The sequence below is a fragment of the Lagenorhynchus albirostris genome, chromosome 15 (genome assembly GCF_949774975.1).
Source record: "Lagenorhynchus albirostris chromosome 15, mLagAlb1.1, whole genome shotgun sequence".
Taxonomy (NCBI): Eukaryota; Metazoa; Chordata; class Mammalia; order Artiodactyla; family Delphinidae; genus Lagenorhynchus; species Lagenorhynchus albirostris.
In genome coordinates, this window is record NC_083109.1 from 20,747,784 (window position 1) to 21,036,141 (window position 288,358).

Sequence of the window (288,358 nt, forward strand, 5' to 3'; positions counted from 1 at the left end):
CTCCCGCTGGTCTCCAGAAACAAAGACAGTTTAGCAAGAACTCCCCAGCTAAGCGGTTTTTTTAAGACCTTCAGCCAGCAGCTGCCTGGCTGAGCTGAACGTCTCACTTTATTAGTGAGTTTGGCCTTGGGTGTCTGGCTGTTTGATCAATCCTGCCGGGGGTCAGTGATATTTCCTCCGGGCCCCCCCCGCCCCCGCCTCCGCATCCCTGCGCACCCGATGAACAGCGGTGCCCCTGGACCGCTGATCACCTATTGATTTTCCAGCTGGAGGCTGCATCCGCCGCCAGCTGCCATCTCCAGCCCTGTCACCGGGACCCCTTGGTGACTAACGGATCCCCCGGGCCCCTCCCCAACCCCCCCTCACTTCAGACCCAGCTCCCCTCCCCGGAGGCCCACCCTGCCCAGCTCGCTTTGTCTGTGTTCAGGCTCTGCCCTGTCTCTCAGGGCTGAGTACTAGGGCCACAGACACCAAAGTCAAGGTCTTTTCCCAGTGACTCCCCCTGACCAACCCAAGCAACCTGGCTTTGAATCCCAACTGTGTGACCTTGGGAAAGTCACTTCAAGCCCTCTGTGCCTCAGTTTCCTCATCTGTAAAGCTGGGGCATATTAGGACCTACCCATCATGTGTATAAGCCAGTAGTTTCTAAAGTATGTCCTGTGGACCTCTGGGGGTCCCCTCCCAGAATGTCCCTAATAGTTAAAACTATGTTCATAATAATACTAAGATGCTACTTATTTTTTTTTGCTCTCAATTAAAGACTTTTTTTTTTACTCTCAGTGTAGTGTTCCAGCGACTACATGAAATGTGATATCACAAACCTTGAAGGCAGAAGCAGGTATGAAAACCCAGCTGTTTTCTATTAAGCCTGACATTATAGAGATTTGCAAAAATGTAAAACAATGCCATTGCTTCCTTCTCCCTAAAATGTTTGTGTTGGAAAATATAGTTATTTTTCATAAAATATTTATGTTAATATGTAATGTGTTTATTATGGTGATTTTAAATAAATAATGAACAAATATTATTACAACTTCTCAGTTTAACTCCTCGAACGGTAAACAGTGACAGATACAGCCCACATTAACAAAAGCTCTGAGATCCTCAATAATTTGTAAGAGTGTAAAGAGTTCTTGAGGTCAGAAAGTTTGAGAACTGCTGATACAAGATGCCAGCACAGCACCTGGTCACTGCAGTATTATTATGATTATGACTGAGTAATTATCATTGGGGGTAAATATCAAGGGGTGATTTCCCCCCCCTGAACTGGGTGTTCTCAGGGGTATGGGATGGGGAGAGGGGTTTGCTGGAGACCCTGATTAGGGATTTAGCCTCTGTAGCCAAATGGCAAATGTGGGTCCCCTCTTCTGGCTCTGAGAGCTCTCCATCCTCACCTGACACTCACTGTCAACTTGGGGTGCTCGGCCCTACTGCAACGGGAAGGGAACACCTGGCTGACCTGTGACCAGGCACCTGGTGCTGCCTGCACCACGTGCTGTAGCCGTGCTCAGAGGGTTGAAGTTGGTGCCAACAGGGCAGAGGAGGGTAATAATAATAGCTCCTCCTTGCTTAGCATCCAGGTGTGTCAGACACTGTCGTAAGCATTTTAGAAAATTTAAGTCATTTGATCCCTGCAACAATCTTATGCGGTTGTTTTAAAATGTGCCTGGGATTTTGTTGTAATCAGGTATGCTAGCTTGACAGACAAGGAGGCAACGTCTTAAAGAAGAGTTTACTAATCCCAGTTTCCAAGAGGAGGGGGCATGTCCCACCATGCAGGGCCACATGGAAGCAGAGGAGGGAGGGGAAAGCATGCGCCAGAGCCTTTATTGTGGTTTGCACAGGAAGGAATGGGCGAGACAAGGTAGGCAGTTCAGGGTTGGCTGGCTTGAATAACTTAGTGGGGTCCAGGCTACAGGGGCTGTCACTAGCTGTCTGATGCCTGCACCTGGCCCTGGGGTGATGGAGGGCAGGGAGAATATCAGCTTGGTGTGTAAGATAAAGGAGATGATTGGGGTGTGGGCTCTGGATTGATGTACTTGCAGGTGAAAAGCGTGCTCTGGCTAGTTGTTTACTAGGAATTACCTAGACCTGGGAGAGGCTGTCCCTCCGTGGGCTGCAAGATGCCAAAGCATCATAAGACACACACACACAAAAGCATGAATAATACAGAGATGTACTATTATTATCTTCTTTTTAAAGCAAGGGGCTAAGTGTCCTGCCCAAGACCCACAGCTGGGAGGTGGTGACAGCAGGTCTTGAACACTTGAACTGTGGCTCAAAGGCCAGCACTGCTCACTGGCTGGTCTCCAACAGACCGGGACCTGGACTGGGCTGGAGCCAGGCCCCAAGAGCCCTTGGCTGTGGCCATGGCCTCAACCTCCTGGCCCTGGCACAGATGGGCACCGTTCTGTGGTCAGGCTGTAGATCTGAGCACCATGACCTTGGGCAATGCCCCCTGGTGGGTGCTATTCCTCCTGTACTTGGGCCACTACACAGGCACTTTGACCACTTCAGGCTGCAGGAAGGATGGCCACAATGAACAAAAATGCAGACAAGGGGTGCCCTGGGATGCTTTGCACATCCCACTGGCCCCTCAGATTTACTACTGCCCACCTGCTACCCATACCACGTCCCCAGGTCTGCAAGGACCCTGACGGTGGGGCAGGGGGCTCTGAGGGTGGCCACCTCCCAGAGGCGGGCCTTACACCCTTCCTCTGCCTGCCCCAACTCGACTCTGAAGGATCCTGGCAGGCCCCGTCAATAATTAGAACTCCATAAAGGTTAGCTGGTACTATTTGATTTCTGTTGTTGTTTGTAGCATCATGAACTGTAAACTGGGGAGTCATGTCTTGACTACCGGGAGGTGGTCAAGATTCAAGGACCTGCGCAGGGCAAGTCCAGCTCTGAGCAGAGTGGGCAGAACAGGGGACTCAGTTGTGGGCGGTGCGGGGGAGGCTCCTTCCTTTCCGAGGCGCTCAGGCCGGGACCAGGGCAGCGGGAAGCGGGCCCGGTGGGCAGGTGGCCAGAGTGGGCCGGGCAAGGACAGGGGTCTGCCCCGCTCTGGGCACTCCCCCGCCTCAGGACCCAGAACAGGACTGGGGAGTCCCGGCCGCGGAAACGCGGGGCGCCAGCGCCCCCTGCCGGCGACAGCGTGCAGCACCGGCCCGAGCGTCCCGCCGCCTCCGCCTGCGCTGGGGGCGCGCGAGGTACCCTAGGCTCAGCAACTGGGGCCGGGACTCGGGGCGGGCACCAGCCTCGCCCTGAGCAGGGACCGTGGCTCTGCAGGCTGGCCCACCGCCGAGAGCACGGGCAAGCCCCGGGGGGGGTGGGGACCCAGCGCGATATGCATCCGCCTTAGCCAAGGCCCCTGGCCCTTGAGCCTCAATTCTTCCTTGCAAGGAACAAAGGAGCGGGGGATTATCTTCCCCCAAGGCAGTGTCCTTGCAACCTTGTCCTTGACGGTGTCCCTGCCTTCCCTCCTGTCCAGTCCCGACCCTGCCGATCCCCTACCCCACGTGCGTGACACTTTCTGTAATTCCAAATCTCCGTATGTCATTCCTCCACTTAAGACCCTTCAGACAGAATGGTTGTCACATAAAACCTTGCTTTCCTGTTAGAATAAACACGGGTCAAACAGACCCAATTTGGCAGAAAATAGAGCTGACCAGCTCAGGGCCACCAACCCCTTAGGAATCACGGGGGCTGGAGGCCCCCAGAGCTTCAGACTGCTTGGCCAGAAGGGGACCCATTCGCCCAAGGAAATAGCCTTACCAAGGTGGGTTCCATTTCCAGACCAGGCTTCAGAAGCCCATTTAGCCCGTCGTGGCCTGGATCTAATACGGAAGACTGTCTTGTTCTGGGGGCTGCATAAGCATCACCCCATAACTTGGTGGCACAAAACTACCACTTTATTATGCCCACAGGTTCTGTGGGTTGGGAATCCGGACAGGGCACAGTGGGGATGTCTTGTCTCTGCTATCTGGGGCCTCCTTCACAGTCCTTCACACTGCCCTGCCCCTCCATGTTTGCTCTGCCAGAGTGAGGGAAGCAAGGTACGAAAGCACATCCCTTTCCCCTCCGCCCACCGCAAGGCTGGGACCGCCAGGTCTGGGGAGTCACTGCCTCCATGTGGCCAGCAGAGGGCAGCACAGCCCCACTCTGCAGCGACAGACGCTGAGCAGATTGACAGGACCAACCGCGGGATGGAACTGAGGGCCACACTGAGGACCCTCCACATCTCTGGCTAAGGATGGGGTGCAGCCTGAATGTGCAATCATCTTCCAGCATGTGAGCTCCAGGGAGCAGGGACTTGGATGTGTGCACTGCCATATCTCCCAGGGCCCCATCTGAAGAAGACGATCAATACCTGTTAGAATGTAGGGGGTGAGTGGAGTGAGCGTGCGTGCAGGTCTGGATGGGTCTGTCCCTGATGCCACCACTCACCTGAAGGGTCCAGCAGCCCCACACAGCTCTTGCTCACACTGGCTCCCCCCTGGGAAGACCCAGGGTCCCGAGCCCCAAGGTCAGGGAGGCTCCACTCCAGGCCTCCGTGGACGCCTCACACACCCACATCCCTCCCCTCTGCTCAGACTGGCCACCTCTGCCCATCTGGGCAGCCCTCATCACTGCATCCCCTCCTTTCCTGGGGTGTCTTTGCACCTCTCTTATTTAATGAAATGAGGCCTCCTTGACGAGGGTGTGGGAACCTGCAGATCATGGCAGACTGGGGAGGCTAGGATAGGTATGCAGGGAGGGGGCAGCTGAAAGCCTTCTGGGACAGAGTCTCCCTGAGAAGAGCAGAGGCCCCAGGTCGCTGAGCAGCTCCTGGCCCGGGACCTTTCTAGAGCCCCACGATGGCGCTCACCCCAGCAGCACCACACACTTGACTGACTGATGTTCTAAGTTATTATCCTCATTGGACAGATAAGGAAACTGGGATGAAGACAGAAACTGTATCTTACCAAGGGTCACAGAGTTGTCTGATTGTGAGACTGGGAGTCTTCTCCAGACACAAATGAGTATATTTTGAATTATTCCATTTGTATGAAATTCTAGAAAAGGCAAAGCTAATTGATAGTGGCAGAAAGCAGACTAGCGATGCTTGAGGCCAGGGGGGTGGGGGTGGGGAATTACCTAGAAAAGATCAGGGGGGAAGTCTTTGGAAAGAAGTGTTTATACTTGCTTTGGGTGGTCATCTGGGGTTTGTATATTTGTCAAACTATCCAAATAAAATGAGTGCCTTTATTATATGTAAATTATACTTCAGTAAAAGTTCTTCGCTTTTTGTTTTTTGGGTTTTTAAAAATTTTTTTAACTTATTTTTTTATTGAAGTATAGTTGATTTACAATGTGTTAATTTCTGCTGTACAGCAAAGTGACTCAGTTATACAAATACATATTCTTTTTAATATGCTTTTCCATTATGGTTTATCCCAGGATATTGAATATATAGTTCCCCGTGCTATACAGTAGGACCTTGTTGTTTATCCCTTCTAAATGTAATAGTTGTTTATTCTATATGTAATAGTTTGCACCTACAAACTCCCAATCCATCCCTCCCCCACCCCTCCTCCCCCTTGGCAACCACAAGTCTGTTCTCTGTGTCTGTGAGTCTGTTTCTGTTTCATAGGTAGGTTCATTTGTGCCATATTTTAGATTCCACACATAAGTGATATCACACGGTATTTGACTTTCTCTGTCTGACTTACGTCACCTAGGATGATAATCCTTAGTTGCACCCACGTCACTGCACATGGTGTTGTTGCGTTCTTTTCTGTGGCTGAGTTGTTTTCTGTTTTTAATCCAGGTCTTCTGACTCAGCTTTCAGTCCACTTGCCCCCCACCACTCAGGAGACATCCAGTCGTGCTATCACAGATGTGTCGTCGTGGCCTGCAAGAGTTATTCATGGGTGTCAGAATGCCATCTGGGCACAAACCAGGGGAGCAGTCAGCAGAGAGTCAGGATGAAAGCAGGACCCTCTCATCCTCATTCTGGCTGGAACAGACTAATCAACTGGCAAAGATCAAATGTCAAAATTTTACACCATCTGTGTCCCCTCAGAACTGGGATAGGCATTGTCATAGTTCAGGATGGCTGACCTTGGTTTGTAAAGCTGGGAACAGGAAACCTGCCCTGTTTCCTTGGCAGATGGGTTTCCATGACCCGACCCTCCCCCCTCGCCCCCAATTCCCCACCCCGTGCCTCCACCCACCTTCCCCTCCACCCACCCCTGCCCTGTCGCCACCGGGACAGGTAACTGTTCCAGAATCTCAGTAATTGGGATGAGTAACGGTTCTTCCTTCTGAGTCTGCAGCCCAAGTCAGGAACACCCAGGCTGATTGATAACATCCTTTCTCCAAGCAATGAAAAGTTTAGAGTAAGACTTACATTTAATAAGTTCCGTGGTGGCCTCTTCGAATTTGCATGTTGCCTCGTTAACCTGGCCCAGATTTCTCCCCCTACAAGGCAATTCTTAGAAAACCAGGCATTAAACTGCTCATTAAACTGGTTCTAAATGTCCAGCAAGCCAATAAAAAGGAGAGAGGGAGCCCCACCTCGGGGCAGCAAACACAGCTGAAGCTCACAAGCTCCTCAGATGATCAAAGATCATCAAAGGGTTTTCAAAGCCTTGGCATATCCTGTTACTTTGGCCTCCAGGCTAACTCGGGCAAGAAGGCTCCAGGAGCACAGTGCCAAGAGCTGAAATGGAGGAACAGTCCCTGTGGGCTGAGGGCATCAATTCCATCTTAAGGATGCTGATCAAAAGGAAGGACTCACAAGGATATAATCAGTCCTGGAAATATGGCTAAGCTTTGCCCAGATACATCCCATGAGCTACCATCCACTCTGGCGTCTGTCTGTTCATAAATCTGGGGAGGGTTTTTCCAGTGAATTCATTTGCCTCTCCTGAGAGGGACCACAGGGGCTGCATGCGTCTCCTTCCTTGGTGGTCATCCAAGGCCCACTGCTGTGGCAGGTTTTCAGATGGCCAGTGAAAACGAACTCCACAGTGGGGGTATGTAGAGTTTTCGTTAAAAGGGTGTCACAACGAGAACAACAGCTGAGCAGGAAATCGCTGTGATGGAGAATGCAAGCATTAAGGCAGGTCATGGTGGTCCCTGGAGCATCACATCCAGGATAGAAGAGGTTCCAGCACAGATCTGAGCTGGAAGGCCAGCAGCAGGCCCACTGAGGTCAACACTGGTAAGGGTGGCCAACCCTGCATACCCGCCATCTGCCTGGGCCCTTGAATAAGAAAGGATACATGTCAGGACTTCCCTGGTGGTGCAGTGGTTAAGAATCCACCTGCCAATGCAGGGGACATGGGTTCGAGCCCTGGTCTGGGAAGATCCCACATGCCGCAGAGAAACTAAGCCCGTGTGCCACAACAACTGAGCCTGCGCTCTAGAGCCCACGAGCCACAACTACTGAGCCTGCATGCCGCTACTGAAGCCCACGCGCCTAGAGCCCATGCTCCGCAACGAGAAGCCACTGCAATGAGAAGCCCGTGCACCGCAACAAAGAGCAGCCCCCCTCACCACAACTAGAGAAAGCCCGCGTGGAGCAACGAAGACCCAACATAGCCATAAATAAATGAAAGAAAAGGAAAGAAAGAAAGGAAGAAAGAAAGGAAAGAAAAAGAAAGAAAGAGAAAGGAAGGAAGCAAGGGACGGAGGGAGGGAGGGAGGGAGGAAGGAAGGAAGGAAGGAAGGAAGGAAGGAAGGAAGGAAGGAAGGGAGGAAGGGATGGATACATGGCCTAAAACCCAGGTCTCTTGCAGATGAACACATGAGGTGACTTCTTCCATCCTATCCTGCTTCATTTTGCTTTTCATTTTCTTTTGTCCCCATTCCTCACTCCCATCCTCCCCTCACCCCCCCAAAGGCAACCCTTCTAATGTGCCTCTTTTTGTTTGTACAGGTTTTTGCAAACGCTGTATTGTTTGTGTGCATGTATTTTCAGCATCTGTACGTGGTACTACAGCATCTGTTTCTTTTCTCACTCAGCTGCTTTGAAGGTCTGTGCTATATGCTGTCTGTGGCTTGAAACCGCCCCGTATACTCCAAGACTCCATGCCGTCATCCACCGAGTTTTCCCGCACATTCTCCTGGCGATGGGCATTCCTCCACCCCACCCCACCCCTGCCATCTCCACCGCTACCACCCTCCCACCACAACTGCCCTGGGCGAGCCTGCTTACACACGTCTCCTCGTGGACCCAGGCGAGGATTCTGTTGGGAACATCTACCCGGACATGGGATTTCTGGATTGGGCGACAGGCACACACTTCACCTGATGAGTTGTGCCAGATGGTTCTCCATCGGTCCTCACATCCCTGCCAGCACCTGGCATCACCCACCTTTGCAAGTTTTGCTAAACTGATGGGTGCTAAGTGATACTGGATTGTTGCTTTAGTTTTGTGTTTCTCTGACGATTAATTTGAACAGCTTTTCATAGGCTTGGTAGGCTTTGGGGTCTGCTTCTATAAATTGTTCATTCCCTTTTGCCCATTTTTTCCTGTTGGGCTGTCTTTTTCTTACTGTATATTCCTTGTACATTCTTGACAGTGAATCTTTTGCTGGTTTCAACCATTGCAAACATCCTCTCTCCCACTCTCACACCTACTGTTAGGCCTTTTGCCAACCACAGACACAAATTAAGTAAACTAAGATAGAAAGGAAGAAAGTACTGAAGTAAAAATGAAATGGGAAGTAAATTGTTAAGGTGAGTTTAAAACTGATAAGTTAAAATGAAAAAAATGAAAATAGTTGAAGATAATATTTATAGAACAAAAACAAAAAAGTGAATGAGATTTTTTTAACCTAGAAGTACAAAATAAAACTGAGAAACAAATAAGTAGAGTGTAAAGAAGACCAAGAAGTTAAAATAAATGTGAAGGTAAAAATGCTTTTTAAAACAGTATAAACATGAAGCAAATCACATACATCTATATGCTTTTTTAAACTTCATGGCAAAAAGGGAAATAATGAGGAAGCCAGAGAAATAAAGGTTAAAGGGACAAAGCATACACACACATGAAAACAAAAAACAAAGAGCTAAGAGTAAACAGTGTCAGGGCAGGTACTAAGAAAACCCGACTGTACTTCAGAACTGAAAACAAAGCAAGTGGAAATGGAGAGAAAAAGGCTCAAAGGAACCAACTGAAGGCAGACCGGTAATTCCTTACCAGCCAAGTCTTGCCCCTGGGGGCCCAGGGGGCCAGGTGCAGTGGGCCGGAAGCAGGGTCCTGGGCTGCCTTTGGATCATGTAACGGTTCTCCCCATCAGTCTGGGGCCAGGGAAAATCCTGGCCAGGACCTCTGTATTCAAAGCCACGGCCTAGACCGTGGTCCATGGACAAGCCGTGGGCAGCAGCCCGTGCTGGGCCTTTGCCTGGCCATGGAGATTCTGGAGTATCCTCCCCAGCGAGCCCCTCACCACCACACCAACTGCTTCGTGAATCTCCCAGCCTCTCTGGCTCACTCCCTGCCTTCAGCTGAGCCCATAGGTGAGGCTGAGGCCACACATGCCATAGGGCCAGGGAAAATGATGCCCTGGAATCTCTTCGGCAGGCAAGAAGGCAGCCTGTTTGAACAAGTTCAATACCACCCAAGAACGCAGAAGGCGACATCCCTGTGATTCACCAGAGGCGCCAGGACATCCCCCTGGCTCGCCAGACAGAGCAGTGGCCGTGAGGATCCAGGACAAGCCCTTCCAGGACACCTCCACCCAGACCAGCTACTCGCGCCGAAGTGGCCGGCTTGAGCATGAAATGATTTGATTGGCTATTTCCAGTTCCAATGACAGGAAAAAACAGATTAAACAGATAGGAAATGCAGAGTTCCATCATCCTGTTTCGGCACAAGTTGGAAGGCTGAGGAAACGTCCAGGTGATTCACTGCAGAGTGGGAAGTATCTGATATTATGTAAAGGTGAAGTAGGGGATCTGCGGGCTGGTGCTGCTGCCTTGAATCCTTCCAATTATGTAAAGACAGGCAGTCCTCCTACTGCTCCAGAAGTTCACTTGCGATTCAGTTGCTTGGCAAGGCAGCCCATTTCCCCAGAGCTGTGATGCTTGGTGCTGATGTTGCCAGCTGGCCCGCACAGCCCACTTAGCCCACAATCCAGTGGTTCCTGGACTTGGGGATTTCATCAACCAGTTTTTATTTGGAATTGGTTTTTAATTGGGAGACTGATGTAAGATTGTTGATGTTTTATTTTTCCAAGGAAAACATCTTTTTAAACTATCATCTAATATCACCATCATTTTCTAAAAGAAAGAACATTTTCTAAAAGAAAGAACATTTTGGCACACACACACACAAAAACTAAAGGATGGGACGATCTTTTATGTAGAAAAACTTTAAGCTTTACGAAATGCTTATTATTACATTTGTCACTTGGAGAGGGCAGTCGGGAAAACTCATCGTGGGCCGACATTGGTGCCCACCATCACAACCTGCCTGGAGTTGAATTCCAACCCCACTGATCAGAGCTTTAGGGGAACAGGCCAGTGGTCTTGGGGTGGATCCTGGTATAGGTTCGGGTACCACCTGTATAAAAACTGTCACTCAGGTCTGATGCTCCTCCTGACTGCCCAGCTGGTGGCTCACCTCCCTCCCTGGGTTGATGTCCTCATGACATCTGTCTCCTTTATCAGTGGCCCCCAATCCACCACACGACTAGAATCATCTGGATTGGAGCTTTTCCAGCTGCATACTCCCAGGTCCCATAGTCAGAGATCTGGTTCAATAGCTCCAGGATGGCGTCTCTCGGTCATCCGAATTTAGGCACCTCAGACCTGTGCCGCACCACTCAACCCCACGAAATGAGTGACCAGAAGCCGTCAGCACTGCGTCCTGAAAAACAGAGCTGGGAACAGGGACAGAAGGCAAGGGAACCCAGACTGAATGGAAGCACGTGGGCCACCAAGGGAAAAGAGCGCTGGTCGCAGGCTGTGCTGATGCCAGCGCGTGGAGCTGGGGGATGGGGGGACTCTCCACGTTCTTGGCCAAAGTGAAAGGCTCAACGGGGAGGTGACAGACGGGGCAGCAGGACGTGAGCACGATCTGTATGTTCACAAGGAAAGGGTCTTGTGGGGATGCTTCTTTTGGATGCTGCCTGGCTTCTAACTACCGCCGTGGCCTCTGCAATCTCTCAACGCTGTCATCCTCGACCCCTGCCTCCGTGCTGGTCCCCTCACCCAGTCACTCGTCATCCCTGTGCCATGCACGCAGCCCAGGTGCTCAGCCAGCATCTGACGACTGTACTGAGCTGGGCAGGAGCACGGGCTGGACCAGGGCTTCCTGTGGCGGCTCCATCCAGCCCTCAGGGAGACCGGCTGCAAGAGAGAGCCAGCGGAGTGTGAACAAGCACAGAGAGCGCCCATCTGCGCCTCCAGGATGCCACTCCCCTCCACGCCTCACCCGAGCAGCTGGCTTCAGGAGGAGGACACTGCAGTACTGTGGAAATTTCACTAACAATATCTGAAAACCCATGTGGGGCTCGAGGGGACTCATTCTTGTCGAGTGACTTGGGGACAAAGTCTTGTGAGCTTGCTAGGCCATCGGGCCCTGCTGGCCTCTCTCAGCCAGGCGGGGTCATTGCTCTCTGATGAGGTCACGTGGTCCTGCAGATACGCGTAAAGAAGGCCCCAGGCCAAGGCCATGATTTCGTGGTTGCAAGCCTCTGACGGTGATGGTTCCTCTCCACACACAAGGCTGCGACGTGAAACAGGGTACAAAGCTCAGAGGCGTGCCCTGGTGTGGGTACAGGGGCACAGATGTGCTTGGGCTCAGGGATGCACAGGCAGAGGCGGCCACTGACGCCGTGCTGGCTCCGGGCTGCACCCTGAACTGTCGTATTTGATCTCCTGTTTTGATCTGTGGTCTCACCCACCGGAGGATGTGGATTCTGCACCTTTTCCTCCTTCCACTCCAACAGAAGCTCTTTAGGATCAGCCCTGGTCCTAAATTCAGACTTTATAAAAGTATTTGACCTTTCTCCACAAGGATCCCAATCGGAAACTGGGAGGAATTAGCACTTCCTTGGGACTTCATCTAAACAACATCCCATGTTTGCTCTAACAAGCTCTGGAAGGCATTTGGTCACATGATCTTGCTTTATGGGGCTTCCTGTGGCCATGTGACCCCCCAAAGCTGCTGTGTGCCAAGCATCTGGTTTCTTAGCTAATGTCAAGCCCTCACTGGGAAGAATTAATTGGACCATCTTAAAATACAGACCACGAGAACCATGCATGGGAGGGAATACATTTACTTTAAGTATAAAGGTTTACTATTATTAACAAGTTATCACTATTATTTACATGTTTATAAAACAGAAATAAAAATGACATACACATTTGGTGCCAAAAGTGGCTCATCCAAACTAACATCAGTACAAAAATAAACTTTCGAGCTACGTGTTTTTAAAAGAAATGTCATTGAAACAGTAAGGCGAAAACAATCTGTATCGGTCATGGGTTGAAATGCAAACATCATCACAGCAAAGCAGCCCGGGGGACAATGACACCAGTGCCTGCTGGAAGAGCCCTTGCCCCCGTCTGGCATTCTTGCAAGAACCCAAGGAAACAAAAGGCAAACGTACAAGTTATGTTCCTGAGCTACAGAAGCTTAGAGCCTCTAAACTGTTGTGAATTTCGGCTACAGAGGATCCGGGATGGGGTTTGAGCTGATGAGCCTTCACTGATGGCACAGGGCATGGCACCGTGCATGGAGGGGAAGCTTAAGCCCGCCTGTGAAGCAGAGAAGCCCTGTGTTCACAAAGCACAGCACGCACGGGTCCTCTGTCAATTGCCGAGCCTCGCAGGTCTCCTGACCGCTGACAAACAGTGACACGGGCAGAGGGAAAACCCCTGTGCCTACCAGACACGCCCCTGGGTGACTCTGACAGAAATCCACCATGTTTCCAGGGTCTCAGGCCTTCACAGATACATGCTTGTTCACACCTGGCCGCGGACCTCAGTGGTCAACAGAGCCGGGACCCCAGCAGGGAAAGCAAAGCCAGCCCAGCAAACCCTCTGCCCACCTCCACATGGTGCTTCAGCCTGCGGCAGCCTGTCTTCCTCATTCCCCACAAAGCTGGGCCAGGACTGCATGCCTGGTGGCAGTGGCACGCTGGGCCAGCGAGGGTGCTGGGTGAGCAAAAAGCGCAGGCCTTCCAGCCCCCGAGAGGCAGGATGCCCTACCAGGCACAAACTCCTCTGGGATCCCAGCGAGGAATGCAGATGCTGAGGGGTGGGAAGGGGCTGTGAACGGGCTGCAGCCCACTTAAGAGCCGATGAAGGGTCCACAGGAGCTGACACCAGCTCCCCAACCCTGGGGCGGTGTGGGGGGGGTCAGCAGAGTGGAGGAGGGGGCACCAAACAGCCCCTGCAGCGGCAGCCCAGCTCTGCTCACTGGTCCTGGACCTTGGCCCTCTTGGCTTTTAGGGACAGGTGCTACAAGAGAAGAGAAAACGTCATCGCTGGGGTCAGTCAGACAAAGAAAGCAGACTTTAACATGGTTCCCACGGAAGTGACCAAATCAAAGCTTCCATCTGGCCCACACCTTCTCAGTAAATGGCCTGCCCCTCAGGCAATAGAGGAAAAAAGCCCAAGTGACCAACAAAAGAAACGGGCCTTCAGTAAGCCACACAGCCTGAGGTCAGGCCACCCTGGCTCAACCTGGGCCCCCGGGGCTCTGCGGGCAGCTGTCAGTGAGACGCGTCTCTCCCTCCACCCCAGGCCCCCCCCCCCGGCCAGCACTGCAGCCCAATATCCGTGCTGCTCTGGGACCTGGGCTCGGGCCACAGATCACCTCGCGTTTCCTAGAATTTCCTAAGAACGGTCACGGGAAGGTCTTCCCTTAGCAACAAAGAGGTCAGCCAACTAAAGTCAGGTACCTGAGCTCGAGGCCCTACTCTCATCGAGCCCTGTGCAAGAGTGGGAAAGACAAACAGGAAAAGGACACTTCCTGGTGACACGTTTTTCTTTTAGAAATGTCACTCTCTACCAGTATAAATAACCCAGGAAGCATAACATTATAATCATGGGCATCAGATAATAGGACTGGGGGAGACAAGCATTCTTTACACTCTAAAGTAAAGCCAAAAGTGCTAGAAATCCTAAAATATGCATTTGAGGCAGGGAGTATAAACGGAAGATTTCAATAAAGGTCCTCTGTTCACCAACTGAGGTATCCCTGATAACCCCTTAATAATCATAAACCAACAACCAGGAGATATCCCAGATGTGCTGCCCTAACGTGCAGCAGGATCGTCACACGAGGAATCCCCAACCCACCGACTGCCAGCAGAGCAGGCCCGCCAACCCCAGCACACTCGCACTCCGTGCCCAAACCCCATTTCTCAGTGCACCTACAATGGCCTCAAGACAGCCAGCCCCCTCGCTGACAGAGAACTGCAGGCCCTGAAAGAATGCAGGTGCACAAGAAGATGAAGCACCCCACCAAGTACGACAGGATGGGTGGCCAAGTGAACAGGACACAGGGGTAAACGAGCTGCAAGAAGCCACACTTTCTAACCACTTATGCCCAAGAAAGGACCAGTATGGATTCTTGCAAAGGCCCTGGTGAAGAGGGATTTCCCTAGATTCCAAAGGTATCTCAGAATCAGGAGAAAAAATTTAAGGACTTGAAAGGCAAATCTCTGAAAAGGTCGCCCTGTCCTTCCCCTCTCCAGCTGTGGATCTTCCCGAATTTCTCCAAATTCCCTCCTCTGTGCACTTCACCTGACGTGACCCCTCCCACTAATGGTAGCACCCACAGCCTTAGCTTGGGAATGGGGGGTGAGGTCATCATGCCTGTGGGACCATTTCTGGTGCTCATTTCTGAGGAGAATGTTGAGTATAAACAAAGCTGACTCTGGACCATTTCAGGCCTCTTTACAGGGTGAGGGTAACACTCTGAAAAACAGTGGTAATGGAAAGTCACCGAAGATGCCAGGAACAGAGCCGGGGAGGATCTGTGGGCTGTGCATGGTTGCGAGGTGCTACACTATGCTCAACAAAGGACCATCCACCATACATGGGCGGCCACTGGCGAGCAGCAGGGCTCTGGGAGAAATCAATCCATTTTGGACAAGTTAGTAACAGAAGTGCCTTTGGACTGTTTAGTTAGGGAGGGACCAACTTTCTTGGGATGTGGGAAGGGTTAGGGCCCTCGCCTGTAAAATGAGGTTGTCGACCTAGGTGATTTCTGAGGTCCCGGCCTCTCTAAAAATACTCTGATCACAGGCAGTCATCAGAGTGGAGCGGAGGAGCTGAAAAACAGGCATTTGGAGAAAAAAGACAAGCTTGGCATTGTCATTTTCTCCAAAATTCTGAGGCAATCTGCTCTTTGTGTTCGAGTGAGAGAAACTGTGATTTTGACTCCGCTTCTAGGTTAATTCTGTTCTCCAAGAGTCTAACTGAGGCCACTTCAGAATCACCCTTCTCTAAGTGCCTGATTCCTGCTACTCTAACAAGCACCCTCACGGTCCACCCTTCCCCTTAGTCTCTCGTCTGCATTTCCAATGGCTGCTCTTGGACTTCTGAAGTCTGCTGCTTTCCACCTGAGTGGTTTGCAGGAAAAAGATTTTCTTTCACTTCAGGTTTCTTCTTATCAGCCCAGTACAGCAGAGACAACACACCGTGTTTTTCTCAGTCCCTGCAGTTGATCTCATTTCTCGCTGAAATATCTGGATGAGGATACGTGAAGAACGATGCAGGCTTTGGAAGGTTTTCTTGTCATATTGTTTAAGATTTAAATATCGTAAGATTTTAAAAGGACAATTTCCCTTAACATTGCTGGAGGGAGAGGGATGTGAAGATCCTTCCATTTACAGGATCACAACTCAAATGTTTTGAAGAGCTGAGCAAGTGAAATAAACAAGTGAGGCAGGACCTGGAGAGAGTCACTCACCCACTGCAGGCAGCCAGCCATTCCTCAGCCCCTGCTGATTGCTGCCAGGCAGTAACTCAGGCTCAGAAACTCAGCAAATTTAACATTTCCTTCAAGAGAATCTTGAAACCCATATTTAATGTGAAATCTGCCAATTTTAAAATATACCAATCAAGCCAAATTTTGGTTTGAAAACACGGTAGTCTGGTTACAGCCTTGATGAAGTAACAGGTTTTGGTTTCCTTTCTGTGGTAAACAATGGTGAAACTGGACAAAATATCTGAAGCAATCATTTTCAGGCACTGGGTAACAGCACAGGGCTGTAATCCTTGAGCGAAAGGAAACACTCGAGGCAAGCTTTATAGTCATCCCAGGTCTCTGCATGGCCCTCCAAACCTTGTCATAGGGAAGTGAACCCTAAATAGAGAACAGTGTAGCTGGGCAGAGGGAACACAGATCAGAGTTCAGAGCTGCTGAGCTAGCTGGAATCTGCAGGACAGGGCATCAGAAAGGAGGAGTTCCAGAACCCTACATAGAGCTACCACCCTTAAGTCTTTGGCTGAAAGCTAAGCTGCACATGTGAAGGCCAAGGTTCCATAAGGCTGGCAGAGACTAGTTACTGGGGAGTTGTGACCTGATATGGAGATGTGGAGGTCTGTACAGTGCTGGAGACACTGGAGCTCTGACCAGCCAGAGTGCAAAGGCCTCAATGAACATCCTAGGCATTCAGCTGAGGCATCAAAAAGCCCATGTCTTAGGAGCAGGGCTACTCTAGACCTGCCTGAAAAAGACTAAAATCAGGCCTTGGTGGAATTAAACTGATCTGCCAGTACTGTCTACTAGGAAAAAACTCAATATTCTATAAAAACAACAAAACCAACTTTTCACAACAAAGCACCTATAATGTCCAGCATACAACAACAAATTACTAGACAAGAGAAGCAGGAAAATGTGACCCATAACGAGGTAGAAAAACAATCTAAAAGCAAAATAGATCAGAGATGACAAAGATGCTGAATTAATGCGCATGTCTGCCGTGGAAGAAGAACATATACTATATACACAGCGATGCCAGCACTCAGCATCTCCCACCATGTGTTTAAACCGCCTTGGGTTTAAGCTTGCACATGTGTTTACCATCCTGGCGAGGCGATCCTCATCAGAAAATATTTGTGCTGCTTCCTGTGAACACAGTCCAGTGTGACAGAACTTCTTTGGAAATGGTTTAGAAGAGCAGAGGGAGAGAGAAAGAGCTGAAGATACATTCTCTTTTTTCATCGTGTAAATTAGAGGGATTTATGTTTAAATGCACTTCACCACGAGCAATGGTACGGTGCTTTCACCCAGAACGGTCTGGGACCATGCATGGTAATGGCCTTTCACCCTATGTACCATTGTGGGGTGGGGGGACGGGACAGCAAGTTTAGGACATTAAACTGGAAAATAAATGTGTATTTAAAAATACAAAGAGGCAGGTAACAGGTGGTTCTGGGGGACAGGCTCGGTTCATTCCTACCGTTCCTTGTTGATAAAAGTGAGGAGCCAGCTCCAATAACCAAGCAGATTCAATGGCGGTCACATCTCTCATGTAATACTTGGAGGTCTGGATAACTTCATTGTAGATAACCCTGAAACAAGAAGAAAACATGAGCTAATTTCCTGTATCTTATGATGAGAGTCAGAAGCACAACAATTAGAGATGGCGAGTTTTCTCCCCTGACCTTTAACGCGTTTCTATCTATTCTGTGCGCCAGGCACTACATTAAACAAATGCATTCATGCTGCTCACTTAAGCCTCATGACCTGAGTGGTGGGTACCAGTGTGTCCATTTTACAGAGGAGACTCCAAGTCCTACGTGATTTCCAGGACATCTCAGTTATCAGCACAGGACCCTCTGGATCCTTACGCTTTTATTTACAGAACTCTGAACAGAGCCTAATGTATTAGAAAATGCAGAAATAGAAGCAAAGGCTCACTGATTCTGAAAGGAGCTGGGAATTAACTGTAAAGAGACACAAGGGAACTTTCTAGAGAGATGAAAGTATTCTATATCTTACTAGGAGGAGTATGGGTTACGTGGGCAACACAATTGTCAATACTCTTCCAATCTATATAAATTATACTTCTATTAAAAAAGGTTTGCCTGAGGCTGAGGTAACAGACACCAAAGAGCCAAGAAGGTAATTTAAATCCCCAGATTTCAGGAGTGCATATATTAATACAGATATCAGTTCCCAGGGACTCCCCTGGCGGTCCAGTAGTTAAAGACTCCGCACTTCCATTGCAGGGGGCATGGGTTCAGTCCCTGGTCGGGGAACTAAGATCCTGCATGCCACGCCATATGGCCAAAAAAAAAAAGATATCAGTTTCCAGAGCAAGTATTATCTCCTCCCTGAAGCAGCCAGCCCTGACTCTCTGGCACATGAAGTGTCAACCTCAGCCACCTAACGAATACACCCTCTATCAAAGCCTTTCTCCCCAGGTACTGGAACCCACCTGTGTCTGTCAGGCTGTGGGCTGGGACCTGAACTGCTCTCTGCACAGCTGTGCCCAGCGCAAGGACAGAGCACCTAGTCCGTGGGTGAACATGAATGTTTGCTGAGTGGATGAGTGAGCAGAGGAATAAGACCACTGGCTTAAAGGGATCCTTGATAGAGCAGAAATTCTATAGCCGATCACGGTAGAACAAAGTCAGCAAACGTGTACTGGGCGCCTGTACTCCAGGCGCTGGGGACCCAGAGACGAACCCAGAACTAGGCCTTGCCTTCAACACGCTTACGAGGCAGAGGAGCAGGCGGGGGCTTACCAGCGGGGCGGCTTCTCTGCGTAGAGGACCGATGCAGGGTGGATGTGCAATTCATGATCATCACGGATGGTCCTTGGGAAGCAGAACAATTTTGTCTCAAGTACATTTTCAACACTTACAGCAAGACCTTCCCACAGACGCGTTTAAACGTCATCAAAAATGCATGCAGGTTGTACGTCACACAAACAAAACTATTCTCTCCATCTTCTCTTGTGCCCTTTATGATCCCTCCCCCGCTGTCACTCTAGAAATCAAGAATAAATCACATAAAAAAGGGAGAAGAAAAGCAACACATGGGCATTCAAAAAAATAACTGAGAAATACATTGCTCTGCCTATGTTTATCTTCTGTAGGTTCTCTTTCAAAAATTTCCTTGAGGACAGAAATAATATATACGATTACGTCTATAAACTTTTCTATTAAACAAGGTTAAATAGTAAAGATAAATAGTAAAGACTGTCTAATGGGGGAGACTATAATAGGAGAAAAAAAGAAAGCTCAATATTGGACTATCCACTTCTCTGAGATAATATTTCAAATTCCAACTCAGACTTGATTCAATTTAATTCAAAAAATATTTACCACTCACACAACTACTGGTAAGATGAGCTCACAAGAGAACCTTAGGATGCTGCTGCCCAAACCATACTTACAGAGCGCTTCTGTGGGTGCCAGGGACCTATGTGCCAGGCAAGTGCCTCAAGGCCATGATCCAGCTCATCTCTGGCGCTGAAATAAAGCCAGCGCCTGGGGTCCTGGCTGCCACTGAACTTTGTCTCAAAGGGACCAACCACCACGAAGCCTATTATGTAGCCTGTATTTTTGTTGAGGACACTGGTGAAAGAATTCTGTAAACGCTAGTAGAAATTGCTTATTAATACTCTTGAGGAGAGCAGGGCAATCAAATGACAACAAAATAATGGCACTCACTGGAGAAGATCACAGGCCTCTCCGGAGCTGCCTCAAACAGGGACCACTCACCACTGGGAGGGGGAGCTCATACAATGGGCAACAGAATCATGATACTGATAGGCTTAGACTACTTGGCCTGGAGTAACAAACAGAACACACTAGAGACAAATGTAAAGTGCTATACTGAGGATCAAACAGTCAGCTACTAGGATACTAGATGGAGGAGACCTGGCTGCCAAAAAAAAAAACAAAGAAGCCCAGCGCAACACTGGGCTCATTAACAAAGCCCAGTGTCCGGGACGGGACATCATGGTGACTGCAGGATCACAGGGCTGTCATATGTTCTGAGGGGAAAAAGCTAATGACAATATATGGAGGAAATCCAAAGACAAGCTGGGGAGAAAGCCTTGTGACTGTTCCCTTATTAAAGAAGAGATCGTCATGATCACTGCGCTTTAAACCGGCTACAATGAAGTTATGAGACTAAAAGGAGCTCAGAAAAGACAGACTAAACATAACAATTCAAAGAACTGGAACGATTCAGTTAGAGAAAAGAGGCCTAAACTATGTGTTAGCTTTCACCACATTTGAATATACTAGAGGTTATCGGAGGGCATCAATGCTCAGTGATTTTTCTATGCCTAGAAAATGGAACTGGAAGAGACAGGCTGAAGTCTGTAGCAGTGGGAGGGGTGGCCAGCACTGAAGAAACACTTGCCAACATTCAAATGTGGCCACTATCTATCTGGGTAGCTGCAGTTCTGCAGATCTCTAAAAACATCAGGAACTGCCCAAGGGCAAAAGTAACTTCTCTAGGAAAGATCATCTTCAACGGTTCCCTCTGGTCCTATTATTCTCTGATTAGAATGGAAATATTACCAGCTTCCAGACTTGTGACTGTCATCCTCCTACAACATGTAGATGGGCTGAGTATTTGAGAATCATTTCCATAAAGTTAAGACATTTCACTTAAAGCTATACAGCTAACCTCAATGCATCTTTAGAAAGAGGCATGATACAAATAAAGAAAAATGATTTCATTTCTCTACTTTCCCTGCATGTCACCTTGCTATGGGGTTTGGATTATTTTTAAGATTTCAGTGCCTTAAGTGACTTCACAAATGACTTTACAAAATATCATGTTACCTATAAGCTCCAGTAGAATGAAACCTCGCGGCATTTGCAAAGAATCCGGAAACAATGCACCTCAGAACCGGATCTGGATCACCTACACAAGGTAGCAAACAGAGCGATGGATGAGACTTCTTCTGCCCTATGCTGTGTGCTCAGGCCTGTGCCGTGAGGCCCATCCCAGGCTGCTTCGAGCTACCTCGCAACCATCTCCTGGATGGGTCCCAGCCCCACGCTTCCCAGTGCTGGACACCTGCCCTGGCACCATCTATGGAGGTCCCCACCCTCCCACAATGGCTGCTGAGGGAAATACGCTGGACTGTTCCCTTAACCTGGGGCCCCCAACCCCTCCCCGGGCCACAGACGACAAGACCAAGGCTGAGCACCAGAACCTACAGAGCACTCCACAGGCTGGCCAGTGACCTCGGAACTCCCTTTTAGGAGAGCATTTTGCAGGAATGATGTTCCTTCCATAAGACACAACCTGGGACACTAACACTACAATATTATTTCTGTGATTATAGCTACAGTTTGTAATTCTTCAAAATTTTCAAACATCTCATTTTAATTGGTGGCTGTGTTGCTACAGTAAACATCTTCCAAGGATAAAGCCTGCCCATTTATTAGATGATTTCCACAGGATATATCCATATTATTGTGCAAAATGATAATGTCATCTATATGGCTTATGATATATATTTCATCAATTCTAAGACCCACTCTTTTTTACACTTTAACTCACTGAAATCAGGACAGCAATTGTATTATAATTGGAAGCATTTTTTTCTTTCTTTATGATACATAAAATAATGGTGTGTCTTACAAATGATGGTTTCTTGGATCCAATAAAACATAGTACGTTGGTAAATAGGTTCCCAAAAGGTGGTATAATTTACAAAGCCATCAACAATGTATGAGAATGTCGGTTTCACTGCATTCTTACCAGCAATGTTCTAGCAAAAAGGTACCCCTTCTTTTATTGTACATTTATTTGATTACTGTCTATATTTCTTCCTTTGTGAATTTTCTATTCCATTCCTTTGCCCATTTATCAACTTGGAAACTAGTGGGGTTTTTTTTTTTCTTAATATGTTAAACAGGGAATTCCCTGGCGGTCCAGTGGTTAGGACTCTGTGCTTTCACTGCCAAGGGTGCGGGTTCAATCCCTGGTTGGGGAACTAAGATCCCACAAGCCATGCAGCACAGCCAAAAAAAAAAGCTAGAACATTATTTAAAAATATGTTAAATAAACTCATTCTGTCAAAAAGTTTTTAATTTTTTATCTCATATATGCTGAAAATATTTTTCACTGTTTGCTTTCTTTAACATCTAGAAGTTTTAAATTTGCATGTAATTTATTGAATTTCCATGATTTTCTCTATTGTTCTTCAGCACAGAACTGATAAATCTCAAATCTACATTTCTAACCACAATTTGATCCTAGATTCAGTCCCTTCTCTCCAATTGCCCAAAAGAAATTTCTATGTAGAACGTGCATTGTTATCAGGACGATACCACTTCCAAGGGGTGAAAATGGGCTCCTGAGGGCAGGGCAGTAGGGATCGTAGACATTACAATGACTGTGGCCCTCCAGAGCTCAACCTCACCTTACAAAACCTTATCCCTTAGTATTTAATTTCTCTCTTTAGGAAGAGTTCAAATTCAATGTAACTTTTCTCCTGGGTGAGGGGTTCGATAGGGACAGAGTAAAGGGACAAAGGAGGTGATTAAATAGTTAATCCTACTAGGGGATTGTAAGTAGAGAAAAAGTATGGGAGACCCCTGCAAGTTAAAGATCACTCAAGAAGGCAGGTTTGCTTAACCACAAAACCAAGCCGGCTTGCTTAGCAACAAAACCGTGCAAGAGAAGCATGAGACACGTCCCGAAACAATAAAACAATGGTGGAAGGAGACCCACATCCTGCCCAGAGAGCTCAGTACGATAGTGAGTCCTAGGACATGCTTCTTTGCGCACACTAAAAACAAAAATGTAAGCACAGGTGTCATTATACTGAAACTTGAGATGATTTACCCTATTTTAGTATATGTTACTGCCTTTTTGTTCATTTCCACTGCGCCATGGAAGTCCCAGTTCCACCATGTAGGGACAAAACTCCCTCACCCGACGTGGAGGAGGAGCTGGTGATGGAAGCCTGACGTCTACTCAAGAATGAGGAAGAAGGTGGTCTTCTCCCCCTCCTCAGTTTTCCTTTGATTATAATACTGTAGCCCACTAAGTTCTCGGCGTGGCAGCCTCTCGCCCGCCTGCCTGTAAGCCTCACAAGAGTCCTATTCTAATAAATCACTTCTTATCATGTTGCCTCTCACTGAATGCTTTCTGCGCTGGGACATAAAGAACTGGAGCTCCTCAGAGCCCGCCAAGACACATTTCTGCTGTTTCAGGTTGACAATGAAAAACAGGTTAAGAAACAAAGATGCAGATGCATGTTGTCCTCTATCTGCTGGGTGACAGGTGCTTGACCGGCTTCTCCCCAGTTAGTTGCCCCTGTGAGCTTCCTGTTTCTATTGATGACACCAACTCTACCCAACCACCTAGGTTTCAACTCTTCCCTCTCTTGTGAGCTTGGTCATCCATCAACACTCTCTGAGCATCTTATATGCTCCTCTTTCCCAGCACTTGTCTCCACAGTCCTCCCTACCTAGCAAGCCCTTTGCCACTGGTTTCTAATTCAACCAGTAAACTCAAGTGGACTTCCGCCACCACTCGTGGCCCATTGTGAGGCCTCCCAGGCCAGAGCCCCAACCTGGATTCCTTCTTCCCTGCATTCCTACTAGAGCCCCCATTGCTGTCCGCCATGATCACTCAAACGCCAACTCCTGCAGCTTCTAAGACGACTGATAATCTCATACTGCAGTAGTGGGTCTCTGTAGGAATCTCTCCCTTCACTGCACTGTTTCCTGAGAGTAAGAACCATGTCTTCCTCATCATGTAATTAGTCGCTCTTAATATAAAGGCAAAATAAATCTCTGGAATAAAACTGCCTGAGTTCTGATTCCACTGTACACTCACTGCGTGAGACCTTTGTGCAGCAAGTCACTCGTCTCCTGAGCCCACTTTTCTCATCTGTAGAATGGGGATAACAGCAGCGCGTGTTTCACTGGAGTGTTGTGAGCACTAAATGAATTCACGTATGAAAACACTCACAACACTGCCAGGCGTATTACAGGCGCTTCATAAACGTTAGTGAGCACTAGTGGTGCTGAGAGTGCGGTTGAGGGCCTGGCACCCAGGAGGTGCTCGAAAGACAACTGCTGAATGGCTGAGCAGACACATCACCCCCTCAAAAGTCTGAGCCACACAGACCTGGCTTCGCTGGTTACCAGCTGTGTTGTCCTGAACTTAAATTAACTTCTTCCTGGGGCCTAACAACTCCTCTGTAAAATCAGGATAACATCACCCACACCTCAGAGTAGGAGATTAAGTAGAGAATATTGAGTAGAACCCCTGCCATGGTGTAACCTAGTGTGTCCTCAGTAGTCACTGTCACAACTAGAGGCCAGAAACTGTGTCTTACACAACTTCCATCACCCCAGTGCCTGCCTAGGCTAAACGCACGGCACTTGCTTTAGTAACACCTGTAACTGAAAATAAAATGCAGTTTATGTGGAATGGCCATAAATGTTGTCCACTTAAAAGTCATTTTTCTTGCAAAGCCTACATGGGATAATTAACCATGTAATGTACAATGATGTGACTGTTAACGATTCTTAAGTGTTGTCAGGGCTTGTTAAATTTTTTCCCAAGAATGGTCCTCAGAAATAAAAATGGACCTCCTTGGGGGGAAATATGCTACTTTCACATGCAGCTTTTCACCAGCACGGGCAATTCAAAACATGAACCCGGTGTGGGTCCCGAGTACACTGTGCTGCCTCACACCAGCCCAGCCTAACAACTCCAAGAATGCAGCTACACAGAGCAGAGAAAGGGGCGCCACTGGTGGTGGCAGTGTATTCTTACCTTCACTGGATATCTTGGGCACTTGAAACTTGACAAGAAGCTTTTTCAATTGCTCCCTCACTGTCACGGCTCTGACGAGACCCTTGTAATTCAGGAAATGCTCCTGACACCACTGGGAGTTCTTATTGTGCTACAGGACAACCCAGATAGAAGGAGAGTGAGAAGAGCACAGGAAAGTTCTCAACTGAGGCTACGTGGTGGAGGTCATTCATCTCTCTGCCCTCGTTTGCTTACTCAATGGGACAAGATCTTCAGATCATAACGGGCCCTTGTTTGCCCCATCTCTCTAAACAGACATTGACCACCGTGCTCACCACCTGACTGCTCTCCGATCTCACTCTCTGTGCTAAAGGGCAAGTGAGAACTTAGTGACAAGCAGAATTGTTTTTAATCTTAAATACCCATGGGAGTGGCCAACTATCAGACAGAACCCCTTCCCTGCAGTTCTCTGCAAATCAACGTTCCCTCTCTGGCAGGCTTGAATTTATCACTTTGACAACAGGCAAGTAATACGACACTTGCCAATTTAGAAATAATTTGCAAATTACTATTATTTAATCCCCAAAGTATGATTTTTCTATCAACAGTACTTAGTTTTGTTCTATATTCTGAAGTATGATCATTATATCCTAAACTATTGCTGTGGGAATATACCTCTGAAATTATAAGCCAGGGAGGAAGGTGTTTTTACATAAGAATATATAATTCAAAGAGCACTTTCCCAGAAGGCAACTATAGAATAATGCACTGTAGCCCTGGACCCGCTTTCTACTGGTGGAGGAAGCTGGAAATGGTGCACTGTTTTTGCACAAACGAATTTTAAGCGACTTAATCCACAATTAATAATCTCAATAAGAGATTCGGTTTTCTGAAAACTGTTCATTAACTAAATAATCTCGCTTCGAATCTCTGGGAAAACAAACACTTAGTATTTCTCCCCTTCTACAAGAAATTATTTAAGAAGTAAAGATGAGATACTGAATATCTGAAATGTCTCATTTCCCCCTTAACATCCTCTCCTTTATATAAGAAGTTTATATATTGTTTTCTTTTCTCATTGCTTTCATCATCATTAGATCTCTCTTTTTAGCGTTTTTTAGTGAGGACTTTAAGCTGTATTATTTGCTCCTAGTTTTACAGACTATTAAGAACAACAAAAATTACCATCACCATGGCTAAATCTGGGTAGGGTATGTAAGTATATGTGGATCCCCGACTAAATGTCTTCTCACAGCTTGTCTGGCAGCTGGAGGAGTGGTGGCTGTGTGAAATCTCAAATTCACGTAGACAGCTTTGAAGATTCAAAACCACAAGTTACTCTCAGCCTCATTTATTTGCAGAAAATATATCAGAACTTCCTATTCAAATGTCGGACAGTGTTGTCCAGGAACATGGGGTGGGTGTGAGACGGAGTGAGGAAAGGGTGAGCCAAGGAAGGCCGAGCCTCTGACCCACTGCTGGGGGCCAGATCGCTATGCAGGGGAAGCAAGAAGCCATCACGGATTAGAAGTTCTGGCAATAATCTAATAGGAAAATAGAGGCCTGTTGGCCATCCTTTTATAAACTACACTTCCGGCATCCTCGCCCCCAGATCACTTCCAGTGGACGGGTGCGTGGAGGGGGCCTTCTGAGTGGCAGCGGTGCTTACCTTGATGAATGCTTCGTACACATTGAGCATGGTAAGATGATCACCCTCTTCCACAGCAAATTTTCGGTGCACTCGAATCTGGAGAGAATAAACGCAATGTTCAGAAGCTGACTCTTCTGAGCCTCTCTTCCTGGAGGCAACATTACACGATGAATAGCTCATGGCTTGTAGAGTCAGAAAGACCTAGTTTGCACCCATCCTGACTCTGCCGTTTCCTCAAAGACCTCAGATTGGTCACTTAACCTTTCTCAGCCTCCATCTCCTTATCTAGAAAATTGGAATATTAAACTTGTGTATCAAGACTGCTATGGAATTAAGATAATCCACCATAAAGTACCTGGCACAGGTGTTAGATAAATATTAGTGCTCTTGTCCCTCTCCTCCTCTATCCAGTCAATATCTTCTCTTTCAGAAGAACTCTTCCCAGCCCCTGAGAGAAAGTAAGCGAAGGGCAAGGGGCCGGCTGTCTGGAGCATGGAAGACACTCTACATTCCTAAGCCACCACGAGCTGCGCAATCCTTTCAGACCCAGTCCCTAAGTTTTTCTTTTTGTGAGATCCTGGGCAATGCCATCTGCTCCCATGGGTTCAAGGAACAGCGTATCCAATATATATACAAGTACACAAATACACTTACTGACTTCAGAATTTGCTCCTTGTATCAAATACCACATAATTCACCTTCCTTCCATTCATTCAGTAACAGATATTTCCTGAGCACCTACTATAGGCCAGGCACTGTTCTATGCATTTGGGATACAACAGTGAATACGACAGTGGTGGGAGAAAAACAACAAACAGGATAAATAAGCAAAATATATAGTATGGTAGGTGGTAAGAACAGCTAGAGGAGAGAAATAAAGCAGGGGCAGGGGATGGAGACGGGAGGGGTATATGTTGCAATTTTAGACACAGTGCTTAGAACTTCACTTTCCTCGTCTTGAAAATGAATTTGCCTGTCCTGAGGTAGGATTGTTAAAAAGGCTAATAGAAAAGCAAACAAACAACAGAACCATCCAGGCACGAAAACTTCATAACCTGCAGCTATGCAACTGTCAGGGAAGATGGTAACGGTCCATAAGGAAGTTTCTCTCCTCCCTGCTACATTCAGCCCTCTGCTTCTGCTTCTTGACTCTTCCAGCAGGAACCGGCGCTGAGCTCATCTTGGGCCTCCCTCCATCAGGACACCTCACTTCCCCGGTGCTCTTCAACAGTGTAATTTCTCCTTCACGGTCTTTCCAGCATTCACCCTTCCAGTTGTCACAGATGCCTGGGCCTTTGGGAGGACCCTGTCAGCAGCCTGACTTGCCCAGCCTGCTGTGCCCTGGCACTGACTCCTTATATCACTAACGTGCCCACCAAGGTTGCTCTCAGAGCAGCCTTTAAAGAAAAAAAAAAACTTCCCTTAGGAAGTCAGTAGGACAATGGTTAAGATTTGGGGCTTTGGACTGTGAAAGGCAACTTCCATCAATTCTGGCTGTGCAACCGTGCATAAGTTACCTGAATTTTCTGTGCCTCCGTCTCTAAAACTGATGATAGTAGTACCTCCCCCCCAGGTCCACGGTGAAGATAAAATGACATGACGCACGTAAAATGTTTGGCACAATGTCAGGCACACAGTTAACCCTCAAAACATAAGCTGCTCTGTCACCAGTAGTTCCTGGGAAGTTTTAACAAAAGAAAGCCCAAAGTGAGCAAGACTCGAATGAACAGTCGGACTTACAGCCTGAGACTTCTGGTTTGAGGGGACCACAAAGACATTCTGGATCTGCATCATGGCGGCAATGCTTAGAATTTCCTGAGAACAGCCAAAATTTCCTATAAACCAAAAAGCATGTCTGATTTCAAACATACGATATGTCAGTGAGAAGATGTTTTCTGACATTTTCTTTACACCACATTGTAAACTAAGATCATCTATTTACACGTAGCTTGATTTTTAAAGCTTGTAACATATAAACACTTCACCCTGCCAAATGGGATGTCCTATACACGATCCAGACGGAGGGAGGACTGGAAGGACCCCACTCCGCGGTGGCCACACCGAGGGACTCTGCTGTGAGGCTCAATGGGGGCCAGCTTGGCCCTATCACTAGGGCGGGTCAGCTCCACACCTGCTCCCTATTCAGTGTGGACACCTAGAATCCTGGCAGAAAGCCTGAGAGGGAGAGGGGGCCGGGAATATGGGGCCTGTGTCCCTCGTGCTGTCCCTCTGCTCCTGGACCCTTCTAAGAGGTGGCCTCCCTCTCGGTAGGGCTCATTTCAGCCGGCAAGCCCGAGGCATAACTAGACCAGGGAAGCACGCTGTGGGCTGCAGCTGCTGCCACCTGGACACGGAGTCTGCGGCAATCAGCCCCCCGGGGCATCAGACAGAGAGCGCGAACCGTGCCGCATGCTCCCCGCAGCTTCTGGCCTCGTGAGTGACCTACTTCCCCAGCCCCAAGCTTAGAATCCTGCTTCTCAGTGTAAGCCTGATTGCTCCAAAACACAATTACAGCTAACTTTCACCATGCTTAGTCTGACATGCAGCTTTGTTAGACAAAAGCAAGAAACAATGAGGATTTCCCTTCTCTAGGCTACTGAGGGGTGGGGAGCACAGGGGAGTGTGTGCCAAACCATAGTCTCTAGAGCAGCGGTCCCCAACCTTTTTGGCACCAGGGACAAGTTTCATGGAAGACAATTTTCCACGGACTGGGGAGGGGCATGGGACGGCTCAATGCAAGCGATGGGCTGCGGCAGATGAAGCTTCGCTCACTCGCCCGCGCTCACCTCCTGCTGTGTGGCGCCGTTCCTAACTGGCCTCAGACGGGTACCAGTCCGTGGCCCAGAGGTTGGGGACCCCTGCTCTAGATGATTTTGACTTCTAAGTATTAGAAGATCTCCAGGTTATACACTTTTATCCCTTAACTCATATTCTCACAAAAATCTGAAGGTGTTGGAGAAGCTGGGACCCTTGTGCCTTGGTGGTGGGAATACAAAATGGTGCAGCCACTGTGGAAGATGGTGCAGTGGTTCCTCAAAAAATTAAACATAGAATTATCAGATGATCCAGCAATTCCACTCTAAGTATACACCTCAAAGAAGTGAAAGCAGGGACTCAAACACATACTTGCACACCCATGTTCATAGCAGCATTATTCACAATAGTCAAAAGGTGGCAGCTCCCTGGGTGTCCACCAACAGATGAATGGTCTATCCATACAATGGAATATTATTCAGCCTTTAAAAAGAAATTTTGACACATGCTACAACATAAATGAACCTTGAAGACATCATTATATCAAGTGAAAAAGTCAGTCACAAAAGGACAAATACTGTATGATTCTACTTCTATGAGGTTCCTAGAATAGTCAAATTTCATAGAGACAGAAGGCAGAACGGTGGCTGCTGGGGCTGGGGGATGACAGAATGGGGAGTTAATGCTCAATGGGTACAGAGTTCCAGTTTGAAAAAAATGAAGAAGTTCCAGAGACAGATGGTGGTGGTGGCTGAACAATACCGTGAATGTACTTAATGCTACAAAACTGCACACTCAAAAATGATTAACATGGTAAATTTTATGTTCTGTATGTTATACCGCAAATTTTTTTTAAATCCCTGTTAAAAAAAAAATCAGGTGTCAGTACTAGACCCACAGGAAACAAACAAAAGTGTTTACTGAATTAATGACGACTGACCTCGAATCACGAGTTAGCCACATGCCCCAAACCTTAGCTGAAAGCTCCTTCACTGCTCAAAATGTATTGTGCTCTCTTCCCCAGGGTGCACAGAATTTGGGAAACAACTCCCAGACAAAATAAAATCATTGAGGACTGTTGGTCTCCACCTACCTGATTCAAGCAGCATTTTTGCAAACATGGGATTCAAAGGAAACTCTGCTATCCTCATGCCAAGCGGCTCAGTTAGGCGACAGTCTTTGTCCAGCCCTGCCGTAAGAACAGCAACAAAAAGCAGAAGGCATGTACCATGGTGCTGGAAGATGCACAGTTGTTGGGAGAATAAAAGATGATGTATGCTAAACAAAGGTATCCAACCTCAACCTGACCCAGAGTGCTGTTACAATAAAAGAAGAAAAGAGTTCCTCAGCGCTCTTGAATGCTCAATTTTGAAAAACTGATCCTTCTGATGGCCTCTATACAAGGACTTAATTATAAGGAAATGGCCTCACAGCCTCCTCCTGCCCCCACCCTCCCCTGGTCCCACTCCTCCCCAGAGACTGCTCTTTCCAAGGGACCGACAACCAGACAGTGCCAAACACAAAGGGCACTTTCCTTAGGGTCCCAGCAGCCTTTGACTCTGCTGACCACAGCTCCTTAGAAACACTCTTCCCCAGCTTCCATGATTCCCCACTCCCCTGCTTCTCTGCCACCTCTCCTGCTGTTCTCTCTGCATCACCTCTGGACCTTTTTCCATGGCCAGTTTCTGAGAGGCCACAGATGTCCCAGGCCTCTCAGAAATTTGTGAGCAATTACAAAGCTGATGACTGAGTCTAAACACACGCCCGGCTCTCTCTTTGGTGCCAACACCAGAGCTGTTTATCCAACTGCCTCCGGGGCTGTTTGCTGAACTGGGCTGACTCCTTCAATTCCTCACATCCCTCCTTGCCTCTTTACCAATAGCCAATTTTGAGGTAGTGGATTCCCAAGATAGAGACTCTCGTTTTACTATGGTTTAGACTATTCCCAAGATGGAGCATTAAAACACCTGCTGCAGACCTCAGGGCAAGATAGAAAAGGTCATTTCTCTTCTGTTCCCATATAATCATCTCTTTGAAGGTGATAATTCAGCTTATAAATAAATTTAAGTTGGGTGTTCCCCTCTACCTTTTCCAGCTTAGTTAGATCAGTGAAGACATTTTAAATATTTTAAATTTCATTCTGTTTGGAGGAAAATCAGTCCAAATGAAAAACTTCTAAATAGTGGATATTCTCTCATACACATTTCAGATTATCCCAGGAGACTTTGCTTTCAAGTTCCTATCACATGCTTGAGAACAGAGGATGGAAACCTTTTCTGGCGTATGCTCACTCAGGGCTGATGTGATATAGACCCTAAAGGCCTTTTAAATCATTGAAGATTTTTTTTAATCAATAGTTGGCTATTCCTTCACAGGAAGGTATCATAAATATAATGAAGATGGACCCCTACCTCACCCTATACAAAAAAATTAACTCAAAATGGATCACAGACCTACTAAACATAAGAACTGAAACTATAAAAACTCTTCAAAGAAAACCTAGGAGAGATCTTCATGCCCAAGGATTAGGAAATGATTTCTTAGGTAAGACACCAAAAGCACAAGCAATGAAAGAAAAAATACATAAACTGAACCACATAAAAACTTAAAACTTTTGTATTACCAACAATACCATCAAGAAAGTGAAAAGCCAACCCACAGAATGGGAGGAATATTTACAATCACAGATAAGAAACGTGTATCCAGTATATATAAAGAACTCCTCCAACTCGATAATAAAAAGACAACACCCCAAGTAAAAATGAACAAAGGATTTGAATAGACATTTCTCCAAAAAAGATATACAAATAGCCAATAAGCACACGAAAAAGTACTCAGCATCATCAGTCATTAGGGAAATACAAACCAAAATGGCGAGACACCACTTCATACCCACCAGGATGGCGACAGTACATAAAACAGATAATAACAAGCATCGGCAACCCGTCATTACATGGAGAAACTGGAACCCTCACACACTGCTGGCAGAAGGTCCACCAAAAACTTGTACGTGGATACTTACAGCAGCATTATTTATATTAGTCAAAAAGGGGAAACAATCTAAATGTTCATCAACTGATAAATGAATAAGAATAATAAGTGGTATACCGATACAATGGAATATTATTCGGCAATAAAAAGAAATGAAGTATCAATACTGCTACAACATAGATAAATCTTGAAAACATCATGCTGAATGAAAAAAGCCAATCACAAAAGACCACATACTATGTGATTCCATTTATATGAAATGTCCAGAATAGGCAAATATATAGAGATAGGAAGTATATTAGCGGTTGCCTAGGCTGGGATGGGGGAGAGGGAATGGGGAGGGAGGGCTATTGGGTTCAGGGTTTCTTTTTTGGGTGATGAAAATGTTCTAAATGTTCTAAACTTGTAGTGATGGTTGCACAACCCTGTAAATATACTAAAAAGCACTGAAATGTACATTTTAAATGGGTAAATTTTATAGCATATGAATTATACTTCAATAAAGATGTTGAGAATCAAAAGAAAAAAAGAGAGAAAGAAAGAATCTCAAAGAACAAAACCTCCACTGAAATTTAATACTGAACTGGATATTATATTCACCTGAGGCAACATTCACAGAAAAGACACAAACTTCCTGAAGAGGTAAATTCAGGCCACAGTTTTCTCTATCTTAAGGTAAATACCACATTTTCAAACAAGAGGATAGAAGTTCCTCCATAACATGGTGTTTCCTTGCCCAAACAATACCACAGCCTGGTATTCTACCCAATTCTCCATAGGGAACTCCAGGAGTGGAAGGAAGGGGAGTTAGGGAGAGAACACAGGGCCAGATTTCAGAATGGGGTCGAGGGACAGAGGAAAAGGCGCAGAGAGGTAACATGTGAAATACTGGTAGAGAATCTTCCAGATGTCTCTTGGAAGTGTAGCTGTGGCGATGGTTATTAATAGCTTCTGACGTACTGACACAGGCTTTATAAATTCATTGTCACGACTGGACTTCATTAATCACCATCCCACCTTCTTATTTGGATGAGCTTACGTGTCACTAAGAGGACCATACATATAGGGAGAATCAATCCCAGCCTTGAAGATACTAAGAGCCCTAGCGTGAATACAACCTAACTAATATCACATATTAATAAACAGATAAGAAAACACAGAATAAGAGACAGGCATACCTCCCAGAGCATAGAGTAACTCCAACGCCTGAACCATCGACTGTGCTGGAGGGGGCTGTAAAAAACATAAAAACCCTCCTAAGTTAACTTCATCAGGTAACAGCCATAATAATGTGACTTTCCTGCTCAATCCACTCTTCTCTCTAACATGCCTGAGACTTCCCAACCTCCATGCTTCTACTCTTGAAATGTCCTTCCTCTCCCTCTCAGCACCCTTAGTACTATTTGGTCTTTAATCTCAGCTTGGCTAAACATTTCCTTTGAAGCTTTCCCTCATGCTCCCCTCAATCAGAAGCGATGGGTTCTTACCTTGAACTACCTCTTTGCTTTCCCTAAGCTTTCATCAAACATTTCTAGTTTTTACTTCGTGTCTCAGCCTTCTAAGAAGCCCCATGATACTGCAGTAGTGGTGGATGATTCATCTTTGCATCACCCACAGCCCTGCCCCAGGCCCTGCCTATAGGGGGCAACTGACATCGGTTAAATTTGAATTCCTGAAAAGAGAATGCCAGACAATTTGAAGCTAAGCAAAGCTGATATTGTGACCTTCAGTCTGAGTCTCTGGATCCTTACTATGTTCTTTCCTTCCACGCGCCTTTACTGGCGTCTACTGAGTACCAAGCATCATTACTATCGTCCTCTAAATTATTTCATCTATAAGCCACATAATGAAATTATAGTCCTTTTGCAAACTGCGTAGTTTTTTTTTCTCAAATACATTCACAACAAATGTATTTTAAGTATCACGCTGTTTTAGTTCAATTTTACAGATGAGGAAAGTGAATAACAAAAAGTAAAAGACATTTGAACAAGATCCTAGAGGCAGTTGGTGGCAAAGTCAGAGACTGAATTCAGGCCTCATTCTTTCCACTCTACCCCACCCACTGACTGCCAAGGAACAGAGCTGTACTTCTCAAAGTTGTGCTGACTGCACGCACACACAGATGAGGGTAGGAACTGGACCTGATTCACTATACACTGGGGATTCAACAAATCACTGTTGACTAAATCATATAATTGATTCACTAGCCTTTCCTCAGTGCCCACAACATCCTACTTTACAAACAGGCAACATACACACAGCACCTAAATAGAGGAGCTTAACCCCTCCGGGATCCTTTATTACACTGATTACATGAATAATGGATAGCTCAAGCACTGAATGTGGTTCTGAATAATTACAGAACAAAACAGGCTCTCTTCGACTCCTTTCAATCTTTGGCCCTGTTTCCAGTCAATCACCAAGCCCAATGAATTCTGCTCTTTGAATTCATCATCAATCAAAACAACCCACACCTTTACCCACCCCCTTCTCCAATCACATCCAGAGTATTCTCACCTCAACACACATTTACTAGTATTTCTCTATGGCCTCATCTGATTCGGGATCATATGCAAACGCTGTTTTAATGTAGTTGGAAGGACTGTGTGTGTATAATTTTAGCTTGTTTTTCTCACTGCCTGCTTTCCTGTTCCCTCTGTTTCTTGTACCCATGGACACTTCACAGCAAATACCCTGGGACAACTGCATACTATTCTGACAAGGTCATACACTGTGAAATAAGCAACTTTCTTACTACTGGGCAGTTGAGTTCTTTTAGTTCTTTGCTACTGTAATCATCACTGCTAAATATACAAAATTATATGTATCCTGTGATTTCAACTGTGAAAAAACACAATTTCAGGAGGAAATAACCAGAAGGCAATATATGAAGATGAGTTTATATGTATTTTCCTCATTTTTCAGTTGTCTGAAAGTTTATGATTTCCATTATTATATTTTTAATTTAATATAAAATGATACTATAAACATTATCCTACATGTAAGTTGTTTCTTTTGAATTATTTTTTTCAGGAGAAAATTCCCTGAGAAGAAATACCAGGCATTTCTACAGCTCATAAAATAATGTCAGAAAGTCCTCCATGAGGACTGAAACAGAATATAAAACCACTTTCCCCAAACTGTGTCAGCTTTGGATTTTACCATTTTTCCTTATGTTTGATCATTCAATTAACGTACAGTGGTACAGCTATTTCAACTTGCATTTATCTCTCCTAGAGAAGCCAAACATGTTCTAACGTTAGTTACTATTTGTGCTGTTCCCTTTCCTTTAGCTTTTTCTTTAGTGAGTATTCGATATATTCACAAGGACGTTTGAAAACTCTATAGTTTCTGAGACACTGATCTGTCCTTTTTGCCCTTATGTTTTCCTTTAATCTTAGATGTGGAGCTTTTCATAAGCTTTTGATTTGCATATACTGTTCACTTTTCCGTATAATTTCTTGTACTATATACCAACATTCAAAGCGTATATTTTCTCCATACTTATGAGAAATAAGTATGTTTTCTTTGGGAGAGCAGATGATATTGTTACATTCTCTTCTTTCATTTGCCTAGTTTATTATGACATGCTACATTAGGGACTTTAGCACCCAGGAATCTAGCCTTGTTACACATCATATACCAACAGAGTTGGGATATAATAAGGAGTTAAAAATGCAAGCTTTCAAATCATAAAAATTCAAGAAGAAAACATGAGTAAATATTTATTAACTGACCTAGATATGGGGAAATGCTTCATAAGCACAAGAGTAACAGAAGAAATCACAGAGGTAAAGATGGAAAGATATTTCTATCTTTGCTTAGAATGGCTGCACATAAACAAACAATAAAATACAATACAATACAATCAGAAGAACTTTACAAGAAATACTATAGACAAAGGTTAATGTGTTTAATGGTTAACGTACTCTTAATCACTAATAAACACTAATTCTAACAGATAAATGGATTATCTGTTAGATAAGATTATGTAGATTTCTTCTTATATTTCAGAAGAAATATATAGTGGCCAATAATTTTTTTTTAATCTTATGAGACATCAAAAAAGATACAGATAATATTTTTCCTCCTTCCCCCCACCAAATCAAATTAGCAAAACTCTAAAAGAAAATAACATGGCATGATAGGGGTACAGTGAGTCAGGCATTCATGCACTGCTGGAGTTTATACCTGTAAAGGAATTCAGCCTTGTAACAAGGAAATGACCATGGCCCTTTGACCCAATAATCCTACTCCTGGAAACTGACCTTGGGAAATAATCAGAAATGCAATCAGCCATAGGGACTTTCCCTGCAGCTCTACCAGAGCCCTCCTGGCTCCCCCAATCATGACATTTGGGCACCTAGGCCTATACACACACTCCTGCCCTGGATAACTCCACCTCTCCCGACCTGCTGAGATCCCACATGGGTTTCAGGTCTCACCTCAGACATGACTAACTGGGCTGCGGGCCTTTCCTTTGTCTCTCAGAGTACAGGGCCCAGGCACTGTCATTACCCACTTACTTGTCTCTCTCCCCCAACAGACAAGAACAGAATTGTGTCAGCCTTGTCTGGCTGTATTCCCTTCAACCCTGCACACAACACACGAGCTAAGTGAAAAAACCCAGAAAGGCAGCACACTCTGTATCAATGTCCTGACACTCCCCTGGGAGCACTCTGGCCTCCCAGACAGACAGAAGGCAGGACTTACCGACATGAAGTGGAACCTGAGGACGTTGTCGATCCCCAGCGCTTTCAGCTGCAGGATGACAGGGGCCAGATTGCTCCGCTGCATCTCAGGAACAGTGGATTGAGGCAGCTGGTCAAAGGCTTCCTCTAAGGATAAGAAAAGAGAACTGTTTGAGATCAAATGTCACAATCAAATGCAATCATTATGCCAAAGGAACAGTTCTCCTTCTCTAACTTTAATGAGAGGCTCTAGGAGTCTAGGCTCAGATGCACATGATATTGTGATATAAAGTTGTTTCTTATTTAGGAAAGATCCTTCTATTTTTTTAAATACCTTAGATAAATACATTTGAACAATATATCTTTATAAAAGTTTCTCCTTTTACTTTAGAATGCTTTTTAAAATGTGCTTCTTGGACTTCCCTGGTGGCGCAGTGGTTAAGAATCTGCCTGCCTATGCAGGGGACACGGGTTCGAGCTCTGGTCCGGGAAGATCCCACATGCCGCGGAGCAACTAAGCCCATGCACCACAACTACTGAGCCTGCGCTCTAGAGCCCACGAGCCACAACTACTGAGCCCGCATGCCACAACTATGGAAGCTGGCGTGCCTAGAGCCCATGCTCCGCAAAAGATAAGCCACCACAATGAGAAGCCCGTGCACCACAACGAAGAGTAGCCCCCGCTCGCCACAACTAGAGAAAGTCCGGACGCAGCAACGAAGACCCCATGCAGCCAAAAATTAATTAATTAATTAATTAAAATAAAATGTGCTTCTTGTTAGCAAAACATTAAATCAAAGCAACAAGTATTTGCTGAATCACTATGGGTGGCCAATTGCCATTCCCTCTGCTTGGGATGGGGTATGTCAAGCAGGCCAGAACTACACATAAAAGCAAAGAACTATTTCAAGATAAATCACCAAATATAACTAGAACATAACCAAAGTATCTCCAAAATATAAAAAAAATGACCAAACCTTATAAACAGCAAAATTTGTCCAAATCTAACTTTCTAAACTGAGCCAGGCACACACGTCACTCCCAGAATCTGATGCTGCCCCAAACAGATTAATGAATGCTTACATGCACCATCAGGAACAAAAGGTGTCCTCAAACACCTTTTGAGGAAAAAGCACCATCAGGTTCAGAGGTGCCAAGATGGGAGGGGCAGGAGAGCGGAGAGGAAGGAAAGAGACTCTGGGAAGCCTTTTTATAAAAGCTAGATAAAAAGGGTGGGGAGGGCTTCCCTGGCGGCGCACTGCTTGAGAGTCCGCCTGCCGATGCAGGGGACGCGGGTTCGTGCCCCGGTCCGGGAAGATCCCACATGCCGCGGAGCGGCTGGGCCTGTGAGCCATGGCCGCTGAGCCTGCGCGTCCGGAGCCTGTGCTCCGCAACGGGAGAGGCCCATGTACCGCAAAAAAAAAAAAAAAAAAGCATGGGGAAAAGACAGGTAGGAAGAAATTAAATCCTTTTTGTGTATATTCAGAAAGCTTAAGGATCACATAGAGGAGGATTATATACACAGTCCTCCCACATCAGTCAACACTTTAACTGTGCACACCCTCTTTCACACAAAGGTGGCTCAACTTCCATTCAGATCATAAATCTTTAGTTAACTAGAGAAAAAAAATCAGAACAAAACAAAAGGTGTCATGAAGAAATAGCACTACCACTGAAGGACTTCAGAAAGCTTTAATTTGAGAAAACAGACAATAAATACTCTGTGAACTGACTGATACAAATTGCCAAGTGCTTGGGTCTACTTGGAAGGTTCTGGGTAACAGGCAACAGCAGGAAGTTCCAAATGGGATATTCCCTTCAAGTTGCAAGAGTGTTTGGGGGATAGCCTTTTGGTAGGATAACTGTATTTTCCAAGCACACTGCTGACCAAGGCAGAAACAAAGTTATCAGATAAGAGGACGATCCTGCTGAGAAGACGCTCACAGGAAGTAGGTGCTTCCTAAGAGTTCATTGACACTCAGTTAAACTCTACTGAGAACTCAAGTACACAAGGCATTGGGCCAAGAGCTGCAGGAGCTGTAGGCCAATGGCTCTTGAGAAGTTTCAGTGATTCAAAGGGGCCTGGGACCAAGAGGAGGAACAGGCTAGGTCCCAGTGAGGGGTCCTCCCAAAGAGAAATGGAGGCAGAGGGATGAAGGAAGGACAGCTGGTGGGAGAAGGCATTTGAGGGCACTGACATGTGAGGGAGGATTTCAAGGATAAGGAGGATCTGTTGGGCAGAGGAAACAGCCCATGGAAAGGTACCAAAGGTTTGAGAGGTGGATGTGGGAAAACAGAAGGTATGTCCAAGAAGAGTGCAGCTCAGCAGGGATGCAGTGTAGGGTAGGTGCTGGTGGACAACAGGAGAAGACAAGCTAGAAAGAGTCCCGTAAGGCCCTGGGAAACTGTTAAGGGTCTGAGCAGGTAGCACCCTGCTCAGAGCTGCGTTTTCTGGAAGCAGACTAGCGGAGAAAGCCTAGAGGTTGGATCTAACATAGCCCATTACGTGGCCTCTCCTCAACCTCACCTCCACTAAAACTGCTCATGCTAAGGACTCCAGTGACCTTTTAACCAAAGCCACTTGCCAATCTTTAGTCCACAGTCTACTGTTTGATTTCTTTGGAGCATGAGATGATGCTGGCCATTTCCTCTTTAAAAGTAACCTGAGTTCCTCAAGTTAAACAAAGAATTACCATATGACCCTGCAATTCCACTCCTAGGTATATACCCAAAGGAATTAAAAACAGGTACTCAAACAAGTACACATACATGCTTGTTCATAGCAGCACTACCCACAATAGCCAAAAGGTGGAAGCAACCATCAACTAATGAATAAACAAATTGTGGTACATCCATACAACAGAATATTATTCAGCCACAAAAAGGAATGAAGTACTAATACAATGTAAATGAACCTGGAAAACATTACACTGAATGAAAGAAACCAGACACAAAACATCATATTATATGATTTAATTTTTATGAAATATCCAAAACAGATACAGTCTTCCCTTGGTATCCACAGGAGATTGGTACCAGGACATCCCTCTCCCCCACTGCAGATACCAAAATCTGGGGATGCTCAAGCCCCTTATATAAAATGGCATGGTATTTGCATATAACCTACACACATCCTCCTGAATACTTTAAATCATCTCTAGATTACTTATAGTACCTAACACAATGTAAACCCCATGTAAACAGTTGCTGGTGTGCGGGCAAATTCAAGTTTTGCTTTCTGGAACTTTCTGGGATTTTCTTCCCAAATATTTTCAATCTGTAGTTGGTTGAATCTGCAGATACGGAGGGCCAACTGTCAATCCAGAAAGAAAGAACAAAGACTGTTGGTTGGTGGTTGTCAGCGGCTGGGGGCAGGGAGAAATGGAGGAAAAACTGCTTAATGGGTTAGGAGTTTTGCTTTGGAGTGATGAAAATGTTTTGAAACTAGATAAAGGTGGTGGTTGCACACTGTGAACCATAATAAATGCCACTGAACTGTTCAAGTTAAAATGGTTAATTTCGTGTATGTAAATTACACCTTAATAAATTTTTTGTTTGTTTGTTTTCTTAAAACTTCCTCCTCCCCTTATTTCAGTTCCTCTTTTAGCCCTGGTTCTTCTCTTTGCACTTCCCTCATTCCTTCTTAGCACCTTCAGTAGAAGACCCTCACCTCTCTGGTTTCAGGCTCTGCCTTCCCCCTCCCTCCCATGAATCCTCCTTACCCCCTTCCTCCCCTCCAAGTACTGGTACATTCCACTCCCTCTGCCTGGTGCGCTGGAATCTAATCTCCCCTGCTATCCCTTCACCTGGATTAACTACTGGGCTGCCAATAAGATTGGGCTCAATTACTGACTGTGGAGCCCTCTCCAACAGGATAACTCCCTGCTCTCTGCTTCCAAGGCTCATTCCATTAAGGTGACCCTATCACACCATAATATGCTGATCTGTTCATGAGCCTGTCTCCACCACCAAGCTGTCAGCCACGTGGCCACAGACCGTGTCTCACCTGGCCCTAGACTTCCAAGCCTTGTCTCCATGCATGGCACAGAGCAGGTGCTCTGTAAACATTCGCTAAAAGAATAAATGATGTCAAGGACTGAACAAGGATGACGGTAACCGGAAAGCAAAGAAGAGATAAGTGGTAAACCCCCCCGGATCTGGTACATGACTGCAGATGGATATTGGACAGAAGACAGTTAAAAATGATTTGAAAATTAAGTCTGGACAATTGAGAGAAACCTTGATACCATTGCCCACAAAAGAGAAGTACAAAGAAGGAAAGAGCAGCTTTGGGGACATCATTTTCTGCAGATAAGGCTGTCATCTAGCTGGAGAGAAAGCTCCTTATGAGCTGGGACAGTCTTTATTGTCATTTCATTTTGCTCCCTCAGAGCCTAGCATGGTGCATGGCACAGAGCAGGAGTTGACCAACTAATTGCTTTCTATCAATGAGCCTCAGGAGACATCCTGCCAGTTTAGCTCTGCAAAGATGCTCTGAACCAGAGGTAAAGATGGAACCCAGCGGCAGGGGGTGGTGGTGGTGGTGGTGGGATGAACTGGGAGATTGGGACTGACATGTATACAATGATGTGTATAAAATAGATGACTAATAAGAAAGTAAATAAACATTAAAAAAAAAAAAAAAAGATGGAACCCAATGCGAGGACCCACGGGATTCAAGGATCCCAGAACAAGAAAATGGCACACGAAGCTAAGGGAGAGGTAAGAAAGACAGGACCTGAGCCGCAGGGCCCAAGCTACACGTCACATTGGCACACGAAGCTAAGGGAAAGGTAAGAAAGACAGGACCTGAGCCGCAGGGCCCAAGCTACACGTCACGTGGCTACAGAGAGGCTGAGGCACAGACATTAGGTTAGAAAGATGTCAAATAACTGGTGATTCGTGGTCCAGCTCTGGCCAGCAGGGAGCAGTAGCAAAGAAGCGCCACATTTGGAGTGAGGAAGGCGGTGGAGGCCAGATCACCGAGGGCCTTGTGAGGGAAGTCTGGATCTTATGTTAAGTTTTGCCTATTATGGTAGATATCTGTAATATTCTCTGATGCCCAGGCTGAGTATTAGAAAGTCAAAACCCTTTAAAAAAAAAAAAAAAAGCCAAACTTACCTGTATAAAGGCGGTAACATTTTCCTGAGCGGCTGCGGCCACCACGTCCTGCTCGCTGGCTGGCTGATGCCTGGGACACTGGGACCACCACCAAGCACTCAATAGCTGTCCTGGGGTTGTAGGCTCGGAGTTTCACAAAGCCACAGTCAATCACATACACAATCCCGCTGATTGTGATGGAGGTCTCTGCTACATTGGTGGCCACTATCACCTAGGCTCCCCACAGGAAGGAGAGTAAGGGTAAACGTTATTTGGTTCTTTTCACTCAGAATAAACTAATCAAAATCCTAAAAGGTTTTAAGATATTTCTGACAGTGCAGAACCTGTGAGAGGCAGTTTGGTATCCTGGATAGAGCATGATGAGTTTTAGGGTCAGGGTACCCTGGGTTTGAATTCTCCCTAAGTGTGGGACCTTGAACAAATTACTTCACCTCCTGAGCATGTTTCCTTGTCTCCATAATAATATTTACCCTCTCCCAGGGTCCTTAAGGGGATTAAATGTGAAATATACATGAAGTGATTACAGCCTGGTACCTGGAGTACTTGGCCCAGAGTAACATTCAACAAATGTTAGTTTCTACCTTTTGTACAACTTAAGTAAATCACCACCTTGTACATGTCTAGTCATTTGCTCACTCACATTCTAAATGCTTCCTGAGGGTCTGCACATTGCCAGGCACTCTCCAAGCTGCCAGGAATGTATGATGGACAAGAGTCTACATTCCAGTATGAGAGTTTGGGTAGAGAAATAATGAACATAAACAAGAGAGTGACTGGGAAGAAAATGCAACAGGGTACTACTCTAATATTATGTAGCATTCAATGTATACATCATATATTATAATAATGGAGTGCTACTTCAGGTTAGATGGCCAGGGAAAACCTCTCTAAAAGAAGATTTTGGGCTAAGACCTGAGTAATAAGCAGCAGCCAGCCCTACAGGGATCCAGGCAGAGGAAGCAGAAACAGCCTATGCAGCCAGAGACCAGAGTAAATAAATACAAGACGAACTTAGGAGGGAGGCAGGGACCAGATCATGCACAGGCCCTGGGCCACGTGAGGGGTTTGCATTTTATTCTAAGGGCACTGGGCGCTGCCCCTGGAAGGTATGAGGCAGCAGGAGACATGTACAGATAGCACTTAGAACATTTTTCGGGCACTTTTACATCGATCGTTTTATAAAACATCTTCCTACCATTTTTTTTTTTTTTTTTTTTTTGCGGTACGCAGGCCTCTCACTGTTGTGGCCTCTCCCGTTGCGGAGCACAGGCTCCAGACACGCAGGCTCAGCGGCCATGGCTCACGGGCCCAGCCGCTCCGCGGCATGTGGGATCTTCCCGGACCGGGGTACGAACCCGTGTCCCCTGCATCGGCAGGCGGACTCTCAACCACTGTGCCACCAGGGAAGCCCCTTCCTACCATTTTTACATACTAGAGTCAGGATTTTATGCTATAAAACCATCTATCTAAAAGTTACTGCTATTCATGCTTTACAGCTGAGAAAACTGGGCCTCAGGGTTGAGTAACTCATCCCACGGCACACGGTAACCCAGACCTCCTGACTAGTTGGCTGCAGGTCACGTTTGACTGGACAGACTTGAGCTGCTCCGTCCCAATGGCCAGGAGGCAGGGTGCCCTCTTGCAAGTGGCCTGAAGTTGGAAGGGGATCCTCAGACCTGTCATTCCTCACTTACTGTGTTCTCTGCCACCTGCTGATAAATAGCTACTCTAAGCTGACTTCGGGCCAGTTCTGTACCTTCCTCATCTGACGGAAGGGAAAACAGAGCAAGGCCCAGGGAGGCGATGAACAGGAGGCAGACTGGCTGCCTACTGGCTCCTTTAAACCCATGCTTCTCACCACACCCTTCCCCACCCCAATTTCAAGGCCAAGGATGTTTAAGCCACACCTTGAATTAACTGACTCAAACTTGGCTCTACAGGAAAACTGACGCTTCTAACAAATGGTTTAGAAACCATTCTGCAGAAACTAATCTAGCGTTCTTGACTGATCAGGATCCACCAAGACAGTCCTTTAAACCAGACGGGGAAAGATTAGGCAGGAAGAAAAGAAGCAAAGAGAAGTCACCTACTCTGATAATTACTAAACCTTCTGTGGGGCAGGTTTAGAAATCTTTGCAACACGTTATTTACTGTGCGCTTTTAGATCTGCTGCACAGAAACATGGACTTTAAGTTCTTAAAGAGACCTTCCTATTGAGCAAATTTTACTTCAATTTAAAATAAATCTTTCCACATACCCGGACAAAACTGTAATTCAAAAAGACACATGCACCCCTATGTTCACAGCAGCACTGTTCACAACAGCCAAAACATGGAAACAACCTAAATGTCCATCGACAGATATATGAATAAAGAAGATGTGGTACATATATACAATGGAATACTACTCAGCCATTAAAAAGAGTGAAATAATGCCATCTGCAGCAACATGGATGCAACTTGAGATTATCATACTAAGTGAAGTCAGTCAGAAAGACAAATACCGTATGATATCACTTATATGTGGAATCTAAAATATGGCACAAATGAACCTACCTACAAAACAGAAACAGACTCATAGACAGAGAGAACAGACTTGTGGTTGCCAAGGGGGTGGGGGGAGGGAGAGGGATGGACTGGGAGTTTGGGGTTGGTAGATACAAACTATTACATTTAGAAGGGATAAACAACAAGGTCCTAGTGCATAGCACAGGGAACTATATCCAGTCTCCTGGGATAAACCATAATGGAAAAGAATGTAAAAAAGAATGTAAGTATGTGTGTGGCTGAGTCACTTCGCTGTTACAGCAGAGACTGGCACAACATTGCAAATCAACTCTACTTCAATAAAAAAAATTTTTTTTAATAAAATAAAATAAATCTTTCTAGTGGAGAGCAAAGGAGCACCAACGTGATTATACTCCTTGGTCCTCGGGTTAGTCTCACCTTTCTGACAGTGCGTGACACCCTTTCAAACACTTTCATTTGCTCAAAGGAAGGCAGTCCCGCATACATGGGGAGAACCCGGAGGTGTCTCTTCATCCCAGTCCGACCCAGTGCTCGAGCCTGCTCAATCAGCATAGACACAACAGTTTCTACCTCTTCCTAAAATCGTCGAACCAGGAACCAAAGAAAATGAGATCAATTTGAAGCATGTCATTTTATCATACTGCAAGAAAATGAAAGTTGGGATGAGGATTTTAAATGTGGTCAGATTCATGACTGTCAGAGCCATCAAGTTCCACACTGGGGTGGTATTTAATCAAATGCTACCGAACAATGATGCCGATGGGGGTGAAAATTTGCAACTGTCAGGTTAATCACTGAAATCTACACTATCTGCAGTCAATAGAAGAATTCCTGATATACCAAAACTATGACTTTTACTGAGTTTTTTTTTTATGCTCTGTGGCAACAGCGTGGCATACGTATGGACAAGCTGTGGCATACAGAATCATTACAAGCTTTCCCTAGAAAAGATTACTGAGCCATGGAAAACGTTTGACAGTGGAAATGATTACAACTAGAAGGTAGTTCTGAACAGAGCTACAACGTTGAGTGAGCATTTGGGCTTGTTCAGTTGTTTTTCCAGTGATGTGCCTACTTGACCCCTCCAGGATGAGCTGCAAAGGTATCATTGGGAAAAGGGGCTGCAGCAACAACAAGGATGCACAAAATGTACCGCATACAGTATTCAATTCTGGTATCAAAACGGCCCACTGAACTCTCTAATTTACTCTGGAATTAGCTAATAAATTTAAAATACATTTAACCCTCTGCAGACAGAAGAGGCAGGAAGTAATGACTCTCTGGCAATTGAGTTAATAGATGAATGACATCAAACTATACAATTATTTATGCAATCAAGTAACCACAAAATACAATAAAACATGAAATCAGTGGCTACGTAAAGTAACAGGCCTCCGTATAAATTCTGGTGTTGCCTTAACATGTCTGTTCACCACAGAGAAAAGGTCCGATGGAATTACCTGGCCAGTGAGAAATGCTAATATGTCTCCATCTCCCTCTGTCTGGTGAATTTTCATCACAGTTTCTACAGTTGATTTGATATAATCTGGAACAGGACTGAAAAGATGTGTGAGATAAATTCATCACTAGAATATGCTCATTAATTATAGATCAATTACCCTAGTAATCTGGCAGCAAAGCCTCATGAAAGTTAGTTTGGGTCTGCCCAGCAGGTAATCAATATATGAATAATTATTGATAAAATAAACATTCATTCTTTTTTTTTCTTTTTTTAAATGCGACATTCAAAAACAATCCGTAATTACATGTAAACTATGATTTTTGGCTTTATTTGCAGAGACATAAAAGCAATAAACCCATGCAAATAGATGTCCTATCTTTAGCATGCAAGGATGCCTGGCCAGGGAAACCGGATCTATGGTCCCAGTGCTGAATCCCACACTCTATTTCCCCTCCTGACCACTGGCAGCATGTCTGACAGGAGATAATGGGTGTCCTGTCCCTCTAGAATCACTCAGAAGTCAAGCCCACAACTCTCTGGATTCATCTGCCACTGGCCCAAGCTCCTGGTGTTTGTCTGTCCAGTGACTAGGGGTAGGAATTAGGATGACTCCTTCCTGTCCAAGGCTCCTCCTGAAAATGGCAACAAGGCCTTCTTGCTAAGATGTAAAGAGCTGAGAAGCAAATGATTCAAATCACTAATACTGCCCAAGCTGACAGACAGTCTTGTAAAGCCCAGTTCTGACAACTATAGAACCCTCCTCCCTGCGACACTGTTACCATTTTGCTCTTTCCAGCTGAGCCCAGGGACCACAGAGTCAGAGAAACCTGCACATCAGTATGGAGAGTTTAAACTAAATCCAGCAGTGATACTGAGCAGGGTTCCACAACACCCTATCAATGATGGGAGGTGCAAAACACGCCCGCCCCTCCTCAGCAGTCTGGCACCTCGCCCTCAGAGCCTCAAGCAGATGCAATTGCTTCTCCTCCCACAGAACAGGCCTAGTTTTCTAATCGCCCTCATTAAAAATGCAAGGATCATCAAACCTTTGTAGATAAAAGATATCCACTGGAAATGTTCGCCCTTCCACTGTAAGGATCACGCAAGTATCCCTGGTCGGGTCACTGGTGTCATTTTGATTAAAGAAATCCCAAAATTTCTAAAAGAAAAAAAAAAATCAATTCTTCACTCCTCTCAAAAAAAAACGGTTCATAGTAACTCATGGAAAGAAAGAAAACAATATAAAACTGGCAGAGCAGGGGGTGGGGAGTAGGGATTGGATATATATAATACAGACTAGGGGTTACAAAATAATTATTAAAAATCATATTTTTATTATTGCAATTTTGGAGAATCACATTTCAATGAACAGACTCTTTACCGAAGACTTGATAGAAATGATAAAAGTTAGGTTTCCAAACTGCATTCAGCAGTGCATCTGAGTCAACATGCAGCTGTGCTATTGATCTTAACCCACCCACACCCACCCCCCCAACCCCCATATTTTATTTAACAGAAAATTAGGTCAGAAGGTGTAACTCAAGTTAAATAAGGATTAAATCAGGTTGATGTGTAGCTCTGATCTGGAAAGCACAGCTCTGATCACACAAGTTATCAGTGTATAAAGGAAGCGTATACGTCTATGAACAGTAGATGTGTCCCTGGTAGCACAGTTACAGATCTGCATGTACTCTACATGTACAGGGACAGAGTCCTCTCCATCTTTATATGCCCCACAGGAAGAAGCACAACACTTTGTATGGGGCAGGTTGGCAAGCATTCACTTCTCCGATGCTCCCACAGGACCCTGTTGAGAAGAGTGGCTCTTGGCAATTCCTCCTGAATAGGTGGCCACGTCCTCTTCAATGGCACTTGACCACCAGACCTGCAGTCTATAGGGAGGCCTGACGTGAGAGCACTGGCCAAAGATGCGGGAGGGAGACTCCACCAAAGATGCCCTCTTGGGGCATGTGACCCAAGACACACAGAGAAGTTGAGACCGAGAAGAACCGAGTGACCAAGCCGGCAGGACACAGAGTGCTGGAGGGGGGCTGCTATCTAGCTGCAGGGGCACAGACATCCTGTAAGGTGGAGCACACCATTATCTGACTCTCAGTGACCTTCCCGATCCCCTGAGGCCTGGCCCAGCATCACTTTCTCTTCTCCTAGGAGGCCTGGCCATGTGATCACAAGGCCTGTCTTCTTTAGTTCCCAGGTATCTTCCCTAAATACACCCACGCCCGCTCCTGGAAACTGGGAGCCCAGGGGTGCCCTGAGGACCTGCATCGAGCGCAATGTGAAAGGGCTTGGAGGAGCACTTCTAGAAGAGTCCACTGCACTGAACTACAAAATAGCTGATGCTACATGTTAACCTCAAAGTCGTGTTTGCACAGGCATAAGAAAACAAGCCTCAGGCCAACAAAAGAACTGCGCTGTGCTATAAAGAACCACACGGCACCACTCTCCACGCTTCTTTTGGGTAAATTCTCTGCAAGCGACTTCAGCCTTCCTGTGTCCTGTGGTGTGCAGAGCATGGGCACACTACAAGTGACGCACAAACAAGGGAGAAGAGACTCTATCCCACTCCCCAAAAGAGTGAATAAGCCAGGGAGGAAGGCGTGCAAAGGACCAATCATAACATAAACCGAGGCCCAATGACTGGATGACCAGAAAAGAGCTGCGAGTTACAATTTGGGGAGAAAGAAAGACCAATAATGACTGGCTGTAGGGAGGGCTTCCTGGAGGCAGCAGTATCCCCTGGAGGCAGCAGTATCCCCGGGCTAAGCCTGAGGACAATTATTACTAGCTAGGAAGGAGAAGAGGTACCCCCTTCCTAGGATGACAGCAGAGTGTAGACTAAGATGTAAAGGGGCCCCGATGGAGCAGACAGCTCAAGGTCTAGGGCAGGCCCATCTCATGTCTGAGTTGGTTGTCTCATTGACAAAATGGATGAACTGCTCTCTACACCCTGCAAGGCTGTTGCTCCTATAAAGTGTGTCTGACTGCACTTGGCACAGGTCTGGCCTCGAACAGTACTCAGTAAGTGATCGTAGTGATCATTCTGCAGTGGTCCAAATGTCATACTGCACAGGTACTTTATTAGATGGGCAAGACAAGGGCAGCGAAGATGGGTGTGAGGTGATCAGACCTGTTCTGCATCCCTGGCTCTGGAGGCCATTCTGGAGAAGGGCAGGGGCGATCAGAGGTTAGAGCCCAGCCGACTAGTTAAGGAAGCTATTACAACAGCTCAGAGGACAAAGAATGAAAGCATGAACGGGGGCAGTGTGAAAGCAATGCATTCCAGAAGTGTGACAGATGGGACCTGGCCATTGTGAGTGTGAGGGCACACGTGCATGCCGGGGACGATGGAATTACTTCTTACTCAATGAGGGGTAAAAACTTCCTAAAGCTAAAAAAAAAAAAACAAAACACACACATACAAAAAAAAAAAACACAGAAGAAGCAACTTCCTAAAGCAATGAATGCCCTGAGCCAAAATGACTACGACAGCGAGAAAGGGACTGCCGGAGAGCTGCTGAGAGCCACGAGTTTGTAGGAGTCGTGGGTCCATGAGTTTCATGGTCTGTGGCTAGCTTGCTGCTGGCAGCCCAGGCTGGAGCGAAGGAGCCCAGTTAAGAGGCCAGAAGTGGGAGCATCCACTGAACCAGGGGCCATGAAGATGAACAGCCTGGAGAAGGAAGAGCAGCCAGCAAAGGAGCCTGGGGAAGCCATCTAGGAGGCGGAGCGAGGGGAGAAGGTGGAGCCCCAGAGGCTGCAGGCGGAGGAGGAAGATTTTAAAAAAGGCTTGGCAGACAGGCTTTCTGGGCCAAAAAGGCAAGCAGAACAGGGAAGAGGCTGAAGGCTTAACACTGGTGTGAGAGTGCAGATGGCCACACCTTCTGTTAAGGAGTCTGTGGTGCTGAGGGGTAAAGACAGGGAGCTGCTCTTTCAAGAAATCAAACTCAGCATTAAGTGAGAAGGCATGAGACTTTTATCCTTAAGATCTTTATCTTTTATCTCTATTTGGAAATATAAAATATGGATTAGAGAGCAAATAAATATAGTATCAACAGTGTACGCATCTTGAGGCAGAATGAAGGACCCGGAGGAGTGAAGTGGGTTCAACCACCTAGAAAACAAGAGTTTAAGTCAAGTTTCAAAGACATGGATCACACTGACACACACACATGGTGAGAAACATAAAATGACATAGAGGAAGAGGCTCGTCTATGAAATGGAACATAAACGGTGTGGGCATCTGGTGCACTGCCTTCCCAGCTCACCAGCTTCCTCCTGGCAGCGGCTCTGATCTGACCCACAGGACTGGACCCCAACAGCCACGCCGACATGACCTGCCCACCCCTGGCCCATGCAGAATGGTCCCAAGTGGATTCCTGACCCCAGCAGACCCCAAATTCCTTCTTCAGGAATCTGGAAAGAGAAATTATTCTCTCTTCAAGCTGGACCTGTGACAAAAAACTGTGGGAGCTGTCAGTGATCATATTTTCTGCCGTGTGAATGGAAGCCAATAAAAGAAAAACAACACCATGTGATACAATGGTCGATCAATACTCCGTAATTATACCCGGTCATATTCTGTAATTGCTGACTTAATTAGGCTTACAAACAGCTAAACCAATCAAGGCGACTATTTGATCAGCTCCCGTCAACCTCCGCTTGCCTCCTCTGCCTCCCAGCCACCATCACTGGTTCCTCACCTGCAGGCTGGGCCACCCCAGACCCTGAGCGAAACCAGAGCGGGTGGTATCTATCCCTCCAGGCAGTGGAGTTTGGAATGAGTCTGTCGCCCACAGATCCAGCAGCTGGGGGACCGGGGATGAGTTCTGGTCCCCCTGGGCCTCTAGGGCAAAATGTTACCTGAGCCACGCCCTACCCCACTCCCACGCCCACGCACTCTTCCTCTCTCATCCACTTCAGCCCATTCCTTCCTCTTCCTCGCTCTCTCACCTGGGAACACATTCCACACCCCACGTGTACTCACACCCACCTGGGTCCCCCCTCACTCACACACAGACCTCACTCCCCTTCACTGGCCGAGCCAGGAAGGGATGAAGAAAAGGACGGCCTAAGCCCACCCAAGGACCCCGTGAATGCTGCTGACAACCCAGCAGCCCCTGCATGCTAGCGCACTCAAGGCGTGACACAACTCCTACATTCCACTTTCCCACCTAAAAAAATCACTTCCAGGAAGTCCGTCTCTATCAACTATAGTAGGCAGAAAAGAAAGAAGCTATGTTTTTAAATCTCCATGCCACACCAAAGACAATGAAAGGCGAAAAACAAGTAAGCAAGAAATAAGTATTAACAATAATTCTAAGAAAGGCTTGGATGCTATAGATTTCGAGCACAATAAAAACTATTGGGGGCTTCCCTGGTGGCGCAGTGGTTGAGAGTCTGCCTGCCGATGCAGGGGACACGGGTTCGTGCCCTGGTCCGGGAAGATGCCACATGCCGTGGAGCGGCTGGGACCGTGAGCCATGGCCGCTGGGCCTGCGCATCCGGAGCCTGTGCTCCGCAACGGGAGAGGCCACAACAATGAGAGGCCCGCGTACTGCAAAAAAAAAAAAAAAAAAAAAAACCATTGGGAATAATTTTTAAAGGGGGGTGGTGACGAACATAAGGGGTAAAATAGAGAAGATGTTCTGGGCAACGTGGTCATGGAGGAGATAACAGGAGATGAGGTCAGGTGCAGCCTTCAAAATAGCATTCCAGCCAGTATCATGGGTAAAGGGCGTAAGAATTATTAAAGAGGGCAACAGAGAGCTTTAACCCAAGAGTTATGGTGGGCAGACCTAAGACAGCAGACTCCTACAGCCCGTGAGAGGGTCCGAGAAACCAGCCAGGGCACATGCAGGCATCTCTGTCAGCCATGCTGAGTTTCTTCTCCAAGTTGTTCTGCATCCCAGAAGCCACAGGGATACCAAGAGCCAGGCCCTTTTCATTTCAGCTGCATTACAGAACTGCCCTCCTGACTGGGATCTCCACATCTGTTCTTATCTCTTCTACACAGCACCCAGAGTGATCTTTCTAGAACCCAAATGCAATCAAGTCACTGCTATGCCTCACACTCTGCTGGGGCTCCTGACCAGCAGGGCGAGTCCTTCCTCCTTCACGTGGCCTGTAAGGCCTCCCATCATCTGACCCCTACCAGCCTCTCCATTTGAATCTCCCATTGCTTTCCATTCAACTAAGATTCATTCAACCCCAAGTCCCTGCTCTGTTGTGCCAGACACTGTTTTAGATGAAAGGGATAACAGAGTAAGACAGTCAGAGTCCCAGTCTTCATGGTGCTTACATTTTAGTGATGGGAGGCATACAATAAACAAACACCCAGATATGCATATGTTAGCTAGTAAGAAGTGCTAAACAGAAAAAATGAGGAGAGTAAGAGAATGGAGAGCGACAGGGACACCGTTTTAGACAGTGGTCAAGAAAGGCTGTCTGGGAGCTAATAACTGATCAAGACTGGAATGAAATGAGTGCAAAGCCATGAGAACGTCTGGGGTCAGAGTGGTCTAGAAAGAGGGCTCCCCCCCACCAAGAACAGAAGCATGCTTAGGTTTTTCTGGAACAGCAAGGGGAGGCAGGAGTATAAGGAGCACTGAAGAAGCTGGAAGGAGACAGAGAGGCGACGGGGGGCACCTCACCCCCCGCAGGGGACCACGGGCGAGGTATGGCTCCCACCTATACTTGACTCACAGCCGCTTGAACACATGCTTTCATGCCCCTGTGGTTTCTGTGCATGTTTAGGATGCACTTCCCCACTTCCCCACCCCTGCCCATCTGGTGAACTTCTGTGCATCTTTCCAAGCCAGGTGGGATGTCCCTCCTCCGCGAAAGCTTCTGGACATCCCCCAGATGACTAGAGAGTGAGCACCCCCTCCTTGGCTGTCTCAGCACCTTGAACAAACTGAACTGCAAATATCTATTTATGTGTCTGCTTCCCGGAGAAGTCAGGGAGTGTATGAATCACCTGTAGCCAGAACTGTGCGCGTGTGTGTGTGTGTGTGTGTGTGTGTGTGTGTGTGTGTGCGTGCGTGCGTGTAGCAAGTGGTCAAAATTATGTGTTGAACTGAACTGCTGTCTGGACTAAAATATTAGTCATTAAGAGAAAAATAAGGGGGGATGGTGGTTTGAGGAGGATGGAGTGGGAGGTTGGGGTTAGCAGATATACATTTTTATATATAGAATGGATAAACACCGCCTGCCAATGCAGGACACATGTGTTCGAGCCCTGGTCCAGGAAGATCCCACATGTTGCAGAGCAACTAAGCCTGTGCACCACAACTACTGAGCCTGTGCTCTAGAGCCTGCAAGCCACAACTACTGAGCCCATGTGCCACAACTACTGAAGCCCACGCGCCTAGAGCCCGTGCTCCACAACAAGAGAAGCCACCGCAATGAGAAGCCCGCGCATTGCAAGGAAGAGTAGCCCCTGCTTGCTGCAACTAGAGAAAGCCTGCACGCAGCAATGAAGACCCAATGCAGCCAAAAATGAATAAATACATTTATTAAAAAAAAAAAGAATGGATAAACAACAAGGACCTACTGCATAGCACAGAGAACTATATTCAATATCCCATGATAAACCATAATGGGAAATAATATTAAAAAGAATATATATATATTTTTATGTATAACTGAATCACTTTGCTGTACAGCAGAAATTAACACAACAGGGGCTTCCCTGGTGGTGCAGTGGTTGGGAATCTGCTGGCCAATGCTGGGGACACAGGTTCGAGCCCTGGTCCAGGAGGATCCCACGTGCCATGGAGCAACTAGGCCCGTGGACCACAATTGCTGAGCCTGTGCTCTGAAGCCCGTGAGCCACAACTATCGAGCCCGCCTGCCACAACTACTGAAACCTGCGCGCCTGGGGCCTTTGCTCTGCAACGGGAGAGGCCACCGCGGTGAGGGGCCCACGCGCCACAGCGACGAGTGGCCCCTGCTCACCATGGCTAGACATGCAGCAGCGAGGACCCAATGCAGCCAAAAACAAATACATAAATAATTTATTTTTTAAAAATCCTTAAAAAAGAGAAATTAACACAACATTGTAAATCAATTATACTTCAATTAAAATTTTTTTTAAAAAAGAAAAATAATGTAAACTTAGCCATAAAAAAGTTATAGCATGGAAATTATTATATGTACAGGGAAAACTTCAACTGTACCCCCAATATAAATGCTAAAGTCATAAATTCAAGAAATATAGGGCTTCCCTGGTGGCGCAGTGGTTGAGAGTCCACCTGCCGATGCAGGGGACACGGGTTCGTGCCCCGATCCGGGAAGATCCCACATGCCGCGGAGTGGCTAGGCCTGTGAGCCATGGCCGCTGAGCCTGCACGTCCGGAGCCTGTGCTCCGCAATGGGAGAGGCCACAACAGTGAGAGGCCCGCATACCACAAAAAAAAAAAAAAAAAAAAAAAGAAAGAAATATAGCCTCCAACTAGAGTAATAAAAAGAAATTGCCTGTGTAAGGGAAAACATAGTATGTAGAGAAACAAGACAAATAGGTAACTGTGAACTCAATTAACTACAGGCTAGTTTCCACCCACAAGCTGAAAAGGAGTTTCCTCTGATCACATGGAATCTAGGACATCGGATGGCCCCATAAGGAAGGTAGGCCATCCTGCCAAAGATAAGCTCTTGCTGCAGGTAGCTTCCCAAGGACATGTCCAACAATCCCAGTGCTAACCAGGACCAGAGGGCCAGAGGGGGAAATGCTCATACCTCTGCATCCAAGGTGGCTGAAGCCACAATCAATCGAAGATCCCCTCGCTTTTTCTGAATCTAAAAAAGAAGACATAAAAAAAGACAATGATAATAGTGTGATACTTACAGATGAGATAATCTGATATCTGAAATTTATTACAAAATAATCCAGTGTGTGTACTTTTTTGCGGGGCAGAGGGGGAAGCTTAAAGATGAAACAAGACCAACCACAAATTGATAACTGTTAAGTCACAGGTGAAAAGGTGGCTCATTAGACTATTCTTTCTAACTGCGTAAGTGACAAAATTTTCCAAGATAAAAAGCTAAAAAAAAAAATGGATAGAGAGTATAAAGGAACTTTAAAACCTAAATATGAATTTACCAGAAGTAAAACCATTTTTTCCTGACACCTGGATAGTCAGAATCTATGTATATACAGTTAAAGTATGAAAAAATACATCAAAAGCAAACAAACAATAAATGATAACACCAAGGTAGAAATATGGACAAAAGATACTAACAGTTATTCAAAGAAACAGATGATCAAGAGGCATAGGAGAAATGATCAAATAAATTATAGCAAAAACGTGTAACAACAATGAGATTATTTTTTCATCCATCACATTGGCAAAGATTTATTTTCAGTGTTAGCAAAGATTCAGTGAAATAGGCCCCCTTGTTATACCATTCCTCAGAAGGCAATAACCTGGTGGGATAATTCCTCATAAGTATCAAAAAGTCTAAATCTTTGGCCAAGGAATAAATTAATAATGAAAATAACAATAACAACAGCAACTAGCATATACTAAATTATGTGCTATTCCAGGGTCTCTGAGTACAGTTGTATAGTATATACACTGCACAAAGAGGCTAGGGGCCTCTGAAATCCAGCCCACCTTCCCCTCACCCAGCTGTGGACATCCTCCCAATGGGAAAGTTACCTCATAGTCTATTTATGGCCCTGTGTCAGGCACCATCCTAATAATTTTACATTTTCTAAGTTTAGCCTGACAACAAATTATGTCATAGGGCAGCTCTAAGAGAACACTCTTCAAAGACAGAGAGGTTCTGCCCAATGCAGTAGCCACTAGCTGCATGTGGCTACAGAGCCCTTGGAATATAGCCAGTGTGACTAAAGAATTGAATTTTTTATTTTATTCTATTTCAACTGATTAAAACCTAAGGTGGCTAGTGGCTATCAGATAGGAAAGTAAACCAGCAGAGAGAGAAACTTGTATCTGTCCCATTTTAGAGATGAGTAAACTCAGCAGAGTCAGATTTGAAGCCAGAGTGCATGCTCTATCACCTCTTTCTAGACTCCTGTGATTGGGAATTTGTCCAAAGAAAACAACCAGAAAATACAGGAAGGGAGGAGAGGATGCAGGTAAGGTTGAAACAAAATTGGCTGTGGGCTATAACTGTTGAAGCCAGATGATGGGCACATGGGGGTCATTAAATCCTTCTCTCTACCCTGGGGTATGCCTGAAATCTTTTATAATAAATAGTGAAAGAATGAAAAGAAACAGAAATGCAACATATCTAACTACAAGGGTGCTCCCTGCAACATTATTTAAAATAACTTCAAACCTGGGAGCCATATAAATGCCTAACAGTAACGGATGAGTCAAATACTTTATGATAGAGACGTGATTATGTAGCCACTAAAAATAATGTCTTCACAGAATATTTAATCACACAGGAAAATGATCTTGATGTAACGTTAAGAAAAATATGCAAGAGACAACTTAGAACATACAATCCAATCCCCACTTTGCCAAAACAGACGCATGTACACACACAAAAAGATGCACAAAGAAAAAAGAAGAGAAGGAAACATACCAACATTCTACCGGTGACTGTCTCTGAATGAACAGGATGACAGATGATTTTCATTTTTTTCCTCTGTATTTTGTTGGATTTTCTAAATTGCTACAATGACTTTCCTAATCAAACAACAAACAAAACAAAAACAAAAGCAAAGCTATACCTTTTTCAGCAGGCCAATGGCAATGTCGGTGTACAAGGTCCTCTCGTGGGCTTCATCCAGCATGATGGCACTAGAATCAGAGGGACAATCTCAGTAAGCATCAAACCAACCACTGCACAAGCCCATCCAGACCATCAAGGGGACTGCTGGGTATTCAGACCATCAAAGGGACTGCTGGGTATTTAGCCCCCATGCAATCACCTTGTAGCAAAAGTAACGCTAAGTAACTCCTCTTTGACAAGGAGGTAACTCTTAAGCTAATAAAAATGGTGACATCAACATACCTTGGTGAAGAAAATGGTGTATTTTTTGCTACTTCTAAAGAGTATTACCACCCACGCTGGATTCCAACAGGATCTAATACATGATTTTAAATTCCAATATAACATGTAACCCCACAGAGCACATAAAAATCGGGACACAGCCCACCCACCCAAAGGCTGTTAAACTGCAGAAAACAGCAGGAAGAGGCACATGGTCTCAGCTATGCCACGTGTGTACCAGTGGGTCAAATGTGATCTCCTTTCCCAGAATACCACAGAGCCTGAGTGGGACCACTTTAACCCCATGAGCAATGGACAGATACACAAGGAAAGGGAAAGTATAAATAATTATTTGGACTCTGCATATTACATTCAACAAAATGCTGCCACGTTTTGTGCTGTGCCTCTGCAGTCACCCTCCAGCAAGATAAAAACAAGTCAACAGACTGTTCAAATAACGACAGGGATTTTAATGAGCCCAGTTTTGACTGTAAATTCTGAAAAGAACAAAGGTGGTAACAGCCAAAATAAGGAGAAAAGCTTTGGGAAAGCTGAGCATGGTCGCGAATCCCATCTATTAACACAAATGCTTCTCAATCTACTTGTGTACTTTTGAAACTTTAGGAAACTTATCACAGGAAAAACACATTTACCTGTATTTTGTTAACAATGGATCAACCATCATTTCCCTGACCAGCATTCCATCGGTCAGAAACTAAAACACAGAAACACAAACGTTTAGAAATAATTCAAAAAGTTCAAGTACAAGTAAAACACATACAACCTCATCACCAGTGTGTGTACAAGACAATTCCCACCAAGGACTGTGAGAAAATGCCCCAACATTTTGGTTATCAAGCAATGGAATGGTTCACAAACACGATTTCGAAGATGGGATCCTCAGCTGGGGCTTGCAAATCTTTTAGCAGGATTTCATGCTCTGAGCCTGCACCACTGGCACTGCTGCTGATGAACAGGCAGTGAAGACAAACCTGTGTCTGCCCAGGGGGATGCTGTGAGTCTGAGATCACCGTTCCTACAACATCCCCAAAGACCACAGACTTGCAGCTCTTGAGGTTATTAACCTCAACTTCATCTGATATTATTTTAGGGAGTCTGGATGGGGTTGTGGTTAGGAACACAAGCTATCGTGTCAGGCTGCTGGGAGTTCCAATCTCGGCTCTATATCTTATTAGCTGTGTGAACCTTGGGCATGCTACTTACCCTCTCTGAGCCTGATTCCTCATTTGTAAAATGGAGAGAATAAAGAATCCACCTCACAGGGTTACTGTGAGAATTGAGTGAGATCGTACATGTACAGTGCTTAGCACAGGCCCTAGCACACAGAGAGCTCAAGAATGGCAGCTATTATCATTTAAGCTTAATGAATGTTTATAAAATGCGTCAGAAAAATGCAGTAACAACTAGATGCTGTTATTCTCACCCCAAAACAGTTCAGTACTTTAACAAAGTTAAACATTTCCCTCACACACTGTATCTTAGTATTTTTACTTTTTGTTTTGTTTTTCAAAGCAGGGCGCATTTCCACCATATTTTTCTTGGACCTGATACGAGCTGTCACATACACACATAGGAGTGAAAGAGAACTTGCCACCAATGACAGACCACCAGTCAAGAACTGGGTGCCCTGAAATTACTACCCAATGGAATACAAAACTTTTCATGAAAGACCCTCTAGAGAGAATCATTTGGTTATGCAGTCCACTGAAACTTATCTAAAAATTAGCTCGTGTAAATATATTTGATGGTATAGAAGAATAACCCCTTTACCTAGCAAAATGAATGTCAAAGGTAACAAAATACAGAAACTTAGAAAACAAGGCCCACATTTTTACAAATCACTACATTTAGATCATCTATTTTCAGCTTTCCTCTGCTGCAAGCTGAGGTAACTGAGTTTCTAACAACCAATATTCATTTCAATATTCATTTTCATTCATTGTTTACAGTACCAGGGAGACTGTGATTCGCACAGTGGTATACACAGTGGACACTGCTGAGTTGATTTACACTGATTACTACTGGTGCTAATTATTTTACTAGTAGCAACGAGGTCAAAGAACACACATATAAAATCCAATATCATGTGAAAATGGGAAAGTTCTAATCAGTGCAAATAACATGTGTGATTTCTACACTTTATCAATGTATACTATTGGGTGGGCCAAAAAGTGCCTTCGGTTTTTTAGTAAAAATAAAAGACATATTTTTCATTTTCACCAAGAACTTTATTGAACAATGTATTCACTGTTTTGTTCCACTACCTTCTGCCACTTTTCAGGCAACTTCATAATTCCATCTTCCCAGAACTTTTTATCTTTTTGAGCAAAGAACTATTCCAGGTACCTTTTACAGTCTTTCAGGGAATTGAAATGTTTTCCATTAAGAGAATTTTGTAGGGACTTCCCTGGTGGCGCAGAGTCCACCTGCCAATACAGGGGACACAGGTTCTAGCCCTGGTCAGGGGAGATCCCACATGCCGCGGAGCAACTAAGCCTACAAGCCACAACTACTGAAGCCTGCATGCCTAGAGCCCGTGCTCTGCAATGAGAAGCCCGCGCGTCGCAAAAGAGTAGTCCCCGCTCACCACTAGAGAAAGCCCGCGCCTAGTAACCAAGACCCAACGCAGCCAAAAATAAAATAAATAAATAAATAAATTTATTAAAAAAGAAAGAATTTTGTAAAGACCGAAATAAATGGAAATCCGAAGGTGCAATGCCTGGTGAATATGGCGGATGAATCAGAACTTCCCAGCCAAGCTGTAACAGTTTTTGCCTGGTCATCAAAGAAACATGCAGTCTTGCAGTATCCTGATGGAAGATTATGCATTTTCTGTTGATTAATTCCAGATGCTTTTCATCTGGTGCCGCTTTCAGTTGATCTAACTGGGAGCAGTACTTGTTGGAATTAATTGTTTCGTTTTCCAGAAGGAGCTCATAACAGAGGACTCCCTTCTAGTCCCACCATATACACAACATCACCTTCTTTGGATGAAGACCGGCCTTTGTTGTGGTTGGTGGTGGTTCATTTTGCTTGCCCCATGATCTCTTCCATTCCACACTGTTGTACAATATCCACTTTTCATTGTCTGTCACAATTTGTTTTAAAAATGCAACATTTTCATTACATTTAGGTAGAGAATCACATGCGGAAATATGGTCAAGAAGGTTTTTTTGCTTAACGTATGTGGAACCCAAACATCAAAGCTATTCACATAGCCAAGCTGGTGCAAATGATTTTCAGCGCTTGATTTGGATATTTTGGGTACGTCGGCTGTCTCCTGCATGGTATAACGTTGATTGTTCTCAATTATTGTTTCAATTTAATCGCTGTCAACTTCAACCGGTCTACCCAACTGTGGAGCATCGTCCAGCAAGAAATCTCCAGCACGAAACTTCACAAACCACTTTTGACACGTTCGATCAGTCACAGCACCTTCTCCATACACTGCACAAATCTTTTTTTTACGTTTTTACCTTTCTTGAAATAATAAAGCATAAAACGCCGAAAGTGCTGCTTTTTTTCTTCCATCTTCAATATTAAAATGGCTACACAAAAATTCACCAATTTTGATGTCTTTTTAATGCACGCTGATTATGACAGCTGTCACATACAATTTATCAAAATTTTCTCGAATGAAGTTAAAGACAACTAAGTGCTTCTAGAGCCATCTTACGGAAAAAAACGAACAAACCTTTCGGCCCACCCAATATTTGTTCCTGTTTTTAAGTCTTTTATGGGTAAGTTTCTATATTTAGTGAGCTATGTGGATTGGTGGGAAAACAATAAAACAAACATGAGAAAGGTCAGTTTTGAGTTCTGGTTCCATCACCAATGCACACGTAATGTCAGGTAGGTCATTCAACCTCCCAGGTCCTCAACCTCTTCATCTGGAGAACCAAGGGCTTAGCTCTACTTCCAAGGTCCTTTCTGGGCTAAAATGCAAGGACTCCGAAAGTGCTCTGCACCTCCCAGCAGACTAACTTCCCTGAGGGCCAGGATGCTCTCATACACTTTCTGCCACAGTATCAGTGCCTCAGTCAGCAGCGATGGCTGCATGTTTTTATCTCCCCGCAAAGAATCTTCCTTATTCACAATAGGAAAAGCAGCTCTGCACCTCACCTTAATTCTTGTAGCCAGTGGGTTGGTGCAGTCATCAAAGCGGATGCAGTAGCCCACCTCGTGGCCCAGCACCGCACCCCTTTCCTCAGCCACTCTCCCTGCAACCTTTGGGAAGAAAGATCATGCTGAAAATAGAGACACAGAAATTACTGCCCAGAGCACATACTACGGAAAATCTAAAGGTCACTTATTTTTTAAATAATATGTTGAACACAGTGGGAAATGAGAAGAGAAGGGGCAGGTTATTAGAAAACTAGTGTGATAAACTTTGCAGCTATCAACTTTATGTATCTCACCTCATTCTATAACTGACTTGAGGCAACTTATAAGAATAAAAATGGAATCATGTAAATATGTTACAGATCAGGATCAAAGAAATTACAGACAAAATTCAAAAGATCAAAGTCAATGAGAAAATTTTTAAAACACAGATATGCCTAAGTTATTTAAGTTGAGCCACAAATTCAGCTCTAGATTTCCTGGTGGGTGAAGCAAAAAGGGAAAAAGAAATTTCAAGATTCACCTTATTCCTAAAGCTTTCTTTAGCACATCAACTAGGGACAAATTTCCATGTCTTTACGCCTTGAAATAAAACAACTTCCACTGGACCATGAAGGCAAGGGAACAAGAACGATCAAATTCAATACTTGGCCATGTTCATTTCTCTTTGGAAGCGAAAGAATAATGTTTCCAGAGCAAGATAATCTAAAACAATCTGCAACAGTGTCCCAGCTACCAAAACTATTACAAGGGGAAATAGAGACAAGAATGCAGGTTGAAAACTTTTCAAAAGGCAGATGAGAAGATTAACAAAGGATCCAAGTTAATGTAATAAAGTAAAGTAGAAAACAAAATACATAATGTATTATGAAGACCATAAACTACAGATATATTTTTCACCTACCAATAGATGACAAATAAAAGGTGAGGGTAGGAAAGAGAAAAAAGAATCCAACCGCAAGATCTCCTACTACTCCAGAAGGCCATTCAAAGGCTATTAGCTTAGTAATAGAAAATATCCGAAATACTGAATAAACATAAAACTGGAAGAACAATAATGCTTATAACTTAGTTTACCTTGAAAGAAAAGAGAGTTTAATGCTCATTATGTAAACTATCTAACTAACAAAGAACCAAAGGGAAACAAAATTACGGAAGTTTCCTGGGGTCCCCACCCACCAACCAACCCCCATGCATGTCGTCTCCTCCTTTCACAGGCAAGGCAACCTCCCACGTAGTCCCTGCATCCTGAGTCTGGAACATGAGCTGACACAGGAGGTGTCCTGAGGCAGAGCTTTCAGCTACAGCCATAGGGCCACAGCAGCCCCAGGCTCAGGAGCCCAGAGGCTCCCTGCACGCAGCTCTGCGAGCCTAGCACACTGGGCATTATCTGACCATTGGTGTTTAAGAAACTGAAGAGCAGATAAGGATCAGAGGTTCTGCCAGATGACTTGAAATCACAGATCTAAGAGGCCAAGACAGAATCAGTCATCGAGCAGCTGATGTATGTACACCATGTAGTCTTTCAAAACATCTTATGAAACCAGAAATTCATCCTACACTGCTCTACCTCTGGAGGTTATAGCTCCCAATAACCAGGGTTTCACAGGGACAGTTTTGTTATTGTTTCAATTTCAACCCTACAGAACATTAAACTATAAATCTTGAAAAATGGTACAAACAGTGAATGTGTGCATAGAGATACTGGAGCTTATGGGCAAAACCAGCTCATAAGAATGAGCATAGGGTCATCCCTGGTGGCGCAGTGGTTGAGAGTCCGCCTGCCAATGCAGGGGACACAGGTTCGTGCCCCAGTCTGGGAAGATCCCACATGGCGCAGAGCGGCTGGGCCTGTGAGCCATGGGCGCTGGGCCTGCGCGTCCGGAGCCTGTGCTCTGCAACGGGAGAGGCCACAACAGTGAGAGGCCCGCGTACCGCCAAAAAAAAAAAAAAAAGAAAGAAAGAAAAAGAATGAGCATAAATGAACCAACCTCTCCATAAAAATATAATTATTTTATGAAGCCAAACATATTTATTCTTATTATTTCACTATTTGTATACATTTGCTACAAAATGGATTTTCACTTCAAATTCCTTTTCAGAAATTTTATCATGTATGATCACACCACTGGACATTTGCAAGGCCATATTCTGTTGGCTCTTTAATAGATTTTTACCTCTACTGTTTAAGTTCTAGTCCCAATAACCTCATCAATTAGACTGGATAAACATATCTTTTTAATAGAAACAGATATAGGAAAAGGAGGTCAAAAGGAAAACCAGTCACCAATCACTGAGCACCTCCTAGGTGCAGGTGCTGTGCTCCAAGCTTTCACAAATTTTATCTCATTAAACATGTACACAGTCCGTGAGGTGGGCAATAGACCCTCTTTTTTACAAAGAAAGAAACTGAAATAAGACAGGCTTAGAGCTTGTCCTGAATCATAGATCAAGGCAGGGCCTGGTCGTGAAGTCAAACCCAGACTATGTGAGTCCAATGAACATACTCATTAAGGAACTGCCTCTCGCGGAGATCAGGCAATGCCTTGTGTAATCTGTTCTTAGGCTCTGAGACTGTTTTCAGATTTTAGTCTGCACACAAAGTACTTTCTGAGATGCAGCATTTCAAACTGGCCAGCTCTATTAATACTACACAGCTAATTTATATACTCTTTGTTCTTTAAGAGAAAGCATGTGGTTTCATGGAAATTATCCATGGCTACAAATTTGGAGGAAAAATGCAAATTGATTAAGAGCTGGGATTCCAAACCACAAACAGAAAAAATTGTTCAAATGTTTTAAGTAAGTGAATCATCTTTCATGACATAAAAGGTTATGTCTAACATTGCAATCTAGTTGCCGAACCGTTATCTCCATTTTTACACACACACAGAAGACTTGGGAAATGTTTATCAATAATGTCTAACTTTGAAGACAATTAAAATGAACTTTGGGGAAAAAGAATTACACAATAATTAAAACTCAATAAGGAGTAAAAATATCTCAAGGAAATAGAATTAATTTCTTGTCCAGGTAGAGATGGCAAAATAAAGGCATCTTTGCCCCCATCTCCCTCTCAGAGCTAATCTAAAACAAAACAATAAATAAATAAAACATATTATCAACCAAAACCTGCATCTCCAATGAAAGAAGGAAACTGGCACAAGCCCAAACAATAAACTAGGAAACACAGTTGCCAAATACTGTGAGGTCTGAATCTAGAAGAGAGGCCCAGGCCTCCTCACAACCAGAGCAGGCTACTGGCTTCCTTAATGTGTCACCTCCTTAAAAGGCAGGGCTGACAAGCCTTGTATTAGGAAGACAAGAAGCAGTAATGTGTTCAGACCCAGGAGACACAGGAAATGTCTCAGTGGAGACCCACTTTGACAGCAAAGAATCACAGAGGGGGAGTTGAAGGAGAAGGCAGGCAATCCAATAGCAAGTATCAATCCCAAATCAGAGAGCCCAAAGAATCTTATCATGAGCTGCAACAGACCTCTCAAATCACTAAGGAGTGCACATTCTCATCCTCATCCCCCACCAGCAAAGGACAATAAGAGATTTGGTGAGAGGCCAGACCAGAACAACCTCACAATTCTGCAGCTAGCAAATGAGCCCACTCAAGGATAAGTACTTATCATAAAAATACCAACACAGCCCACTGCATTAAAGCCAAGTAAGAAAGAAGGAAAGAAGGGAACATGAGCAAAAAAGCAGTTTAAAAAGGAAATTGCAAAAGTATTACCCAAAGAAACAGAAGTAGAATTCAGCCAAAGAAATCCAATTTCAAAGAAATCACAAGCTTAAGCTAAAACAACTTAAAGAAGAGACAAAGTCAAAGCACAGTTGAGGAGAAACAAGGTCTCAAATGTACAGGTCAGAAACCAATCTGTGGACATCCCCCAAATCTCACAGCCTGAACATGCAAGAAGTTACAGAGAGACTTTTCCCAAATATGCGAATAGTCCCCCAAATTTACACAATGCTACAAATGCTACAAAGCCAAAGGAGGTTCTCCACAGTACCAACAATAAAAAGCAAATCTAAATCACCCATGCTAGAGAAACATTAAAATACTGCTCTACTCTCTCTGAAGGAAGATAATAGGAAATCGTTGTCAAGTGAAGAGGTGGTCAGTGGGGACAGAGCCAAAAATTGCAGGAAAAAAGATTTACAGAAATGTGTCAGCTAATTAATAAAAATACTATGTTATTTTCTGGATTTTTAAAAAATGTTTGTGGTATTATCAGCTTTTAAAATTTGTAATGTATTGTAATATCTCCACCCATTATAAATATTCACTTCTCTAGCTAGTAAAGAAACAAAAAAGCATTCAAATAAGTGATTATGAGACCCAGATAAAGATACAAAGGAATCAAATAGAATAAATTTGACTAAAAACAATCATGAACATTGCGGACAGGCTTGAAGAAATATCACAAAACAAACTGGAAAACAGATGATTCCAGAGAGGGTGCTAAATACTAAAAAGAGACAAAGGGGATCTAATATACACTTAATTGGTGCTCTTAGAAAAGAGGAAAAAAATAAATGGAACAGAAAAGTGTGCCAAGAAATAATGGATGAAAACCTGCCTGATATAATGAGATTGAGCCTGAAGATTAAAAGTTCTTCCACATTTAATAAAAAATGAGACAGAACAATCAGCATCAAGACATATCCTGGTACAAAAACAAGCATGTTACAAGCATTCAAGCAGAAAAAGCAGGCCAGGAAGCTAGGGAGTGGAAAAACTCCACTGGACCTCAGACTATTTCTATACAGTGATCCTCCAGGCCAAAAGACAGTAGAGCAGTGTCTGCACAGCTCCTAGAGAGGATGAATCAAGAATTTTATATCAACAAAGACCACAATCAAAAATTCTCAGGCATGTAAAATTCAGCCAATCAAGAAATAAAGTGAAATGAGCAATTCAAAGTTGGCAAAACCTTGGAAAATTATTAGTGATTATTAAACTAAATACCTGTGGGAGTTATGATTACAGAAAAGAATATTTATAAATCTTGAAATAAAAATTATAGCACTGCATTTATCACAAATGGAGGGAGGAACGGTAGAAAGAATCAGTGCGCTAATTTACTCTTGTGATAGGCAACTACCTATAACGTAGTTCCAAAAATAAGTAACACCCTAAAGCTTTTTGTAATCCTTTTTCTTAGTTTTCAAGCTTTAATAAATTCTCTTGTAGTGAAAAATTATTTATCCAAAGTTCAGTAATTACTCCTATTTCACTGCAGTTTCCTCTTTTGTTAAATTCAACAAAAGCAAATATATGGCTATGAACCCATTTTTATAAAATCATTTCTATCCATCCAGCCAACCATTCATTTTTATGTGAACATAAAAGAGAAACTTGAAATGATGTTCACAAATGTTCAAACTGTTTTTGCTGGGTGGTGAGATTTGGGTTTTGGTTGTTTTTTTTTAATCACTTTTTTTGTTTTGACTTCTGTACTTTATTACTACATAAAAATTCATAATGTACAGGTATCAATTTTACAAAAATAATCATAGTTCTTTTTCAAGTGAAGAATTAAATTCTTGAGGAGCTGCAAATCATATTCATTTGCAGCTTTTAGGAAACAAGGAAAAAGTCACTGAAATAGAAGACACAGAGTCTTTACAACAAAAGAGAAACTCACTGTAACAGCAGCCACTCTTCGGGGCTGGGTCACTCCCACCACTCTTCCTTCGGCTGTCCAGCCAGCTTCTGCGAGGTACTACAAATAAAATCACATTTCAGTATACACCTGACACCACTTCTCCAGAAACAATCTCCCCCAAGATGACCCTGGATTATGTTAAAATCACTGAGAAAAGAATTAACAGATGGTTCTTCTCCCAGCAGAGATTTAAAAAACTATTTTGCAAATGAGGCATCTGAGGTTTTGAAATGTTAGGTCATGTGCTTAATTAAGTTCACAACAGAAGTGATAATCAGAAGAACTAAGGCATAAATTCAACATTCTGACTCCCCAGTCTTACAAAATTTCCCCGTACTACAGCTGTCTCAAGGAATAAAAAAACCATCCATGGGTCACTCAGAACAGTGCTAAATCTGTAGAACAAAGAATTTTAAAGTACACACAGAGACAATTCAATAAATATCAACCATACAAAATATTTTAGTCAGAGTAAATAAAAATAATTAGATTTTTTAAACAAGACCAATAAAACAACATTGGTTATTGCAAAAAAAAAATCAGACTTTATATACATGTATATATCCCATTAGATTTTATTAGTATACATTAACATTGATTATATTATCTGATTTATTTCTGTATTTATTTTCCACATATACTAATTTCCTATGCATTTATTTGATTATATGCTTTTTAAAATCCAAAATGGATAACAGGGGTTACCAGAGTTACCTGTTTTCATAATGTCTAAATTGTTTTACAATCAATATATATTACTTCTATAACAGATAAAGATTTAAAATGCTGTTACATACATGTATCTCCTCATTTGTTCAAAAGAAATAAAGGAAGGACAAACTAGAAACTAAAGAGAATGGTTGACTACGGAGGATTGGTAGGAAAGGGGTGGAAAAAGGGAGGAATGAAAACATGGCAGCAGGGATGAAGAGGGAGGGGCAATGCTTTGAGTAGAGCTTTTTGTGTAGCTCTGACTCTCAGAACCACAATCATGTTGCACGTACTCTTCAAGTACCCAAATAAATATACAAAACCAACCAGGATGTGGAGGGAAACCAAAAGAAATGCAAACACTATCAAATGACCCTTTCTGTATTACAAATGAATAACTGATAACAGTGAAGGGGGTGGAGAAGAAAAGAACCAACCTAAGTAACTGAAAACAGTATCTTGACTGAAGGCCAGAGATGGAAAGAACTGTACCTAAGTGCTGTAATCTACTTAGTAAATGTTAGGGGTATGGGTTAGGAATTCCGAAGCTATTTTATGGGTCCTTTAGATGAGCCCTATGATGTGGGATTGGAATCAACGAAGTATCAGCATAAATTCATGATTTTTAATATATATACAGATTGATACAGATATATAAGTGGGATTATGTAGGGATTTAGTATTCATATATATTTCCTAAATCTGCCCACTGAGACTTATAGCAATGACACCTCAGTAACAATGAGCACCCTAGCACCCAAATCTTGATTTTTAAACACCATTCTCCAATAAAAGGAACCAGGGCTCCTTGGAGAAGCGGTTGATCCCAAGGCTAGTGCAGGAAAAACATAAGACAAGCCTGACACAGTCTGTGTTATTAGAAAGTAAGGAAGTGTTCAAAAAAAATGAATGGAGGCTTTTAGAAAGAACACAGGACCCAAACTGAAGGAGCTCCTAATGACCAAAGCTGGACCATTCTGACCAACAAAATAATGGTAGTATTGGATTTTAACCCATAGAATAAAATAAATATCCATGAATCCATACCGATACACATAAATAATTGAATAAATAAATAAGTGAGGGAGAAAGAACAGTTCTTCCTTACAGAAGATTCCATTTAATAAATGTAAAAGGAAATAGGAATAGAGAAAATCCTTCATTAGAGAAACACCTGAGTAACTGCTGCAGACAAGATCTACGGAGGGATGCTAAAATTAGTAGGTGACAGTTTGAAAAGCAGATTATTTGCAGTCTAAAAATATCTCCTCCAAGATATTTATCAACTACAAAGGGAAAGACAGTAACTTTACAGATGAAACCTGGCACCTTAACAAAGTGATCAAATTATCCTCACCAGTGGTAAGACCACCATGTCAACCCTCTTGATACAATGCACTAAGAAGGACACATCATTTCTATGGGATTCTTGCCAAAAATGCATCAGCTCATTCTAGTCATGAGAAAACGTCACACGAACCCAAACTGAGGGATATTCTATAAAATAAATGCCTGGTACTCTTCAAAAATGTCAAGGTCATAAAAGATGAAGAAAGAATGGGGAACTTTCATAGACTGGAGGAGACCAGGGAGAAAGATCCTGGATCTTCTGAGAAGGAACTTTGGTGGGGAAACTGATGAGCTTTGAATAAGATCTGTAGTCTGATTACTGGTATTGTTACTGTCCTGCTTTTGATTACTGTAGTAAGGGAAGTGGGGTAAGGGGTCTAAGGGAATTCTGTATTATTTTTGCAATTTTCCTGTTAGTCGAAAATTAGCTAAAAATAATAATTTAAAAAATGCCTGTAAGGAACAGAGTGTTTTAGATAATGTAGGTTTTTGCTATCAAATCTGTGAAATTTCTCTCTTGCACTGAATACATACACAAAATACTACCAACCACCCCACTCAACACAAATTCAGAAACAGAACTACAAGAATAATGGCTAAGATTCACCGAGTACATCACTAAGTGCCAGGAACTGTCTGGTATGCATAACCCCATTTAATCCTTACAACAAATCCAATGCGAAGGTAATAGCATCATCAGCAATTTAGAGATAAGGAAACAAAGAGGTCATATGCTTTGTCCCAGGACACAGGTAAAAATCTAAGAGCTAGGATTCAAGCTCAGCAAACCAAAGCCATATAACCAGGACACAGTTCTACCATCCAAAATAAAACACACACACTCTCGTAGTCAATCTCTTAGTACTACTGTTAGGGGAAAGAAAAACAATTTGCATAATAATAAATCTGTCCATGAAGCCAGTCTCTCAATACACCTGGGATTTAGACTTCTGCCTGCTTATGGTTGCTTACAGGTGAAAATTTAAAGATGCTGCAAAAGCAGGTATAGTGTTGACATCAAGAGTCAATGGATGTGGCTCCCCTGGTGGCACAGTGGTTAAGAATCTGCCTGCCAATGCCGGGGACACGGGTTCGATCCCTGGTCCGGGAAGATCCTACATGCCACGGAGCAACTAAGCCCGTGCACCACAACTACCAAGCCTGCGCTCTAGAGCCTGTGAGCCACAACTACTGAGCCTGTGCTCTAGAGCCTGCGAACCACAACTACTGAGCCCGCGTGCTACAACTACTGCAGCCCGCGCGCGCCAAGAGCCTGTGCTCCGCAACAAGAGAAGCCACCGCAATGAGAAGCCCGCGCACCACAACGAAGAGTAGCCCCTGCTTGCCGCAACTAGAGAAAGCCCACGTGCAGCAGTGAAGACCCAACGTAGCCAAAAATAAATAAATAAAATAAATTTTTTTTAAAAAAATCTGTATTAAAAAAGGAAAGAAAAACCTACAAGGACTCTTATCCCTGACCACTTAAATATCATTCTTCACTTAAGAGCTTCAAGTTGAAGCTCTTAAGACACAATTTGACTTCACCCTATCTTTCCACTCTTGATCTTACCTGTCCACTCTGTTGAGCCCCAAGCACTTCTCCACCCCAGTATCTCTAACCACAATATTCACTGGATGAGGACATCTTCCCAGCCAACTCCCACTGATCATTCAAGTTCTATTTCTTTGTCTTTTTTTTCTTTTTAATATTTTTTCCCCAATTTCAAATGTCATTTCTTTTATGAGGCCTTTGCTGATCCTTCTTTCCACTTCTATCCACACCAGATAAAATTTTGTCCTGTAAGAGAGGTTTCTTCCATAGCACTGCGTAATTCTGTAACAGTCAATCTTTATTCACAACTATAGCAGCATCCATCTTACACCACCTCTTCAACTGCAATTATTTGAGGACAAAAACTATGCATTACACCTCTTCAAATGAGTTCCCATTGTTCCTTTCAGAGTATGGCTATTCTATTATTATTTTAGAATTATAATAAATTGAAGATGACCGTTACTTCTTCTAATCAAAGAAATTAAAAGTTTAATAGAAGTTCAAAAGTTTAATAAAAAACATCTAGTTGGGTTGACTATTTCCTCTCTGAGAGGAGATCTTAAAAATGCAAAAAAATGGTAAAGAGAGTTCTCAAGTTACAAAATCCTTCCAATCAAATCTAAGTATAAAGACACATTTAAATGTACTCACTTGTGGAATCTGCGTGCTTTTCCCACATCCTGTTTCTCCAACAATCACCACTGTTTGATAGTTTTCTATCAAGTACAGTATATGATTCCTAAGCTGAAAAAATATAACCAAACATTGTAAATAGACATACATTTTCTCAAAAGACCTAAACAAAGATATTTAAACATTATGAAATGAGCTGTTTGCCAAAGGGAAGGAAATTTTAAAAAGAACTATCAAAATTTATTTCTAATATACATCAAAATACATTGCAGGTACTGTTGGTGTCAGTACAAGGTGATACAACTGCAACTGAGTGTAATAACTTATCAAAATATATAACGCACATACCCTTTGATTCAAGATTTCCACTTATAAGAAGTTAGACTACAGACATGCTAATACATGTGAACAAAGATGTATGTACAAGCATACTCACTGCGTATTGTTTATAAGAGCCAAAAATTCAAACAGCCTAAATGTTCATCAACAGGGGAGTGGTTACACAGCTGTGAAACACTTCAATAATGGAATAATACACAGTTGTTAAAAAGAACAAATGTCTATTTGTACTGATGTGGAATGGTCAATGAGGTCTGCTACGGTAAGAAAGCAAAGTGCAGGACAGTGTGAATGATACACTACTATTTGTGTTTTTAAAGAAACAGTAGGGACTTGCCTCGTGGTGCAATGGTTAAGAATCCGCCTGCTGGTTCAGGGGCCACAGGTTCAAGCCCTGGTCTGGGAAGATCCCATGCTGCGGGGCAACTGGGCCCGTGCGTCACAACTACTGAGCCTGCGCTCTAGAGCCTGCAAGCCACAACTACTGAGCCAGCATGCCACAGCTACTGAAGCCTGCCAGCCTGGAGCCCGTGCTCCGCAACAAGAGAAGCCACCACAATAAGGAGCACGCGCACCGCAATGAAGAGTAGCCCCTGCTCGCCGCAACTAGAAAAAGCCCACGCGTAGCAACTAAGACCCAATGCAGCCAAAAGTAAATAAATTTTTAAAAAAAAGAAGAAGAAAGGGTAAATACATATATGCTTCTTTATGTATAAGCTACTTTGAGGAAAAACAAAACAAGAAACTGGTAACTATACTGTCTCCAGTGAGCAGAAGAAAGTGGCCAGGGAGCAGGAGTATGAAGGAGACCTTTGAATTTTGTTCAACATGCATGTATTACTTAATTTAATTTTTTTTCATTTATTAACTTGTGAAAACAAAAAGAATATGCTTTCGTCTCTACCTCTAAGGCCAAGTTCACAATAAAGCAAGCATAGGTTACATCTATATTTCTATTGGGCCTTCCTTAATCCATTCAGTAGGAGCAGAAACAGATTTGGCCACTGAAAAGTCACAGATAATTCCAAGATCCCATGTACTTAGCTTCAGAATGTATTTCTGTACCCACATTTGATTACAGACACACCTGATGATCTGGAAAGTCATAAAGGTGTTACATAAATTCCTGGTTTGGAATGAAGTAAAAACCTGCCAAATTCTCCCACTCTGATCACTGCTCAGCTCATCTGACTCCACACCAACAATGTGTTTGGTGAAGACTGGGAGAGATAGATGCTGCCTTCCTGGCTAAATAAGGTATTGACTGTTTGGGGTTTTGAATTTAGCATTATTTAGGGTCTAAATATGTAGTTCTCAAATCTCAGTGTAAAAATTTTTTAGGATATTTGCTAAAAATGAAGATTCCTAGCCCTACCCTCAGGGTTTTTGATTCAGTAGGGCTAGGGTGAAGCCCAGGAATCTGCATTTCTACAAACACCCAAAGGAGATTCTGCTGCAGGTACTCTGGGACTCATCTAGATGCTTTCCTGTCGATTGCTTGGACTCTGTGCTTTCTCTTGTTTTGGGCAGAGAAAGGGGAAAGGTTTGGGTTCTTCACAGATATTTTGTAAATGATATTTTGTAAATCCATCTGCTGGATGGATGGTTGAATGGATGGATGGATGGGTGGGTGTTCAAGGAAAACTTGACAGAAAATTTGAATACAGAGAGACACACATGGTATTCCAGGAAAGGGAAATGACATAAGTAAAGGAAAGAAGATGGAAATAGGCAAACTATATGAACTCTATTCGAGGTGTGCTAGAAAAAGCCCACAGAAGGCTCCAGGTTTCACTTGGAAATGAATTACAATAGGTGTAGTTAGGGCCGCACTGTGAAAGCCTTGAACGTAGAGCTAGCATCTGGACTTTAGCCAGAAGGCAGTGCATGCTATAAGTGTTCCGAGAAAACTGGGCAGCAATATACAAGATTGATATAAGCATGAAGAAACTGAAGGCATTAACTCATACTTCATGTGCTAAATACAAGGCATTGCAAGTGGAGAGTCCAACATGTGACATTCAAGAGAGAGATGACAAAACTATTTCCAGTTTAGAGACTGGAAGAATGACGGTACCACCGACAGGCACAGGCAGGGAAATCAAGGAGAGCTGGTGCAGAGGACCAGACTGAGCTTCAGTGAGGTTGAGTTTAAGGAAGTAAGAGGACAACCTTGCACAGCAGTGTTCAGGGCCCAAAGAGAACGCCAGCCTACAGGAGGTAGCCAAGGGGAAGGCTGCCTTGAAATGGCACTGGGGTAAAGGGGGGTGAGCCTTTGATTTACTGCTGCTTTCGTTTCAACTTCTATTTTTAAAGCTATTTTCACTGGGACCTCCCTGGCGGTCCAGTGGTTAAGACTTCGCCTTCCGATGCAGGGGGTGCAGGTTCGATCCCTGGTCAGGGAGCTAAGATCCCACATGCCTCAAAACATAAAACAGAAGCAATATTGTAACAAATTCAATAAAGACTTTAAAAATGGTCCACATCAAATAAAATCTTTAAAAAAATTTTAAAAGGAATTTTCACTTTTAGTTTTAATGGGGGCAGCAGTGGTGAATGGGTAACTTTTTATCCTTTTGGTCTCCTAGCTTTATCTTTAACATTTTATGAGATTGTAACTACGCTTAAGCTCTGCTTTGATTTTTATCAATAACTTACACGCATTTTCTTACCATTTTAATTTCAATGTTATTAATACCTTCTTGCTTTCTTTTTTTTAATGTTATTTCATTTATTATAAGTACAGCTGGAGGATGAAGAAGAGTCAAGAAAATTAAATACTCAGTAAACAATAATTATCCTTGTACTTCCAACGTTTACTACATGTCAGATATCTTACTAAATGCTCTATGTGGCTTACCTCATCTGGTCCTCATAACAATCCTATGAGGAAGGTACCATTAGTCCCATATGACAGGTAAGTAAACAGAAGCTCAGGCAGTGAAGCAAGGCCACACAGCACACAAATGATGAAGCCTGGATTTGAACTCTAAAGTCTAGCTCGAGTCCAGACACTTCATCACAGCTCAAACTGTGCCCCTCAATGGTGAACCTATAATCTTATCTCCTGAGGGTCAAACTGGTTTACATTCACACATAATGGATGAGGTTAATCACCTGCAGAAGAAACCCAGCAACTATCAGTACAGGAGTAACTAAAACATTTGGGGCCACAGAAAAGTCTGATCGAGGTGACTTGGCGAAATTCAGAAGGCGGCTGTTTCATATCCATTTGGAGAAAGAACGTATTAATAGAAGAGGCATTATTAGCACAGTCCAGACAAAAAAACTCCCTAAGTGCAAGGACTTGGGCAGCTTTCACCCAACAGTGTCCGGAAGAAAGAGAGACACAGGTGCTGGTGGCCCCACTTACTCGGGTCATTCCAGAGACATCACACAAGACAGGGAGAGTTCATCACCCTTCATCAGAGGCTACAGGAAATAAATATCCTTCAACTATATCTAAACCGTCTTTGGCTCTGAGCCCACTTCCTGATTACAATTTGGCTTCCCACGTGGACTTGGCAACGGGGAGAAAAGTATCTGTACTGGAGAACCACGGCTCACTGTAAACGAATATATTCTTAATTCTAGTTTACACTTTGGTCTCTTATGAGTATATGTCCATTTCATGAGATTAATAAAATCACGTGTCTGGATGTGCACATGGTATGTAATAACCATACCAAAATCCCATCACTATCTCAGTGGGAGTTAATCTCTTCAACAGAAACAACCTCCTATTTCTAATTAATCTTGGGTAAAGAAATATGCTTTTAAAAAGAAAGCTAAAATTGGCCACATGTTGGTAATTTGTTGAAGATGGATGCATGAGTTTGCTGTGCTGTTTTCTCTACTTTTCTGTATGTTTGAACTTGTCCGTAACTGAAAGCAAAGAGGGGAAAAAAGAATGTCATTTCATTTCTTCCAGTTTTTCCAATATGTAAGATCTAACCAAAAACAACTGTAAGGACTTTCCAGACTTATAAAGTTAACTAACACACATATTTTGAACAGACGATCCCTTCAGATAAGGGTATCTCTGAGCTCGCTGTGTTCTACAGGATCATTAAGAGTAAGAGGACATTATTCACTTCAGTGCCAAGTATAAAGCTACTGCAGGGGACTTCCCTGCTGGTGCAGTGGTTGCGAATCTGCCTGCCAATGCAGGGGACATGGGTTCGATCCCTGGTCCAGGAAGATCCCACATGCCATGGAGCAACTAAGCCCGTGCGCCACAATTACTGAAGCCTGTGCGCCTAGAGCCCATGCTCCACAACAAGAGAAGCCACCACAAAGAGAAGCCCACGCGCTGCAATGAAGAGTAGCCCCCGCTTGCCACAACTAGAGAAAGCCTGCGCACAGCAATGAAGACCCAACCCAGCCAAAAAAATTAATTAATTAAAAAAAAAAAAAAGCTAATGCAGGCTGCTTCAGGCCAACAACTGAACATACTTATTTAATGTACCTTGAACACCGGCAGCTTCTGCCTCTGCTGCTCTATAGAAAGGGCAGCATAAGGATTGTAAACAACAGTCGTCGCAGAGTTTTCAGCTAGACTTTGTCTCTCTTCAGAGATGCTGACACCTGGTCCCTCTGTACCTGCAACAGAAATGTTTTTTTCAGATTCTCTGATATAAGGAACAGAAAAATTGCGTGAAAGTTACAAATTCAAAGATGAAGATATACAACAGAAGCACCGCATTTTAATCTCAAACTACCAAAAGGTATTAAACTGTAATTTCAGGAAAGCATCTAGAAAGGCACCTACAAGACTACAGAAGAGCCTCACTGTGGTGTCAAGAACAAAGGAGATGGCAGACCTACTGGGCTCCAAATTGGCCACACGCAACTGTACATTATAGAGGACAATGTATTGAGTTCTGGCCACCATGCTGCTATTATTACCAAACTCTTAACAAAAGTGGCAGAAACCTAGTGGGAATTAGCTGAGGCAAACGATGAATCCTATCACCGTAGGATGGCAACAAGGTTCAGGGCCAACGGGCACCGACCGGGGACTGGCCTTTTTCCTTCTCTCTGCCCCTCTTGACAAGCTCCTTTCAGTCCCTGGGGCTGGCTTCTCTACAGGAGCTGGAATTAGGCTGCTTCCAGGGCCAGAGCTCAGGCTCACAGTTCCTCCACCACTCACTCACTCTCTCACCAGCAAGGATGGACGTGTCAGAGATACAGCAGCGAACACTACAGATGCCGGCCTTACCCTGGTGCAGCTTACTTGCTTCTCTTATTCATCCTCTCAAAGAAACATAACTTAGTGCATAAAGTGGTAATGGAGAAAGACCCAGTGAGGGGCACCAGGAGTCCCAGGTGTGTGTTGTCTGTTTGGGAGATGAGGAAGGCTCTTTTTCTCCCAGCTTAGGGCCGCTGCCCAACCTGATCCAATCAACTACGGCCCTGGAGTGGGGTACAATAAGTGGCAGCGCCTATCTGAATCACAGAATTGCAGTGGTTGGTTGGGAAGTGCTGGGCCAAGAAGCCACTGTGCTGAGCAGATTAAACACCAGATACCCACAGTGGCTTCTTGGTAAAAACAAAGAAAAACTGGGCCTCAGGGTGGTGAAGAATAGGGAAGCCAAATCCCCCCATGAAAAGTTGTTCAACGTACAACTTTTAGCCTGAAAAGGATTTTTAGCCTGAAAAGGAAAATGCCTTAGAAGGAACATGGCTTCAATTTTTATCATCAGCCTCTGTAACTCTTCACACCAAATTGTTCGTGCAGCCCAAGACAGAACTCAGAGTAATAAGTAAATGACACAGGGTTCAGAATTCAACTCAACATGAGGAAGTTATCTCTAAAAGTTAGACTTGTTCAGTACAGGGGTATGCCACCTTTGTGAATCAATAACGACCCCCGCCAGAAGTTCACAGCCCTCTGTTAGGGGTGCTACAGGGATAATTACCCAATACTATCACCTCCCGGGTTTTCTGAACTCAGAATCTGTGATGCTATGTGAAAGTACAGAGGCTTTGTGATAAGAATATTTAGCCCAGTGATTTATTTTTACATTTTTGAGGGGTCCCAGATCCCTTCGACAACCTAATAAAGGCTGTGAACTCCATCTCCTGAAAAATACACCAGAATGTAATTTATCAGAACACAAAATGCTGGAGGTCCAGAGACACCCTAGAGCTAAATTTAGAATCACTGCTGTAGATCTCTGATTCCTTTTCCTTTAGTTTCTAGGAACATAGCTGTGTTCCAGAGGTCCAAGGTTGCCAAAAATCAGGTAAGTGGGGCACTGCTCTATTGTTTTGCCAAAATGTTGACTTTCCTTTCAACAAGATAAAAGATAGAACAGGACCTGGAATAAAGCCTGTGCTCAAAGAGGTGAGTTTCCTTTCCCTTCTACCCTTATTATTACTACCTCTGATTAACGCCTTGTAATCTTCACCGAAGAAAACTAGAGCAAAGAAATAGCTTATCCTCATCAGCTCTGCTTTTGTCCTGAATTCCCTCGTCTTCCAAACATTTTAAACCTTTACAGCATGTCTAGAATCTTTTATTTATTTTTTTATAATTTTTTTTTAGTTTATATTTATTTTTGGCTGCACTGGGTCTTGGTTGCTGCGCGCAGGCTTTCTCTAGTTGCGGCGAGCAGGGACTACTCTTCATCGCAGTGCGCGGGCTTCAGTAGTTGTGGCTCACAGGCTCTAGAGTGCAGGCTCAGTAGTTGTGGCGCGTGGGCTTAGCTGCTCCGCGGCATGTGGGATCTTCTCAGACCAGGGCTCGAACCCGTGTGCCCTGCATTGGCAGATGGATTCTTAACCACTGTGCCACCAGGGAAACCCCTACAGCATGTCTAGAATCTTTTAACATTGCTCCCGCAATGTCTCTTACTTCCTCCCACACCAAGGTTTAATCCACCCAGGTGTCTTCCTGACTACCCCATCCCTCCTGTCTCTAACCTACAGCCAAGTTCACCTCAGTACATTCAGTTATGAGGTCTTTTACGAGAACAGCTACTGTCAATCAATGAGGAGCATGTCTCCTCCACATAAAAGACTTCATTCAACCAAACCAGGCCTGCTTCCCCACTATATATACATCCCACGGCCCATTCTGGCTGCCTATGGTTTGTTTCTTCCCTTGGGAACATTCTCAGTGCTTAAGCAAGTAACAAGTTTGTAATTCTCCTAAACCATTTCCCCATCTATAAAACAAGGCTGATAAAAGCACCACCCCCCCAATCCAGCAGTCCCTCTAACCCAGTTTTTCAGTTTGAGTGGTGACCCATTAATGGGTTAGGAAACTCATGTAGTGGGTCATGGCTAGCACTTTTTAAAGATGAACTAGAAACAGAATAGAAAGTATCAGAGGGCACCCCAAGAAGCAATATTGTTTTTGTACAACTCTTTTTAGTTATGTGGTGTGCATGTGCACGCACATGCATGTGCATGCGTGCTGAATCACAACACAATACATTATGTGTACCCATGCTGGGTCACAACACATTTCTTACTGTAGATCAGGTCAAAAAATCTTCAAAGCTGTTGCTATAAAGCGTTTGCCAGGCACACTGTCAAACATTGATTTTATCATTAAATATTTGTTGAATGAAGGAAGGAAAATGGCCAGGCCCTTCTGATCCACTTGTACTAGCAAATCAAGTCAAACTTTTTTCTACAAAAACCTCAGGCAGCTCATACAAAGATCTTAAGGCAGAGATCACAAACTGGTAGAGATCACAAACTAGTTACTCAAGGACCCCAAATATGTCACTGTTAAAATGTCTGAAATCATTCATTTAAAACATGTAAAAATTTCCCATTCTAACCTGGATATTTGAGCCCATATGACACCAATTGGGTGGAACCATCTACAGCTTCCTGCTTTAGATAGCATGTGTACGCTTCAGTGTAATCAATACTGTACACGTATCAGTGTACACACGCTCTAGTTTGCCACAGTTCCCACCACTCCCTATTATTTCCACCCAGCACCTTCACTTATTTAGATTGTCCCAGAGGCCCCCTGTAGCTACCTGAGCTTGTGACTCCCAACCTATAGGACATATTCATCTAGCCTTATACCTAGTCTCACTCACTTCCCTGTCCTTCACCGTGTATTTCCCACATCCTATTTTCATATTTTCAACTTCAGTTTCCTAATCTGTATAATGAGAGTAATACCTCCATCACAAGATATTGTGACCGGGACTTCCCTGGTGGCGCAGTGGTTAAGAATCTGCCTGCCAATGCAGGGGACACGGGTTCAATCCCTGGTCCGGGAAGATCCCACATGCCGTGGAGCAACTAAGCCCATGTGCCACTACTACTGAGCATGCACTCTAGGGCTCACGAGACACAGCTACTGAAGCCCACACACCTAGAGCCCGTGCTCCACAACAAGAGAAGCCACCACAATGAGAACCCATCCACCGCAATGAAAAGTAGCCCCCGCTCACCGCAACTAGAGAAAGCCCACACACAGCAACGAAGACCCAACGCAGCCAAAAATAAACAATAAAAAACAAATTTTTTTTCAAGATATTGTTACCTCTTAATAAGATGACGTTAAGTAAAAGTGACTAGCACAAAGGGCCCAGTAAGTGTGCACTAAATCCATTCCCATCTCAGTGAATGACAACAGTTTACCTAGAACAGTGGTTCCCAAACTTTGATGCACACTTGAATTACCTGGAGATCTTTAAAAAATACTGACGCCTGATTCCTAGCCCCTCCGGACTTCTGATTTATTACCATGGGGTATGACTGAACAGCAGGAGTTTTAAAAGCTTCCCAAGTGATTCAACTATACAGCAAAATTTGAGAACCACTTACCAAGATAGTCACTGAACCCAGAAATCTGAGTCATTGCCGACTTTACCTTCCCCCACATCTGCCTCTCAAATCTCTCCCATAAGGTCCCTCCCTACTGCTCACATGCCAGAACTGAGGTTTTCAATATCCCTTCTCGATTTTAGTAGCACCTTCTCTTAAGGGTGTCCCTGACTCTAATTTCCTCCCCCAAGCATTCTGCTCACCAAGGCCAGAGTTATCTTCGAAAAATAAACCTCATTGTGTTACCTCCTGCTTAAAAACAGTGAAACCCAAATTCTTTAACTTGCATGGAGACTTCTCACAATGAGGCCCCTACTTACCTTTCTGGCTTCATCTCCTACTACGCCCTGCCACTAAACACCACGCTACTCAATTATTTTGGTGTTTTGGACACTGCTGAGGTACCATCCCACTTTGCCTTTGTCCACGCTACACCCTTTAGAGCTCCATTCTCCTACCTCTCTGCAGAACAAAGCCTCATTTGTGCTTCAACGTTCACCTCAAAAATACCACTGTCTTGATGCAGTATTTCTTATCCACACATTCAAACTTTCCCCCTCTTCTATACTTCCAAGTAATTATAATAGTTAATATGTATCTAGTGCTAAGAGCTTGATGTGTATTCTCATTTAATCCTCAAAACAATCCTTTGGGTAGGTGTCATTCCCAATTTACAGATGGGGTGATTTTCCCAAATCACCAAGTTAGTAAATGGTAGTCAATATGGTCTCTACAGTCTGACCCTAGCAGAGCTCATCTTCCTTACCACCGCCTTTTTCTGCCTCACTTTAAAATCTCTTAAAGAGGATATCCGAGCTTCCCTGGTGGCGCAGTGGTTGAGAGTCTGCCTGCTGATGCAGGGGACACGGGGTCGTGCCCCGGTCCGGGAAGATCCCACATGCCGCAGAACGCCTGGGTCCGTGAGCCATGGCCGCTGGGCCTGCGCGTCCGGAGCCTGTGCTCCACAACGGGAGAGGCCACAACAGTAAGAGGCCCATGTACCGCAAAAAAAAAAAGAAAGAGGATATCCAATTTCATATTATAATTGAGAGAGAGAGAGTATAAATCTTGAGAGCAGAGCCCTAGTCATCCGTATTTGTCTCCTAACCACAAGGCGAGGTGTTCAGTAAGTATAACTTCAGTGAATGAACTAAATAATGGAATAGAACTCTTAGAATAATCCCATGTTCTTTAACCAAAAGAGTAGCTGATCTGATTTTCAACAATTTATTTAGGCCTTTATTGTACTTAACACTTTGACATGTTATTAAAGGCTTGAATAAATAAAATAGAGGATATCTCATTATCTAATGGGATCTTAGCTTTGGCTGCAAATAAAACTCAGGATCGATAACTGGCTGATGACTTAAATGCTGAATCATAAAATTATCATTAGGGGACAAGCTACAGATTTTAAAAAAAAGAATTAACACAAATCTTGCTTAGGTTTATGTTCATCATCACTGATAGGCACGTTCAAAATTTCTGGGAACCACTCTAAATACCCTTTAAAAGCTTCCCTTATATTACCTTCTCTGTCTTACTTCATTTTTGCTGCAATATACAATACTGTGCACATCCAGACCTGCGGAGGTGCAAGTGGTGGGAAAAAAACAAGCCGGTAACCCTTTAAGAAACTTTTGTTTTTCACAGGAAACTGATTGTAAGAGGAGGAAGGGTCTGGCACGTAAACATTCAATAAAATCCTTACTAATGAGTAAATTCAAACAAGACAAGCAAATCATTTTGCGGCTGAGAATGGTGTTAGCCTGCAAGAGGGGGAGTGGGTGACAGCCAATACCAAGGGGGGTGTTCAATTTCTGGCAGACACGTGGGGCGGACAGAAACCCAAAAACAGACTAAACTACTTTCCCTTTTAATGATCACATCAAACAATGCGTCGTGCTCGTTATTCCAGCCCACAGATGTCACTATTCTCCCCATCTCACAGGTAAGAAGGCTAAGGCTAAAAAGGGTTAAAAGACTTGCCCAAAGGAACTCTGCTACTCTACAGCAGAGCCGAGAATTAGAACCCAGGCAGTCTGATTTCCTAACATGAACTCCTAAACCCCGAGCAGCAGCCCCTGTCCGGCCCCAGCGTAGCCCCAGGGCGGTAACAGGACACGCGTGGGCGCTTTAGCGTTTCCCCATCGCACGGGTTGGGCAAGACAGGCATCAGGAGTGAGGAAAACGAGGCCTGTGGAGGCTGAGAGACTGGAACGAGGTCACACGGTGATCTTCTGCCCCGGCTGGGGGCGGATCCCTGAATCCCTCGGGACCACTGTGGCGCCTAAGCCGCGGAGCCCACCAGCTCGGAGGCAATGGTGGCCAGCTCGCTGAGGTCAGGCCTGCGAGCAGGGCCGCAGGCGCCAGGACGCCGGCCGCGGGGCCAAGACCGAAGTCCAGCTGCCGCATCTGCCCAGCGTTCCGCCAAGGGCCTTACCAGGTCTCCAGAACTTCACCGGTCCCACGGGCGCAGCCATGCTGAGGTGAAAGGTCCCGAGGAAGGCTCCACCCCCTCCTTTGCGCACGAGGCCCCGAAGGGGCCGCGGGGCGTGGCCCGCGAGAAGCCCGGGCGCTGGAGGTTCCGCGGTGTTACCGCCACGCCCCCGTGACCACCGCCCCCTCCGAGCCACGTAACGTGCGTTTCAGATGTGCCGCGGGGCCCATGTGACTCGACCCGCCATATTGTACAAAAGGGCGCGTTTCTCCGCTTCTGTAGCGTGAGGGACCAGGGTTTTAAGTGGCCTCCCTAAGAGCATGGCCTTCCTTGGGTGGCGGCCGCACATCTCGGAAAGGGTGAGCTTTGGGAAGGGACCGCTGGCACGAGAGTTTGTCGCCGCCTGCGTCACTCTGTGGGCAAGGAGGCAGTGTATCCCAAATGAATGTTACGTTACAAGCTATCACGGCTGTACTATTTCTTTTTTTTTTTTCAAGAGTTGTCATATGCAATAAGTAACTAATATGCAAGAGTAACAGCACAGCCTTAAGGGGCAGAATTAGAACCAGAGGGTGGCAACATATTTCGGAGCTGTCTCCAGCAGTGAGTGTTCTAGCTCTGCAGGTGCGTGAGCGAGCATAGGCTGCAGACTACCTCTCAGGGCACTGGAGGCAGGATTCAAGCTATGTTTGCAGAGTTAGAATAAATGTTGTCATTTTCAAACTTGAGACACTTTTATACTTACTAAATTTATTTACTTTTGGCTGCGTTGGGTCTTTGTTTGCTGCGCGCGGGCTTTCTCTAGTTGTGGCGAGCGGGGGCTACTCTTCGTTGAGGTACGCGGGCTTCTCATTGTGGTGGCTTCTCGTTGCGGAGCACGGGCTCTAGGTGCGCAGGCTTCAGTAGTTGTGGCTCACGGGCTTAGTGCTCCGCGGCATGTGGGATCTTCCCGGACCAGGGCTCGAACCCATGTTACGTGCATTGGCAGGCGGATCCTTAAGCACTGCGCCACCAGCGAAGCCCTGTACTATTTCTTTTAGTCTCCAGATTTTAAGATTGAAGGATAATAATAGTAACTACCCTGAGGGTTTTCTAGTTCAGTAGATATTGGGCGCCTACTGTGCGCCCAGGTACTGCAGTTCCAGTCTCTTCTTTCATGGAGCTTCTGTCCAAGGCGGCGGGGTGTGGGGGGGACGATGTCGTGGGAGTAAATGAGTAAATGCTCGATGAACAGTAGTGTTTATTATTAACAGTAAATAAAACAGTGGAAACAGTATGCAAGTCTTTAGGGACCTTGAGAGTAACGCTGAAAAGGGGAAGGGGGAATGGATTGAAATAAGAAAACTTAGAAATGGGTAGATTTGTTAGGCTAGGACACTAGCTCAATGTTTCCTCCAGTTTGACTACCCATGATTCAAATGCTTGTGAAAAATACAGATTCTAGACCCCAATCAATCCCGAATCAGAATTTCCAGGGGCATGGCCTGGGAACCTGCATTTCAAGCCACTCCACAGATGATTCCAGCAACCAGTTTGAGAAAGATTCTGCTAATCCAAATGAGAGCTAATAAGTTCAAGTAATAGGAAAGGTGTAATGGATAGGAATCTAATTGGAAGGAAGTGAGAGGCTTCAGAATCTATGCGCTTTAGAGCTGTGAAGAAAATTCTGCATTCTTTTGAGAGAAATGGCATAGTCGTGGAAAGATCAAGGTCTTTGGAGACAAGTAGACATGATTTGGAATCCTAACTTTGCCATTTCCTAGCTCCAGGCTGTCATCCAATCTAAGTTGTAAAATGAGGTTTAAAAAGGTTGTATTAAATGAGAGAACATGTACAGCCTTACTGTGTAAGACACAACAGGCATTCAGTGTTAGCTCCTGATAACTCAAATAGAGCAAATCCACCAGGGGAAAAATTAGACTTTACATACATACACCCATTTCCAAATATCCCTTTTGATTTCGTTCCATAATAATGAAAATAGGGTTCACTATTTTCAGTGATAATCACTGTGCCTAGAATTCTCCATCAATCCTTTAATATCCTTCTGAGAGTCAGCTCTAAGAAGACTTCTCTAAATTCATGATCCAACTTAAGTATTCTCCCTCTGCAGACCTGTGTGCTCACTTTTATGATTTAACACTTATTAGCTGAACTGTAGTTAATCTGCCTGCACTATTACACTGGGAGCTTCGTGAGAACAAGCATCATGTTATATTCTTATTAGAGCCCAATAATAAAGTGACTATTGAGTAATGTATACATGAACACCATGCTTTATACTTAATTTTAATTCTTAATGACATTGATTCTTCCTTGTTTTATTTTTGTCTGATTTTCACTAAGGGCCCAAGTATACAAAACAGGGTTTATACATAAATACAAGGGAAAATGAAATAAATGCCACTTTTTACGATTCCTGTATTTTATAAATTACTCTATGACTTATATGAAGACTTCCTGTTTACAAAGAGATAGTATAGTAGACATGCCCAAATTACTGGATCATAATCTTAAAGCTGGAGGAGACTTTGTCTAAATTCTCTTTTATAGAAGAAAAAACTGAGGCCCATGGAGGTTAAAAGGACTTCATCAGAATCAATGAGCTAATTTAATATCAGAACTGAAACCAGAATTCAGGCTTTCAAATTCCCAGGCCAGTGGTTTTCAACCACGTGGACCATTTAAAACCGTTAGAGCTTAGCTCTTCTCAATGAGAATTGAGAACCTTCTCCCTCAGAAGGTTCTGAGCCCAGCGGTCTTGGATGGATTGTTTTGCTTTCAAAGACTTCTACTAGGGAAAAACACCTAAGTAATAACCTAGATGTTGGTGCTGTGGTTTTATTGCCACAAACTAGGAATGGTCTCAATGGACTATCTTACCTTTCCTAATTAAATATTTTCGGAAAGAATGGCCTAAAATAACTACTCTAAAAATTAAAACCATTATTTCTTGAGATGGCATCCAGAATTTATTTAGCTCATTGCCAACAACTTTCATTACATGAAAGTTTGATCATTGTATTACATTTTGCAACTTCCAATGATAGATTTTCCACAAAGATACCCCTCAAAATGTTCCATAGGTACATTTTAGAAATTTTTCTCCACCTATGGTGGTTAACTGGTACTTTCTGCTTTGAAGTATTTCCCACCCAACCGTCTTGGCCATGTTTAGGAGGCATAGGATTTAGGAGTTTTCATCTTTGTACCAGTTAAGGCTTTTATGTAACAAGTAGTAAAAAAACCCAATCCATTCTCTCATAGGCAAAAATAGCTCATGTAATCTGAAAAGTCCAAGTAGTTCTGATTTGAGACACAGCTGCATTGGGACACATAGGACATAATTAGGGCTTGCTTCTGATCATAACATTCTGCCTTCTGCTGACCCAGGTGTCACATAGTAACTAGGTGGCCATGTCAACTCATGTCACATCCTCTCAGCATCAAGCCTCTTTCCAGAAATTCCCGGCAAAAGTATCTGGCTGGCCACATAGCCATCCCTGAATCAATCACTAGGGCCAGGGAATATGGCGTACTGACTAGCTTAAACCTGGGTCATACACTCCTCCCCAAATCAGGTGTGCTCAGCTTCACCAGAACCACATGGATTCAGAGCTGGAAACAGAATGGTTCCTCAGAGGGATTTCTGAGAGTGAGATTATCAGAGGTCGAATGAATGAAGCAAAAATAATAGGTAGCCATCCATGTATTCATGTACAGTAAATCCCCTACATACGAACCTTCAAGTTGCAAACTTTCAAAGATGCGAACATGCGTTCACATATCCAATCTAAGTTAGTTCACGTGTCTGGCATACATTGTCAAGTGCATGCATCCTCTACAAGAGGTTGTGCTTTGGTGTACTTTACAGTACTGTTGCTGTGCAACCCGAGGAGCTTACTAATGAAGACCTGATGGAATTGGAGGCCCAGAGAAAAGGACGAAGAGAGACAAGAGGAAGAAGAAGTAACAAGAACCGAAGAGATTCACGACGCAGGAAATGGCAAGGGGATTTTCTTTATTTGAGAAGGCACTGTTAGTTTTTGAGGCACAGGACCCGAACATAGAACAGTACACAAAGGTTGCAGCAGCCGTTCAGAATGCAATACAGTGCTACCGTGTCATCAATGACAAGAAAAAAAGAGCTACTACCGAGACATCACTGGATCGTTTTTTCAAGAGGGTAAATAGAACTGAATCCAGCAAGGAACAACCTGTGCCATCAGCGTCAGGCGTGAGTGAAATGGCAGCTCGCCCTCCGTCTCCTATTGCTGACGATCCTTCAGCTCTACCATCTCCCACCTCCTCTCCCTCCTCCAGTCAGTAACTCTTCTTGGCTGTTCACTCAATGCCAGCCCAGCGCCTATATGCCAGCTGTTGTACCATACTACCGTACCTTTCAAGGTGCAGTACTGTAAGATTAAAAATGTTTTTTAATGTATTATTTCTGTGAAAAATATTATAAACCTATTACAGTATTGTACTATATAGCCGATTGTGTTAGTTGGGTACCTAGGCTAACTCTGTCGGACTTACAAATTGGACTTATGAACGCGCTCTAGGAATGGAACTCGTTCGTATGTAGGGGACTTACTCTTAACTCTAGAACTCTTGGCTTCTTAAGAAAAATCCTAACTGCCCTTGGGTCTCCTCCATGAAGCCAGATCAGAGAGCGCTAGCTATCCCCCAGCCTGAAAGGAGGTAGTTCTTTGCAGAATTGCCTTTCCTGAATTGTACGACACGGGGATTTTCCACTGCATCTAAGGTGTAGCCCTCGGCAACTTGTAACATATGTAAACCTGTCTGGTTTGTTCACTTGCTTACAAATGATCGGGTTCACACAAGTATTAGCATAAGCAAAAGTGTTTACTCAGCTCCAAGGATTAGGGTACAGAGGTGTGGAGAATCCACTAGAAGAGACCCAGCTAAATACCAGGGGAGTCTCTATGATGTTGCCTGAGGAATTTTGCGCATCTATGGAACTGGACAAGTTGTGGAGGGCAAGGTCAGCCAGGTGCTTCCTAGATAGGATGACTGTATGCTTGCTTTATTGTTCAAATTGGGATGCTTCGGAGAATGAAAGCAGGGAGTTCACGGGCATAGACTGGATCTCTGCCAGGCAAACTGGGGTATATTTCCAGGTCGTGTGGCACCAGGGAACCTAGAATAACAATGCCTCTGTGAACATACTCAACATAAGGTATGTATTCCATGCTCACAGAATACATTCAACTCCTTTATAGCTTTAGACAACCGCCCTTGTGGGGTCTGGTGTTTGGGCACACCCCAGAACATGTCATTGTGTTTATTATCTGAACACTTCACAGTATCATTTTTATGAGAATCCTTGTGAGAAATTCTTACCTGATCGTAGAATTGTTCTTCCTGTACCTGGAGTTACTTTAGTCTTATGGACACTGTGGATGGTGGATCTGACCAGTTTTCTCTTTCTGCCTTGGCTACTGAGAAGCTTAAAGTGTGTGGCCTGCCCAAAGTGAGTGTGTCGGTCATGGTGGCATGCACTGATAGCCTCCTTCCTGATTCTTTCTTTCATCCCCGCCCTCTGGTTTCCTTCACGTAACTTTTCACTTATGTGATCTTGTACCTGAGGTTTTCTTGTTAGTTGCTTGAAGTCCCATAAGTAAAAAACAGATACTCCCCAACCCAAAGGCCCAAAGGTGGGGTGGCCATCTTTTCAGTTGACTCCTTCAGTTTTTCAAGCATGTCGACCCTGCCATCTGATTGGGTTGAACTGCAAACTGTACGGCTCTCTAATTCAAACAACTCATCAGGGAGAAAATAATGAGACAGCAGAGTCTGAACACTGACTATTTATTTGACAATATTGAGAAATTTTTATCAAAGTTGTTTAGGTGTGATGGAGGTATTGTGGTTATGTTTTTTTTATCTTTCAGACGTATATACTGAAATATTTACAGCCAAGTCTGTAATGGCCAAGTCTGACATTAAACAGATATGGACATATAATTCTCTCCCAGGGAGGGGCAACAAATTTTTTTTTTTTAATGTAGGAGAAATGTGTTACTACTCAACCTCTACTGTAAGATTGGCAGCCTGAGAACTCCTTTTTTAACGTAGCATGTTATGGATGTATTCCTGCTTCCAAAGGAATGAGGAGCAGACATTTCCGCATGCAAGACAATAACATATTTTTGAACCAAACCGTCTGCCATACTCACCCTCCCCTCCCCTGGAAGTAGGGCCAATAAATCAACATTTTAAACAAGGACCCCAGCTGACTCTGATGTAGGTGGTCCTCAGATCTCACCTTGAGAAATTCCACCCTGTAATGATACTCTTTCCACACTCAAGAGCCAGAAAAGCTTTGCTTACTCTGAGAGACCAGGCCATTTTCTTAGGATTCCATATACCTCTTTTTCTTATTTCTAATCACTGGCAACACTTTCAGAAAATAATGGCTTTGCATCCTATTCCACAAAAAGAGGGCTCTGTAGTCAAGTCAGTTTGTAATAGGCCATATACCTGCCCTCCTCTTGAGAAAGCCACGATGATAATTACCTCATTTCAAAGTCTGAGTAGTCCTGCAACAAAGAATCCTGTTTAAATTTATTTGATCCATTTCCCAAACTGAACGCAGAGACCTTTTTATGAATGCCTATTAAAAGCTCCACAGAACACACTGAATGGAAATTTCAAACGTACCTATATTTGTTAATGAGCTTAAGTTTTAATGTTTTCAAGTCACCACTGCATTAACTGCCGTCTCTCAAGGTACACCCGCGAATCTCCTGGTGGTCCAGTGGTTACAACGCCATGCTTGCACCGCCGAGGGTGCAGGTTCAATCCCTAGTCGGGGAACTAAGATCCTACAAGCCACGTGGCATGGCCAAAAAAAGTTTTTTAATTAGAAAAAAAAAAAAAAAAAAGGAACGCCCTCTAATGCCTCCATATTCCCTGTAGAGAAATAGTCACATCACAGAGCACTGAACTCAGAATCTGAAAACCTGTGGGTAAATGCTTGTGTCACCATTTACCAATCATGTGACCTTGAATATGCTACTTCATCTGAGCTTCAGTTCCTTCACCTGAAAACAGAGAATAACAGCTGTCCAATCACTGCATTGATGAGAGGGTCACCGATAGCACATAGGAAATTATCTAAATCTGTAAATGGTTTCAAATAACAATGTTTGTTTGAGGCTTGGGCCAGAATTGTTTACAACCAGACAGGAACCAGTTGTCCTGCCTGCTTCCCGGTCCAAATTATGGCACTAACCCAGCAAATAACCTGGTGACTGGAAGGGAATCCTGGTGCACACGTGGAAACCCGCAGGCGTGCTCAGGATCTGGATGCGTTAGCACGCGTCTGTGTGGCAGACAACACCCTCCCCTATTACAGACCTCTTCTGCTCCAGTCAAATCAGAAGGAGGAAGCCATCACCTAACTCTCTTCGTTTCATCTGCACACACAAAGGAGACTAGACAAAAACAGGATGCCATAGGCATACCAATCCTGATTAGCAGGGTGTAGAAACCAGTCGCCTTGCCTGCCACTGGACTAGGAATCTGGGATAACTGTCAGTGCCCTCTTTCGCCCCTACTCCAGGATATTAGATTGCTAAATCATTGTCAATACACCCATCTGATGAAATTAGGCTCATGGGGCCACTACAGTTAATATCAGGGTGAATCCAGGAATGAACACTGAGACCTCCTTCTCTGGCAGAGAAGAACAGAACTAAGGTCCTTGTCTAAATAGCTCAAGCTTTTTCTTTGAAAAAGACAAGCTAGAGCACATGAAGAAACCTGCGATTTCCGGCAATTTTCCTCATTCAAACTATAGAGCTAGTGACATCAATATTCATATCGCTAAGGAAAGTATGACCCTGACGCTTGTTTTCTGTCATCTTTTTTTTTATTATTATTATTTTTAAATTTATGGCTGTGTTGGGTCTTCGTTGCTGTGCGCGGGCGTTCTTTAGTTGCGGTGAGAGGGGGCTACTCTTCGTGGCAGTGCACAGGCTTCTCATTGTCGTGGTTTCTCTTGTTGTGGACCACGGGCTCTAGGCACTCGGGCTTCAGTAGTTGTGGCACACGGGCTCAGTAGTTGTGGCTCGCGGGCTCTAGAGCGCAGGCTCAGTAGTTGTAGCGCACGGGTTTAGTTGCTCTTAGATGTGGGATCTTCCCGGACCAGGGCTCGAACCCGCGTCCTCTGCATTGGCAGGCGGATTCCTAACCACTGCGCCGCCAGGGAAGCCCCCATCTAACTTTTAAACGGATATTTTCTCTTTTATAATTTGGATCATCTACTCCTCCACCCCAAGACTATTTTTAAAAAAATAAAAACTGCACAGATAGATATTAGGTGCATATACTTGTAACACACTCCTATAGTTAAACAGAAAAGTGCCAGAGAGAAGAAAAAAACAAAAAAACGGACACGAGCAACCACCAAACAAAAGTTGTTTACATCTGTTTAATGCTAAGAACACAGACATCCTAAAGAAGAGATAAACACTTAAGAAACAGAGTTTTGAGTTTTTTCCTAAACAGGATTTTGATCATGAAAACTAGCGTTCCAAACCTCGAAAACAATAGGGCATACAAACCTAGAAAAATGCAACACATATTTTATCTCTTATCTGAATTACCTGAGAACGCTGAAACATTCTCTTGAAGAGAGATCAGTATTAAAATCGTGCAGAGAAACTGTACCCATAGTGTTGAAACCATAAAACCAAGACCTGGCTTATACATGATAAGAACAAAATAAAAATAAAGCATGTAAAATAATATGCGGTTTACAGAATTCAAAGAAAATCAGGGTGAAAGAAAGGCAATTAGGACAGGAGACATTCTATAAAGTGGGATGCTCCGACGATATCTACTGCAAGCCCGAGTGAAGTCAGGCGCCCTGAAGGTGTGGAGCGGTCACTGAGAGGAGGGATAAAGCATGATTTCTCTAACAGCCAGCAAATTAGCTGATGATCTGGGAAAACTTCCAGAATTAAAGCTGAGGTAGTTTTCAGTAAGGAACGTTCTCCTTGAAAGCATGGCCAGCGCGTGGTTGAGCCGGGACCTGATTCCGGCAAAGTGAATCTGCCGCTCTTTATTCAACTTTCTCAGTGAGTCCCTAGAGCACAGATCCCAGTGGGGGGTGCTCCAGTACTTGGGGTGTCCAGCTGTGACGACGTCATTGGCTCTGAGGGAAGTCTGGGAGCCGATGGAGCTGGCCACAGAGCCTTGGGAGGACATAGAGGCGGAAGACCTCAAACTGGAGGATTGCGACACAGACGTCTTTGATACTACTGACCCCTCTTTAGCCTGCGTTCCCAGAAAGGAGAGGACGTTCTCATCCATGTCAGTCTGGGTGCCAGCGCACGCCGCGGCCATGCTGGATTGTGTCCCCACGTCACTCACGCTCACGGCGGGCGTCTCCTCTCCTGGCTCCGTCTGAGTGGTGGCATCGGTCGCCCTCCCGCCCTCCAGCCTGTCTCTGCGGCTGCTGAAGCAGCCCTCCTCACTGATGGTGGAGGCCTCAGAGTCCTCGCGCCCGGCCTCTGCCTGGCCCTCCTCACAGCCCGGCTCGGCCTTCCTGGGGCTGCTCGAGAGCCTGGCCAGCCGTAGCCGCAGCAGGTTGCCCAGCGTGAGCTCCTTGCACAGTGGTTTCTGGTTGATAAGATGGTCAAACCTACCGCTGATCCGGAAGCTGGACAGGCGTTTGGGGCTGATGGGCTTTGACTGTGCGTACAGTATCCGGAACTCCAGGTCAAAATGTTCAACCACCTGGCCGGACAGGATGACCAGGTTGCTGCTGTTTAATTTGCCATCCGTCCATGTAAAACTTGAGGATTAAAAACAAATAAACAGAAGCTGGTGAGGATGAGCGGTCCTCATTTACTTATTGTCAACCTGAATATACAGCCCAGATATCCTGAGACATAAGTCGCAACTCTGGTGACAGCACACCTACCATGCAGTGTGAATGCAAGTTGCCTTAACACAGTACATAACCTAGGAATGCGTTAACACAAGAGTAAAACGGCCAAAATTTACACTCCTCAGCCTCAGAGTTGCTAAAAACTAGAAAGGGCTCCTAAAGCACTTAGGCCAGCGCCCTCACCATGAGAAGCGAGGAAGGTGCCTAGCGACGACACAGGGGGAAGCTAGTGGCAGAGCCTAGACTGGGCCCCGGTCCCTCCTCCATGCTGCCCTTTTCACAAAGGGAGACAGGACTGTCATTCTAACGATGACACTGTTGCTCAACGCACGTTTAGAGCTGACAAGTGGCCGTGCACCCCTGCCTGTCCAGCGTACCTCCTCCTTCCCATGGTAACAGAACCCTGCCCCCTCCCAGCGCAGATAGCTTCATGTATGCACCCTCTCCAGTCACAACAGGGGTGGGCAGGTGAGCCAGGCTGGCTGGAGTATCCTATCCCCTGGGATGCGGGGACCTATGCAGGGTGGGCATGTGAGCTAGCGAGAGCCAGGGGATTTTGCAAGACTGATACCAGTGCAGAGAGAAAGAAACTCTCCCTCTTTGAGAAACAGCTACTGAAGGCCACGTGAGGAAGCCTGGATCTTTGCCTGCAAATGGAGAGCCTGACAGAGAATAAAGATCAACTAGAGAAAAGCAGAACCAGGAGACTGTGTTCTGATGAATGCATGGCCCCTACGTCAAGGTGAGCTGAAAACAAAGGGTCCCTTTCTACACTTTCAAGTTATGTGAGCCAGTAAATTCCGTTTTGCATACAGTAGTTTGAGTTAGCTTTCTGCACTTGAAGTCACCGCACTGATACAGAAATTCGTATCAGGAGTAGGGTGTTTTACATAAGAAATCATAAAACATAGTAGCAGCTCTGTCTCTTGCAACCAAGAACCTAGGCTAATGCAAATTCACCTTGAGAGCTGCCTTCAGAGCCTGAGAAGAAAGAAACCCTCAGTGCAATCATGTAAACAGCACACCTAACACCAGGATTTTACAACGTCCTCAACAAACAGAAGCCATCCTCGTCCTCGTCCTCAATAGTAGCATATTTCATTTGTAGGGGGTAATTTTTATATTTTATTTTTTTTAGAACAGCCAAAAAACCATTTGGAGCTAAGTTTGGGTGATACAGATAAATCCTACTTCGGGTGAAAATCTAGTTTCCTCCTGTTATTTCCAAACATCTTATGAAAGAAAGTCTCCAAGAAGAGTTCAAGTTTTGTTCCAAGCAATGACAGTACTGTTTGAAAAGAAAGACACCAAGAGTTCCTTGATCTGCTGGCCTCATCTTGCACAAGCCTTTGCACACCCACCTTTACCCAGGGCTGACACATAGTTATCACTCAGGGATGAGTGCTTCTTCACAAATATGTTTTTCTGGGGCTTCCCTGGTGGCGCAGTGGTTGGGAGTCCGCCTGCCGATGCAGGGGACGCGGGTTCGTGCCCCAGTCCGGGAGGATCCCACATGCCGCGGAGCGGCTGGGCCCGTGAGCCATGGCCGCTGAGCCTGCACGTCCAGAGCCTGTGCTCCGCAACTGGAGAGGCCACAACAGTGAGAGGCCCGCGTACCGCAAAAAAAAAAAAAAAAAAAAAAGTTTTTCTATCCCTCTCTTTTGGGGGGGCAGGGGTGGGCTGTGCAGCATGCAGGATCTTAGCTCCCCAACCAGGGATCAAACCCATGATCCCTGCAGGGGAACTGCGGAGTCTTAACCACTGGACCGCCAGGGAAGTCCCCGTTTTTCTTTTTTAAACTGTAGAGACACACTTCACGTATAACATCAGAGTCTAACACAGAGGTGGCAGAACACACCACCATCAGAGAGACCTAAGTAAAAATGGTGTACCTTGGGCTTCCCTGGTGGCGCAGTGGTTGAGAGTCCACCTGCCGATGCAGGGGACACAGGTTCGTGCTCTGGTCTGGGAAGATCCCACATGCCGCGGAGCATCTGGGCCCGTGAGCCATGGCCGCTGAGCCTGCGCTCCGGAGCCTGTGCTCTTCAACGGGAGAGGCCACAACGGTGAGAGGCCCGTATACAGCAAAAAAAAAAAAAAAAAAAAAAATGGTGTATCTTAACCTCTGGAGATTGGTGTTTACCACTCTTTGTCTCCACCCTCCATTCAACTTCCCTGCTCTCTTCCCTCAGATGCTGTGCCAACGTGAGACTTCAAAGGTGGAGCCAGAAGCATGGATCAGTACTTTCTAGACTAAAGCACCAAATCACAAGGCTTGAAGCAAGGTGAAGGATTAAAGTAAGGGGGCAGCTTCAGCTGTGCCCTCTGCACTGAGGCAGATGCCTGCAACTGCCCTTCCCTTAAAGTGGGCAGGGACGTGGGGGGTCAAAGGCCCCAAGGAACAGGAGTTGAGACTGTTCCTGTCTCTGTTAACCCCCAATTCATCCACTGCAGTCCTGGCTGAGCCTTGAATCTAGGACTCCCTCACTATCGGGTCTCCAGGCAAGTTTCAGCCTCTGTACTTTAGGTTTGTGGACCACGAGGCAGGGGAGGGGATCCCGGCCCGACCACCTTCCAGAGGAGGAGGCTTTGATTAACAAGCTCACACACACACAGATGCACACATAGCAGAAGGCTTGCCCATAAAGGCTCACACTGAGAGGAAAAAGCAGCTTTTACCTTTATATAGCACACTTCCTCTGAAAAGTTTAGATTAATAAGCATGGACGCGTCAGAAACTCACCTGTAGGAGCCTGTAGCCACACGAATGCCATCAATCAGTGTGAACTTTTCATGAACCTTCCCAACAATTTTAGTTCCTGACCTTGCATAGTAAATATTTCCTGTAATCGTCCGAACTGTCATCAGCTGTTGGTGGGGAAAGTGGGAGAAGAAGAAATGAATGATCCAGTGAGCACATGATAAAAGAAGCCTTAGTTTACAATTTCCAAACAGACAAGCTTACTAGCAGGTCAGTGGTTCACGGTCACCATTCGGTAACAACACCCACAGCACGCAAGCCAGATGATTCTCAGGACTCAAGTAACGCTACTTAACATTTAGTTCATCTTCTTGCATGCTTTTTTATGCATGCATACTTATTTTTGAGACCTTCGGTTCATGTGGACACGTGCTCTAGAAGATTCACTTTTTGGAGACACTAAACAATAGAATCCAAGAAATGACTTTGAAACAAAATGTGGGGGGATAAAATCATCAAAGAAAACATGCCAGTGACAGATAACATTTTAACAAAGGTTTAAAGAAGCTAAGCTGATGTTTCTCCTCCTCTTTAGTTTAATAGCATTGCTAATAAATAATAGCCCAGGACTCCCCTGGTGGCACAGTGGTTAAGAATCCGCCTGTCAATGCAGGGTACACGGGTTCGGTCCCTGGTCTGGGAAGATCCCACATGCTGTGGAGCAACTTAGCCCGTGCGCCACAACTACTGAGCCCCCGTGCCACAACTACTGAAGCCCGCACACCTAGAGCTGGTGCTCCGCAACAAGAGAAGCCACCACGGTGAGAAGCCCACACACCGCCACAAAGAGCAGCCCTCACTTTCTGCAACTAGAGAAAGCCCATGCGCAGCAACAAAGACCCAATGTGGCCAAAAATAAATAAATAAATTATTTTTTTTAAAAAGTAATGATTAAACACTATAGCAAGACATAACAACATCCAAAGAAGTGAAAACCTACATCTACACAAAAACCTGTACACAAATATTCATAGCAACTTTATTCATAACAGTAAAAAACTGGAAACTACCCTAATGTCCTTCAACGGGTGAATGGTTAAACAAACTATGGTTCAACCATACCATATGATACAGTTCAGCAATGAAAAGGAACAATCTATTGATACACACAACAATTTGGACAGATCTCAAGGGCGTGAAAAAAAGCCAGCCTCAAAAGGTCACAGACTGTATAATTCCATTTACATAACATTCTCTAAATGACAAAATTACAGAGATGGGGAACAAATTAGTCGTTGCCAGGGGTGAAAGATGCAGGGGAGGGCACGAAGAGGGGAGTGGATGTGACTATAAAGATGTAGCATGAGGGAGATCTTTGTGGTGATTGAATAGCTCTTTATTCTGCTGGCAGTGGTGGGTACACATATGTATACATGTGATAAAATGGCACGAAATAGACACACATGGTACCCATGTCAATTTCCAGGTTCTGATATTGTGCTGTAAGTTACATAAGGTATAACTATTGGGGGAAACTGGGTGAAGGATACATGGAAACCTCTATGTACTATCTTTGCAACTTCTGTGAATCTATCGCTACTTCAAAATAAAAACAAAAGACAAAACAAAAAAATTAGGGCATAGCATAACATTGTTTCTGCAATATTCTTACCAAAATGCGTAATATGAATTTAACCATGGGGAAACATCAGATAAACCCAAATTCTACAGAAAACTGGCTAGTATTCTTCAAAAGCATCAAGACTCTAAAAGACAAAGAAAGAGAGGAACAGCTCCAGATGAGAGGAAGCTAAGGAGAAATGACAACTAAATGCAAGATATGGTCCCAGATTGGATCCTGGATAAGAAAACCAGCATTCATGGAATGATGAGTGAAATTTATCATGTCTACAGAGTAGATAATAGTACTATATCAAGTTTATTTCCTGATTTTGAAATTTGTACTGAGGTTTGTAAGATGTAAACATTTAGAAAATTTGGGCAAAGAGTATCCAGGGATGCCTTATATTATTTTTCTAACTCCTTTGTAAATCAAATTATTTCAAAATGAAAATTAAAACAAACAGACAAAAAACCTAGAACCTTCCATAGAGGTGCACATGAAGCTGGCAGGGGAGGGCTTCCCGGGCGATCCCTGAGCAGAGCTTCAAAGGGTCAACATATAATAACAAGCATAAAGAATATCACTGTGGGCAGATTTCAGTGTGGTTTTGTGCATCTTTCCCTTTGGAACTTACCTGGATGCTATGTAGGCCTCTGTGATTGTGGTCAAAGCACTTTTTTTTTTTAATTTTTATTTTACATTGGAGTATAGTTGATTTACCATCAAAGCACTTTTGAGTGCCTGCACACAAACGTGTGACCAAGCTCCTGCAGGCAAGACACCCAACATTCTGGACCAGCCGCAGCACCAGGACAGAAGAAGTCACCCCCACTTCTTCTGGTGACGGGCAGGTTCACCAGCACACACAGGCCCTGGTGAGAGAAGCCTCCATGGCAAAGTGGTGCTTCCCGAAGAAGAAGTTAAGACATGATGAACATGGGTGAGGCCAAAAAGATAGATCTCCTTTTGACCCTTCCTGGAGGATGCAGACACCCACGAAGGCAGCAAGCAACTCAGCAGGCAACTGAGTCAGCAAATACTCCTAGATTTCTGCTGAGTGGATGAATCAGAGCCAGTCACTCGATCAAAGTCGTGGCCAGGCTATTCTGTGATCTTCCTGCTGCCCACACACAGCCTCAATTACAGCAAGAGCACCTTGAAATTAAACATCGACACCTTCAATTTCTTCACCAGGCTCTGCGGCAGAGCAGGTATGGACTAAACATCTAGTTAGATGACGATGCACTTTCCAGGCCTGACTTGCATTTCCCTTGGGTCCACCTGACACATTTTTAAATTGACTGTCAGGTCACAGGGCTGACTGTTTCATTCCGTCTCCAAGCTCCAAGCCTTACCTCCATCATGGATTTGCTTTAAAGCACTAGTGACAAGTTAGTAGCTATCTAATTAAACCCAATCCTGTTTCCTCTTGAGGGAGAACAACCAACAAGAGCTCTCAAGAGAAGTTAAACAGTCAAAATTGTGTAAACCAAATTGCTTGATAATAACAAGGCGGTAAGTTCATGTCCCCTACGTGGTAGCCTATAGAACCACAGTCCAACCTCTTCATTCACTTTGCTCATCGCTTTGTTTCCAGTACCTGGAACAATGAGCAGCTCAGAGTAGGTGCTCACATAGGTGAGAAACTAAGTTGATGAATTAAGGTGATGAACCAAGTTGATGAATTAAGTTCTGAAGCTCTTAAGTTGCTTAATTTTTAAGAAGTGAATGGTGTAATAAATGACTATTTTTCTTGCCTTTCTACTAAAGAGAACAAGCTTGCTAAGTTACATAACCTTACATTTAAATACTTAAGCTCAAATTACTTTCATGCTCAGAGCAAAGGACATAAAAAGTCTAATTTTATAATAATGAGAAACGAGAGGCAGCATGTGACAGTGATTTAAGAACACTGGGGCTGCAGGCAGGCCGACAGATGGGGAAACTCCATCCCACTACTTTCTAGTTGTAGACACTGGGCTCTTGGTGTCACCACTTCCCAATATGAAACACAGGTATAACGCCACTCACCTGATGGGGCTGCTGTGAGGATTTAAGTTGCGTAACATTGTCAAGAGCCTAGGACAGTGCCAAGGACACAGCAGGACTCCGTAAATGGTGGTCCTTACAATTAAAATTGGAGCCTACCAGTGCTGCAGTCAAAAGCAGCAGCTTCCAAGGCAGCATCTTGCCATCAACAGACAAGCTCCCCATTAAGAGGCATCGTGACGTGAGGGAGAGGCCAAGGTCTGAACCTGACTCTGTCTTTCTTTCCTGTGAGGCTTCAGGCAAACGACTTTTCTCACGGCCTCAGGTCCCTCCCTTACAACGGGGAGACCACCACCAACGGGGAGGTCACGGATGCTCAGTCATTATTTGCTGATTGTGGTGAAACTAGAAAGAGTGTAACACAAACCTTTTCCTCTTCAGGATGAACTTTCATATCCATGCACATATCCAAAAACTGAGAGAGCAGGGCGTGGTCCAGAAGGATGTAGACAGCAACTCCCTGTTTCCGACAGATTTCCTGCAGGTCTCGGAAGATGTCAATGTCCGTGAAAACATCCATAACCACTGCAATCACCTAGGGCGTGGGGCAGAGAGAAGAGCCAGCAGTCAACCCACAAGGACACCACCTTACAGCTCGTTGTCCGGACTCTGGACCCCGTCTCAGAGCTGGGAAAGGATCCCTGTCCTGCAATACTCTTCCTTCCTTCTCCTTCTGCGGTATCAGTTTTCCTCTCACCATGGACTCTTGTCTGTCTCCAAAGACACTCAGGCCACTGTATGCTACAAATCTGGACCCAGCCACTCTCCTCCACACTGCAAATTTCTCAAAACTATAGATTCATCCACTACTTTGACCTCCTATGAACTTGTTCCATTCAACTCTCTTCCTTTACTAAAACCCCCGTCTCACAAGCTCAGCTCAGACCGGCAAGATATCTAGGTTCTGCAGCTAACCACCATCATTTTAGACACGTGGCTTGTTGCCCATGTCTGTAAAACAGGTATGTAAAAACTTAAGAGTCTCTCTGAGGCCCCGCTTCTGGGTATACCAGTCTCCAAGTCTGATTTTATTGTCTGGTTTTGGATCATAATATGGTTTCCTATTATAATCTAGAAAGGGCCACCTCATCCACCACCAACTCATGGCTTGAAACTGACTGAGCCAGGCAAGTCGATTCTCCCACCCCCTGCCTCTGTCGCTGCACATCACCTCTTCATGACGTCTGCTCCCTCCACCTGTCAGGATCTAACCAAATGGCTTCCAGAGCGCCAGCCCCTCCTCTGTAAAAGGTGGTCTCTGAAGTTCTCTGGTATCTGTCCACAGCGCAAGCCCGCAACAAGAGCACGGAAATATGTCCTAAGGATGCTGCCCTACAGCTTGGACCAGTCCTTTCTGCTCCCCAACGACCCGGCTCCATTTGTGCCTCCTAATCAATTTTCCCCACTCAGCACACAGTACAGTTAAGGGCCACCTCAGCCACGTGGCCTTGGGTAGATTACAGCTGCTTCGAAAGTATGTTTCCTTCGTTGCAAAATAGATTTGTCGTGAGCATTAAATGACTAGGCCACATCAAGTACCCATACAAGAGGTCCCTCTGCTATCTGTTCATTGATTCGCTTGACCAGTCCAGAGCTTAAGCCGTCCAGACAGTTCAGCGCAGGGAAACATCTCCCAGCTCCTGGCTTTCCTGCTTAAAGAGAGGCCGGTCCAGCAGCAAAGCCTCTAATCACACCCTCTGCAGGTTTGAAAGCATGGCCGTCAGCTAATTCCTGGCAGGTCTGCGGGGGAACCAAAACATGCGGGTCTCGTACAAGCCCCTGCATCGGGTCAGAGCCAGGACTGTCACCTTAGGAAACCGCTCCCCGAAGCCAAGGTTTGGAGCTCTTCTGCAGGCTGGAGCTGCAATGTACCACCCTCCTCGTAACCTCATCAGTAAAAACATGAGTCTCTTCCAATCACATTAAATCCTTTCCTGAACGTTAAGGTGACTGACTTACAGGTCTGTGAGAGCAGAGGCCCTTCAACGGGACTGATTCATCTCTGGGGGCCCAGAGGACTCAGGCCAGTACCCGAGAATCATTACCCCTTAAGTATTTGGGTATCAAAGAAGTGCAGAGGGGCTTCCCTGGTGGCACAGTGGTTAAGAATCCGCCTGCCAGTTCAGGGGACACAGGTTCGAGCCCTGGTCCGGGAAGATCCCACATGCCGTGGAGCACCTGGGCCCGTGCGCCACAACTATGGAGCCTGCGCTCCACAACTACTGAGCCCGCATGCCACAACTACTGAGGTCCGCGTACCTAGAGCCCGTGCTCCACAAGAGAAGCCACCGCAATGAGAAGCCCGCGCACTGCAACGAAGAGTAGCCTCTGCTCGCCGCAACTAGAGAAATCCCGCGTGCAGCAACGAAGACCCAACGCAGCCCCCCAAAATAAATAAATAAATTTATTTTTTAAAAAAGAAGTGCAGAGACAGACGATTTTACTGTCCATCTCTAACACCTCAGAGTCTTGTCCACCAGGAGAAGGGACCGAGAAATGCCAGCTCCCAGGAAGTCATTGCTGTGAGGGAGTCTGGGAAAGACAATTTATCTCTCTGGTTCCCTTTCTCTAATGTTGCCAAAGCCCCAGCTGTGAGCTATTCTTGGCAAAGGGTACAGCTAATTCCCACTGGAGACAATGATTTAGAAAATAAAAAGTGTTCCTTCTAAATTGGTGGCATCTCCAAAAGTTTATGTCCTCCAATGCATTTTTATACATCCTATCTGGAGATGTATCTATCCCACTAATTCAGGCCAAACAACTTACTGGTTAAAAGGCAGAAAGGCGTGGGCACAGTTCCCAGCTCTGTGGCTTACTGCTGTGTGACTCTGGGCAAGTTGCTTAATCTCTCTGAGTCTCAGTTTCCTCCTCTGGAAGATACGGATAATATCATCTAGCATCCACATCACAGGGCTGTTGTGAGGATTAAATGAGACAAAGCATGGAAAGGGCTTCGCTCAGGCATGAACTAGGTGTTCAAATGCAGCCAGCACCTCAGAGTCTACTGTGGGCTGAACCCTGTGCTGGGTAGAAAGATGGCTATAAAGGATTCGACATGCACCTGACTTACCCACAAAGAGAGGACACGGGCTGCAGGGAAGGAAAATGATACTTACTGTAACAGGCAAGGAAATCAGGGGAACGCTTTGGGGGACGGGGAGACAGTAAAGCATCTCCCTTGCAGGCGTAGACCCAACACAGGCCCTCAAATGATTACCAAAGGAGAAAAGGAGGATTCCTGGAGGAGATGGCCTTTGAGTTGAATCACAAATCAGGACGATTTGGACAGGGGAGAAGCAAAGGGGAGGGCATCCGGCAGGAAGCCACATGATGACAGAAGAAGATGTAGGAAATGATGGGGTATGTCCCAGTCTGGCTGGAACGCAGAGTATGCATGAGAGGGAGCGACAGGACGTGACTGAGAGACAGGTGAGTGTGCAGGAGCATGGAAGGCCTTGGACGCCAACCAAGGTGTCAGGATCATATAGGCCATGGAGGGGAGGAGGTTTAGGATGAGTGACAGGACAGAAGAAGCTGATGCTGGAAGTGTTGGTTGGAGATGTGGCCCCCCTCCTGCAACATAGGGCCACACACCTAAGTACCTGAAACACAGCAGGCACTTAGGTAGCTTTTTAGGTTCAGCAAATGTTTAGGAGGACTAAAGACTGAAAGAATAAAAATCAGTGATAGAGGTTTTGACAGTGGGCCAGGCAGGAAGCCATGAGGGTCACAGAGAAGGGAAAGGGGCCCGTGGGAAAGGTAAGCAATGTTCTCCCTGGGATGAGGGAGGAGAGATGGGGGTGGAGGGAGGCTGATTCAGGTCCACACAAACAGCAAACAGAAACAGAAACAATCTTGAGAGAGAGAGAGGTTTTGAAACTGATTTTGAGGTGGCAGTAAAACTTCATAAAGGGGTTCTGAATACACACATGCGAGAATGAGTCGAGCTCATAAGAGGAAGTGAGAGAAAATCAATCCGGGGTCAGTCCCCGTCCTCAGGAGAGACAGGAGGTGAGCGCGACGGGGCCGATGGACGTGCACCCAGGTGCCACCGGGACAGAGCCGAGGAAGTGGGCCCAGCTGGCTGGGCTAGAGAGGGCTGGAGGGTTGCTGGAAGCAGGGCCCCGGGAGCGGGGCCCACAGCATAAGGCGCCTGCCAAACTGAATTTTGATTTATCATTTAACAAAACAATTGTGCAAACACCACCTTTGTTAGGTAGTGAGTCAGTATCTAATTTGCTGTTAGTTTCATTGTTTGGTTTTGAAGCTGCAACCTTTCCTGTGTGTTGAAAATAATTGGGTTTGAACGCCCACGGGGTACTTAGAGGGTAGATGGGAGATGCTTCTCCCTCTGACTCCCCCTGCATCCAACATCCCCTCCTCTTTCTAGAGCAGGACCTTTAAAAGACTTCTGGAGGAAGAACAGCCCTATGGGTGGAAGCAGTCAGCAGGAAGGCCCGCCTTCCTTCCAGACCCCATCCCCGCTCCCCCTTACTCTCTGCCCTCAGCCCCACCCCACCCCCGCCCCCATGCAACCAAGCCCAGCGCAGCTGAACTAGACCTGGGGCTTCTCAAGTCTGTGAAGGGACAGACTCTTCTCTGAACTGAGCAATGACCTGGGCTCATTTGCTAGCCAGCTGAGTGTCTGCTTTGCAGAGCTGGCCACATCTCCTAGGTGTTGGCGTCCACGCTGCAGGCTGCTGGGCCCTAGGAGAGCACCGGGACTTGAAAGCGGTCATCACTCCCACTCCGAGTCATACCGCAGGATGGACAAAGGAGAGACACATGGGCAGGCGGGCATCCCATGCTCATCAAGTGCCCACATGGTCACGGTGGGTATTGCCCTGTCCCAGCCTATGCTACAAAGGGCCTACCCGCTCTCCTAGAGGTGGAAAGCTCTGCAAGTGGTGGCTTGTGAGTGTCCGATCCAGGGTCAAAAGCCCATCTGCAACTCAGCGCATGTTGGTCCTAACATGACACCTAAAGAGGAAACACCCAGCTGTCGGAGCCTGGATGGTCGGTCTGCTGCCAGTCCCCATGCTGTTCCTGCTCTTCTCCAGCCACATCTACAGCAGCCACTCCTGCATCAAGTCCCATGGCATCATCGCAGGTGACAAAACCTCAAGCCTTTCCTCCCTCAGCCACTCCTACCCGTCCCTCGATGATTTATACCATGGGACCCGGTGATCCACGTGGTTATAGGTAGCAGTCCCCGGGGTATTCTGCACAGGCCCTGTGTATGTGACTTTTCACACAGAAATGAAATCTTTTCTGTTTGCCAGAAGCTCTAAAGAGGTATCCCGAGATTTGAAAACCCCGTTAATTGTTATCTCCAATTTACTGATAAGAAAGATAAAGCGTGCAGAGGTTCCGTGACTTGTTCAAGGTGACACACTCAGGCAAACGCAGGAGCTGGAATTTCAGCCCAGCTGACCCCAGAGCTACCTGTTAAAAAGTGTTAGATTGGAACTTCCCTGGCAGTCCAGTGGCTAAGACTCCGTGCTTCCAATGCAGGGGGCACAGGTTCGATCCCTGGTCAGGGAACTAAGATCCCACATGTTGCACGGTGTGGCCAAAAAAGAAAAAAAAAGTGTTAGATTAAACATTATCGCAAACAAATCTAATGTTCCGTCTTCAAATGATTGAAAGCTTAGACTAAATCCTGGAAGGATCAGTAGAGTATTCCATGAAGTATATGAGATTGGGCCCATCACAAAGGATGATCACTAAGAACACAAACCAACTTGCCGAGCGAACATCAGGCACCTTGAAATGCCCTAGGACAGCAGGCACTTCTTTCTGCGGGCAGTTCTGCTGACTAACTCCGAACTGACTAAATCAGGAAACCTTGGGAGGCACAGATGCTACATGAACAAGGCTACAGAGCTAGACCTGGACGTGGATGCAGGCTCCTTCACTTCTCGTCACCGTGTTCCCTCTAGCAAGTTACTTCCATTCTGTTGGCTTCTGCAGCATGCAAATAATGCTACCCACCTTGTAGTGTTTGCAGTGGGTTTGGTCAAGAGAGAACACTTGACAGTTCCTGGCACCACAGAAAGCCCTTATATGGCAGCTGTCATAGTCTTAGTCCTAATTCTGCCACCGACCCTGGCCAAGTCATTCTACCTGAGCTCGGCATCCTCAAACACGGCTCCTCCGAGCTCTATCATCTGATTCACACACCCTCGATGGGCGGGGCAGGGCTCTGAGCAGGCACTTGAGCAGCCTCGAGGGGCTACTCAGGGTTGGTCGTTCCTGTTCTCATTCCAGCTCTTCCTCTGCCTGGAGCAGGAAGTCTGTGTCACTCACCCCTTCTCACTGCACCTCAGTTTCTCTCCCTTCCCACCCATGGTCATAAAGTAAGGACACATGTGAGAGATGCTTGGAATTCTACCAAAGGTCTACGCACGTGCAAAGATGCATCAGCCTGTCTGGTGGTCAACAAGAGCCTGCCTGCTGAATTCCTCAGGCTGACTGAGTGACACCCGACTCGACTTTCTTCAAGTCCCCAGGGCTCCTGCCTCTTCTGGAGACCTTCTTGCCAAAAAAAAAAAAAAAGACCTATATTTTCACCCCATGTATTACAGATTTTAACAGAACAGAAATTTTCTCCTGGAAATTTCTTTTAATATCTTTAAATAATGGGGCTTCCCTGGTAGCACAGTGGTTAAGAATCTGCCTGCTAATGCAGGGGACACAGGTTACAGCCCTGGTCGGGGGAAGATCCCACATGCCACGGAGCAACTAAGCCCGTGCACCACAACTACTGAGCCTGCTCTCTAGAGCCCGCGAGCCACAACTACTGACCCCATGTGCCACAACTACTGAAGCCCAGGTGCCTAGAGCCCGTGCTCCACAACAAGAGAAGCCACCGCAATGAGAAGCCCGCGCACTGCAGCCAAGAGTAGCCCCTGCTCACCGCAACTAGAGGAAGCCCGCGTGCAGCAACGAAGACCCAACGCAGCCAAATATAAATAAATAAATAAATTTATTAAAAAAATAAAATAAAATCTTTCAATAATGATCTTGATATCAACTTCAGGGTTTAAAGACAAAAAGAACGTCAATTTCCACAGCAAAACCTAAATTCATTCGTGCGTGTTGTTTTCTCTAAGTTTCATGGGCTCTTATAAAATTAGCAATTTAAGTATCAGATTAAATTGCCGATGGAGCCTCTATCTGCAGAGAGTGGCCTGGGGCCCCTCTGGGAAGGCAGGGGTGGGTAAACCAATTTTTCAATGGCCCCAGGGGTGCAGGGACCAGCCACATACAGCAACATTTCCTCTGCACTATTCCAGCATGAAGTACACAGGCGGGCTGGGCTTTTTCAAAGGGAGGGGAACGCATCAAGAGACGTTTTGCGGGGGGAAGGGGCTTATCATCGTGAGTTATTTTTTTTATATAATTATGTAAAACATCTGCCTGGCTCCCAAGTCCAATCGACAAAACAAGCTACATCCAGAGACACCTAGCTTCCATCCTTGTCCCTTCTCTTCTGCCCTCCCCACAAAGATAATAACTTCAACTAGTTTTGGGTTTCTCCCATTTTTTAAAAAATATAAATAAAGGTATGCATGTGTACACATACTCATTTATGTTACTAAACGAGTACCTATATGTGTGTATACATATGTATATGTATATGCTCATATCCCCCCTGTAGCTAAAAGGCAGCATATGATACGCGTTGTTCTAGACCAGTGCTGTCCCAGCAGAACCTTCTTAGATGGTGGAGGGTCTGTATCTGCACTGTCCAACATGGCCGCCACTAGCCATAAGCAGTGATTAAATACTCGAAATATGACTAGTGCAATAAAGGAACTGAGTTTTTTAATGTATTTCCTTTTTTTTTTTTTTTTTTTTTTTTTGCGGTACACGGTCCTCTCACTGTTGTGGCCTCTCCCGTTGCAAAGCAACAGGCTCCGGACGCGCAGGCTCAGCGGCCATGGCTCACGGGCCCAGCCGCTCCGCGGCATGTGGGATCTTCCCGGACCGGGGCACGAACCCGCGTCCCTTGCATCGGCAGACGGACTCTCAACCACTGCGCCACCAGGGAAGCCCTATATTTCCTTTTAAGTCACATAAATTTAAATAGCCACAGGTGGCCAACGGCTGCCGCATTGGTCACTGCGGTTCTAGCCACTTAATCGTAGGAAACAGAGCTAGTGCTCATCCCTTTTCAGAGCTGCTAGGCGCTGCACTGTGCAGAAGGATCCGTTTACTCACCAATCTGCCACTGACGGATGTTTGAGCCCTTCCAGCCTTTTGCTGTTATAATCAGTGCTGCAACAAATAGCCAACTGCATAGGCCTGTTCATATTTTTCGCCAGTGTATCTTTGGGACAGATACACAGACATGGAACCGCTAGGTCAATGGGTAAATACAACTGAAATTTTGCTGAATATTGCCAGATTCCCCTCCAGAGGTTCTATCATTTGCATCCGGACTTTAACAAAGCCAGTAGGCCTACTACTTTTCTTCCTGAGAGAACTTATCCTTTATCCATAAAGGAACCAGAGAATAATTCTGCAGCTTCTCTACTGCCCAATGGATGCCAGGTGAAAAGAATAAAGAAATGAAATGGCAGACAGAAAACAGAATAGTGGTTGCTGGGGGCTGAGAGGAGGAGGGAATGGGGAGTTATTGTTCAGTGGGAACAGAGGTTCCTCTTGGGAAGATGAACAAGTTCTGGACCTGGATGGTGGTGATGGTTGCATGTGGTGATAGTGAATGTCCTTAATCCACTGATCTGTACACTTCAAAAAAGTGCTAAATTTTGTTACATATATTTTACCACAATTAAAAAGAAGAAAGAAATGAAATGGCGAAAGACTCCGAAATCCTTAACCTGACACATAGAACCAAAAGGAAGGGATTAAAAAGTAGCCACACTTAGTCTAGTGGGCAGCATCTCACGCATCGGTGAGATTTCCTAGGACAGTGGTTCTCAACCAAGGGCAATTTTGCCCCTCAGAGGACATTTGGCAATGTCTGGGGACACTTTTTTAAATTGTAAAATATATAACATATATAATATTTCCATCTTAACAATTCCTAAGCATACAATTCAGTGGCCTTAATTACATTTGCAATGTCGTCAGCCCTCACCACTATCTGTTTCCAAAACTTTTTTATCACCCCCAACTGAAACTCTAACCACTAAAGCAGTAACTCCTTCTTCCCCTGACCCCCTCCCCAGGGGAGACATTTTTGAACGTGATGACCATTTTTTGGCGGGGGCCAGTGCTTCTGGCATCCACTGGGTGGAGGCCAGGGATACTACTCAGCATCCTACAATGCACAGGACAACCCCTCAGAACAAAGAGCATTATCCCCTCCGAAACGTCAATAGTGATGAGGTTGAGAAAGCCTGCCCTGGGTTCTGAACAGGAACTGCTCACACTGCACAGGTTCAATTGCAACTCAGAGGAGGACTGTGCAAGGCCAGGAGGGCCTTAATTTGGGTACATCCACGCGCACACCAGGGGCCTCCAACAGATTCCTCAGCTGTTACTCCTCCTAGGAGGCAGGACTCTTTGTCAACACAACGACAGCTTTTTACAAATGCTCAGGTTATCAAAAGGATGCCCAAGTGTGAGGTCATAGCAAAAGTGCCCCTTTGGAACAAAAGCTCGTAGGGAATGGGCGGCTGGTAAGAGCGATGGCTCTGGAGAGTGCAGGACCTCCTAGCAGGGGGAGCTTTGTCTGTGAGCTCCCATCCAGACGCTAGGAATATCCCAAGAGCCTCGGCAACAGCACATCACCAAGTGAGGGCACACAGCACTTCCAGGCAAGGTCTCCACTCCCAGCCGATCTGTGGGGGCCAGAGCCCAGCCCAACGCTGATTCACATGGCAACAGAGACAAAGAAATGAATGACTCATCAACAAATACAGTAGTACAGGGATAGATTCTAGAGTATGTGTGTAAGGGGGAAATCCTGTGTAGTTCAAAATTCTCCTAAGAGCAGACATCTCAGCTCTCAAGAAGTCCAAAGGGGGGAAAAAAGTCCAAAACAGTACTTCCTCCAGCTTTGGTGAAGCTCAACTGAGCCCCGAGTCAGCTTGTATTCAGAAGCCATGCTGTACATGAATCGTGTGTTTCTAGGTGCTGTACCTCACTCAACGCAGCAGACCCACGCTTTGAAAGGTGCGCAGAAACTGAGCCAACGGCAGAACTGGCAGGTTCACAGCCCTGGTCCCACCTACCCTGGGACAAGTCCTTGCAGAGCAGATAGGCAGGCAAACTCACTTGCTGAATGATCAAAGGTGCACGTGAGAGGTCTCCGCTGTACCTACTGAGCACTATTTGGTGCCAGAGGCCCTACAAGCCTAAACGGCTCAAAAGCAACATGAGTCCTGGATGAGGACCCATCCCAGAACCATCCGTTGAGGCCGCAGAGCCAGGATCAGACACCACCATTTACCAAGTGAGCCTGGCTTCTTGTGCCTGTACCCTGACCACCCCAGTCTCCTTCCTGCCAAGGGGAGATCTAGTCCTGTCATCGTCATTTTCCTTTTTCTTCAATATGCAACATGGAAATTAAAAGTTCAAATCTTAAGAAACTCTTTAAAAAAAACCCAGCTTATTGAAAACTACCAGAGCACCAACCCTCCCTCATGGCAGGGGGCCCTGTGGGGTGGTGAGTGGTCGAGAGCCCGGGCTCAGGGGCCAGGCAGACGGGCTCATGCCCAGCTCTGTCCCACACTAACTGTATCTTGGGGAAGCTACTTATCGTCTCTGTGCCTGGTCTCTTCTTAACTGTGGCCTCCTCTTAGGTTGGGGAGGGTTAACTGAGAGAGTCCAGGTAAAGGGCTTAGCACAGAAACTGACCCTTTAAAAGTGCTCAATCACACCGTCAAGCGCTTTCGCCATCTGAACACAGACACAGAACGGCTTCTCATCTCATCTGGAAACGGCCTGAGACCTACATCTCCACAGTCCTCGCCGTCACAGGTACTGGACTTCAAAGGATGTATTCGGAGTGACACAGCCGCTCCTGTGTACACAACCCACACCTCTACCTGGAGCAGCCGCACTGGACCAGCCACCAGATTAGCTCTCTAACACCTGTCTCCTCCACAGATTTCTGTCCACCTGGGGACAGCGACGCCTCCTTACCTCCACATGGCACAAGGCAGAGCGTGGTGGCTGACAGTGCTTAAGAGATGCTGTGCCTCGGTTTGAATCCTGGCTCTGTCATTCCCTGGCTGTGTGACCTCGGGGCAACTTAACTTCTCTATGCCTCAATTTCATCAGCCGCAAAATGGAGCTAATAATCGCACCTACCTTAGGGTTACTTGGAACAGTGCCTGGCAGAGAAAGCATTAGTATGTTTTAGGGTTTTGGTTTTTTTTTTTTTACATAAAAGAGATGGTGTCTGAGACCTCAAGTTTAGCGTGTCTCAAATCCCACTCACCTCCCCATCCCTACCCTCAGTCTCATTCTTCTCCTGTATTCTAATTTCGTGGCATCACCACTCACCCAAGCTAAAAAACCTCAATTCTTCCTATACCTTCTCCTTGGCCTTGCCTACGTTCCTGCCCTCTCCCTCACTACCCTTCCGGTCCATCGAATGACCAAGTCCTGTCAATTCTACCTAAAATTCTTCCCCTGCCCGAGCCCCAGCACTGCCTCAGCACAGACCCCCTTCGACCCCCTTCTCACGTGTAGATCCCTAAGCCCCTCCGTACTACCACCTCTACTCCAGTCTCGCCCCTTCTTGCTCTCGCCAGCATTTACTGCTCAGGAACCCCAATCTGATCAGCTCCTCTCCTCCCTTTAAACCTGCGATGGCTCCCCACTGCTCCTTCCAGTAGCGTGCGAAGCCCTCGACAGTCTGGCGTCAGTCTTTCCCTTCAGCCTCCTCTCCTACCATTAACTCCCACATACTCTCTGCTCCAGCTGTGAGGAACTTGGCTGCCTCCCCAAATGCCAGGTGTTTTCACACTTCTGGGCTGGTCCCTATCTTCTGGTCTGGCAAGCCCCACCCATCCTCTTGGACCCAGCTCCAAGGTCACCATCACTCCTAAAGCTTTCTTCAGCCTGCAGCAACTTCCTCATTGCTTCCCGCTAGCAGACCGTCAACTCTCAAGTGCAAGCAAGGATCATGTCCTTCACCTGTGGCCCCAGCCCCTGGGGCACAGTGTCCAATACACAGTAGGCTCTGAATAAGCAAGCAATCTGGCATATGGCAGAGACACTGAAAATACTCATCAGATTTAAAGGTAACGTACCACCTTTCTCAGTTAAAACTGCCCAGGTTCCAAATACAGAATCTTGAACATATAAGTGTGTAGCTGGACTAGGGCACAGAGCACGGCAAGAGGTTCTACCCAGGAATGCATTACAGAATGCCTACAAGACAAAGGTGTCTGAGCATCAGCCTTGAGCCCCTTCTAAGACCAGCATGAGTTGATGGACAGTCTTCCCTCTGGTCTTAGCTCCAGTGCCCCTCCACTACCACTAAAAATCGGAGGTAAGCAAGAGGATAGGGCAATTCCGCTCTCTTTCATGGAGACCCGTTCATTACTTTTCTGAAGTTCCAAGTGCCCAAGTTCTCCCCCTAGACGTGATCGTTGGGAAGGCACACCTATCCTAAAATGGTGTCTTTTTCCATCTTTTCAATCCTCCCGCTGAACCCATAGTGTCTGTTGCATCAAAAGGACCCTCAGCACACCCAAAGCACTGCAGGACTGATAATAGCCTAGCTGGAGCCCACACCTACTTCCACAAAGGCAAGGCACTAGCCTACCGTACCCCCTACGCACTGCAACCCCACCATCAGGCAAAGAGCACCCAGCGCAGGGACACTGGTAAGTCAGGGCTTGTCCCTTCTTGGTTACTTCAATTGCCTTGATGCACAGATATCATAACCACAGTCAGACACACAGGTACGAGCCCTACCAAGTCTTACCGTGGCCTGGGGCTTTACCTGCCATGTCTCTGGCACAGGCAGACAGCCAGGAAGCTGGGCACTGCCAGTCAGCAAGCGAGGTGGCATTTGATCATGGCTCTGGAGGAACGAGTCTGCTGCCACACCCTACCCACCCCTCCCACCTTCTGGGCTGCATTCTTCCTCCCAGACCCCTAGTACCCAGCACCCTGCTGCAGTCTCATCCTGGCTGGCAGAGAGACAAAACCTCCCACTGCACCCCAATACCTTGTCACACTAAGAGTCAGACAACAGCACCAAAACCCACTGTGAAGAGAGAGATGACTTAATGCAGGGGTATCTGCATTTTTTTTTCCAGCTTATGGAAATGCAAACTCCCTTCCCCACCCATTCACTGAAGGAGCAACTTCCCCTCCAGGCCTGCAGGAGGAAAAAGGGTTGGGGCTCACTTTGCCACTCTGGTATGTATCTGCTTTCTACAACAAAAGACACGTGCAGGTGACTAGCAATGATAGATTCCTAATGCCCTGCAGTTGTCTCTGGGGACAACTTTCAGGAATTTTCCCCTAGGTTATGCGCTTCTTAGGTATTGCATCTCCTAAGAAGCTCCTGAAAGCGGGATCTAGAGTTGGCTGACAGACAGTCTGACAACTGGTTTTAACTGAAAGCTGTAACTAACAGGACTTCTGATCACCCTCCCAGGGAATGTGAATGTTAGGAGTTGGAACTTGGGCACAATCCGCCGTCTTGGGGACCGAGACTCCTCCCACTCTCCCCTGCCACGAAGAGCGGCCAGGGAGGAGATCGGGGATCCGAGGGGATACACGCAGAGTGGGGCGAGTCGGGACCCCGGGACCACCCGGCTCGCGCTCCTAGCAGACCTCAGTTTCCCGTTTTTGAAGGGAGTGTCCCGTCGGACCGGGGACCGAGGTGACCCGAGGAGCCGGGGCGCGACGCTCACCTCTCGCGCCGAGCGGAGCTGCTGGCGCAGCGCGTCCTTGCAGCCATAGGGGCCGCGGGCGCCCGTGCCGCGGGGCTGGAAGTGCGCCTCGACGCGCGTGGCCCCGCGGTAGGCGCCCTTATAGAAGGAGGGCCAGCCGAGCTCCAGCAGCGGCGGCTCCAGGTCCGACTGCTCGGGGAAGTAGGTGCCGGAGGAGCAGTCGTGCGACGAGCCGAAGGAATCCTCGGCCCCCGCTGCCGCGCCCTCCTCGCCGGGCCGCTCGGCCGCGCCTAGGATGGCGCGCACCTCGTCGGGGTTTAGGAAGCGGCCGAGGCGCTCGCGTCGCAGGAAGGCCGCGAAAGCGTCGGGGCCGCCCGCCACCAGCTCCTCGAGCGCCAAGCGCCGCTCCTCGCTGTACAGCTCGGCCGGGTTGGGCGGCCCGCACGGCGACAGGCAGGCTGCGGGCAGTTCGTCCAGGCCATCGGACCGCAGAGCCATGGCGACGCTCTGACACAAGACAGCTCGGACCACCACGGGAGCGCAGGACACTTTATAGGCACCTTTGAATCTAACCGGCCCGCGCCATTGGCCGCGCCGCCCCTCCCTGGCTCTTCCATTGGCTGCCTTGTTGTGACGGCAGAGTCCGGAAGCAGTGCACGCCTCTACGACTCCGCCCCCTGAAGTGCTATTGGCTGCCCCGCGGCGCGGCCCGGCCCCGCCCCGCCCCTCAGCCCTGCCCCACCCAGCGCCTCCGTAGAGGCCCGGGACTGCTGCTGAGACCACGTTCTTGCTCCGTGGTTGCTCAGCGGAATTTAGTCTTGGCGACTACGTTCCTGTTCCGAGGTAGCGTTCCTGCTATGGTCCTGCGGGGAGCCGAGTTCATCAAGATCAACTAGAGAGCAGATGTCAGGCCTGAGTGGCCGTGGTACCCGGGGCGGTGGGGCAGGCAGGGAGCCCGAACTGAAGCCGGAGAGCCCGACCACAGCCATCCTCGCGCTCCCCCTGCCGGCCGCCCCACAGCGCGGCCCTACAAGGCCCAGGGAGGTCAGAAATGTGAACTGGGAGGAGAGGCTGGGACCTGCTGGGGCACACTGACCCACTGACCGTGCTTCTCCGGGTCTCTCAGAGCTTGGGTGAGGCCAGCCACTCCCCAGTATTGAAATCATTCATTCATTCGTTCAAAAATACCGGTCCGTCATAATAGCCACGCCTTTGATTACACCTTCAGGTAGCTTTCTCTTCTCTCACCTGATCATTTTCTTTCGTTTTTAAGATTTATTTTTTTGATGTGGATTATTTTTAAAGTCTTTACTGAATTTGTTACAATATTGCTTCTGTTTTATGTTTTGGCTTTTTGGCCGCCAGGCATATGGGATCCTAGCTCCCTGACCAGGGATGAAACCCGCACCCCCTGCATTGGAAGGCCAAGTCTTAACCACAGGACTGCCAGGGAAGTCCCTCACCTCCTTGTTTTTTGCCTGGCAAAACCCCAAACCTGGTTAAACCCCACTCTCCACCTACTTTCCTCCTGCACCCAGGCCGCCATACAGTGCAGGGGAAAAGAAAGACACAGTCATGCCCACCAGCTGTGCCTGAAATTCATGGTCTCAAGTGGGCCCTTAAGGTTGCCTGCTAGCCTCTATTTCCCTAACTTCTCTCTACCTTTTCCTCTCTCATTCTTACTTTTAGAGTTTGCTTTCTATGTCACTGAGAAAATAATAGCAGTCAGGGAAGATAGTTCCACATGCTCCCACCACATCTTCCTACCTGTTTGCATCTCTGCCCACATACTGGGCCTTCCATTACTATGGATGAGCTGTCTGTGAGCCTATCTAATGCCAGTCCTTCCATTTGGGCAGTAGTTGCCAATCCCCCTACTACTAACCTATGTCTCTCCAGCAATTCCCTCCTCTTTCCTGGATCATCAATTTCCCTGCTTTACTGGTTCATTCCTATCAGCATACAAACATGCTGTAATATTTTTCATCCTGCAAACAACACTCATGACCCTACATCCCTCTAGAGCTTCCTCCCCATTTCACTCTCACTTTTATAGCATAAAGCCTCAAACAACTTGTCTATACTTGCCATCTCCAGTCTTCCTCCCATTCTGTCTTGAATCCTGTCCAATCAGGCTGATTCCTACACTGGCCAACCAAAACCTCTTGTCAAGATCATTGTGAGGGACTTCCCTGGCAGTCCAGTGCTTAAGACTTTGCCTTCCAATGCAGGGGTTGCAGGTTTGATCCCTGGTCGGGGAGCTCGGAACCCACATGCCTCACGGCCAAAAAAACCAAAACATAAAAAACAGAAGCAGTATTATAACCAGTTCAATAACGACTTTAAAAATGGTCCACATTGAAAAAAATCTTAAAAAAAAAAGATCGTCATGAGCTCCATGGTGTTAAATCTAATAGCCAAATTTTAGGCCTCATTTTCTTTGTGTAAATGAGAAGAGATATATACAACTGTAAAGTGCTTCATAAATGTGAGACATTACCATTATCATGTATCAATATACTTTTTTTAAATAAATTTATTTTATTTTTGGCTGCGTTGGGTCTTCGTTGCTGCACGTGGGCTTTCTCTAGTTGCGGTGAGTAGGGGCTACTCTTCGTTGTGGTGCGCGGGCTTCTCATTGCAGTGGCTTCTCTTGTTGCAGAGCGTGGGCTCTAGGCACGTGGGCTTCAGTAGTTGTGGCACATGGGCTCCGTAGTTGTGGCTCGTGGGCTCTAGAGCACAGGCTCAGTAGTTGTGGCACACGGGCTTAGTTGCTCCGTGGCATGTGGGATCTTCCCAGACCAGGGTTCGAACCTGTGTCCCCTGCATTGGCAGGCGGATTCTTAACCACTGCGCCACCAGGGAAGTCCTCAATATACTTTTTTAAATGGATGAATGTCCGCTGCTACGAAGATACTTCCGTTCTTCCCCTCTCTCCCCATACCCAGCCTGTTTATGAAATTTTTCAAGCCCAGGTGTGGAGATTTCTATGTGTCCCTGCTCTGGAAGCCAGCATCCAGAAGGGTCCAAGACAGCATCCTTTTTCATCCTCTTCCAAGACACCAACAAACTTCTGTATGTGATGCAAACAATGACCACTGTCTGGGGCTGTGCAATCATAGAGTTTGTCAATCTCTCCTTTGCCTAAGGTCAGAAGTGAGAATAACCACGGTCTCACCTGCTGAATTGTTGTAATAATGTGAAGTAGTATGTAGTATTTTACTTCCCCACTATAAACTGTATGAGGAGAAGGACTGGGGTGGTTTGGGGAGAAGAGGATAGGACAGGTCAGTGCACTCCAAGAAGAGAACAGAAGAGAAGGGCAGCCCTGTTACGTATAAATGTGTCATCAGACAACCATTTGAAAGTGTGGGGGGAAATGTTATATGAGCTATTATAGGGCTCCATGTTAATTTCAAAAGAAGCATTTGACAGAGTGAAGCTCATTTCCAACCACCCTTCTTTTCTTGACTTCACCAGGTTTCACCTTCTTGCAGTCTAGAAAGATACCTCTCCGTATCTGAGCCCTCAGAGCTCCCTCTGATTCAGGGGCCAACTGGGAGAGCCCTCTGTGGTGGGATCAGGGACCTGGAACCCTCCCCTGCCCTTTATCCCAGGCACTACCGTTTTGTGAATTCAAATCATTAGGGTTCAAGCGAGCTCATAGCAATGAACACAGCCACACTAAACAGGTGTTATTAAAAGGAATTTAATAATCTTAATTAAAAACTCTTAACAGCGAATTCTGTCACAGGCCTTGGCAGCTGGAAGCAACTCCAGGGGCGCGCCCCTCTGGGATGTGGTCGAGCCACAGTCTCGAACATGGGGCTCACCACTGCCGCATGGCGTGGTGCTACCTGGAAGTTACTTCAATACAATATCAAAGATCCACAAGGATTTTTTTTAAAAAAAGTTTTAAATATATTAGACTCTCTTGATTGCCATTTTTACACAAAGCTGCTGATACAGTATACAGAGTTTTAACTTTTTTTTTTCACATAAAATACATTTTTCTTAAATGTTCTCTGTACATCAGTGGCTTCTGGTCTGGTGAATTATTGCGGAGGGCTGTGGGTCTACAGACTTTTCCTGGGTGCACAGAGCCAGGCCCCGCACTGTGGCACTTGCAATGCCCATGGGAAGCAGGCCCTCCGGCCAACTGGCCAACAAGAGACTGTCAAGGAAAGCTTCTAGCAGAGGCGGTCACTTCTGCGGAGTCACCCACTGACCACATGACTCTTTGCTCTTATGTGCCCTGGGGGAGGGGAGGCTGTCCCCAAGCCACAATAGCAAGAGTTAAATACAGTCCTTCTGGGCATCCCGTAAGGAGCGCCCTTCTGGAAAGTGTCCCAGTATTCTGCTCTGGGAAAGCAAGTGGAAGGGAGAACTCAAGATCAAAAGATATCTGACACCAACAACCAAAATGGTCTCATGTTACTACAAGGCCAGCAAACTGGTGGGTAAGATAGGGGACACAGCTTTGTTAACTTTTCTAAGCCTATTGAAATTGACCAAACAGTACAGAGCAGTTTCACCAATGCTGCATATTTGATGGAGAACTACATCCTGAAGTCTTCAGAAGACCTGGGCTTAGGGTGCACTCAACTTCCTGGAGCTACTCTCAGGCCAGAAACTCACTCTCTGGTGATAGCCACCAATTTTCAGTTGTTTGGGGCATAAGGTGGGAGCAAGGGCGAGAGCTCAGAGGGAGCCATGTTGCACAGGCTTTAGAAGTAGCCTTCTTTCATCTGCCAGGAACTGCCACCAGACCTGGGTCTAAGCGGGAGCTGGGCATCTGGTCGACCTTGCCAGCTTTCTCCCTGCTCCTTGATCCACACCTGCCAGGAATAGAGGCAGACTCATGAGGAAAGTTTTCGATATTAAAGGAGAAGCTCCTTTTCCTCCCAATATCCGTTGGTGGGGCAGGACTAGGTAATAAATGAGCAAAAATGAGGAAGAGACAATGAGCTTAAGAACCTGAGATGCCTTTGGCAACAAGTTCCAGACTCCTTGTTCTTCTAGACACTGACTTCAAACTGGTATTATACAGTGGCTGAAAGATGCTGGCCTAAAGGCAGTTATCCTTGAAAGTCCCAGGTGGACTTGGGATGGTATCTGCCTGGAACCCAAGATCCGGCATCTCCATTTAGTGGCAAATGTTATCCAGGGGTGGTGATGTCAGCAGCTTCCCAGCTAAAGAAATTCATACGCTAGGGATTCTAGGGGCAGAAAAGCAAAAGGTTGCTGGACTAGGATGCAGCCTTTCTGTCTCAGGTGAACTGAATGGGGCTGTTGATGCTCATGACCATGAGGATGGTCATGACCATCATCAAAGGATGAGACCTCACTCTCTCATTCCTCCTTTATCCCTGGAACCTAATACAGTGCCTGGTGAGTCACAGCTACTCAATAAACTACATGAGTGAATAAATGAATGACCTTGGCCCCAGCTTGTCCCTCGACACCTAGGAGACCCACAGGGAAAGTTCCCCCAGGTACTTGAAGGGAATGGTTTATCCCCGACTGAAAACACGCGCTAAAGCCCAAGAGTCTGCAGTTGGCTCCTGTCAGGGGATCAGCTGGGATTCCCAGCCTTCTGGGTGGGAGAGGAACGGCCCAGGAGGCAGGAAGCAAAGGAGGAAGGAGGCAACAGCCAGAAGGGCTCAGAGCGGGCAATAAATACCTTCAGTCTCTGGCCCCTGAGCAAACAGATCTGAAAACGTACACAGCTCTCTCCTCGGAGCGTGTGTCTTCCCTCAGCACCTCCCAGCTTGCAGCTCAAGTGGGCTCAAGAGGAATTTCAGTGTCAGTCTGATCTGAACACTATTTTAAAGCCTAAAAGGCATGTGTGTTTTGAATCATCCCTGCCCTGCTCCAGCCATAGGATGAGATGATGGAGAGTCAGCCCCAGACCCCAGGGATGTGGCAGGTGTCACGCACACCTGTCTGAAGTCGCCTGACCTGCCTTTCCACCCTGGACTGGATCCGTCCTGGAGCTGGGGTGGGAGTGACCTGGTGCTGTGACTCTCCCTGCATCCAGGAGCACTGTTCTCTGACCCAGCTGCCCTGCTCCTGGTAAAGCATCAGCGAGGCCCTTGGGATCCAGCTATCTCTGCCTCTGGGCTATGGGAGCCATGGCGACCACAGTGGAGGACTGGGACAAACAGCAGACCTCATTACTAGGACTGTGGCACAAGGGGGCTTCTCCAGCCCCAGCCTCTGGCCCAGATGTCCCTCGGTGAGAATTTCTCATAAGCTCAGAAAGAAAAGGGTTAAAGGAAACCCAGATTTGCCCCCCAAATTCCAGAATCTGGACCTCAGGGGCCCCTTCAGAGCTCTAAAGAGGTAGTTTTAGACAAGTAAAGGGGGCACAGAGCAGGAAACAAACCTGCAGTTCGTTAGTTATACCAGGAGGTTTGGGCTGATTCCATGGATAGCGCCCAACTCATGGGCAACAATTTCAAAGGGGCTCACGAGAGAATGCAGTGGAGAGGTGGCAGGCAGCCTGTCTCTCATAGGCTTCCCTCCGCAGCATCAGAAAGATTGGGGCTATGAAATAGTAGAGCTGGGGCAAGACCCAACTACAGCCCCACCACCGCTCTCCTGAATGCAGTGCAGGGTGTTGGACCATGTGCACCTTAGATTTTCAGCCTTGGGCTGTCACCACTCTGGCAGGAGCAGGATGGGAGCTCCTGGGCCAGACAGGAACTCACAAGGGCCAACTGGCAAACCCGTCTCACCAAGCATTCCAGAAAATGCAAAGCTGGCCTGGGAGTGCTGAGCATTCACTCTGGGAGAGGTAGGGGCCCCGGCAGCCCCCCACTGCTCACTCTGATGGCTTCGTCTGAGGAGGGCCGGCTGAGACAGGCTGGACTGAAATCAGCCGAATATTCACAAAGGTTGGCCAGGGCGCTGGGCTCTGTCATGGTTACCAGAGATGTCTGCAGAAATTAACAACATGAATTCGCCTCTCTCCCTGGAAAAGCCCTTCCAACTGAAGTTTCTTGCTTAGCTTCATTTGTCCAACACCAGTCAGTAAAACCTAGTGATCGTGATACTGTTCAGGAAAGAAAACTAATTCAGTGGACCCCCTTCCCAACCTGAAGCTTTGTAGCCTAAAAGAATTCTTTCAGCAAATGCACTTTTGGAAACACTACCTTTGTTCTCTCTCCCCTCCATCTTTTGATGCTTCCACCCAAGAGCAAAATATGATTTGGATTATTCCAGGATTGGAATAGCCAGGTTTTCCACCTTGGCCCCTGGGCACTCACACAGGTGGCACTTGGCACAAGCAAGGCTGTGGGGAGCAGGCCTACGCCCGTGTCATCCACCCGACGTGGGCGCATAGCTCCGTCTGGATGCAGAGAGGACCTCCTGTTCCTGCCGGATGTGGATGATGATAGCAAACCCTGGTAGGGCTCTGGGCAGGCTGACAGGTATCAGCTTAGCAGGCCTCCTCCCCTGCTAAAGCCATGTTGGCAGTGGCAACAAAACTCTGAGTCTTAACTTCAGTCCTGTTGGGAAGAGCCCACAAATTCTCAGTCCCACCTGCTTCCCATGAGCCCAGCTGTGTCATCCCTACACATGTTGATTGTGTGTGTGTGTGTGTGTGTATTGATACGTCACATGTGAGTACTGGTCCAGAGAAGCCTTTACCAACAACAGAACCGGAATCCCAGCCCACGCTCCCGAAATCTGACAGCAGGATGAGTCAGGAAGCCACTATGGGCCTTGTGTTTGATGGCAGACAGTGCGGCAAGAAGCAGAACCGTGGGAAGTGGTGATGCTATGGGCAGCTGGCTGAGAGGTGAGGTTAGCGTTCCTCTGGAAAGCAGAGCCCAGCTCTCCCCAGCTGCCCTCGGAAGCCTCCCCAGCCAGGGCTCCTGGGCTGGCCTGGATTCCAGGGACCCTCTCCCCAGAGCATCCCTCCCCTCCATCCCTCAGGGACTAGGAGATGCGGCAGCAGCCGTGGACCTTCTCCTCCATTTCCTCCATGGGGGCCTTGAACTTCAAGAGTGGGGGGTCTCCACTGGTGACCGTGTAATACACCGAGGTCCCATTGCTGCTGTACGGGGAAGTTCTGCCTCCGATCAAAGGGGCCTTGCCTTCGCTGCCGCCCTCACCCGTCCTGCCCATGCCGCTACCCAGATGGGTGCTCAGGAAGGGGTGGCTGAGCAGCTTGGCAGCAGCCCGCTGCCGCTTCAGCTCCAGAAGCGTCTGGGGGCTCTGTTCCTTGTAGCCACTCCAGGGCGGGGTGGCATCGGCCATGCCAGGGTTGCCATAGGCCATGTTGTAGTCCGGCACCTCATGCACTTTCCAGACATCCCCGTTGGACAGCGCATACTGGTAGGTGCTGACCGGAGCCCGGAGGCCGTTCTCAACAGGCACGTCCATTTCACTTCGTGGGATCTTGGTAGGAAACTCGGAGAGCAGCACGGGCTTCTCCAGCCTGGGGTTCTTGAGGGTGAGAAGGACAACGTTACCAGCTGGCTGGAAGATATGAACCCATACCCCACTTGTGCCTCTGCTGAAAGCATGATTGTTTGGGCCTGTCCTCATCCGTTTTCCCTACCTGGGTAACAAGACTTCTATTTTCCTTTGGGGAACTCACCAATCTATGGGTTTTGATAGAGTTGACCCACTCTCACCTTTGCTCCCAGCAAAAGACCACGACCCCAGGCCTGGCCAATCAATAAACTCCCTACAGGAATTGGTTCAGGGGTGGGTTCCTGACTGAAATTGGTTCAGTGAAACTCAACCCTGGGACTTGTGCTAGAAAAGTTGGGAAAGAGCAGATCTATTTCTGTAGGAACTACGCTGGTAAGAATGATGTACTGGGGAGATACCATTTCAAAGGGTCTACTTGGCTGTGAAGCCAGCACTAAGGAAGACTGAAAGAGACAGAGACTGAGAGAGAGAGAGACTGCATCCTGATGATATGTTTTGAGCCCCTGGATCCACTTGGCCCCAGACTTTCCAGTTACATAAGCCAATGCATCTCTTTTTTGTGTAAGTCGATTTTAGTTGGGTCACTTGTAATCCTTCCTCTTAGCCCCTGGTATATCTCCACTACAAATGGAAGACGCTCTTACCCAGAGATCTTTTATACCTGGAAATCCCTGGGTAATAAGAGCTTTAAAAGTAGCTGCAGCCTATGGGCTTCCCTGGTGGCGCAGTGGTTGGGAGTCCACCTGCCGATGCAGGGGACACAGGTTCGTGCCCCGCTCCGGGAGGATCCCGCGTGCCGCGGAGTGGCTGGGCCCATGGGCCGTGGCCGCCGGGCCTGCGCGTCTGGGGCCGCAGCGGTGGGAGGCCCGCGTACCACAAAAAAAATTTAAAAAGTAGCTGCAGCCTAGAAACTATGACTAAAAGGTAGATTCATCTGACAGTGACGAAAATATAAAGCATAGCAAAGTCAAAAGACACATGAAAAACTAGAAATATATTTACAACCTATAAGAGAAAAGGGACTAATTTCCAAATGTATAAAGAGCTCCTAAAAGTCCATTTGAAAAAGCCCAACTACCCAACGGAAAAAACAGGCAAAGGACATTAATATTCAGATCACAGCAAAATGTAGATCTATATAGCATATAAATGTAGGAAAAATTTTCAATCTCACAAATAGTTAATGACATAAAAATTTAAACAACAAAATATCATTTTTACCCATCACATTGACAAATTCTTAAATAATATTTATTTATTTATCATTTATTTACTTTTGGCTGCGTCGGGTCTTTGTTGTGGTACGCGGGCTCAGTAGTTGTGGCGCACGGGCTTAGTTGCCCGGATCCTGACCAGGGATCGAACCTCTGTCCCGTGCATTAGAAGGTGGATTCTTAACCACTGGACCATCATGGAAGTCCCAACACATTTTTTTTTTGGTTGGCAGGGAAGTGTACTGAGTGGCTTGTGGAATCTCAGTTCCCTGACCAGGGATCAAACCTGGGCCTTCAGCAGTGAAAGCACAGAGTCCTAACCACTGGACTGCCAGAGAATTCCTGACAAATATTTTTAAAGTTTGTTATTATTCAGTGCTTGCAGGGGTGTGGGAAGTAGACAGGAGTGTCAACTGCCACAACTTCTTTGGAGGGCAATGTCACACCATCCACAAAAAAAAAAATTTTTTTTAAGAAAAATATATACTTTGCACAAGCATGCCCATTTCCAGGACTTTGTTTCACAGATAGATTCCCTCAGGGGAGCATGAAAACCGTCATTAGGCAGGTGGGAAATTATGGCAAGTACTTGTATTAGACTGTTCTGGAGCTGGTAGGAAAAAATGAAGGAAGTCTCTATGTGCTGACTTGTGATTCCAAGAATCTGATTTCTTGGAAAGATCTCCAAGAAATATATAATTAGATTAAAATATGGTAAGGAGAGGAATGCTTCCCATAGCAAGTTTCCATTTATGTGTGTGTTTCTTCTGTTTCTTCAGTGGCTTCTTCTGAACTATGCAGGCAAACTGATGACAAATGGGATGGGAGGATGCAGATTCTTGATGGTCTAAATCAGTGCTTCTCAATCTTTCATGTGCATATGAGTCACCTGGGGATCTTGTTAAAATGTATATTCTGATTCACTAGGTCTGGGTTGGGACGCAAATTTCAGCATTTCTAACACGTTCCTGCGAATAATTTGAGCAGCAGGGATGGAAGACACTCGTTCTCAGCCTTGAGTGCATATTGGAATCATCTGGGAGATTTTAAACACATGCAATGCCGAACTGAAAAGCAACATGCTGTGTGATTCAATCAACATACTGTATGATTTTGGAAAAGGCAAAACTTTGGAGACGGTAAAAAGATCAGTGATTGCCTGGGGTTGGGAAGGGATGAATAGGGAGCATCAGGGATTTTTAGGGCAATGAAAATATTCTGTATGACACTTTAATGATGGACACATGACATTATATATTTGTTAAAATCCATAGAACATACAACCAGAAAAGTGAACCCTAATGGAAACTATGGACTTTAGTTAATATAATGTATCAATACTGGCTCATCAATGATAACGTGTATACTACACTAAAGCAAGAGGTTAATAATAGTGGAAACAGGGGGGCATGATAACGAGGGTGTATTGGAACTGTCCGTACTTCCCACTTCTTTTTCTTTTTTTTTTTTTTTGGCTGTATCGCAGCGTGTGGGATCTTAGTTACCCGACCGGGGATCAAACCCATACCCCTGCAGTGGAAGTGTGGAGTCTTAACCATTGGACCACCAGGGAATTCCCCCCACTTATTTATCTGAAAACCTAAAACTAGTCAAAAAGTAAATAAATACATAAAGTCTATTCATTAAATAGATAAATAGGGACTTCCCTGGTGGCGCAGTGGTTAAGAATCCGCCTGCCAATGCAGGTGACAAGCGTTCAATCTCTGGTCCAGGAGGATCCCACATGCCACAGAGCAACTAAGCCTGTGCACCACGACTACTGAGCCTGCGCTCTAGAGCCTGCGAGCCACAACTACTGAGCCCTCGTGCCACAACTACTGAAGCCCACGTGCCCGTGCTCCACAACAAGTGAAGCCACCGCAATGAGAAGCCCGCGCACTGCAGCCAAGAGTAGCCCCGGCTCGCCGCAACTAGAGGAAGCCCGTGAGCAACAATGAAGACCCAATGCAGCCAAAGATTAATTAATTAATTAATACAATGCCTGAGCCCCAAGCCTGGAGATTCTGATTTAATCAGTTGGGACTGCAGCCTGGACATCAGGTTTTTTCAAAACAAAAGCAAAACACCACCCCAAGGTGATTTTCTTTTACAGTTAAGATTGTGAACCACTGGTTGAAGAGACGGGGTTGTCTTATTACTGCTGTGCCTGCTATCAGTGAATCAGCTCTGCCAAAACCATGTACCCAAGCCAGCCCTGGGGGTTAACAGCACAGAGCCTTGACAGAAACCTGACTTGGGAGTCAGGCTGAGCAAATACTCCCTTAGATCAGTGGTTCTCAAATTCATGCATGCATCATAATCCTTTGCAGGGCTGGTTAAAACAGAGAGTGCTGGGCCTCAGCCCCAGGGATTCTGATTTGGTACATCTGGGGTGGGGCCTGAGAATCTGCATTTCTAACAAGTTCCCAGGTGACACTGACACTGCTGGTCCAGGGACCACACTTTGAGAATCCCTACCTTATAGACTATTATGTCCTTGACAGCACCTAAGGCCTTGAAAGGTAGTAGGAACAAAAAAGGAAGGAGCTTTGAGCTTTGCAGCTGTATCCTGTGACCTCCTTGTTCCCTCTGGGGCTGGGACAGGGACCCTGGACCCTGACGGTTTCCCTGGGACAGGACTTCTGAGCACCTGAGAGAGGACTGCCTGCTTCTGGCTGTGCCATCTCTGTACCCTGTCTTCTCCTCCCTGGTCTGAAACCCCAGCCCCTGAGGCCAAGTGGCCCATCTGATTGCTTTCACTCAACTCCAGATAAACTGAAGCCTTGATGAGGAATCTCCAGAAATTAACAATAACAACAAACTCAGACCTAACTCAGGCTGGTCTCCAGCATCCCTATCCCCCCACCCTTTCCCTACAGGGCTAATGGTTTATGAAACTCTACATCAATGAGCACTTCTGAGAGAATCCTGGGGCCTGTGAGATCTGAATAGACACACGGAAAGGAGCAGGCGTGGAGAGGGAAACCCCTGAGGGTTTCTTGAAGAATCTCAGTCTCTCCTATGAATCAATAAGGAAAAGATAAACAGCCCAATAAAAAAGGGCTAAAGAACAGATGAAGCACAAAGAGATAACCAGTTGGCCAATAAGCACAAGAAAAGGTTCAACATCATCCACCATCAGGGAAAAACAAACTAAAAATTTGAGCTACACAGCAACCCCACCAGGACGGCTCACACGCAGAGAACTAACTATCCCAACAGCTGGCAAGAAAGGCGCCTTCACTGCTGAAGGGAGAGCAGACAGGTACAACTGCTCTGGAAAACTGCCTGGCGGGATCTCTGAAAGGTACATATCGCCTACCCCGTGACTCATACCGCATTCCTTGGTAAATACCCTCCAGAAAACAGCGCTTGTGTCCATCAAAAGACACACACAAGGATGTCCGGAGCAGCTTTATTCAAAATAGCCCAGGCTGGAAACAACCCAAATGTCCACCAACGGACGAATGGACACATAAATTGTAGACTATGTAAATAATAGAATTTACAGAGCAATGAAAAAGAATGAACTGCTGCTGAATGCCACCACGTGGAGGAATCTCGGAGACACAAAGAAACCAAACACAGGGCTTCCCTGGTGGCGCAGTGGTTGAGAGTCCGCCTGCCGATGCAAGGGACGCGGGTTCGTGCCCCGGTCCGGGAAGATCCCACATGCCGCGGAGCGGCTGCGCCCGTGAGCCATGGCCGCTGAGCCTGCGCGTCCGGAGCCTGTGCTCCGCAACGGGAGAGGCCACAACAGGGAGAGGCCCGCGTACCATCCCCCCCAAAAAAGAAACCAAACACAAAGAACCATAGACTGCCTGGGTCCATTCATATGCAGATGCAGGTGCAAAACTAATCTTTAGTGCTCCAAGTTAAATAGTGGCTACCTTTGGGGTGGGAGAAGTCCTTGGAAAAGAGAACATGGGAGCCTTCTGGGATGACAAAAATGCTCTATACTTTCATCGGAAGGTATGTGTTTGTAAGTGTATTGAAAAATTCATTTAAGCTTTGTGTACTTAACACAAGTTACACATGAATCACAAAGAAAAAATAATTAAAGCATAGCTGGGAGGCATTTGAAATGTGATTCGATTTTGATCTACAACTCTTTTCTCTACCAACCTCCAAGTTTAGGGAAGAAGGAAGACAAAAGCTCCACGTGTGCCGGCTCCATCCCAGCCAGTGCTTTGATGGGGATTCTCTTGCCTTCTCTCCAGCTGGCAAGACAAGCCCTCATGTGACCTCCCTGTTCACGCAGGAAAGCAGGGCCCCACTGAGACATTTTGCATCCCTCCAAAGCAACACTTGCTAGAAATGTTTTCAACTGCTCATCGTGTAATGGAAGAACCACAAAGGCAGACCCCTACTGGTATGGTCAGCCTCTTCCTTCTTGTCCCCAGCAATTCTGCTCTGGTCCCAAACCTGCTCACTCCTCTCAGCAAGGCTGCAGCCATGCATGGACCTGCGTGTATCGGTACTGAGTCGAACAGTGTCCCCCCAAAACTCATACCCACCCCACATCTCTGAGTGTAGCCTTATTTGGAAGTAGGGTCTTTGCAGGTGTAATCAGTTAAATTAAGATGAGGTCACATTGGATGAGACCTAGAGGGGTGGGATAGGGAGGGTGGGAGGGAGACGCAAGAGGGAGGGGATATGGGCATATATGTATATGTATAGCGGATTCACTTTGTTATACAGCAGAAACTAACACAACATTGTAAAGCAATTATACTCCAATAAAGATGTTAGGAAAAAGAAAAAAAGATGAGGTCATACTGGATGAGGGTGGGCCCTAATCCAATGACTGGTATCTTTCTAAGAGAAAACAGAGATACACACACATATACAAGGAAGGCCATGTCAAGACAGAGGCAGTGACTGGAGGCCTGCTAGCAAAAAGCCAAGGAAGGCCTGAGCCGTCAAAAGCTAGGAGAGAGGCATGGAACAGATTTCCCTTCTGAGACCCCAGAAGGAGCCAACCCTGTTGACACCTTGATTTTTAGACCTCTGGCCTCCAGAACTGGGAGAGAATACATTTCTGTTGCTTCAACCCACCAAGTTTGCAGTCTTTCGTTACAGCAGCTCTCAGAAACTAATACAGCATCCTCTTAGGAAAGTGGTTGAATGCCCAGACCATTGGCTCCTCCTGGAGCCGGCTTCTTAGATGTCCTGCCAGCCCCTTACTATTTTTCAAAAATTTTCTTCCAACCTGATGTCTCAACACAATTCTCAACATCTTGTTCTATTTCCCCCGAAGAAGTTGTAGTGCCCTCTCTCCCAGGGTGGCTGCCCTACTAAATCTCTCTTCTGGGCAGCTCAGAACTAAATCTCTCTTCTGCTGGAGCCCAAGCAGGCACATGGTGATCACTCACTCCCTGGCAATTATGAGTCCCTACTGTGTGCAAGTCTCCCAGCTCTGACAGGAACACACCCTACGCTTGCCCCATTAACCACGGTAGCTGCCCACATCAGACAGGATCCAGCTAGTTTAAGGGCACTGGCCAGCTGACCTCCCTCTGAAGGCTCTGAGATGAAGAGGCAACACCAGGCTGGGGCCCTGTCCCCCTCCCACTGCAGTGACCAAGACGGGGGCCAGGCAGGAGGCAGGCACTCACCGGGTCCTTATTCTCTTGGTCTGTCCTGGTCTCCCTGATGTCCCCATTGTAGGTGGAGGTCCGCTGATCGTCGGCTGCGCTCCTCTGCTGCCATAGTATGGCCTCTCCCTCATATTCCTTCCTGTACAGGTTGGTTCTGTCCGACAGGCTGGCTCGACGCACCACCTTCCTAAGGGGAGTGGGGGTGGGGGGATGCTGAGAGGCTGCATCCAGGCGCCATGGGTGGGGGCATCCTCGGGCGCCCCGGCTGCCCTGCCCCTGACTCACCCGCGGCTGCCCGCACTGGACGTCCTCCGGCTCAAGGATGACTTGTGCCTCAACTGCGACTTCATGATCACGTCGTGCTTGTGTTTTAGCTCCAACAGCAGTACCTTGAACTCTTCCTCTTCACACAGGTCTGAAGGGGCAAAGGAGCCCATGGTGGGGGATAGTGCAGGGGGCTGTGGCCCCTGAGGGCCCTCCAGACCAGAGGAGCTGCCACGCCAACCCACTGAAAACTCCCAGCATCTTTTGGGACATGGGAGGAGGGGAGAAAACAGGGCCAGCCTTATTTCCTGGGCTACGACTCAATCCTTAGAGGAGTGTAAGAAGAGGAAACCCACGTCCCGTGTACAGTCCCAATTCCCAGTTATGACCGAAGGATTCAGACACCTTTGATAGCTTCCAAGAGGAGTCATTAATTCCCCACAAAAAGTATCAAGAGAAACAAGCAGGTACCCCACATAGCCCAAGCAAGAACTTATGAAAAGATGCTGAAATCATACATCCCTACCCACTCAATCCACCTCATCCTTTCATTCAGCCGTCTACCTATTCGCTGAACCAGTCATCCATCCATAGACTCATCCTCTACCCACCCATCCTTTTATTCATTCATACATACATTCATCCACTTATCCATCCATCCATCCATCCATCTACCACCCATTAATATATTCATTCATCCAACTATCCATCCACACACCAACCCACCGTCTATCCAACCATATATTTAACCATTTATCCTCTATTCATCAAAAACTCGATGAATGCTTATGTATGTACCAAGTGTTGTCCTGAACTTACCTATTGGCATCTCATCCATGGACGTCCTAGCACTGAGACTGGCCCCATGGGACACTAATAGCTCTGCCATCTGCATCTGAAACACAGGAAGAAGCCAAGGTTCCCCCTTGCCCAGGGCTCAGAAAGCCTAGGAGGTGGAGAGAGTGTTCAAAGCTTCTTAGGATGTGATCCAAAGAATGGTGGGGCAAAGCTGACTCCCAGGGAAGGCTCTGCCCCCTAAAGCCAGGAATCCCGGCAAATGCAATTGGCTTGACACCTCCTCCAGCATGTCTGGGCCATACCAAGGGACAGAAGAAGGAGTCAGCTATAACTCCAGAGCTGTCAGGTGTTTAAAGAGGAATGGTGAAAGCCACCGAGATTTCTATCTGGGAGACAAATGGAGAAACTATTCAAGGCAGAAATGTGGGGAATTTTCCAGCAAATTGGATTGTCGTCTTGTTAGGACACAACTCGTCAATCATTTCTGCAAACTCCCTAGGTCTTTTCATATCCCACATACTAGCCGTAGCCAACACCCTAAGTGGGTCTTGTGTTCTTTTGAACCAACTTCCAGCCCAAAGGACAGCAGGTTGACCCTGTGATGGCCTCCTTCACAGCCCTGTGGGTGACAACTACCTGTCCCCAGAAGGCAGCCGCGTGCAGGGGTTCCCAGCCATCCCAGTCCTTCACATCCACGCGCACCCCGTGGTCCAGGAGGAGCTCGGCTGCCCGCAGGTATCCATTGGCTCCAGCTATGTGCAGCTGAAGGAGAGGAAAGACGTGAGCATTCCACATGGGGCTGGTCCCTCATTTGGAGGCAGGAGAGCCCGTTCCCTGACCCAAGTCCCAGATCATACTTGGGGCCAGCAGAATGGAATAGAATGCGGTGGAAATACCAGCCATGTTACAGAGCATTAGTAAGTCTGCAACGTGGAACTAGAAGGTAAGGCAGACAGGCGAGCCTTTCTCCCGTCTTCAAGCCCTATAGTTAAGGCGACAGCATTCACTGAGTCCCTACTCTGCATCGAGCCCTGTAGAAGGGGTCTCACAGGTCCAATAGGGTGGTTTTAAAGTATGTCTACAAATTCTTTGACACATCTCTCTTTAAAAGATGAAGCTTAGGGAATTCCCTGTGGTCCAGCGGTTAGGACTCCACGCTTTCACTGCCAAGGGCCTGGGTTCAATCCCTGGTCGGGGAACTAAGATCCCACAAGCCACGCAGTGCAGCCAAAAATAAAATTTTAAAAATTAAAAGAAAAAAAAAGGTGAAGCTTAATGCCTCCCTCCTTGAATGTGGGCCAGAACAAGTGACTCACTTCAAACAAATAGGATGTGGTGAAGTGGTGGTGTGTGATTTCTGAGATTATAAAAGTCATTGCTGCTTCCACCTTAGACTCTCTTGCATCAGTCACTCTAGAGGGAGGCAGCCATCATGTTGTGAGGACCCTTAAGCAGCCCTAAGGAGACAGCCTAAGAGATGAGAAACTGAGGTCTCCTGCCGACAGCCAGTGTTAACTTGCAGCCATGTGAGTGTGCCATGTTGGAAGTGAGTCCTCCAGCCCCGGTCAAGCCTTCAGATGACTGCATCCCTGGCTGACATCTTGACTGTAACCTCATGAGAGACTCCATGCCAGGGCCACCCAGCTAAGCTGCTCCCAATTCCCTGACCTACAGAAACGATGTGAGATAATAAATATTTATTGTTGTTTTGAGATGTTACATATTGTGTTAGTATGTTATGCAGCAATAGATACCCAATACATCCAATAAGGGAAAGCTCATGTTGAGGCCCCATCTCTCTTACCTGGCACCATTTAAGGCCTCTGGTGATGGATACCACCTTGCAGACCTCAGTTGTCCACTTGCCCAATCTCCCAGAAAACACATAAAGTACTTAGCACGTGACGCACCCTCAGTAAGTGATGAACATCCTTAGAGAGCCATAAGTGATGACAAGATGCACTGTGGGAATGGATGGAGGAGCGAGAAGGAGACGAGGCAAAGAGAAACCAAATGCCCAGACAAGGTGGGAGACAGGTGAGAGCCCAAGGAGGCCAGCAGAAGCCAGGCTGGGAGGAAATCAGAGGGCTCTCGGGGGGGCCAAGGTCTGGGGCAACAGAGCCCCAGCCAGTGGGACAGGGAAAGCATGGCCTTCAGAACAGAGCCCTGATGGCCAGATGCTGCATCATCCTGGGGTCAGGTTGCTGTAAGGTTCTGGCAAATAGAGGTTTTCCTTTATTTTTTAATTTGTAGAAAAAACTCAGGGTGTGATCTGGTACAGGCACACGTGAAAGTTGGTATCATTATCTGATTTATAAATATCTGCTGCTTGCCAGTGGTTGGGAATGACACACAGCTGGACAGCCAGACATTACAAGCTGTGGGGTCACATACATGGCTGGGAATAAAAAGGTATGACTGGGAGAGCAATATTGGTGGTTTTTTGTTTTATTAAAGTACAGTTGATTTACAATGCTTCAGGTGTACAGCAAAGTCATTCAATTATACATACGTACATATATATATATATATTCTTTTTCAGATTCTTCTCCATTATAGGTTATTGCAAGATATTGAATATAGTTCCCTGTGCTATACAGTAGATCCTTGTTGTTTATCTATTTTATATACAGTAGAGTGCTAATGTTAATAATAATAATGTGTTAATCATTAGCATCTATTGAGCAGTTACAGACTCTGTGCTGAGCACCTACATGCAGAATCTCATTTAGTCCTCCCAACAATGCTTAAGGAAGGTACTATTCATCTCCCCACTTTACTGGGAAGACCTGAGACCTAGTATGTGCCCGGCCCATGTGGGTGAGCCACTTATGAGGCCAGCGCAAGCGGAGCAGACCCCTGTGTCTAGAGGACTGAGCCACAGACCCAGAGGAGCTCCAGCTATGGTGGGCAACTCCCTGATACAGCCTGGCCATGATTTCATACAGCGTTCATGCAGCAGTACTCAATCCAACTACCTGACTCTATCCTTGAGTTCTGGGCTGAGCAGGTGATCTGAGCAGGGACCTTGTTCATAGAAAAGGGCATGAGGTGCATTAACCTAAAAATGGAACTACCATATGATACAGCAATTCCACTGCTGGGTATATATCCAAAGAAAATGAAAACACTAATTTGAAAAGATACATGCACCCCAGTGTTCATAGCAGCATTATTTACAATTGCCAAGATACGGAAGCAAACTAAGTGTCCATCAAAGATGAATGAATAAAGAAGGTGTGGTATATATAGACAATGGAATATTACTCAGCCATAAAAAAGAATGAAATTCTGCCATTTGCAGCCATGTGGATGGACCCAGAGGGTATTACACTTAAGTGACATAAGTCAGACAGAGAAAGACAAATATGTTATCACTTATATGTGGAATCTAAAAAATAAACAAGTGAATGTATATAACAAAACAGAAACAGACTCACCAATATTGAGAGGGATGGGGGAGGGGCAAGATGGGGTAGAGGATTGAGAGATACAAACTATTATGTATAAAATAAATAAGCAACAAAGATATATTGTACAATACAGGGAATATTGGCTATTGCTTTGTCAGAACTTTAACTGGAGTATAATCTATAAAAATATTGAAACGCTATGTTATACACCCAAAACTAATATAATATCGTAAATTAACTATAAAATAAATAAGTAAATAAATAGTTTTTAAATTAAAAAAAAAGAAAAGAAAAGGGCATGAGGCAGAGGGTAGGGCTCAGGAACAGCTAGGAGAAGCCCAGTTGTCACACCTGGGCCGCCAGGTCAGGCCTGAGGGACGGTGAGGGAACTTGGTACTGCTGAGCTCTACCTGGTGAGCTGAAGATTCTGAAACCCCTGAGTCCTCATGATCACACAGACCACAAGCCTAGGGCAGGGCCCAGCCATGGGCAGGGTTGGGAGTGGTGGGGTGGGCTTCCAAGGCCATGCTCCAATTTTCAGTTTAGAGGCTGCAGAAGCAGACCTTCCGCAATACTGAGTTGTATCATGCTATGAGAGCCTATGAAGAAAGATCAAGAAGGTTTCCCAAGTCACTGACACTTGAGCTGAAAGGGTGAGTGGAGCTAACGAGGCAGATTAGAGAGAGAGAGAAGGTTCCATTGTTCTCCATCTCCAGGGTCTAGTACCGCATGCGGCATAGAGGACGTCGATGGGTGGGCGAACCGATGGATGGATGGGTGAACCAGTGATGAATGGGTGCCTGGTGGTGTCTGGCCTCTGAAGTCAGGGAACCCAGAGGAGAGGTTGTTGCGGCAACGTCAGGGACAGCCAGCGAGGCAAGGCATTGGGGTGGGAGAGGGGACACTAAGGCAGGAGAGGGAACAGTGCAAAGCAAGATGGCCTGGGTGAGCAGATGAACAGGGTACCAGTCCTTAGGCAGGAGACATCACAGGAGGAGGCGGAAATAATGAACTCAGGATGGACACCTGGAGCTTGAGGTAAAGGAGAAACTTAGAGACAGAAGAGGCGAATGGCAGAGCCAAGCCTCCCACCCAGGGCTCCCGACTCCCAGCCCCAGCTTCTCAAAGCGGCTGAGCCCCGCTCTACTAACTTCCCACATTCCAGGGGCACCCCTGGCCCCAAGAGGTGGGGGAGGTCCAAAGCCATGGACAGGCCCCAACTGTATAGGCTTGGCCTCCACCGGCACTGGCCCGGTTCAGTTCTAGCTGGTCTGGGTTCTGGTCCTGACCCCCCCCCAGCCCAATCCAGCCTGGCCCCTCTCCTCACCAGTGTGGCACCCTGGGCATCTATCCAGTCAAGGTCCTGGCCGGCTGCAATCATACAGTGAATGTCCGAAATCATCTGCTGCTCAGGAGCTGCCCGCTTCTCATTGATTTTCTCTTGGGTGATGCCTGCAGTGGGGAAGGGGGCATTGAGTCAGCATTCCCAGGCAGAGAACCCAATGGGGAGGGGAGCGGGGGAAGATTGGGGAAGCATGACTCCTGTCCCCGAGGGTCTGCCAGTCAACAGGGTAGATAGATATGCTCAGAGATCATTTCTCCCAGGCCCAGTGAATACAAACACCACGTGTTGGGCCACAAACAAGGTCCATTCCTGCCTGGTACCCAGTCGGCATTGTAGTAATATTGATTACTGTTACACACACAGTTCTTCCACCCCTACCGTCCACCTACCTGTCTGCAACTGCTCAAATACCTGGCCCATCTCATCCTTTAGGTCCAGCCTGGACCACCTCCTCAGCTGGCCTCCCCTGACCACTCTATTTGACCAGGTCTCCGTTAATTTCTTCTATTTCGTCTACAGCTGTGTTTGCAGCGCCAGGCACGATGCTCAATGAATCTTTATTACGGCAATGACTGAATTACTGAGCATACAACTTTTGAATGGAGAGCTGAATAAACCGAGGTTGAGGGACACAGAAACACATTTTCAAGCCTTAATCTCTGGCTAAAAATTTAAGTGTTACTAGCAGCTGCTAATGGTATTTAAGGAGAGAGTGATTTGCTCTGAAAAAAAAGGTCCATGAGATCAAGCATTCTTGGATAGAATTCAGGGGAGGTCTATAAACTTGAAAGAGAAAAAGAATGACCTGTTTATTTTCATTAACCTTTAAATGAAATGTAGCATTTCCTTCCATTAGAACGGACGCCAAATTCACAGTAGAATTGGCAGTGCCTGTGGCTCTGTCACCAACAGTAACTGTAGGTATTTTCATATCATGTTATCTTATTGTTTCACGAATCAATAACGTTTCTATTTCACACATTTAAAAATATTTGGGGAGCTCTACTTTAATAGAAGTGGTTTCCTTTATAATCCTATGGCTTTGATAACTGCATTTAAAAATATTATTCTGAGAAGGGTCCATAGATTCACCAGATTGGCACAAAAATTGTTAGGAAGTTCTGCAAGTGAACAAGGAAAGCGCCAGGGAACGGGCAGGCCAAAAGGGCAGTTCCTGCAGCCACCTGGGAAGAAACACAAGCGCAGAGCCCAGGCAGGACCTTGGACTGCAGTCCAGGGTCTGGATTTGAGATTTATTTCTAAAGAGGCGGTCCTTCAGGGGTATGCACTGGGGTGGCGAGTGTGGGCAGATCTCTCTGACTGCTGCATTCATTTCCTCTCTGAAGCTCATTTGTAAGCTGAGGACAGCCCACATCTTGTTTATCCAGGGTCCCTGGCAGCTCGTGTGGTGCCTGGCACAGAGCAGGCAGCCGTGAATGTTCTTGACTTTGTATTATTTTTTTCCAAATGGGAATATATCTTTATTGTGAATGTTTATTGAATTGAAATTGTCACAGCTGACGAAGAGACCCGGCCAGCTGAGGCCACCCGTGTGTGGGGGGGTGACACAGATGAGAGCAACGCCCCCCTTGTGCACAGCACGTTTTCCAGGGTTGTTCTGTGTCCGCATCTTGCCCATCACATGGGTAACAACCATCGTGGGGCCCCATCCCAGTTCCTGAGCACTTAGCAGGCAGTGGGCACATTGCTAGGTAACTTGTTCAGCTGCATTGATGTGAGAGAGCCGCAGCCCCGCACTAAGCCCACTTCACCGCAGGCGGCCCCACCCTTACCCTGGTACGCCATGCACGTCTCGATGACATCCAGGGTGGGCTCATCCTCGCAGAGGTCATAGGGCATGTTCCCATCGGAGTTGACAGCAAGCAAGTCGGCCCCACTGCAGAGAGAGGGCCAGGGTGAGGGCCAGCTTTGTGCGCAGAGGGTTGGTCTGGTTGCCTCTACCATCCAGCCTCTCACTCCCACCCCACTATGCACCCCAACCTCCACAACCCGACCATGGTGCAGCCCAGCAAGGACAGCATCTCCAGGATCTCAGGGGCCCCAGGTGGGAAGGGGCCAAAATCCCAGGAGAGCTGTACCAGCAGACTTCCCCCAGCTTCCTGCTTTGTTGAACCAGCAGGCAGGCACTTGGGCACAGATGTCAAATAAGAAAATGCAACATTAATGGCAGCAGCACTGCTTCCTAGGCATCTGCTTCGAGCCAGGCTTGATCTAAGCCCTTTACACTCATCATTTGATATAATCCTCGTTAACAGTCTTCTTGGTTCAGTATTATTGGCCCCATCTCATGCAAGGGAAACAAAGGCTCAGACAGGTTCAGTCACTTGTCTGAGGTCACACAGCCAGGACGTGGGAGGGTCAAGACTCAAACCTGGCCCTTTCATGGGCCAGCTCTTTTCACTTCTCCTTGTAACCTCAGCTATCCCCTACCTCCTCCTCTAAGTCCCTGCCCAAAAGGCTGACCAGGATAGGGACAGGACAGAGCCTTGGGGCTCCATGGCAGAATCTGCCTTTTGGGCCACTGGTTCCTATGTGCATGGTTCTGGGATGCCCTGCGGCAGAATCACCCGGGCACCACTGAAATAAAATGCAGCTTCCTGGGCTCCACTCTGGACCTCCTGAAACAGAGTCTCTCGGGGGTGGGGTGGGTGGGGTTGAGGATTACGTATTTTAAACCCATGATTCCGGTGCACACCGGTGCCGGAGACCCACTGTACCAGGCTGGCACCGCTCCCTTCTCCTCTCGCACCATCCCAGATTGGACTGTGGCCACCTGATGCTCCTGTAGACTTAACCGCACCCAGGTTCTCATCGGAGGTGTGGGCATGGGCCACCTGCCAGTCCTTTGGCCTAACAGCCCTCCACTGTGACGTCTCTGAGCTCCTGTGTGCCCTTGGGTAAGCTCTTCCACCTCTCTGAGCCAGGGCAGCATCTCTATCCCCCCAGTATCCACCTGATGGGCCCTGGCTGCTCTGCTGAGACCTCTGCCAAGGGTCACCTGCACTCGGCCACTATTCCTGAATCCTTACACTCAGATGTTCTCCTGGGACCCCAACCCATGGGTCTCTCTCCGTCTTGGCTCTGGTACTGAAATCACCTGATATCCTGGTGGTTCCTCAGAACTTTAGCATCTCTGAGTGCTCTGTGCCCAGCACAGGGCTTGGCCCAGCTTGAGTGCCCTCCCATCACTAGATGAATTCAATTAAATACGCTTGAAATTTAATGGTACCTTTTCTGTGTGTTTATAGAAACTAAGCAGACTAGAAGGAATTTCAGCATGGGAGAAGACTGTCAGAGCTCTATAGAGGGAAATGGCCTTATTCCTGGGAAAGGCATTGTTACGTGGTGTCCCCCAAAGCACATTCTGCCCCAGAGAAATGCAGGTGGACATGATTTGGCGGGGGGGGGGGGGCAGAGCCAAGGAAGTATGCTTGCTTTTTTTTTTTATAGCAAGAAAAGCAAAAATGGCAACAACACATAAGCATGGAGAAGATGAATTCAGGCTCATAGGGACAGACAGAGAAAAAGAGATTGAAAAAAGAAAATGATACCCTGATACAAAGACAGACGAAGACACTACAAGAAAACTACAGGCTGATATCCCTTATGAACACTGATGCAAAAGTCCTCAAGAAAATACTAGCAGGGACTTCCCAGGTGGTGCAGTGGTTAAGAACCTGCCTGCCAATGTAGGGGACACAGGTTCGTACCCTGGTCCAGGAAGATCCTACATGCCTCGGAGCAACTAAGCCTGCTAGCCACAACTACTGAGCCCGTGTGCCACAACTACTGAGCCCGTATCCTGCAATTACTGAAGCCCGCACACCTAGAGCCCATGCTCCGCAACAAGAGAAGCCACTGCAATGAGAAGCCGGCGCACCACAACGAAGAGTAGCCCCCGCTCGCCCCAACTAGAGAAAGCCTGTTCGCAGCAGTGAAGACCCAACACAGCCAAAAAAAAACCCAAAAAACAAAAACCAGCAAACCAAATTCAGCAGCCTATTGGAAGGATTATACGCTGTAACCAAATGGGATGTATGCCTGTAACACAAGGATGGTAAATTTTTTTTAATAAATTTATTTATTTATTTTTGGCTGCATTGGGTCTTCATTGCTGCACGTGGACTTTCTCTAGTTGCGGCAAGCAGGGGCTACTCTTCGTTGCAGAGCGCGGGCTTCTCACTGCAGTGGCTTCTCTTGCTGAGGAGCACAGGCTCTCGGCGCGCAGGCTCAGTAGTTGTGGCCCATGGGCTTAGTTGCTCCATAGCATGTGGGATCTTCCTGGACCAGGGCTCGAACCCGTATCCTCTGAATTGGTCTGAGGATTCTTAACTACTGCACCACCAAGGAAGTCCCAAGGATGGTAAATTTTATGTTAGGTATATTTTACCCAATAATATCGGTAGAAAGAAAGAGAATGAAAGGAAAGACAGAGAGAATTAAGAGAGACACAGTGGAAAAGACAGAGTGATACCAAGGAAGAAAGAGACAGAGATGGAGAGAAAACGAGAGAGGAAGACACAGGGATGGAAAGGGAATGTGGTGAAAAAGAGAAGGAGTGGCAGGCAACAAACGAGACAGAAAAAAAAAGAGAGAGAGGAGATGAAAGTAAAAAAAAAAAAAAATAGAACTTGAAAAAAACCAAAGGCAGAGGGAAGGCTGTTCTTGGGGGAGAGAGGGGCACGTACTACTGAACGAGGATTTTCACCAGGTTGATGTGGCCGCAGGTGGCCGCGGCATGCAGGGGCGTCCACAGCTCGTTGTCCTTGGCGTTCACATTGGCACCGTGGGAAAGGAGCAACTTGACAATTTCCTCAAAGTTGTCAATGCAGCACTGCAAGGTGGACACAGGCAGGGTCAGCTCCCGGCAGGGCTCTGGGTCGTGACGAGCGTACACCAAGTTCCCCCTCGAGAGGCCACAAGAAGGACAGCAGAGCCAATCTGCCTGAGTTTGAATCCAGCTCCATTACGTACATGCTGTGTGATTTTGGGCAAGCCACTTAACCTTTCTGAGTCTGTTTCCTTGTGAGTAAGTTAATAATATACGAGATAAAAATACAAAGACAATCTAAAAATAAAGTCATCTATAAGCTGTTTTGCAAATGTTGGTGGAATGGGATGAAATTTGGAATGAGGCTTTAGAACCTTTTCTTTTTAATTTCAGAAGGCTTCCTTCCAACAAAACTGTATGGAGAACTCTAACTTAGATAACCAATCGATTCAAGCAGGGCTGCTCGGGCTGAAGCAGGGGCATGTGTTGGTTGCGTGGGGATGGGGGTGATGGGGGAGACCCCCCTTGACAGCAGTGACCTCCTAGATCACAGTTTGGAATCTCTGACTTAGGAATTTCTGACCCAGAAGCTAGTTCTTGGGGAAGTCCCAAGTAACCAAGCCTCGCCCCCGAAAACCAAGCTCTGTGTGAGGCTCTCAGGGGTCCTAATACAGTCCCTAAGAGGAGACAGCCGTGTCCGTGCTTCTGCTTGTCCACACGTGGGGCAGCCCCCAGAGAGATGCAGGGCTCCAACAGCCATTGGAGCTCCCAAACTCCAGGGACGGAGGGTGAAAGATTCCAAGCGGACAGAGGGGCCTCACGCCAGGGCCATGAGCAGCGAAAAGTGAGGACAGAGGAAGTAGAAGACAGGAAACCACTTTACAGACTACAGGACGCATCCCAGGTGACCTCTGGAGAAGCCAGCAGGGGACAAAGTGCTCAGAACTGCCCATCCAGGGAAGCGCTTACCCCTCGGTGCAATGGGAGATGTTGCAGAGTTATACTCAGAGGAGCAGAACAGTCAAGCTTGCTTTTTAAAAAGTCCCTCCTCTGGCTGCATGTGGAGAAGAGATTGCGATCACAAGCTTTGCAGGGGAGAAGAGGCATGGTGAGGAACTATGCTGAAATCACCCATGTAAGGGATGATGGTGGTCCAACCTAGAGAAGTGACCGTAGGCCTGTGGAGAGGTGACTGGATGCCAACAGAAGGAGCAGGGGCACCTGTGGCAGCCCACAGCCCCAGGTGGGTGTGGGGATGGGGATGGAGATGGGGCGGCACCACGGCCTCCACCCCTATTCTCAGCAGAACCAGGGGCCAGTGCCAGAGGGACAGATGGGAAAGAAGCAGCCATTTGCACAGATGGTGCCAGGGACCCAGGTTCTCTTTCTGCACCAGCCGATCTGGGGTTGGCTGGCTCTGGGGGCACCTCTCCGGACAGCAGGGGCATGTGTGACCCAGTGGAGCTGGGTGCTGCCTCAGGTAGTCGGGAGAACCATGCAGTGACACAGCAACGCCGGCAGAGGGCACCCAAAGGCACCAGAGTGAGGCGTCGGGGAAAGGCGTGGGTCCCCAGGCTGTCACCGGGAGATGGGTTTGGGTTTGGGATGGCCCGGTCCATAGGAGGAGAAGCAGCCCAGCCTCTGGGTTCGGGGGACAGGAGGGCCAGAGACCCCACCCTGAGGGCTGCAGAAAACATGAAGATGGGCGGGGCGGTGTGCGGCAGGGGGATTATGCATACAGAATTGCAGTTGTGTGAGAAGGATGCCCATGGGCTGGGCCAGTCTGTACCTGAGCAAGGGCTGGGTTGGGACCTGGATGCAGGAGTGCAATGGGGGCTGGTACGTGACGGAGCGGGCCGGCCTCCTCTCCTGCATTCCCCAAGGTGGGCAATGACACCTGGCATTGGATGACTCCTCCCACCCCGTCACTTCCCACGTCCAATCTATCACCAGGTGTGGATTCCATCTCCTGCATCGCTGTCCCCATCCCCACTGCCTCGGCTGAGGCTTCCCTGTCACTCTCCTTCCACACACCTCAGCCAGAGAGAGCTTCTTTGTTAATCCAGCCACGTTGCTCTCAGTTTACAACCCTCTGAAAGCCTCCCTGTTGCCAAGAGCAGAAAACCCACAGAAAGCTCTTCTTACTGTGCTCCTTCTTTGTATTGGAGCAGTAGTGACAATAATGATGACACCTGTAACAACAGCCCCAGCAAGAGCAGTAATAATACGTCACATTGTCAATAATAAGAGCTAATGCTTTTTGAGGAGTTACTAGGGCCACGCATCTTGCTAGCCATGCATTGCCTCATTGGATCCTCAGAACAACACTTCCAGGGCTCCACAGCCATGTGGGGCTAGAGGCTACCATACCGGACAGTGTCGTTACACAGAACATTCCATCACCGTAAAGGTTCTATTGGACAGTGCTGCCCTGAACTCAGTTTCCTGAGCTGTAAAATGGGGATAATAATATTTCAAAGAGTTGCTGTGACGATCAAACCACACTTCACATAAGTGAAGTGGCTTTGCCGAGAAGTGAACATGTGACAAATTTTAATGCTAATAATAACTAGTATTTACCCAGTGTCAAGTGATGCGTATAGGGTTTTTATGTGTATTTATTTAATCCTCACAGCAACCCAACGAGATGGATACTTGTTATTCCTCTTTTACAGATGAGGAAAGTGAGGCACAGAGAGCTTAAATAACTTGCCCAAGGTCACACAGCTAGAATTTGTGGATGCATGAAGCCCTGCGGGACAGGAAGAGAAGCCAAGAGGACACATGGGGAGCCCCTGGGTTGATGGCTGAGGGTGGAGACTTGTCCCCAGGGCTCATGGGTAGGGGGATGGCCAGTCTCTGCCCACCCTTCCTGCCCTCAGAGGGAGACGGAGAGGCTCTCCCCAGCCCAGGGTTCCAGTTGCCTGGCCTCCCACTCGCCAGGCTGCATTCAAGTCCACCTGATCAAAAACTTGGTCCAGAGCACAGGGGGGCTCAGCGTGCTCACTCGTTAACTCAGCACACACATATTGAGCACTACTGTATGCCAGCATGGGGAGTAAGACTGGGATACACCGATGAGAAAGAGACACGGGCTCTGCTCTTGTGCCGCGCAGAGTCTGGGTAACAGGAGACCAGCATTAAACAGTCATGCTAATGGATGACATGACAAAGGGATGCTCAGAAGAAAGGATATGGATATAACAGCAGAGCTCTCAGGCTCTTGCTGTGCACGCACCCGAGCGCTGCGTGAAGTGCGACGGGGAGCAGTACCGTGTGTGCAAGGGACCGAAAAGTCAAGTGGCTGGAGGCCAGGCAGCCAGAAAACATGGTGGGCTCAGCAGGGGCACAGGGGATTTCCTCACCCCCAGCGTTATGGAAAGACACCAGAGCACTTTGAGTAGCATCAGCAAATGTTGGGTCTGAGCATCCCTGCAGCCACTGCTTGGAGGATGAATCAGGGGCAGTGCTGCCTGAATGCTGGGGACTAGATAGGGGGCTGCTGCAGCATCCAGGTGACAAATGACAGCCAGAGCAGCCCCTCCCCAGCCAAAGGGGCCTGGGCCCATCTCGCTGCGCTAAAAAGGATGTGATAGCACATGATTCCTGGCCAGAGTTCATGGCTGTGTGACCTGAGGAAGGTCACATAAGCCCCCTGTCAATCACTTTTGTCGTGGGGGTGGATGGATGCCTTGCTGGGTGTGAACAAATGTGCTTCGGAAACTGTCAAGCTCCAGACAAACTTGCTTTGTTTGTCAAACCCTTTGCCAGGCAGTGAGGACGCAGCGTACAAAGGCTCCCTGTCCGCGGAGGCTGTGTGTGTGCCGTGCATGTGGGCACGGGGCTCTGTGGGCGTGTCTGTAACAGACACACTCGTCTCCAAAGCAGACAAGAGCCTTTCAGACGTGGTAGCTGTGGCTCCCCTCCCGCTCCTCCCTGAGGGCTCTGGGCAGGAAAAAGCAGGGAGATGGGTACCTGTCCAGGCAGACAGCAGGGAACCAGGGGCCCCAGCGGGTCCTTACCTGGTGCAGGGCTGTGAGTCCATCCTCGTTACACAAATCAGGGCTGACCTTATTCTTCAGGAAGTAGCGCACTGCAACAGAGGGGACAGGAGTGACTGTCCTGTCACACTTCAGGTGTGCAGGGATGCGGGGGACCCAGGTAAGACCCTCTTTCCCCCAGGTCCTGACACAAACAGTCTTGTTTACTTCTTACAACATGGGTGAGAGGTAAGTATCAAGACCTCCCCATTTCACAGATGAGGAAACTGAGGCACAGAACACAGATCTCTTGTCCAGGATTTCCAAGAGGTGGAGAGCACTGCCTGTCTTACTCTGCATAATAATGACAGGAGCTAACGGTTATTGAGCACTTCCTGTGCGCCAGGCACAGAGCTAAGTGATTTACATTTGTTGTCTAGAGGGAGAACATTCTAGTCACTGAAAGCATACACTCTGGTGTCCAATGGCTTGGGTTCAAATGTAAGTGCTGTTTTTATTGGCTGTGCAACCTCAGTCAAGACACTTCCCTCTGGGGCTTCCCTGGTGGTGCAGTGGTTGAGAATCCGCCTGCCAATGCAGGGGACACGGGTTCGAGCCCTGGTCTGGGAAGATCCCACATGCCGCGGAGCAACTAAGCCCGTGCGCCACAACTACTGAGCCTGCGCTCTAGAGCCCACGAGCCACAGCTACTGAACCTGTGTGCAACTACTGAAGCCCGTGCACCTAGAGCTCGTGCTCTGCAACAAGAGAAGACACCGCAATGAGAAGCCCGTGCACTGCAATGAAGAGTAGCCCCTGCTCGCCGCAACTAGAGAAAGCCCATGCAGAGCAACGAAGACCCAATGCAGCCAAAAATAAATAAATAAACAAAAATAAATTTATATATATATAAAAAAGACACTTCCCTCTCTGTGCCTCAGTTTTCTATTCTATAAAATGGGGATGATGTTAATCCCACCTCACCAGGACATCATGTGGAATAACTGAGGTGAGCTGTGGCAGGGTCTTCGCATGGTGTCTGGCACATGGTTTGAGCATCAGCACTTGTTGTGGAGGTTGTTATTATTTTTATTAACACTGCTGGTCCCTGCACCCATAAGTGCCAAATGTCTCTGCTTTGGCCCTACTGAGCCTTGAGGTTTTTAAGCAGAGGCTTTAACTGCCCTCCATCCTGAGACCTTTGTCTAATGTGTGTGTGTGTGCGTGTGTGTGTGTGTGTGTGTGTGTGTGTGTGTGTGTTTTCAGGGATGGTGGGAGGGGGGAGGGAGCTGGGGCGTGGGAGGGCAAAGAGAACTCTAGCCACTTGCTTAGGACCCTCTTGCTTAGGACCACTTGCTTAGGACCACTCCCTCCCCTTTTCCAAGGGGACCCTCCCTCCTTCTCCATCCTCCCCAACCCATTCAAGCCCTAGTTCCCATCCTGGACCCAAGGGCAAAGGGAAAGAGGGAGGGTCAGCACACACATACTGGTAGTACATCATCATATCAATATATTCAAGTCCACCTGCTCAAAAACTTGGGCCAGAGCACAGGGAGTCTTCAGTGCGTTCATTCATGAAGTCAGTACACACATATTAGGCACCTACTGTATGCCAGCCTGCGGAATGATGCTGGGATACACCAAGGAGCGAGAGGCATGGGCTCTGCCCTCGTGTGGCTCAGAGTCTGGGCAGCAGGAGACCGACATCAAACGAGCGAACCCACCAGCCCTGCAGGCCCCTTCCAGCCAGCAGCAGGAGCCCCTGCCATGGCCTCCAAGCTTTAGGATACCCGTCTCTGGCCAGCCTCCAGCTGCACAGCTCCCATGGGGTGAGGTGCCCATGGAGTCCATTAAAGCCCATGGTTCCTCTCCTGGCCCATCTTACCCTTCCCTGTTCAAATGTCTCCAAGCCCGAAGGTAGGGCCTGCACAGGTCTCTTCCCCAGATCCACCTTCCCAAGTGTGGACCATGCAGTGGGAAAATACACCTCTAGGCTGCAGGGGTGACCAAGGGGTGGCCGTTTGCAGAGCAAATGGAGGAACTTGACTACACAAGCTGGCTTGTGTGTGAGGCCCTCATGACGCCAGGAACTGAGGCCTGGGTCCTGCAAATGGGAGAAGCAGGCTGGGCCTGGCCCCTCTGAGCCCCTCCCACTCGCACCCAGTTTGGCTTCCTCAAAGCACGAGCCAAACTGCACAGCCCCTGATGCCCACTGGGGGTGCTATCTCCACACTACAGCCCACCACCCACGCAATGGGGCAGGGACGCAGTGGTTTCCTCCTAGATTTGCCTCTGCTGTGGAGGAGCAAACTCGAGTGACCTGTGAACGGCGGAGGGAAGGCCATCCATTCTGCAGGCTGAATACCTGCTCGGCACCCCCAGCGAGTGCTGGGGAAGAAGGTGAGGTCTCTGGAGCAGTGGGGATGGGGGCCGTCTTCATTAGTCCCAGCTCCCGGACCCAAAGCCCCAGTGGCATCCTTGGCCTGAGTGTGAACAGAGGCCCCTGTGAAGGGGTGGTTAAGGCCTCCACCCAGCGTCCTGGCAAGAGGTGACATCTCCGGCAGACTTGCCCTAGATGCTTTCATTGCTGCTGGGGGTCAGAGTGACAGGAGTTTACACCAGATACAGTCAGGTCCTCTGGAACCACTAGCCACATCTAGCTCACATGGCTTTCAAATGTTAACTCATAAAAATTCAAAATTCACTTCCTCAGTCGCTCTGGCCACATTTCAAGTGGTCAACAGACACAGGTGGCTACCATATTAGAAAGTGCAGAAATAGAACATTTCCATCTTCACAGAAATTTCTATTGGACAGTGCTGCTCTGGGGCATTATACATGGAAATTAGCCCCATCGCCAAGAGCTAAAACCCTTCTGTGGCACTCCGTTGCTCTGGGAACAACGTCCAAAACTCTTACTATGGCATAGAAGGTCTGCACGATGTGTTCCCTGCCTGCAGACCTCCATCTTGCACAATTCCAGGGGGAACCATTCACACTGTGGTCTGTGAGACTGGCACCCCCCAGCCCAGGGCAGAGCAGTGCACAGCTTGCTCAGCTGTACACAGGACTCCTAACCTACCTACCTCTCCAGTCTCACTTCTTAAACTCCAAACACCTTCCACAATGGTCTTGTGTCAGCTACGGAGTCACCATACTTCCTTTGGCCTCTGAGTTTTGCATAGCCTGTTCCCATTGCCTGGAAGACGCAATCATCCATCCATCCACCCATCCATCCACCCGTCCATCCACCCGTCCACCCTCATCCAAGCATCCATCCAGTCTTCCACCCATCCACCAACCATCTATCCACCCACATCCATGCATCCATCTCTAATACACACACACACACACACACACACACACACACACACACACACACACACACACCTGTCTCACTCCTCATCCTGTACATCTCCCCTCAAACTCTCCAGACGAAGGCACTCCCCCTGGTCTGCATGCCCTGAGCTTCTATACATCTCATGTATAGCCTTATCACAACCGTAATTACGTAACAATTTGAGTAATTATGGTAGACTTTGGGTCTGCCTCTGTAGGGCAGGACAGTGACCTGGCACTTACTGCTCTTTCCTTAAGGCCTGGCACATGGTAAATCCTCAACAACCTTTCCAGGACCCTGACCCAGTTGGCAGACCCTTAGCTCAATCCAAGTACACAGCTTCTCCATCTCCGAGCACAGCAGACCACCCTGTAGTGCTGACCCGTACGGCTCGCATCTGGAGTATGCAGTGCTGCCGGCAGCATCCTCCTACCAGGATGGACGGTAGCTGTTCTCAGCCTCAAGGCCATGTTTGAAGACTGTGGCCCAGCCTGTCCACGGGCTGGTGGGGTTGTCCTGGGCCTGACCGCTGGCCTTTGGGAGAGTGGAAGTGATCATGATGTCCCTGTGCAGGATGGGTTTCTGGAAGGTTCTCCTTTGGGGGTGGGTGGTGGACCAGGCTTCTGGTCCAGGAGACACTCTTTGAGGCAAAAATGGAGGATCAGATGCCAAAAGCATCCTTTGTGTGCAGTAATTATCGGGGTGCTCTCCGCGTGGCACGGGAGCCCGTGTGCAGTAATTATCGGGGTGTTCTCCGTGTGGCACGGGAGCCCGTGTGCAGTAATTATCGGGGTGCTCTCCGCGTGGCACGGGAGCCCGTGTGCAGTAATTATCGGGGTGTTCTCCGCGTGGCACGGGAGCCTAAGACATGTAATTACTTCAATGTTGGGCAGTTATTTTCAGCCCAAGAGGTGGGACAAGTCATCCTCATCTCTAAGGAGCCGTCGATAGTCACGAGCCAAGGCCCCCTCCGTGGTTCTACTAACGCTTTAGCTGGGAGCCTGGCTCTGGACACAACTCATTGGAGCAAAGACCCCACCACCCAGGGCCTGGCCAGGTTTTCCTGCCTCTGGGGTTCAGCAAGAAAAATGATTCTTCTATCTACAGTGTGTTCTTACTGGACGCCTCCTATGTGCCCAGGTACATGCAGAACCACTTTCTTTCATGGGTTCATGTCTAATTATTCCTCTTACGGAGAACAGGAGACAGAGGGTCAGGGAAGTGCAGCTCACAGCCACGTGCAACCGAGTGGAGGAAATCAGACCCTCTGATTTCTAAGCCCAGGCTCTTAGCCACAAGGCTGCTCTGTTCTGTCCCTGAGGCGAGGAATGCGAACCAGCGTTGCTGGAGTAACCAGAGCCGGGCTGAGAGCTGGTATGGGGAGGAGGGGGAAAGGAGAGTGGACAGAGTGACCTCTGCTCTGCAAGCATCAGAGGCCCTCGAGTCCCAGGCCAAGCCTCTTCTTGCAGACAGAAGGGCTCAGGGACCCACAACCAGGACAGAAGAAACATGGCAGCCCCGGGGTCATGGTCAGACATCTCAGGGGCCAAATTAAACACAAAGTTGCCTTCTCTCACTCCCTCCTTAAAACCCTCTGGTGGTTCCACATTGCTCTTAGAATAGAGTTCAAAATCCTTCCTTGGCCTTCACTGGGGTCAGCAAACTATGGTGCAAGGGCCATATCTGGCAGGCAGCCTGCTTCCATAAATTAAAATTTCTTGGAACACATCCGCACTCATTGATTTACATATTGCCTGTGAATGCTTTTACCCTACAACACCAGAGTTGAGTACTTACAGCAGAGATGTATGGCCCGCACAACCTAAAATATTTACTATCTGGCCTTTTACAGAAAAGATGTGATGACCCTGGTCTTCACGGTCCTGCATGGTGTGGTCCACCTACAGGGCTACCACCTTGCACAATTCTGGGGGACACTGTTCTCAGCATAGTCTATGGGAATGGCTAGCTCTGGAGTTGTGCAGTGTGCAGCCTGGTCAACCTGACCAGGCCATCCTATGTTCCTAGCCCTCCAGGTTCTTCTCTTGCTCTCCAAGCACCTTGCACAATGGAGGTAACTGGCTTAGGGGGATCTGAGGGTTGGCTGGGGCTCAGAGAGGACAAAGACAAGAAGGGCATGCTCTCCTCTCCAGCTGGGCATGTCCACCACTTCTCCTGATTGCCCACCCTCAGGTCTGCCCCCAAAGCACCAACACCAGGCTTGCCCATCAGTTTGTCCCAGTGACCCTCTGTCCTCACACATTTCTTTAGCTGTGGCTTTAGGCAAGTTATTCCTTCTCTCTGTGCCTCAGTGTCCTCATCTGTAAAATGGGGATCACAACAGCATCTTTTTTGTGGGGATGCTGTGAGGATTAAGTAAGACAATGCCTGAAAGATACTACTATCATTTATATTAAAAACAGGGCTTCCCTGGTGGCACAGTGGTTGAGGGTCCGCCTGCCGATGCAGGGGACACGGGTTCATGCCCCAGTCCGGGAAGATCCCACATGCCACAGAGCGGCTGGGCCCGTGAGCCATGGCCGCTGAGCCTGTGCATCCGGAGCCTGTGCTCAGCAATGGGAGAGGCCACAGCAGTGAGAGGCCCACGTACCGCAAAATAAATAAATAAATATAAAAAACAACCACTGAGCTCCTGCCGGGTCCCACCCTGTGCTGGGTGCTGGAGATGTAATCATGGATATCTTGCATTTCTCAAGAGCCCTTGACCTGGTCCTAAAAGACAGAGGTCATCTCTCTCCAGGGAGCTCCGAGCATCTGCTGGCTCAAGGACCAGAGTGAGGCCACAGCCAATGTCCCCACCACCCCCCGTGAAGGCAAGACCCCTCTGCGATGGCAAAGAGGTGGCTCCCGCCCTCCCCTCATGTATTCCTGCTCCTGGCGCCAAGCCCGTCGCTCCACCCACAACTCCCTGGCAATCTGGCTGGAATCTGGGCCAAGCAGGCCCATCTGTTCCCCTCCGTCTCCAGCTGTAGCGAGCGAGGCTGAACTGGCCCATCTCGGCAGGAAGCTGGTGGCGGCTGCCTTTGCGGAGAAATCACTGCTGACAAGCTTGTGTTTTCTTTGCCACCTGACCCACTCCACCCCACAGAGCAGAACGCCTGACCTCGGGCTGGTGAGTGACGTGCAACCACAGGTGTGGGTCCTGCTCCTGCCCTGGGGGATCAGGGACAGCAAGGCAGAGGTGTCTGCTTACTGGAGGCGGACCTTGGACAACCTACATCTGCTGGGGGCGCCCTGGGGCTGAGCTGCTGTCGCCTGGCCACATGACTTCCACAATCACGTTCACAGGACACCCACTCACCAAGCCCTCCTCCCTTCCCATCTCGCTTCCTTTCCCACCCAACACCCAGGAATGAAGCCTCATCCTCCCACTACCTCCTAGGTGCTGACCTAGGAGGTCAGATCTAGTTCTGACCCTCCACACCCCTACTTTGTCCCTCCCTCCAAACCCCACTCCCTGAAACCCTCACCAATTCAGTCACACTGGTTTCTTCCATTTCTTAAAGCAAAACGAAACAAAAACTGAACTCCTCAGGGCCTTTACACACAGTTTCCTGCACCTAGAGCCCTCTTTCTTCCCATACTTGGGCCAGCAAACTCCTCTTCTTCCTTCCAATTCCAGCTGAAATGTCACCTCCTCTGAGAGGCCTTCCGTGATCTCAATCGAGTTGCCTGAGTTATTCTCTCCCATAATACCCTGCATTTCTGCTTCACAGTAGCTCCTACGGCAATTTATAATTATAGGGTCATTAGTTAGCATATATTAATTATATAGTGATTTGTTTAGTTTTGGGGGCTCCATGAGGGCAGGGAGCCCCATCGACTGGTATCCCCAGTGTCTAGCATGGAGGCTGGCTCAGAGCAGGGGGTCAAGAAATATCTATTGCAGTGAGAGCCCCTGAAATCTACTCTCTTAGCAAATTTCTAGTACTCAATACAGCACCATTATTAACTATAATCATCACGCTTCACATCAGGTCTATAGATGTATTCAACCTACATAATGGCAACTTTGTACCCTTTAACCAACTTTGTACCCTTTAACCCCCAAAAAAGTAACTATATGAGGAGATGGATATGCTAATTAGCTTGACTATACTAATCAGGTAAACATCACATTGTGTACCTTAAATATGTACAATTTTTTTTAAATTTATTTTCATTTATTTATTTTTGGCTGCGTTGCGTCTTCGTTGCTGTGCGGGCTTTCTCTAGTTGCGGAGAGCGGGGGCTACTCTTTGTTGCGGTGCGGGGGCTTCTCATTGCAGTGGCTTCTCTTGTTGCAGAGCACGGGCTCTAGGCACGTGGGCTTCGGTAGTTGCGGCATGTGGGCTCAGTAGTTGTGGCTCACGGGCTCTAGAGCGCAGGCTCAGTAGTCGTGGCGCACGGGATTAGTTGCTCCACGGCATGTGGGATCTTCCCGGACCAGGGCTCGAACCCGTGTCCCCTGCATTGGCAGGTGGATTCCCAACCACTGCGCCACCAGGGAAGCCCAAATATATACAATTTTTATTTTAAAAAATCTATTGTGTGAATGAACAAAGGCAGGAAGGAATGGAGGGAATGCGCAATGCTCTGGGGGCCCACAAGGCTGCTTGTTCAGGGGGGCCTTGGGACGGTGGGACATGGTCTCTCCCTGGGGACACATGCATAGTCCTGCAGACACAACACAAAGAGTGTGACTTGAGGACTGAGAAGCAACAGGCATGGATTTTGCACAGAAATGAAGCAGCGAATACCCCTCCCCAAGCCTCCAGTGGCGATACAGCCAGACATGGCAGCTGACTGTAGGAGTCCCTGAGCCCACCTCCAGGCCAGGCCCCAGGCACCATCATGACCCTCCCACCCAGGAGACCAGTCCTCACTCCCTCTTTCCTGCACCTTTGGTGTCCTTTCTACAATCCAGCACTGACTGTACAGCAAGCACTTTGTCCATCAAATCCATTAGTCTTCCTAAGCCAGTTATGAGGACTAATGACCTGCTATTATAAATTAACTGCCTGCTACCATCACCCCAATTCACAAATGGGAAAACTGAGGCTCAGGCTTGAACATGTGAAATGACTTGCACAAGGTCACGTGTCTGGGAATGGCAGAGCTGGGATTTTAACCCAGGTCTGGCCACCTCCAAAGGCTGAACACTTAACCACTTTGCTAAAACTGCGCCAAACAAGGACACGGGGAAGGGAAGGTGGGCAGCAAAGAGATGTGCAAGATGGATGCAGATATTAGCGTGAAGAAAGCCATTGACAAAAAGCTAGAAGAAAGGTCAAGACCACTGCCAACAGTTCATTGTTCAGTACATGATAATAAAGACAACGATCGCTAACAGTCATCCCAGAACCTTCTTATTAGAGCAGGTTGCAGACAGGACACTGGGGCAGGAAGTTAACACTTAGCTTGAGGTCCCGTGACAAATGAGTGGCAACTCGGGGGCTGACTCGAGCCTGAGCTCCACCACTTCCTCTGTTTGTCTTCCTGTTGCCTCTCCGTTCTAGGCAGACCCCACCCCATCCCTGATGCGAAGCATCCTCATGGCCGGCCTCTGGCTGCTGCACCCCACCCCCTAGGCTTGCACCTCCTCCTTGGAAAGTCGTGCCCCCTGATGGCCCTGTTTCCTCCCCTTCCACTTTGCTCAGTCTCATGGGGTCCAGCACCTGGGGTCTGGTCAAACCAACTCCTCTGGCCCTCCCTCCCCCTCTGCCCCTCCTCAGGGTGCTGTCAGGGCTGCAGGGGGCCCAGCCTACTGCTTTAACCATGCCAGAAGGGCCAGCACTCTCAGCCTCTTTCCTCTCCTCCCAAGTCAAGGTTGTCTCGGGTCCTCAGTGCACTGCGCTTCCCAAATCATTCCACTGAGCAACTTCAACCTTTCTACCCACTACTGCTCCTCCCTGGAGCAGAAAGAGCCAGAAATAGCTGCTTCTAGGGAAGCCCAGCCGCCTTGGGCTGAGGGTGGAGTCAAGTCTAACGGTTTCTGCAGGAACTGGTGCAGCCCATCCCACAGGCAGGAAGTGCACCCCCGGATCCCGGGCGATGACTCAGCCACAGTGGAGGGTGGACTCAAAGTCACAGCCCCAGGCCCAGGGCCCAGGAGCCAGGCCTTGCTCTTCTTTAGGTAGGCCCCCTCCAGGGCCCATTCGAGAAGAGGGGTCAGACAATAACAAGTGTTGGCAAGGATGTGGGGACATCGGAACTCTCATACATTGCTGGCGGGAATGTAAAATGGTGCAGCTGCTGTGGAAAACAGTCTGGCAGTTCCTCAAAATGTAAACATGGAATTACCATATGACCCAGTGATTCCACTCCTAGGTATAGACCCAAGAGGAATGAACACATGTCCACACAGAAACTTGTACACAGATTTTATAGTAGCATTATTTACAATAGCCCCAAAGTGGAAACAAGCCCAATATCCGTCAATGGAGGAATGGATAAATGAAATGTGGTTTAGTCCCACAGTGGAATATTATGTAGCCATAAAAAGGAATGAAATGCTGATATGTGCTACACCATGGATGTACCTTTGAAACATCATGCTAACTGAAAGAAGCCAGTAATGAAAGACCACATATTGTGTGATTCCATTTATAAGAAATGTTCGGAATGGGCAAATCCGTAAAGATAGAAAGTAGATTAGTGGTTGTCACGGGCTGAAGGGAGCAGGGAATGAGGAATGACTGCTCATGAATACAGGGTAAACTTTTGATGAAATTTTTCTGGAATTAGTTAGTGGTGATTGTTGTACAACCTTGTGAACGTACCAAAGACCACAAAATGCACACTTTTAAGAGGGAATTTTCTAGTATGTGAATGATACCTCAATTTTAAAAGGAGAACAAGGGGCTCCAAGCTGACCTTGAGCATCCTGCTGTAAGCTCATTCCCCTGCCAGCCTGGGAGATCTGTGAGGTCAGTAAGCACCTGTTGCATTCATCGCTGTACCCATAGGGCCGAGGATGATAGCCAGTACACAGTAGGTATTCAATCTTTACTTAATGGAAGGGAAGGAAGGAGGAGGCCACTGGCCACTGGGCTGTATATGATCTGGCCTCTGCTCACCTCTCCTGGTATCATCCGTCCTCACCACCATGGACCCTTTCAGGACCACCCATGCACCACTCTCTCTCTTGCATTTGTAAGCCTTCTTGTGTGCTATTCCCTCTGTCTGTCTTTTTCTGCCTTCACTTCACTTGGCTAACTCTTAACCAGGTTTCAGCTTAGGTGTCCCTTCCTCCATGAAGCCTCCCCAGGCTGGGCCAGGTACCCTTCTCATGTGCTTTCTGTTCCCTCCACAAGAACACTTAACACCATAATGTAGTTGTGTATGGATCTGTCTGTGTCTTTACTAGACTATCAGCACTGGAGGGGTAGAGGAGTAGGAACCACAAACTTTCTAGCTACTGTGACATAGGCTCCTGGTCCATATGTGAGGATTACAGGGGTCAGGAGAGCCTGCCTGGCTCCTACTCAATCCTCAGAACTGGCCAGAGCATCCTCCCTTGGGATATTTTATGCTTTGTCCTCTGGACAACAAGGCTCCCAGGCTGGGCTGGGCCACAGACTTTTCCATCTCAGAGAGAATCTTCATCCCTTGGCTTATATAATGCAAAGAGGCCAGTTTCTGTCTTAGCATCTCTGATGTCCACATGACTATGAGGCCAAGATGGCCAAGGGTGCACCAGACATGAAGCTATAATCTCTTTCCTAGAGCCTCCATGCCCAGGGCACATGGCTGAGCTGGGCAGGAGTTTTTGACAGAGACTCGTATCAGCTACCCAGATGTCTCTGGACATATGTAACTTATATCTAGTATTAGGTGTGTGCCAGAGAAATGATTTCAGACCCTTTAGAATATAAACTCTGTGTGGGCAAATCTTGTCCGTCTTCCTATCTGGGGTATCCAGCACCTAGAGTAAGAGCTCAACAAATATTTGTTGAGAGAATGAACAAGAAAAATTGTTTTTCTTCTATGAGAAGATAACACTGAAGATACCAGGGAAATTTAACAAAATATGTACAAGATCTATAGGAAGAAAACTACAAAACTCTGATGGATGAAATTTTAAAAATTAAATAAAAGGAGAGGTATTCCATTTTCATGAATAGGAAGACTCAATATTGCCAAGATGTCAGTTTTTCCCAACTGGATCTATAGATTCAATGCAATCCCAATCAAAAATGAGTTATTTTATGAATACTGACAAACTGATTCTAAAGTTTATATGGAGAGGCAAAAGATCCAGGATAGTCAACACAATATTGAAGGAGAAAAATAAAGTTGAAGGACTGACACTACCTGAGTTTAAGACTTAGTATAAAGCTATAGTAATCAAGGCAGTGTGATATTGGTGAAATAATAGACAAATAGATCAGTGGAATAGTATAGAGAGCCCAGAAGTAGACCCACATAAATATAGACAACTGTCATCCATTGCTGGTGGGAACACAAAATGCTATAGTCACTTTCGATGGTTTCTTACAAAACTAAACATACTCTTACCATACAATCCAACAATCACACTCCTTGGTATTTACCCAGAGGAGTTGAAAACTATGTCCACACAAAAACCCACATACAGATATTTATGGCAGCTTTATTTATAATCACCAAAACTGGGAAGTAACCAAGATGTCCTTCAGTAAGTAAATGGATAAACTGTGGTACATCCAGACAATGGAATATTATTCAGTGCTAAAAATAAACAAGCTATCGAGTTTAAATGCATATTACTAAGTGAGAGTGAAAAGCTACATACTGTATGATTCTAACTATATGACATTCTAGAAAAAGCAAAACTATGGAGACAGTAAAAGGATCCGTGGTTGCCAGGAGTTGGGGAGGGGGGAGGGGTGAAGAGGCAGAGCACAGAGGCTTTGGGAGGCACTGAAAATACTCTGTGTGATACCTTTATGATGGATACATGTCATTATATATTTGTCCAAATCCATAGAATATACAACATAAGAGTGAACCCTAATGTAAACTATGGTCTTTGGATGACTGTGATGGGTCCTTGTAGGCTCATCAATGGTAACGAATGTGCCACTGTGATGGGTGTTGTTGATAATGGGGGTGGGCTATGCATGTATGGGGCCAGGGGGTGTATGGGAAACCTCTGTACCTTCCCTCAATTTTGCTGTGAAACTACAACTGCTCTAAAAAATGAAGAATAAGTAAATAACGAAGCAAACAAAAAGAAACCAGGGAGAAGCTACAGTTAATCCTCTTGAAAAATGCATAGTCTTTCTGAAAAGCGAGGGTGGGAAAGGAATCTCTTCATAATGTAGGAGCAGACATTTATGTACTAGATTTCCTTCAAGGGATGGAGAACTACATTTAACTCATCTAATGTGAAGAAGACATGGGTCTGCAAGGTTTCTCCATCGCATCTCCAGACTGTGCCTGTGTACACTGCCCTCTGTCCCTCTCCCTTCCTCCCCTTCTGTCAGCTCCCTCACGCCATAGGTATCTTGTGGCCTCCCCGCCCTCTCACCCCCACAGGAATTTATCTCAGGGCCTCAAGGCAAGGATACTGCTGGTCCAGAAGCACGACCCTGAACTTCCCCATTGCATTCATGAGCACATCAGTCCCCAGCTGTGCCAGGTCCCTGTCCTTCACTAATTCTGCTTCCAGAATTCTCCCAGCAGCTCCTCCTGCAGCTTCCCTGCAGACCCAGGAACCCCATCTCCCTTCCACCCTGCAGAGCCTGGCCACCCAGGAACTTTCCAAGGTATTAGCTTTTATACCAATTCCCCTCCGCCCAAACGCCCTGCACTCCTCTTCTTGAATTCCTGTTGCGTCCCCAACTCCATCTCTCTCACCTCATTGCTCTTTCTGCTTCTCTCTCCTTAATTTTTTTAAATAGCCCAATTATATCGTATCTCCAGGGAAGCAATAGATAAAAAATATTTCCAGGGCCTGCAGGTAGGTGCTGCATACACATAAACACTAAAATGGCTTCACAGCCATCATAACAATATCTAGCATTCGTTGAATACTTTTCACGTGTGAGGCACTATGCTGAGACATTACATGTCTCAGCCCAGTTAATCCCCACAACAACCCTATGACTTAGGTGCTATTATCAACTGATTCAAAAGAAAACTATGGTTTGCTCAAGCTCACTTAGCTAATAAGTGTTGAAACTCATTTCTAGTCTGGGTGATTCCAGGCACAACTGGTGGTTCCGGCATAACTAGTGACAAAAGGTCCTCACCCAAATATAACCAAGAATAAAATCCATTCCCATCAATATTTAGGCAGAGAAAACAAGTTTCCTATGAAGGGGGAAATTCCTTTAGCTCCCATCTGCTCACTTTGAACCTTCCGTCTGCTTTCCCTGATCCCGCTCTGCTGTCCCAAAGCCCCCCACTTCCCACGCCTGTCTGCCCAGTTCCCAATTTCTTCCTAAAGATGCTGTGTCTTGCTTCTCTCCCTCAACACAGAGTTATGCAGGACAGGGACAAATCGCAATCTGGGCTTCCTTCCGCCTGTCTGACCGAGGAAATTAAACAAGATCTTTGAACGTTTTAAAGGTAACCACTAGAGAAATTAAAATCAGGATTTATATCTTCCGGATCAATGGAAAAGATAAAAGCAAATAAACATAGTATTCATGAAAGTCACAAAATGAGAGAAACAACAGAAACACAAATGCCACAAAGCATGAAATTAGATGACCAAAACACAAACATTATAACAATAAACAAAATCATTTATCCTCCTCTATAAAGCAGTAGAGATGTCGTTGCCTAAAAGAAAAAAATTCAACTATGTGCTGCTAACCAGAGATACATCCCAACAAAATAACAGAGAGACTGAAAATAAAAGGATGCTCAAATATAAAACAGGCAAATGCAAACACAAGGAATGCGGGGGTGGCGACATCACTGTGATACAGAATAGAATTCAGGGCAAGAAGAGGAGGTAATTAACTTTAGGTTGATTTTCGAAAAATACTTCAAAATAAAATCATAAACAGAAATCAGATCAGTGGTTGCCCGGGGCTATTGATGAGGTGGGGAAAGCGAAGTTGTTAGCAGTTAGGAAAACTTATGAAATCATAATCAGTAAAGCAAAATTCAGTGCAACACAAATTGTCAGCATATAAGTCAAAACCACAATTTTGACAGCCTGAAGAAAAGATCAGGTTGGGGGCAGGAGGGGAAGACGTACTGACAAGGTTGTTCACAGTAGCATTGTTTACCTACACTGCTTATAACTGAGAAATATTGAAAGCAACCCAAATGTTTAAACATTTGAGACTGCTTAGGTAAAATATGGAACATCCGTACAATGGAATATTCTGCAGCTGGTATCTTAAAGAATTTTTAATGACATAGGAAAATGCTTGATATATAACATAGAATGGAAAGACAAAAAACCAAAACTATACATTCAATGCAATATCGATTGGAAAGGAAAAATGCATTGGAAAGGAAAAATGCATGTGTCCACACAGATACACACTTCTCACTGGGAAAAAAATTAAGATATTAACTGTGGCTATCAGGGACTTTTATCTTATGGTTGCCAGAATTTTCCAAACATTTAAAACTAGGTATGGACAACCTTTATAATCAGGATTTTCTAATTTCACTATAAAACTAAAACCAGAAACAGAATGGTAGGCGAATGGTAAGAACTATATTTTTGCTAAGAGTTTCTAGGGCAGAAATGAGGTCTCAAGCTGGCTGACCCCACGAAGCAAATGCTGAAGCTGGGATTCCCGCGTTGGGTAGGAAGTTAAACAGCGACCAACAATAATAATAACCCCTTTGTTGGTATTGCAAAGAGGTTCACAAACTATGGTCCAATGGCCAAATCCTGCCACATTTTTTTTTTTTCAAATCCTGCCACTTTGAACAGTTTACATGTTAGGAATGCTTTCTGTGTTTTTTAGTAGTTGGGGGAAAAAAATCAAAGAAGAATATTTTGTGACTCATGAAAATTACATGACTGTCAAATATCAGTGTCCGTAAGTGAAATGTAGTTGAAACACATACTCTATATATTGCCTATGGCTGCTTTCTCTGTGGTAACAGACTGTACCACCCACAGAACCTACAATATTTCTTATCTGGCCCTTTGCAAAAGAAGTTTGCTGATCTCTGGCGCAGCGCTTTTCCGCTAACAAAGCATGTTGAAAACCACAGTCACTTAATTCTCACAATAAAAGTCTCTGGTAGGAGAGGAAGAAATCAATGGATGTCCAAGGCGGACCGTGGGCTCGTGGCCAGGAGGCGCGTGAGCAGATCAGGCTCAATGTCTTCACCTGCCAAGGAATGAAGGGGGCACAGGTCCCCAAGAGCCAGCTGTCACTCACCTTTCTCCCCACCGTCTCACCCCCAGCCCCAACTCAGTCGCCTCTGCCCTCCAAAAGCAGTCGCGTTTCCTGTCAAGAGCGTGACCTTCCGAAACCTGCATAGTGGAGGCTGCAGCTGCAAAAAAGATGGTATTTTTATCCGGACCCTGCTTCCTGTTTGCTGGCTGGGGTTTTATTTGCTGGTGTTCTGTTTTGTCATTTCTGATACAGACTCTCTCCCTTGTCACATCAGAACAGAGATGTCTATCCTCAATAGGGTATGCTGCCTGCCACCAGGCCCACCTGCCCCCGGGTCCCTGGTCCTTTGCACTCTCCGTTCCTGCTGCACCATCTCCTGTAATATTGAGATACCCATCTTCTGCCTGCTCAGGAGCAGAAATCAGGGCAGCTGGATGGGCAGGGGGGAAACAGGAGCATTTCTGCTGCAGGAAATGGAAAAATCCACTCTCTTATCAGAGGAGAGCTGGCTGGGCTAGGAGAGGAACAAGTTTGCAGGTTTTCCAGAGCTTCTGGAACCCACTGTCCTTAGCAAGGCCTGGCTGGGGAAGGACCAGGGCAGCTGCTGGAGGTGGGTAAGTTTGGGACTTGGGAGTCGTTTGCTGGGAATGTCCTCCCCTGGGACCTGGGGATCGTTTGCTGGAGCTCCCAGCTACAGATAAAAAGGGACTGCCTTCAACCCTCCTGTCCCCGGGACTCAGCCAGATGGGGGAACAGAGAGCAGATACATCAGTGTCTAACAAGTCAGTGATAGCAGGAGCTCACGTTATTGAGCACTTACTGTGTGCCTAGCACCGTGCAGGAATTAGCTCACTGAAGCCCTACCACTGCCCTGGGCAGGAAGGAGGCAGCCGCTCTGATTGAGGCTATTTTACAAACAGGGATACTGAGGCACAGTGAGTTTAATTACCTTGCCCAGAACCACTCATCTGATAAGAGACTCCAGTAGCCCCACACTGGAACTCTGGGCTTGCTCTGCCATGATGATTTCATGTCTTAGAACTAAACCTGACCCTAGGTCTCAGGAGCTGGGGATCTGCAGCCGGAAGCATCCCTGTTCTGTCATCACACCCAGAACCAGGCTCTGAGCCAGACAGATAAAAGGGCTACAATCACTCCTACCCTGGAGAGAAGCCACCAAAATGTACCGCCGAGGGACAGGCAATCTACCCAAGCATTGCGCCTGGCATGAAAACACACGTGGAGTGGCTAAGAATTCAGACCCCTTTTCCCAGTGATCTGACCTCAGGCAGGTCACTGCCTCTATCTGAGCCTCAGTTCCCTCACCTGTAAAAGAGGAATTATAACCTCATAAGGTTATCTGAGAAGTAGATTATAGAGTACTGATATAAATAACAATAGTAGTAGTAGTAGTATTTAGCTAGTTGTCTCTTCCCATCCCAGCAGTGATCCCATAGGAACGTGGAGCCCAGTCTTCAAGCTCCAAGGCACTGAGTGGTGGTTCCAGATGGTGAACATCTTTGGAGAGCTTGTGAGCTGACCACAAGGTAGAGCCAAAGGGCAGCCAGCCTCCAAGATGCATCCCTTCCTCCTAAGATTTCACACGCTTGTGCAGTTGCTTCCCACACTGAACAGGACTGACTGACATGGGTCATTGTAGGATGGCGTGTGACCTGTGAGGCTGGGTCACAGAAGACATTGCAGGTCCCATCTTGCTCCTTGGACCACTCACTCTAGAGAAGAAGCCGCCATGGTGTGAAGACACGTAAGCGGCCTTGGAAAGACCTCGTCATGAGGAACTGAGGCCTCCTGCCAACAGCCATGTTGGAGCCATTGTGGAATCAGAGCTTCAAGCCGCAGACGAGCCCTCAGATGATGGGAACCTGGGTTACGTGTTGAAGACAACTTCGGGAGGGACCCTGAGTGGGGACCACTCAGCTACCAGCCCAGGCCTCCTAGCTGTCCTAGAACCTGCGCTTTCTCCCCTCGGAGTCAGTCAAATTTCTGTTAACCGGGGAAATTCTTCACTAAACCCTAGAGCTGACTAAGGGTTTCTATTTCTGCCCACAGTGCTGAAAACACGTCAGTCATCACCTGAGTCTCCTTCCTGTTCTAGGGGCACCACCCCATCTTCCCCACTGCATGAGGATGGGACCAGGTCTCGAGGCACCTTCCTGAGCTGAGGGTATCAGGGACCTGGCTGGAGAGAGGTGGGGGAGGAGACAGCGGCCACATACAGCTTCCTAACTCACAGACCTGAACGTGCTTCTCTCCTGCTCAAAAACCTCTCATGGCTCCCCACTGCCTCCACGCTGTCAGAAGCCAGCCCAGTGGTTCTCACGGTGCGGTCCCAGCAGGAACGGCAGCACCTGGGAATTTGCTAGAAGCATAAATCCTGTGGCTCTACCTCAGAAATACTGAATCAGGAGTGTGGGGGGGAAGGCGTGACAATCAATGGTTTAACACGTGCTCCCGGCGATCGTGAGGTTCCATCTCCTCTCCCCTCACTCCTTTCTGTGTCTTCTGGGCCCTAGAAACACCCAACTTCTCTTCCCCCTCCCCCGCCAAATATTCACTGGGTACCAACTCTGTGCCAGGTGTGAGCACACAGCAGTGAACAAGGCAGACACCAGCTCTGCTCTCCTCAAGCCTGCAATCTGCCCTGCTCTCAGTCTGGAATATTCTTCCCACCATCCAGCTCCCCACCCAGGCCCTCACGCCAGTGCAGGAGACGCTCAACAGTCACGAGGCAAACATTAAATGAGCCGATGAATACGTGACTGAACGCACCACCTCCTTGACCCTGAATTAAGTGCCCTCAGCAGGCCGTGTGCACCTCAGCCGGAGCGCCCGTCACCCTTCACGGTGGCCCACGGAGCGCTCGAGATGTGCACAACCCGGATTGAAATATTTGTGCTGTGAGTGTAACACACGCACTGGACTTGGAAGATTTAGTACCAAAAAAGGATGGGGAAAATGTCTCAATAATTTTTTTGTACTGATTATATGTTGAAAGAACAGATGGAGTTAAAGAAAGTATACAAATTAATTTCACCGGTTTCTTTTCTACTTGAAGCTGCTACTAGAACATTTGAAATTAAGTATGTGGCTCGCATTTTTTTTTCTGTCGACCAGCACTGAGGGGGTTGTAAATATTTAGTCCCAGGACTACGGGCTCCAGGGGCATTTCTGTCCGTCTATCTTTCCTCCCTTCCTTCTGTCCGCCCTCCCTCCCTCCCTCTCTCCCTTCCTTCCTTCCTCGAATTCTAACCTCCACCTCCTCCTTTCCACAAACATTTATTGGACATCTGCTCTAGACTCCCACCATAAGACCTGCCACAAAGTAGGTACCAAGCCATCTGCTGAATGAATAAGTCAGTGCTCAGAATGCAGACTGACCAACAGGTGACCCTGGGGGAGTTTCTCTCCTATTTGATTCCCATACCTGCTTGTTTGCATGTAGTTTTCCCATTTCATTTCAAAAGCAGCCAAATTCCAAAGATGTCGTTACATAACTCGGGGCCGGGGTCAGCTTTCCTCTTGCATTTGGGGCTCAGGTGCCCTCATGTCCCAGCGCCAGGACTCTGAGTGCAATACACTTTGTTCCTGAAGCTCCAGGAGGCTGGCCAGGGCATGGATCTGGGCTTGGAGCTTTAGTGCCAAGTTCTGCAGTGAGGGGAGGGCAGCAGGCGGAGCCATACACTGCACCCTGCCCAACCTCCACTGGCCCCCAGGGGCCTGGGAGGATGAGGGTACATGTGGGTCAGTGAGACCCAGGCTTCAAGCCTGCCTTGGACCCTGGACAAGGGTCACTGTGGAGGAGCTGCTCCTTGGAGCTGGGAAGGCGGCAAGAAGGCTGGCACGGTGCGTGGCCTTTCGTGTCCCCGGGACACACTCGCAGCTAACACAAGGTCATGGCCACTGCACCATGGCCCAGCAGCCAGCAGCAACTTCTCTGATGCCTTCCCACTGGTTTCACAGCCTTCCCAACCTCGCACTGAACCACTGGAGGCGTTCCCTGCCCCAGGGCCCTTGCTTATGCTATTATTTCTGCCTAGAATGCTCTCCTCTGGCTCAACCTCGATCTTTCCACATGGCTGGCTCCTTCTCATCCTTCAGGTCTCCTAAAGGTCATCTCCTTGGAGAGAACTTCCCTGACTGACCTTACTAAACAAGTCACAGTCCTTTTTTCTCTACCAGAGCAACCTTACCTGTTCCTTCATAGCAGGGAATTTCACAGTAGGGGAGTGAACTGCCACCTTGGGCTTAAAGAATCTTATCTTCCCCTTTAATATACTCCATGGATCATGACAGGAATTTTCAGTCACTTAAATCGCACACCTCATGTCTCCTCATGTATAGGCTGAGAGAAATTAGCCTCATACATAAGAGTCCAGGCTGTGATTCCGTTTACATGATGTTCTAGAACATGGAAAACTAACCGTATACTTCACACCCACTAGGGTGGCTATAATCAAAAAGCAGACAGTAATAAGTGTTGACGAGGATGTGAAGGAACTGGAACCCTCATACAGTGCTGGTAGGAACATAAAATGGTGCAGCTGCTGTGGAAAACAGTCTGGCGGTTCCCCAAAAAGTTAAACACAGAATTACCATGTGACCTAGCTATTCCACTCCTAGGTATATACCCCAAATAATATAAACCCCAAGAACTCAGACAAATATATATACACGCATGTTCATAGCAGCACTATTCGCGGTGGCCCCCAAAATAGCCAAAAGGTAGAAACAACCCCAGTGTGTACATACATTAGGTCACAGAAAGGAATGAGGTACTGACACATGCTACAATGTGGATGAACCCTGAAAACAGGACGCTAAGTGAAAGACGCCAGACTCGAAAGGTTACATATGGCATGAGTCTACTTAGATGAAGTTTCCAGAATAGGTAAGCCAATAGAGACAGAACGCAGATTTGTGGTTGCCAGGGGCTAGAAGGAGGGGAGAATGAGTGGTGACTGCTTAATGGGCACGGAGTTTCCTTTTGGGGGGATGAAAAGGGTTTGGTACTAGATAGAAGTGGTTGCAAAGCACGGTGAATGTACTAAATGCCACTGAATTGTTGAACTTAAGATGGTTCGTTTTATGTTATGTGGATTTCACTTCAAAAAACCCCAAACCAAAACCAAAAATACAACTAACCTGTAGTGGTTAAAAAAAAATCAGAACAGTACTTGCCTGGGAGGAGGTAGAGAACCAGCTGGGAAGGGGCATGAGAGAATTTTCTGGAGTGATGGTAATGTTCGAGACCACCACTGTCCAGTAGAAATACAAGACGTGGGTCACATATGTAATTTTACATTTTCTGGTAGCAACAATTAAAAAAGAAACAAGTGAAATTTTGATAATATATTTTATTTAACCCACTCACTCCAAAATATTGTCATTTCAACGTGTCATCAATATTTTAAAATTCTATATCTTGACAGTATGTGTAGCGGTCACACAAGTCTACATCAGAGATTTTAAGAGATTGCAGAGAGCTAAATACACACACACACGCACACACGCACACACACACACGCACACACACATCAATGAGGGTATGAAAACTGGCAAGAACTGAGTCCGGTTGACGAATTGTATCAATGTCAATTTCCTGCTTGTGCTATTATAGTTTTGTAAGATGTAGTTACCATTGGGGTAAACTGGGTGAAGGGTAGAAGGGATCTCTTTGGTATTTTTTCAGTCTGCATGTGAATTTAAAATTATTTCAGAATAACAAGGCACGGGATTCATCCACTGGGGTGGGACCTTGGACTCCTGAGATCGGGGCAGAAGTGCCGTGGGCATGCCGCTGGGCACAGGCACTTGCCAGATGTACACACTGGGCTGAGCCAAACCAGACCCAGCCCTTGCCTTGCGGAGGGTCACCAGGATGCATGGTAACCAGAGAACCACTCAAATAGAGGGAACCATGCCGTGAGGGTGCATGGCAGGGACCCAGCCCAGTCAGGGGCTCAGTACGGCCACAAGCCTGCAACTTTAGGGCTTAACATCTCCCGATATAATCAAAGAACGATGACAGCTGAGAGCTGACATGTATTGGAGTCTTCCTCTGTGGTGGACATGTGCTAAAGCCAGGCTTCATTTAGTTCTCAGTACAACCCTTTTAAGGAGGTATTATTACTTCCATTTAACCAAAAGAAAAACTGAGGCACAAGAGGTTGAGTGATTTGCCCAAGGTCACCCAGAAAGCAGAGGAGCCAGGATTTGAGCCCAGAATGTCTCGGTCCAGAGCCCTGCGTCTGACCCATGCACTTCGGTGACGCCCAGGCTGGACCACACAGGAAGCTGTTCCTCTGGGCCTGGTGGATCTTTAACCGTCCCCACCCCCCGGAACCACTTCCTCTGTCGTCCCCATCAGCACCAGGTTGAATGTTTGAGCATTAATGCGCTGACGAGGCCAGAGGAGCTGTGACCACGGTGCACTTTGACCATCAGCCTTAGGGTGGGCTGCAGCCTGTGTGTGTGTGCATGTTTGTGTGTGTGTGTGTGTGTGTGTGTGTGTGTGTCTGGGCCCAGCCTTGCCCTCTCCTCAAATCCCTTTTAAAAACAGCACTTTCTCCATCAAGTGATGAACAGATAAACAAAATATGGCATATCCATTCAATGGACTACTATCCAAACATAAAATGGGATGAAGTGCTGACACACACCACAACAGGGATGAACCCTGAAAAGATTACACTAAGTGAACAAAGTCAGACGCAAAAGCTCACATATCGTATGAGTCCATTTACACAAAATGTCCAGTATTGGCAAATCCATAGAGACAGAACGCAGATTGGTGTTTGCCAGGGGCTGGGGGGGAGGGGGGCACAGAGGAGTAACTACTAACGGGTATGGGTTTTTTGGGGGGGGCGGTATGGGGTTTTGAGGTGATGAAAATGTTCTGGAACTAGGTAGCACAACACTGCGACTGCACTAAATGTCGCTGACTTGTACACTTTAAAAGGGTTCATTTTAGGGCTTCCCTGGTGGTCCAGTGGTTAAGACTCCGCACTTCCACTGCAGGGGGCATGCATGCTATCCCTGGTCTTAGAACTAAGATCCTACATGCCGTGTGGCATGGCACCCCAAAAATTTAAAAATAAAAATGGTTAATTGTATGTTATATGAATTTAACTTGGCCTGCACCTCAGACGTCCATGGGGTGGGGGGGAAGCAAGCGGCTCCGCTTTGTGCCAGGTCCCCAGAAGCTCACCGTAAGAGCACTGGCGAGCCACTGCCTGTTTTTGGGACACTCACTAAGTGCAAGGCGCTGGGTATGTCATCTTAGTTAATCCTCACCAGAAGACTGAGATATGTGCTGCTGTGACTCCGTTTTACAGAGGAGGGAAAGAAGCTCAGAGGAAGCAAGTTCACTGCTGAAGTTCACCTAGCAAGTAAGTACTAGAACCCGTGGGCACCTCCCTTCCCACTGCACACACACTCGGCCGACAGAGGACCGCACACCCAGGATCTGAAACTTCCTCTCTTCCCCAGGGGCCCATAGCCTGAGTGATCACCCTCCCTCCAAAACCAGAAGCAGGAATCAAGCCTTCACAAGCTTCTGAAACACGAGTGCTACTCTCAAAATACAGACAGGCTCTGCAGGGGCAGGTTGGAATTGCACTAGAAGCCAGGAGCCCTGGAGGGAAGAGCAGAGGCACTGACTTCTGGCTGTGTGAATTCTGGGCAACGGACACCCTCGCTGATGCGTCTGTCTCCTCATCTGCGAAGTCAAAGGGCTTTGGTACACAGGTGGTGCTGCAAAGGATGCAGCAGCGTGCAGGGCGTGGGCTAGGTGTCTGTCAGAGGTCAGAGACCTGTGGGGAGACAGGGTGTGCTGGGGCGAAGCTCTTACTTCTTCCTCTGGTCCCCTCACACCCCAGGACCCACGGCTGTCTCACACTTGCCAGGTTCAAGTAGGTGTTCCCCTGGGGTCATACAAGGGTAGAATTTGTCTCACGCTCCAAATCGGAAACTCGGGCCGTCCTGAATTCCAGCCTGGCTAAGGGGACAGAGCCTGAGAGACAGCTAGCCCCGAGGGACTGGGGCTGAGGCCACCGGCATGATTTCAGGCCAACCCAGCCCATTAAATGGTGCTCTCCCAGCCAGAAGGAGGCCAGGCTAATTACGTGGGATGTGCCAGTCTGTAGATCGATTTCTGCGCGCCAGGAGCTCCCAAAGTGGGTCAGAGACTGTTAGTCCCTCAGAATCACTAGGAAACGCCCACTTCCTACCTGCATCTCAGAGCCTGGCTCTCTGTAGACACATCTAGGAGCCACACCCTCCCCACCCTGGTACCCGGGTTCAGGTCGCTGGCCGAGGTCTGACTCTCCAACTGCCCAGCCCACCCCAGTGGGCACTGCTTTCCTCTACGGAGAGGCCGATCCCCCGGTTCTCCCCAAAAGGCTGGGCTCAGAGGTTCAGGGTGAGCTGGGTTTTTTGTTTGTTTAATTTATTTTTATTTTTGGCTGCCTTGGATCTTCGTTGCTGCGCGTGGGCTTTTCTCTAGATGCGGCGAGCGGGGGCTACTCTTCATTGCGGTGCGCGGGCTTCTCATTGGGTGGCTTCTCTTGTTGCGGAGCACGGGCTCCAGGCGCACGGGCTTCCGTAGTTGTGGCACTCGGGCTCAGTAGTTGTGGCTCGCGGGCTCTAGTGCACAGGCTCAGTAATTGTGGCACACGGGCTTAGTTGCTCTGCGGCATGTGGGATCTTGCCGGAGCAGGGCTCGAACCCATGTCCCCTGCACTGGCAGGCAGATTCTTAACCACTGTGCCACCAGGGAAGCCCTCAGGGTGAGTTTAAAGCCACAGCTGGTGGGGGAGCGGGGTAAGGTTTGGGGGACATGGCCATGTGTCATGGACAGTTCAGGTCAAGGCCTCTGGGTCTTTGAGCCCAGCTCATGGACAGGGCCCAGCAGAACCCACTGAGTTCACCAATGAGAAGAGAACAAACCAGCCTGAAACAAAGTCCAAAAGTGGCATCTTGGGGGCTAAAAATTACCAGCTGGAAGGTCCAGGCTGAGGGGCAGAGCTACACAAGGCCTTCAACAGAAGCCATCAACCATGGCCCAGATATATGCTGGGGACATCCTAATAGGAACAAAAAATTCTGTTTGTCAGGGATTGCTGTATGCCAGGAAGTATGCCCACGCACATGACATACCTTTCCTTCTTCAAACCTCGCAGCTTCCTGTTAGTGTCCCCATTTTACAGATGGTGGAACTGAGGCTCAGCGAGATGGAGTGACTTGCCCGAGGCCACGGCAAAATCAGGGTTGGACCCCAGGTCTGGCTGAATCACAAATCCTCCCTCCATGTGCTGTCCTACCTCTTGGCTCATGGAAAAATCTCACAGTGCATCCTTGGTAGCCAACCAGGCTGCCGGGGCTTCACCAAGCCTTGGAGTCTGATGTGACTCTGAATTGAGCCGGTGTGGTGAGCCTCTGGGGTCAGCACTCAACACAGTCACGCTGCGGGAGCCTGTGGACATACCCTAAAGCTCAGGGCCCTGACCAGCGGGGATGCAACGAGGGTGGGCCGCATGGGCGTGGGCGTGTCCAAAGGAGCCAGTGACAAGGAGTCTGGCTCCAAGGGGACTTGGAGGGCTTCATAAGTAAGTCAAAGGAACCTGGCTAAGCTGGAACTTTCAGTGGAGGGCAACCACCTGACCCGGGGGCAATGGTGGCTCTTTGGCCTGAGGGGTGTTGCAAGCTGAGAGTACAGGCTGGCTCTTCTTGGCCAGTTGGGGAGATTCTAAGAGGCTGCAGGTGGGGGGGGTGAGAACAAAAGTGAGAGCTGACAGCGAAGTCTGGGAGAGCGGGAGAGGGAAACTGGAGATGAATAACGGGCCTCGCTCTGCTGAGGTGCTGCCTCCCCGCCTCCCCACAAAACCAGCAGTACAATCTGCACGTCTTCCCACCGAGAAAGCACAACAGCAACAGCACCATGAGTGCGAGCTGATAGCCCCCCCGCACTGCTCCCAGGCCACAGCCCACCCAGAAGGTCCCTGTGAGAGGTGTGCGGGAACCTGGAGGTCTTTCCAGGCTGAGGAGGGCCTGTGAACCCCTCTGTCATGCACAATCTGACCTGGGATTGCTGCAAAAGGGGGGCAGCTCGGTGTGGCAATGAGGGCACACATCAGAATGCCTGCGTTCAGTCCCCAGATGTGCCACTACCTAGCTGTGTGACTTTGAGCAAGTTACTTTACCTCTCTGTGCTTCTGTTTCCACAACTGTGGAAGCGGGGTGACAACGATACCTCTCCTAGATCGTTACGAGGATTCAGTGGGTGAATAGTTATGAAGCACTTGAAGTTTCTGGCACAGAGCGAGTGCTGGCAAGTTTCTTTACTCACCCCAACTTTTCATATTTAAATAGCTTTCTTGAGGTATAATTCACAACCATACAATCCACCTATTTAGAAGGTACGATTCAATGATTTTTTTCCCCCTGTATCTACAGGGTTGTACAATCATCACCACAATCAATCTTAGAACACTTTATCACCCCGAAACGAAACCCCATACCCGTTACAGCCACTCCCCATTCCCCACTGCCACCCCAAGCCCCAGGTAACCACTAATCTGCTCTCTGTCACTACAGATTTGCTTTTTCTGGGCATTTCCTACAAGTAGAATCATACAATATATGGCCTTTTGTGTCTGGCTTCTTTCACTCAGCATGTTTTCAAGGTTCATCCACGTGATAGCAGGTATCGCTTCTTTTTATGGCATAATGTTCCATTGTGTGCATAGAACACATTTTGTTTATCCACTCATCAGTTGATGGACATTTGGCTTATTGCCACTTTGGGGCTATTCTAAATACTGTGGCTATGAACGTTCATGCACAAGTACTAGTGGGGACATATGTTTTCAGTTATCTTGGGTAAATACCTGAGAGTGGAATTACTGGTTCTTTATGGAAGAACAGCTGGATTTAATTCTCACAATTTCACTGAAAGAAATTTTATTATTATTATTATTATAGCCACTGTCTAGATGCAAAAACTGAGGTGTAGACAGGAAAAGCACTGGCCCAGAGTCACGCACATAATGTATCGGGGAGACGGAACACTACAGAACGTGGAAAGCGTCTGGTTCTTTCCATCATCAGAGTCAAAGGGGGCATGGGGAGGGGGCCAGGGCTGGGGGGTGGGCAGGGAGACAGAAATGGAAGCGTGAGAAGCCCACACCCTCACCTTCACCTGGAGCAGTGGGGCCTGCTCTGCAGGAGCCCACAGTCATGCAGGGAGCTGAACCTGTCAACAGGGACCTTTGGGCTGAGGCAGAAGGAAACCAGCCAAGGTCATGCTCTACAGACCAGAGGGGAAATAAGAGGCACATCGTTGCTCTGTGGTCAGACCAGCGTTGTCTCAGGACCAGGAAGTCAGGGAACTTCTCCTTTTCCACACCTTTTGTATTCTGTGCTGTGGTGGGGCAGGACAAGAGGGGCAACTCACATCCAGGGAGACCCCTTGGTGATGTGCCTTCCAGGGGGTCCCCGTGGCTAGCAGGCTCTAGTCCTCGGCCTCTTAGAGAGTCCAGAAACAGTCTCTACTTCATGACCCAGAGCCACGGCAGTCTCTAAGCCCCAGGGGACCAATGAGAGCCAGACACCCCTCTGGGTAACTTCAGAGATTTGAAGAACAAGCCCATTGCCCTCTCCATGGTGTTTTGGACCTGAATCATATCCCCCTCCTCAAAATCTCAAATGACCCAAAGAGGGTGTCAGCCATCAGGCCCATTCATTTGCCCAATAAATTGGGTTTAAGTCTTTCCCTCTGACTGGGATTCTCCCCTCAAAATGATGTATCCTGAGTCTGCCAGGATCTAGGGACCCAGAGCTCTCCCAATCAGCAGTGAGCTTTCTTCCAACATGGTCAGCCCTCTGGAATCCATCCCCCCACAGCCTTGGGTGATTTCTGTGTCCCCACCTTGGGAAATCCCTACCAGCTTCTCCAGCATTGCAGGAAACCCCGGCAGCACCAAAGAAGCCAGCCCTCTGGCCTGACAACTTGAAAGTGCTTGCTATGGACTGAACTGTGTCCCCCCATCAAAGTCATACGTTGAAGCCCCAAACCCCAACGTGATGGTGTTTGGAGGTCATGCCCTTGAGAGATGATTAGGTTTAGATGAGGTCATGTCATGAGGAGATTAGTGCCCTTACAAGAAGACACACCAGAGTTTGCTCACTCCCTCTCCCTGCCATGTGAGGACACAGTGAGAAAGCAGCCGTCTGTAAGCCAGGAGAAGGATTCTCATCAGAAACCAACCATGCTGGCATCTTGATCTTAGACTTCCAAGCCTCTAGAACTTTGAGAAAATAAACTTTTGGTGTTTAAGCCATCCAGTCTATAGTACTGTGCTATGGCATCCTGAGCTGACAAGACAGAGTCCCCAAGCCATGGCCACCAGGAGACTGGGCTCAAATGACTTGGGGGATTTGAGACCCCCATCCGCTATGCCCTGGGAGACACCCAGGTCAAAGCCATGATCAGTCACTGAGTGCCATTAGTCAGAACCTGTTTATTAGCCAGAGCACACCAAGACCAGAAACGTAGTTTGAAGAAATCTACAGAGTTAATGTGGGCTTTATGAATATATTTTCAGCTACAGAGACAAAGATGGTAATATTTGACATGTCCCCAAAGATGGTAATATTTGACATGTCCCCAAACTTACCTACCGATCTTACCTACCGATTTTATCTGCATAAAATCTAACCCCTCCCATTAATTAGAGCTTAACCTTAAGCTTTTTTTTTTTTTTTTTTTTTTTTTTTTTTTTTTTTTGCGGTACGCAGGCCTCTCACTGCTGTGGCCTCTCCTGTTGCGGAGCACAGGCTCTGGATGCGCAGGCTCAGCGGCCATGGCTCACGGGCCCAGCTGCTCCGTGGCATGTGGGATCTTCCCAGACCGGGGCACAAACCCGTGTCCCCTGCATCGGCAGGCGGACTCTCAACCACTGCGCCACCAGGGAAGCCCAACCTTAAGCTTTTTATAGTGAAAAACAGTTTTACCAACGAAGAGCTTCCCAGAGTGAGTGGCCTATCCCGGAGACAGCAATAGGACACCACGTCATATATGGCATGATTGCATTCTTTCATGAAATAAGAGCAGGCTCTTTAGGACCCAAATGTAGATTTTGAATTAAAATTTTTTTCTGAGGCCTGGAATTATTGCCATATAATATTTTCCAGGCACCTGGTGTCACAAAATGCTTTTGAAAACATCAGCTAGGTATGACCCTTGACAAGGTGTCTGTCTCGAGATGTGCTAGAAAGGACAGAAGAGAGAAGAACAAACTTTCCACGCCCAGGAGCTTTCTCTTCCTATGTCTCATCCTATACAGATGATGGAAATTCACCATGGACTATAAATGTCTCAGTGCAAATGAGGTCTGATTGCCAGTGGTGGGTGCGCCCTGGGAAAGACTGGTTCTTTTTTTTTTTTTAATTAATTTATTTATTTATTTATTTATGGCTGAGTTGGGTCTTCGTTGCTGCGCGTGGCCTCCCTCCAGTTGCGGCAAGCAGGGGCCACTCCCCACTGTGGTGCACGGGCCTCTCATTGCGGTGGCCTCTCCTGTTGTGCGGCACGGGCTCTAGGCGCACGGGCTTCAGCACCTGCAGCACACGGGCTCAGTAGTTGCGGCGTGCAGACTCTAGGGCACGCGGGCTTCAGCAGTTGTCACGCACAGGTTCTAGGGCACAGGCTCAGCAGTTGTGGCACACGGGCCCAGTTGCAGGATGTGAGATCCTCCCGGACCAGAGATCGAAGCTGTGTCCCCTGCATTGGCAGGAGGACTCTCAACCACTGTGCCACCAGGGAAGTCCCAAGACTGGTTCTTAATTGTGCCTCCATCTGACAGACCTTGTTAGGAATGAGTTTGCAACATGGCTGCTAGGCAGCTGCATCCACCTGCAGGTAGGGGCCATGGGCACTTGTTTTGTTTCTCAGTTTCCTTCCTCAAGCAGGGCGCTCTCCCTGAGGCCTCATTCCTGGCCCAGACCTTGCTAAGTGCTGTTAAATGGTGAATGGGGAGGACTAGCCTCTTGAAGAGGGATAAACGCTCCACAGGGGTGTGATCCATGATTGCAGGATAAGGCTTAGAGTGCAGGTTCTGATGTCAGACAGTCCTGGCTCTGCCTCTTACCCGGGCAAGTTACTAGACCTTTTTAAGCCTCAGTTTATCCATCTGTAAAATGGAACTACCAATAGTACTTGCTCCCACTCCAGGTCTGGGACTCTTCTATCGTCCCACTGCAGTAACTCCCACTTTGTACTTCACCTTCATTATCTACTTACATCCTCCAACTACTCCCTCATCACTCAGGTACTCCCCTTCTCTCCTGCTACTTCCCCATTCCCTTAGCTGCTCCTTCATTATTCAACTCTCTGTCACTCACTCACATGGTCACTCATCCCACAGTTACTCTGTCACTCCCCAGCTTCTCTCTCACCCTCATATTATCTAAAGTTATATTTTTCTAACTTAACACAAGCTTGGAACAATCAAGGGAATCTTGGCTTTTGTTGGGACAAATCTGTCCTAGTCTATATATACTTATCTTTGCAGGAAACTGTCTCTTCCTGGACCAAGCAGCTGATGTTTAGAGATGGAATGTTTCCTGCTTATTATCTTAGAGGCCTTTGGTCTGGGTGACAGGGAGTGGGAAAGCAGAGCCCACATGGTACAAAGGCATGGAACATTGTCAGGCAGAGCCAGGAGTCTCCACCACACAGGAGGAACCTGGCGGGTTGGTTGGCATAGCCTTGGAGCAGCTCTGCTGGTTCCAGGTGGGATGCTGAGGCAAGAGTCTCCTCCCCGTCACCAGGGCCCTGCCCCTAACCATCCCTGCAGTTCAGGATGCTCTCTCCTAAAAGCTGGGAGAGCTTCATTATGGATCTGATTAAATCATAAGGAATCTCATCCCAAGCTTGCCAGAAAACAAGCTATTTTCAGCATCCGTGGGCAGCAAATGGAGAAGAGAGTCATGAGCTGGAAGAAATGACTGTGTAGAAACCGAGCCCATTCAGATGAAGGTTGGCCACCATGCCTCCTTGGCAAAACGTTAGATGCCAAATAACTCGGGCGAACTTTTGTGACATAATATACAGGTTTTCATCTTGTTTTGTTTTGTTTTAATGACAAGGGAACAGATCATGTTAACTCCTAAGGGTTAGAGAAAGCAATGTATAGAAGCCAATTAAGGTCCCTCCAAAGAGCTTTGTAATTATAGATGGGTTTTAAACACTTAAATGGCTCAAGCCAAGCAAAACGAATTAAGAGATGACACACGGAAACCAGGAAATCCTGGGCACCTTGAGTCCTATGGTTTCAGTCAATGGTCTGACAAGTTCTTCAGGGGGCAGGTCCTTTCGTTTTAGGGACTCTGAAAGGGCTCCCTCATGCAGGCTGTTTTTAAGTGTTCCATTATGTGGGGTGGCCAAAGCCTTTCACTTTCCACTGGCTTACAATGAAAATTGATGTAAAACAATTTTTTTAAACTCTTTTACACTAAAGTGTAAATGACTACAACCAGAATATTCTCATGTAAATCACTGATAAGAGGCTGGCACTGAGTAAACAGAGATAGAGAAAATGAGAGTAATTACGGCAGTAAGGGTGAGCAGAAGAAAGATTAGAAAGAAAAAGGAAGAGATAGTAACCTTGCTTCTGGTTCACTGTGAACGAAGCTAGTGGCAGATGATAGTAACAGCAACACTGGCTACGTTCACTGTCCAGCCTTTAATCTTCACAGCCCCATCACCACAGTCATTATTCTCTCCACTTTACAGATGTGGAATTTGAGCACAAAGAGATTAAGTAACTCACCCAAGGTCACAAAATAGAGATTAAAACTTAGTTTTGTCTGATTCCTTGTTCTTAAGCTCCAAAGTCTGCCTACCTCTCTGCAAAACTTCCCAACTTTTCCACCAAGGTCCCCCATTTGATTCAGTTCCCCTATGCCATCCACATTTTGAAAGATTTTATCTATTGAGCACACTGTATTTGTGAACTAATAATTTGTTCAATAATAATAATTATTGAACTAATAATTAGTTCAAACTAATAGTTTGAACTAATAATTGGAACAAATTACTTTTCTGTTCCTGTTTCTGTTTCAACATTGATCCAAACTTTAATCCCAATTACTGGGGATTCAACATAATATTATGAAATCACAAAAATCAGTCATGGCTATGTGGCTAATAAGCAATACAATTAAATAAGCATAAGCACTGTTCCCCAGCACTGAATTCTGACTGCCACATGGTTTTAGAGTCAATGTCAATCACATACTTGGCATACTCAACCCAGGACCCAGGGTTCCCAGATAGAGGACTCTGGTAACAGTGTTTGGTCCACCCAATACATCCCAGACGTTTCCAGGGAAATCAACAGCCAATCACAGTGTTTGATCCATGTCCAGGGTAATCACATTGTGTTGCTAGAATTCCAGTCTAGGGCAAAGCAAAGTCTAGAATGTGTATAGATTGTAACAATAACGGCCCCCAATGGATCATGCCTTATTAGTACCCACACGCTGTATAGACTCCTCCCACAGTGACTCTGTGCTTGGCCATGTGACTTACTTTGGCCAGTGAGACATCAGCAAACACGACGCAGGCAAAGGCTTGATAAATGCTTGTGTATCAGAGCTTGTCTTCTTGAGACCCTGACCCCACCATGCTAGATGAAGTCCAGGATGAAGCACCACATGGAGAGAGCAGCCCAGCCATCCCAGCTAAGCCCAAACACTGGTTTACCTGGCAGCTAACTGCAGCCTCATGAGTGAACCCAGCCAAGACTGGTGGAAGAACTGCCCAGTCCATCCAAAGAATCATTGAAAAATAATAAGCTGTTTGAAGCCACTAGGTGGTTTGTTTCAGGGTTTGTTATACAATAGGCAACCGGGGCTTCCCTGGTGGCGCAGTGGTTGAGAGTCCGCCTGCCGATGCAGGGTACATGGGTTCGTGCCCCGGTCCAGGAAGATCCCACATGCCGCGGAGCGGCTGGGCCCGTGAGCCATGGCCGCTGAGCCTGCGCGTCCGGAGCCTGTGCTTCGCAACGGGAGAGGCCACAACAGTGAGAGGCCCACGTACCGCAAAAAATAATAATAATAATAATAATAGGCAACCAACCAGTACAGCATAGTTCTTGATGATGACTCACCCAGAGGACTGCCATTACTATCTTCATGGTGCCCAGGGACCCGAAAGAGTCATTAAGCCAAAAAGCCTGTATCCTAGGGTTTCTCTTGAGGGACTGGGAACCCTCACTCCTCCATCAAGATTTAGGTTTCATTTGGCTTTTCCCGTGTAAATGACAAAAGTTCCATTTCCCTCTCCTGGACTTACTGGGTTCCATATCTATCCTTTCTTAGTCTTCCCCTCTGCTCTGGACACAAATCCCTCCATCAAATATGGTAGACGGGGTGGGCAGTGAGACCAGCTCTATTTGTTGGCACAATCATGGGATGAGGGCACCGGACAATGCAATACTCTGAGCAGATTCTGGAACATTCTTCTATTTTTCAAACCCCAACCTGCTTCCCCATGGTTGATGACTTTGGCTTTGGTGATTGTTGAGAGGAGGGCTTAGGGTCTGTGCATTTCAAGAGTCTCTGAGTTTCTTTGACAGAAATACCATTTTCTCACTCCATTAGAAGAGAAACAGTGGTTCCTAGAAGCCAAGCAAGAATAAATCATGCTAAAAATACCTCATTTATCTCCTCCACAGGGTCACTAGACTGACAAATGCCAACGTTAGGAAGTGTCTAGACTTCAGTGAGCATTTGACAAGCCTCTTATATATCTCCCTATCAACACCCAGCGAAATGCTGGTGTCATGGCGTGTCAGGTTTAAGAAGGTTCCAGGAGGGCTTCCCTGGTGGCGCAGTGGTTGAGAGTCCGCCTGTCGATGCAGGGGACACGGGTTCGTGCCCCGGTCCGGGAAGATCCCACATGCCTCGGAGCGGCTGCGCCCGTGAGCCATGGCCGCTGAGCCTGCGCGTCCAGAGCCATTGCTCTGCAATGGGAGAGGCCACAACAGTGAGAGGCCCGCGTACCGCAAAAAAAAAAAAAAAGAAGGTTCCAGGAGAGCACCCAATTGGTTGAATCCCCCTGAATGGCATCACCGTGGTTTATCAGTCTATTACAAGTGGTTTCTTCTCCCAAGAGTTATCTCACACTATCCAAGCGTATAAGGCTAGTGAATAAAACCACAATGCCAGTTTCACGTGAGAAAGAGAATTGTCTTGCACGTCAGAAATTCATTTAAGCATGGTCGACTCATTCTGCATCTGTAGGCAGACCTGGCTGGCACGCCAAATTATAATCAGAGGGTTGCAAGGAGATACATAATCATCACATTTAACGGCATTACGTCAACATGGGTTGAAGTCTCCTTTTCCATAATCAGATTGTCCTTAGCAGTGGGATGGTAATCTTCAAAGTTGCTGGTCATACTGTCCTCTCCCTTGGACAGTATTTAGATCTCACTGCTCATAAATGATCCCCTAGCCTCCTTTTTTTAGGCATCTGTTTTGTTTTTTTTAAGTCCTAATGTTTATAATTGGATTCAATAGACATAGAATTACACTTGAATAAATATAATCAAACTAACAATGGAGGGAAAAAGGAAAAAAGTACAAAACTGTACACATTGTTGAAAGTGTGTATATATGTTGATTTAAAAGATTCACTGTTATACTTAGAATTCGAGAAAGAATAGATAAATGTATATGTATAACTGAATCACTTTGCTGTACACCTGAAACTAACACATTACTAATCAATGATACCCCAGTTTAAAATTAAAATTAAAAAAAAAGATTCACTGTTATACTTAGAACTTTTTGTCTTTTTGCAATTATAATAAAACAAAAAGTTATGAGCAGAATACTGATTCGCCATATTAAATGCCTATATACACTCTTCGAAAAAATAAACACTATTATGTCTGTATTTAAAGGTTTTAATGTAAAAAATGAGCTTGCTTCTTCACATAGCTGCCTAAGTTGAATTGACAACAACAGTACTTGCAGGGCATAACTTTTACCTATGATGCTTCCTTGTTTTGTTTTAATGGCGTTCAGTAGAGAAGTCAGTTTAACAGAGGTATGTTGAAGGGAATGGAATAAGAGCTTTCAAACTGGCTTCAGCAAACTCAGAAGCATATCAAGATCATAACTTCTTTCATAATTGTTGTAAAACTAAGGCAATATATTGTAACGATCTGTAGAAACTTCAGTTTTTGCTCTTCAATTTTTTTCTACCATTGAAAAACACATTGCATTCTCTCTTTGCAGAGAAGTATTGATATTATTAAAAATCAGACAAATAAGCAAGTCTGTCTATCAAAGTGTACAAATTACATTTTTTAAAAGGTGAGAGAGGGACTTCCCTGGTGGTCCAGTGGTTAAGAATCCGCCTTCCAATTCAGGGGACACGGGTTCGATCCCTAGTCTGGGAACTAAGATCCCACGTGCTGCAGGGCAACAAAGCCCACACACCGCAACTACTGAGCCCATGCACCACAACTAGAGAGCCGCGTGCTGCAACTACAGAGCCCACGTGCTCTGGAGCCCCCGTGCCACAACTAGAGAGGAGCCTGTGCATCGCAATGAGGAGCCCATGTGCTGCAACGAAAAGATCCCGCATGCCACAACTAAGACCCAACACAGCCAAAAAGAAAAAGAAAGGAAGGAAGGAGAGAGGAAGGGAGGGAGAGAAACAGGGAGGAAGAAGGGGAGGAAGGAACGAAGGGAGAGATGGAGGGAGGGAGGGAGAGAGGGAGGGAGAAATTCTGTAATTAAAAAAAAAACCTCGGGCTTCCCTGGTGGCGCAGTGGTTGAGAGTCCGCCTGCCGATGCAGGGGACACGGGTTCGTGCCCCGGTCTGGGAAGATCCCACATGCCGCTTAGTGGCTGGGCCCGTGAGCCATGGCTGCTGGGCCTGTGCGACCGGAGCCTGTGCTCCGCAACGGGAGAGGCCCAGCAGTGAGAGGCCCGCATACCACAAAAAAATAAAAATAAAAAAAAATAAAAATAAAAAAACTTCTATAATCCTAATTCCCTGACATAAAAGAAAATTTAAAATAAATAAATAAAAGGTGAGAGAAAACTGGTTTCTTTTTTTTTCTTCCTCCCATTTCCCCCATCTCAATCCCTAGTAATCACTCTTCTAGTCTTTGTTTCTATGAGTTTTGTTGTTTTAGATTTCACATATAAGTGATATCATACTGTATTTATCTTTCTCTGCCTGACTTATTTCACTTAGAATAATCTAGGCATCTGTTCTTGACAAAGCTCTTTTTATAACATTATCTACTGTGAAGCATGTGAATACTGTGCTTTCTCCAAAATGACTTTGCTAGACTCAGCTCCAGCTTGGCCTGGCCTGGTCTCTTATTCACTATTGAACCACCAGTGCTGGTCTGAAGATGTCCAGACTGTGTTCCATGAATGTCTGTGCAAGAGTCTCTACTCTGATTCATGACATGTTTTGTTATAATTTAATCCTCAGAGAGAACTCTTCTTTCAAGTTTCTGTAGAAAAGGAAGGTGTTCCCACATACCAACTACAAATAACAGTACAGTTAAGTTCATCAGTTGAACAATATCCCCAGTGGGTAATGACTGCCTGTGATATCTTAATATGAAGGCGGTCTCTGGGGTTGTGCTCCCAAGCTCTTGTCTTTGGCCATGTTCAACATTTTTGTCAAGGATTTGAATAATGGGCAAGGCCTGTGGTGTCCCATACAGTAGCCTCCAGCCTAACCACAGTTGACTACTTAAATTATTTTAAATTAAATAAAATCAAAATATTGGTTCCTTAGTTACCCTAGTCACATTTTAACTGCTCAGTAGCCCCATGTGACTAGCAGCTACCATGCTGGACAATGCATTTCCATAATCAGAAAAAGTTCTACTGGACAATTCTGAACTAAAAGACAAATGTTCATTGCATTTATGAACAACATGGAGTAGAAACTGTTGACGAATATTTCATTTGAAGTAGACATATTTAACTATGGTCTGGCCAGCATCCATTTTCCCTCCTTCTGGTAATAGCATCCCAATTTTCCTTGGGGTAGGTACAACATACCTGCAAGCACCAGTCCATGTATTTTGGGAGGAGCTGACTCCAAGGGTGGACATATGACTCAGATCAGACCAATCATAGCTTTGTACTCATGCTCTAGCCACTGTGATTGGCTGAGAGGTAAGTATATAGCCAATCTCAGCCAATGAGATTCAGTTCTGGGATTGTTGAACCTACGACATGATTGAGAGGAGAAACAATTCCTATTGGTGTTGCAAAAAAGATAGGATATATACTTCAAACTGCTGACAGTCATCTACTCAGAGACATTTTTTGGTAGTCCCCTGTATACGCATGTGTTAGTTTGAGTTGGATTTCCTGTCACCAGTCTTAATTTATCATTCAAGACATCCAAATTATTTGAGCAGGTGGATAATGGGCTCAAAACTCAACAAGATTGTGGCTTCCCTGGCAGTCCAGTGGTTAGGACCCTGCGCTTTCACTGCTGAGGGCCCAGGATCAATTCCTGGTCTGGGAACTAACATCCCACAAGCCGCACAACACAGCCAAAAAAACAAAACAAAACAAAACTCAACAAGATAAATTTAGAGCCTCGACTTCAATGCTGAAAATCACCTGGGTGTCCAGGAAGGCTGCTGGGGTGCTGCCGATGTTCTGCCTCTTGATCTGAGTGCTGGTTGCATGCGGATCCTCAGCATATGAAAGTGCAACCAGTTTTTCCCCTTTCTGTATGAATAATACACTTCAACAAATAGTTTTTTTAAAAAAAAATCAACTGCATTAGGACCAGATGAGGAAGATGTAACTCCACTAATGGAACACTGACCCGAGAGCTTTAGTTTCTTATAAACTCAATATGAGTCAACAGTGGCTGCCCAAAAAGCCAATGGAAACTTAGTCATACTAATAGACACACTCAACCTGAACGAGGAAACTGACAGCGCCATTCACCCTAGGGTGGGTCAGATCAGACTTTGGGGAAAGGTATAGACAAAGTAGAGCATGTTCACAAATCTCAAAGTCACATCCCATAATAGTCAGGGGGAGAAGAGATGGGAGGACATGATACAGGCAGGACAGGCTGAATGAAACCCTGGAATGAACAGGGTTTGAAAAAACAGACAACCCTACGATCTGCAAATAATGTTATTTTCTACACAGAAAACCCCCAAGGAACCTACGGAAAAGCTGAGACTAAGGCGCTCAGTGGCCTGATACAAAGTTAATATACGAAACCTTAAAGCCCTCCTTTCAAGATATAAACAGAACTTGCATGAAAAAAAAAAACAACAAACAAACCCTAGAGCTTTCCTAAAGGACATAAAAGAATACTTTCCCAATAGAGACATGTACTACTCACCTACTTAGAAAAACTCACTATGACAAAGATCAGTTTAGCCCAAATTAACTTTTTAAATTGTGATAAAATATACATAACATAAAATTTACCATTTTAACAATTTTTAGCGTCCAGTTCAGTGGTATTATGTACACTCACATTGTTGTGCAACTGTCACCACCATCATCCACCTTCAGAACTTTTTTCATCTTCCCGAACTAAAACTCTGTACCCATTAGACAATAATCTCTCTTTCTCCCTTCCCATCAGTCCCTGGTTAAATTTCTTTTCAATTTTTGTTATCGTGGTAAAACACACATAACATAAAATTTACCATCTCAACTATTTTAAAGTGCACAGTTCATTGGTATTAAATATATTCACCACCATCACCACCATCCACCTCCAGAACTCCTTTCATTTGGAAAAGCTGAAACCCTGTGTCCATTTATAATACTGATCAATTTTGGAGGAATCTATTTTTGAGCTTTGCAGGGAAAACTAACCCAAAAGGTCTTAAATATTATGTGAACAGCCAAAAATAACCAGGAACATTTTGAAAAGGAAGAGCCATATGAAGAAGGACTTTTCTATCATACATTAAGCCACAATATAGAACTACAAGGATCAAAACAGTGCAAAACTGGCACAGAAACAGATTGTTAGAACAGAATAAACAGCTTGGAAAGTTACCCTTCTTCACAGATAAGGGTCTAGAGTATGAGGGTGGCATCACAAACTCATGGGGAAGGGAAAGATGCTGAACAACTGATAATTCTTTGGAAACAATATAGAGATAGACAGTTTTTTCAGTTATTACTTTATACTCAAATGAATTCCAGAAGGATTACATATTTAATTTATTTAAATAAGGCCCCCAAAATCTAGAACATAAAGGTTAATATACATCACTGGATGAGGAAACACTTTAGAGCAAGAGTTAGCAAACTTTTTCTGTAAAGGGCCAGAGAGTAAATCGTTTCATCTTTGCAGGCCTTATGGTCTCTGTTGCACCTACTCAGCTCTGCCATTATGCTGTGAAAGCAGAGACAGTATGTCAACAAATGGCTGTGGCTGTGTGTCAATAAGACTTTATTTACAAAAACAGATGGTGGGAAGATTTGGCTTTCCAGCCATAGATTTTTGACCCCTGTTTTAGAGGGATAAAAGCAAAGAACAAAATAATTGGGAAAAAAAGCAAATATCATTAGGTTTGGCTACATAAAAATTAAGGACTCCAGGGCATAAAATATATATATACGATAAACAAAATGTTAAAGCAAACACACACACACACACACACAAAATGCAGGAAATATTTGCACCATACATGACAACAGAGTTAACATCTCCCCCTCTGTTTTCATTCTTCCCCTTTCCTTCTCCCCCTCATACACAAACATATACAATCATTGAAATCAATAAGAAAAAGAAACACACTAGTAGAAAAAATGGACAAAACTCTAAACAGAGGAAGAAATGACCAGTAAGCTTATAAATAGGTATTCAACCTCAAACATCTCAATTATATGCATATTAGGACCACAGAGCTATTTTTCATATATCAAATATATCAGCAAAGTGTGTTTTTAGCGCCACTGACCAGTGTTGATGGGGAAGGCAGAGGTCAGGCAGGCCTGATACCCACTGCTGATAGGGGTGTACACGGATGTAACCTTTCTGGTGACCAAACAAGCAGTTTATATTGAAGCTTTGCATATGTTATATCCTTGGATCTACTGAACCTCTGAGAATCTACTCTAAGTAAATCATCAAAGCTGTGGACAAGTACTTTTATACAATGATAATCACGATGGCATAATTTATAGTAGCAAAAATTAGAAACAACCTCAAAATCCAATAATATGGAGAGTGGTTCCATAAGTTATGGTACACTCAGACAGCTGTATGAGGTTGTCATTTAAAATCTCTTTTCCAAAGACTATATAAAGACAATAAAATCGTCAACCTCTAAGCAACATTTGACTCAGCAGACAGACCTTTCTTCTAAAAACACCTCCTTCCCTAGGCTTCTGAGACGCCACACCATCCTCGTTTCCTTTCTTCCTCCCTGGCAGATGGTGTTTGGTCCCCTTTGTTCTCTTCTTCTTGGCTTAACATGTAGCTAGTAAGGTGTTCCAGGGCTTTCTCTTGGGTGTCCTTCTTCGCTCTGTCTTACTTCCTACATGATCTCAGACAGTCCCTTCACTTTAAAAAGGTTGCGTTTGTAAGCTGATGACTCTCAAATTTTTAAATCTGTCCCTGAGACCACCCCTTGGATGTTAAAAAGGCATGTCAACTTGGATGGCCCTGCAGAACTCTCGATTCCCTTCAAATTCCCACCTCCCTCCCACCCCAGTCTTTCCAGTCTCAAAGTACGGCACCATCATCCACTTAGGTGCTCAAGTCAAAAACCAAGGGTCATCTCTAAGTCCTTCCCTTTGTCACCTGACACACAAACCCTGGCGGCTCTACCTCTTCGTTTCTCCATCTCCATGGCCAACACTCAGGCTCTCACCTAAGCCTCTGAGATAGCCTGTGATAAGGCCTCCCTGTTCCCACTCATGCTCCCACAGGAAGAGACTCCTACTGTCTCTTCTACACTCAGCAGCCAGCAAAGGCTTTTCACAATCTATGTCTCACCACATGCTTCCCCATCTCAAAACCCACCAGTGGCTTTTCATCTCAACCCAATAAAATGTACACGTCCTACCACAGTCTTCAGGGGTCAATGTCCCCCAGGCTACCTCTCTTCCTCCATCTTCTTTCCATCCTCAAGTTCATTCCCATCCCATGCCTTCATCCCTTTCCTCCAGACCCACGTGGCTGCCTCCTTCTCCACATTCAAAGGTCAGCCCAAGTCACCTCCTCAGAGGCACTCTCCCTGGTGTCATAGCTTACACACGGCCTCCCACCCCAGCCCTTATTTATACCACTACTTTGCTTAGGTTCTTCAAAGCACAGAGTAGATGACTAATTTTGTTGAATTGACACATGTTAGGGTGAAAGTTATTTTGTAAATACACACGGTGTCACCCTGCGTTTGAATGCGGATACCAAGAGTGAAGACAACTGGGTTGAGTACACCCCGTGTGTGCCCCCCAGAACATGGACAAACAATGGTTATCTTTTTCTCTAAAAAGGACAAAGAGATCCTCTCACTGATAATGTTTATTGCCAATGATAGAATTTGAGCTTTCAGGCAAAAACTTGTTTCACCACCATGACCTTATAGTTTCCCAGTACTTGGAAGAATTTTCTGGTGAAATTAGTGTTGAAAATATAAATTTTTATTGAAGTATAATTTATTTATTATATTGTATTAGTTTCTGGTGTACAGCACAGTGATTTAGTTTTGTTTTCTTTTTTGCAGATTATATTCCATATAGGTTAGAAAGTATAAATTTTTTATATTCTACAATTAAATGTGTCAACATTTAGAAGATCTGTATAACTCAGTCAACCAATACTTTATTTTTTCCTCCAGGTTTACTGTGATATAATTGGCATATAACATTGTGAAAGTTTAAGGGGTATAACGTGTTGATTTGATACGTATATATTGCAAAATAATTACCACAGTAAGGTTAGTTAACACCTCCATTATCTCTGGTAATTACCCTTTTTGCATATGTGTGGTGAGAACATTTAAGATCTACACTCCTAGCAATTCCAAATATATAATATAATATTGTTAACTATAGTCAACCTGCTGTATGTTAGATCTCCAGAACTTATTCGTCTTATAACTGGAAGTTTATACCCTTTTACCCCCACCCTTACCAGCCTCTAGCAATAACCATTCTACTCTGTTTCTATGAGTTTGGCTATTTTACTTCCACATGTAAAGTGGTATCATACAATATTTGTCTTTCTCTGACATTTTGCTTAGCATAATGCCCTCAAGTTTCATCCATGTTGTCCTAAATGGCAGTATTTCCTTCTCTTTTATGGTCAAATAATATTCCATTCTGTGTGTGTGTGTGTGTGTGTGTGTGTATACCACATTTTTTTATCCATTCATTCGTTGATGGACATTTAGGTTGTAGTGAATAACGCTACAATGAATATTGCAATGCAGATATCTCTACAAGGTAGTGATTTCATTTCCTTTGGATATATACTCAAAAGTGGGATTGCTGGATCATATGGTAGTTCTATTTTTAATTCTTAAAGGAATCTCCATACTATTTTCCACAGTGGCTTCACCAATTTACCTTCCCACCAACAGTACACAGAGTTCCCTTTTCTCCACACCCTCACCAACACTTATTATCTCATCTTTTTGATTAACAGACAATCTAAAACGTATGAGGTGATATCCCATTGTGGTTTTGACTGGCATTTCCCTGATGATTAGTATGTTGAGCATCTTTTCATGTTCCTGTTGGCTATTTGTACGTCTTCTTTGGAAAAATATCGATTCAGGTCCTCTGCCCATTTTTTAATTGGATTATTTAGCTTTTTTGCTATTGAGTTGTATAAGTTCTTTATATGCTTTGGATATCAACTCCTTATCTGATATAGGGTATGCAAATATTACCTCCCATCCTGTAGGTTGCCTCTTCATTTTATTAGTTGTTTCTTTTGCTGTACAGAAGCCTTTTAGTTTGATGTAGTCCTACTTGTTTACTTTTGCTTTTGTTGCTTTTGTTTGCTTTTGGTGTCATATCCAAAAAAGTGAACTAATACTTTCTACAGACCAATACGTTAGTTGAAAAAGTATGCATGTATAAAAGAGCCATTCAGAATGTAAGACAAACCAATGGATTTTAATGTAATAGCATAAGAAACGCTAAAAATTGATCTAGTTGCAGATTCCACACTGCAATTAACCTTCAAGAAACTAATACCTGTTGCATTTGATTGAGATTTCAAAGAATACCCACATTTATCTGAAAAAGCAATTAAAATATTTCCTCCCTTTTCCAACTATATATCTGTGTGAGGTAAGATTTTCTTCATTTACTTCAACCAAAATAACATATCACAACAGATTGAACTCAGAAGTGGATGAGAGAATCCAGCTGTCTTCTATTAAGCCAGACCTTTAAAAGATTTGCAAAAGCATAAAACAAGGCTACTCTCCTCACTATTTTTTTTCATTTTGAAAATATCATTTCTTGATTATTTGTGAAAAAGTCTAACTTACTTTCCTATATGAATATTTAGTAGAATTTTTTAAATATTTTGATTAAAATTATATATTCAAAGTCTGAGTCAGTTTTAAGAAAACTTTGCCTTAAAATAAATGGATAATCCAGAAAAAAAAAGAAAAAGAAAATATCATTTCTCATAAAAAGATTTATGTTAACATGTGTGGTGGTTTTCAAACATGTCCACAAATTCTCCTCCCTTCAAGAAGTAGAGCCTAATTCCCTTCCCCTTGAGTGTAGGTTGGACTCAGTGAATCATTTCTAATGAATAGAATATGGCAGAAGCAATGGGATGTGACTTAGAAGGCTAGGTTGTAAAAGGCACTGTGGTTCCCTCCTTGCTCTATCTCTTGGGTCACTGGCTCTGCAGGAAGCCAGCTGCCATGTTGAGAGGACGCTCAAGCAGCCCTAGGGAGAGGCTCATATGGCAAGAAACTGAGGCCTCCTGCCAAGAGCCATGTGGGTGAGGCATCTTGGAAGTGGATTCTCCAACCCCGGTTAAACCTTGAGGTGACTGCAAACTTATAAGAGACCCTGAGTTAGAATCACCCAAGCTAAGCTGCTCTGGGGTTCTTGACTCACAGAAATTGTGTAAGACAGTAGACATTTATTGTTTTAAGTTACTAAATTCTGAGCTCATCTGCTATGTGACAATAGATAACTAGTACAACAGTTAATGAATTTATTTTTAAGTTTTAGTCAGTGAATACACATTTATTTTTATTCCTCAGTTTTAATTTCCAATATGGTAAATATTGATGTAGAACCCAGTTAAACAAAAGTTCTTAGGGGTTCTCAGTTTTTAATAATATAAAGGGGCTTTGAGACCATAAAGTATGAAGACTATTGTCCTAAACTCTGCAAATTGCTCCTTTATTAAGCTTTTCTCAAATTATCCCACATGAGAGCAACTTCTGTTTCCGATCAGGACTCTGACTGATAGAACAACACCAAAATATTATCAGTGGTTGTTGCTCTTCAGTAGGAGAACATGATTTTATCTTCTTCTTAATGTTTTCTTTTCTGTACTTTAAATTTTTTCTGTAAATAAGGATGCATTGTTTTTATAATTAGGAGAAAAGAAACTTCCCTTTTCAAAATCATCAAAAGTGAAAGTTAGAGCTGTGTTTTCTTTAGATGAGTCAATGGTTGAAGCTTGGCTTGCAGAGCCCAGGTGTCCGCCAACGCACCTGGGAGTTGGGGAGAAGTCTGTGGGGGTGGGGTGGGGGAGGGGAGGTGGCTGAGGAGCCAGCACCCCCCGCCTACCTCAGCCAGAATAGTTCCTTCATGTGCTTTACATATTGGGTTTCTGCATAATATTTCATTTAAAGAAAAGTTTCCACTTTAAAAAAAAAAGTTTGAAAGCCTTTACCATGAGAATAACAGCTGAAGAGTTAAAATCAGGCTATAGAAGAATCACTCAAACTTTCTCCTCAATGTGAACAGAGTTTCCATAAAGGAAACACTACACATTCTGAGGGAAGAACAGAAGCCCTGACAACTTAATAAGTGTTCGGTGGTTTCAAGAGAGAGGCTGGCTCATGTGGCCATGGAAAGAAATTATAGGGATGAAGAGCTTATCCAGGGACCCCCCCCCAATACTAAGGGCCCAAGAAGCCAGCAGAAACACCAGGGTCCTTAAGGCCCACAGAGACACAGATCAGAACCACAAGTGAATGGTTCTCTTATTTTCTTTAAAAAAAAAAAGCAAGAGGTACCAGGACCACCTGGTGGTTAAAAGCATGGGCTTCAGGGACAACAGATCTGGGTTCAAGTCCCAGGTCTGACACTTAAAACCTATGAGATCTTGGCAAGTGATATAGCCTCTCACAGCTTCAATGTAAGGGCACAATGTACAATTTCGCCTGTAAAATGAAGTCTGAGAATGTAAAGTTGTGAATCCATTTTGCAAAACAGTTTAGCAGTTTCTTAAAAGTTAAACATAAATTTACCACATGACCCAACAATTCCATTCCTAGGTAACTACCCAAGAGAAATGAAAACATATGTCCCCAAAAGGACTTGCATACAAATGTTCTTAGCAGCATTACTCATCATAACCCCAAATGGAAACCATCCAAATGTTCATCAACTGGTGAATGGGTCCCCAAAATGTGGCACGTCAATACTGCAGAATACTATAAGGCAATAAAAAGGAATAAAGTCCTGATGCATGCCACAGCCTAGATGTAGCTTGAAAACATTATTCTAAATGAAAGAAGCCAATCACAAAAGATCACATAGTGTATAAGTCCATGTAAATGAGATGTCCAGAAAAGGCAAATATATAGAGGCAAAAATAGATTTGTGGTTGCCTGGGGCAGGGGCTGGAGTAGAAACTGGGAATGACTATAAATGGACTTAAAGTTTCTTTTTGGGGCGATGGAATATTCTAAAACTAGGCTGTGGTGAGGGATTCCCAAGTTTGTAAATTTATTGAAAATCATTGAACTGTACACTTAAAATGGGCAAATTTGACGATATGTAAATTAAACCTCAATAGAGCTGTTTTTGGTTTTTTTGTGTTTTTTTTTGTGGTACGCGGGCCTCTCACTGTTGTGGCCTCTCCCGTTGCGGAGCACAGGCTCTGGACGCGCAGGCTCAGCGGCCATGGCTCACGGGCCCAGCCGCTCCACGGCATGTGGGATCTTCCCGGACTGGGGCACGAACCCGTGTACCCGCATCGGCAGGCGGACTCTAACCACTGCGCCACCAGGGAAGCCCAATAGAGCTGTTTTTTAAAAATGGAGTTTGACTCTCTACCTCAGAGGGTTGCTGGAAGGATTAACAGATAATGCCTGTAAAGCAGGCAGCCTGGTACAAAGCAAGCACTTGGTAAATAATAACAATGATGACAATCAGAATATACACTAATAATAGATTATGTAACTGTAGAATAATAGATAATGCAGGATAACAACAATTTATATCATATGTAATTCTCATTTAAATTTTAATTAAAGTATAGTTAATTTACAATGTGTTAGTTTCTGGTATACAGCAAAGTGATTCAGTTATACATATATATGTTTTCATATTCTTTTCCATTATAGTTTATTACAAGATATTGAATATAGTTCCCTGTGCTATACAGTAGGACCTTGTTGTTTATCTATTTTATATACAGTAGTTTGTATCTGCTAATCCTAAACTCCTAATTTATCCCTCTGCCTCCCTTTTCCCCTTTGGCAACCATAAGTTTGTTTTCTATGTCTGTGAGTCTGTTTCTGTTCTGTAAATAAGTTCATCTGTGTCATATTTTAGATTCCACATATAAGTGATATCATATGTATAGCATATGTACTTCTTACCATACCACTCCCACATGTGTCAACCCAATTTAATCCTACAGGATTAAATTAAGGCAGGTGTACTACATCATCGTTGTTTTTACAGATGGGGGAAACCGAGGCACCAAGAAATTAATGAACTTTCCCAGGTTGCGCAGCTAGTATACGGCAGAGCTGGGATGGGGAGTCCTGGATAACTAGCTCCGGAGACTATGCTTCTCTCCACGACACTGCACTGCCTCTCAGTAAACGTCAGCTGTATACTGAGTTATTGCTCTACCTAGTGATGGGGGAAAGGGTACAGAAAAGGATCAGAGACAGCTCCCCAAGAAGGTACCACAGGACCTAAGCCTGAAGGGTGTAGCACTTAGTCAGGGCAAGAGTGTTCCAGACAGAGGGAACCACATATGCAAAGGTGGAAAAGTAAGAGAACGCAGGGCTTGGGCAGGAAGCCAGAGGAGGTGGAGGTGGCTGGAACTGATACCCAGCAGTGGGAACACGGGGCTCAGGCAAGTCCAAGGCCACGGAGGGTCCCTGGTGCCCGGACATTAGCCTGAGGCGATGCGGAGCCAGAGAAGGAAAGTCAGTGAGTTCCCCAGCACTGCCTTACTCCAGGAATGACTCACATCACCCTGGCAGGTGGAGGAGGTTGACTCAGCCACTGCTGTGAGCTCAGGGGAGCGGGGGAGCTGCTACCCCACGTTCCCATCCCACTGTCAGCTAACTCTCCAGCACCAGCTCCCCAGCATGCAGAAGCCACCCTAGCCAGCTGGGAGCACCGGGCTTGGTCATGCTGCCAGGAAGCTGAGCATAGTCTGGTGAGAGCGCCTGCTGGCGGCTGGCAGCTTCCACACCCCCGCTCAAAGCCCAGATAACTGTGGACCCCAGGGGCACCTCTCACCGCACTCCAACTGCCTGCCACGGGGCGCAGTGCTCAGGCCCTCCACTCTCACTTGGCTGTCAGGGGACCAGCCTGGGGGATCTACCACTTTTCTTATTCAGATTTAATATACAGATAAACATTTGCATGTGTGCACAAAACATTCACTGTGGCAAAAGCAAAACTACTGAAAACACTTGCATGCCTAACAGAAAGGAAGTAGTTCAAAAATGCTGGTGAATCCATTCTGCAGAATACTACGGAGCAATTAAAAAGAAGAATGCAGATCTATTATCCCATTGTACTAGGCATGAAAACACCTCCGAGACACACTGTTGGGTAAAAATAAATACCTACAGAATAATGTATCGAGTATATCATCACTTACATAAAAACCAAAACAAACAAAAATCACAAACTAGCTCTTTATTTTGCCAAGTCTACAAATACGTGAGTAAGTAAGAAAAATGCCTAGAAGGAAACACATCAAACCAAGAGCAGCAGTAATCACAGAAGGGAGGGAGGGAGGGAGGGAGGAAGGAAGGGAGGGAGGGAGGGAGGAAGGGAGGGAGGGAGGGAGGAAGGGAGGGAGGGAGGGAGGAAGGAAGGAAGGGAGGGAGGGAGGGAGGAAGGAAGGGAGGGAGGGAGGGAGGAAAGAAGGAAGGAAGGGAGGGAGGGAGGGAGGAAGGAAGGGAGGGAGGGAGGGAGGAAAGAGGGAAGGAAGGAAGGGAGGGAGGGAGGGAGGAAGGAAGGAAGGGGAGGGAGGGAGGGAGGGAGGGAGGGAGGAAGGAAGGAAGGAAGGGAGGGAGGAAAGAGGGAAGGAAGGAAGGGAGGGAGGGAGGGAGGAAGGAAGGAAGGAAGGGAGGGAGGAGGGAGGAAAGAAGGAAGGAAGGAAGGGAGGGAGGGAGGGAGGGAGGAAGGAAGGGAGGAGGGATGGATGGGGCTTTTTACATTTCTATGTAGTTTGATTTTTACCAGAAGCGTGTATTTGGGTTCTTAAAAACATTAAAGTCTTGAAAAAAAACCAAAACAAAAACCAGAGGGAAAAGTGTGTTAAAATGATCACCATGCTGGTGCAGGGTTCAGGGTCACTTTTCAAATAGCTGTGACATCCAGAATCTTGTCTAATTCTTGCTACACCCCCTTGAGGGCAAGTGTTCAAAACCCCTTTTACAGATTAAGAAATTGGACCCGGAGAGGTGAAACAAGCTGTGCAAGGTCACATGTAGGGCCGAGGGGCCCCTGGACCTTGGACCCAAGCCCAGCACTCTTTCTAACCTGTACCCGTGGGAGCGCACCGCGGTGCGGGCCAGGGGGCGGGGCCTGGGGTGGGGAAGCGGAAGGCTGGGGGGAGGCACGGATGCTCCGAAGCAGCCTGTCGTCCAGCTCACAGAGCCTCTGAAAAGCCCCTTCAGCGAGGGGAAAGGGGCCTCAGTCAGGGGAGAAGGGGGTGGAAGATGAGTGTGAAAGGAGGGCTGATGCAGCGCCGCCCACGACAAAATCAGACGTCATGACGTGCCACCCACTGAGTGGGAGGGACCCGACGCGTCACCCGGCAAATGACACGTGGGAAGTAGCCTCGCAGGGCCACGTCCCTGGAGCCTGAGATTTCACGCCTCTCTCACAGGGGCTGCTCACCCGAGGCTCTGGCTGCGCTTTTTGCAGCCGAGTGGTTCCAGGAATGCCTCTCTACTCAGTTCCCAGAGCTCTCTGTAACCAGGGCAGAAAGGGAAGTGTGCTTCTCAGAGGGTTCTAGAACCTGAGGACCCTAATACTCTTGTAAACCCTAATACTCTTTGGAGTGGTAAATGCCTCCACCCCTCAGTTCTTTTATTGGCTGCTTTAGCACCAAGTGTCTGGGTTGGGGGGGGCGGCCAGAGGGAACCAGGAGGCCAGAGGGACCCAGGAAACATGGCTAGGTCCCTCCAAGGACAGGCAGAAGGGATTCATATACAGGGAGGGACCACAGCCTGCTGAGGGGAACACGGGATGCATGGACACATCTCAGCTGGACAGTGAACAGGCATGACCCCTCAGAGCATGCTCAGAGAAGAGGGCTTTGGCCAAATCACCGATCCTCTGTTCACTCTTATAATGGGGAGCAAACCCACGAGGCCATGAAGCCAGGGACAAGAGCCTGGATCCTGGGAGTTCTGATTCCAGCTCTCCTCCCTTGGTCAAGTTTCTGAACGTTGCTGGGTCTCAGTTTCCCCATCTGTAAAATGGGTATTATTTTTTTTTACTTTATTTTTTATTTTTTTTACATCTTTATTGGGGTATAATTGTTTTACAATGGTGTGTTAGTTTCTGCTTTATAACAAAGTGAATCAGTTATACATATACATATGTTCCCATATCTCTTCCCTCTTGTGTCTCCCTCCCTCCCACCCTCCCTATCCCACCTCTCCAGGCAGTCACAAAGCACCGAGCTGATCTCCCTGTGCTATGCGGCTGCTTCCCACTAGCTATCTACCTTACATTTGGTAGTGTATATATGTCCATGCCTCTCTCAGCTCACCCTTCCCCCTTAAAAGGGGTATTATTATACCTGCCTCTTTGGTATCATGATATCTGGATCATAAGACACATAATAACAATAACTAAATAAAATATAACAAGTACAGGGTATCCATAAAATCTGGAAACAGATTATATGAATGCATATATGTGTTCATATTTATTTATTCACCCGTTTTACAGAGTGAAAATGTCCTAGACAACATTGTGTACATTCGTCTCTGTTTCTAGACTTGCTGGACACTCTTTAAATAAATGTAATTTTATACAAGTATAATTTTATATAAATGTATATAAATATAATGAAATAAAATATAGTAACAATATAATAAACTAAAACATACTAATCACTTACACAGTAGGAGGGACCATGTCAAGGACTTGCAGGTATTCTCTATTTTGGTATTCACAGCAAGCCCTGGAGGTGGATACTATTAATATCCCCATTTTACAGAGGCAGAAACTAAGGTACAGGGAGCTGAAGAGACTTGGAAGGGTCACCCAGGGGATAATTTGCAAAACCAGCTTGAGACCTGGGTCATCTAACCTCAGAGCCTATGCTGTTCTCCATCCCTCTAAACCATCTACCTCTAAAGTGAAAACCGAATACAGGGGACCAGCAGACAGTTCTGCCGTACAGAGGAGGAGCTTAGGAAATGCAAAGTCCTCTGAGTACTGAGCTCCTGGAGGACAGAAACCAAATCCAACTGGCTCACCACCATATCTGGAATAGTAATGCACAAGATGTAGGTTGACAGTCAATATTAGTGGGAGGGAAGGAAAATGAGTATTCATTAGCCAAAGGCTGGTATTCTTGTTTTCAAAAAGAAGTCTCAGATTTCAGAGCCCTTCCCAGACCCACCCTGCTCTCCCCTCCACTGGCACAGAACCCAGAATCCAAGAGGTCCAGGTAGCCACACACCAACCAGGACCAGGAGTGACCTACCTTCCTCGGCGTCGTTCCTAAGCGAGGCCTCCAGCAGGGCCACGCTGGCCTCGAAGGACACCTTCTTTCGCCGGCCGCCCGTGCTGCGCTTCCGTTCATGCTTGCGCTTGCGATGCTGCAGGTCCTGCTCATACTGCGCCCACTTCTTCAGCTGCTGGGCCCGGCGCTTCTGGGCGGCGCGCAGCCGCTCCAACGTGGGCACCTTCTCCAGCAGCTGCAGCTCGGTTAGCAGGTCCACGTGGGTGGCCATGGCCTCCGCGCCTCCCCGCGCCCTGGCTGGAGGCTAGCACAGCGCGCCGGGGGCCGGGGCAGCATGGGGGCTCCTGCGGGGCTGGGGCCGCATGCTGGAGCCTGTGGCAGGGAAGGGGAGAGACACACATGGACATGCTTGTCAGGCTCAAAACTCCGATCTGATGATGTCACCCGGCCCCATGTTCCAAACGCTTTTTCCCCCTATTTTATTATTTTTATTTTTATTTATTATTATTTTTTTTTGTGGTATGCAGGCTTCTCACTGTTGTGGTCTCTCCCGTTGCGGAGCACAGTCTCCGGACGTGCAGGCCCTACGGCCATAGCTCACGGGCCCAGCCGCTCCACGGCATGTGGGATCTTCCCGGACCGGGGCACGAACCCGTGTCCCCTGCATCGGCAGGCGGACTCTCAACCACTGCGCCACCAGGGAAGCCCCTTTTTTTTTTTAATTGAGATATAAATGACCTATGACATTGTGTAAGTTTCAAGTGTACAACATGTTGATTTGATATACTGCAATATGATTACCACTGTTAGCTAAGACCTCCATCATGGTCACATAACAATCCTTGCTTTCGAGTGGTCATACTGTAATTTCATATAAGGTTGTTCTATTGTTATAACACATACGGGTTTATTTTTATAACATAGAAGGGGTTTATTGTTAGTTTTAAAGGAATGAGGATTATATTTTAAATGTCTCAGTATTGATTACAAAATAGGTTAATATTGACAGATATAATCTACATAAATGAAAGCTCATTGGGAACCTTAATCTTAAGAGTATAAAGGGGTCCTAAGACCCGCAAATAGCTGCTGAACTATTGGGACCTAGAAAACCTTAGTTGAAGTTTTCCTCTTTGGATGACTTTTTAAAAAAAATTCACACCTCTTGCTCTCATCAGTCCTTGGGCGACATGAGATCAACAAAATTTCAGTGTGAAGCCAAGTGGGTGCTGTCTTCCTGTAAGCGCAGACCCTATGGGCTCTCAGATGCAGAAGGAAAAGGTCTTGGAACAACTTGAGCCTTTCTAAGCCTGTTTTCCCACCTGTTAAATTTTGTATCCACCTCCCAGAATTTACAGGATGTTCAAGGAAGAAAGAGCTGACGAAAAAAAGTTATACCAAAGAGAAACAGGTTATAGCAAAGAGAAACAGCTTGGAGGAAGAAAAGCAGGGACACGTAAACGCAGCACATCTGGGAACCCATGGGGGCAAGGCTGGTGGAAGACTGCAGGATGCTGGGTACAGGTCTACATTTATGTGCTGTGGAAATGCTCACTATCATAAAGCGGATCAGCATAGCACTGGGCTTCAGCAAGTGATCGTTAATCTTCTGGGATCCCTGCTTCACTCTGGAGCTGCCGGTCCTCAGGAGGCTAAAGACCAGAATTCAGCCTTCGGCTGGACCCTCAGGAGCTCAGAATGTTCTTCAGGTCTCTCCCTGAAGAGACTGGAGCATACACAGGAGGAATGGGGAAGGGGTTGGCTTGGCAATATTCAGAGGGCAAAGGCTCCTGGGGTCTGAGCGGACCAGATCTCAAGGATAAACATAAGCCAGGGACTTCCCTGGTGGCGCAGTGGTTAAGAATCCACCTGCCAATGCAGGAGACATGGGTTCGAGCCCTGGTCCAGGAAGATCCCACACGCCACGGAGCAACTAAGCCCATGCACCACACCTACTGAGCCCGCACGCCACAACTACTGAAGCCCTCGCGCCTAGAGCCCAAGCTCCACAACAGAAGCCACTGCAAGGAGAAGCCCGCACACTGCAGCGAAGAGTAGCCCCCGTGCAGCAGTGAAGACCCAACGCAGCCAAAAATAAATAAGTAAATAAATTTATTTTTAAAAAAAAGGCTAAACATAAGACAATGGCGAGACTCAGCAGGAAACAAGCAAACTGCCCTTGGTTGCCTTTTGTTTTGTTCTGAGTATCTTGCAATGCTTTTTCAATTAGTTAAACTTTTAATTTTGAGATAATTATAAATTTACATACAGTTGTAACAAATAATGTGGAACGATCCCGTGCAAACTTTACCTAGTTTATCCCAAAGGTAACATCTTGCAAAACTACAGTACAGTGTCGAAACCAAGAACCGGACATTGATACAACCTATCAATCTATTCAGATGTCCCCAGTTTTATATGTACTCATTTGTATGTATGTGTGTTTAGTTTTAAGCAATTTTGTCACAAGTGTAGGTTTGTGTATCCACCACCAGAGTCAAGGTACAAACAGTTCCATCACACAAGGATCCCTCATCCTCCTCTCCCAATGCACTCCTGTCCTTGCCCTAAGCAATTTTGTCACAAGTGTAGGTTTGTGTATCCACCACCAGAGTCAAGGTACAAACAGTTCCATCACACAAGGATCCCTCATCCTCCTCTCCCAATGCACTCCTGTCCTTGCCCTTGTCAATCACTAATCTATTCTCCATCTCTTGAATTTTGTCACTTCAAAAATATTATATAAAAGAATCAGACAGTGGGTAACCTTTTGGGATTGACTTTTTTCACTCAATATCCCTTGAGATTCATCCAAGTTGTTTTGCATAACAGTAGTTCATTCCTCTTTGGTTGCAGAGTGGTACCCCCACTTTATGGATGTGTCCCAGTTTGTTTATCCATTCACTCATTGAAGAGCATCAGGGTTGTTTCTAGTTTGGGGCTAATACATTCATGTACAGGTTTTTGTGTGAACATAAGTTTTCAATTCTCTGGAGTAAATACCCAAGAGTACAAGTTTCATAAGAAATTGTCAAACTGTTTTCCAAAGTGGCTGTACCATTTTTTCATTCCCACCAGCCACGTGTGAGTGATCCAGTTTCTCTGCCAGAATTTGGCGTGCTCACTGTTTTTTAGTCATTTAGGTAGATACTCGTTTTTAAAAGTAAGGAGCTCAGAAGAGTTGAATTCACAACCATGCTGTATCATCATGATGGTCAGAACTCACTGGGAGCTAGTGGACCACATATTTACTTTCCCCCACTTCTTCAAGGAATCAAACAGTGAAACCTGCCCTGTGATGAGCCCTGGCTCAGAGATGGATTGAGGATCAGCTCTGCCTTCTAGGAAACCCAAGTCTGCCTGTCTGTCATCTATCTGTAAACTAATCTAATCCTTCTGATGACCTAATGAGATAGATACTATTATCATCCCCATTTCACAGATAAGAAAACTGAGGCACAGAGAGATTAAGTAAACTACCCTACATCACACAGCTAGAAAATGGAAGACCTTTTCTGCCTAAGGTTATCAGAAAAGGCTCTCCAGAGTAGAAGGCAACTGAGTTGAATCTCCAAGGATGAGTAGTCCACCAGGTGAAGAGGGAAGACATGGGAGCTTGGCAATGTACAAAGGCATGGAGAGGTGCTGGACACCATGGAGGAAATTCTGGGAACCAACACGAACAAACATGGCTGGAAGTGGATGGGACTGCCCAGCCCAATGGGAACAGAAGTCTTGTGGGAAGCAGTGAGCAACCTGTGGTACAAGGCCAGACAACCAGAAAGTCCCCTGTGGTCCACATCATGTTTGTGTGTTTGCTTGATTGGTTTTTGGCCCACACCATGATTTACAGTATTGTCATTCATTGCTAACTTTTAAAACTTGAAGATTTTATATCCAAAATCAGATTTTCAGCTTTTCTTAGAACATCTCAGTACCTGGCCACACTGGGCTCACGTGGCAATTATCAGCAGGTCTGGAGTAGGACTGTCCCCTTTAGATGGGGCCCATCTAATTTCCCATAGTCCCCACTACGCCCCCCATTACTCCCACCTGACCTCCTTCACTAATTGGCATCCCTTGCTAGCTCCTATGGTCATTTCAGTTTGCAAGCCCTGCCTTAGGCGAAATGAGACAGCGGTCTCCAAATATCCACAAGTCCAATCTGCACAAGAAAGAGAAGATAGTCTGTGAGTCTCCCCGACACAGAACAGGACCAAGGCATAGAAGAACAGTGGTGTGCACCAAAACCAAAACAGGCACCTGGCCTCCAGAGCTGTCCAACAAGCAATTGAACAAGGGCTTGTGGTCCAGTGGCTGTCTCTGGAGGTGGCAAATTCTCCGTCACTCACCGAAGAATACAATTTCTACTGATGACAGATCAGCCTAAGTGTTCTGTACAATTTCTTTCAGCCCTAAGATTCTGTACACAGATGGTTACTCATTTCTTCATTATTAAGTATTCACTGATCACCTACTAAGTGGTAGGTACCAAAAACATGCTAAGACTGAAGATAAGAATAATCTTATCAATCACCCTGTTAAAGCCCTTAATCCTTTTCCAAGAACTTCCTCAGCTATCATCCCAGCCAGGTGTTTCCCTAAGTGTAGAAAGAGAACCCATACCGAGGGAATTTTCAAAAGTTCAGGACAAAACTTAATATAACATGGAATCAGAGACACCAAGTTACCTCCTTTTCATTTCTTTTTCAGTCTATCAGATTGTCTCCAGAAGAAAATGCTAATAATTCGTGGCTAATAGACATCTTTATAACCATGTTTATAATCGTGTCAATTTCCCTCCTAAACAAAGAGAAAGCAGGCCTCAGGCTAATAGCCTTGGGCAAGAAATGGTATCTAAGACAGAATGTAATAACAATGACTTTTTTTTCCCTGTGGATTTGGTTTCACAGTTAGTGTTTATTTATGATAGTGAAATAAAATTTCCTTTTTAAATAAATCTACTTCAGTGGAAATCTCACAAGGTGGTAGCAAAGAAAAATGAAATATTGATGGTATTTCGTGCTGGCAAAAATTGTGATTGACATTTGGGAAACCTTCCTGGTCACTGATCCTCAGTGACAACAATCTTATAAAAGAAGCACTCATAGGAGCTCATTACTTCATCTGTAAACTATTTATTGGGCGTCTATCACATGACCAGGACTGCACTGAGAGCTAGGTATACAGCAGGGTAAAGACAGGTACAGTCCCTACTCATTGGATGGATGACAAAACAGAGGCACAAGGGAGTGGAGGACATACTCATGGGATACAGAGACTGAGCAGTAACTTGAACCCTGGGCCTGACTCCCAGTATAGTGCTCCCTCCTTGGGCCTCAGGGTGGTGGGCCCCATGCAGACGGAAGGCACTCACTGCTGTGCCTTCCCTGGCTTGGACAGTTTGCCTGGGTAAAGGAATTAAGGGCAGTTGCCCAGCCCCCTGGAGAAAGGTGAGAACGATGCCTCCCAAGGGCCAGAAAAGGGGGCCAGAGCACATTTTCTCTGACTTTGCTCTCTCTGCCAGCTCCCACCCCGCTCGCCCCTCTGGGTTCCCTGGAGCTGCGGCTCCAGGACAGCTCCCTCTTGACTGTTGGTTTTCAGGTGACCTAGTTTCCCCCAATAGACCCACACACCTCCTCCCACCCCCGTCCAAGAAAACCCTGCTTGGTCTAATTACAGAATTGCCATCGGTGCTGGTAACACAGCAGCTGGGCAGCCCCCAAGACAGGGCACTGGCCTGGGTGCTGGGGCAGTTCACAGAAGTCCTGGCTCCTATGAGCTGTGGACTGGCTCCCTCGTGAGACCCGGTGCCCCTGTCCGTAGTTCCAGAGGTAGCCCTGGTTGGTGATGGGGACACAGCCCAAACTGCCAGGACCCAGGAGAGCAATGGCATTATCAGCTTTTTTTTTCTCTCTCTCTCTTTTAAGGGTAGGGGAGTTTTTATTTATTTATTATTTATTGGCCGCGGCGCGTGGCATGCGAGATCTTAGTTCCCTCACCAGGGATTGAACCCATGCCCCCTGCAGCGGAAGCGTGCTGCAGCCCTAACCACAGGACCGCCAGAGAATTCCAGGCATCATGAACTCTTAAAGGAGATCCCCAAGGAGGGCCTCACTGGAGGAAAACCAGCTCTACGGAGACATACTGAGCCCAGTGTGTTGTGGGAGCATCCGGATGGACCATCTTGAAGAGAACTGGGCATGATGTGGGGACGCGAGATAATGGAATGGCCGGGCTAGAGACGCGGGTGGGGGAGGGGTCCGCAGAGGCCAGGTTGGGGTGAGGTTATCCAGGAAGTGTGTGCGCTCTTAAAATAGGAATCAGAAGCAAGGGGAAAACAAAATACGGTACTCGATAATTTTTCCAACCAGTGGCTGTGTCAGGTCTGGGTGGATGAACCAAAGTAGCCCGATTCTGGGCAGCCCCAAGTCTGAGGCCAACGCCCTTGACCCTCAGTGAGGCAGGAACAGGCAGTTGAGGTAAGCCTTGATACATCCTCTGACTGCTGTTTGACAAAGCTGAACTGGATTCCTGTTGGTGTATCCACTAACCCTCGCTGCCGCAGAAAAGGAAAAACAAGCAGTGTAGGGAAGCAGGGGCTGCGCTTGGGGACGAGGTGGAGGCGGGCTGGACAGGGTGCACTACAGAATCCCTCCCCTCCCCCAAAATGAAAAGAAGACTATTATATAAGAGTGTTGTTTGGGGTATGATATGTCTCTGAGGAAACGAGAAGAAAGGCATGGGCCCATTGAAATACACAGCTTGGTGATGGTCTGTGTAGTTCCCTCAGTATCACTCCGTGCTGATTGGCCAGAGTCCACGAGCAACGGCCTAAGCCCAGCCAGAGTGATTGGTTGGGGGGAGGCACATGACCTAAGCTGGACCAATCAGAAGCTGTCTCTTCCCTCTGCCCATTAATTGGAAGCATGAACCCTAGTTGCGGCTGGAAGCCGGCCTTTGGATAACGCCAATACTCGGGAGTCAGAGGAGGGAAACAGGGTCCTTTAATTTAGGGACCTCTGGACTTTATCTCCTTTATTATTTAAGCCAGTTGAATTGATTTTGTTACTTGTAGCCAAAAGTACCCTAACAGACATTTATGCTACTTTTAGGGATGCAGGAATGGGCGCCCCAGAAGGAGGCGTTGCCTGAATCAGAATGAGTGGTCTCTTGCTGGGGCATATCACCAGATACCTCCACTTCCCCTAGAATGGCCATCTTATGGCCCTCCAGGCCCAAGCTGAGGGCCAGCCTTGAAGAAGGGTGGGAAGGCCAAAGCCAAGTTTCCACGGCAGCCCCGCCCCCTGAGATGGGGGGAAGGGGACCCAGGCCTTGCGACGCCTCCATCCCAGAGGAGCGGCTGGTTGACACATCTTTGGACTCGAGCCCAGTGCCTTGAGAAAAACAACACGAAGGAAGGTGAATTCAAATTGAAGAGACTTTAAAACATGAGTCAGACAGTGCCTCAAAGTTCACACTGCTAACAGAAAACGTTAAGAGTTTTTTTCTCGTTCTTCAGCTATTCTTCTCCACCGAACCTTGGCAGCACCCTGGAGGAAGGCCGTGAGTGCTTGCGCCTCGTGCTTCCTGTACCATTGAGCACGAGGGAAAAAGCAAAACAAAACGCTGCACCGGCTTTCCCTGCTCCGAGCTCACTTGGGACCCACTTTCTCTCCTAAAGGATGCACACCTCTGCCCTCCCTCAGCACGTTCCTTTGAATAATAGCGTCATTTCCCCTTTCCTGCTCACTCCCCACCCCCCAGTATAAAGATGCTTTACTCATGAACAAAGAGACTTCTGGGGCCCTTGGTGCTCCAAAATCTGAATTAGAAATTAGCCTTGTCCCCCCCCCACCAACTCCATTCTCATGGGATTTTGTAGACTTTCTGTTCTACCCCTGCTGTGATGAACCTTCTAGATTTCATGCACAGTCATCCTAGACAGACATCCTGGTTTTAATCTGTTGTGGGACTCGGGTCCCTGAGGGTCTGCTCCTTAGCTCTGCCTCTCCCAGCTGTGCTCCTTCATCCAGACCTCTGAGTGGTGGCCCTGGGCTTGGCCTTGATTTGTCACTGTTCTCTGAAGCCCACTTACTATAACCCAATTTGGCAAGACCTTGGGGGGTGGGGGGCAGGGATGGAGGAGAGGGGAGGGTGGCAGGACTCGAAAACCACAAGTTAAACAAGAACAGAGTGATTGATCAAGCAACTAAAGCACCTTGAGTTCTCTCAGGAAAAGAATCATGTCCAGCGTTGAGATAATAGCCCAGCTGACCTCTGTCTGAACTGGCTGGGCCATTTTGGTAATATAGGACCAGGCCTTAATGAAAGTCATGAATGAAAGGATTAGCTTTGTTCTCTAGAGGACAGAGTTGGGATCATAAACAGGCAAAATGAAGAAGTAGGATCAGCCTGGCACTTTCCTGGCGGAAAGTGGTTAAGACTCCATGCTTCCACTGCAGAGGGCGTGGGTTCGATCCGTGGTCAGGGAACTAAAGATCCTGTGTGCTGCGTGGCGCAGGGGAAAAAAAAAAAAAAAAAAAAAAAGTAGGATCAGCCTGGAATGAGGAAGAACTGTCTAGCACTGGTGATTCAAAGCCCAGCCGTGGTGTGATGCTGAGGTCCCCACCACCAGGAACTCCATGGTCACTCTTGAGGCTGCAGAGAGAGAAGGTCCATAGTGGGTTGGAGGTGGGACTGGCTCAGTGAACCCCAGTCCCAACCTGGCAGACAGATCATCTGTATTAGCAGTAAGACTCTATCGTGTATATTTGCAGCCCAGCACTTGGTAACCACCAGGCTAGACAGTGTGGAAGAACCATTGCAAGTAGATATTGACTGACGATGTTTTAGATTCATTTCTACTTGTGAAGGTGAGGCAGCTGTCTCAGACTCAGCTCCGAGAAAACTTCAAAGGAAGCCACAGCTCGAAGGGGTGAAGGAAAACCCGTGAACACAACCATCTTCCATGCTGAGCTTCTCTCCATGAAACTGAACCCACAGAGAGGCCCACCTACTTCTGGGTAAGAATGCCACTGTGGAGGAGGCTGCAGGGGACAGAACAAAGGTGCCAAGGATGGGGCACATGCAAAGATGACATGATGTCTACGAACACATTAGTCAGTCACAGTCACGGTGCTAAACCAGCCAGTCTTCTGAAGAAGCTTATGTAATAGCTAAGCACGGGGAAACAGGAGTCAAATTACACATACTGCTTCTCCAGGCTTGGGGGTGTGTGGTCCACCCCCTCCCTTGCAGAGAGATAAAAACTCCCTTTGCAGCTGGAGGGATCATTTTCCAAAGGAGGCCACGTGTGGCCACAGAAAGCCCTCCTGGTTTACACATTGATTAAATAGGCGATGGCTATTCACACTGGCTAAGGCTGGAGTGGCCTCTGCCACCTCTGCCTCCCTCTCTCAGCATGACCTCCCTGGACGAGCTTTCCTCTGTTGTGCCAACTCTTAGGTTGGTGGTGGCTTCTTGGAGCACTTTGAGGACAGAGGTTATGAGGCCACATGTGATAACAGGAGGAATGAGGGCTGTGATTGATTAGTAATGTCTGCCACAGATAAAGGAGTGGGAATTGGCTGCACGCATACTGAGCATGCAGCTCTGTTCTCCGTCACGCTTGCCTACTTGGATTTCAATACTTGCCTTTGCCCCATTGTTCAAAATCCTCTAGTCTCAAACACAGACATCTGGAAAGTTATCAGATTGAGTGGAAGGGTCCCTCAATATCAATATATCATTCAACCAAGAACAAAAGTCACTGTGGCCTCAGTGGTAGACAGGAATCAAGAATATCTTAGGTTCTAGGAAGAATTTCTCCAATAACTTGCACTAGGGGGTAGAATGAAGAACCGTCCTCCATGACTCCATCCCCTTAATTTGACCGGATCCTGGTTCTAGGAAGCAGTATGCTGAGCCAACATCAGGCAAAGGTTGGCAGCCCCTGTGGAATTGCCACCCCTCCCAACCCTGACCCTGGAAAGTAGGGAGGTAAGTGTCCTGCTGGTAACTGGATGGGGTTAAAGAGGGAGGGGCAGGGATCACTATCAGCCAGGGATCACTCTCTCATCCATCCTAGGCATCCTGGGTTTCACAGCATTACCAACATAAAGGAGGAAGGGGACTGTGGTCTGCGGAAGCCCCTCTCTCCACTTCAGAAACCTCAAAGATATCCCTGGCGAGCCATCTCCTTCCCTTGAGCCAGGGGTGTTCTTAGCCAAGTAGGAAGTAGCTGGGATGGGAATTTTAAAAAGCTTTTCATGTATTTTGTTCATGGAGGTTTGGAGAATAATTCCAAGGAAACAAGAACAATAAAAAACAGAGCGTTGGACTCAAAGGAGAAAGTCCTACCCTGGAGGAAAGAAAGAATGAGGAGACAAAGGGCTAGAGCAATGCAGACAATGGGTACCAATTAACTGCACAGCCAGTAAGTGGTGGAGCTGGGATCCGAACCCATGTCTGTCTAATTCCATTGTCTACATATATTAAAAGAGAAGGAACCAGGAAAAAACTCTAAAGGAACCACAAGTGCTTTAAAAGATCTTCCTCATGAAACACAAGAAGATTTCAGAAAATCCAAGGTATTAATCATCAAGGAGATAAGAGGACATTCCGACTAACAAACCAGACAGATCAATTGGTAATAAAGCAAATACTTGCTGAAATCAGTATAGAGTAAAAACATATGCTTAATGAAACTAAACATAAGTGGGACTTCCCTGGCAGTCCAGTGGTTAAGACTCCTCGTTTCTAATGCAGGAGGCATGGGTTCGATCCCTGGTCAGGGAACTAAGCTCCCACATGCTGCATAGTGTGGGCCAAAAAAAAAAAAAAAAGTAAAATAAGACTGATCCACTTAAAAAAAAGAAAAGCAAAACTAAAACATAAGCATCTCAGAACCTATAAAATATGTAGATGAAATGAACCCAGAGATAAAGAATGCAGGGTAAAAATGGCAGCTTCTGTGCACAGCACATCTTCCATGGGTCCAATTCTTTACATGTAACATCTCTTGGAATCATTGTGCCAACTCTGCGGTAGGTGTTGTTCCCATTTCAAAGAGGAGAAAACTGAGACTCAGAGAGGTTAAGGAACCCATAAGTAGGGCTATTCCAGTTGTCTATAGCTGGCATCTTTTCTGATTGCTCAGTCATATGCCATGATGGTTATTTTTTATTAAGTATTTTTATTAAGTATTTTATTAAGTATTTTTTATTATCTCCCCTGCTTGAAAATAGAGAAAATGTCAGACAGGAAAGATGGGCCACAAAAGCACGACTAGAAGCAAGAAGAGAACCCTTTGCAGGAAAATAAATGAAATCTATGCAGAGTGAGGATAACTGATTACAGTCATAACTTCCCTTACTATTGGAGCTGTCATCACCTTTGGAGGCTTAGGCAGGAAATATAAGTATCTCATCCTAAATTTCATAAAACTCTGCCTTCCAAACCCTATGAGCTCAGCCCCCTATGACTACTGTTCGCTTTCTTGGTGAGCACTTTCTCATTTTCACTTTACCCAACAGCTCCCAAACCAGATTCATAACAGCAACTGTCTTCTCTCCTCTACTCTCTGGGAGATGAAGCTGTCAGTAGAATAAATCAGGAAGTTTCCAGACCCTCTGCATTTGGGTAAATGAAGTTTCCATCCAATACACAGGCTTTGAAGTCTCTCTGTATGGGATCTGTGACCTTCCAGGTCACCATGCAGAGAGAAGCAGGCTGTAGTAACCTGCCTTTACATTGCTTTCGTTCCTCCCCTCTTTGATCTCCAGCCAAAGTCCCTTCACTTTGATTCCCTCCTCTTGGCTCCTCTTGGGTGTACAGAACTCCAAGCATACCTCTGCTTCCCCTATGACCCCTTATTCCATTGAAAATTCTCCATAAGCCATAGATTCAATCCCATGAAAGTGATGTTACCGTCACAATTGAACTTATCTCCTCGTGTTGAAATCTCAGGTTCACTTTGTTAGAGAGTTTGGTCTACACTCAGAGCCCTAATATAATTTCAAACCTCTCACTCATCATTTTCTCCAGCAAATTGCTAAACACTCTTTCTATTTTATGCCTGATGTCACCAACAAGTAACTAATTTCAGAATTTTCTTCGGGCAGTTTTCTCCTCTAATTCACTTCCACTTTTAATTTAAAGCTGCATTCATTTAACCAATCAACAAATATTTATTACCATCTACTATGTGCTACGCCATAAAGCATGGGGGTCCTAAGGGTCCCTTAATGAACAAAACTATTGATCAGAGAAGTTCTGCTCTGGTAACGGCAGAGTAGCTCTTATTGGACACACCCCCTCACATATAACTATTGTGAACTCTACACACCACACACACACACACACACACACACACACACACACACATAACCTATTGGAAGGCACTAAATTTGTTCAACCACAAGCAGACAGAAACCGGAGGGGAGCCAACACATGAAAGAAAGAAATTTGCACTAGGTGAATTCCATGTTTTTGTAGCTTTTTATCCGAGGGCAGGCCCCAGTCAGTGTTGTACCTGTTGGCTACAACCTGGATGAGAACCTTTGCTCTTACCGTTTGAGGAATTAAAGGACAGAGTTCAGGTAACTACAGTTGGGAAGTGAGGAGAAAGCATCCCAGAAAAGAGTCACAGATGGTAGCCCCAAATGCTGGTATAGATTCTGTCCAAATCTCTCTGAATGCTGCATGTGCAGGGCAGGTTCCAAGCAGCCCAACTAAGGCTAAAAGAACTGAAGAAAGATTTCAGCTGCTGCCTACCCAGGGGGAAACTGAATTTAGAGTTTGTTTGGTCAAGTTAACTGATTTTTTTAAAAGTCATTACTGTTCTGAGGAACATAATAGAACCAAGAGTCTCTTCAAGTCTCATTCATGATGTTCAAGATGTAACCTAAAATTACTAGAAAAAAAAAATTTTTAAAGCAAACAGGAAAGGGACTTCCCTGGAGGTCCAGTGGTTAAGACGCCATGCTTCCACTGTATGGGGTGTGGGTTCAATCCCTGGTCGGGGAACTAAGCTCCACAGAGTGGCCAAAAAAACCCAAACAAAAACAAAAAGAAAATATGACTCGAACTCAAGAGGAAAGGCACAATAGAGATCTATCCACAAAATGACCCCTTATTTCCTTTAAGGGTATAAAGGAAAATATGCTTGTAATAAACGAACAAATAGGAAATACCAGCCACAACACAGAAACCACAAAGAAGAGAAGTAAAACTATGAATCAGATTAGCTAAATCCACACCAACACCTTTCTCTGCATCCATGTGAGTTGTGCTTTTCACTAGAGCCAGTTACATAGTTCTAATATTGACTTCAATGACTGTTTTGTTTTTTTTTTTTGGAGCACCTTCCAAGTGCCAGGTCTTGGGCAAGCTGGGAGCAAAAGTACAACATAAAATATTAAATCCTGATCCCAAAGACCAGATATTTTCATCTGATGACATCTGTATAGACGACTTGTCACTTCTCATGTCCTCCTTTCTATTTCAGGTCTTAAATTGGAAGAAGAGATTAAAGTCCTGTCATGGGCTCTTCCCAGCTTCCAGATCACTCCTGATGGAACCATTTGCCCACATAAAGCACACATGAATGAGGCACAGGCTGTCAGGTTTAATACACCTCTACATTCTCCTTCCACAGCAAAAGCATCCTCCCCTGCTGATTAGACAGATCAGATCTATAAAAAACTCTGGGTACAGACGTCAAAGAGAGTCAATGGGGAGGGACTTGCCATTATAACACCTCTTTATACCGTTCCATTAATGCGTGTTTTGCTTTTTCAAAACCTGTCAGGAAAAAGGTTCTCAAACTTGGCTACAAAGTTGGAATCACCTGGAGATGCTGGAAACTTTTATTAAGATCACAGAGCACGACTACTATATGTCCACCAGAGTGGCCTTTTTTTTTTTAAAGACAGAAAATACCAGTGGTTGGCAAGAATTCTTATAAACTGAGTGGGAATATAAATTGGTACAGTCACTTTAAAAAACTGCTCAAGCAATATCTTCTAAAGCTGAACCTATGATGCCCTATAATCTAGCAATTTCATTCCTAGGAATATACTCAACAGAAATTTCTATATACATTTACCAAAAGGCATTGACAAGAATGTTGACAGCACGATTTGTAATAATCCCAAAGTGTAAACTATCCAAAATGCCCACCAACAGTAGTTTGGAAAAAAAATTATGGTGCACACACCCAATGGAACCTAGTCCAGCAGCATGGATGAGTAATACACAATTACACTTGACAATCTGGATCTCTCACATTGTTAACCAAAATAAGCCAAACACAAAAATGCATACTACATGATTCCATTTATGTAAAATTCAACGACAGGCAAAAGGAATCTCTGTTGTTATCAATCAGAATTGTGGTTTTGGAGTCGGGGTGACTGGGAAGGGACTGAGGAAGGGCTTCTGAAGTGCTGATAATATTCAGGTTTTTGAGCAGGATATGGCTTACCTGGGCATGTTCGATGTGTGAAAATTCATTCACTTAGGATGTGGGTACTTTTCTGTGTTTGTTTTACCTTAATAAACCATTAAAAATGTTTAAAATACGGGGTTCCATCTCAAGAGATTCCAGTTTAGTTGGTCTGGGGTGCAGCCATGCATTGAAATTTTTAAAAAGCTCCCCAGGTGGGTCTAATATGCATCCGAGAACCACTGTGTTAGAACTTGGCAACCCTCTTGACTATTTATTTCTTGGAGCAGAAAGTGCTGCTGCTTCTCCAGAAAGGTTAAAGCAGGATGTTTTCTGTGGAACACTAGTAGCTCCAGAGGAGGTTAACAGGTGTTACATGGAAAAAGGGTTCCGTGGTGAAATAAACAATTTTTAAATTTTTAATGATTAACTCTTTTTGAACACGTACTACATTCCTGGAGCTAAGCTAGCTGCTTTATCTACACTATCTCATTTAATCCCACAATAAGCCTATGAGAAAGGTACTATTAATCCTCATTTTACAGAAGAGTAAACTAAAGTTCAGTGAGGTTAAGTAATTGCCCAAGGTCACACAGCCAGTAAGTGACAGGGTTAGGATTCAAATCCACATTGACCTTGACACTGAAGGCCATGCTCTGAACCACTGCCCTGATTTGCCTCTCCAGGCAGCACTTGTCTGCAGGACCTAACAGAGCTTCCACTTGGCTAATGTGAGCTGTGGGTTGTCAAGACAGGAACATGGGAGGCAACACTTCCCAAAATGGTCTCCTTGCCTCCATCTCTTACCTTCCAACCCACAATCCACACCACTGGCAGAGTTTTCATTCTGCACCCAAGTCTGATCCTGTATTTCCCTTGTCGGGAAGCCTATAATGTCTCCCCAGTACCTGTAAAGTGTAAACTTCTTAGCCTCAGAGACCAGACCATCCAGTATCTGGCCTTGACATGTTTAGCTTTACCTCTGGTCGTCCTAACCTCCCTCCCACCCTCCCCAAGTCCACTAAACACTCAATTTTTCAGCTACACTTAATAGGTCTGGTGGATTCACACGCCACAATGGTACCCACCATTTGCTGAGACCCTGCTATGTGTCAGGTACTGCCCATAAATTAACTTTAATCCCCACAAGGAGCCTTTAAAAACAGGTCTCATTATCTCCAGTACATAGAGTAGGAAATGGAGGCTCACCTTGACACGCCCAAAGTCACAACTAGTGAGTGGCAGAACTAGAATTTGAACACAGATTTAGATTTCTCCTCTACAAAGCCCATGGAGTTTTCTCTCTGCCTCACTCACCACCTCACCTTCATTCATGCTGTCCCATGGAGTGGCAGTACCCTTCTTTCCCTCCACCTGGCAAGCTTTTCCTTGTTCTTTGAGAGCTAGCCCAAGTGCTGTAATGATAATATCTATCATCTCTTAAGTGCTTTCCAGGCACCGTGCTCAGCACTTGACTTGCCTCGTCTCATTTACACAATATTGTCTCCATGCTCCTTTCATTCCCTCCGAATTGTTCTTTATCTGCCTTGTGCCAAACGGGTTTCTCTCTCCTCTTTAGTTCCAAAGCATTTGACCACATCTCTGTTGTGGCTCTCAACTAGTAATTGTTAGTTTCAGATCTGCCTCTTCCATTGAACTAGATGCTCTCGAAAGACAAGGAATAGATGTTATTCAACTTTTCATCCCACCCTAGAGTCACCCAGCATGTGGTAGATTTTCAATAAATGGAAGAGGGTAGACAGGAGGGTGGGAGACCAAGAGACTGAAATTCACTGACATTATTCCATCAGTCGTATCATAGGGAGTGGTCCTCTGACTTGGAGCCAGAGCTATAGAATCAAACCAGACAAAATAGACCTGGCTGTTGGAGGAACGTGGGGGCCAGACCCAGGATGTACCTTACCTGGCCCCTGCCTTGCCATCCATGAAAGGATGAGTTAGGACCGTCTCTGGCTCCACAGTCTTTTTTCAGCTCTGCATGCTTTTTGCAATTGACTCCAGAGATCCTGGCTTAGAAGCTTTGCTGTAAAATGATGGTTAGTTTCATTCCACAGCACTGTTTCAGATATTCTCAGCTGCTCCTTGTCGCGTGTTGTTCTTAAGGTATTGCGGTGAATGAAGAGCTATCCAAGACAGGTAGCCCAAAGAAAATGCATAGCTAAGGCGTGGCTCCCGCAGGTGGGAAGATCAGGTGGTCATAACCCCTTTCTAAATGGATCTATTCTTTTTGAGTAGGAGGCCCTTTTACAAGACACAGACATCTTTGATGCTTACTCATTCATTGAACGCCCATTCTGTGCACCCAGTCTACAGTGGGCACTGTTCAGAGCACGCATCCTTGTAACCCCTGGAGTAACCGCCAATTCATGCCACCCACATCCAACTTCTATGAGCTCCAAGGTTGTGGATTTTTAAAGCCAGCCTTCTGTTCCTTTGCTCTCACTGTTTCTGGACTAACATACACATCTGTCCAGGTACGAGCGATTGGTCATCAGCACCAGCTGCAAACTCAGCTGGGTTTCTGCAAAGCCTCCCTCAAACAAACCTCATTAGTAAACATGGAAACTACCAAAAAGTCTATTTCAAAATTACTTCTCCCTTCCTAGCTGCCCATCTCTTCTGCTGCCACCACTAGGGGTAAGCAGCATGATTTTTCTGCTTCTAACAAGTCATTTTCTTCTGAGGATTTCAAGTATCCCCACTCCCACCGGGACATAGTGTATGCTGTATTTTACAAATTCGTTTATGATAGTCATGAAGAGTTTATCGAACAGAACTTAGCTTACACATTTCTCTAGCACAGCTTTGTTCTTATTTTATTTGCCCACTTGTCTGCTTCCTTCAGGAGACAGGGACCAACCGAAGGGAAGGAGCTGGTTTAATTTAATTTTATGTCTCTAATTCCAAGCATCAAGCCAAGTAAAATGCAGTTCTTGAATATTTAACAATCTTTATGTAGCCACGGTCTAAAGGGTCATAAAATCTGAAATATTGTGGAACTTGACCTAGAAACATTCTTTCTATTTTATTCCTATCTGACTGGCAAAAATTAAAGTTACTCAGTGATGGAGAACGGGTTGGGGCAATAGGCATTCACACACATGGTTGAGGGAACAGAAATTGGTTTTCGGGACTTCTCTGGCGGTCCAGTGGTTAAGATGCCGCGCTTCCACTGCAGGGGGCATGGGTTTGATCCCTGGTCAGGGAACTAAGATCTTGCATGCCGTGCCAAGAAAAAAAAAAAGAAAAATGAAATTGGTTTGGCCTCTTGGGAGGACAGTTTGACAATGTCATAGTTCAAACTGCAGGGAATTTTCCTTACAGATAAAATCATACCAGTGTACAAAGATACATGCTGTGTAAGCAAGGATGTCATAGCATCATACACTTGTAGTAGGAAAAAAAACAAAATAATCTTCACTGCCAGCAAGGGACTAGAAAACAAATTATGGTAAATTTTTATTACGGGAATATCATGTAGCCTTTAGGACTGAGGTATATCTATATGTGTTGACATATGCTAAGATAAATTAGCTGAAAAGGGAAGTTTCAGAAAAGGGTTGTACAGATGTGTTAAAAAGAAAAAAGGATAAACATGTAAATGCAAGTGGATTTGTATATGCATAAGAAATTTATGGAAAGACATAAAACATTCAGGGATTTCTTCTGGGGAAAAAGAAATGAGTGGATGATGATTGGGGAAATTTCCCTTTCCATTTCCCACATTTCTGTACGGTTTGAATTTTAATAATGAGTTTGTCTTCTTTTTATAATTAAAAAGCATAAAATACAGCAATAAGAAAACAAAAGTTTGATTTCATACGTTAAAAAAAAAATGAAATTCTGGAGAAACTCTTCCCTGTTTCTTAATAAGGCAATAGGCAATGACTCTAAACCGTTTTTTCTCTGCCCAGTTCATGGTGGGGGGGGTGGGGGCGATGATGACTACAGAGTTCCAGAAAGGAATCTGGGGACAGGAAAAGTCACCAAGAAGACCCAAGAGCCCTGAAGAAAGTAAGTGTGAGAATGTGTGCCTTCTACTTGCTCTTGGATGACGGGAAATAAAGCCAGTTCTGACTGAGACTCTGAAACATTCTGGGAGCCAAGAAATTCTGAGAACTCGCCAGGCTGGCATGGACACTGGGGTCTGTAACCAGCGCCAAGAAGCAAAGGTTAGGAATGCCTAGGTAAGTAATAGACATAAGTAACCAGGGTGAACAAAACGAGAGACCCAGTCCCCTGGGATGTAAGTGACACAGGGCTCTGCTCGCCTATCCCCTCTGCTCTGAAGCTATGACTCCCAGGGACTGACTTCACTGACACTAATGTAATAATTATTGTTGGTATGTATCGAGTACATCCTACGTGCCAGACACAGGCTAAATAATCATAGCCTCTCATACGATTATTATTCCTATTTTACACACTGGTAAATTGAGGCTCAGCAAAGTTAGCAAATAGCTTCTCAAGGTTACAGTAAGTGGCAGAGGCAGGGATCCAACTGAGGTCTGACTCCAGAGCCAGCCAAGGTCACTGCTAGCCTTTCCCCCATCTGGGGAAGAACTAGAGAAAGGCACTCCCTCAGGGCAGGGACAGCTTACGAAGTGCAACAGCATTTTTTGCCCAAAGTCAGACAGCATCATGATTAAGTTAAAGGACTTGGAAGCTAGATGTCCTGATTCAAATCCTGACTCCACCACTTACTGGCTATGTGACAAGGGCAAGTCATTGAACCTCACTTTCCTCAGCCGTAAAATCCGGGTCGTGGTAAGGTCACCTCTTAGAGTTGCTAGGAGGACTAAAAGTTAAATAGTGCTTGGCTCATAATAAGTACTAATTGTTAACCATTATTATTAATATCAAGAAAAAGATGGGGCTTCCCTGGTGGCGCAGTGGTTGAGAGTCCACCTGCCGATGCAGGGGACGCGGGTTCGTGCCCCGGTCCGGGAAGATCCCACATGCCGCGGAGCGGCTGGGCCCGTGAGCCATGGCCGCTGAGCCTGTGCGTCCGGAGCCTGTGCTCCGCAACGGGAGAGGCCACAACAGTGAGAGGCCCGCGTACCACAAAAAAAAAAAAAAAGAAAAGAAAAAGATGCCCTTCCTTCCAGGTAGATGCAACCCTGCAGGGTACAGAGCTAGGCAAGCGGCGCGGGCTAGCTTTAGGTCCCTCCCTCAGCCGTGTGCCATCAGGCTAAACACAATGCTACAACTTTACACCGGGCCTCCTGAGCAATTAACTTCCACGTGCTGCCAGCTCTTCCTCTTGGCTTCCCCTCTGCCAGCCTGGCTGTGAACCAGAATCACCTGGCACACTTTTTAAAAATACAGGGTCCCAGGGTCCCACCTTGGCTGGTTCTGACTCAGGTAGGCTGGGCTAGGGCCAAGGGATCTATCTGTGTGTTTAACAAGCCCCAGGTGACCAGGTGACCCAGGAATAGTGTGTCCCCCGACACACGTTTCTGGAAGTGCTAGAAGCCCCTCACACCTGTTCTGGCTGTTTCCGTTGCTCCTTGCGGGCAAGCAGCCTTTCCTTCAGGCTTGGTCCCAGGTCTGGGCACACAGAGAAGGGGAGCAGTAAGTCCGCTCCCCTGCAAACCAGCCTGCAGAGCAGACGGCTGGGCGAACAGGCGCGACAAGCTGAATTTGCTTGAGTGGGTGATACCAGGGACCCATCAACTATAGACTTGGGCTTCCCCAGACCTTTGCTCCCCAAAGTGCAGTTCACAGACCAGCAGAATGGCTCCCCCTGGGAGCTCGTTATAAATGCAGATGCTCAGGCCCCAGACCTAATGCATCAGATTCTGCATTTTACAGAAACCCAAAGGCTGTGAGCAAGTTTGAGGGCTGTGCTCAAGATCCCTTCCCCCGTCAGAATAAGTTCTAATCCACGCGCACCTCTAACCTGTCCAAACACCCTTTGGGGCCGCTCTTGGCTTTCAAACGCCCAGAGAGCCCTGGAAAAGCAGCCTGGTCCTTTCAACAGCCCAGATCTAGGCTCAGCAGGAGTCTGGGGCTCGTGATGAACCTTTGCTTTAATGAATTATTTCAAAGCTCACATGAAAATAAACCTTCCCACTAAATTGAAAAAGAGACAACAACTCTGGCCTCTATGATTCTGGGGCGTAAAACATTCCCTTCTTTTGTATAGAGTCGTGACCCCTACTTCCCTGGCCAAAGCCATCCAAAGACATCAAATGCTCAAAGAAAACAAGCCATGTCTTCCTATTGGCCAAGCTTCAAGTTATCAGGCAGATTTCACACTGGAGCTTGACCTCATTAATCCAAGGCCTATCACACTGCTGTAAATGTCAGTGGAAAAATAGCCATTCAGTGGGTTTCCTTCATTCCACCAGAAAGGGAAAAAAACAGGAAGCTGACAGCAGCTGCGCCCCAGCTTGGCAGATCCCAAGGGCCCAGCCGACAGGGCGTTCCTTATGAGCACCTACATTCCCCTGCCCCAGCCTGCTTGTCCAGAGAAAGGTGGGTCCTGCATCTATATGAGCAAAATGCAGTGGTGATTGTAGCAACAGTGCTGATAATTCGGGCCCCCTAGCACCTGCTCGGGAAGGAAAAGAGCTTGGTCTGGATTTCTTTGGCCTGAATGACCAGTTGGCTGTTCATCATTCAAGTTCATCTGAATCGCTTCTGTCCATTCAAACTGTCCTGCAAGCCAAATCTCTGGGACTCCAAGGGACATAAGGCCTTCCAAGTACTCATTCATCCCTTTAATGCATATTGGTTGTCTCCTGTGTGCCGGCCATCACGCTGGGCAACTGGGGACACAGGGCTGAATGAATCAGACACAGTCACTGACCTTAGGGGCCTCATGTCCAGTGTAAGCTTTCTCAATTTCGGCATTATTGACATTTGGGATGGGACAATTCTCTGTTCCGGGGGGCTGCCCTGGGCACTGTAGGATATCTTGCAGACTTCCTGGCCTTGACCCACCAGATGCCAGTAGCTCCCCGCCCCCTCTGCACTTTCCCACTTGTGACAACCAAAAATGTCTCCAGACATTGCCAAACTGCCCCCAGTTGAGAACCACTGGCCTAGTGGGGGGGAGACAGAGTAAAAGGATAATGACCAGAAATAGCCATATAATCGCAATTATGCTAAGTGCCATGGAGGGAAATTTTGTGGATACGATACCAATATATTTATGATGTGGAAGTCAATTTCATGCGTGATTACAAACCCTTATGACAACTCTGAATTGTATATATATACACATACATGTATATGTGTGAGTGTGTGTGTGTGTGTGTGTGTGTGATCTGTATTTCCAGTTGAAGAAATTGAGGTGCAAGGAAGTGAAGAAACTGGCCAACACCCAAAAGCTAGTGAAAGGCAGAGGCAGGCTTTGAACCCGTGGCCCTGAACTTTGCCTCCTGTAGAAAAGGAAATTCGAGCCTTTGTTTTGATGTCTTCTGTAAACAGGTAGGGTGTGTGGTCATGTGATGCTCTAACCAGCCATCCTAAAAGACTCGTTCCTTCCTGGGGTCACCGTGGAGCTCTACTGCCACCTGCTACATCAATCAAGCTGCAGACTGCCTGCGTCAAGGCACGTCCGTGGGGCCTAGCGGGCCAAGGAAGGAAGCCCTGAATTCTGAGACATCCAAGAACAGCTCCCCGTCGCCAAGTGCCTGCACGCAGGGCCTTCCCAAACATCAGGGCTGGGAGAGGATGGGGCAGTCCCCAGGTACCCGGAGCACACCCCACTGTGATCCATCGCCAAGATGCCTACAGCCCAGCATCCAGGGCTACTACCAGACATTCTGCAGTCAGCCTTAGGTATTTACCAAGGGCATGCGCGAGGTGGTACACATAGCACAGAGCAACTTCGGAGACCGCTAGACATGAGTTCCTGCCGCTTATAAGCTGAGTGCCCTTTAGCAAACCGCCTCATCCTCTGTGCCTCAGTTTCCCCTTCTGTTCAGTGGGGATAAATGCATCTACTTCAATAAATCAGTATGAGGATTCGATGGCAATATGAGCAGAGACCTTGGTCAGTGACCAGCATCCAGAAAAGTACTTGCTACCTTATTATGGTCGAGGGAACAAGAGCGTGCCGCTTCCTCCACCCACATCCCCTTCCTTCAAGTGAGAAACGTCCCAGGAAGAGAGAAACAGGCGCAGAAGTAGCAAAAGCGTCTCTGGAAGAAGGAGGGGACCTCTGTGCTTTCCAGGTAGAAGGAAGAGGAAAGGACAGTTCATGTACTGGCAAACGTGCACAGACCAGCCCTTCCTCGCCTGCAGAAGTTAATTCTAGACTGCGACCAGACATCTCCGTTAGCTGCAGGGGGCCTGCTTTGGGTGAGCAAGCGTTTAATCATTCGGGACCCCTTGGCAGGATGGCCTTGCTCCCTGGCCTTGCCTCCTGCCCCTCCCTAAGTCACACCCTACGGGGACGGTGCTCCGGCTGTAACTCCTGCTCACTGCTCTCCGAGACACCCAGCACTTTTAAGCCTCTGTGCCTTTGCACAAGCTGTTCTCTTGGCTCAGGCTGCCCACCCCCCTACTAGCCACCACCTGGAAATCTGTCTCTGAAGGGCTCAAATGTGCCCCTACTGCAAAACTTGCCCACCTGCAATTGGTCACTGCAGACTAATAATAATAGCAACCAACATTTGCAAGCACTGATTAATATCTAGAAGGCTCTGAGCTGAGGTTTTTGCCCATGTGGTCTCACTTTTCTCCTCACATCACCACCCTAGAGGTAATGCATCTGTCCATCGCCACCCAGCTACAAGGTGGCAGATTCAGGAATGAGACCTGGGTTCGTTAGCCGAGCCCACCTGTTCATCTATCCCTCGACTCCTCATTCCCCTTCTTGCCAGTGAAGCTGGGTCCTCACTATCACCTTTTGCCCCTAGATTGAGAAGCCTGAGAGCTGCCTGATTCATCTTGAAATCCCTCGCTAAGCACAATAGCTAGAATGGAGTAAACATCTGTTGAACGAATCAACAAATCCTGCAAAACGGCAGCCAGATGAGAAAAGCTAAATGACAGACTTCCTAGAGACAGGGCCATGCTGGACTTGAACTCCCGGAAATCAGCAGCACCCCCTCCAGGCTAAGGGGCTTTCCCTGTCCTGTTAGCTAGAGGCAGAAGAGTTCTGACATCCCCCAGATTCGGGGGGTGGGGGAGTGAGGGTGAGAGGGGGGAACCTGTGAAAGCCCAATGCAAAGGAGGAAATGGTGGTGATGGTGATGATAATCATGTCCTGCATTCCTGCCCATACCAGGTGCTGCACGAAGCACTTCCTGTGCATCACGGGCTCACAGAATCCTCACAACCCCACAGAGCAGGCATTACTATTATACCCATTTTACAGATGAGAAAACGAGGAGTGAGAGAGAGTAAATAATTTACCCAGGTCACAGAGCTTTTAAGTAGAGACCTGTAATTTGAACTAGGCCTATCTGACTCCCTTGCTCTTCAAACTTTGTGGCTTTCTGTAGGAGGCAAGCTTGTCCAAGTCCTCCTTAAATCCCAGTGTCTAGGATGTACTCAGGATAAAGAAGGTCATCCTAGCCTCTGCTGGAAGAATGCCACTTGGGACCCACTGTACACCAAGTGCTTCAAGTCCTGGGTGCAGGTGGCATGGGGGTGGGGGTGGCTAGATTGGCAGAGGGGTCAAGTTTGGGTGAGGTTCCTGGTGGTCCAAACACAGCACAGGAATCCAGGTATGTGCCTTCCGTGATCCATAAAGCCATTCTGACTGCAGTCTCTGTTGGTTAGAGAATGTTGACGCTGGGTATGGAGCAGGTTTTGAGAAGAACCTGGGGCCCTAGTTTCCAAAGAGTCCAAATGAATTCTGCAGAAGGTTACTGCCTTGGGGGAAAACCCTCCTTTCTGCGTCAGCGTCCTCTTAGCCCTGTGGCTCAGGCTCCCGAACAGACTTAACAGCTGGATTAGAAATGTAACCTCCACTCCAGCATCAATTACCAAAGAGAACGAAGTCTGAGCATGCACTGGGTCTTGCCTGCCATGTCCCTCCACGCCAGGAAAGATTCAGAGGGCGCAAGGATGCAAGGAGCCCCAACCCAGAGCCTGCCAATGAACGGCACAGAGGGAGGAGACCAAAAGAGGGGTGAGCGGGATCAAGTGGTCTTCCTGAAGGAAGACATTCAGAGGCTGGCAAGAGCTGGGACCAGGAGAGGGGTCAGGAAGGTTCCAGGGAGGGGGACGCTGTTGGGTAGACTCCAGTTCACAGCAGAGTATGAAGTTGAAGGTCCAAAGTGTCTGGTTGACATCTTGCCTCCAATATCCTGGCGGCAGGTGGGAGATGAGGGGCTGGGAGGCTGTGTGGGAAAGTCCGGGAGCAGGCTGAGAGCTGAAAGGTCTCACCAGCGCCCACCAGCCGCCCGCAAGCTGCCTCTTTATGACAGAGTGGAGGGAGGAAGATGTGGAAACTCCCCCAGCCCCTGCAGAACCACCCACCAGGGCTCTACTTCAGCTCCTGCCTAAAAAGAGACACGCCCCACTGCAAAGCGTTCTGAGAGGCGCTGGTATTAACAGAGAAGCGCTCCCGCTGCCGAGCTCCGCTGCACCCAGCACCTCACACCGTCCTCTCCCCATCCTCCCACGGCCTGATTAGCCCCGTTTCCTAGAGGCAACTGAGGCTCCGAGGCCAAGGGCCTCGCTCTCGGGCTGAGAGCTAGTCACTGGCTGAGCTAAGAAGCTTTATGGCCAGTCTCGAAGGAGGCCTCCCTGATGGAGGGTTTTCCTCCGGTGCTTCACCAGACACGGGCAATGGCAGGGCCCACAGGGAAGTACCCCCGCTGGCCGAAGTGGCCAACGGCAGGCCCCTTCCCGGGGGCGCCCTGCGGGCAAGGGCGCCTGATACCTCGGGGGTCCGGGTCCTCCACAGAGGGCGATTCAGAGGCGGCACCTGGTGCCCGGGGCCGCTGAGAGCTGGTGGGCGTTTCTGACAGTGAGAACAGGGGCCCATTATGTGGAATACAGTCACATGGGCGCGCAAGCAGCTCGGTTTTCGGTTCTGAGAAGCGCTTATGGAGCCGCGTCTCTCTCCTCGGGCTCCAGAGATGCCCGGGAGCACCGGGTCTCGGGTTTTTCGCGCCGCCCTCCCGGGAGGGCCAGATTCAGAGCTCCAATTATCCGCCCGAGGCTGGGAGCTGCATCATCAGCATCTCCCGCTAAGCCGGTCCGGACTGGAGAAGAAGGAGGCGGGGAGTCGGCCTCAGGGAAGGAGGCGGGCAGAGAACGCCCCCCCACCCCTGGCTCTCCACTCGGGACAGTCTGGACAGTTCAGTCTGGGCGCTCCCGGTGACCTTGGGGAGACCCCTCTGCGCGACCTCTCCGGGGAGGGCTGCACAGTTTCTGCCCATCCTAGGCGCTCGGGGGCGCTCCTCCGGCAGGAGTCGATGCGCGGGACTCGGGAGGGGAGGAGAGCTCCAGATGCGGGGGACCGAGCCGCGGGCGCACGGCTGCCCTTCGAAGAGGCCGGGAACAACCACGCGCGGGGTCTCCCCGGGGCCGCGGGGCGCTGTCAGCTGGATCCCGCAGGAGGCGGGTCTGCACGCGGGGGCGCCTGCCCTGGGGACCTTTCCCGCCCAGGCAGGAGCCCTCTCGGCGCCCTGCCACCGCCTGCGGGGAACAAGCGCCGCCACGCGAGGGGGCGGCGCCCCCGTGCCGGGCCCGAGGCTGGGCGCCGGGGCTGTCTGGTGCTGGTTGTGGCTCCTTCTGCCCGGCATTGCGCCCCCCGGCAGACGGCGGCCCAAGAGCCCAGAACCCGCGAAGGAGCCCCCTGCCCGCCCCAAGAGCCGGCCACGGCGGCCGCAGCCAACAACCTGCCACTGCGCCCCGTACCCCGGCCTCATCTCTGGCGCGCAAGACCCGGGAGAACGCCCCCACCCCAGCCCGACTCTCGGGTCCTGCGCTCCCGGTACCCGCCTTTCCAGGCTCCCCCCACCCCCAAATTACCTTCTGCCGCCAGCCCTTAGCCAAAGCTCCACACACACCCCCAGCCAGACCCTCAGAGGCTGGGACCGCCTCCTCACCGCGATCCTCATCCCCCGCCCTGTCGAGCTGCAGAACGCAGGGAAGCAGGCGGCGCCGCGGAGGAACTCACCCGCTCTCCCGAGCCCTGCCCCGAGCGGCTCCCGGCCGTGGCTCGGTCCGTCCGTCCCCGAGCCGCAGCTGCCAGTGCGGCGACAGAAGCCTGATCCGCACGACCGCGAGCCTCCACCCCGCCCCTCGGCTCCTCCCCCGAGGCGGGGCCTGAGCTCGTGGGAAGGGAGTGGGCGCGCTCTACCCTGCCTGGCCGACGAGGCAGCTCCAGGAAGGGTCCTCGCGTCTCTGGGTGCTCCCCACGCCTTCACCACCCTACCCTTTGAGCAGCTGGAAATTGAAGGTGGATGAGAAGCGACCAGAATTCGGAAGAGTTTTCCTTACGGGCTTCCTCCCACCCTCCAACACTACTAGCTTGGAAAGGGGGAAGCCCAGGACTGGATTCTTGCTCCCATTTGATGGAAGAGCATCAGGAAGCCCAGAGAGCCGCAGTAAACCACCCAAGGTCACACAGCATTAGTACAAGTGCCAGCAATTCAAGTCTCCTACCTTGAAGCCTGAGTCAGAAGGCTTCCTAGGACGTCAAGGAGCCCAACCAGGCCTTGCCCTGGGGGCAGGTTTGTGGGATCAGGTCCCCCAACTGAGGGGTGGGAGACGAGAGCCAGACTAGTGGGAGTATGGGGACCGTGGCCTGCGACGTAGAATCGCGTCATTTACTCTTTCTGGGAAGAAAGGAGGTGAAGCGAAGGAGGAAGGAAGTGGTCGTACCTCCACTGACGTCTGCCGCTGTTTGGGAGGTACAGGATCTAGAAAGGGGCTGCCTCCCTGAGATAAAAAGTAATACACACCCGGTGGCTCCTATCATTGAATTCAATCCTCTTTCCTGGGCTGAAGACCCCTCCACTCAGCACCATCTTTTCTTTAGAGGACAGTGGATTTAACTGTCTTTAAGTTGTTGTTGAGAAGACCCTTCTCTCCACCCCACCCCCACCCCCCAGGAAGAGGAGAGAAAGTTAACAAACAAAAGGGGAAAAAAATCCATCCCCAAACATTCTCTGGAATCCACACTCACTGAACACGGGCTTTAGAACAATAGAGTTCTCTTCTGCACAAAGGGCCTTGTTTCCTGAGCTTTCTCAGCCTCCAGACTAGAACCCTAGGCACCCCAGGGCCAGCCAGTGGGGCACAGAGAAGGTTTAAGTTTGGGGAGTTTCAGGGTGATACGCAATTAATTCAATTCAATTTCTTGTTCAAAGAAATCCCTTACTTATTATTATATAGCAACGTTCTTCTGAGGCTGACAGTATAACCTGAGTTTAGTGATTTCCTGTTTGCTGAGGAAACTCCGTGACCTTTCATGGGGAAGTGAAAACCTCTGGATTGGGCTTATTCTGAGCCCCCAACCTCCCCAGTTTCTCTGAAAGCTCCTCCCCAATTTGACCCCTGGCTTCCTCTCAGATCATTAATAATCCAGTTGTGAATGACACCGTTTCAGAAGAGCAATTAGAGAGCAGGACAGGTAGGGAAGACTTAAAATGATGTTTAAAATAACCCAAGGGGATCATTGTTCGCTGCAGAATGTTTCCACTGATTTATCATGAAGAGCTGTGGGCTGAGAGGGCGGGAATCCGTCTCTCCAGGGCATGCGCAGAACTTGGAGCCTGCTTCCTGAAATGATGCCTTGAGTATGGGTCCAAATCCCCATGCTGTTCTGTTCATTTACACTGCTCTCAATGTTTGATATCCAAAGTTCAAGTATACTCAGAATCCGGTGGAAGACTCACATTTCCTGATTTCAAAACAAAGCTACAATAATCAAGACAGTGCAGTACGGTATAAGGATAGTCACGGATCAATGGAATAAAACTGAGATTCCAGATATAAACTCTTATTTTTATGATTGATTTTCAACAAAAGTGACAAGACAATTTAAAGAATAGTCTTTTCAACCAGTGGTGCTGGGACAACTGGATTTCCATACGTAAAAGAATGAGGTTGGACCCCCTACCTCACACCATATACAAAAATTAAAACAGATAAGGCTGAAACATAAGAGCTAAAACCATGAAACTCGCAGAAGAAAACATAGACATAAGTTGTGACCCTGGATTAAGTTGTGGTTTCTTAGCTATGGCACCTAAAGCACCAGCAACAAAGGGAAAAAATAGACAAGTCGGACTTCATTAAAATTAAAAACTTTTGTGCTTGAAAGGACACCATCAAGAAAGTGAAAAGATAACTGTAATGGGCTGAATTGTGTTCCCCCAAAATTCACATGCTGAAGTCCTAACACTCAGTACCTCAGACTGTATCAATAATGCTGTTTGGAGATAAGGTCTTTAAAGCAGTGATTAAGTCAAACTAAGGCCCTGAGGGTGGGGCCCTAATCCAATATACCTAGTGTCCTTATAAGAAGAGGAAGAGGCACAAGGGATGCTTGCACAGGGGAAAGGTCATGTGAGGACCCAGGAAGAAGATGGTCATCTACAAGTCCAAGAGAGAGGCCTTGGGAGAAAACAAATCTGCAGACACCTTGATCTTGGACTTCTAGCCTCCAGAACTGTGAGAAATAAATTTCTGTTGTTTAAGCCACCCAGTTTGTGACATTTTGATATGGCAGCCTTAGCAAACAAATACAATAACCCACAGAATGGGAGGAAATAGTTGCAAAGCATTTATCTGACTTGTATCTAGAATATATGAGGAACTCTTACAACTCAGTAATAAAAAGGCAAATTACAATTTAAAAAATGAGCAAGGAATCAGAATAAACATTTCTCCAAAGCAGACGTAAAAATGGCCAATAAGTACATGAGAAGATGCTCAACATCATTAGCCATCAAAGAAATGCAAATCAAAACTACAATGAGGGAATTCCCTGGGGGTCCTGTAGTTAGGATTTGGCACTTACACTGCCGGGGCCGGGTTCAATCCCTGGTCAGGGAACTAAAATACCACAAGCCACGCAGCCAAACAAAACGAAAACAAAAAAACCACAATGAGACACAATTTCAAACTCATTAGGATGGCTATAATCAAAAAGACAGGTAATAACAAATGTTGACAAGGATGTGGAGAAATTGGAGACTTCATACGCTGCTGGTGGGAATCTAAAATAGTATAGCTGCTTTGAAAAACAGTCTGGCAGTTCCCCCCAAATGTTAAACATAGAGTTTCTGGCTGACCCAGCAATTCCACTCCTGGGTATATACCCAAGAGAAGTGAAAACAATGTCCACACAAACTTGTACACAAATGTTCATGACAGCATTATTCATAATAGCCAACAAAGGGTGACAGCCCAAATCTCCATCAAATGATAAATGGATCTGGAAAACAGTGTGTGCATACAATGCAATGCTATCTGACGATCAAAAGGAGTGAAGTACCAATACATGCCACAACATGAACCTTGAAAACATGCCAAGTGAAGGAAGCCAGTCACAAGACCACATATTGTATGTTACCATTTCTATGAAATGTCTAGAAGAGGCAAACCTATAAAGACAGAAAGTAGATTCCTAGTTGTCTAGGGTTGGGAGGAGGGATTGGGGGCAAATGGAGAGTGACTGATAATGGGCACCGGTTTTCTTTTTTTTTTTTTTTTTAAGTGAAATATAATTGGCATATAACCAGTTTCTTTTTGCTGTGATGAAAATGTACTAAAATTGATTGGAGTGATAGTTACATGACTATGAACATACTAAAAACCATTAAATTGTATACTTTAAATGGGTGAATTATATGGTATGTGAATTACATCTCAATAAAGTATTTACCTCCCCCCCCCAAAAAAAAGGTCAAACTATACTCTGGCCCTTGAAAGCAACACTGACCATGTCTAAACCTCTCTATTCTGCCCCAGGTAGGAAAGTCCCTCCTTTTATTTTGAGGCCATCTTTGGTCCATTAGATGGTCTAATGCCAATGAGCATTCTAATAGACTATGGAAAATGTTGGAGGACCTGAAAATAAATGGATTGGCTCCAACATATAAAATCTAAAACATTGATGTTTACAAATATAGAATTAAATATCTACACACCTTTGGGTCAACCAGTCAACTGCAACTCATGCCAACTCATAGTTACATATAAATTATACAGAAGGTAAAATTGGGGTGAATTATATGGTTGCTGTGATGTGACGCAAAGTCTCCAGAAGAAGGAAGGTCTAGAGATTTCTGAGTGTGAAAAAATGAGCTAATCCAGCCTCATAGGGATTCACTTTAGTAGTTATTTGATCCACTGGTTCTTAATGTCTGCCGGTGGGCAGGTGCTGGGCTGGCTGCATTCATTCACTCAACAAATACTTAGTCCAGTGGAGAACAGTATAGAGTTTCCTTAAAAAACTAAAAATAGAGTGACCATATGATCCAGCAATCCCACTCCTGGGCGTATATCTGGAAAAGACAAAAACTCTAATTCAAAAAGATACATGTGCCCCAATGTTCACAGCAGCACTATTTATTATAGCCAAGACATGGCAGCAACCTAAATGTCCATCAACAGATGAATGGTTAGAGAAGATGTAGTACATATATACAATGGAATATTACTCAGCCATTAAAAAGAATGAAATAATGCCATTTGCAGCAACATGGATGGACCTAGAGATTATCATACTAAGTGAAATAAGTCAGACAGAGAAAGACAAATATCTTATGCTACCACTTTTATGTGGAATCTAAAACAATGATACCTTGAACTTACTTACAAAACAGAAATAGACTGACAGACATAGAAAACAAATTTATGTTTACCAAAGGGGAAAGGGGAAAGTGGGGGAGGGATAAATTAGGAGTTTGGGATTAACAGATACAAACTGCTCTATATAAAATAGATAAAAACAAGATCTACGGTATAGCACAGGGAACTATATTCAATATCTTGTAATAACCTATAATGGAAAAGAATCTAAAAAGCAAAACGGGGACTTCCCTGGTGTCACAGTGGTTAAGAAGCCTCCTGTCAATGCAGGGGACACGGGTTCGAGTCCTGGTCCAGGAAGATTCCCACATGCCATGGAGCAACTAAGCCCGTGCGCCACAACTCCTGAGCTTGCGCTCTAGGGCCCACGCGCTGCAACTACTGAAGCTTGCGTGCCTAGGGCCCGTGCTCAGCAACAAAAGAAGCCACCGCAATGAGAAGCCTGCGCACCGCAACAAAGAGTATCCCCCGCTCGCTGCCAACTAGAGAAAGCCCGCGCACAGAAACAAAGACCCAATGCAGCGAAAAATAATAAATAAATAAAAAGCAAAATGATTCTCAAATACACACACACACACACACACACACACACAACATTGTAAATCAACTATACTTCAATTGTCCAGTGCCTGGCCCAGAGTAAGCCTGGATAAGTGGCTGATTCTGGTGGTGAAGATGTTGGCTCCAGGCCAGGCCCAACCAACAGAAATGCAGGAAGTGCAGAGGGTGCCCCATGGGCTCAAGCGAAGATGACCAGATGGGAGAAAGGCATCCCGGGTAGGAGTCTGGGCTCTGCCGTGAACTCGCTGGGCAGTCATTTCCCCTTCCAGAGTGACGGTTTCCTGGTCTGTGAAACTCCGATTGTAAAATACTTGCTTGTCTTTGTGTGTGTCTTTTTTCCCATGTCCCCGTGCTTTTGAGGGAAGTGACCTTTCTTTGACCTGTTTTGTAAGCGCCCCAAAGAAAGAGCACATAAGTGGCGTAGAGAGAACACCAGATGTTTTCGGCTGGCAGGTGAGCTCAGTCCTGTGTTGCTGTGTGTTCAAGGGGAATGAGGAGAAGGGGAAGTAGGGTTTTCATTTTTATATTCCGTTTAGAGAGAACCGTCTTAGCCCAGCGGCTCTCAACTTGACAGCACGTTGGAATCACTAAGGAGGCTTTTTTTTTCTTAAGAAATTTGTTTACTTAGCTTTAAAGTTTTAGGTAACAATCCACATCGAATCAATTTCTTATATCACAGTGTGCAATTATTTTTCTCTATAATGGCTAATGATTCACATTTATTCTTTTTTTAATACAATTTTTTATTCTATATTGGAGTATAGTTGATTTCCAACGTTGTATCAGTTTCAGGTGTACAGCAAAGTGATTCAGTTATCCATATATAAGGCAGATTTTTTAAAATGTCGATGCCAGGCTCTCCCCCAGGCGGTTTGAATCAGATTCTGGAGGTGGGGCTCTTACCTTTAAACATACACACAGATCACAAATACTCCCCGGGGTTGTTTAAAATGCAATGTGCAGCCAGGCTAAGGATCACCCTCCAGACCTGTGCTTCTCAAACTTTGGGGAGCATAAAATCACCCCACGGAAGGAAAGGAAGAGAGTGTTAAATGCTGATTCCTAGGCCTGTCCTTTGCACCCCTCTCTCACTCTTGAGTTAGGATGGGGCCTAGGGATGTGGCCTAGGGATATTTGATGGATTCTCGTGACCAGTTTGTCTTAGTCAAAGCCTCCAGTTGCCTTGATAGTAACACCCCAGGGTTTCCCAAATTCCCTGAGTAGAATAGTTGCCTGGGGCACTTATTAAAAATACAGATGCCATTTTACAACCACTTAATCATTGATTGAGGAGGTAATTCATCCACAAATGCTAGAGCCATTGGGTAGAAAGTTGGGTAACAGAATATTCGCATGGTTCCAAAAATCAGATCATTTACTGATTAAAAAGGGGGAACATGTACCTTCACAATAGAAATACCCAGCAGTCCCCCCCTTAGCCAGTGATCAAACCCAGCATCGACCTGACATTGTGTGCCCCTTTGTGATGCAATAAGATGTACTTGACATCTTCTATGTCATATTCTTGCCAAAAATACTTAACCTGATTTTAATCATGAGGAAAATTTAGACAAATCTAGAATGTGGGGCATTCCACAAGCCTGGACTCTCTCTTAAAAAGCTAATATTTTCTAAGGTGGGGAGTTCTTCTAGATTAAAAGAGATGAAAGAGACATAACCAAAAGTAGATGCATAATGTGTGGACCTTGATTAGATCCTGGATTGAAAAAGTAAATAGCTATAAAAGAAATTTTCTGGACCATGGAGAATTGAACTGTTGTTTGTAGATTAGATGACATTTCTGAATTAATGTTAATATTCTGAGACATGATAATGGTATTGTGGTGACGGAGGAAAAGGTCCTTACCTTATTCTTAGGGGATGCCTGCTGAGGAGAGGGCGAAGGAGGGAGAAAGAAAAGCCTAAATGGGCCAAGATGTTAACAATTGGTGAATCTAGGTGAAGGGTATTCAAGGGTTCCTTGTACTTTTCTTTCAATTTCTCTGCAAGTGGGGTATCTTTTCAAAATAAAAAAATTCAGGGTGTGGGGAGGAATGCAGGTTCCTGAGCCCCTCCCCTTGGAGATTCTGGTTTAGTATCAGTAGATCCAGAGTGAGGCCTGGGATCTGGATTTTTTTAAGGCGGGCCGAGTGTCAGGGGGGGCGGATTTTTATCTGGCCCAAGGCTTCACCATCCCAAGAGGTGCTCCCAGCAACCTCCTCCTCTAGCCGCCTTTCAGTTCCTCCAATGCCCCGCCGGGTGCTACCATCTCTTGGCACTTTCTGTTCCCTCTGCCTGGCCTGCTGTCCCCTCGTTCTCTGCTTAACCTCCACCCTTTTTTCTGGTCTCAGCCCAGATGTCACTTCCTCAGAGGAGGCTTCCTAGAAGCCCCTCAGTCAAACCCCCGGGTTTTGGTTCTCATGGTCCCAGAAGCCACAGCTGTAATTGTTCACATGGTTGTGACTGTTGGATTCATATCTGCTTCTCCCATCTGACAGTGTTATAGGCTGAATTGTGTCCCCACCCCATGTGCAATCCATATGTTGCACTCCTAACCCCCTGTACCTCAGCATGTGACCGTATTTGAGATGGGGCCTTTAAAGAGGCGATGAAGGGGAAATAAAGTCCTCGAGTTGGGCTCCCACCCAGTATGACTGGTGTCCTTATAAGAAGAGGAGACTTGAGAGTTTCCTGGTGACCTAGTGGTTAGGATTCTGGGCTTTCACTGCCGGCACCCGGGTTCAATCCCTGGTCGGGGAACTGAGATCCCTCAAGCCATGTGGTGAGGCAAAAAAAAAAAAAAAAAAAAGATACTAGACACAGAGAAAAGATCACGTGAAGACAGTGGAAAAAGATGGTCATCTACAAGCCAAGAAAAAAGGCCTTAGAAGAAATCAACCCTGCTGATACCTTGATCTCAGACTTCTAGCCTGCAGAATCGTGAGAAAATAAGTTTCTGCTGTTGAAGCCCCCCGGTGTGTGGTCTTCTGTTACGGCAGCCCTAACCAGCTCATATATAGATGGAGAGCATCTCTGATCAGGAACCATGTCTGTTTTGTTTACTGCTGAATTTCTGGGGCCTAACAAAGCTTGGCACACAGGAGGAGCACAGGAAGGACTTGTTGAATGAATGACCTGACCTTTTACAAGGCTGTTGAGGGAAAATATATTACGGGTTCTGGCTTACACTGGGGCTTCAGTAAACAGCACTTGAAAATGCAGCTAGATAATATTTTGTAAATTATAAACTCAGGTTTAGTTTGTCTTCCCTCAATTGTTGTTTTGTTACTCTTTGCCTCTGGGGAAGGACAGACACCACCCAAAGGGAAAAAAAGTGGTTCCTCAGTACTGAATTGCAAAGAGAGTCTGTAATATTCACAACCCAGGTAGTCACTGGAAAGCCAATGCGCTTTTCACATGTTGCTGCCTTGGACAAGAGAGGAAAGGTCTTTTGGAATTCTCGAAATCTAGGCTTGGAAGATAAAGACGCAAAACCTGAGGAAGGGGGCAAGATGTCTATCCCCAAATGACAGATTGGTTGAAGAGATGCTCAACTTCAGAATGATTAGGGAAATGCAAAGAAAACATCCAGGAGAGAAAAGCTGACAGCTGTCAGAAATGGCCACAAAAAAGATCTTTCCATGCTGGGACAGGCTAGGACTATGAAAAAAGATCTTTCCATGCTGGGACAGGCTAGGACTATGAAACAGGAACCTCTGGGGTTAGGAGACCAAACACTGGTACCACCGCCTTGGAGAGGAATTTAGCATTATCCAGGAAGGTTGGCCCAGCAACTCCACTTTTAGGGTACTTGGTCTGGAGAAAGCCTCCCATCTGTGTAGGAACAGGTATTTCTTGGCGGCTTTGTCTGAAATCGCAAATGATTGGCAACGTTCTAAATGCCTGCTGATAAGGAAGTGGACACCAATGAATTAAGGGGTATTTTAATATGATGGAATTCTAAACAACAGAGAAAATGAACTGAAATAAAGCTACCTGCATCAACATAGATAAATCTGGAAAACAAAATGTGAGTGGGGAAAAAAAAGGCAAGTTGCAGATGAATACTTACAGTGTGATACTTTTATATTTTCAGAACAAAATAGCATCCAATTATGAAACTTACACAGGCGGTAGAATGGCCGCTGCAGATCCATTCTCCATCCTTCACCCTGCTCTGCATCGCTGGGGGTTAAGCTGTAGGGATTCCCTTGTGTTCTGGCTTCTTTTAGGGTTTGGCCAAAGGGAGGCACCAGCAGGAGAAACAAGACCATCTGAGTTGGCTGTTTCCCTCTACTGAAGACCATGGCTCCTGGTGGTGGCCCCCTCCAAGCTTTGGTAATTGCTCACTCCCCTTGCCTCAGTTTTTGCATTCATAAAATGGGCGTGATAAAAAAAATACCTACCTCCTAAGGTCATCATGTGGAGTTGGTGAGGGTAGGCTCCTGGCACAGTGCCTGGTAGGTTATAAACACTCAGCAAAAGTTAGCTTGGATTATTATTTTTATTTATTTATTTATTTTTGCGGTACGCGGGCCTCTCACTGTTGTGGCCTCTCCCGTTGCGGAGCACAGGCTCCGGACGTGCAGGCTCAGCGGCCATGGCTCACGGGTCCAGCCGCTCCATGGCATGTGGGATCTTCCCGGACCGGGGCACGAACCCGTGTCCCCTGCATCGGCAGGCGGACTCTCAACCACTGTGCCACCAGGGAAGCCCTTGGATTATTATTAATCACACCCTTTTTCCATTCCTTCAAAGAACATCTTCCCTCTTTCTTTTTTTTCCCCCTGTTTTTTAAACATAAAATTCTCACGTCTCCCTTTAATATGACTTGAAATTTCAAAATACTGGTCCACAAGAAATCTCTCATCTGAAACCAAGGGAGCCAAATGTGCTTTGGAATTCAGAACTTTGGAGTTTTATAAATGTAATGTGTTGCATGTACTTTATATCAATGACTCACATACTTGAACATGAATCAGAATCACCAGGAGGGTTCGGTGAAGCACAGAAGTCCGGGGCCCATCCCTGAAGTTTTGATTCCATAGGTCCGGGGTGGAGCCTGAGAATTTCTATGTTTTGCAAGTTCCCAGGTGATGCTGCTGCTGGCCTGGGGACCACACCATGAGAACTAATGCGATCTACTATATAACATCCCTGGGTCAGCACCCCATAATCAAACATTAATATTTCTGCTGTGAAATGTTAATGAAAGAATATAAATAGCCTTATGTCAGTTCAGATTAGGTTTAGCTACTCAGTGAGCTTTTGTAAACCGATGAAAAACCTTTCAGTTTTCAGAGAATTTTGGATTTGGGAAGAGAATGTAAGGAATTGTGGAGTTATAAATGAAATCTCATGACCAAAGATGAAAGCATACACAAAACAGTAACGTTAGATTACGCTTTTTAAAAAAACTACACTTGACCCACCACCAGCAGGAACTGTGAAATGTTTGTAGAATGAATGAAAATGTTTCTCTTTAAAGAGAAAACAGTGCATGTTTTCTATTGGCCACCAGGTGGCAGCAATAGCTCTCTAGCCAAGTTGGTGGCGGGGCTTGGGGGTGGGTTGGGTTGTAGTGTATGGAGAATGGTGCTCTTTGCTTTTATATGAGAAAGCCGGGCTGGTGGTAGCTGCTCTGGAAGAGTGTTTGGGAATTGCTGTTGCTGTGTTACACACTAGCCCAAAATTTAGGGGGGTAAACAACCATCTTATCGTACTCATGAATTCTGTGCCAAATTCCAAATTTGGAAAGGGCATGGCAGGGACAGCCTGTCTCTGTTCCATGTGTCTGGGGCATCAGCTGGAAGGACTCAACAGTTGGGAGCTGGAATCATCTGGGGACATCTTCACTCACGACTGGTGCTGGCTGTGAGCTAGGACCTCAGCTAGATGGTCAGCAGGAGCCCCTACATAGGCTCTCTCCATGCGGTCCCTCTGTGTGGACTAGCTTGGGCTTCCTCACAGCATGACAGGTGGGTTCCAGCATGCGTGTCTCCACTCAGCTTCAAGGGGAGAGGACATAGACCTCCACTGGATGGGAGGAATGTCAAGGTCACTGTATTAATTTGCTAAGGCTGCCATAACAAAATACTGCTTAAACAATAGAAATTTATTTCTCACAGTTCTGGAGGCTAAAAGTCCAAGAAAAGTTGCCGGCAGGTTTGTTTTCTCCTGAGGCCTCTCTCCTTGACTTGCAGACGACTGCCCTCTTGCTGTGTTCTCACGTAGTCTTTCCCATGTGCTCACACACCCTGTGTCTCTGTCTGTCCAAATTTCCTCCTCTTATGAGCACAACAGTCAGATGGGTTTAGATCTTTAATTCCTAATGGCCTCATTTTAACTTAGTCACCTCTTTAAAACCCTGTCTTCAATGCAGTCACTGAGGTACTGGGGTTAGAACTTAAACATATGAATTTGGGGGACACAGTTCAGCCGATAACAGTCACACTGTCAGAAGATTATGTGGGGTCGGAGATGTTACTACGGGTATCTTGGGGAAACGCAGTGTGCCCTGACACCCCTCCTTCAGTTGCTCCATGCACTCCAATGGCATCAAAGTTAAGCACATTGTACTCATCCTACCCCTATGCCTTTGAATACGCTGTGTTCTCTGCCTGGGACACCCTCACCTGCCATTCTCTAATGGGCACTCTTATTCACCCATCCAGAGCATCCCTGACCCTGTCCCCAGTTGACCACCATTATCTTTACCACCAGCCTTGTCACACTGGTCGCAACCACTGCCATTTATGGACTGCTTCTTTGTGCCAGGCTAAGTTCTACTGATCTTATTTAATTCTTAACAACCATCTGTGAGGTTGGTTTTACAGATGAAGAAACCAATGGCCGGAGTGAGGAAGTTATTAGCCCAGTGCCACAGAACAAGTAAGTGGCAGAGTCAAGACTCAAACCCAGTTCTGCCTGCTCCAGAGCCTGTGTTTGTCACCTCTTTCCTTATTGGACCTTTGATTACCTCCTCTGTGCCGCTCCCACCCCTGGTTCAACCGTCTCATCAAAGCATCAGTCCCCTGCAATAATTCACATCGCACCAGCTCTAGTCCCATCTGCTGGTCTCACCTGCTTATGCCTGGGCTGCTCCGGGGAAGGTCTGACCTGAGCTTATGAACAGGCTGAGGGCCAAGCATGCCTTGCACGTTTCAGTGTATTTACATTACACGGTTACGCCATCACGTTAATGGTTCCCAAGAAACCACACCTCCCGATATCCACACCTTTGTGTAGCTCCCTCCCACCTCGACTTGGAGTTTGTCTGTGGGACTCGCTGTGGTCAGTGGGACATCAGCAAATGTGATGAAAGCAGGAGCTTGAAAGTGCTTGTGTACTGAGCCTGGCTCTCCTGGAACACTGCCACCTTGTGGACAAAACTGGGGTAGATTGAGGATGAGAGACCAAGCCCACCGTGGCCACGCCTCCTGGTCCAGGAATCCCAGCTGAGGCCTAGATGTCCCGTGGTCTTAAGCCAGTGTGCATGTTTTGTCTTGTTTTTACAAACCTGTGTTTTTAATAACAGATTTGCCTTCTTCACTGGCCTCGCAAACTCACGGACTGCCTTCCTTTGCCCGAATTCATACAGCTTGTGAGTGGAGGATCCAGAATTTCAACCCAGATCTGTCTAGAAGGCTATAATAATAACTACAACAACAATAATATTGTCATTATTAAATAATGTTATTTATTAATTATTATAAAATTATTATTTTACATTCTTGCTCTAATCCTGTATTGTATATCAAGGACATTATAGATTTTAACTTTATTTTAATGTATTTTATAACTTTATCACCAAATTCTCTTCTTTGTTTTTCATGATCATAAACTATTCTTTAATTTCCTGGTTTTGCTCTTTATGTTGGAACGGCCATGACGTTGCCCCTCTGCAGTCCAGTTCTCTGTTCTATTATATCAATAGAGTATTTTGCCTGTTTTCTTTTTCCTCTTGTTCTTTTGCTCTAGAGCCAGTCTTACGGTTGGTCTGTGCATGTTTGTAGCAGGTATAAGCCAGATAAATGAGGTCCAGCCTCAAAACACTGCTGTCATCATGCAAGCACGGTCCAGCCCGCTCCACCCCCAAATGTTACAACTCGACTTTTTTTTCAAACACCATGAAAGGAAATACAAAATACCCAGAAACTTACTTAAACCCTCTTTTCTGCCCTGTCCACTTTCTTCACATGCCCAAAGTCCTTGCCCTCTGGCCACCTCCTGTTTCTCTCTCCTCTGACTCTCTCTCTGTCTCTCTCTTCTCCTTCCAACTTCTTCCACTTTCTTCCAGCGTCTGCACTTCTGTATCCCTCTCCCCATTTCCTGCGTCACAAGACTTGCTTAATTACTTGTTGACCACATGACACTACACATGTCTGTGGTTTTATACATTAAAAAATCCAGGGTTCCCTGGTGGAGCAGTGGTTGGGAATCCGCCTGCCAATGCAGAGGACACGGGTTCGAGCCCTGGTCCGGGAAGATCCCACATGCCGTGGAGCAACTAAGCCCATGCGCCACAACTACCGAGCCTGCGCTCTAGAGTCAGTGAGCACAACTACTGAGCCCATGCACCACAACTACTGAAGCCTGCATGCCTAGAGCCTGTGCTCTGAAACAAGAGAAGCCACCGCAATAAGAAGCCCACACACAGCAACAAAGACCCAACACAGCCAAAAAAAAATAAGTAAATTAAAAAAAAAAATCCAGTAGTGGGGCTTCTCTGGTGGTCCAGTGTGTAAGACTGTGTGCTCCCAATTCAGGGGGCCTGGGTTCGATCCCTGGTTGGGGAACTAGATCCCACATGTATGTCACAACTAAGAGTCTGCATGCCACAACTAAGAAGTCCACATGCCGCAACTGAGTCCACATGCCACAACTAAGAAGTTCGCATACCACAACTAAAAAGATCCCACAAGCTGCAACTTAACATGCCACAGTGAAGATCCCATGTGCTGCAACTAAGACCTGGCACAGCCAAAATAAATTTGAAAAAAATCCAATAGATTCTCCATTCAGGTCATTAGAACTAATAAGAGTTCTTCAAGGTTGTTAGATACAACATCAATAAACAAACACCAATGATAAAAATCAATTATGTTCTTATATACCAGTAACAAACAATTAGAAAATGTCCTTTTACAAAAGATGCCATTTACAATAACAATAAAAGCTTATAAGGCGTCTAGGAATAAAGCTGCATGATATCTTTATGGGCAAAATTAGAAAACTGTAATGTGAGACACTGAAAGAAACTTAAATGTTTCATAATTTAATAAAAGGAAAGTACACAAAATAAAGAACCTATACAAAATCCATGTGAAGAAGATGTATATCCCATTATCAAACCAGGTAAAGGATGTGAATGGGGAATGTTCAAAGGAAATATAAATGACCAGAAATCAAAGAAGTATTCATTAAGCCACCGTGTGATATAATTTACTGATTATTAGAAAGAGCACTTAAAATTGTAAATATGTAGGATTGGTCAAAGTGTGAAAAAATGGGTGGATACCTTTAGGGAGAGTGTAAATTGATATTGTTTTTGTACAGTGATTTGACAATATTTGTCAACATTTAAAATCTCCTTTGGTCTGGCAGGTTCACTTGTGGTAGTGTATCCTTCCTGAATATGTGTGTATGCAGGGATGTTTGTTGCAGCATTATTTGTAAGAGAATAATCTTGGAAACATTTATTAATATCTCATTCAAAAGTGGAATCATTAAATAAATTATGGCATGAAACATAATGGAATACTATTCAAATGTTTAAATGAATGGGTTGCTTCACAAAGAATGGAAATACATGAACGCAACTTTTGAAGTCTATTATGTGAATAAAGGAAAAAGGTACATTCCCATTTTTGGTTAGAAGATTCAATACATCTTTCATCTTTCAATCTACAATTTTAATGGGATGCAAATAAGTATTCTGACAGGATTATTTTGGAACTTAACAAACTGACTCCAAAGATTATGCAAGAAAATCAAGAAAAGTCCTGGAGAGAGAGAAATTTGAAAAGATAAACTCTGCCACATCTCAAAGTGTATTATAAAGTGAGAGTAATAGTTCATTATGAATTCAGGAATAGACAGGGAGATGAATGGGACAGATGAGTGAGTCTGAAAGTAGACCGAAAAAATAAGGTCGTTTAATAAATAATAAAGATGGCATTTAAATCAGTGGAGAAAAGATGGATTACTCAATAAATACTGTTAGTACAATTGACTAGTCATCTGAAAAGAAATTCCACTGGAGCCCTACCACAAACCTGCACAAAGATGAATTCCAACCGGATAAATAAATCATGGTACAAGCACACAACAAAATACTATACAGCAATGGGAATGAATGAACCATGGCTATGTGCAACATGGATGCATAGTAAAGACAATGCTTAGAGATGCATAATTGGGTGGTCAAACTATAAAGGGCACGGAAAGGAATACTATAGAAATTGGTATAGTGGTTTCCTACAAGGGGAAAGGAGATTTTGATTGAGAAAGACCATACTGGAGTGTCCTGGTGGGGAAGGCGAGTAGCAATGTTCTGTTTCTTGACCATTGTGACTGCACAACTGTTCATTTTACAACTTGTTAGGTTGTCCATTTATGTTTATGCCATTATGTAGTTCATTTTTTACATAAAAATGTTTACAATAACTAAGTATATAGGAAGAAAAAGTAGGGTTTTGTTTTTGTTTTGTTTTTCGTTTTCTCAGTGTGAGCAAGGCTTTTCTAAGGATAACATGAAACCCAAAAGCACTTTTAAAAGATTGCTTGATTTGAGCCCATAACAAATTCTGCATGGAAAAACACCTCCACAAAGTCAAACAACGAACACCCATTATGGGAAAATGTTTGCAATTATATCATATTTCTTAGTATAAAAGAGCAGAGGATTAGAGGGTGGTTTTTCAGAATCTTGTGAATGCATTATTCATTAAACATAATATAAAAATAAAGACAGGGAAAGAGAATGTGGCAGCTGTTTTTGCATTGATGTAGGGTGATCTCCAAGGTATACTGTAACATAGTGTGCTAATACCTGTGTAAGAAGTGTACGTAAAAAAAAAAAAGTGTACGTATATGTGGATATCGTGGATGCATTCTCCTGGTGTTTTTTGTCATGTTTGTGGCAGATATACACACATTTTTTTTTTTGCACATATGTTTTTAAAGGATGGAAGAGAAGCAACTCCACATGCAGTGATATTGAGTGATGTCTACAACAAACCGCTACAGACAAAAGAAGCTAGACAAGAGTAGTGTTATTTTCGTTTCTTTTTCTTTTTTTTTTCTCGCGGTACGCGGGCCTCTCACTGTTGTGGCCTCTCCCGTTGCGGAGCACAGGCTCCGGATGCGCAGGCTCAGCGGCCATGGCTCACGGGCCCAGCCGCTCTGCGGCACGTGGGATCTTCCCGGACCGGGGCACGAACCCGCGTCCCCTGCATCGGCAGGTGGACTCTCAACCACTGCGCCACCAGGGAAGCCCCCTTTTGTTTCTTTTAATGGAAAATTTCAAAGCACATACAAAAAGTAGAGAGAGAGGTATAGTGCACCATTATGTACCTATCCCCCCTATTCATGATAAAAACCACATGGCTATTGTTGTTTCATCTATACCTCCCTCCCACTCCCCTCCACCCCACTTGATTATTTTGGAGCAAATCCCAGACATACCATTTCATCTGCAGATACTTCAGTATGTACCTCCATAAGCGCTCTCTCTCTCTCTCTCTCTCTCTCTCTCTCTCTCTCCATACCACTGTCATATCTAAAAATTAAAACCTATCAATAATTCTTTCATACAATCAAATATCCAGACTCTGTTCAGCCTTCCCAGATTTTGCCGGGAGTATATCTTCTTTACCAGTTGATTTACCAGCACTGGGGTCCGCAGGTCTACACTTTGTATCTGTGTTATGGTTCCAACGGCTTTTAATACACAGGTCCCCTTCTTTTTATCCCCTTTGCAATTTATTTAAGGGGAAAAATGTTTAATTTATAGGTTCTCCCACTTTGTTCCTTTCCTCCCTTCTGTGCAAGTAATTTGATGGAAGAAAAAAGAAGAAGGTTGTTTATCCTGGCGAGTTCTCTGCATTCTGGATTTTGCTGACGGCAACCCTATGGTGTCATCATGTTTGGGACAGATTTTGCTCACTTGCCCCATTCAGGTCCACCTTCCACCCTTCTTTACATTGCTCTGCCCCAGTAGGCTCCATCACCCAGGCTTTCTTGCCCTCTGGTTTCAGTTGGCTTTGGCCAATGGGGAGCCCTGGTAGGAATGGGAGGGAGGGAGAAGAATGAGGTCAGAGTGTTTATTTCCCAGACTCCCTCTGTGCAAGGCCACCTTGGGTTGGCTGTGCTTCTTGACTGAAGGTAACTGTTGCTCTCAAGACAGCTGTTCCACACAACTGCCTCCCCTGCCAGGTTCTGGCTTCTCTGTCCCTCTTTCCAGGATCCTGCGCTATCCTTCACGTTCTGCCTTCACCTTTGTAATAAACCCTCTTCTCATTTTCCTAACCTGAGTGCACCATCTGCCTCCTGCTGGGACTCAAATTTATACAAGGTTTCTCTGTCTCCAGTATTTTCAATAAACTGGCAGTTAAGTCTGAAGCTTGATCAGATTTGGACTAAACATTTTTCTGTAAGAATACTTCATGGTTGATGTTCAATATACTACATCATATCACATCAGAAGGCACACAATATCCATCCATTACAAAGATCCCCGTCAGCTTTTTGCCAAATGGTTTTCAGCTGTCGTTGATCTCTGTCTCTTGCCATTATCAGGAGTTAGAAAATAATGGTATTCCATCATTCTTTCTTCATTCATTAACTGGAAAGACTCTATAATGAAAAATTCCCTTACCATCTACATGGTTACCGTGGGGTCCAGTTTGTACAGGAAAGGCAGGATCCATGCCTGCTTCTTTCCCTTCTTTCTCTTTACCAGTTTTCAAATGATGAGCTGGATCCTCCAAAGATAACCAATGATGAATTCATGGATTTCAATAGTTGATGTTTTAACCCCTCATTTTTGTTCTTTCTGATGTTCAAGTTGTCCCATGTTTTGGCCAGTGGGTGGGAGCCACTGAGTTCTTTTGATGTGATCCCAGGAGTCTTCAGGAGTCTTTGATCGTTTCCTCACTTTCTGATGCAACAAGATACTCCAGGCTCATCTTATATATTTCCTGCCCCAGAACTGGAAGCAGCCATTTCTCCAAGGAGCCCTGGTTCCTTTTAATGAGAAATGGTATTTGAGAAGCCACATGAGGGATATTCCTTGATACTGGGCTGTTCATTATTTCTAGATCATATTTCAGCTAAGAAATTAATACTTTTAGAGAGAAAATACATCATGTGCTCTTACTGATATTCGTGATTCAAATTTAGGATTACAGGACTTTAATTTTTTGATTTTATATTTTTATGCCTTGTAACTTATGCTGAAAATCTTGGTTCCTAAACACATTAACATAATTATTTACATATATATACATAAATATTTATATCTTCACAGTAACTATACCAATGCTATTACTAACAACATAATTACTGAAAACAGTAAGATTTCTTTGCAGTTTTTTTGTTCTTAGAATATATCCCACTAAAGATGTACATTCAACTACTGGGTTTTTTTCTCTTTCTTCTAAAAGTCACTTAAAGTCATCTAATTAAAGTCACCTAACTAAAGACTTAAAATAAAGACCTCAGGGCTTCCCTGGTGGTGCAGTGGTTGAGAGTCCGCCTGCCGATGCAGGGGACACGGGTTCGTGCCCCGGTCCGGGAAGATCCCACATGCCGCGGAGCGGCTTCGCCCGTGAGCCATGGCCGCTGAGACTGCGCGTCCGGAGCCTGTGCTCCGCAACGGGAGAGGCCACAACAGTGAGAGGCCCGCGTACCACAAAAAAAAAAAAAAAGTAAAATAAAGACCTCTCTGTGTGAGTAAGCTACCGACTTGATATCTAATAATTAGCTTCATTTGTTTTACTTTGCTTCTGATTTTTAAGGCTTGTGCTTTTATCTCGATTGAAATCGGTTTGTTTCATAATTGTGTATAACATATACATGATTACAGAGCCAAATATAGAAAGCATGCACTGTTAATTTAAAATCGTAGTCATAGGAGAAAGAAGGAAATTGCTAAGCTCTTCTAGCCAATACAGACAACTTAAAAACAGCCCTACCTTCATTTTTAAAAACAGCTGTCAAATAAAATGTTATTACTAGGGCAACATATAATTAAGCAAGGCTGCCAATTTTTTTTAAGATTTAAAAAATTTTATAGATATCAATTTTTTTAGGATTTTTTAAAAACAGTACACGATTACATTTCTCTAAAACCCAAGTGACTTAAAAGAGTCCTTTGTTACATTTAACATTTGCAACCAAATTCAGAACAGGATGAGGGTCCATATTTTATCAGAACAGGCTCTTTGGGCCAGTTTTCTACGGCTCTCAGGAGACTGTTTTTCCAAGCTGGCAGGGGAAGAGGGAACATCTTTCTTATCTGAGATACTCTTCACTAGGAATTGTCAATCAGAAGGACCTCCAGTCTCAAGGCCAAGCCCTGGAATCCCATTAAATAGCAGGAAGTGAAAAGAGCAAACTCAAACTTAGAATATGTGAAAGAAAAGGGCAATGAGAAGTTTTAAGATTCTGCCTCCAGAATTCACAAAGAGCTAAAACCAAGTTATTTCAGGTTCCCAAGATACACCTCTGCCCTTTCTTCATCCAACCAGATTTCTCTGGAAACTTTTGAAAATGTGATCCTTCTCCAAAATCAGCCCTAATTCAGAAAAGAACCTTTGGGAAATTCTGCATCTGTGTCATCGTTGATGCTCCCCAGAAAGCTGCTAGGTGGTACCAAAGAATCTGTTCCATAACCCATGCCTTGGCACACACAGAGGGGATGCTAGGATTAACTGGGTGTCGTTGGTAGGTCCCCAAATTTCCCAGTGTATCTCAATAATCTTGTAAGAGATTTCTACCGTCAGATCCAGAATGTGGGAAAAGCTACCAAGAAAAGGGGAAGATCATCTTCCCCCACACCCTGCCCGTTTCAGCGTTTGGGCGTACCTTCTCACGATGGCTAAAGGACTATGACAAAAGCTGACAGGCTCGTTATCAACAAAAGGATTAGTTCATACTCTTGGAATGCCCTTTACTATGAATAATGACCAGGGCACGGATACTGCTGGACTATAAAGCCTTACAGGTTTAAAACAATGATGAAATCCAATCCAAATTACTGCTGAAGTGTCCCAAGCTGGGGAATGATCCAGCACGTAAAGAGGAGCTTTACCTCCCTCCACCATTAAAAGTAGACTTTCCAGAAGTCTGTCCAGGCTGGGGAATGCCCAGGCCATCCCCAGATGGTTGCCCCGGCTGGGAAAGGTCTGGCATGATAAGATATAGCCCACCCTCAGTCAGATGTTTATCAAAACGTTATGCAGGCTGGAGAGTGCCAAGCAGCTGAATTCATCCCCCAATTCTTGTTGTCCAGGTCGAGGAATGGCTGTCAGGAGAATCCCACTGCATTTCCTCTGGAACAGCTAGGCACCAGCCAGAGGGGAAGCCCCCTCCCCCATCCTGTTCCGCATTCCTGAGAAGAATGTGCAGGCTGAGATTAGTGGCCAACGCAATGTCCTCCTCCTGTCCCAACTTTCCTGTCCCAGGAAGAGCTGACGAGGAGGTAAACGTAAAAGACCACCTTTTTAGATTTCTCCAAGACTATTGACTAAATAAAACAATATTAACAATGTAATGTAGAACATAAGTAATAGTAAATAGTATAATAGTAAAACATTAGTAATAGTAGTAAGAACATAAGTAATAGTAAAACATAAGTAGAACATAAGTAATAGTAAAACACATGATACCAAAGGCAAATTCCCAAAGCGGCAAAAGGAGTTATACATGGTAACATTCTTACATTGTATGTGAAGTGTTACAGATTAATTCATGGAGACTGTAACAAATTAAGGATGTAGACTGTAATCTTTGGAACAACTACCAAAAAAATAACATAGAGAGGCACAATTAGATGGAGATGAAATGGAATACTGAGAAATTACACGTGGCTAAATGATGTGCCTTGGTCAATGAAAGCTGAGTAGGTGTGACATGTGTTACTTCTGGGTGGAAGCATTTCGGAGCTGGTACTTGACTCTGGATGTTCTCTCTTCTTGCTTTGTGTTGAGATGGCAGGATCCAAAGATGGTGCGCAGTGATTGTGCCCAACAACAATTCCCCCCAACCTACACACACGCTGACATTCACTGAACGCACAACATAGGAAATAAACCTTGTGTTAAGCCTCTGAGATTTTTGATATTTGATGGATACACTTGCATTCCTGGAATAAAATCCATTTGGTCACCATATAGTATTTTTTTTAATGTGCTGGTAGATTCTGTTTGTAAATAATTTACTTGTGTTTACTTCACTGATATCTTTAAGTGAGATTGGGCTATGATTTTCTTTGTGTATGTGTGGAACGGGGGGCGGGTGGTGGTGGTAATCTATCAGATTTTGATAACAATGTTATACTCACTACATAAAAAATAATTTAGATGGTTTCTTCTGTTTCCTGCGTTCTGAAAAAGTTTAAGGAACATTGGAAATATCTAGTCTTTAAAGGTTAATAGAATTCTGTGAACTTAATTGGACTTGGAGTTTTCTTTCAGGGGGTAGATCTGGGGTACATTTCTTTAGTTCATCTATGGAAATAGGCCTGTTTGGACTTTATGTATCTCTATTAGGACCAATTACATTTTTCTAAAAAATTAACTATCTCACCTAGATTTTCAAATGTATTTGCTGAGACTTGTGCAAGGTAGTTATACTTTTTTTCCTATTTTGATAATTGTTTTTTATTTCATGTATTTGTGCTTTCTCTATTCTTTCTAGTAGTTTTAAAATTTTGTTGGTCTTTTCCTAGTAGGTTTTCTAGTAGTTCTTAAACTGTGTTGAATTTTTTAAAAAACTAACAGCTGATTTATTTTACCATTTTTGTTTTTAAATTATTCAGTTTCTTTTATCAACTTTCTGGTTTTATACATTCCTGTTAGAGTTGGATACCATTTATTTTTTCTTTATTGTGTAAGTCATCTTGTCTTCTTTTTGCCTAGAGGCCAGAGGATTTCTTTTTTTACCAGCACTTAGAGTTTGACATAATAATTTTGCTACGATTTTTCTTAGAGTTAACACTTCTGAGTCAGTTTTCCCAACCATTCACATGGTATGTCTTTACAGTATTTATATTCAGGGAGTTCTCCTTTCAGAGGGAGGAACGTTTTATTGAATTACCATTTTATTTATTTTAATTTATTTAATTAATTTATTTATTTTTGGCTGCGTTGGGGCTTTGTTGCTGCATGTGGGCTTTCTCTAGTTGCGGCGAGGAGGGGGCTGCTCTTCGTTGCGGTGCACGGGCTTCTCATTGCGGTGGCTTCTCTTGTTGCAGAGCACAGGCTCTAGGCGCACAGGCTTCGGTAGTTGTGGCAGGCAGGCTCAGTAGTTGTGGCTCACGGGCTTAGGTGCTCCGCGACATGTGGGATGTTCCTGGACCAGGGATCGAACCTGTGTCCCCTGCATTGGCAGGTGGATTCTTAACCACTGCGCCACCAGGAAAGTCCCTGAATTACCATTTTAAATATTAATTTTGTTCCACTGTTTTTCTTCAATACAGGTCAATATAGTTGAATTTTCTTCTTCGACTATATTCAGTATGATTTGATTTCCATTGCCTCTTTTCCTTACCTATAACTTTCTCTAATTTTCTTTTTTTCCTTTCTTTTCAGTTGGATATCTTCACCCTTGTGCATCTTGAATTTAGGTTTATGAGATAATTTTTCCTTTTTATTCAGTTTCTTTGCTGAGTCCTTCCAGTTCCCATTTCACATCTACCTCTGCTCAAAGTTTTTCATTTGCTTTGTGACTTCATTTGCATTGGCTTGTCCAATTTTTCTTTTAAGATTTTTTTTTTGATGTGGACCATTTTTAAAGTCTTTATTGAATTTATTACAATATTGCCTCTTTTCTATGTTTTGGTTTTTTTGGCCGTGAGGCATGTGGGATCTTAGCTCCCTGACCAGGGATCAAACCCACACCCCCTGCATTGGGAGGCAAAGCCTTAACCACTGAACCGCCAAGGAATTCCCTGGCTTGTCTAACTTTAATTCATGCTGGAATGCTGCATTACAGTTTTCTTTTGCCTGTAGTGGCTATTTCTTTTTTTTTTTTCTTTTTTGGTTCTATCTGCTAAAAAGTTTTGGTCTTTTCTTACTGTGTCCCCACAAGAGTGCCGCAGTTTTATTAATGTTCATATTTGGGCATACGTTAAATTTACTTAAACGGCTATTAGCAGGGGGATGCGGACACGGAGCGGGGCAGGGAGAGGGTCTGGGTTTCCTCGAGGGCTCCCCCTTCTGGTGCTATAGGGAGAGACAAATTCGTTACTATTTGGCACCTTTTTGTGGTCAGGCTTCCTCTGTTCCAAACTTGCTTTATTCAGTCTCGAATTACCAGCCCCTTCTGTGCTTCCCTTCATGCCACCTCTGGCTTCCATGGTGCCTCCCTCACCCCCAGAAGGAGTGCCTTTCCAAGACTGTCTGCTCTGGTCAAGCCCCTCCCTTTCTTCTCCATCATTGCCAGTGCTTACCCGGGAATAAACCTTTGTTGTTATCCAGATTCTGATATGGTTAGGACTCCTCCCTCTTATGGGTAACTTATTTGCTTCTTTATGGCTTAACAACTTCCCATCCATACTCAGATTCATTCCCAGACTCAACCTGGCCATCTCTGTTAGTCTCCCAGGGAGGCCATAACAAATTATCACAAGCTTGGTACCTAAAACAAGAGACTTATTCTGGATACCAGATCAGGTGTCATCGGGCCACACTCTATGAAGGCTCTAGGGAGGAAGACATCCTCACCTCTCCCAGCTTCTAGTGGCTCCTGGTATTGACTTGTGATAGCGTAACTCCCATCTCTGCCTCTGTCTTCACATGGCCTTTGTCCCTTTGTTGTCAAATCTCCCTTTCCTTCCTCTTATAAGGACACCATTCATTGGATCTGGGGCCCACCCTATATCCAGGATATCGTTATCAAGATCCTTAACTTAATTACATTTGCAAAGAGTCTATTTCCAAATAAGCTCACATTCACAGGCTTAGGGCCTGGACATATCATTTGGGGGAAGAGGGGACACAATTCAAACCACTACATACACCACCCTGACTTTCCCTATAGCACAGATTCATCTTGAACTCATGGTGACTTTGGTCAATGAAAATGTGGGCGATGTCTCCTGAGTCACCAGGACAATTGGATTCCACGGGGCTCCCTGGGCCCGAAAGGAAAAGGAGCAGATGGGCAAGGGGCAGAGAGACGAGTGCCTGGGCCACGGTGTGTGCTCAGAAACAGAAGCTGAATTGGAGAATAGAGGACTTTATGGAAGGAAGGGACCAGAAAGGGCAACAACAGAGTCTGTGTGACTTCCCAGGGCTCAGCTGTCTTAGTCGAGTTCTGACGCTCACCTGGCCTCCCTGACCTTGGCTGCTCTCCAAGGTGAGGATCCTAGCCACCAAGCAGAGGAGTGACAAGAGGACAGAGGTTTGCTGGGCAAGGGGAAGTCCTGGGGCTGCCCTGGTTGCCAAGGGCTGCAGGAGGCTGAATGAGGAGAAGCAATGGAAAGAATGAAGTGGGTGGAAGGGGAAGGCTCGAGTCCCAGAAATCCCCAAGTTACCAGAATGCACTTGAGGGAATTATTTGCCTGTTTTTCCTATTGGGTTTTATCCAGCGGCCTCTGCATATGCCTGCTTCTATAGGAATGATCCACAGGGTTTTGAGGGCCAGAGGGGCCAGCAGATGCCAGAGGGAGAAGAGGAGGTAAACCTGTTGCTAGAGGATGAAAGGATGTGGCTTCCAGCTCAGGGTCCTCCCTTCCTCCTGAGCACAGCCATTCCGAAGACCATCAACCCCCATCCCAGCATTTCAGTGAGCCCAGCCCTTGGGAGGGCCCTAGGGAGAGGCTAGGAGTCCAGATACAGCTGCCTAGCCTAACTTCTCCTTTGCTCTGCCAAGGTACTGGACTTAGCCCGGAGGCTCCAAGTACCAGACCCACCCCATTCCTGGATCTCATCTTCATCACAGCTCCTAAATAATGATCTCCCAAAAGCCAGGCACTTTGTCAATTCCACTTTATGACTCTGTCGATTTGTGCTTTATACACTTTGAGGCTATTTTATCAGGGGCATAGAGGTTAGCTTCAGGCTCGGTCTATCTTTTTGTGAATTGTTTATTACTAAGTAAAGTTTCTCTTTCTAATACTTTTTGCTCTAAAGGCTATTTTCCTGACGTTACTATTGCTATAGCAGATAAGTTGCTCAGTGTTCATTTGCCTGGTTTACCTTCCATCCCTTTACCTTTATCTTTGTATCACGTTTTCAAAGCATCTTTTGCAAACAGCTTACAATCATATGTGTATTTTAAAACCAATCTATTTCTTTTGTTTCTCTTTTGATAGGCCCATTTACTTTATGATTAATGCTTGAATTCATTTATACCATTTTATTTTGTACTTTTCATTAACTAGGCTACCTCTTCTCCCCACCCCACCCACTCCCAAACTTTCCGTCTACTACTGGACTTGGCTTTCCCTAATGTTTATATTTACATGCTCTATTTCTAGTCTCTCTGAGGTTACCCTTGCTGCATTAGTATTATTTATTCAGGGAGTTTATCCCAGGTTCCTCATTTCATGAGGGCCCAGGCTACGTATCTGGTCCCTGGTTAGGCATTTCAAAAGTTGTAGTGCCTACCTGCCCTTAGGGCTTATTTCTAATAAGCCCTGAAACCTCAGGCTTGCCTCAGTGCCAACTTTTGGTTACCAATCTGGCTGTGATTTTTTGTAGTCATTTCTGATTTCCAAGGTTTTCTGTGATATCTATGATTCCAAGCTCAGCATTACAACTTGTTAGCTTCTACTTTATCCCCACTTTTTGCATAGCTTGTAGCAGGTGCAAGGGGGTCTTCCTGGGTGAGCTTAGTCTGCCACTTTCCCGAAATCCTTAGGTGATTTCATTATCTCATTTAATCTTACTACAGGATAAAAGGAATTATTCCCATTTCCTAAATGAGGGGATAACTATCTGTCACACCGTTCTCTTTGTTTCATATTATTTTAAAAAACTTTCCTCCTTAACAAATCCCCACCGCAAAAAAAAAAAAAAAACGGGCTTCCCTGGTGGCGCAGTGGTTGAGAGTCCACCTGCCGATGCAGGGGACACTGGTTCGTGCCCCGACCCGGGAAGATCCCACGTGCCGCGGAGCGGCTGGGCCTGTGAGCCATGGCCGCTGAGCCTGCGCGTCTGGAGCCTGTGCTTCGCAACGGGAGAGGCCACAACAGTGAGAGGCCCGCGTACCCCCCCCAAAAAAAAAAATCCCCAATTAACAAGAAGTTAATGGGTTTTATTTTTATTTATTTTTAACCTACACTTTTAGTTAGAATAATGCTAGCTGCCGTAATAGATTAGGCCAAAGTTCTCAGGGGCTTAACACAGTAAGTTTATTTCTCACGCACTGAAGAATCTGCAGGGTCTCTGCTCCAAGCAGTCATTTAAGGATGCGGCTCCCTCCATCTTGTGGCCTCGTGCTCCTCTTGGGCCTTAGACAGCTCTCTATTCAGCCAGACGACGGGGAAAGAGAGGCTCTTGTGGGAGGTTCATGGAAGCCAGCCCTGGAAATGGTGTATATCTCTTCTGTCCATATCCTACTGGCCGTAAGGCAAGTGGCTGCCTATTTGACCGCAAGGGAGGCTGGGAAATGTAGTGCAGCTGTGTGCCCAAAGGAAAGGGAAATGGCTTTAGCGAACAGCCAGTCTCTCTGCCTACATTTTGTAATCCTCTGTTCTACCATTTTCTAATTATCTGGAAATGATTTAATTACAAAGTTCTGTAATGATAAACTTCATCTTATTCATTTAATCCCTTAGGTAGGCATGAAATCATCTTTGCATACGGTATTTGTATGAATTCAGTTTCTCCATTTCTTGGTGTAGTGTTCTCTGCCTATATTTTAACACTTATATTACTCTTAACTTCTATTTTCTTACCTTTTCGCCTTCTTTGTTGCTTTGGTAAAACTTTTTATTTCCAGAAATGCCAATGGAAGGCAGTGGGGGCAAAAGGAGGGACACCCTTACCACATCTTAGCTGGGGAGAGAGGCCCCTGATCACCCTAGGTGGCCACCCAACCTTCAGGGATGCTCTGACTCAAACCCAGAGCCGGGCTGACCCCCCATGCCAGACTCGCCCTCCCCTGGGCTATCTCCCCCTCCCACAACCCAGACAGAAGCCCGAAGCTGGGCTATGGGAATCTATTCCTTCACGGCTGCCCTCAGATCATTCAGCTACAGTCACACCCACCTTCTCTCCACAAACAGTCCTGGCAGGGTCACAGGGAAGACTTGAGATGTCTCAATGAGTAAGGCTCCCCAGCTAAGGGGAAGCCCTCAGTGTGGACCCCTGATTTGTTCCTCTCAACAGAGCGGACGAGCTAGTCTCAAATTGTCTTTGTTCACAGATTTAGTCATTCATTTATTTACACAACCAGTTGGTCATTCATTTAAAATCCTGTGAGCCCACAGCACCCTGCAGGCCCAGCACTGGGCTGTGGATACTCCAAGCTGAATGAAACCCTCCTCCTGCTCTTGGGGAACGCTTTACAGTCTGTAAGAGACCATCTGGGGGCAGAGAAAAAGCTCTCGGTACAGTGATGAGTGCTGCTGGTGGTCTCCGTGAGGAAGGGCTGAGAGGCGTCACAGAGGTCACGGCAAGCTCAGTGTGAGGGCTTAGAGTTAAAGCGGGAGAGCTCAAGGTCCACCCTCACCGCAGCCCCAAACCTCCTCAGTGCCAGGTTACGGGCACCCCGACTAGGCCCAGCTTCACACTTGTTGTTGGACTACGCTGTAGCCCAGCTTACCTGCCCACCCAGGGTCCTTCCTCACCAAGGCTGGACTTCCAGGGCAATCCTTCCACCTCATCACTGCTGTTCAGGCTGTTTAAAATGTTGACTATGGGAGAAAGACCCCTGTCTCCCCAGGCCTATGGCAGTCAGCACAACTCCTCTCCCCAGAAACCTGATATGGAAACCTCTCCCAGGAGGCGGGCCTGCCTTCTTCGCATCTGTCCTTTCTCGGCAGCTCCCGTTTGCTCTCACCATCTCACCGGGCCTCAGGCCCAGCCGTGGACGGCCTGGGGCTCCCCAGCAGGGCCGTGGGGGGCCCTGAGTCAGCCTGGATCTCCCGCCACCACTGGCCCTTCCCGGTCTTCGGTTTCGAAGCCCCGAGAGCTGGAGATGCAAGTGACCGTCCTCGGTGAACTGCAGCAGCAGACTGGTTCTGAAGTGGCCTGCTCAGAGGGCTGGGCCAGACATCCCCTGGGATATAAACGTACGGCTTCTGTGACAAGGATGCTAGCAGCTCTGGAGACTTCTGGGCTCAAGCACTGGGTATGTTTGAGAGTTAAAATTCTCACCAAGCAATCTCTGTATGAGAGAGGGGTTATCTGTTTACGATGAGGCTGCAAAGGCCCAGGGAATGTGAGGTTGTGGCTAAACTGAAAAGGCTCCGCGGTTCACCTTTTCCAGTCTGTTTCTCTCTTCGGAAAGACCTGAAAAGTTAAGCAGCCAACACACTCACAGGAAGAGAAGTTTTAAAAACTGTAGGAAGGCCTCACATCGTGGCAAAGTTTCCAGCAAAGAAAGTACAAACAAGAGTCAGGCCACTAGCCCCACACCTGTCCATTCAGAAGTGAGCACCGGGCAGGCCCTAACGGAGTGACTTCATACTATCCAGTTCCCCTCTTTGGGCCCCCTTTTCCTTATTTCTAAGCAGAAATAGAAGAAGGAGGGAAATATTTCTAGCCCCTGAGAGTTCGTGGTTGATTGCTCTTAGGATACAAATGTTACCTTTTTACCTGTATGTGAAAGAACTCCATCTGCTGGGCATTCACACAATTTTGGAATAAATTTAGAAGACTATCTACACTGACAATATAAAATTCAAAGGATTTTTTTTAAACAAGAAAGGCTTTAAAATGTGGTAAGAAGGAAGCCTGTGCAGACTGTACACCTCCGTCCCCCACCCTGTCTTCATTCACTGCTGCGGGAAGTGAAGGCTATGGCTCATCCGTGGCTCAGCAAAGACAGCAGGCCACCTACAGTCCCTTCACCGCCAACGCCCCCAAAAGAACACAGGTGCAGAGGGTCACTCCCAGTGGCGCTAAACTGTTCTCCCCAGGAGAAGTCCATCTTGCAGCCAAATGTTCCCAGCAGACTCGGGCTAGACACAGCTGGCAGAGTCACTGTCCTGTCACACTGGCTGACGTGGCCCAAGGTCCCTGGAGGGGCCCATCTGCTATGCCTGCTCGCCGGCCCCGCCTCCGCTGGCCCCCGAGCCCTTGCCGGATGCCTGGGCTTCTGTGGAGCGCGAAGGCTGCTTGGGCAGGCGGATGGGGACGTACACGTTGGAAGCACAGTGCTCCTTGAGGTAGCCTCCTCCCTTCTCTTCATACTCCTTCCTGGTGATCCAGACATCCTCGTTGTCCAGGTGGTCCAAGGCCCAGTCGCGAGCACCATACCAGGCGTCCAGCACAGGGTTCGAGGCCAGCTGAACCTGAAACATGAGCAGTCACTGGACGGGCGTCTCCCATCAGGGTCCGAGGACTGAATGTTCAGCAAGGCCAGCTACAGCCCCTACGTTTTATCCCCAGAAATACACACGCAGGAGGGCCCCCTTTAATTCCAAGACGGGGCAGGACTACCTCTGCACCCTCCAAGGAGAGCTGAGTGAAATGCTCCAGACTCTTCAAGAAACCACGCAAACATGCAGAGCCCACCGGACACGACCTCAGCAGATACGTGGTTAGCAGCTACTCTACCAACGTCAGACCTGCCGCTCTGGGGGGGAGAGGGACCAGCTGCCCTGCCTCCTGCCCCATGCTGTAGACCACAAGTCGTCAGGTGGAGAGACCTGGAGGGAAGGCCTTCCTGGACCTGATCCCCTCTCTGCCAGCAGAGGGAAGCAGAGGCTGATGCGAGGTGGCTCTGGCCATGGAAGGAGCCTCAGGGGAAATGAGAGCAGAGAGGCTGACCTGGGCTCTCCATGATGCTGCCAGCGCTCGGTTTCCACTGCTTATTAGGGGAGCAAGGCCGGGGTCAGCAGCCCTGTGAGTGCCCCTCAACGAGGCTGAGCTGAGCACTGGGCGGACCGCGTTCCAGCTCAGATCGGGCCTCCCCTCCTCTGGAGTCGCCTGTCTGACCTCCCACCTCCCTCTTCCCTGCCCCACCCATAGAAGTCCCAGGATGGAATGGTGGTTTTGGAACTTTCTGAAGTAAAGGGCAGGTGGAATCAGCACAGATGGAGGAGGATGAGGGTGAGACTTGCGAGAAGGGACCATCAACAAAATCAGGGTCACAAAAGCCCCGACCGCTCTGGCTTAGAAAGTGTCGGTGACAGAACGAGTGTAAGGCGCTCACTCTACTCCTTGCACCGGAGAAGTGCTCACTGTGATAAACCATGAGGACTACATGTTGAATCCTGTGGGTCCTTCTAGCAAATCGTGGAACCTGGAGTGTTCTTTGGGACCCTCAGCACAGCAGCTGATGTCTGTTTATCACACGCAGGCTCTGTGCTGAGGACCTGACAGGCAAGGCGCGCTGAATGCTGGTAACAGGCACCAGGACGATCTCCTCCGTACTGCGGAGAAAACTGAGGCCTGGCAAAATTCAGTGACGGCGGGGCCGGAGTCAGGACCGAAGCCCAGAGACCACACCCTGAACGCACAACCATCGTGCGGCACAGGGGGCCACAGCCAAGCCCCCAGCAGGACACGGAAGCTCTGTACCACGTGTGCCCTGCACACTCCCCTCCCCCACCCCTCTTCACAGCCATGAGCCCCAGCCACACCCAGCTGCTCACCACTCAACAAGTTCGCGGCCCCCGAGCCCTTGCTCCTGCTAGGCCCTGTCCGGAGTGCTCTCTCCACCCCACAGCCCTCCACACTCTCTACCTGGCAAACACCTCCTCATCTTCAGAAGACTCACCTCCAAGAAGCCTTCCCTAGGTGCCTACGTCTGTACGCCCCTCACGCTGTGGGTTATCCCCCCTATTCATCTGACTGCTGCCCCCTCGGACAGCAAGCTCCTTGGGGCCAGGGCATCTGGTGTCTAGGACATCTCAGCATCCCAAGGTGCCTGGTCCGCAACAAGAGCTCAGACCATGTTTCTTGGTGATTGGGAATTTGGTAGATAAACTGTGGGGCAACCACACCATACAGTCACGTTTTTAAGTTTTTTAGAAGAATAATGACACGGGAGAAAATGCTCAGGACAGGTTAAGAAATTCAGGTTACAAAGCGGTATACACTCAAATGTGCAGAAAATATGTGAAAGAAAGAAAAATCTCCCCAGCCAGTCTCCTAGAGAATGCCTTATTCTCAATGTACACTCTTTTGTACTCTCTGCACTTTTACTATATGCAGGCCTTCCTTTGTCAATTAAAACAAAGAAATACGTAAAATACGATGTCCATTCTGCTTTAAAAATTAAACATAGGGCTTCCCTGGTGGCTCAGTGGTTAAAAATCTGCCTGCCAACACAGGGGACACGGTTTCGATCCCTGGTCCGGGAAGATCCCACATGCCGCGGAGCAACTAAGCCCATCGCCACAACTACTGAAGCCATGCGCCTAGAGCCCATGCTCCGCAACAAGAGAAGCCACTGCAATGAGAAGCCCACTCACCGCAACGAAGAGCAGACCCCACTCACCACAACTAGAGAAAGCCCACAAACAGCAACGAACCCAACACAGCCAAAATTAAATAAATAAATACATAAATAAAAGTAAAAAAAAAAAAGAAAATTAAACATAGATTGAAGACCAGAAGGAAAGCCACAAACGTGTTAATAGTGGCTATCTCTGGATGATGGAATTATCAAGTAATTTTTCTCATTTACACTTTACTACTTTTGTAACCAGAAAACAAATAATTAAGGCTATTTTGGAAACAGCTGGTTACACGGACAATTGGTACCTGAAAGGAAGACTGAAAGGGTCTCATCTCCAACAGCTCCTTCTCGATTCTGACCTTCATCCCAGGATACATCATGTTCCCGCCAGTGAGGAAAACGTTCTGAACCAGCAACTCCTGAACATCCTTTGGGTACCTGGGGACAAAACGATTCCTCTGCTCTAGTCCCTCCAACTTGAATATTGGAAGAGAATATGGATGTGGAAATGCAAGCTCTCAGTACAAAACAGATAATGTCTCCACAAAAAGTTAAAAAAAAAAGCCTTCCATTTTTCATTTGTGTCTTTACAGAATTCCAAATAGCTAGCCAAAACCTTAATTTGAATGGTCAATCCATTTCCTTAGCATGATTAAAATATTATGCCCTTCTAACACATGTTTTTCTAAAAAACTGACTTTATTGAGGACTACTTTAAATACATTTGGATGAAGTCTGACAAATTTACATACCCATCAACAGCAGTAACCATTACACAGTAACCATCACCACAACCAAGATACAGAACATTTCTATCACTCCCAGAAGTTCTGCCTCTCCTTTTGAGGACCCATCTCTCCACTTGTGCTTTTTTTTTTTTTTTACTACTAGTTTTATCTTATTTGTGTTTGCTCACTTTCCCACCCACTGCTAGACAAAACTCAAAGCCACTCTAAGTAGCTGCAATGGCTTTTCTTCCTTGCTAGGTGTAAGTTTCCACCCTGTTTTAACCAATAGCAACCAGAGTACCACAAAATCGTGTTCCCTACTTGTCCAACTTGTATTAGGAAAACTCACACTGCAGGAAAATACCTGTATAAACGGGTGAGGGGGAGGTAGGTTCTTGTAGAAATGCAAACTCTTAAATAAATAAAATGCAAGGTAGGGAAAAAAACTAAGTTCTGCACGTTTTTAGGGTGATTTAGAATCACTAGTCTGCAATACTGTGAAGATTTATAGGAAAGCCAATGCACATGTATCATGTTGCCCAAATTTTTGAAAGAAACTCTTAAAGCTCCTCAAATCAAGCATTTACACGTTGAGCATTTACACGTTCAGAAATGAATTAGAGAGCCCTAACTCTGTGCCACGCTTGGTGAGAGAGAAAGAATACCATCTGAGTGCAGCAAGTCAATGAAAAGGAGATGCCCGGCCAACAAATCCACTGTTCAATTCAAAATTCAAGGAAATGGTTCAGGAAAATAGATGTAAAAGAAAGAAGTTTCAGCCTCACCTGTCCAGAATGTACTGGAGGGTCTCAGCTATGCCGGCCTGCTCCTCCCCGATGAGAGATGGCTGGAAGATAATTTCTGGAGCTCGAATTCTTTCTGTCCCAACAAACAGCTGATGATATGCTGCCAAGTTAAACACGGGCTTTAAAAACCCAAGGTTTAGAAGATATTTTTAGGCCATGAGAACAAACATCCCAGTTGCCAGTTTCTTCTAACTGCATTTCTTATTCCAACATAGCGTCTGTCTTTTCTGCCAGAATAAGCTCTCCCCAACTCTCTTGATTTGATAATTCAATTTTCTACCTTCTTCAACCTTTGGATTATAAACCGCTACACAACTGCTTCATGAAATGGTCCCTGAGATGCAGGGAAAGAGACTTGGTGAAGAGCAGCTGAGAAAGGCTGGTACTGGAAGACCAAGTGCCTGGCTCAGTCCCCAGTGCCCACAGAGCCGAGAAGGCCTTCTCCCAGGTGTGTCTCAGCCTCACACCAGTCTACCTGGCTGCCATTGTAATGACAGAAACACAGACCCAAATGAGGATGAAGCATTATGACACTGGCTTAAATGTAAATAAAATCATTAAAAGCTGGTCTTCGGGTCTAAAGTCCCCAGTTAGTTGCCCAAATGCTTCCACCGAGGAGATTGTTTCTCACAGATTCACGGAGCTTAGAGCTGGAACCCCAAACAATCACCACAGCGGGGAAAAAAACCCTGACTTCGGAAGCTTTCGGTACTGGGACTCTCCCTTCTAGAAAATACAACTGGTATTTTAGGGAAAAGTATTCCTAAAGAAGCAGACTAAACCTGACTGGTCATTTATGTTAAGCTTCAAAGCATAAGCAAGGTGGAGGCTACGGGAGGCCAACCTGGACCGTGGTCACCGGCTTCTCCACTTCGGGCGTTTCCTCTGAAAACAAGGGCTCGAAATCGTTGATGTTTTCCACGTCTTCCAGAGATGGTTCGAGCTGCCCCAGGTCAGGGGTCTGAGAAGAGAAGAAACACAAGTGGACAGAACCTGTAATTCAGCGAGCCTTAGTTCTATGAGTTCACTGTCACAAAAAAGAACTGGGATCTTGCCTAACGTCCTAAAAGTACATCCATACATAAAAACTACGAAAAAGTTTCTGAACTGTTAAAAAAAGGAACACACGTGAACACAAGATTAAAAGACTAAAAAGCCAGGGATGAGCTTCGCTCTTATCCCCTACCCTTCCCACTGAGACAAGCCTCACCAACTCCCACCTTCTCTGAAGGCTTCTGAGGGGCAGCTCCAGCCTGGCGCCCCGGGGAGGACTGTCTGCCTGCACCTGTCACACCACCACGCACAGAGCTCTGGGGGAGAGGGTGTGAGAGCTGGTGTCCTACAAAGCAGCTTAGACTATGGGCAAAATCAAGTCAATCTCTCAATAATTAATAAACATATGTGCCAACACTAACAGGCTTAGCAATCAGTTCCCTTGAGGGCAGGTCCACTGGGCTGGGGATGTGACTAAAGGCTCCAAGGTGGCCCAATGCCTCCCATATGTGGAGGCCTGCAGAACAGGCTTTCCTCTTCCATGACAATGACCCTGGGTGGGGCCTAGACATGCCAGCACGGTTCCTAATTGAGGGTTTAGGACACCTTTAATTTTGACCTGAACAAATGAAGTTGGGAGGGTGGGGGGATAGTTTTGGATGATGTCCTCGGGCATCTGTCATCCTCCCACGTGAAAGGCAGATGAGTTGTACCTTCCGGACTCAAAGGGGAGAAGTTTCAGGAAGGAACTCTGTTGCATTCCCTGGAAGGAGGCTCTAACAGTGACAGCTATTGTAGAGAGGACTATCTGATGAGACGGCGTCCTGGGAGGGTTCGAGCAGATTCAACACCAACCGCCAAGGTTGCCTGAGAGGAGAGCCCTCCTCACTATCTATGACGAACGTAAATTACCGACACAATTCAGAGTACTTAACTATACTTCCCTAGAACCTACTCATATCAGCTGCAAAGGTAAAACGCAAAGTCACTCTTAAACAAGGCAAAGCCCCTTGACATATGCTCTCCGGCTCCTCCCTCCCAGGAGCTCCCTCCTGGAAGTCAGTGGCCGCGCTGAGAAGCCCCAAGCACACGGAGAGCCGCGTGTGGGTGCTCAGGTCTGTGGAGTCCAGCCTCTGAGTCATCCCAGTCCAGATGCCAGGGAAGTGAAAAAACCCTCCAGAGAGTTCAGTTCCCAATTGTCCAAGTCCTCCCAGCTGAGGTCCCAGAGTCCCCTGCTCCACTCTGTCTGAACTCCTGACCCATCACATTCATGAGCACATTAACATGGTTGTTGCCTCACACTGCTAAGTGTGGAGTGTTTTTTATGTAGCAGCAGATACGTGAAACGGGCTTCTGGTGAGGCAGGAGAGAGAGCCCCAGACCGCTACCAGGCCATCCCTCTGTCACCGGTCAGCAGGTGTCTTAAACCCCTCATAACACTCTTCCCTTCGATTCCACCCACCCCCTCAGCAGTGGCCTTCCCCAGGCATTCTTCTTTCCCCACTCCCTGTGTGAGTCTAGGTCCTTCCACAGCTGGGTCCTGGACAGTCCTGCCTGGTGTCCCACAGAGACCCCAGAGATGGGCTCAGAAGCCAGCTCATTGTTGCCCTAAGCTCAGTCCCCAGCGCCACCTCCCCCTGCTGCCTTTCAACCCAGCCTCAGTGACCGGAGACAATCTAGACCCGGACTGCTCGAGTCTCTCAGCTGCGCTGCTCCTAGCTGTGCAACCTTGGGCACATTTCTTTCCTCGCCTCAGTGTCAGTCTCCTTATTCATAAAATGGGAATGAAGACGGTACTTAGGGAATTGTGAAAATTAATCAAGATGATACTTGCACAAGCGCCCAGCACAGGGTCTGGCACATGTTCTGTTATCATCAGCAACTGCCACTCCTGAACGACACCAGGATCTTCGGCTCCGACCTTGGAAGTGTGTCCTCCTCCACCTTCCACCCCAACAGCCACTGACAAACTCCAGGCCACTGACAAAAATCAGCTCTCTTCTGGATGACTACACACATTTTAATCCTGTCTTCCCACCTCCAGCCTTGCCTCTCCCTAAAGCCAACATCCCAACTGCCGCCAGTTATTTTCCTAAAATAAAATCTCATCAGATTATTGCCTTGCTCAGCACACTTCGAAGGCTCTGTCTGAAGGATAATATCCGGGCGATGGATAAAGACCTTAATAGGTGGCCATGGCCTCCCTTCCAGCTTCATCTCCCATGCGCTCTGTGCCCGATGTGCCCTGCTCCCCGCACGTGTGCTTCTTTCCATCTAAAATGTCCTTCCTTCCTCATTTGCTATCTGCTGAAATCAAGTAATCTTTCAGGGCCCAGCTCAAACACCTCAATCCTTTCTCAAAACTCCTTCTGTATTCCCACACACATCTACCACCACACTTGATAAGTTTTATTACAGCCTGAGTATGGTTCTGTAGCCCTATTTTTTGAGGTACCAAGGAGGACAGGGATTGCGTCTTAGTCACCTCTGTACCCCTAGTCCCTGGCAACCCTCAAATTTCTCTAGAATAAAGAGGATTGCAGAATGTCTGGGCTTCAAAAGGCTTCTTCAGCTGTGACAAAACTATTATTATCCACCTTCATATCTAGCTATATTCAAAAGCATCTCACCTTAAAAATAAGATAATTTCTAGCTTCACCAGAAATGATAAAAAGATATTTTCCTTATCCCAATTCATATGATTCACAGAGAGGAACAAAGCTGGTAATTTCAATGCCGACAATACGCATCTAAGACAGAACATATTTCTCTAGCATGGCTGGTTTCTCTCCCCCTAGGGTTTGCCAGGGTCTCCACGTGTACTGGGTGGCATGCGGGAACGTAAATATGACTGTTCTCTTGGAACTGAACAGAGCAAGTTTGCCAAAGTCCCTCAGAGAGGATGCAGCATGGTTCCCTGGAACAGCCTGGAGCAGCATAAAAACAAGCAAAGGGCAGCTCTGATCTTGGATCGTCAGGCCAGAGCACTTTCTGTATCTGGCCCATTGTCTTTTCCAACAAACAAGGGTGCTCGAAAGCTGTGCTCCCACCTCCCCATCCCCTTACGCCGCGCTCGTAGCGATGCAAAATCAGCATCTTTTAGTTTAAATACTTCATTAGGAGGTATTTTAAAGTATATTAAAAGTATTTAAAATTTTAAAAGTATATTAAAAGTATTCAAAAGGAAGCCTACTCCTTTACAACATCCTCGTTGAATACCTGCAGAATACCGAGGGCTGGCATGGATTGGTCTGTAGGAAAAAATGGATTTTATTTTTATTTATTTATGTTTTTGGCCGCACCGTGCATCATGTGGGATCTTAGTTCCCCGACCAGGGATCGAACCAATGCCCCTTGCATTGGAAGCATGGCATCTTAACCACTGGACCGCCAGCGAAGTCCCGAAAAAATGGATTTTAGAAAACACTGGAAGTTTAAAAATGTATCTATATTAATCCAGTGCAGCCATTACTGCTTAGATTGCATTTCAATATGAACTGTGGTCCACATAAATCTGTTCTCTCCATTCTAAAAGAATTATATTGTTGGAAAATATAACAAATACTTTTTGAAAGGTAGAACTGGCTGGCCAATGTCGTGGCCAAATTTATTCCATGAATGTTACTGTAATCGATCTAATCTCTAACAATCACCCTGACCATTAAAGCTTTGGGGACAGATCGATTCATCAAATTTGTTGTACGTAGAGAAACCTTTTAAAGTACAACATTTCAAAATCACCCCAAGCCCAGAGAAATTTGAATATGTTCCCTTAGAGCACAGAACAAAGTAGGGACTTAATAAGTATCTGCTGAATGAATAAAGAGTGATTGAATCAGGGCATGTAACAAATGCAGAAAAATGAAAAAAGAAAAGGAAAAACGGGTTCCCCGACTGTTTGGGAATCACATCTTCAGAGTTGCTTGTTTTTTTCTTTTTAAATCTGAACTCCCCCATGTGCATGTGGCTTAGTGGTCCATCTCTGATACAAAGATGCTGACGTCTTGTGGACATGCTGATAAGCATGATAAAACTGAGTACAGATGAATAAACAACAAAAGCAATGTGGATCTGGATCCTAGGAAACAACAGCTCAAATCTGAAACACAGACCTGAAAAGGAGCAAACTAGAAAAGGCACATTAGTTCTCTGGAAGCTGATCTGGGACGCTGTGCGAGAATAAGATGGTGGTCGAGGCACTTCTACCCTGGATCTCAGGGATCCAGTACGCTGTGCCGAGGCAGCCTGACTCAGGATCTGCTTCAGCAGTCACGCATGCTCATGGCCAGTCACTGTCCTCACGTGGTCTACAGCCTGTCGGAGAGGTGGGGAAGGTGAGGCTGAGAGCAGGAACCGAGAGCCAGCCTCCAGCTGAGACACAGTCACTGCAAAGCAGGCTGCCTGCCGAGCCAAGGACGGCCCTGAGGTCCCTGCTAAGCACCACACTACACCCAGCAGCAAACCGGAGTTTTCCACAAGACTGTTTCTTTCTAAACGTATAGGTAAAGTTGATTTAAAAACAAAAATCAACAGTTGGACTGGCTAATCTTGCCCCACAAGTGTCATAAGGCAATGAACAAGTTCCTTTGTTTTAGCACTCTAGAGATGACAGATTCAGCAACAATGTGTCCACTTATTAACACTTTCGTCCAGTTCTAGAGACAGGAGAGCCAACCAGTGACTTGGGGCAGAGGTGTGACCTGCAGGCAGCCCCTTCACCATGCAGGGCCCAGTGCTACGGTATGAATTACCCAGGATCCTATCTCAGCCCCGCCACCTGCCCTTTTGGTCACATCAACACTAACAGCCCACTGGCAGGGAAACAAAAAGGAGAGAGAAGATCAAAGAGTTAGTGTTTAGTAACTAACAAAAGGCTGATCTTAAATCAGCCCACAAATACCTTATTGAGCATGGCTATTAGCGGCTGTAAGAAATTCCTAAACTACACATGAAGCATGATCCCTGTCCTTAGGGAGCATGGCGATGGAAAGGAGGTGAATGAAAGAGCAACCATGATATATTTAATAGAAGATCAGAAGAAAGTTAAGGGGGCATATGACTAACTGCCCAGGAACCATCAGAGGGGCAGGTTCAGGTTCAAGATGGGCCACACGATAGGCGTGTGTATGTTCTTCCTACTCTACTCGCACACATCCCCTTCCCGGGGGACAGAGCTCTACCAGCTGAAACTCCTTGGCTCAGAACTTCAGTTGGTACAAGGTCAGTGCCATCCCTGCCCCGACCCGTAGATATCACACACCACTCTGCTCTCTTTCCCCCAAGTCTGGTCACAACCCCTTTGATGTCAGCCTTCTCCAGACACTCCTCCCGCCCTCAGAAAGGGCTGTTCTCTCTACACCAGTGGTCCCCAACCTTTCTGGCACCAGGGACCAGTTTCATGGAAGACAATTTTTCCACGGACGGTGGGGGGATGGTTCCAGTGGTAACGCGAGCTACGGGGAGTGGCAGATGGAGCTTCACCCTCTCGCCCTCTGCTCACCTCCTGCTCTGCGGCCGCGGGGTTGGGGACCCCTGCTCTACCCCACCCCGCGGGACCTCCCTCCCGAGGCCCGCAGTACCTCTGGCTTGCTGTCCACCACGTCCACCTCGAGGCTGACTTCTGCTTGAAGGATCTTCTGCTTCGCCTGCTCCACTGCGGCACTGAGCTTCTGTATGTAGGACTGCAGCTCTTCCGGGGAGTCCATGTTCAGCTCTATCAGGGCCTTGTGAAACTGATCCATCTGGCCATCCTCTAGGAGCTCCTGCAAGCCGAGCAGTCACAATCCATCCTCAAAGATGTGCATCAGGGCAATCACACACGGGAAGGAGAGACGGAACTTAGAAACTGGACAGAGAACGATGGCAGCAGAGGGCTCCCCGAGCTCCCTGAGCCTGCCCCCCCATGGAACCGCCCCCTCCCCCACCACCAAAGCTTCGCAACGAAGCCCTCCTCCCCAGCTATCTCTGGGCTCCCACGCATCACCATCTCAGCACCACCGGAGCAGGCAAAACTCATCTATGGGGACAGACGTCAGAAATGTTAGCTTCTGGGTGAGAAGAGATGGGAAAGTTACTAAGAGGAGGCTGAGGGAGGCTTCTGGGCTGCTGGTAATGCTCTACTTCTTGACCTGGATACATCACATGTTTCAGTGGTGAAAATTCATTGAGCTGGACACTTAAGACTTGTGCGCTTTGCATCACGTGTGCTACACTTAAACCAAAAGTTAAAAATCAAACAAAGGGGACCACAAGGATAAAATAAATCAACGAGGCCAGGTCCACAGCTCTCAGGTCCTGCTGCTACACCGTCCTCTACACGCACGATCTCTATATGGATGACCCCCCCTCAGACCCCTTCTTGACCCCAGGTCAAAAAGATGCATGATGCATTCGTTTTATGGAGCAAGGCTGAGGTCCCGCCCTGGGAGGGTACGCTGTCACCTGCACATAGAGCAGCCGGTCCAGCCGCTCCTGATCCAGCTGGAGCTTCTCCTCCCGCCGCCGCGCGTTGAGCTCCTGCAGCCGCCGCAACTGCTGCTGCCGCTTCTCCTGCTTCTCCTCGGAGGTCAGGGTGCTGCCCAGGAGCTTGCTGGAAAACGGGAGCTGCATCTTGTGGACATTGTTCTCATAGTAATCAGGGCACCGCCATTTCTGCAATTCTTCAACAGAATGATTTTGGAAGTTAGGAAACATTAATAGTACTGAGATTAGAAAGTCGGCACCAGGGATCCAGGTGCGGGTAAGATGGAGGAAGCACACTCCATCCCATCTCTGAAGCCACCCAATCGGCGAAATGCAGCTATAAGACCTGGACACAATGCCAACACACCTGCTCTGAGCGAATTGCTAAATAAAGTTCTTCAGACAGAAAGGATACCATCTAGAGCACCAGAAATGAAGGGAAAGCAACAGAAGTGATGAAAATCTGATTAAACATAGTAGATTAACCTCCTCTTGAGCTCCTTAAAATACATTGACAATTGGAAGTAAAAACCATGACGTCTGATGGCTTTCCAATGTATGTAGATGCGACACAGAAGACAAGTCCAACTAAAGGAGGAAGGATAAAGGGGCCTCTGGGGACTTCCCTGGTGTCACAGTGGTTAAGAATCCACCTGCCAATGCAGGGGACATGGGTTCAAGCCCTGGTCCAGGAAGATCCCACATGCTGCAGAACAACTGAGCCCGTGTGCCACAACTACTGAGCCTGTGCTCTGGAGCCCGCGAGCCACAACTACTGAGCTTGCGCACCACAACTACTGAAGCCCGCGCACCTAGAGCCCATGCTCCGCAACAGGAGAAGCCATTGCAATGAGAAGCCCGTGCACCACAATGAAGAGTAGCCCCCGCTCGCAGCAACTAGAGAAAGCCTGCAAGCAGCAACAAAGACCCAACGCAGCCAAAAATAAATAAAATAAATAAGTTAAAAAAAAAAAAGGGGGCCTCTGGCATGCTGACACCTCCATGTTCCACTTGAACTGGTAAAACAGAGATTCTAAGAAGACTGTGAAAAGCCTGTTTACTGTCATCTCTAGAGCAACAGCTAAAAAAACCTACACGAGAAATATACAATGAAAAACACAGTAGACAAATTAAAATGGAATACCAAAAACAATTTTCAAATGTTCAAATAACCCAAAAAAGGCAAGAGAGAGCAATAAGGACAACAAAGAGAAGGAATAACAGAAAACAAAGAATCAAATGGTGGACCTAAACCCAAACATAAGAAGAATTAAATTAATTGGAAATGGTCTTAATATATCGATTAAAAGATAGAGACTGACAGAGGGATCTTCTTTTTTTAAAAAAAAGGACCCAATTATTAAGAAAACTTATTTTGAATATAATGATACAGGTAGATTAAAAGGTCGGAAAGACACACCAATCAAAAGAAAGTTGGAGTGGCTATGTTAATGTCCAAGCAGACTTCAAAGCAAAGAAAATTGCAAGGGATAAAAAGGGACACTATATAGTGGTCAAAGATCAATTGCCAAGAAGAAGTAAGAATCCTAAACGTTTACCTAACAAAAGAGCTCCAGGCACTTGAAAGCAAAAACTGACAGAACTGAGAGGAGAAATGGGAAAATTCACAATTATCCCTGGAGATTTCAACACCCTTAATAATCAACATGGCTTGATGGAAAATGAAGAGGAGAACAGAACTGAACAACATCATCAACCAATAGAACCTAAATGGCATCACAGAATACTCCACCCAACAACAGCAGGATACACATTCTTTGCAAGTGTATGTGGAATATTCGCCAAAGCAGCTCATGCCTGGGTCCTTAAACAAATCTTCACAAGTTTAACTGATACCAGACAACATAAGTTCTTTGACCATAATGAAATTAAACTAGAAATCAACCACAGAAAGATAACAAGGAAGTCTCCAAACACTTGGATATAAAATAATATATTTCTAAATAATCAATGGTTCCAAATAAAAAAGGCTTAGCGAAATTGGAAAATATGTGAACTCAGTAAAAAAGAAAACATAACATACCAAAATCTGTGAAATGCAGATAAAGCACTGCTGAGAGGGAAATTCAAGCTTTAAATGCCTATATTAAAAAGAAGTTATCGTAATAATCTCAGCTTCTACCTTAAGAAACTAGAAAAAAAGAGCAAAATAAACCTAAAGCAAAAAAGAAGACACCAATGCAATCACTGAAATAGTCCTACTTCTATTAAAGAAAATGAATTCATTCAGAAAAAGAAATCCCCAGGCTCAAATGGTTCTACTTGAGAATTCTATCAAACATTTAAAGAAAAAATAATATCAATTATTTACAGTCTTTTCCAGAAAGCAGACGAGAACACTTTCTAGCTCATTTAATAAGACCAGCATTGCCATGATACCAAAACAAGACAAAGACAGTACAAGAAAAGTATAGATTAATATTCCTCATGAATATACACAAAAACCTCATAAAATTTACCAAATTGAATCCAGCAATATATTAAAAAATAATATACATGAATAAGTTGGGTTTACCCCCCCCAAATCAAGGCTAGTTCAATATTTGAAAAGCAACCATGATACTCTCCTATATGAAGAGTCCAAAGCACAAACACCATAGGATCATATCAGATGCAGAAAAAGCATTTCACAAAATTCAAAATCCATTCATGATAAAAATGATCAGCAAAACTAGGCACAGAAAGGAACTTCCTCAATTTGATAAAGAATATCTGTAAAAAAACTAGAGGTTAAAAAAAAAAAAACTAGAGGTAACATCATATAATTAATATGGAAAGACTAAAGGCTTTCCCCACCACAAGATCAGCAATTAGGAACAAGGCAAAAATGTCCACTCTTACCACTCCTAAAGAAACAAAGGCAAACAGATTGGAAAGGTAGAAATAAAAATGTCCCTATTCCCAGATGACACATCTACCTAGAAATTCCCAAGGAATCTACAAAAAACTAGAACTAGTAAATTTCACAAGGTCACAGGATACAAGGTAAACATGCAAAAATTAATTGCATTTCTATACAATAGCAAGGAGCAACTGAAATGAAAAAAACAAGGAAAGAAATAATTAGGCATAAATCTAATAAAACATGTACAAGTCTATACACTGAAAATTATAAAATGCTGATGAAAGAAATCAATAAAGACCTAGATAAATGGAAAGACATACTATGTTCATGGATTAGAAGCCTCAACGTAGTAAAAAAACATGTCAATTCTCCCCAATCTGGATTTAACATTATATCTGAATCTACATTTAGAATGTTGTTTTATACACAAACTGATCTACAGATTTAATGTTCTTTCAATCATAATCCCAACAGAACATTTTTGTAGATATGGACAAACTGATCCTAATATTTATATGGAAAGGCAAAGGAACCAGAGTAGCCAAAACAATGTTGAAAAAGAACCTACATATGCAAATTATCAATTAATTGAAAAAGTCTGTTAGGAAAACAAATACCAAAAAGGGAAGGGAATGCTAAAAAGTACTAAGAGGAAAAAAGTGAGCGAAAGAGTCACCCTGGGAACAATTTAAGGAACACCCCAAAGGCAGACAACATTCGAAAGCTGCAAGCAAACATCCTCTTTGTACCTTCCACATAATCCTCAGCGATGTAGCTGTGCTCGTGCAGGATCTCCTCCATGCGGCTGAGAGTGATGGCTGCCAGGTGCCCAGGATACTTCAGTTGCAGGAGACGCTGGAGGTAGCCAGCTGCTTGGCTTCCTCCCAGGTTGATGCGTTTGCAGTTTTTAGCATCCAACCTACAACCAAGGGATGGAAACAGCACTGAAATTTTTGGCAATGTGGAGGAGAGAATATGGAGCACGTGCACTAGTGCAGAGGATAGTTTGATGTAGACTAATAAGGAGGCAACTGACCAGCTGGGAGAAATAAAACCTAACAGTTGGAAGGAACTTTAAAGTTGCCTTAGTGCAACCTCTTACCCAATGCAGGCATTCCTAGAGCACATCCAAACAGACACATGAACATCTAATTTCTGGCAAGCATCTCGGAAGATAACTTCCTGGCAAGCATCTCGGAAGGACTCATCTGCTCTGGGAAGGGCCTAGAAATATGCATTTTTCCCCAGGAATATGCATTTTGACAAGCTTCCCAAGTCCCTCTAGTGTAGGCCAGAGTTTGAGTACCCCTCCCCTAGACACTCCACTTCTACTTATGCAAACACATTAAGTAACCACATACACATTGGCTTACTGTAATCTCCTAAGAGAACCAGGTCCCTCTGACATGAAGTGAAGGGGAGGAGAACCAGAGTACCTTTATTTTCTCAATATGAGAAAGTTAGAGGAGCAGAGCTCTAGGAACTTGCTGTGTACTAAAATGTCACTGCTATATCACACCTCACCAGCAGATGCCAGCATAGAACATGATATGCCCCAATCTGATCATTTCTTAGCCTTTGGGTAAAATCACTTTCTCTCAATATAACATAACATAAAATAACAATATTATTTTTAATTTCTGCATATTCTGGTTACATAAGATAGAAAACTCTATAGCAGGAGTGTTTGGTAATGTCTAAGAATTACTTTTCTCTTCATAAATTTTTGTAAGAACTTCAAGAGAAATTCCCACTACAGGGAATAAATAAATTCAACAGCATTTATTTTCACTTAAATATTCAGACTGTTTTACAAAGTGCCATCACCTACATTATCTCGTTTCATTCTCAAGGTAACCCTGAGAAATCAGTTTTTCCCAAGTTTATATGTTAGGAAACTAAGTGAAGAAGTTAAGTACCTCAACCTCAGCAGAGCTGCAAACCCAGGCTTTCAATCCCGAAGCCAGGTCTTCTCTCACTACTTACACACCCTCTATCTCTATGCAAAGAGAAACCTTCTCAGGAGAGCAGGAGGCTGGCCTAGTCTCTCTCTCTCTCTCTTTTTTTAATTTTTTATTGAAGTATAGTTAATTTACAGTGTTTCAGGTGTACAGCAAAGTGATTCAGTTATATATACATTCTTTTTCAGTTTCTTTTCCATTATAGATTATTACAAGATATTGAATCCTATGTGTATATAGTAAATCCTTGTTGTTTATCTGTTTTATATATAGTAGTGTGCATCTTTTAATCCCAAATTCTCAATTTATCCCTCCCTCCCCAGACTAGTCTCTTTAACAGACAACGAAAACCCAGCTATAAAACGAGAAGATTTTAAACATGACAGAAACTACCCTCACCTTTTATAGAACTTGAAAACATCTATTAAGTACCTATTATGTACCAGGTACAGTAGTTAAAAAGAAAGGTCTAAATAATTGTCATTAAATAGCTTTAAATTAAAAAATTAAAAATCTCTTATTAAAAAGTGACTCCAGAACACAACAGTCTAAATTAAATCTATTTAAATCATTTACTCAGAACATTTTTATTGAGTACCTACTGCTTACAGGCATGGTGTCAGCCATCTCACCATTAAGTCAGAACCATAAAGTTCTAGAATTATGGATTTGGACCTCAGGGACCATCCACCCCAACTCGATCCAGGAGGTCACAAAGGATGGACGATGAAGTGACATCTATACTCACACAGTGAGGGAGGTCAGAACTAAGCCCAGAGGCCAGTTCATGGTCCTGTCCTTGCTCTTTCCACTCCACCTTTAAATCAGGTGCCCAACAAACGTTTCCTGAATGCTTCTCAAAACAGTGCCCAAATGCCATAAGTGCAACTCACCTCCCTTCTAAGATGGGTAAAATATGTGTACACTGGTATCCAGATGAAATGATGAGCCCGCTGGAAATCAAGTTCTTTGGCTTATTGTGGTAGAAGCTGAAGAGGCTGTCTATTCCATAGGCAACCGTAGGAATCCCATAGCACTCAAAGAGAAGCTCGGACATCATCTGTCGTGAATACAGTGGGTTGCACACAGCTTCTGTCAAAACTATGGGATGATCGACACAGCCCTACTTGGGAAGAAAAGAGTAAATTGGTAGGTGCTAAGAGAATACTCCTTTTAATGCCTCAAAAGAAACAGAAATCCTTATTGCAAGGGCTCAACTGGCTTTTGGTATCCAATCAAAACACTGGATCAGAAGCAACTGTGAAACACCCATCTCTCCTGGAAGTTGCTTTGGAAAATATGAAAGTAGGGTCAACTTAAGTCAAGCCCCAGCCAAACTGTCAGCCAATCATCTGGCTCTATCTTCAAAATATCTCCAGAATCCAACTGCTTCTTACCACATCCTCAACTCCTTCCTCATCTAAGTCACCATCATCCCTCACCTCCTAACAGCAACAGCCTTCTAACTGGTCTCCCTGTCTCTACCCTATGACCCCGGCCAGTCCATTCTCCATACAGCAGCTATGGTGATCCTTTTGGAACATAAGTCACGTCCCTTTTTTGTTCAACACCCTGCAACGGCTCCCCATTTCACTCAGCGTAAAAGCCTATAAGGTGTGTGACTTGTCCCCTCATTACCTCTCCGACTTCCTCTTCCACTGACTACCCTTCCCCTCACTCTGGCTGCCCTCAGTTAGGATTAGGGCACACTCCTGCCTCAGGGCCTTTTTACTGGCTGTGCCCTCTCTCCGGAATACTATTCCCTCAGATATTCACAAGGATCGCTCCCTCAATCATCTCCTTCAGTCCTTGCTCAGACAACACCTTCTTCCCAAGTCCTCCCCCTAACCATCTTATTGAAAACATGTAACCCTCTCCTGTCCTTCTATCATGCCACAGAATATACTACTTAATTCTATCGTTTATTGTTTGTTTTTTCATACTAGAGCGACTTTCCACACCCGCTCCATAAGCACAGGAGATTTTGTGTCACGTTCACGGACGTTATTTCAAACACCTAGAAAAGTGCCTGACACAGAGTAGATGCTCAATACATATCTGATAATAAATTAATGTATTAACAAACGAGCCCGAATATGTGCTCCAAGAGAAAAGGGCGTTGTTTTTGCTCACTGCCATACCCCAAGCGCCTAGCACAGGACTTAACACACGTTAGGCGCCTAATATTTGACCGACTGACTAAATCAATAACTAAATGACATTCAGAACTACTGGAATGACTATTATCCCTCGGAGAGCGTTGTGAGCGGGGACACGACCTCACTCCTCCCCTCAAGCCTAACCCCACCACGCCCTTCACCTGTGAGGAGACACCCAGATGCTGGAAGCTGTAGTCAAGCAGCAGCTCCTGCAGCTCCAGGTTCACCGGCACGTTGCGGTCGAAGGGCGATCGCAGCATCCAGCGCAGCGGCTCCAGACTGCCCAGAGCGTTGCCTACCTGCGGGCCCGCCCCGCCCCGAGCCCCGCCCCGCCCGCGGGCGCACACGGCGCGGAACTGCAGCCGGGGCTCGGGGCCCGGGTCCGGTCCGGGGCACGCCCAGCCTGCGCGGGCCTGGAACGACCCGTTGTCCAGCACCAGAGGCACCGGCAGTGGCCCGTGCGCCACCGGGCCGGCCTCCAGTACCTGATCCGGCGCGGCGCGGGCATCGCGGAATGGGAACACATTCGTAGGCGGCCCGGCTGCACTGGCCGCCGCCATCTTGGAGCGCGCGCACTGGCCCCGCCCTTCGCCGCAGCGTCCGCCCAAATGGCGCGAAGCCCCGCCCCCGACGCAGTGCCCGCCCAGATCGCGCGAGACTCCGCCCCCGCGCATCACAGCGGGTTCTCCAAGCCTGCTCTCCTCTCTAAGCCCGGCCGGCCTTTTCACCTAACTCGCCCCTGGTGGCCCAGGCCGACTTCGGGATCGCTAGGCCCCGCCCTCTCTGGCTGTGGCTTAACCTCGTCCCCAACATCCGACCTGACCACGCCCCTCTCTGTAGCCGGGACTCTGGGCCAGGAAGCCCCGCCCCGAGCGCGTAACGCCAAGGGCCCAGCCCCTTCCTGGCCTCCAGAGATGAGCTCCGCGGGGCTCCCTATTCCGCTTAGCCACGCCCTATTTGCTGGGTGTCATCTTCAACCGCCCTTGGCTCTGCCCCCACATGATTACGTCGCCGTTAGCCTTACTGTCAAGGAAACAAACTCGGGGGTACCGACCGCTCGATTTCTTGACCGAGGAGCTCGCTACTCAGGCGTGTTCACTTTGTGAAAATTCATCAAACCGTCCTCTTTACGATTTGTGCACTTTTCTGCACGTGTGTTATATTTTATAATACAATATAAAGTTTTAAAATAGATTTATTAAGACCTACAGACTGTACCCTCTCACAGACCTCAAACGCTGAGAAAAGGACTGCTAATTGTTACCTACTATGTGCATATTCTCTTTCTTCCTTTTAGTGGTATAATTCCCCCGCATGGTCATTTGGCTTGTTGTGATCATGTGACTCAGTTCTGGCCAATGAGGGTGGGAGTGGAGGTAATGTGACCGGGACCCCCCCACCCCTTAGTTTTAGCTCTAAAAGGACAGGGCACGCTCTCCCCTGCCCTGTTTCCCCCTTTCCACCTGCCAAGGGGATTGCAAGAATTAGAGCAGCTGCCTTGACTCTACCCTCCCAGCTCTGGAACAATTTGAGAGATAAAAGCAAGTTAATTATAAAAGGTGGTTGTAAATAAACATCCTTAGCAAGAGATGAGACCCCAAAACGTTCTCAAGAACCTCTAGGAGCACTTCTAGGCCAAATAGGGAGCCAGTTAGTGGCAAAATCAGATTAAAGGTGTTGCCTTTCAACACAAGCCGTTTTCTCAGACATCTGAAGGAATCCATCATTAAACTGAGAAAGTGGGGAGGAGCAGAACAGAGTGAAAATAAGTGAATGTAAGTTTAAGAACTACACCTAAGTATACTAATACGGAAAAATCTCCAAGATATATATTTAAAAGAAATAAGGCAGTGCAGTTTATAGGAACTCCCTTTAAGAAAGGGGGTGGGGAGAAAATATATATGTTTTTGCTTGTATTTTCATGCAGATGGACAAGAAACTAAGAAAAGAGTTTGTAAAGGAAAGGGACAAGGTGAGTGTGTCAGGTGTGGGAGACTTTTTCACTGCATACTTTTTCATATACTTTTTATTTTTTAACCATGTGAAAGTATTACCTTTTAAGGGGGGGGGAGGGAAGCACTATGTATAGGCGATGTTGATTGGATTATTGTTCCCAGTTCTTCACTCCTCTATAATAGGATAATACAGGAGTGAACATCCATACCATCTGCCATGTAACTTTGTTGGGCCTCTCTCACCGTAGACATTGATATTGGGCTTGGCCATGGGACTCACTTTTAGCCAGTGGACTGTGAGCCAGATACGATCTGAGCAGAGATTTCAAATGTGCTTGTGTGGCTTAGACCGCCCTCTTACTCTCCTGCTGTTAGTCATGAGAAGAACATGCCCTGAGTCTAAAGAGGATGAGAGACACATGGAGAAAACCCAACACAAACTGTAGCCTGGAACCAAGTCCAGCCAACCTGCCACCTAAAGCTGAGCTGTTCCATGTATACCAAAAATGTTTGTTTTTATAATCCACTGAAATTCTGGGGTTGCTATGCAACATTATTGCAGGAAAAAACTGACTGATACACTAGACCAATGGCGTTCAGTAGTTCTTTCTGTTTTGATGGGAACGTTCTACAATCTGAAATGTCTAATGCAGTAGCCACTAACCACATGTGACCACAGAGCACTTGAAATGTGAGCAGTGCAACTGAGGAATGGAATTTTTATTTAATTTTAATTTACATTTAAGCTTAAATAGCCATATATGGCTAGTGGCTAGTCTGTTGCACAATGTACCACCAGACGAAATCCATGGCTGTAGTTATTTGCCCATGGAAATGACTAGAAGATAGATCAGAAGCCTACTGTGTTTGTTAGTTTCCTAGGGCTGCCATAACAAAGTACCACAAAGTGAAATGGCTGAAAACAACAGAAAGTTATTCTCTCACGGTCCTGGATGCTAGAAGTCCAAAATCAAGGTATCAGCAAGCCTGTGCTCGTTCTGAAAGCTCCAGGGGAGAATCTGTTCCTTGCCTCACTCCCAGCCTCTGGTATTGCTGGCAGTCTTTGGCTTGTAGACCCAACCCTGCACTCTCTGCCTGCATCGTCATGTGGTCTCCCTGTGTGTCTCTCTCTCTGTGTATCTCTTTTCCTCTTCCGATAAAGATTTTAAAAAATCATATCATATTAGGATTAAGGACCCACCCTGCTTCAGTATGACCTCATCCTAACTAATTACATCTGTACCTCTGCAACAATCTTATTTCCAGGTAAGATTACATTCACAGGTACAAGACATTAGGACTTCAACATATCTTTTTGAGGGGCACGATTGAACCTACAGGGTCAACACTAAGTTTTGAGGGAATTGTATGGTCAAGAAACCACAAGCCTGGACTCCAAAATTATATATTTGACTTGTAAGGTAACCCTAGGATCCCAAACCTGCACCAGGAGGAAGCCGAGTGTGAAAGCTGTACCACCCCAAGGAGCGGATACTGTCTGAGATCCCCAGGAGGTTCACGGATATGAAAGAACTTCTCAGAGGGCAAAGCCAAGAGCACTGAGAACAGTGGACAGTGGAGTTGCCCCAGGAAAGGAGAGGCAGAGAGAGCTCTAACTCAGAAGTTACTCCACTGCCAGGGAAGGAAATCCATAAATTCCTGACCAGCACATTTTGATCATTGCTATCAACCTATGACTGTGGGGAGCTTTCAAAAGTGCTAATGCCTGGGTCTCACCCTTAGAGATTCTGCTTTCATCCTATGTGGTGAGACCTGGGCATGGGGAGCTTTCTAATCTCCCCAGATGATGGTAGAAGGAAGCAAAATTTGAGAATCAGTGCTCCAGGGCCTTGCACCTCCAAGTGTGGATTGCAGCCCAGCAGCCTCACCATCACCTGGGAGCCTGTTAGAAATGCAAAACCTCCAGCTCCACCAGAGATCCAGTGAATCAGGAACCTGAATTTTAAGAACATCCCCAAATGATTCACGTGCATATTAAAATTTGAGAAGCATGGGTCTGGACCTCTTACCAGCTCTGATTTTTATGTGAGAAGGAAATACAACTTCTGTTTTGCTTAAGGCACTCTCATGTTGGTCTCTGAACTCACACACACACACACCACTACCTATACACACTGCACATTCAGGTGATCAGGCAATGCATATGCTCTTATTCATGAGGGAGCCTGCACAGCAGGACTCAGATGATAGAGCCATTAGAAAACTGTTCCAAGGAAATAGTTGCTTCCCAGTCTGCCTGATGCTTGGCCAGGAGGGTGTGATGGGAACGGGCATCAAATTTGGCTGTTGAAGCTCAATATCAAAAAACAAACAACCCAATCAAAAAATGGGCAGAAGGTCTAAAAAGACATTTCTCCAAAGAAGGCAGATGGCCAAGAGGCACATGAAAAGATGCTCAACACCGCTAATTATTAGAGAAATGCAAATCAAAATTACAATGAGGTATCACCTCACACCAGTCAGAATGACCATCATCAAAAAGTCCACAAACAGTAAATGCTGGAGAGTGTGTGGAGAAAAAGGAATCCTCCTACAGTGTTGGTGGGAATGTAAATTGGTGCAGCCACGATGGAGAACAGTATGGAGGTTCCTTAAAAATAGAGCTACCATATGACCCTGCCATCCCACTCTTGGGCATATTTCTGGAGAAAAACATAATTTGAAAAGATACACGCACCCCAATGTTCATTGAAGCACTATTTACAATAGTCAAGACATGGAAGCTACCTAAGGGTCCATTGACAGATGAATGGGTAAAGATGTGTTTTGTATATATATATATATTACTCAGCCATTAAAAAAGAATGAAATGATGCCATTTGCATCAACATGGATGGACCTAGAGATTATCATACTACGTGAAGTAAGCCAGACAGAGAAAGACAAATATCATATGATATTGCCTATATCTGGAATCTAAAAAAAGGACACAAATGGGACTTCCCTGATGGCGCAGTGGTTGAGAGTCTGCCTGCCGATGAAGGGGACACGGGTTCGTGCCCCGGTCAGGGAGGATCCCGCATTTTGCGGAGCGGCTGGGCCCGTGAGCCATGGCCGCTGAGCCTGCGCGTCCGGAGCTGTGCTCCGCAGCGGGAGAGGCCACAGCGGTGAGAGGCCTGCGTACCGCAAAATAAATAAATAAATTAAAAAATTAAAAAGGATACAAATGAACTTATTTACAAAACAGAAATAGACTCACAGACATAGAAAACAACCTTATGGTTACCGGAGGAAAGGTGGGGAGAGGGATAAGTTAGGAGTTTGGGATTAAAATATACACACTACTAAATATAAAATAGATAACCAACAAGGGCCTACTGTATAGCACAGGGAATTATACTCAATATCTTGTAATAACCTATAATGGAATAGAATGTAAAAAGAATACATATATTTATATATATGTATAACTGAATCACTTTACTGTACACCTGTAACTAACACAACATTGTATATCAACTATATTTCAATAAATTTTTTTTAAAAAAAGGAAAACAATTTGGCTGTTGAGCTGTGATTCATCATGGTGGACTAACACCGTGTGCTCAGCCTGGCTCAGGGCTCCTTGAGCCCACTGCCTGGGAAAAGGAAGAGATATGTAGCTAAGGAGGCAAGCAGCAGACTTGGGCTAGAGACAAGGAACTTAGCACAGGGTTTCCAGCTTCTTCCCAGATTCTGCCAACCCACCAATAGGCTCATTGGATAGAGGGGATGCTGTGGCTTTTTTTTTTTTTTTTTTTTTTGGCCACTCCACGGCTTGCGGGAATCCTAGCTCCCTGACCAGGGATGGAACCCAGGCCCTCGGCAGTGACCTTTCAGTCCTCATCTTCATGGACCTGTTGACTATCTATTTTATATATATTAGTATATATTAGTAGGGTATATATATATAATATATATATATAATAATATATATATTTTTTAATCCCAAACTCATAATTTATCCCTCCCAGCTACCTTTCATCTTCGAAGTTTGTTTTCAAAGTCTGTGAGTCTGTTTCTGTTTTGTAAATAAGTTCATTTGTATCATCTTTCTAGATTCCACATATAAGTGATATCATATGATATTTGTCTGTCTGACTTACTTCACTTAGTATGATCATCTCTAGGTCCATGTTGCTGCAAAGGGCATTATTTCATTCTTTTTATGGCTGAGTAATATTCCATTGTATATATGTACCACATCTTCTTTAACCATTCCTCTGTTGATGGACATTTATGTTGCTTCCATATCTTGGCTGTTGTAAATAGTGCTTCAATGAACATTTGGGTGCATGTATCTTTGTGAATTATGTTTTTCTCTGAATATATGCCCAGAAGAGGGATTGCAGAATCATATGGCAGCTCTATTTTTAGTTTTTTTAAGGAATCTCCATACTGTTCTCCATAGTGACTGTATCAGTTTACATTCCCACCAACACTGTAGGAGGGTTCTTTTTTCTCCACACCCTCTCCAGCATTTATTGTTTGTAGACTTTTTGATGATGGTCATTCTGACTGGTGTGAGGTGATACCTCATTGTACTTTTGATTTACATTTCTCTAGTAATTAGTGATGTTGAGAATTTTTTCATGAATGTTTTGCCCATCCATATGTCTTCCTTAGAGAAATGTCCTTTTAGATCTTCTGCCCATTTTTTGATGGGATTGTTCATTTTTTTTTTAGATTGAGCTGCATGAGTTGTTTGTATATTTTGGAGATTAATCCTTTGTTGATCACTTCATTTGAAAATATTTTCTCCCATTCTGTGGGTTGTCTTTTTGTTTGTTTATGGTTTCCTTTGCTATGCAAAAGCTTTTAAGTTTAATTACGTCCCATTTGTGTATTTTTGTTTTTATTTTCATTACTCTAGGTAGTGGATTAAAAAAATATTGCTGCAATTTATCTCAAAGAGTTTTCTGCCTATGGTTTCCTTTAAGAGTTTTATAGAATCCGGTCTTATATTTAGGTCTTTAATCCATTTTGAGTTTACTTTTGTGTGTGGTGTTAGAGAATGTTCTAATTTCATTCTTGTACACATAGCTGTTCAGTTTTCCCAGCACAACTTATTGAAGAGACTGTCTTTTCTCCATTGTATATTCTTGCCTCCATTGGTGTAGATTAATTGACCACAGATGCAAGGGTTTATTTCTGAGCTTTCTATCCTGTTCCCTTGATCTATACTTGTGTTTTTGTGCCAGTACCATACTGTTTAGATTACTGTAGCTTTGTAGTATAGTTTGAAGTTAGGGAGCCTGATTCCTCCAGCTCCGTTTTTCTTTCTCCGGATTGCTTTAGCTATTTGGGGTCTTTTGTGTTTCCATACAAATTTTAAAAATTTTGTTCTAGTTCTGTGAAAAATGTCACTGGTAATTTGATAGGAATTGCATTGAATCTGTACATTGCCTTGGGTAGTATAGTCATTTTGACAACATTGGTTCTCCCAATCCAAGGACATGGAATATCTTTCCATTTGTTTGTGTCATCTTCGATTTCTTTCATCAGCATCTTATAGTTTTCAGAGCACAGGTCTTTTGCCTCCTTAGGTAGGTTTATTCCTAGGTATTTTATTATTTTTTGATGCAGTGATAAATGGGATTGTTTCCTTAAAGAGGCTACCATTTATAGGGGGAATTAACATCAGGTTGGCTCATCAGTTACCAGGGAAACTAGCGGCTGGGGCAGGGAGCAAGCACATAGGTAGTTACTGATTAAGCCCTATGATTAGGGTACGGGTGAAGCAAGGACTGGTCAAGCAGGGGATGTACAGAGAGCAAAAGAACAGCCATCTTGAATGGCGTGACCATACAACCTCATACTTTCCTGTGACTCCAAAACTATTTATGTGTTGATGATCTTTTTGAAAAGAAATTACTTATTTACTTATTCATTTAGTTGTTTGTTGAACAAAATGTATTAAGTACATTCTGCATATCAGATCCTGTGTTAGATAGTGGAGATACAATAGGGAACCCAACAGCGACTATGCCCGCTCTTGTGGAGCTTACTGTGCTTAAAGTTTGTTGCCATAGATCCATTTATCCTTCCCTCTTTCCTTCCTTTCACCTATTGATCCATCCACTGATCCACCTTTTCGTCTGTTCATCCCCTGACCCATTCTTCTGTCTATCCATCTTTCCTTCATCCACTGATCCATCTATTAGTCAATGGCTTATCTACACAACCATTGGCCTTCAAAGCACATACCCACTGACCCACATCCATCTACTTGTTCATCCGTCAGTCCTTGACCTAACTTTCTCTATATTAGTGATCCCAAACCAGTGGCACATCAGGAACCTAAAAATCTGAATCTAGGTGTGAAGGCAGGGAACAGGAATCTCTGAAAACCTCCCTATTTGATTCTATTCACCTTGCCTGGCACCTGTCTAAGGATGTATATTTGGGAATCACTGTCCGAGATTAAAAGCACTGTGAATACAGGAGCTGTCTTAGTTTAGCTTTCTTGGAAAGCAGACACTGAGACAAGGACTCAGGTGTAGTTAATCATTTGGAAGGTGATCCCAGAAAGGACAAGTGAGGTAGTAGGGAAAGGGAGACAGGGAAGGGGAAGGGAAGCCAAATAAAAGGTGCTTTGATGAGCTTGTGGACACACGAGGTTCAATCCTGCTGGGAACCATCTGAGATACCTTGTGGAATAGACCACAAATAATCCCAATATAGGACAGGAGCCATTCATTTATTGCCAATTGACTGGGTGTTTGGGAGCTTTTAACTCCCCAGCAATTTCAAGTTGTTCTTCCAAGGTATTCTAGAAAGCCCTTGGGCAGAGGAGAGAGAGACAGATGGAGAGAGGCACTTTGTCATGGTTTGCTGTCAGGTTCCTGAGAAGTGTCCACAACTTCTGGTGAACTCAGATGCACCTAAGGACATAGGATAAGGCATTGACCCCTACCACAGAGGCCATGTCTATCTTGTTTATTGCTGCATCCCTAGGGGCTAGAACAGTCCTTAGTCCAGTGGCCTATGCTCAACAAATATTTGATAAATAAATCCTGTGCACCTACCAGAACTTGTGCCAGGTACTGGGTAACAATTCCTTTAATTGTGCTCTCCGTTCAGACTGTACTTTCCTCTCCCATCTAGAGTCTGTACCATTCCCTCTGCATCCTGAATCTCTCTGCCCTGTTTTCACCCCATCTGCAGAAGGTTGCTGGGAGCTGCTGGAAGCTCACATGGCTGGGCCCTCAGCACTGCTGGATCATCCTGCTGGGTGTCCCTGGCCAGAGGACCCTCCTCGCCTGGCCCCTCCTGGACCCCATAACCGGCAGAAGTGGCACCCACAGCATGTCTGTAGCATCAGCTGTAGCCAGACTCTTGAAAAGTCTCAATCCAAACTTCCAGGGAGTAGAACTCATTTCCCAAGGCCAACCTCACACCCAGAGCTGGGACTAGTGTGGGAAAGTGAAGCATTTGTTTAGAGAGCAAAATATAAAAGGATGCCAAAAAATTCAATAATCAAGATCATATTTTATGCAGTCTTTTTAAAAATCAAAATTCAAAAGTGAACCATGTGTTCAAAATAGCACGATGAACAGATAATAAAATTTAAAGACAGAATTGTATTGCTGTTATTTCCTTTCGCCTCAGACTCCATATGGCCGAGCATTGTGCCACTACTGGTCCTGTGCTTATCTGAATGTCACGCTTACCGACCCTGCCTGCCTAAGTATTTGGGAGGGAAATATACTGAGGTTTTCAATTCTTCAAATTTACATTAAAAAATGGATTATTGAATGGATTGATGGATAGATACAGGACAGGTAATCCAGCACCATAAAATGTTAATTGTTCAAGTTAAGCTGTGGAATTCTTTCACCTTTTCTGTATGTTTGAACTTTTTTTTTTTTTTTTGTAATTTTGGAGAAGAAAAAATACAGAGCAGTGGGAAGGACCCCCGAGGCTGGCTCCCCGGGGTCAAAGCAGCTCCACCCCCTTAACCCCTAGGTGTCCAGTGAGGACGTACCAGTCCAGCCAGCCTGCTCCTCCTTGACCTAAGCCTGTCTCTGGCCCTGCGTTTGAGATCCCTGCGCTCCACCAATAGAAAGGCCTGGATCCTCTCCACTTCCTGACTGGTGCCCGTGGAGTCCGGTTGACTCCCTCCTTCCCTCCAAGGCCCCTAAGTGGGGAACATATTAGTCCCTGGGGTAGGGTTTGTCATTTAACAAAACATGTCCTATGATATAGCATCCTTCTATGTTTTGGGGGAAAAAAAACCCATCGAAATGTCACTTGAAATATGGAGGACTTGAAAGTAAAGCACTAGAGATAAACGATCATTATCAACTGGGCGGGGAGGTGAGAGTGAGGGGTGGCAGGGAGGGAAGAAGCATTTAGAAATCTAAAGGTGGAGGGCTTCCCTGCTGGCGCAGTGGTTTAAAATCTGCCTGCCAATGCAGGGGACACGGGTTCGAGCCCTGGTCCGGGAAGATCCCACATGCCGCGGAGCAACTAGGCCCGTGAGCCACAATTACTGAGCCTGCACGTCTGGAGCCTGTGCTCTGCAGCAAGAGAGGCCGCGATAGTGAGAGGCCCACGCACCACGATGAAGATTGGCCCCCACTTGCCGCAACTAGAGAAAGCCCTCGCACAGAAACGAAGACCCAACACAGCCATAAATAAATAAAATAAAATAAAAATTAAAAACAACAAAAAAAAAGAAATCTAAAGGTGGAGAACCTTCTCTCACCGGTGGGGAGCGAGGCAGGGCTGGCTCGGGACAGGGTGGTGGCTTCCTCCGGGATCTTGGTGGTTCCCAAAGCAGAGAACTGGGTCAGGGTCCGAAGGGCGTAGAGCCAGGATTCGTCGTAAGAACAGTTGGGAACTGAGGGAACCCTGGTGGGGGGTGGGGGGGGAAGGGTCTGGTCCTGAGGTGGATTCCCTTCCTCCTCAATTCTTTCACTGAATGAAACTTGCCGGCCCTATCTGCCTCCCTCGAATTCGGATTGCGAACTCACCGCGGATCCGAGGAGAGCTCAGGAGTTCTTTTCAACTTCTAGCCATGCACTTTGGTGTTGGGGGTAGGAGTCGGAGATGCAGAGATGGGTCGCATCTTCTCCTGCCGTCTATTTCTCCCGTCGGCCTGAATGCAAGTCTGGGGATGGATGTATTGCCCACGAGGGGGCAGGGTTTCCCTTGGGGCTCCTAGGAGCTTGGCTCTTCCGCCTCTGCCTTTCTGGGCCCGCGCAGGGTGACGGGTGGGGGACCCGGGCTCCAGGGAGCTGAGCACAAAGCCGGGAGCTAAGAGGCAGTGCAGCGGCTCCAGGCGAGTCCGCGGAGATGGCAGCCGCTGTCCAGGGCCTGCCTGGTGTTTCATTTGTCCTTTTAAAGACGGGAAGGACGGAGCTGGTGCAGCGTGACGCTCCCTCCTTCCCTTCCACTGCAGAAGTCAGGGCTTTTTCTGAAGGTTACAGACCGAGCTCCGACTCAGATCGTACCCGAGGGTGGGTGGACCTGCGGAGGAGCAGCGGAGGCGGGGCAAGGGCGATGAACAGTCAGTTCTCCCGGCCTGGGAGGCATCAGAGGGCGTAGAGGGACGGGAAACTGAGAATCCTCTGATCAGCTCTGGATCCTGACTCGCGACAATAGAGACAAAGGGGCATCAGGTGGGTGACAGCGGACATCTTAAATGGCCCGTTCAAATCGTCAGAGCCGCAGGCGGCCGAGGGGACCCAATTTTATCCCGCTTGCGCTTCCACACTTGTTGGATGGCTGCAGAAGCAGGCGGTGCGAGGTCACCTCTGTCGCAGGCACGCGCTCAGGGGTGCTCTGCACACACAGGCAAGCACACGCATTCATCAAAGCTCTCACAAGACACAGATACAGCCTCCCACCCCCAACCCCGCACATCTTCGTGTAGGCGCTCTCTCTCACACAAGCACACACTGATCCACGCAGTGGCAGCGGGCAGGGAGAAATGGCCACTGTGCGTAGGCATTCTCCCCGTTCTTTCCTATGCTCCCATCGCACCTGGTGAAATCATTCCAAATGAGGCCTCTGCCTTGGTGGGAGAGATCAAGAGCCTCCCATCGTGGCTTCTCTCCCACTGAGAGTGGCCTAGCCTTCCTGAGCTCCCAGATTCCATCTGGAGAGTCTGACCATGATCCATACCAATGTACCCAGGACTGGCGCCCCTGGAAGCAACAGGAGGGCTGCCCTTGCAGTAGGATCTGCATAAAAAAGGACAGGGTCCTCTGGGTAATTTAAGCAAACACATTCTCAAACAGGCTGCTCAAGAAAAGGGGAGGCTGGGACATAAACGGCTCTGCCTGGTGAATCTAAACAGCCAGATCTCTTCACTGTGGCTGTGTAAACCCCACCTTGGACTTGAGGGGGGTTCTCCAGGGTGAGAGGTGCCTGGGATGCTAGGTTGGCAAACCCTGGGAAATACACAACGGCCCTGCTGACTCCCTTTGTAGCTCTCTTCACAGCCGGCAGTCATACTGTGGACTTCAGAGTCCCAATCTATTGCCTGTCTCTCCTCTGCTAGACTGTAAGCTCCAGGAGCGCAGGGCTGAGTTTGGCAGCCTGCACGGTCCCAGACCTGGTGGGCTGTCTATAAATATTTGTTGAACAACTCTGTAGGGCTTTTGTACATAAGCAAAACCTTTTCTTCCTCTTTATTTTAGGATTGGAGTTCGAGAGCGTCCACCAAATTCTCAGATGGATCCAACCCCCGGGGAAAGATCTGGGCGGGGGGAAGCCTAGTCCTGGCGGCTGGGGAGCCAAGGCCACACCGAAACCGTGGGCGCACCACCACGTGCTCCTTTGCCTGAGTCCCCCAAGTACTCAGAAAGCCTCCCCTTGGTGCTGAGCACCCCTCACTCTCCCCGGAGCTCTCCAGGGACTCTTTAACTACAACTGCTTCTCCATCCCCACTTGCTTCACGGGGTGGGCCAGGGCTGGTTCCCTCGCCACCCTCGCACCCAGTGCGAAAATGCAGAACTGAGACAGGGCCGCGAGCGCCTTTGTTTCTTCTTTATTTGCGGATATAATTATGCACCGCACTCTAAATTAGAGAAAGATTTTTTTTTCTGATATACATTTCATCTTATTCACCACGAGCACACCACACGCACAGCAGAACAGTTCCACAACCTGATAAATTGCACAAGATGAGTTTGGATTCCTGAAAACCGGCAAGCAAGTCGGCCCCGCCGGGGCTTCTCGCTTCCCCGCTTCGGCGAAGGAAATCGCCCACCCGAAACGGATTTCCCGGCCAGCCTTTCCCGCTGAAGGGTTGAAATGTCTCCGGAATGGGAATCGTTCTTGCTGGAAATGGCTAGACTCTGCAGATTCCAAGCACTGATGGCTGTGAAATGTGCCCGCAAGGTCAAGTTTCTGCGCCTGCGAGCTGTGCCCCCTCTCCCTCCCTTCCCCCCCCTCGGTGACAGGGACCGAAGTGTCGGGGCCCCTCCTGGAAGGACAGAAAACCCTGCCCACAGATGCGCCGCCGCCTCCCCCGAAACCAGGGTGTTGTGGAAAAGAAAGGACAACAGAAACGCAGACGCAATGGATTGTGGATCCCTATCCCCTCCCGCCCCCAACCCCCAAAATCAGAAACGGGGAGCCAGAGATGTTTAAAGCTTGGCTTCCCAAGCGCGGCTGCAGGGCGCACGGGTTTGTTGGGGGAGGGGTGGGTGGGCAGCGGGGAGAGCGCGGGAGGGTGGCCGGGGCTGGCCCTAGTGCCCTAGTCCTCCGCGTTGGTTCGATAGGCCTCAATGAGGCCCTCCAGCGAGTGCACGAAGCCGGACACGCTGCAGATGCCGCCGATGACGAAGATGGCGACGTCGAAGAAGACCTGGTGCCACAGCAGCTTGCGCCAGAGCAGGCGCAGGTGGAAGAGACTGGGCAGGAGGAAGCAGAGGCCGGCGCCCGTGAGGCTGCCGGTGAGGCCCATAAGCAACGCGAAGTGCGGCACGTAGATGGCCATGAGCAGCGTGAAGACGACCAGCGCGCAGCGCAGCGTCAGGCCCCACGACTTGAGGCGCCCGTCGCCGCCGTAGCAGGCGGGAAAGAAGGCGCGGCTGCCTTCCTGGAAGAGCGACTTCTCCAGCACCTCGACAGCAGCGAAGAAGGGCAACGGGTAGGACAACAGGGCCTTGGCCACCAGGAAGATGTTGACCACGGCGCGGATGGAACCGGGCAGGTTATCCGTGATGACCTCCTTGGTCTCATCGGCCCAGGTGAGGTAGGCGACGAGCGCGAAGAGGCCTTTGAGCACGCAGGCGGCGATGTGCGTCCAGTTCATCATGCAGTGGAACTCGCTGGGCTGCTGCATGTTGCCCTCCAGCGAAGGCAGGAAGATCTGCGACGTGTAGCTGAACACGATGATGCCAATGGAGATGGGAAACTTCTTGACGTCGATATAGAACTTGACCTTCTCCCAGGCCCAATCGCGCGCCCTTGATAAGCAGTAGGCAATGACCAGAATGTTGATGACGAAGTGGGCCAAAGTGCACAGCAGGCTGAACCTGGACACGGCCTTGAGGTTCTTAAGGAAGGCGCAGGGCAGCAGCGCCGCCGTGGCGATGATGGACCAGGACTTCTGCGACACGGGCAGCCCTGGGAAGCTGTTGTACATGAGGTTGCCGCTCACCACCACGTACAGGATGCAAGTCATCACCAGCTCGATGATCTGCGCCACGTTCACTACGCGGCCGCCCAGCGTGGGGAAGCGCGGAGCGCAGCAAGCGTTGGCGATGGCCACATACGAGTCCCGCACGCGTACCACCTCGCCGTCTTCGTTCTCCTCGTACAGGCATGCGATGAGGATCTTGCCAGTGTAGCAGCACACCACGGCGGCGAAGATGATGAGGAACAATCCCAGGTAGCCGCCGTGCAGGATGGCGTAGGGCAGGCCCAGCACGAACATGCCCTGCGGAACGAAAAGACAACCAGACCCGGGAGCTCAGTGGATGCTGTATCGGAATACGGGGTCTGGGAGAGTGACTTAAGGGTATAGCCGGAAGGGGGCGCTAAGTGTGAACTGGGCCTAAGCCACTGGGAGGAGAGGGTAAGGATAGGCTGGAGTGGAGGTGTAGAGCGGTCTAATGGGGAGCCTGGGTATTGAGTCAGAGGTGGAGAAGGGGGTGTTTAAGGATGGAACTGAGAAGGAGAGGTGTGCTTAATGGCTGGGAGGTAGGGAGGGGGCTGAGTAAGGGGTCAAGCCGCAAAGAGGGAAGGGGTACGAGGAGATACCTGGGGGTGGTTCGGAAAAAGATGAGGAGGGGCTGGAGGGGGTTGACCGGAAAAGGACGAGGAGAAAGGTAGAGAGCTGGGCCTGAGCCACTAGGAAAAGGGGATGCAGAGTCTAAGGTGGGGCTGGAATGGGGTGCAAGGAAGCCAATGAGGGGAACGCAGGTGCCTAAGGGTCGAACTGGAGAGGGAAACCGTTGAAAGCGGCAGCGGGAGAGAAAGGAGACGGGGTAGGGAGGAAGGGGGGCTGAGCGTGGGGCAAGTGGCAGGGAGGCAAGACCAGTGGGAACGTGGGGTTTGCTAGCGAAGGGCTTTGGGTGGGGTGAGGCCAGAGGCGTGGGGACGGGGAGAAAGGGTTGGGCAGTCTTAGGGCCAGGCCAAAACTGGGGCGGAGAGACCGATCCCTAAGGAAGGGGACTAAGTGGTAGAGGCGAGCAGGATTAGGGGCCTACGGGGAAAGCACAAGCGCTTTGTGAACGGCGAACCCAAGCGAGAGTCAATACCCAGAACCTGCGGGAACGGGCGGACAGAGCTGTGGAAGAAGGATTTAGAATCCACGTAGGGAAGCAAAGCTAACGAAATCCAGGGTTCCCGAGGCTTGCAGGCCTCCAGCCTTCCACCCTGGCCTCCATCAAGGCCTACGGAACGGGGTCTTTAAAGATGCCCCAGGTGAAGTCGGGGGCGGCAACCGAAGCTGGTGCGTGCCCCCGGTCCCTGGTTGCGCTTGGCCGTCCGGCCCGGCCCTGGAGCGGAAGGCGCCTCGGGTCGGGTCACTTACTGAGCAGGGCCCCGAGGAGCCCCGCGGAGCCCGGGTCCCGGGACAACCCCATCTCGGCCTCCAGCTCCCGGGAAACCCACGTTCTGCGCCCCAACGACCTGTACGCTCCGGGGACGCCGAGGGTGGGAGATGGGAGGCAAGCCGCAGGGCCCGGGGACGCGTGGGGCGGAGGCCCTCTCTGCCCCTCGAGCTGCGGCCTGCTCGCCTTCTCCAGCTCCCGGGGTCGTTGTGCAGGTTCCAAACCCGCTCCCGGCGGAGTCCGGCGCCGCCTGGTGGGGACTGAGGGTTGAGAGTAGGGGTGACGGGGTGGCGGGCCTGGAGACCAGAGGCGGTTCAGAGCATCTGGAGGTGGCTTCTCCAGGGTCACACGCAGAGGAGCTTTTTGCGGTGTAGCCGGGATTTCGAGCGAGAGGGGTGTCTGTGCGCAGGTAGCGCTGAGGTACCAGGGACCATAATGTGCTTGTGTGGTCATACATATATGTGTGTGTGTGTGTGCATGTTTGTGTATACCTGTTTGTCCCCGACAGGGCTGCACCTGAGAGCGGGTGGATCCTGTATGCATGAGTTTGTGTATGTGTGCATGTGTTATGTTCAGACGGGTTTATGTGTGTGCCCTTGGTATGTACAGGTATGTGTTTCTGTGTGGGGGAGGTGTAGGGGTGTATGAAGGTGCATTTGAGGATAATTCTGTGGTCTATATATAGGTGTATATTGTGTGCACCTGTGACCAGCGTTTCTTCGGGGGAGGGGGGCTGTGGGCATGTGTGCCTGCCTATGTGCATGAGCGCTGTCTATGCGTGTGTGTCTTGTGTGTCGGGGGAGGAGACTCCCAGCTCAGATCTTTCCCCCTCTCCTTTTCTGCCGAAAATGCAGCTGTGAATCCATTCCGGAGTCCCAGGCCATACTGTTCCCTCCAATCCTGATTTTCTTTCTCCCTCACCCCTCCCCACTCCCCCTCCTCCTGTTTTCCTCGCTTCGGCAGGGTCTCCGGGAAAGCGTCTCTAACCGAACCTCAGCCTAGCTGTCCGGCGGCCGGGGATGCGGGAGGGGGCCGGATGGGGGGTGGGGAGACACCACCTGGGGACGTAGATCCCCGCGCAGGGCTGGAAGGGATGGGGGCAGGCGAGATTCCTGGTACAGGAAGGGGTCTTGAGGCTGAGATCTCCAGGGGACTCTACTGCGAGTAGAGCCTGGTGCGCAGATCGGGGGGGGGGGCGGGGAGAGAGGCAGAGCTGGGAATCCCGCGCTCACCTGGATAGCGTTGGTCACGTTCCAGCCCGCCTCCCACGCCGTGATCTTGGGCTTGTCGTGGCCCCCGAACTCGCCACCAGCTCCCAGGGACTGGTCCTTGGAGCCCGAGGGCGGCAGGGGCGCGCCACCGCCTCGCTGGTAATGGATGTCTCCTTCGACGGGCGGTTCAGCGCCCTCGTCCCCGCAGGGCTCGCCCTCGGTTTTCAGGATGTCCATCTGCAGGCCCTGACGGTGCTCAAAGTCGAGGTCGTCGCAGTGCGCGAAGCCCACCGCCTCCTCGTCGGTGGCAGCCTGAAAACCCATCCTGGCGAACATGCCGCTCACCTTGGCCTGGGACTTGTTGGATACGGACGTGGCCACGTTGGACAGCTTGCTGCGGAGCAGGGTGGCCATGGCGGCAGCGGGGCCCGAGAAAAGAACAGAAGGGGCTGGGGACGCGGGGGACGCACGGCAAGGCGGTGAGGGCCACGGGGGCGCGAGACCGCTATCTTCGCTCGCTTTCCCCGCGGCGCCCCGGGGCGCTCTGGCTCATGACCCCCTCGGCTGGCGTCTGAGGCTCGCTGAAGGCCGACCCGGAGGGCGGGCAGCGGGGCTGGCGGAGCGGCGGTGGCGAGTGCACTGCGGAGCTGCAGCGGGGCGCGGGCTGGGCTGCGGAGGGCGGCGGTGGCGGCGGCGGCGGTGGCGGCGTCAGAGCATCTACGCGAAGCTGGCGCGGCGCCCCCAACCGCGCGCAGCCCAAAGCGCTCCCGCCCCTCAGAATCTGGCGGGGGCGGAGGGGCTGGGGAGGGAGAAACTCCGGGAGGTAAAAGGAGTGAGGAGAGGGCAAGGAGAAGAGAAAGGGGGCACCAAGGGACTCCGGAGAACCGAGATGGGGACAGCAGAAGGGCGCCCACGGAAGGGAGCAGGAGGGAGCGCGTGAAGGAGGGGTGTGGAGGGCGGGGTGGGGGCTGGAGTGCTGCATTTCTGGAGGAGGCGCTAAACTCCGATCCTGGCCCTTCCCACCTCGCCGCCGCAGGGAGGGAGGGGGCCCGAGCGGGCAGATCCTCTTGGTCCCCTGTCCCTGGCTACCCCCTCCAGAGTTCGCGAGCCTTTCAGCCCCAGATCCTCTGGCCAAGGACTGGTCTAGACGCCCAGAAAGGCAGCAGGACAGTTACCTGTCTCCGGCGGCCCAGGCCGTCTGGGCATCGCTCTGTCTCCCTGGCACCCATCAGCAGCACTTCAACCTGGTCGCGAGCCCCCCTTGAAGGCAGAAGTGATCGGCAGAAGTGGAGGAACGCTCTCAAGAAGGCTTAGCCCCGGCCTCGGTCACTGGGGCTGTCTCCTCCCGTCCAGGGACGACGAGATGGAAGTGATTCTGCGGGTTGTTCGCCACCAACCATTCTCCAAACGTGTGCATAATGAGGGCGAGAGGTTGGCTGTTCGCTTTCTTTTCCTTTGGGGGTCTGGAAGGAGGAAGGACTGAAGGCACCTGTCAACAGCCTCGAGGCGGGTCTGCGAGTGCCCGCGCCGCGGAGGGGCGCAGCTGGTGCCTGGCACAGGGGAAGGAAGGGCTTGCGGCGGGCCCAGGGTGGGGAGGCGCGCTGTGCGCCCCGGCCCTGCTAGCCCGGCAGCTGCCGGGGGCTGTACAAACCTAGGCTGTTTCTGTTGAGTGGGTTGCGTGTAGCTCGAGAGCAGGAGAAAGACCCAGAGACAAAGACCGACACTGTACCAGGTATTGCTACGGGCTGGAGCTGAGCAGACTCCGGGGGTGAGATTTGGTAACCGTGTTTATTCTGTAAGTGCACAGTTCTGCGCGCATTTGAGCCTGTGTGTGCGCAGAGCTTGTGTGCTGGGTTGTATGTGTATATGTATGAATGGGTTGCTTGCGGTTTTGCCTGTCGGGGTCCTTTTGTAGTTGTGTCTCCGTGCGGGTCCGCGGCTCGGTGTGTTCCCAGCTGGGCTCCTGCCCCGGGCTCTTAGGCACTAAACAGCAGCATCGGCGACCTGGCCGTCCCAGCCTAGGTACAGGAGGACTAGTGGCTGTGACTGGGGGCGGGATGGGGAGAATCTGAAGGAAACAAAAAGAAAGGGGCTCCCAGTGACCCCCTTCCCAAGACCCAGTCTCTCTGAGAACCCCAGTCTCCTCCTCCCCTGCTGTATTTCTAGATTAGCTCAGGTCAGCGCACAAGTAGGACGGCCTGAGGGCTTTGACCATCTCGTTGGAGCTGCCAGGAGAAGACAGGCTTCCCCTCTACCTCCTAACCCTCCCTGCCCACACCCCCAGCACCTCACGGTCTCTGAGAATCTCCTCTCCGGATACAGAACCTCTACCACATTGGGCAGAGATGCTAGTAATCGCTCCAAGGTACCCCCCTTAAATTCCCCCAAAAGCCTGCCTGGCAGAAAACAGAAACCCTCTGCCCTAGAGTGAAGCAGTCCCCACCACCACTATGACAAGAAAACTTCTCCATAAAGCCTTCTCCCAGACACGGACCCTCCAAATCATGATAGGACTCAGAACAAAGACAGGACAGAGATCCTTCCCCAAAACACAGAGATTCACTCCTCCAAAGAGGCTTTGAAAAAAACAAACCAAAAAAATTAACTGATCTCCCAACCCAGAGATTTGCCCTAGAGACAGACCCTCCCCACCACAAACCCCAGATGCTAGGGAAAGAGAGCCTTTTCCCTACAGATTTCTATAGACAAAGATCTCTATCTCCTAATTCTCATCCCTCCCCTTCTATTCTTGGTGAAATTCTTTAGTTGCACAGGAGATAATCTGGGCAGAGACGAGTTCCTTAGGGCTCCCTTCCACCCCGTACATACCCAGACCTGAAGATGGTCATTGATGCCTTCTTTGACAAGTGAATCAATAACACATATGTATCAGTTGGTCATTGCCAATTTGTGTGTGGATTTTATGGGGGTCTGGGGTGCTTATCCTGTCTTTCCTTTTCCCTACTGATGTTCACTGTTGTAGGACCCAAGGTGGGCTGTGAAGTTCTTGCAGTATTGAGAAATGAGGTCATTCATTCACTCATTTATTCATTCATTCAGCAAAATTTCTCAAAGCTTATTCTGTGTGTGACTCTCTTTTGGCTGAAGATGACACAAGCCCGGTCCCTGTTTCTGCTTCTCACCCCAATTCTTGGGACTGCAGGTGGGGACCCCAGAGAGCACTCAGGCCAGTCACCCTCTCTGCAATGCTTAAACCATCCCTAAAACATCCCAACAGAGCCTCACTTTCAT

The 288,358-nt window shown here is 46.6% G+C and overlaps 5 protein-coding genes and 1 non-coding gene across 8 annotated transcripts; all 6 read right to left on the reverse strand.

Moving 5' to 3' along the window:
- Positions 1-5,290: 5,290 nt before the first annotated feature.
- DHX35 (DEAH-box helicase 35) lies at positions 5,291-82,671 on the reverse strand. 3 transcript variants are annotated; one of them, XM_060124424.1, is made up of 22 exons: positions 82,554-82,671; positions 75,777-75,910; positions 70,988-71,080; positions 66,700-66,777; positions 61,037-61,141; positions 57,547-57,608; positions 56,631-56,700; positions 54,662-54,721; positions 46,954-47,066; positions 45,906-46,002; positions 44,863-45,021; positions 41,918-42,128; positions 36,819-36,943; positions 33,284-33,338; positions 30,208-30,303; positions 28,101-28,195; positions 26,379-26,456; positions 24,731-24,860; positions 20,767-20,848; positions 18,709-18,780; positions 17,418-17,529; positions 5,291-5,893 (listed from the first exon to the last, which is right to left on the reverse strand). In XM_060124424.1, exons 1-22 carry the CDS (start codon positions 82,591-82,593, stop codon positions 5,873-5,875), a joined length of 2,088 nt encoding a protein of 695 aa, XP_059980407.1. In that variant the 5' UTR covers positions 82,594-82,671; the 3' UTR covers positions 5,291-5,872. The 3 variants fall into 3 exon arrangements, with proteins under 3 accessions (XP_059980407.1, XP_059980406.1, XP_059980405.1); XM_060124423.1 differs by lacking the exon at positions 5,291-5,893 and adding an exon at positions 12,258-13,461; XM_060124422.1 differs by lacking the exon at positions 5,291-5,893 and having other exon boundaries at positions 17,325-17,529.
- Positions 82,672-88,577: 5,906 nt separating this feature from the next.
- On the reverse strand, positions 88,578-88,711 carry LOC132506567 (small nucleolar RNA U109). The gene has a single exon (XR_009535889.1). It is a non-coding gene; the product is annotated as a small nucleolar RNA U109 (small nucleolar RNA).
- Positions 88,712-90,916: 2,205 nt separating this feature from the next.
- Positions 90,917-113,182, reverse strand: FAM83D (family with sequence similarity 83 member D). Its single transcript, XM_060123554.1, has 4 exons — positions 112,706-113,182; positions 99,217-99,384; positions 95,219-95,343; positions 90,917-92,379 (listed from the first exon to the last, which is right to left on the reverse strand). The coding sequence occupies exons 1-4, from the start codon at positions 113,180-113,182 to the stop codon at positions 91,467-91,469; spliced, it is 1,683 nt and encodes a 560-aa protein (XP_059979537.1). The 3' UTR covers positions 90,917-91,466.
- Positions 113,183-116,377: 3,195 nt separating this feature from the next.
- PPP1R16B (protein phosphatase 1 regulatory subunit 16B) lies at positions 116,378-220,000 on the reverse strand. Its single transcript, XM_060125078.1, has 11 exons — positions 219,939-220,000; positions 193,396-193,746; positions 142,581-142,651; positions 138,476-138,621; positions 135,560-135,663; positions 133,749-133,873; positions 129,645-129,770; positions 129,030-129,105; positions 128,232-128,361; positions 127,965-128,133; positions 116,378-121,141 (listed from the first exon to the last, which is right to left on the reverse strand). The coding sequence occupies exons 2-11, from the start codon at positions 193,643-193,645 to the stop codon at positions 120,632-120,634; spliced, it is 1,707 nt and encodes a 568-aa protein (XP_059981061.1). The 5' UTR covers positions 193,646-193,746; positions 219,939-220,000; the 3' UTR covers positions 116,378-120,631.
- Positions 220,001-246,853: 26,853 nt separating this feature from the next.
- Positions 246,854-268,485, reverse strand: ACTR5 (actin related protein 5). The gene is made up of 9 exons (XM_060125077.1): positions 268,087-268,485; positions 266,660-266,889; positions 264,555-264,724; positions 260,919-261,136; positions 260,057-260,239; positions 254,329-254,445; positions 253,464-253,603; positions 252,256-252,388; positions 246,854-249,836 (listed from the first exon to the last, which is right to left on the reverse strand). The coding sequence occupies exons 1-9, from the start codon at positions 268,483-268,485 to the stop codon at positions 249,579-249,581; spliced, it is 1,848 nt and encodes a 615-aa protein (XP_059981060.1). The 3' UTR covers positions 246,854-249,578.
- Positions 268,486-281,590: 13,105 nt separating this feature from the next.
- SLC32A1 (solute carrier family 32 member 1) lies at positions 281,591-285,520 on the reverse strand. Its single transcript, XM_060124465.1, has 2 exons — positions 285,128-285,520; positions 281,591-282,778 (listed from the first exon to the last, which is right to left on the reverse strand). Exons 1-2 carry the CDS (start codon positions 285,518-285,520, stop codon positions 281,591-281,593), a joined length of 1,581 nt encoding a protein of 526 aa, XP_059980448.1.
- Positions 285,521-288,358: the final 2,838 nt, after the last annotated feature.

What these genes read in the sequence shown, in the direction of transcription:
- DHX35 (XM_060124422.1), bottom strand. Translation starts at nt 82,593, where the DNA reads ATGGCTGCGCCCGTGGGACCGGTGAAGTTCTGGAGACCTG. An exon ending in CACTGGCTACAAGAATTAAG is followed by an intron (nt 57,609 to 61,036) that starts GTGAGGTGCAGA and finishes TCTGTGTTTTAG; the next exon opens with TTTCTGACCGATGGAATGCT. An exon ending in GCAGAGAAGCCGCCCCGCTG is followed by an intron (nt 17,530 to 18,708) that starts GTAAGCCCCCGC and finishes TTCTTGTTTCAG; the next exon opens with GGTTATCTACAATGAAGTTA.
- FAM83D (XM_060123554.1), bottom strand. Translation starts at nt 113,182, where the DNA reads ATGGCTCTGCGGTCCGATGGCCTGGACGAACTGCCCGCAGCCTGCCTG. An exon ending in AGCTCCGCTCGGCGCGAGAG is followed by an intron (nt 99,385 to 112,705) that starts GTGAGCGTCGCG and finishes CCCACGCCCTAG; the next exon opens with GTGATTGCAGTGGTTATGGA. An exon ending in GTGGCTACAGGCTCCTACAG is followed by an intron (nt 92,380 to 95,218) that starts GTGAGTTTCTGA and finishes TTAATCCTCAAG; the next exon opens with TTTTACATGGACGGATGGCA.
- ACTR5 (XM_060125077.1), bottom strand. Translation starts at nt 268,485, where the DNA reads ATGGCGGCGGCCAGTGCAGCCGGGCCGCCTACGAATGTGTTCCCATTC. An exon ending in ATCTGGGTGTCTCCTCACAG is followed by an intron (nt 266,890 to 268,086) that starts GTGAAGGGCGTG and finishes CTTCCCAAGTAG; the next exon opens with GGCTGTGTCGATCATCCCAT. An exon ending in TTACCCATCTTAGAAGGGAG is followed by an intron (nt 264,725 to 266,659) that starts GTGAGTTGCACT and finishes CCTTGGTTGTAG; the next exon opens with GTTGGATGCTAAAAACTGCA.
- PPP1R16B (XM_060125078.1), bottom strand. Translation starts at nt 193,645, where the DNA reads ATGGCCACCCACGTGGACCTGCTAACCGAGCTGCAGCTGCTGGAGAAG. An exon ending in GACTCACAGCCCTGCACCAG is followed by an intron (nt 138,622 to 142,580) that starts GTAAGGACCCGC and finishes TCCACCTTGCAG; the next exon opens with TGCTGCATTGACAACTTTGA. An exon ending in CATGGATGAGATGCCAATAG is followed by an intron (nt 128,362 to 129,029) that starts GTAAGTTCAGGA and finishes TTGCCCCTTCAG; the next exon opens with ACCTGTGTGAAGAGGAAGAG.
- SLC32A1 (XM_060124465.1), bottom strand. Translation starts at nt 285,520, where the DNA reads ATGGCCACCCTGCTCCGCAGCAAGCTGTCCAACGTGGCCACGTCCGTA. An exon ending in ACGTGACCAACGCTATCCAG is followed by an intron (nt 282,779 to 285,127) that starts GTGAGCGCGGGA and finishes TTCGTTCCGCAG; the next exon opens with GGCATGTTCGTGCTGGGCCT.